The 288,358-nt window shown below is 38.2% G+C and overlaps 4 protein-coding genes and 1 long non-coding RNA gene across 8 annotated transcripts; 4 read left to right on the forward strand and 1 right to left on the reverse strand.

Annotated features, from left to right (window-relative positions):
- Positions 1-8,409: 8,409 nt before the first annotated feature.
- On the forward strand, positions 8,410-22,709 carry ING3 (inhibitor of growth family member 3). Of its 4 annotated transcripts, none has more exons than XM_088523774.1 (12): positions 8,410-8,566; positions 8,728-8,799; positions 12,637-12,737; positions 13,942-14,007; positions 14,828-14,924; positions 15,756-15,827; positions 16,111-16,230; positions 17,532-17,689; positions 18,046-18,236; positions 19,315-19,507; positions 20,377-20,415; positions 21,825-22,709. In XM_088523774.1, exons 1-12 carry the CDS (start codon positions 8,539-8,541, stop codon positions 21,939-21,941), a joined length of 1,254 nt encoding a protein of 417 aa, XP_088379900.1. In that variant the 5' UTR covers positions 8,410-8,538; the 3' UTR covers positions 21,942-22,709. The 4 variants fall into 4 exon arrangements, with proteins under 4 accessions (XP_088379900.1, XP_088379905.1, XP_088379912.1 ...); XM_088523779.1 differs by having other exon boundaries at positions 17,631-17,689; XM_088523786.1 differs by having other exon boundaries at positions 8,426-8,566; positions 8,728-8,792.
- A 13,411-nt stretch (positions 22,710-36,120) lies between these two features.
- Positions 36,121-36,727, forward strand: LOC148596312 (uncharacterized). Its single transcript, XR_015913304.1, has 2 exons — positions 36,121-36,214; positions 36,686-36,727. It is a non-coding gene; the product is annotated as an uncharacterized LOC148596312 (long non-coding RNA).
- A 92-nt stretch (positions 36,728-36,819) lies between these two features.
- On the forward strand, positions 36,820-171,204 carry CPED1 (cadherin like and PC-esterase domain containing 1). Its single transcript, XM_010215322.2, has 23 exons — positions 36,820-37,156; positions 48,830-49,016; positions 69,936-70,042; positions 72,096-72,171; positions 83,695-83,845; positions 84,851-85,019; positions 96,798-96,940; positions 98,289-98,361; positions 99,944-100,111; positions 101,357-101,461; positions 102,274-102,443; positions 104,427-104,486; positions 106,977-107,044; positions 107,382-107,426; positions 109,261-109,447; positions 110,699-110,867; positions 150,493-150,610; positions 155,536-155,672; positions 163,180-163,400; positions 163,663-163,764; positions 163,978-164,065; positions 165,711-165,857; positions 170,423-171,204. The coding sequence occupies exons 1-23, from the start codon at positions 36,905-36,907 to the stop codon at positions 170,648-170,650; spliced, it is 3,171 nt and encodes a 1,056-aa protein (XP_010213624.2). The 5' UTR covers positions 36,820-36,904; the 3' UTR covers positions 170,651-171,204.
- Positions 171,205-188,354: 17,150 nt separating this feature from the next.
- On the forward strand, positions 188,355-197,877 carry WNT16 (Wnt family member 16). Its single transcript, XM_088523632.1, has 4 exons — positions 188,355-188,449; positions 188,525-188,760; positions 190,659-190,945; positions 197,413-197,877. Exons 1-4 carry the CDS (start codon positions 188,355-188,357, stop codon positions 197,875-197,877), a joined length of 1,083 nt encoding a protein of 360 aa, XP_088379758.1.
- A 9,471-nt stretch (positions 197,878-207,348) lies between these two features.
- Positions 207,349-223,509, reverse strand: FAM3C (FAM3 metabolism regulating signaling molecule C). Its single transcript, XM_010215321.2, has 9 exons — positions 223,450-223,509; positions 220,573-220,677; positions 219,718-219,747; positions 219,177-219,300; positions 211,907-211,965; positions 210,431-210,481; positions 209,725-209,809; positions 208,554-208,680; positions 207,349-207,935 (listed from the first exon to the last, which is right to left on the reverse strand). The coding sequence occupies exons 1-9, from the start codon at positions 223,460-223,462 to the stop codon at positions 207,846-207,848; spliced, it is 684 nt and encodes a 227-aa protein (XP_010213623.1). The 5' UTR covers positions 223,463-223,509; the 3' UTR covers positions 207,349-207,845.
- Positions 223,510-288,358: the final 64,849 nt, after the last annotated feature.

The raw sequence follows: 288,358 nt of genomic DNA on the forward strand, positions 1-288,358 counted from the left end.
TTAGAAGCGAGTATTTGTAGATTCATGTTTAGTCTCAAAATGGAAAGATAAAGAAGTGTGGGTATCTATGTTAGAAAATAATTACAAACTGTGTCTATTTTTGTTGAATACTTCTCTGTTACCATGTTAATTATCAGTTAAACATTGTAATAAAACAACACCACGGAGTTAGCTGATAGCATGGTGTATTGTTCAGTGCCAGTCACAGAGTGCCAGGCTTCCCTGCTAAGTAAAATCATCTTTAGTTTTAATGACACCAAACTAAAATAATGTGAGTTTATAACTGGGTTTATATACAACTAGAAGCAATTTCAGTTAAATCCACCCCATATTGATAAAAAATGCCCAATATCATGTTGGACCAAAAAACAGCTTTCTCATCTTGTAAAACTTTTAAAGCTTTCTTAAATGTTATTTATTAAATTATGATAAAGTTTACACATGCACACACGTGTAATACAAATACAAATATTTTGAATAGAAAACAACCTGTCAATGCAGGGAATTTACTTTGGATGCAAAAGATAGTCTGCTGGTCCTTTCTCTTTATAAATATGCTCCAGTCACCAGGAAAGCAACTCTTTTACTGTGGGTTTTTTTTTCCTAAACAAAGGTGAATTAGGATTGCTGGGACTGTTAAGATTTTTTTTTATATAAATTCACTGCAACAAAGATGTGAAGTTGGGGACCCAACATCCCAGGTAGACACGATAATCATTGGACCAGATCTGTATTGCTTTATGTCACACCTCACAGTCAGGGCACTAAGCTAAGGTCAAGGAGAGAGAAGCGCAGGTCCCACATCCAAATAAGACAAAAGAAAACTTGATTTTTTATGTATATACATATGTATACATATATATATATACATATATTTATATATGTATACATCTCAAGAGCTTCAGGATCACAAGACTGTTACCTGCTATAACGCTCTCTCTGAGCTTTACTTTCCAGTAAAAGTTCTCTTGAAGCAGGTATGCGAATAAACATTTTCCAATGAAAAAAAAAATGTTTCACTGAAGAATTCCTGGTCAGCTCCATTCCCAAGCACTATGCAGCAATCTTTAAGGACTGAGGCACAGCAGAAAATCTGAGACTGTAACCAAATGGAATTTGGGATTTCTAGTTAACTAAACAGAGAAGAAAAAATGCTTTTTGTTTTCAAATTGAATTGGAGTAAAAAAGCATTTTATTAATTTGATAATTGGCAGTTAATTAACTGTGAAGTTTTGTTTCTTAATAAAGAAATGTTCTCCTGGCATGTTAAACTTATTGATATGCTGTAAATTCAAACTGTGGCCTCCCATGTAAGAACTCCTTTTATGTTAAAGCCTTTGATTCTTACAAATTCTCTGTGATACAGGAAAAAAGGGCAAAATACCTGAAAATGTAAAAGACCAGACAGCTCTGCAATTAATACTGCATGACAGTACTAGTTGGAAAATCTTTCAACTAAAACCTCTTCCTCAAAATTAATTTTTTTGTGATTAAGTTCTCCCGCTTAAGGGCTTTTAAAGTGGCATTCCTACCACTTTCCACACTGGAAATATGTAATTCATTGAATTAGTACCAAATAATATTATGTCCAAAGTGACTATGCAATTCTCTCCATATTTTATTTAAATACCACTGAATTACTGCATTACTGAAACAAGGAAGGCATCTAACAGGAAAATTCTTAATGCACAACAGTAACAAAGTATTGCTCACATAAGGTTTAGACTTGAATTCCTTTTTTTTTTTTTTTTTTTTTTGGTAGAGGAAGAGAGAATGGGCAAATAGATGAAAAATAGAACAGTGGACATGAAAGACTTGAATCAAGATCAACCTTCTTCTAAAATAGAGTGCCACAAGACTTACTATCTATTTTAGCAATGCAATTTCAAATTCCTTTTGACTTGCTTACATGAAAGATTTTTGGATTTATACAAATCTTTCAGCAACTCGTAACATCACTAAGGAATGGTCTGACTGCAAACCTTTAGAAGTTATCTAAAATGTAGAAAGCTTACCCCACCAAAACATGAGATGAAAAACTATTTAGATATTAACTAGGATGGCAGCCACCTTTCTTCCTATATATAATGTAGCAACTAGCATGATATGCCCCAACATTTGAAACCACAAAACTGCATTTCAGAAAAAAATGATAAATGATAAAAACTTTGAAGTAAGCTGATGTAAGTCACTAAGGAGTAATAGTAGTTCATTTGTAAGTTAAAAAAAAAAAAAACATTTTTTTAATTCCGCTGCAGAATTGACCAAAGGTATATAAATCAATTATGTTTAGACTACGTGAAATTTTTGAAAAATATAGAAATGCCACCTTAAAACAGAAGGCTTCTGTGCTCCCAGAATTGTCTGTATTTTCATCAGTTGTACCATTTCTCTAATAAAATAATTATAATGGAAATTAGTTTCCCTGGAAACACCACTTGATTATATCTTTAGAGATCAAATACATCAAATACATATCTTCGCAGCTCAGCTACATCCAGTAATAGACTTCTGAGAAGCACTGTTTTTTTTTCCTTTTTTCTTCACAAAATTTTGCTTAACATTATCCCAGTTTGGTTTTAGCAAAGAGATAGACCTGTGTCTTGCACTATATCTGGGTAATCTTATCCTTAGCTCCTTCAGTAAGGAGCTACAGAGTTTGGATTCTGCCACAAAGATATGCCCACTCCTAGAACTCAATTTAAACTCTGTATTCTCTCATTTCTCAACTTCTATGTAGCTGTCATTTAATAATCATGAAGGAGAAGGTGATTTCTGTGTTTTTCTCACATATCTGACAATGTATGTCTAGGACCAGTGAATATTCATGCTTGATCTCAACATTCCTTCCTGTGGTATCCAAGTTCCTCCAGTCGATCATAATGTCACTACCCTGGCAGATTTCTCCGAATATTTCCTTCTCCTTGCTGTCACTTTTGCCTTCTTGGACTTTGCTGCAGTGACAAGGGAGGCTATGAGCCACTGAGTGAAGGGTTATAGACCTGCATTAACACCACTGGTGACACAGGAGCCAAGTTTAGCATTTCTTGGTGGAGAGCTACCAGATGTGAACCTCTTCCCGCCACAAGAATGCTCCAAACTCATGGAGATAATTGTAATTCATAGCCTGGTGGTTATAATAAAAAGAAATATCCTTCATTATAGATAATCAGATATAGACATTTGAAAATATACTTCTACTGTGTTTAAATGATTATTAATTACTTGCAAATAGGATTCCCATGCATGCCATATGATCTAGCATACAGCGTTCCAATTAAAAAAATCAAACAAAAATTCCCAAGAATTTCTGTTAACAGGAAAATCATTTAATGTACCTTTTCTTGTGTATTTGTGTCTTATTACACCTTTTAACAAGTTATGTTCATCAATTGAGGCTTTTTCAATGGTTGGGACACTCACATAACATTGCTGCTATGTGCAGAGTAGGTGGTAAGTTCACATTGCAACGTTTTCCTCAGTGAAAGGAAGGGAAACACACTACTTGGCACAACAGAGCCTTTAAGGAGCAACTACTGTTCATCCCTCTGAGAGATGAACTACTACTTCTCTTTGAGATTGTTTGAAATAAGTCATTTAATTCAAAAGAGAGAGGGAGTGAAAGGACAGAAAAAAGAGGTGTTTATCAAACACAGAGAAAGCTTATATAACGCTTAATTTCCTTAGGAAGTCAGGAAAAAACACTTCAGTGATTAATATATAAACAGTGATCGCTCATATCCTGCAGACTTTGAGGAAATAACTGAAATCTGCAAATAAATTTAACCGAGTCTGCAGCAGACGAAATTAGGTAAAAGATGAAGATGTAATTGCCTGAGTCAGTACACAAACACAAGCTGAAAGATAAATGGCAGTTCCATTTTCCTGTTGACTGTTAAAACTAAATTAATTATCTGGGGTCATGGATTTGTTTCCAGAAATAGGAGTATGAATCTCAGAATTTGCAGGAGTTTGTAATATGTAGAAATGGAAAGTAATTTTTTAGATAAATTACCATGCAACCACAATACTTCTGGGCCAAATTTGCTCTTTTGCGGATCATTTCACAGAAGTGTGAAGTTTCTGCATACTGCTGCCCTAGACAAGGGTAACATTATTTATTGAATAGTCTCACCCTGCATTTTTTTTTAGGCTCTGGCTTTGGATGAAGTTTCCCATTACATAAAGTTGATTGCCCAGAACAAATATGATCATGCTGTAACCCTTACATGGTAGTCAGTCTCAAGACAATTTAGTTATTTAACTAATGTCCTCCAATAGCCATGGTGTGTGGTACAGCTGGAATGATAGTTATTTCCTGCCCAGTGAGAATGAGGCTGTGGGTGATGCCCTGCAGCAGAAGAAGGGGCAGAATATGGAAGATTGTGAGGTCCATGGCAGCTCGACTGCAAGAGAGGGAGGACTGGAAGGCACGGAAAGGTTACAGCAGCAGAGATAGCAACAAACAGGAAATAAGGGTATATTACAGTAAAGTAGATGAAAGTCTGTGAGGAGACCAGGGGCCTGATGCTAACCCTGGCATTCAGACAAACTCTGTAAACTGCTAGGAATGCTGCTCTGGACAGGCAGGCTGGCTGCAGCGCGCCGTGGTGAATGGATTGGGACCCGCCGCACAGCGCTGCCGTCACACAGCGGCAGTGCCAAAGAACGGCACGTCACTCCCTGCCGCCCCGAGAGCTGCCCGGGCTCCTACACACACTGAGAGCTGCCCGGGCTCCTACACAGACTGCCGTGTGCACACAGGCTCCGGGGCACCACGGCTTGGTGCTGCCTGGCCGTCACTGCGTCTTAAAGCTCATTAGTGGGTACTTCCCCTGTATGGGAAAATCAAAGTGCACAAACCCATCAGCAGTAACGGAGATCCAGGATCATCAATCTAGGGGTGAGCTAGATAGGTCCTTCCTGATTTTTTTTTCCCAAAACAAATCATTAGTTACAGTCCTTCTTGGAAAACATCACACAAAACAGGACTGCAGGTTTAGAAACACTGAATTAGATGAAAGGTAAAAATCAAAGTACTAATGAAACTATACAACAGTGAGAGTCCTGAATAAGTATAGAAAGCCCTTAAAAGAATATAGCTTGCAAAATGGAGAGAATGGTTCTGGGAGGTATAGTGAATGGGAAGACAAAGTAATTGGGTAGGATGGGAAGTTGGACAGGAGGAAGGTGTTGGACAGGAGGACATTGGCACAGGAGCCTGCAACTGACAGAAGAGAAAAAAAGACAACAGAAAAATCTGAAATGGGAAAGAACAGGTGAAAGGGAGAATATATAAAACTCTGAGCCCCATCTAAGAAATGTACACCAGAACATAAATCCATGTGTTTTAATCTTTTTTTTTTCTGACAGTTGAAAACTAATGTAACCTATGCAAGCAATTAGCTTTAGGTGGATCACAGAACAACTGCAATATTCCTTCATGCCATCATTCTGCCACATGTGGTAGTACAATTTATGTGAAACATTCGCAGGACAAAGGCCATCAACATTATTAATGCTAGAGTTTACAACATTAATAATACTAGAATTTATACCAACAGGAGGAAACAGCAGCTCCTACGGCTTCCATTCTTTTCTCTATGCTAAGCAGTTCTACTAATGTATGGGAGCTTTTTTTTTATGTGATGTTGATAGCAACTAATTTCTTTTAAACTTGAATTCACAGCTAGTGGTTAGTTCTTTTTTTAAAGTGTTATTTGTATCCCAATAAACACTGTCATTAATCTATGTTTCCCTGATCAGTTGTTGTTCTAAATAGGTTGTTCTAATTAGGCTGTTCTAAAAGTCAGGTTTGTCAATAGAGTTAATTCTTTACATTTTTACAAAACAGGAAATTTTTCACTGTAAAATGTCGTTTCTTTTCTATGGCCTTTATGGCTAACCACTTCTTAAAATAAAATTTTAAACTGCATTCTGTCGGGCTGCTGTGGTGAGCAGTACTCATTACACACTATCCCACTGAATTTGGTTGGCTACTCATTTCAATATACAGCGTGAATTAACACTGGCAGAAATGGAGAGTGTGACAGATTCTTCATTTGAAAAAAAAAGTTAGAAAAAGGATATTTGCCTTTTCAACAGATATTGAACAAAGATGTATTCTGTCTTCACTTATATACTATATTATCTCCTCCTATCCTCTCTTGTAAAGCACTCAACACATGACTTTTAAAGAGGCATCCTAATTTGTTGCTCACACATTCTATTAAAACACTGAATGTAAAACGGGCTTCTCCTACCTATAGATAGTGGTGTCCAGCCCCACCAAAATCATGTCCTTGTCATTTTGTGGGCCTTATTTCCCCTTCCCACTAACGTGAATATTTCACACGCTAGTACTAAAGGGAAAGACTGAGACCCAGGCCCAAGAAACATGTTTCTTAGTTTGCTTGGTATAGGCACCACAGCACACAGGAAATACTAAAAAAACCCTTTCACACTCACTGAACATTTTGCTGGCTATCCCCAAGCCTGCAAAGATGGGCATGCAGCAGGCATGAAAAGGGGAGCATGGGAGACCCAACATCTGCTGTCCTGTGATTTTGGTCATGAAGAAAATGGTGGGAATTTATTGCACAACTCTGCTTTAGTGGTTCTTTTAATTATAGGGCTGTTTTGTATGATATTGTTCTCTTAAACATCTGTTGTTCACATACCCATTTTGTCTACTACAAAAAATGTTTCTTGTCTTTAAAAGCCCAAGAGCCACCACTGAGCTTTATACAAGTGACCCCATCAACTCAGATTTCTCTAAATTCACCAAGCTTTTCTCCTAATGAAAACTGGATATGATCACTTTAGCTGTGCATTTGAATGGGCTGCTTCACCATATCAAAACCTTTCACTTTAATAGAAGTGTGGGGATTCATTTCCCAAAAAGGGTCAGAGTCTTTGTCTTCCACATAACAAAATGGCCACAAGTAATTTCTCACACAGAACCTCAAAAATATCCTCATTCCTATTCAAGTGTGTTAAAAGTTGTATTTTAGAATACAATTCTAAGAAATAGCATGCCGATTCTTTCAACTGCAACTCCTGATTGATACTTACAGGGTTTAATTACCATCTGAAAGCTAATTGGTGGTATTTATGAAATTAGTCAATACTGCAGTATAGTCAATACTTGATAAAATTAAGTCAATACCTCTGTTTTAGCAGTGCACACTAAATGGCTAATGATGGAATGAATATGGAAAGTGGTCATTTATGTATAACACTTCTTCAAAAAGCTTATCGTTACTGCTATACTCTTTTTTCACCTATAATGAGATAGGAATGCAAAAGAATGCTTGGTTATGTATATATTATGTTTTTGAGACATAGCTAAAATGAAAATGTTCATAAAAGCCATAAGCAGAATTTATGCTTCATTTTTCTCAAATTCAATTTTTAGTTATCACTCATACTACATGTACTTAAAGCATGAGAAAAGAATGTGTTTTTCCCTTCATTCTGACACTCAGAAATACCCTGCACTTTTTCACTCAGACTTGGCTTAGCCATTACTTCCTTTCCCTGCTTGGGAGAATATGGTATAGATGACAAAATGAAGAAAGTGAAGATGGCAGAGAACTTGTCCGTTCTACTATGATGCCTGTTATGCTCCCTGTACAACATCCTCTCCAGCAGCCCCTGCTCCCTGAAAAGTCCCCTCTCTCTTTCTCATCAAAAACCCAAAACCCATCACATTACACTGTAAGAACAGTAAGAACACCTGGGTAAAAACTGTCCTCTATGCATTGTTCTACGACTAGAGTAGAAAATATTGATGAAATCATGATTTGTGGGGTCAAAAATGTGAAAAACTTCAGCTCAGAACATTTAAAGTCAATGAGTCTTATAACGGAACTCAATCATTTCTATCTTCTAGCCAATTGTTTTCCACACATTGTTTTCTCCAATTGCTCCACAAGGGCAATTCCAAAGCCCACAAAAGTTTAAGCTCTATGCTGTAACTGTATGATTACCTATATTACTGTGACATGCCAAAGAGTTTTGGGGGTTTTTTGTTAGTTTTGTTTTTCACTTTGGCTCTCTCATGAGACAGAAATTTGAAGGTTTTTCTTTTTTTCCCCTCGGAGTTGCGATGCTCCGTGCTCTGTGCCTCAGGCACTTCAGAACGGCCAGCAGACGCATTTAGAACTCCTGCCTGCAAAGGGGACTCGCGATGAAAACACGGCGCGCTACGGCCCTCCGGGAGCTGCGGCGGCCCCGGGTCCCCGCGCGGCCCCTGGGGCGGCCGCTGCCGCCCCGCCCAGCCCGAAGGCCGCCGCAGTGCATGCCGGTGCGCGTAGTTCCCCGCGCGGAGACTACACTTCCCGTGATGCCGCGGGCGCGGCGCGGCGTGCGTCAGAGGCGCGGGCAGCCAATCGCGGCGCGGCGACAGCGGGCGCCGTCAGCCGCCAATGTTGTTTTCGCGGAGTCGGGGCGCTGCCGTTGTTGGCGGCGGCGCCATATTGGAAGGGACGAGCCCCCGTTAGCGAGAAGCCCCTTGGCGCTGGCCCGGCCGCCGCCATGCTGTATCTGGAAGACTATCTGGAGAGTGAGTGTGTGCGGGACGGGGGCGCCGGGCCGCGGCGAGGGGAGGCGGCCGCGGCGAGCGGGGAGCGGCGGGGAGCCGCGGCCAGGAGGCGGCTCCCCCCTCCCTCGCCCTCCCCTCCCCCACGGCGGTGTGTGACCCCCTCCCCCTGCGTGTGCCCGCAGTGATCGAGCAGCTTCCCATGGATCTGCGCGACAGGTTCACCGAGATGCGCGAGATGGACCTGCAGGTGCAGAGTACGTGAGTCCCGCCCCCCCGCCGCCTTCTCCTCCTCCTCCCGCGCCGCCCCCCGCCACGGACGGCCCGGCTGGCCCGCCCCGAGGGCGGCCACGGCCAGCGGGCCCAGCGGAGAAGGGGATCCGCAGCACCGGCCCCGTGCCCGCCGCCCGCTCCGGCCCCGCCGCCTCGCTCCGCGCGCGCCGTCTCTGCGGCCGCTCCGGGGGTCGCGCCGCCGGGTCGGTTGTGTCTCGTGGCCCCGTGCGGCGCGGGGGGCGCCGAGCGCCTGGCGGCCGGCTGTGCGGCCGGGCGCTGCGGCGGCGCTGCCGGAGCGGGCGCTGCGGCGGCTGCGGGAGGCGGCGCTGCGGAGCCCCGGCCGGGACGCAGCGAGGGGCGGAGCGCGCGCCCGGCGCCGTGGCCGCCAGCGGGGCCGCCCGCAGCGCGCCCGGCCCGGCCCCCGGCCGGAGCTTGGACCCGGCGCTTGTGCTGCTCCCCATGGCCTTTTCGAGGGCATGTCCCAAGCTCTTTAGATCTTTGATCCCTAAGAGCAGTGGTGGTAGGTTGGAGCATGGGTTATATCCTGCTCTTTCAGCAGGTAGCCGTGTGATGTTTGTGAAACCTTCCAGCCAGCTCCCCTCATGATCACATGTGTCAAAGCTCTCTTATTAGCCCTTAGCTGACACTTAAAAATAACTGTTTGTTTTAGTGGTTTTCTGTTGTTCTTTATAGCTTTTACCTCCTCTTTACCTCAGTGCTGCTCAATTCTTGTCTTTTGATTTTTATTGCCGTCTCATCTGTGACTTGTGTCAGCGCCCTAAAGGATGCTTCCTTCTAGCTTGGTGTCTCTGTCACTTAACACACAATTCATATGTTCATGTCCATAATGCAGAAGTCTTTGTTAACGAATTTAAGTGATGAGAGGAATCAACAATACAAAAGGTCTGAAAAGAAGGAAGAGGAAGAAGGAGCAAGGATAGAAATAACAAGTCAGTGCAGTACAGTAGTATGAAATGCAGCACCATGTTTTTAATATCTAGGAACACTGCTCTTTAAAACAGTAGTTTGACCTATAATTCTTTGAAGTGGGATCTCGGACTTTGTCTGAGATAAACAGACCAGCTGGGACTGCTGAAGTCTTTATTAATGCATGTGAACTGGCTTAAGTCTGTATACTGTAGTGTTGTCCTGGCTTCAGTGCTGTAGCCGGAGGATGTGAACAATAGCTCAGGAAATGAGCAATAAGAGGTAATGCTCATGAAGTGAATGGCACCAGGGAGCACTAGGAAAGGGAGGAAGCAGCTCTTGGACTTAGGTGTTTCCAAGTGAGATCACAAATATGTCTTTTCTTGAGTGCAGAAGCAAGGAAGGTAGTTGTTAAAGTGTATTTCTGAGCGCAATAACTAGCACTGCCAGGTTTGCAGTACTGTCATTTCCTCTGCCGTAGCTGGAAATGGCAGATGACACTATTGTATATTAAGATCAACCTTAGGCCCAGATTTCTTGCACAACAAGTGACAAAACATCTCAAAACACTACAAAGTTCCAAAGCTCTTATGTCTTCAGTATCAATTGTCAAACTGCCAGGTGAATATTCTGTACGAATCAGATTATTCTGATGCTGCGAGATAAGTGACTTCCTCTGCCAAGTCACCATCCCAGAAGTACTTGAAAACAGTGCTTGCTTATTGAAATGATTCTCTCTCACAAACCTGAAAGAGCCTCAATGAGGTAACTGGGCTGCTGCCAGAGTTGATGCTGACTTTGTAGTCTGTCCTACTTGGATGACATGGAGTTCCAATGAAGCAAGTGCTGCTGCTTGTCACTGGAAGACATACAGGCAAACCAGCTGTTTCTGCTGTATATCTTGGTAAAATTGCCGTGGGAGGAGTGAAGAACACTGGAGTTGCGACTTTGACTCTTGATCTCTAAGACAGTTTTCATGTGGAGCATAAAATGTCTTCCTCTGTTTCAGTTGGATTATCTTCCAGGCCTTCATGGTAAGATGTCAAGCTCTGGAAAAAAAGTTCGCTTTCTAACAGAATTTCCTGTCCTGCAAATCTGTACTAAGAAAGAGGATCTTTTAGATAATTGACTAGGTCTGTCCTGTGGTCCTACTTAACAGACCTGACCTTTCAGGAGAGAGCAGATTTTTTGGAAAGTTTTTCTGTATGTTATTTCACACTAGTGAAAGGTGTCTTTGATTAAAAAAAAAAAAAAAGAGGCATTTTTTTTTTCCACATGTGGGGAGCTGTAATAATTGTTGTCACCTTCTAGCTGTTTCCACTCTTGGAGTAGGAGATAGAACATCTTATCCTTTGGGTTTATAGACCAAATTATAGTCATATGGGGCCAAAACAGAAAGCTTTTAGAAGCCTTGGGACAGCGTGAGCTGCTTGCTTCCTGTTCAGACTTCTTTTTCTTCTCCCAGAAGACACAGTGCAAGTGAAAAGTGTATGTTCTCATATGCTTAACCTGTTTTACACCCAAAGCAGCCAACGAGTTTTGATGTAAGTGGTGTTGATGTGAACTTCTGTAGTGACTGCTTTGTTTTGAGTTTAATTGCAGTCCCGCCATCAGTTGTTACCATCCTCTTGGTTCTGATGCTAATCGCAATCAATAAATATTCCTCTTGGATCTTTTAGTTTATATGATCTTTGGTTATTATACATGAAGAGAAATAATTCTAGTTCTGAAAATTCACAAAATGAGAAAACCTACTGACTCCATTGATTTGAAGAGTTAGGTCATGCTTGCAGACTCATGAGTTTCTTGATCTAGATACTTGACTTTCTGACATAAAGATTTCCATCATGTGGGGCTATTTTAATGCTTTTTGAATGTTTTACATGGAGAACCTGAAGGGGGTAGGAAGTTGATACATTGTCATATTTCATTTGAAACTATTGTCTGGACAGTATCACTGAGAGTTCCCTGGAAAGTTTTCCGCACTGTCATCTATCCTGAGACTAGTAAGGCTGTCAAAGCTGGTTTGACTAAGGCAGCTGCTTGGTCTTGGAAATAAGCAAGCTGGTGAATGGACAAAAGTCCAGCTGTTGAAATACTAATCTCAGTGCCTTTTTTTTGAAGGCGAGGACAGGAAGGGAATCATTATTCCAGTCTTAATAAATAACCAAACCAATAACTTCCAGTTTGACATTTTCCTTTCTTATGATAATTAGTTTTAGAGAATTGGTGGCTATATGTTTCCCCTTACAGTACTTCTTAGCTTTATGGATGTGAGAATCTTGTCCAAACGGCAGCTTTTCTCTGGATTTACTGCTCAATTCTACATGGTGGCGGTGGGGGAAATCACCTGAGTGCTTTCAATATACTCTCACTCTTTCTAGCAAATTGTGGAGAGGACTTGGAATTAAAGGTGGCAGCTACACACTTCTGTAGGTCTACCTTTTGAAGCTCTATTTTTCTTTTTTTCAATTATTTGGTTTTTTATTTGACTGTTTCTCTTAGGAGAACATTTTGTTTCCTGCTGGGTTTTTAACTGGCTAGAAAGTTCCAAGGTCAGCAGTCTAGAGCCCCGGGTGAGGAGTTTGGGTCATGCTTTAAGTCACGCCACTGCTCTCAGGGACAAAAAAAACCTTTAGAACTCGGAGTCCTGCCTATCCCTTGCTGGAGAGCACAAGAACACTGATGAGAATCCTACCAGAACGTAGTTCTGCTTCTTGGAAGTTAAGGTAAATATTTTCCTCCTCTATCCATTGTCACTTTTTTTTTCCCTCTGTTAGTTTGCACCTTAGTCCTGTCAATTTTGTTTAAGAAAAAAAAAAAAAAACTTATTTTATAGTGTTTATGTACCTGAGAAGATAACACACATCTTAAAATCTTTTCCTGTGCTACAGATGCAATGGATCAACTTGAGCAGCGGGTAAATGAATTTTTTATGAACGCAAAGAAAAACAAACCTGAATGGAGAGAAGAACAAATGACGTCTATCAAAAAAGTAAGGATCTCACAGAACTGGGATGCTTTTTTTTTCTTTTGCAGAAGAAGGTAACCTTAGGCTATAAAAGCCACAATTAATGGAAAACTTGTTTCCATTCAGTTCAGAACTGTGGCTTCACTTGGGCTTTCACAGAGATGCATAGAACTACATAAGAGCAGAAGAAAGGCTAAAAGTCTTCCTTGATCAAGCATTCATCTTTAGTTTTACCCTAAATGCACCAGTATTTTTAAAAAATTAGAGGTATATAGTGGTGATGATACCAGATACTCTGGTATTCTGAGCTCAGCCTTTTAATCTTTGTTTCTGCTTGTATGACGTGAAACTGCTTAAAGAAATTCCAAGCTTAGCTTCAGCACTCCCTTTGAGTCTGTAAATGTCCTTGTATATGGTATGCTTACAGTGTAAGTGATGTTAAGGGGAGAGGAGTGGGAAGATATAGATGTTTCAGCTTTTATTTTGTACCTCAGGACTTAGACCTGATAGTGGTAGGCAGTCACTTTACAAAACTAAAAAGCCTTTCTAGCTTCCTATTCTTTCTGCTTTAGCCTCTTATTCAGCCAAGGGTTTTTGTTCCTTAGTCAATAGAAACGGTTTTACATATACACTTATATAAGTATCTATGTATATATATAAAATCAAAGATCTGACTTAACTAGAATAAATATTTTAAAAAATGCTTTTGACTTCAATGGGACCAGAACTTCACAGTGTTCACCTAAGATATTTTTCAGTGGAAATCAGGGCTGGAAAGGCACTTAAGCCTGTTTAAAAAAAAAAAAAAAAATTAAAACGTTTAAGTCTACTTTAAAAAATGTTTTTATTTTGTGGATTTTCATTAATTAAAACAGACTTCTAAGTTGTGTTGTTTTAGTTAAATTGTTTTATAATACATTTATATAAAACTGAAGGATATCTCACACTGAATTCATACACTTATGCTGAATAATATAAAACAAATCCGAGACTTTGTTCCTTTTCTTGGAGCTTGTGAAATCTGACTGTCAATGTCAACATCTTGTGATTTGGCTTTTTTCTAAGGCATGATTTTAGCTGATTGTTTTTTTTACAACACAGCTTCACAGTCTCTGAAAACTGACTCAGATCTTGCCTTTAGCTTACATTTCACACTCTGTTACAATAGTTAAAAATAACAGAAATTATTTTAGTTACACGCATCACTTAAAAAATCTCTTCATAACAGGATTATTATAAGGCTTTGGAAGATGCAGATGAAAAAGTACAACTGGCTAACCAAATATATGACTTGGTAAGTAGACACAGGTGAATTAGCTAACTTTGCCACCAAATAATTCAAAATGTTTTGATAAGTATTTCAGTTTTAAGTGTATCTAATTTACATTTTCTCGCAGTACAAAATTTGCAAGCTAGGCTATAGTAAAATATAGTAGACAAAAGAAGCTGATGTTCCTTGTCTACCTTTTTTTTCTGCTTCAGGTTGATGGTGGATATAGGAACTTAACCTGTTTCATTTGCTCAGCTGGTAACTGCAAAAACATATTCAATTTGTAGTAATGCTGTGTACAGATAGGTACAGTATTCTGTACCATGTGTTCTATGACTACAGATGAGCAAAATGTTTAAAGATCAGTGTTTATTTTCAAGATGCTTAGGAGGGTGTTTGTTTGTTTGTTTCTGTTTGTTTTGGATTTTTTTTTTTTGTATGTAAGAGCAGGATATACTTCACTCAACAGCAAAGAAGTTTTTAATTTTTCAGTTTAGAGACCCACCTACTCAATACTTCAGGCCAGTGATCTATATTGTAGTTCAACGAAATACCCTCAGTTTCTACGTGTAGCAGCCCATCCATGCATGTCTTTTCTCTTCCTTCTTCTGCACTTCTGTCTGGACAAGTAAGGAAAAACAACCCTATTTTGATGTTATTTCTAGTGTTGCTGTTGAGTTAAGGAAATGCAGGTAACCAAGAAGTTATGTTTCTGTGTGTCATGCTCAGTGCTCCATGCCAGAGAATTGCTGAAAGGGAAATATATAGCAGGCTCAAGATTAAAGGTATAACTATTATAGTTCCACATTGGGTGTTATTTGTTTTTGGTTTGTCTCAAAAACAGGTAGACCGTCATTTAAGAAAACTGGACCAGGAACTTGCCAAATTTAAAATGGAACTTGAAGCAGATAATGCTGGAATAACGGAAATATTAGAGAGACGTAAGTATGCTTTCTTTTCGCAAAGGACATTGGCAGGTTTTCTGTCATTTTGAGAAATGAAAATACCATACATTTGTTAGTGGCCTGTAATATTTGCACTTTTGATCTCAAGTTTTAGTTCCAGCTTCAGTGCTAATTGGCCATGTTGAAATACCGCTGAATATTTAGAGTAACTCTTTCTTTCGCAAAACAAGTGCGAAAAAGAAAGCTGCAAAATAAGTGTTTTGGTGAAATAGTAGCTACGTAAAAGGGCAACTATTTTATTTTATTTGGAATCCAAGTTAACAGTGTTATGATACTGTTTTTCAGTTGAGTCATGTGATTGCCAAGGTACATAAAGACAATTTTGAGAACTTATGTGTACTGGACTTCCTACTACATCTCTGAAATATATTTTTTAATAAGATGAAAAGTAGAAATCTCTTTACATGTTAGCAGTCAGGGTAAACATCTGCTGTTGATGTTCCGCCAGAGGGCAGCCTTTTAACTAGTTGATAACGTGGTTAATATTTGCTCAGCCAAGTGGCCTACGAGCAGCTCGTTGGAATGGCAGGCACAAGGTGGGCAATGTTGTCGTGTCTTCATTGCCTCTGGGTTTAACCTCTTGATTTCAATAATTGTACGGTAGCAGTCATGAATTTTTAGTTTAAAACTGTTTTACTCGCTGACTTCTTTTTCTACTTTGATAATGATTTAAAAAATCGTTCTGGTTAAAATAAATGCAATTGCATAGCGATTTGATAAATATTTTAAAGATTCATATAGTATATAAAAGGAAAAATCTTTTCAATTATAACTCTCAAAATTTCCTCTCCTTTTTAACTGTGTTAGGGTCTCTGGAGCTGGATACACCATCACAGCCTGTGAATAACCATCATGCCCATTCACACACTCCAGTAGAGAGTAAGTTCTTGTGGCTTAAACATATTTACATTTAAAGTTTTCATATTTGTTTTCAAGTAATACTAGAAAAAAATATCCTAAGTGTTATGTGTATTTTTTCGTGACAAACGCTCAGAAGTGGTCAGTCATAGTGCAATGATGATTTCTGTTTAGAGGAACTTCAGGAATGAAATAACAAACCTTTACTGGAGGATTTTAGTTTAAAATACTGTTTATTATCTGTGGTTATAGTTTTAGACTGAAAAGCTTTTGCATTGAAGTTCACAACACTTGTTTTATTTAGAAAGGAAACACAATCCATCTTCTCACCATAGTACAACAGATCATGTTCCTGAGAAGAAGTTTAAATCTGAAGCTCTTCTATCTACTCTCACTTCAGATGCTTCTAAAGAGAATACACCAGGTAATCTTAATTGTCATTGCATTTTATTATTTTTTAATGATGGAATGTCCTGTTTTGTGAGATCATAAGGGCTAATATGTTTTTATGGTTTCTCAGTCACTTGAAACATGAAAAATTGGAGGCAGTGTTATCCATCTGTAATGTAACAATATTCATCTGTCCATTAAGCATATCAGGGTTTTTGTCATTTGTCAACTGGTGTTTGCTTGCAAGAAGTAGCAATACAGCTTCATTCAACCAGTAGTAGAAATACTTGATTCAATGCATTCTCATTTTTGGAAAAGAAAGCAGTGTAGGGGAAATGAATTTTCACTCCTTTATTTTTAAGGGGTGTTTGTGGCCTGTTATTCAGGTGCAGTAAAATAAAATGCATTGCTGTGCGTTTTAAAATAGGAAAGAAGGCCTTTTGAGTAGTGAATTTAAAACAAAAACTTTGTTGCTGATTTTCAAAGTAAGAATACTATCTTGTATGGAAAAAGAAAGCATTATATTTTGTGCATAACATGTTTCCAATGTGCTATGTGGAAACAGATTTATCTTTTTGCTTTAGACTTGGCAGGTCAGATATATCCGAATCACAGCTGTCTGTAGCCAAAATATTTACTTACTGTGACCTGTATGGAGAGAAAAGGTGGATTTTTCTTTTTCTTTTATGGACTAATCCTCCTGAATTGTAGTGTGAATTAAGCATTTCAGTGTCTGCTACAGGGGTTTTGGCATTTAGTGGCATTCACCAAAGGCCTGTATAGGCCTTTTGTACTTGTTCTCTTAATTTTGTTGTTGATGTTTTTTTGTTTGTTTCTTTGTTTTCTTATGAAGGTTTGCAAAAGATGGCAAATGAAATGGGTCTGCAATTGTTGAGCAGCTGTCACTGTTGATTGTTTTGGAAATTTGTGTTGCTAGAGTTGTTGTGATCTGTAGTTTTTAGGTTTTTAGACGATACTATTGCAAGTTTTATTTCAGAGTATTGTTGTACAGTCAGGCTTTTACTTCTTGATAACTGCAGTGATTGTTGCTTTAACTGAGATTCGGTTTATACAGACATAGCAGCTGGACTCAGCCAGGGACTCTTTGGATGTGAAGACAGGTGGAGAATAAACTTTTCACTTTTTTTTTTTTTTTTTTTTTTCCCAAAGCTAATGCTGTCTTCATTTTTCCAACATTTCTCGTTTTTTCAAAACGACCATACTACTCTAAACCAGACTATCTATTCTTTCCCTGGTTGTCATATATAACTCTTCTTAAAATGCAAAGGTATTCAGCTTCATTTTGAATTTCATAAATGTATTCTGTTCATCAAGGGTGTCGAAACAGTAATTCATCATCCTCTTCAAACAATGCATACAATACAAACTCTTCTCAACCATTGGCATCATATAACCTGGGCTCATTATCTTCAGGATCTGGGGCCGGTGCTATTACCATGGCAGCAGCTCAAGCAGTGCAAGCCACAGCACAGGTAATGTCAAAACATTCTTGAGAGTTTGCCATCCATTATTGATTAAGTAGAAAGACTAGTGATTTTGCTTGTTTGTTTTTAAATCCAGATTTCCACAATCACTTTCAGTTGACATGATTTAATTTTCATATTACCACAGTTCTTCATATACTACAATTTAATCTCATAAAACGTGCAAAAAGGGGACAGCTTATGTAGCTTTTCCTATGATATTCTTACCCATTTTTACCATCTACTATACATTTTTGGTTCATTAGGGTAGTTAATAAAACTCTGCAAATAATAGTTTGCAGCCTGGTGTGTCCTATGCAAGAACTCTGCTGTGTAATCTGATGCAGTATCAGTATTCCTTTTAGATGAAGGAAGGAAGAAGGACATCCAGTCTAAAAGCTAGCTATGAAGCATTTAAGAACAATGATTTTCAGATTGGAAGAGAATTTTCACTATCCAGAGATTCAACTGGGTATTCATCATCAGCTCTGGCATCTACGTTGACACAGACATTAAGTTCATCAACAACAGATTCACGAAGTGGCAGAAAAAGCAAGTAGGTTTTCATTCTTGTTCACTGTAGTTAAAATTTAAGGCAACTAAGGTTTCTTTTAAAATGCATGGCTTGTATTTATATTCCTGGGATAACAGCCCGTACAACACAAGGCAGTTATTGCCTGCTGGCCTCTTTTGTTCAGGGCTTTTTTGTCTTGTTCTCTCGCTTTTCTTTTTATTTAAACCCACTCCAGGCTTTTAAATAAAAGTCGTCTTTTGCTTTTTTTTTCTATTACATAGCCTGGTTTCTTTTCTCATTGCTTTGGAGTGAAGATATGCCTTAAAATCAAATAATAGAAATTACTAAGCAAAGCTTTGTAGACGATTTTGAAATAGAACTGTGCATCTGCTTCATGCCACTTTGCAAAAAATCACAACACTTTGAAGACTGGACATTTCAGACAACAAACAGAAGGGATTCTACATCAGATTAATTTAAAAGTATTTGCAGATTCTAGTGAATCAGTTCTAGAAAGAGCTTATCGGAGAATGCATGCAAGTTCATATAAAAAAAAATGCAAGTCAATTTAAAAGTATGTGCATTCTCAAATAATTGTGTCTAAAACGTTTTTCATCTACAGCTGTCTGGGGTGTCAGATCTGACCTATAAGCAAAAGCTTATTATTATAAATACCGGCACAGTTCTAATGGGCTGATGGTACTTGAGTGGGGATTAACATAGAGCCAGTCAGCTTCAAACGCAGCTATCCGTTGTGTATGACTTGTATAACACATACATGGAAATTCTGTTTATTGGTAAACTTTTTTTAGACTTAACACTTTTCATCAGCAGACCCGGTGTCAAGAAAAACATTAATTGAAGCAATTTAACAGCTTAAGGCTGTTAAATTCCATTGATTAGAATAATCTAGTAAATAATGTTATCTTGACCATCGTAAAGGCATGGATTAGTTTCATTTTTCAAACATCAATCAATATATCTATTTCATTTGAAATCTATTATGGAATGACACAGATATTTACATTGTGAGCATTTCAGAGTCTGTGAAGTATTTGCTGTGTGATCTTTTCACTTGGTAGTGAATGTATTTATAGTATGTTATTTTTCCTTTGTTCAGAAACAACAACAAATCCTCAAGTCAGCAGTCCTCATCGTCTTCCTCCTCTTCCTCTCTATCATCATGTTCTTCTTCATCTGCGTTAGCGCAGGAACTGTCTCAGCAAACAGCAGTAATACCAGAGTCTGATTCTAATAGCCAGGTTGACTGGACCTATGATCCAAATGAGCCACGTTACTGCATTTGCAATCAGGTAAGAAAAAACGCCAACCTGAAGTATAATCAGAGCTGCTACTTCATTGTAACTTCCTATTCTGGTTTTTAAATTAAAAGCAGATCAGAATTTCACTACGGAAGATAGAATGTTTTTAGTATTTACCTGCTGGTGGTAGGAGTAGTGAACTCGCCTGTTGAAGCTTAGAAGAAGTTTATTTTTTTCCGTGATGTAGCATATCTGGAGAGTTCTAAATCTTTTACTCAACACTTGAAGACTTGATTGAACACGTTGAAGAGTTTCACAGTGTATTTACTTAAAATCGCAAATTGGAAAGGAAGATCATTTGCCAGGACTCTCCATTGGTAGGAATAATGGAGAAACTGCTATTTCTGTAAAAGCCACCCAGAAACTTTAAAGGATGAAAGCAGACAGAAGAACAGACATTTAAAAATAGTTCTCATTTTAAATACATTTAAATATGCTACAATGTATTCTTTCTTTTCCTTTTTTTCTGTTGAAAGTATTTGATATTTTCAAATAGTGATAGTAAAAGGGCTTGAAATTGTCATGTTGGCAAGGGAAATCCTAAACAGTAATATCATTGGGAAGTCTATAATGGTAATGTGCTGAGTGCTGTTCTCGTGTTTTGAATGCTGTCTTTCCTTATCCAACCTGAAATATGCATACACAGATTTTTTTTTTAATATTTAAAAAAAAACAGATTTTAGAAATCAGTTTGGTATGAATGTAACCTTCTTCAGATTGTTTAGCAAATACGTAAAAATATCCAAATATTATTGCTGCTGTTAGTGAAAAACTTGTCAATGAAAAAACTCAAATCTTAGGCCTTTGAAAGCCTCACTTACTTATAATTATTAATAACTTTTTTTTATTCTTTTAATTAGGTGTCGTATGGTGAAATGGTAGGCTGTGATAATCAAGATGTAAGTAACAAAGTCCTAAAGTTTCATGAGAGAGGCTTGTGCATATAAATATTGCTTACCGAAGTTAACTTTCGTTAGAGTAAGTTTAAGAGTAGAGTTTTGTTTTCTTTTATTTTCAGTTTTAGTCTCATGTACAGAACAATGAAGCTTTTTGATTTAAAAAAGCAAGTAATTATTTTTCCATATTTGACCTCTACCCTACCTTAGACTTAGCAGTGACCTTAAATAAGTGTGAATGAGTGAAAAAAAGTGGCGAAAGAAGACGGAGATATTTTTTAATATTATTAATTCCAGATGCTTCAGTATTCCATTTATTCCTTCTTTTTTAAGCAGAAAATGGTTCAATTCTTATAAGAAAGTGTTTGTACGCTAGGAATGTTGCTTTTAAGAACTTCTAAGCTTGTGTAGCTCTTCTAAACAAAATTGCTGTGCTTTTTTGAGGTTGAAAGACTATTTTTACAAAAAAATAAAGCATATGCAAAGATAGAATTTTTGAACCCTTGCATTAAACAAATTTGAATATTTCCTCAGTTGTTCACTGTCTTAAATGTTGTAACACTGCGTATTAGTGATTTTCTTTCTTCTGTGAGCAGCTTCAAAATGGAAAAGGCTTGTTCCATCACTATTTTTTTCTTTAAATACTGGAAATGTACCATCTTTCTGATATTTTTGGATTTCACTCTTGCTACTTCAGATTTTTCATTCTTATTTCAACTTTTGTGACTTGCATTGAAACCAAAGACATCATGCAGAAAGTCAGTTAGTGGAAGAATGAAGACGAAAAAGCTAGAGGTTGGCAGTAGATGTTAGAAATGGTAGTAGCACCAGGTTCCTAGATAATTTCATGGAAATCTTAAATAGAAGTAGAGCTTAAGTGTTTGTGGTAAATGTGAGATGGGAATGTGTATATGGGTTGAAACTTCTCCCCATTTGTCTCCACAGTTGAAACTATTTAGAAGACTTTTTCCATTTTCAGGAAGGTTTAGCATAAAAAAATACCTTTTGTATCTGGGTACTCTTAGCTGTGTCACTGCTAGGACCAGTTGTCCCATTCCGATAAAAAAGTTTTAAGAATTAAATGGAATGTTTTAATAATTGACATACTTTGTTATCACAGTAGTGAGCAATAATTAGATCTGTGTCACTTTAGGTGATGTCAAGCTAGGTGTTTCCTAAGCGTAGTATGTTTAATTTGCTCTGTTATATTGGTCCATGTCTGACTTCTGAAATTGTTACTGCTTTCTTTGAGTGTGTGCTATAGGCTGATGTACTCTTCCCCTCTTCTTATCTTGCCTTGTGACTCTGTGTGAAGGGCAGAATCTGTGCTTCTTATTGGCGTTTCATTTTTATTGAATGCTTTTTGTGACAAGTGTTTTAAAAAACCCTTCTCTTTAACTCTGTTTTTATAGTGCCCTATTGAGTGGTTCCATTACGGCTGTGTTGGACTGACAGAAGCACCGAAAGGGAAATGGTACTGTCCACAGTGTACGGCTGCAATGAAGAGAAGAGGCAGTAGACATAAATAGGCTGCTTCATTTGGAAAACAGATTACATGTTAAAGATTTTATAGAGGACTTGGCGGGGATGGGGAGGCAAGCCACCACACAACCAGTTAAAGAAGGGTTAACATAGCAGTTGTAAGATCTTGGAGCTGTTGATTTTGCTAGTTGTGTTTTAATATTGTAAGCAAAGTATTCATGCACATTGGCGTGCTGCAGATATTATTCCAGTGAGCCTTGGATTGTTCCAGCGGCCAAGATATGCAGACATTTGTACTGAAACCATTTTCTCTAAGCAGTGGGCATTCTCCAGTAATTCACTCTTCAAAGAATTCTGATAAGTGAAGATTTTAAATGTATGTTTTATATTCAACAGATATATTCTGCTGCATGTACTGTACTCAAGAGCTGTTATGTAACATTATGTATATAAATGGTGCAAAAAGTCAGTGCTTCTGGAAAAAATATAAGACAGTGGTTTTTAAAATGCCTTTATAGCTTTGGTTCTTTATGAAACTTAATTCAGCTGGCTGAAGAAAATGGTTCTTGTATACAGCGGGCTGTTGTCCTCTAGGGTACTTGAGTATGTAAAAAGAAAACAAAAATGCTGTAGAATAAAACTTGTGCCATTAGTCTTTATATGTTTCTGCCCCAGAGAAGGGGCAGGTCATAAGAGCAAGAAAAAACAAGGTGTTAAAGTGATGATAAATTTTTATACCAAATGTGTTTATTTTTTTGTGCAAGTAATCCTTTAAATTTGAATTGTATTAGGTGTTAAAATAAAACAAAACAAACCTCAACTCCTGCCATTAATGTTGTCTGTACATTTGTCAAAAAAAGAAAAGCTTTGTGCCTGGAACTGTTTTGGAAGAATATAACAAAATTTTGCACGTGACCTCTTTACACAAGGATGGTGGATAATATGCATAGAAAGCGAGATGCTGAAGTACCATTTGCTTTGAGGTCTTTAACTCTAGGCAGTCAATTTTACCTACTTAAATGAACACAAATGTTCTGTTTTCCATATGGCTAAAAAACAAATTCCTAAACCACATCAAGTGATAGGAAGGAACTTATGCTTGTGGCTTTTAGGATGGATGGCATGGATAGAAAGTGAGATGAAAACCATGCTAAATTTGTAAACTTGTCTTGGAAGATGATATGTGTGTGTTTTGTTTTCTTTATTTTCAGTATTAACCTCCCCCCCACACACACACACACACATTTCGGGAAGGAAGAAAGGGGAGGAAATGTTCATCCTGTGGTGAAATTTCAAGCAGTAACAGGGATGGTCACATTAGAAAGTTGCTTTAGGACCCTTGCAGCCTCACAACTCCGAGATGGACATGTAGTACAGAATCAGAAAGCTGATGTAAATTGCAGTCTGTTGAGCTTACGACCTTTGCTTTTGTAAGGAAAAGCTTCCCCTCTCCCCATTTGTTTTGGACATATTTCTGAGATTTCATTACAGATAATTTCTTCTTTATTGTTTCTATATGACTCTCATGCAGCAGCACTGGACAGAAATAAGATACTTTCTTTTTTTCCCTTCTTCCTTCCTCCCCTAAAAACGTACACTTTGCCATTTTGAATAAAGATCTTACTTGGCATTCCCTTCCCTTGTTTGGCCTTCTCTTTGGGCTGTCATGCTTGTGTTTAAAGACCAGAGCTCTCCTGGTAGCTTTCCTCGAAATGTTCCCAAACTCATATATAGGAAGAGACAGAGACAGTATTTTAGTGCCTGGCTGTAAAATTTGTGCTGAGGGAAAATGAAAGTTAGGTTTATTAGTAATAGGAGCACGTACAGAAAACTCAGGCTTTATCGCAATCAAAATAAAACCAGACTACCATTATCTTACAACTTTTTATTTATTTATTTATTTATTTATTTAATATGGACGTTTTAAATCTAGAAATTGGGGAAAGATAAATGTGTAAGAAGGAAAACATGATTATGGATGAGCAATCCCCTTCAGTTAAAAAGTTGGTAAAATAAATTGCAAAGAGCAATATAAATAAGATTCCACTAAAACTGTTTATATGTCTCTATAGTAATGTCAGAATCTGCAAAAACACAAGACTATTTGGTTTTAAGTGAGGCTATTGAGACAAAGATAACAGAGTCTTTGTTCCCCTGGTACACTAGTGTCGTTCTATGACTTGAAGTTAACTGGCAGATAATCTGGAGTCCTTGGTGGACTGAATTGTCTTGTATTTTTTGGAAAATACAGATTTAAGGCCATATAGATTCCTGAGGCCACGTGCATTCCTAAAATGCAAAGACAGGTTAATACAAAAAGAAAAAAACGAATTGCCCATATGAACACGGACTCGGTCTCCCATCAGACAACAACAATGTTTTTTTAATGGGCTATTGAGGGAAAAGTTTTCCTTTGTCCTTCTTACTATGTAAGCATTTTGTGTCTAAGTTAAGAAAATAAAAACCAGTAAATCTAAACAAATTTGAAAAAGTGACAATAAGATAGATCGAAGATAAAGAGTAGTAGAGCCCGCATATGTTTATAAATATGTGTGTGTATATATACATATATATATATATATATGTGTTTTTAACAGGAAGCCTGTGTGAGAGGGCTAAGGCTCAGCAGATGGTTAAGATGTAGAAAGTACTCAAAATTTACCACACTATGAAAGAGAAGCTTTCAGGAAGTTGGGCGAATCTGAATGCAAGGGCTTTCTGTGCAGGATGTGCGAAGCTTGGTCCCAAAGTGCAACATCTCTAGAAACAGGTTTAGCACAAAGTGACAGGGACCAGACTTCTAAACCCAGGAGCTCTGAAAGGACTCAAGTGTGGAACATCGGAGCTGGTATTCCCTATTGAAAAATGCCTCCTAGTAAAGGAATGGAAAGCAATAAGAGCAATGCTAATTAAAAAAAATCAAGTTGCATCTACAAACTAGAAGTTTGCATCTACAAATTTTGATTTGTTTGTACATTGAGAGAAACTAATACTAGTGAATGTGTGTGTAGATGCCTACTGGCAAAGAGTCCTTTCCTCATATTTAGCAGGGTTTTTGCAGAGACAAAGAAGGCCAGACTATTGTTTGCATAGATTTCTTTAAGCATTTTAGAGAGTGTCCCTCCTTAAAGTTTCTATAAGAAAGAAAGATGTGCTGAGAAAAGAGTAGAGGCCCCTTAATGTTGCAGAATAGAATAATAAAAAGTACAGGAATAAAATACCAACATTTTCAACAAAATAAGTTCAGCATATTTTATATGTAAATAAAAATATTAAAGAGGGTAAATAGTGACATAAGAAAAGTTATTTTGGAGTTTTTCTAGATAATTCTGTTGAAACACTAGCTCACTGCTCAGCAAATGGCAAGACAAGATGCTAAGAATGACTTAGAAAATAAAGAATTAAACTGAAAAGTTTTGTGCTGTGTAAGTTGATGATGCACTTCGGTTTGAACGCATTGTAAAAACTGTGAAAGACATCACCAGAATGAAGAGAGGCTGGAACCAGACAGGATCTGTCCCTGGGTGCCTGTGCTGTCCTTGGAGCCTTTCCGCATACAGCAGTGCACATCGCTGGATACAAGGCACAATGTGAGCTTCTTACGGCTGCTTTTACCTGGCTTATCCAAAGCCCAACAGCTCAAGTGTTCAGGTGAATTTGCAGGATTAGAAGGTATTTGTAACTCCTTGAACTGTGAACCAAGGTGCTAAGCGCACTACATGAGAAGAAAAAGTACTCTACATCACATATAAAATGCAATGGCCTGCCTACATTGCTAAGAAGCAGCATTTTTGCTTCAGTTTAGGGTTTGTCTTTTGTTGTAGGTCTAAAATGAGAGGGGTAATTTATATTTTGCTTCCAGCTTTGTGTGGTGAAAATCCTGCTCAGTTCCTGCAAAAATTTGCATTCTTGTCTTCATTACTGAACTTTGTAAAATATTGTTCAACTGCACACAGTAAAGATTAGAAATTTGTGGTCTGTTTTTCATTTTCTGTTCCTCCTCATGTAGGAAGCACTTTCCACTGCGAACTGCCTTTTCTTGGCTGCTTTCTTCCTCTCCCACTTCATCCTTCTGGATTGACTGGACCATGAGGTTTTCCTTTTTTCAATACATGTGGCAAGTGACAGAAGTAAAACCTGAGTGGCATTAAACTTAACAGAGAGAGACTGCTTTGCAGTTATAGCGAGAACCTCAGAGAAGCAGAACTGCAAGAGAGATGGTGTGTGTCTTTTTACAGGCTTATAGTGATGTACTTGAATAGCTGAAGACATAGCTATTCACTCTCTCTGTGCACACTGTTTCTGCAGTTTTGTGGCTTTCCAGGATTGCCTAAAAGGATTTGAGAATAATGTAGTTAAAAGGAAAAAAATGTGAATCTTCTATATGTCTATACTAAATTCCAATGATATTCCTCTAGCCTTTTCAAATCCACATCTTGTTTATACTGGTGTAATATTCTGTAAAGACAAAAGCTGCTGCTTTTTGCTCTAGATACATCCCATATTCTGGAGCTGTTTGAAAGTATAAACTTTGTCAGCAAATTGCATGCTTAGAGATTTATGTCTGCATACATCACATCTTACATTTCTGAAACCAGTATGTTCTCCTACAGCATTTCATGTTTGATTTAAACTCTTTATTATAAACATGATTTCAACCATTTTTTAACTGTATTTCTATAGTTTATTAAAAAAAATCTTTTTTTTGTTAAAGTATGGATAAAATTTAGGATATTAAAACTCATTTGGAGAAATACTTGCCTCCTTTTTTCTGTACAAGAAGGGTACCTAATATATTACAACAAAAAATGAGAACAATGTTAGGATCCACAACTGTTTTAATAATTTTTAAGTCCCAATACTCATTTATGCCTCATACTATGAAAACTGAGTGATGTGATTGTTGTCTTCCTTTTTAAAAACTATTCATTAATGTCATATAAACTGAATAATATGTGTATGTGTACATTTATGGTATTGTCCACTGCCAATTAATATTTTTATTAACTTGAGTATACAATGATGGGATTCTTAAACTAAATGCATTAAATACTAAGTTCAGCTACGGTGTATATTTTCCCTGAAAATAACATAATTGGAAGATATCCTAAGTATAACTTTGCTACTGAAATAATCAGGTTTCCTAATTAGGGTGTCACGGCAAAATAAGGAATCACATATTTGCACACATGAGAGTGAGTGAAATAGAAATAAGGGAGAAATATAAAACTATTTTTATTCAAAGCAAGTTTTACCATTTCCTTTCATTAAAGAGGTGTGGGATAGACATTTGGAAAAACTTTGCAAGTGTGAGTGTAGTTAAACGGAAAATGTCAATTAAAGAACTATGGAAACTTTTCTTGTCAAAAGTACAGGAATATTTTTTTTCTGTCTTGGGATAAGGTGATGCTCTTTTACAGCTGTTTTAGTCTGATGAGACCAGAACTTTGTTGTTGCTGCGTGTGTAAAGGTAAGTAAGTGCTCATTTTATTTAAAAATTGGTTTTAATCACATGTTCAGTCGTTTGCTGGAAAACATGACAAGTTGGAGTGTTCCTGCTGCGATGAAGTTATCTGGATGTGATATTCTTGACTTGAAATATTTAAAAATGTGTTTGATTTCTCTGCTGTGTTACTTTGGGACTGAATTAATTATGTCTTTTAAAGAAAGCACATTCTAGATGATTGACTTACTTACTTAGTCAATGGTTGAATGAACTGTCAAAGAAAGGCAGCTCCTTAGCTAGTCAGGTCTAAAAAGTGATTTTTTTTTTTTTTTTAACAGCATACGGTACTGGCCATCTCTTCATTTTACTTTATGAAGGTATCACATACATTTCACAGGGAACTTCATGATAGCCTGATTGTAATTCCTTCCTGATTCTTAAGACACTTGAAATGAAGGGACATGAAGATGAAACAGAAGCTAAGCTATGAATAATTTTAAAAATGACTTAAAAAAAAAATATGTGGAGCCTCTTGTTCTTTATGTAATAATCATTTCCATCCACAGTGGAAATATTCTTAGAATCTGACTTAGGGCACATTTTTGCTGAATTCAGAAGTAATGATTACCTTTGAGAGAGTCACTTATATCAGTGCCGTTTAGTTCTACCTTTTCTGTAACACTCTTGTTTGTTCTTGTAAGACATTACTGCAATGTAAAATATGCACTGGGAAAACATCTCAGTAAAGTTTTGTCTCAGGACAGGAAGACTAAAGATGTTTCTCCAAAAGAAAAAGAAAAAGAGAGGAAAAAATCCAACTTTAGTGTGTTTCTGTGAGTATCTCCATTAGTGCTCAAGATGTACTAACTATAAGTACTTTCATTTGTGAAAGTGCTTTCCAAATATTCACTTACTGCTATTTACTTTAAGATTTCTGTTAAGAGGAGGAAAGGAATGTACTGGGACTATTTTTTATGGAGGCTAAATAGCATTTTAATGGAAATAATGCCACATTTTTATTACTTATATTCTTTAAATCTAAATTCTAAAATGCATTTTCATGATGGCAAATCATCTAAATACATTGTTCATAATTACATCAACACATTATAAAGTTATGACCTGATTTCATATCTGGTTTATAATAGCATGATTTTAAATTATCCCAAAATATTCTCTATGGGTTTCTTTCAAAAGTCAGTGTTAAAACAGACAATTATCAGTCTTGTGTATATTTATTAATTTTCTGTGTTGACACTACCTGTTTTTATTTTACTTCCCAAAACAGTTCCTTCCACATGCTTTATTTTTAAAAGCACATCAAATCACAGAGTGGCTGAAATAATAGTGACTGATTTAAAAATAAAAGAGCTTAGTCTGGTACTTCATAATGTATTTTAAAGATATTCTGATTTAGTTATAAATGTATATATTTATATATAACCAAATCAGAATATATAATATATATAAAATATATATATATTTTTCAAAATCAAATCCTAAAAACATCTATGTCTGCCTTTAGTCACAAAATAATGTTTTAGTATCTTTCATATGAGGTTCAGAGGTGTCTGTGATTCAAAAATATAACAAACATCCCAAAGGAAACAACCCCCCAGCAGCTCAGTAATCAGACAACATAAAAAAGAAAAAAGGTTCTGTTCCCTTTTCAGTCTTTTGGACATGCCAAATCAGGGATTAAGTGAAGAAAAAGAGAATAAGGCATTCTAGATCTAGCAACCCTGACAAATACCTTCTTTAAATCTTGCTTTTCCAACAGTTCCTTGTCCGGACTGCTTGTTTGCCACATGACCTATTTAATCACAGTGTTTAAGTGCTCCATCACCCACTGCCACTACGATGCTCTGCATCGTCACAGCCTTGTCCTGCAGCTCAGCGGGACAAGGTGCAGCCGCCGCTTCGCGCCCGTTCCCCGCAGCCCGCGGCCGTGGTGGCGAGGCGAGATCCGAGCAGGCCGCGCGCCTCGGCAGAGCAGGGCTGGGACTCTGCAAGGGGCTCAATGTAAAGAACTGTCATCCTAAGCAAGCCCTGTTGGACACTTTCTGTGTGGAGCGGGACAAGGTGCAGCCGCCGCTTCGCGCCCGTTCCCCCCAGCCCGCAGCTGTGGTGGCGAGGCGAGATCCGAGCAGGCCGCACGCCTCCGCAGAGCAGGGCTGGGACTCTGCAAGGGGCTCAATGTAAAGAACTGTCATCCTAAGCAAGGCCTGTTGGACACTTTCCGTGTGGTCTTCTTCACGGGGGTCATTCAGGTGGCTTTGCTTTCTTTAGCTGAAAAGCTAAACCTATTTTTCAGCTTTACTTGTAAAAATAATATCATATGGATCAGTCTGTCAAAAGTCTATTAAAAGTCAGTGCCTAATAAACGTAACATATTTAAGGGTATTCCACTGCCTCCCTTTCCCTAATAACTGCTTATTGCTGTTATTCTGTTCTGCTGTAATCTAGCTGCCCCAGCTGGATTTGTGAAAGAAACTGTGTAGTTACAATCCAATTAAAAAGTTGAAAAGTACACTGTTACCTTTCTGTGCTTGCCCACAATGACAACAAAACAGCAGAAGGACAACAAAATAGCAAAATAATCTCTATCACCGCTTATTCTGTGTCCTTGTACAATAATTTCTCATATACATGTGCAATATTTGATGATATGCCCAAGGTGACAAATTTCAGCCTGGATATTATATGCCTGTTTATCGTACATTCTGACTGTCCCATGATACTGCGACAAATTCTCATTAGAAAAATAGTGCTTCGTCTTAATGGGGCTGAATAGATGTGTGGGCATCTTGGTAGGCACAGGCAGATGTGCCTCTGTGATGGGGTTATTTTAAAGCCCTTCACCCGCTGAAGTCAGTGGATGTGGTTTAAACTGAGCATTTGCATGTATGCTAACCAAAATTTAATGATTAAAATGTCTACCTGAAAATGCCTGCACACTTGGAAATCTTAATCCAAACTTTTGGAGCTTGTTTCCAAGTTGAGGCATGCACCCCATCTGCAGCAATGCACAGTAAATCATCTAGAGGACAGTGCAGAGGATGTCCCAATAGATGAAATAACTGGTGATCTGCGCAGATACACTCCAGTGCAGACGTTTGAGCAGGCACTGAGTGACTGGGATTAACTCGATGAGAGTATTATTCAGTTTCTTCCTAGAGGCCATTTCCACACACTTTGCTTGAATATGCGCAACAAATAACTGCAAAAAAATACTACTACAGGGCATGCTTAGAGCCTTTCAGCAGCTAAAACGTAGTGATCCGCCCTGCTTGCAGCAAGAGTTCATGAGAAAGTGGGGAAGTGTATTTGGCAATATTTCTTATATTTCTTATATTGCCAAAGTCCAGAGAATGTAACCGTGGAAAGAAAAGTCCATATCAAGGACTTGGATCACCTAAAACTATGTTTACTTAACTCACTGTGTTAAAAGAAGAGAATGATTTTGAGAGATGATTTAGCTGACATTAGAGGAAGTTTGTAAGAGGAAACAGAAGGCCGGAGATTGGAAGTGGAAGCACTCTCCTGTGAGGTGTGAAGAAGAGGGGGGTGAGCAAGATGGTAGTGTACAGAGGTGGTACATGAAAAAATAAAATATTTATTTTAAAAAAGTAGCAGAAATGCTGTCAGAGGTCATGCGATACTTCATTTTATTTATCTATATTTATGTCCAAGTGTGCAGGACGGGAATAGATTCTTACAGCCTATCTGGGCCTTTCTTGATTATCACAGATTATTATTGACTGATACGCAGTAATAAACAATGAGCCTGCACAACTAAACTGGCTACAAAATCCATAAAAATGAACAGTTACTGGAAAAGAAATTATATAGAATAGGACTTTCTGGTCAGCTGTAGAAAGGAAGGACCAAAGAATTAACTGATCTGTTTCTTCCTCCTGACAAACAAATTTCCCTTTCATAACAGTTTGATCTTCAGCTGCTTTTCCAACTCTCACGTCAAGCAAACATCTATTAAAAATGGTATTTGTGTTTCATTGTCATGAGTCTGCCAAAATATAGTGGTCAAGAACATGGTTGGGATACAAAGGTGTCCCTCTGAACAAATAACTTAGTATGCCAGACTTAAAACTTTCAGGAAGCTACAGGGAGGAGGACTCAACCTGATTCAGATCTGATCATCTGAATATCAAACTTTCTGCTGCCTAAAATGTGAAGTCCTGTCCAACCCCCTGGTTTTCCATGCTCTTGCACTCATGGTCTCCTGCTGTTCAGCTTGTACCAGCACTGGTGCATGCTGAACTTCCCCAAGACCTGATTCAACTCACTAGCCTGGCAGAACCCAGGTGCACAGTTAGGATCTGATAAGCACCACCGCAAGGGCAGAGGAGAGGGAACAGCAAAGCAGGTAAATGGGACAAGCAGTGGGAAATGGGAGGAGGGGCTAAAGGATAAGCAAGACATTCCTTTTATCAGTTGCAAGCAATTACCAAACTGGTTGATTTGCCAATGGAACCGAAGGTCTAACGGCATCCGCCTTGGGGCAGAACATCTAACAATGTCACAACTCTTAATAAACGGATAAACATTTTCAGAGTAAAGATTTAAAATGGAGTGTACATCATTTGGTTGGAAAAATCAACGCACATGCTTGTGTAGTTGAGATCATTATTGTCCACTTGCATAGAAATAAAAGGTTAAATAAACAGCAATAAAAAGCAAAACAGAACTGCTCTTCCATGAGCATCAACTATTTTGCTTCCCCAGGATTTTCAGTCTTCTCTGCTAACCTACCTTCACTATGAGCCAAGAAGAGATAGTAGAGCCAGAGTGGGATTAAGGCAGGAATCCTTTTCTCTCTGGAGTGTTTTTCAGAAGAAAATTACAAAGCCATTGAGGCCAATAAGGCTCTATGCGTGGGAGAGGGGGATAACGTCTGTTTTTTACCAATGCTGGGATTAATTTAAATTTCAGCAGTTGTACTGAATCTTCTAATGGGCAGAAAGGTAATGAATAGTATTACTCCTATTTTCTTCGCTCTGTTACTCTGTATCAGTCTTCCTCATTCACTGCTCACAATGGGACCACACACAGGATTAACGACACATGCAAATCTAATTGTAATCTGGATTGAATTCAGGGAGAAATGGAAAATCATGGAGGGTATGGCTTGACAAGCTTTCTTCAGTACAATTTACTAGATGTTTTACTTGAATATGCACAGTGCTATTAATGCCTATTGTTCATAGACCTTGCATCCTGTATTTGAAGTCAGTGGAAATTTATGGCTCTATGGTTTTTGGGATGCTAGAAAATGAAGTTAGAGATGACTATAGACAATGAAAATAGGTCTGTACTATCAAGGTGATAAACATGATTGAAAGGACTTGATGGACAGTACTTTAGCAATGATCTTATTTCTCATGTGAGCTCATTTATCACTGAAATGGTTGTTAAGATTCCACACTTTGAAATTTCAATTTTACTCTAAAAAGAGTAATTCTCAACTAGTGTTTAGACATATTTTCTCCTTGGCATCCTCTGTATAGTGAAATTATTGATGCAAAATGTTTCTTATTATACCAAGTCCTGATCTTACATGCGCTTATACATAGACTGAACTTTATTCAGAGTTGCAGAATGATTCATGTTGGATCTGTGAGTGATGTTAAACTTGCACCTAATGGATATATTCAGCTAGACATAAATTATTGCTAACCTCCTGTGCCTAGTTTTTTTTCCTTTTGGATAGTTCCTGGCAGTTATCTGTCCAGTTAACTACCTATGCCATCCAAAACCACTCTTCAGTGGTCCCTAGCTTTCACACTGACCAAACACAGTGATTTGAGTAGAGCAGAACCTGTGCGAGTATTAGATCAGTTGTTCAAAACCCCAGTGTGATGGTAAATGATACACATTACATACCTATGTGGCATATAGGGGAAATCCTTTCAAATACCAGTCTCTTGCAATTTTTGCCAAGTCTCATGATTTTCGCCTCCTTTTGTCAGTGTCACAGTATATTTGAACACGTACAGTCTATTCCAGGTGATGCAGATGTATCTGGGGCTCTCCTCACAGGCACCGGAGATCACTTGTTTAGAGACACGGCTGGTGGTTTTTGATGGAAACAATTCCCGCAGGACCTGAGCAGAGCAGGACAGAGGCCAGCTGCTGTAGGCGGCATCCAGGCAAGAAGTCCTGAGTGAGCAGAAGCAGAAGGAACAGGGCAAGGTAAGAAAGCCAGAGAGCCCTGAATCTGTGCAGTGGGAGCAGTCACAGGAAGGAAGAGGTCCAGGAATCCCAAACAGAAAATGAATTCCAAATTTATGCCATATGTTGTACAGAGGAGAGTTGTAGCTTTCTAAGAATTTTGAAATATGTACATATACCTGTGAGCTTATATAGAAAATTGCCACCAGACATTCCTGATCTTATAGGAATGTGTCTTCTAAAATTTTTGAAAACTGAATACTTTCTTATGACTGAAGAGGCCTGACTCTATCCACTCATATGCTTTACCTAACTGAGTAGTTAACGACAGGGGAATTAGTCCTCATGTGCAATAGTCCTACCTTAATTTCTGAAGCATCAGAATGTGACCAAGTAAGCCAGTAAACATTTAAACCTAGAGATATGTTGGAAACCTCATCAAAAATATGACAGAAGTCATGAGGCATTATAGCTGTGATTGAGAAACTTATTTACAGCTTTAAAAACTTGCGTTTCATGCTATTGTAAGGAAAATGACCCACAAAACGTAAAGGGAGAAGAAGTTACCTCACTCCTTGAAACATCTGGGAAAAGCGCACATACTGAAGACCCTCAGGAGTATCCAGGAGGTAGAGTGACCATTTGGCTTCTGCAGATCCTCTTACCCTGTTTAGTTTTCAAGAATCATGCTTGGGACAGTAAAGGAGTAAAAGACACCACCTTGTCCTAAAAACTCTGGGTCTGGGAGGGAACCTGAGACTGTGGGAAGCATGAGGTGGTTCTAAGACCAATGGGGAAAATGTGAAGTTAAAGCTCTCATTTATGAGCTGTGGGGTGGAAATGCTGCAGGGCAGGAAGGAATGTATAGCTATTTGCTGGGCTGAAGATAATTAAGGGAATGAGGTAGAGGAGATACAGAATTACTTTGATCTAATGTGGAGCTTTGGGAAGGGCCTATGATCTTCACAGCATGAGGTGACCCTTAATCCAAAGCCTATAAAATGGTTTGATCAAGGCCTCCAGCAACAGCATGGAAAGCTCTGGGTAAAACGCTCTCAGTAAAAATTCAGGAGAAGTTGACAGCCCTGCAAATACTAGTGGCTATGACCTCAGAAATCAAAGCATGCTCAAAACCACAGGACAATCTTCTAAAACAGTAAATCAGTTCTCCTCTCTGTGCTCTTCTCTTCTGCTGATGGGTGACTGTGGCTCCCAGGCTGGCCCTGTGCTACTCCTTTAATGGATCAGCTCCCTGGGTACCACTCTCCATAGTGTCACATAATCTACCCCAAAGTCAGCTGCAGGGAGCCCGTGGTTTTCCATGGAGCACTAGCCAGACTGGGTGGCTTGCCAGGTGCTTGGCAGCACAGGCTGAGTGGAGCAGGGCCTGAGGATGGGAGCTGGCGTGCTGGGAAGCAGGGAGCATGAGAAGCTTCCCTCTGGAGACACACATGGCAGTTTCTGTGTGGATGGAAAGCATTCATCACTGCAGGATAGAGGCAAGTTTTGAACTCTTTCCTTGTCCAGGATGGCCTAAAAAGTCAAATTCAGATAGCTCCAGGCACGATTTAGACAGCAGCAGACAGAGAACTAAAATGCAGTGTGTGTGACAGCTGAAGTTCCTCCTGATTGTTGGATCACTTGTACAGCTGATGGTGCAACTGATGGTGTAAATGTAGGGAAAAAAGGCAAAAAAAAAAAGGATTTGAAAGTGGATTATACACCAACATATCAAACAACTACATGCTGTTGCCCTCACTGCTATATGTAAGCATCTAACTTGCTAGGGCTGCCACTATTATATTGTGTAGGGCTGCCCAAGGTTATTCATAACAGGCCAGCACTCTTGTCTCAAGTATAAGCAGTGTTGGAAGAACTCCTTCTTTTCAAAAGTAGCTAAGAATGCAAGAAATATAAGACAAATTTGATTAACTGAATACAGACAATTGTAGCAAGAGGAATTATATGAGACCATTAGGTCTATAAGACAACCCTGAGTTTTGCAACTTCTGCCATCTGTCCCGTCCCTGTCCTGTGTCAGCAGGGGGAAGTAGTAACTAAGATCTTCTGTGACTTAGATACCAAGTGTTTTCATTGGACTATTTGTGTCTGCCTTCCTTTCTTTCTCTCTCTAACATTAGTAGGAAGTTTTATTTATACACTGCTACGAAATACTATATATACTGTGGAAAATTACTGACAGCTCTGTCAGAGATACCTACACCCCTGTAAGCCTGCCCCCTTTTACAATGTTTTTGTTAATTCAGATTAAAATATTGCAGGTAGCGCTCAGATTCCTACTGTCTGCAATAGATTATTGCTGTTCCAGTTAGATTTACTGCAGTAAGAGCAGATTTCTAAAAACTGCAGTGATGGTGGCCTCGAGGCATGCGGGCTGTGCAGGGAGCACCCCTGGCTCCCCATCCGGACCTAGCGCGGTGCCTCCGAGCGTGGTGCCTGCTCAGCGTGGCGCTGACTTAGCCCCACCTCCGAGCAGCCCAGCCTTTATTTATATGAAATCTGTGGTCCAACTGGCTTCAGATGCTGTGTGTGTGTGTGCGTGTGCGCCTGCCTTCGGAGCGCGCGAGACGAGCTGGGAGCACGAGCCAGGGCTCTTCCAAGTGGTTTTAATCAGCAGCCCATTAGAGGAGAATGGAAAACTTCTAACAGGATAAGAACGGAGTAAGTAAACATAACTTTGAGCTCGCAATCGGACAAAAGCAAATGCAAAGGGAAATCATAGCCTGTCAGTTTTCAGATAAATGATCGTTTAAAGAGAGCGAGCTGTGCATGCTGACAGGAAAGAGGCAATTTAAAAGGACTGGAATGAAGGAAACTGTAAAAACAAAGTGGGAATTGAGAATGCAAGAAAGAAAAAACAGCAAGCGATTTGTTCACAAAGTTGGTACACTTTCTTACTCGTTTCAGCTGTGGACAGGACATGCTAAGCTTTAACTTTTTGCTTTCTTGGATACCATCGGCTGGCGGAGCAGTTCCTTATGCAATGCTGAGGGTGAAGGGCTCTGTGCCTCACCTGCTTGTCTGCAGGGCTGTTCCCCAAGGAAAGCAGCACCGGAGAGCCCAGTGTGGCTTTTTACAATCCCCCCTATGACACCATGCTGTTTATTGCCACTCACTTTTGTTTTCTCACAGGTTGTTCCTGTACCCCTTGTGGGAGGGCTCTGTACAGACCTCTGCTCCCTTGGAAGCTGGGACTTATAGAATCATGAAAGAATTCACCAGTAGAAATGGAGACTAACTAGTTTGGAAAAATACGTGCCTTTTTTTTTTTTTTTTCAACTTGGCAAAAAGAGGTTGCCTTGATTGCGTCTGCAATGTGGCAAAGGATGAAGTGAGGAACGTGGTGAGGCCATGGTTTGTGGGCAGGCCCCCAGGTGCCGCAGACTTTGCCGCCCTCGGCCCTTCATTCTGGCCTTAGTGGTGGCCATCTGTCTGTTTTGCCAGACCATGACTCCCCTCATGACCAGCAGCTTCCTTTCCGCACTTGTGAATGGGATTTCACCAAGCAAACAGAATAAAACCCAGCGAGGAAGATACAAGGAGGTCTCCACAAGCAACACTCGCTGCTTCCTCCCCATCAGGAATCCACAGACAGTGAAAAAGGTAAGTGAGCTGGAGCAGAGTGCGGAGCAATGAGCATGACTATGGATAGTGGGTCTGGCAGGATCGTGCAAGTCCAGCTAAAATTAACCTGAGCTCTTGGATCTGAGATCTGTATACAAACAAATGACAGATCTAATGACCATGGCGTATGTGCAAGCACGTCTCCATTACTGGCTCCTCCGCATGGTGTTATTAACACGTGAATCTTAAAAGCTTTGCCTGAAACGTTGCATTACTGTGCGATTCCAGGGAGACTGCAGTTTGCTGCACAGTCCGTATTTTACTTTGGCTTTAGGAATCGGGTCAGAGACTTTATAGCACAGCCACGTAAATCAAGAGCCAGGGGGGTTTTGTGAAATTGACTGAGGCTGTTAATTAGCACCAGGACTGCAGCAGCCCTCTGCTAAAGTTATCTCATGGTTGGTTTTGAACTTTACTGGGATTCTGCTAAAAAGCTGAAAATACGTGCATTTAGGCAGGGGAAAAAAAAAAAAAAAACACTTTTCACATTTTGAAATCACGCTGTTTGCTTTGAAAGACCTTGGCCTACAAATTTTACGTTGTCCTTAGGTTACCTGGCCTCGTGTTTATTTCATATAGGGTTCCTTAAAACGGGTGTTAAAACCTAACAGATGCATACAGTGTTATTTTAGTTGGAAAATGTGGTTTGCTAAATGTTCCAGACTGAGGTAGTTATTTTTACTCTGGAATCTGTGCTCAGTACCAGCGCAAATACTTCAGGTTTTATTCAGAGCAGAGTGTTGCAAATAATGCAACAGAGATCTTATTGTAAAATCATCATTTTGCTGCTCTTTGGTATACAACTGTACAACATTAGTCTGTGACATCATGCATAGTAGGCAGCCTCCACATAAAGCAGTCCAGATTTCTAAAAATATTAATTTAGAAGGCTTCCTGCTTGATTAGACAGGGCTCGCAGCCTAAAAGGTCAGTGATATTAATTCTGGGAGGGCAGTTAAAGTGCATCTGTTGCAAAAATTAAAAACAGATATGTGAAATAACTGTGGTCTGAAATCTTTAACCTTAAGTCTTAGAAAATAGATTGTTGTTGTTGTTGTTTTGATGTTCAGAAATATTTTTCTTACTACTTCCATAAATCTACTCCATATTGCATTTGTCATATTTCTTTTATTTTAATGACCCTTTAGTATACCAGCTACTCAGATTTGGGTTTGTGCAACTTTATGACATGAAGAATTACAAATTAAAGGGAAATAAGCACATCTGACAATGTGAGATGTATTGTTTTATGACTTGCAACACTTAATAGTCCATTCCTTTTTCCTTGCTACTGTTGTAATGTCAAAGAACATTTCATATTTTACATTTAGCTGCTTAGCCTGACTAAATTGGTGGAATAACGGAAAAGCTTGGCTAGCATGTTGTTTGGATGAAAATATCTGTAATTTCTACCTTAACAATTTTTCTGAGAAGACAGCAGATTGACATTAAATTTGGTGTGCTGGCTCTCTGAAATGAACACGAAGTTTACATTCTTTCAGTATGCTGCCTTCCAGCATGGATGCATGGATGGATGTGAAATATGAATGTACTGAATGTACTGAACCCATAATACAAATTTAAATATGTTAAATGTTAGGATAGGATTATCCAATCCTGTGGTGCTCTAATACGTTCCTCTTCATGTTCTGAAGACCACCCATAGCGAGCTCAGTATTTGTCTTGAAAGTTTCCTCAAGAGCTTTATGAACAAAATGTTTTGCACATGTTGGGATATTGCTCCAAGTTGCTCTCTCAGTTTCCAGAGAATGCTCCATTGGTTGTACAGGCCAAATAATAAACTCAGGGAACAGAAACAAAAAACATCTCCAAAAAACATACTACTTTGAGAATCTATTCTTGAACTGCATATGTTTTCTCACCCACTGCTTATTCAGTGGGTGAAATCTGCTGAATCGTTATCTTGTTTGTTTTATTGGGTGCTCAGTGACATCTAAGACAGATGTCATAGTAGAAACTTTAACTCTTTGATTTTACAATCACTTGCCCACCGAAACTCACTAGTCTGTAAGGCAGTTTTCATTAAAGCTGTTTCTTTAAATATTCATACATAAATCTGAACAAATGCTGTAAAAATAGTTGAAACATTTGTGTTTTTATCAAGTTAGTAACATGTATTCTTATTCTGCAGAGTCAAGCATACAAATTTGTTAAACAGAGTCGGATGTGCAGTTAAGTAGTGACTTAAAGCAAATACTGCAATGATGTGCTCCATAAAATCAAATTTTATGAATAATGTTTAAGGAAGAGAAGACTGTGCTGGAGATATCATTTCTTAGATGATATCTGGTGCTTCTGGGATTTGAGTCATATGGAGCCTTATGTCAGCCTGTAGAAATTTCTTCTGGGTGTGTAGAAACAGACTTGATCCTTGCTTCCTTCACAGAAACAAACAGTATTGTGTTGAACCTGGTGTGAGAATTTGGTTATATTTTTTATTGCATATGAAAAATCTCCTTCTAACATCTGATAATTTCTGCATTTGCCATGCTAGGCAAATGCTCTGTTAGGCCATGCTCTGTGCTCCCTTTGGCTTCTCAGTGTGGCTAACCTCCATCCATGCCTTGGCCAGGCTGGGTTTCTCTGACATGATTTTAGCATGCATGGTGGTGATGGGTTTATGGTTGGACTTGATGATCTTGAAGGTCTTTTCCAACCATCATGATTCTATGACATTCAGGGTATGCATAGTACAAAACATTCAAAAAAAAAAAAAAAAAAGACTCTATTATGAGCCATTGGAGGGAGAGGAGGATTTCAAGGAAATTGCAGCTTTGTTGCTTTATCTCTGTGTCTCAAACACTTCTCATTATCTAGAACTTTCCCTTACAAATATATGTTAAAAGCATTGGGCTGGAAATTGCCAATTTGATCTGTAAACTTGCCTTTACCTACATGCAGGCTGCATGGGACCATTACTATCCAGCTCATAGATCAAGTTTTCTTTTTTTTCTGTAGCCTGGAAAACAGAATTCTTATTTCAGAATGAGAATTTCACCAAGTGCGACATAGAAACATGACTTAAAAATGGGTACATCCAGATAGGGTTTTCTTTCTTTTTAGCATCTGCTGGATTTTCAGTGTTGAGCATACTCTATGGTATCTTGATGTCTAAAAATTTTATGATATTTTAGAAAATATAATTGATGAATTTTCCAAAACACTTACAAAATTAGGAAATGTTGTTTCTGTAGGATCAAGGTGGATGACCTCAATACTACTCTAAGGAAGAACTTAATATCTTTAATAACTCTATCCTTGGAAAACTCCAGAGGGATGGAGAACCAATGTCTATACTACATGGCCCTTTGTCGTGTAGAGTTAATACTCCAGGATACTGGAAACAAGTGAATATGAAGTACCTGTAAGAGAGCAAGGAGCTCGGATAACCCATACTCTTCACTGTGCATTCTGGACCATTACCTTTTTGTACTACGGCCTTTGCATTGCACCCTATTCTCCTCACTCCCTTTAAGATATGAGGCAATAAAAGCCTGACAGGAAGATATCCTGTCCAGTCCCATCCAGTCTTCAGATTCTGCCAGACAGACTTTCCTTCTGCAATTTGTGAATGTAAAGACAAGAGTTGGAGCTGTGGCATCTAGAGTGAAACAGGTATCAGCAAGAAAAGCACAAGCCCTCGGTGTAGGTTTGCATGGCACAGTACTGTGTTAGAAATATCTCTGGTACCTGAGAGGTATGAAACCCATGTACTCCTCCCAAGTAATTAAGCTCAGCTTCTCTGTCACTTAAGAGAAAAGCTAATTAACTGGTCACAGGTGTGTTTCCACTAACTGAGTTAACTTAGCCAGAGCCAGCTTAGTACCTCTGTCTTTTGCCCAGTTAAATGCCATAACTTTGCAGTTGTAAGGAAGCAGTGAGACAGTATGGATTATGTGCTAGGCAGTGTTTTAGTACACTAGCAATCCAAACGTGAGCAAGAAAGGAGATTTTTAACGTTGGCCTTGAAGGAGATCATTTCATGTATACAGGCTTAGAAGAATCTCCCCTCACATCCTCTAGCCATCTAGCCACTGGAAAAAAGAAAACAAGACATGCAGTTGATTGCTTGAGAATTTAATTAGTGAGTGATGCTGGTATCCCATAGTTGAAAGATAGGTACAGTGACAACAAGCTGTCTTCACTTTCAAGGCCTTCAACCTGCTGCTTACATCTGGTGTGGTTGATATATCCTCAGGAGGACGTGTAATGAGCAAATAAGATGGCTGAACAGGAAGAGTAAGAAGCTTATCTTTATGACTGGATATTGAACAAACAGGAGGGGATGTCATTTACTTGGAAAGGACACTATGAAAGATGCAAAATAATGATGGCTTGGATGTGGCCCTATCTCTGAGAGATTATGCAGGGGAAAAATAAAATAAAAAAGGAGAAACATTTTTTAGTCATAACCAAGATCTAGAGGAAGTTCCAGCTGAACATTTTGTCCATGTTGCAGGCAGGGACAACGATACTTCAGAATCTGGAGTTCCTGATCAGGAGTTTCCAGGAGATCAGGAGTTCCTATGAAACAAAATAGTTAAGGAATTGTTAGCAGAATTTTGGACGTCCAGCATGGAATTATTCTCTTGAGAGGTCTGCTCTACCTTATCAGAGGCAGACATCTGTACTTCCACAGTCAGTGGAAATTACTGCCCTAGTACAAAATTTATCGATTAATTCAGACATTTAAAACAAATGTGATGAGCTGCAGACTCTAAAGACATATATTTGTTTGTCTTTTTGTTGTTGTTGTTTCTTTTTTTTCTGTTGCTTTTTTTTTGTGGGAGGAGGGTGTGTATAATATGCTTGCTGCAGTCAGAATGAGAAGGGAAGGAACAGGGCAGGAGAGGAGTGCCATGGAACACGGCGTGAGAAAAGAAGAGGCACTGGCTGAGGTGAAATGTTGGAGGCAGAGTAGGGAATTTTGCCTGCCAAGTAGCAGTGTCCTCAGAGGTCTCAGAAAAGATTGTGCATGTAGGGACCGGATTTGCATTGGTGGAAGAGAAAGGGAGATGGAATGGAAGTAGAAAGAAAAGAAGATAAAGCTAGTGGGAGCTATTGAAATGTAAATATAAGAAAAGGAGAAATGAAGCTGGAGGATACAATGAATAGGAATAATTTTTGCTATTATGCAGAAATGGAGTGTGGTGACAGTGCTGGATGAAAAAGATCACATTATCCATTATATGATTTCGTACATTTTTGAAGTAAGTTTAATCTTAAAATGGACATTTATTTTATAAAATACACTGGATGGATGAGAAGTCTTTTCTATTCACAAATGAACAAAGGAAGTGGAAAACCTAGCTATTATGAAACATGAGTTAATAAAATGTAACTGACATAGCAGGGCATCAGCACCTCGTTTAGTAGGAATGATACTACATTCACAGGGTAAGGCACGTGCCCTGCAAAAGCAGGACTGTTTTCTACCTTTTTTCATTATAAAATGCAAAGGTTACTGAGGAAACAGCTATTTTTACTGCACAGATAGTTAGGGATATTTTGGCGGCAAGGAGCAAAGCTATTGTGATAGCAGTCAGGAAAGAAGGGTGTGGTGGAGAGGAAGGGAATGTTGAGAAGGATACATCAGCAACATGTAGAGAAAGGCAAATGCAGGTCAAGTCATACTCATTTACTTCATTAGAGTCCTTTCCTCAAAATCATGTATTTTGATAAGATGGTAGGGTTTGGCTCCTACTCTGTTCCAAATACAGTGGAGGCAGTGGAGGCCATGATCTACCTGCACATATAAAGAAAAGGCATTTTGAAAAACAATTCTATACTTTCAACTCAGTGAGTTGGTTATGACTATGCAAATAACTCTAGCTTTGCTCTTGGACTTATGAAGTCTTCAGAAGTGAACTATCAAAATAGGTGCCAGTAAGTTAGTTGCTTGATCTTTTTTTTTTTTTTCTTTCAAACAATTATAAGTAGAATAACATTCTAGCTGTTTCATTCTACAGACCAAACTTTTCTGATTAGGAAATCTAGCAATATATAAAGCCAACACATTTAAATGTCCTCTAAAAATGAAACAGGAAATTAACTCCCCCGTTACTTCTCAGTACAGGAGATATATGCCTTTCAAATAGAACAGTAATAAGAACAACTATTTCTATGAGCTTGTATGCAAACTTTGGAAAGAATTTAAAAGCCACATTTGGAATTAATAAAGGTCTTTACTGTAAATGAGCCACTTTGGTTATTACAACCATATCCAAAGTTTTTGTTATCATTCTTCTTATTAATGATAGTTAAAATTGGGGTGGTAGTGTCTGGGAATACCATTGATGGATTGTAGTCTTGTGCTAGGTAGTATCTCAAAATGAAGATAGGTCCAGATTTCCTTTGCTGGCTTTCTTCCAGCTAAATTGGATGGAATTTAGGCAGTATGCCTGTGAATATTGTTAGTAATGATTGGGTTGTCTACGTAAGGCTGGTTCTCTTTCATGGTATTTCTGTTGCACTCCCTTGTCGTGCAAGGGCTTCCAGTTGGCATTGCAGTATTTGTATCTCTCTGTCTTGCTGCAAGAACCTGTAGGAAGTGGTGGGGTAAAAGTGAAGGTACAATCGAGTTATTATTTGAAGCTATTGGACAAGACTCCAGCAGTCTTGGGTTGCTTGATGTAAAACAGAGGCTGCCTGTAAACTACACACAGGGCAATGCTGGGTAGCTGGAAAGACGATTCACAGCTTTTGAGTTCTTCCCTGAGAGGAGCTAAGCCAGACTTAAGTTGGTCCACTATTTCAGGAAGAAGTATTTTGTTTCCAAAGTTGAAGTGATGGTCAATGAAATTCTATGGCAATAGTTCAAACTGTATTTTTGCTCCCTTGCCAGACAGAGACAATGCATCAATATTTATGGAATTATGCAGTCTTCTTGGAATCTGAAAAAATGCCAAGGAACTGTTTCTCTCCCCTCATCTTGAAATATGTTTGCTATTTTCTTCTTGGCCAAAGCAACAACAGTAATTACATGTTGTAGGATTTAATTACTGACCCAATTTTGGAATTTAAATTGGAACAACAAGGAATTTCATAAGATAAAGGAAAATTTAAGAAAGTAATATAATCTATTGCATCCTAGTACACTAATAGCCTAGAATTGGCTAAACTCATTTAAAGGAAAATATCAAAATATTTTATCCTTAGTAGAGAACTTCGCAGCTCCTTAAATTTTGCAGGCAGACAGAATTTAGAAGTACGACTCAGATATGGAAGGTCTATTTTCAGTCAGACAGGATAGTTGTGTAATTCTTGAGCTTTCATATTACATAGACCACATTGTTTATTTAGTTTGTTAAGACCTCACAGGAATATTCTGCTTCATCTTTTAAAGTTCATAATAAATATTATGGAGCTCATTTAAAAGGCATTTTATTTTCTTTTGTGTTTTTCAGGTTATTATATAAGCTTAAAAATTACAAAATTATTTTTAAAGCTTTTTTATTTACATACATTATGGCACTTCAGACTGGTTGCTAAGGCTATGGATCATCTGTGTAACAGCCTATTGCAGTAAAATGAGGTCAGAGACTCTGCTAAGTGCAATAGTTTCAAGCTGTAAGAACAGGTATATCATGTCAAAACTGACATAGACCTCATCCTAAATCATATGGGAAATCTCAGCTTTGCTGTCAAGCCTCATTAATTTCAGCAGAGAAGGCCACACTATTCTTTAGATAAGATGTGGGCCACAGATGTTCTTTGCCAATCTCTTTCACGTAGGTGTAGTCAGTCTGTAATAAAGTGACCCACTAACAAATAGCCTGAAATTTCAAATTAGGAAAGAGAAAAAAAGATGATTTTGTCATAAAAACATTTGTTCATTAACACTTATTCATGAATATCCCATATGTTATGGATTCACTTTCCTAATCTAAGCCTGATGCACATAGAAGCTATACGAATGCCAAAAAGTCTGAATCATAAAATGAAAAAATATACAAACAGATTATTTTCATCAGTTGTACTCTGCTTCTTTTATACCAAAACTCTGCCCAGAATGCCAGAATGCCATTTTTTTTGTGGTTGAGAAAAGGTTTTATGTAAAAAGGCAAAATTTTATAGAAATATGACTATTGCTATATTATTGGAAATTATGAAATATTTCTACCAGTAACTAGATCAGCATGGTTAATGATGTAAGACATTTTTCTGCAGAGCTTTGGAAAAAAAAATACAGGCTCCCTTGCTAAAAACATGAATTTGTCCAGAATCTTTTAATACTCTGTAGCTAAAGAATAGATTTAAAAAAAAAAAAAAGAAAAGAAAAAGAAAGAAAGAAACCACAAGCAAACAGAAAAAAATGCCCTGACTTGGCAAGAAAACACAAAGAACATGTTACCTCTTGTAACCTGGATTGCAAATAGCTGTGAAAGGAAAAGGTAGAGGAAATAAATCTGGCAAAACTGTATGTGGGCCTCAACCAAGCCCCATAGATAGTGTTGAGCTACACCATATTTCAGAACATTGACAGGTGAAATGCCCGGTCAAGACCTTAAATTGAGGAGCCTGGATTGTCTGTGTGCTCCAAAGCTCCTGCTGCCTCTGCTTGCTTTTCTGGCAGGCGGGTGGGCAGAAGTGACTCTCGCTTAACACCTGGGTGGCCCCAGTGTGGATGGGTGAGCACCGGAGCGAGGCCCGCATGGGCCTCCCTGGCTCAGCATGCCAAGATGTGGGACATGAGCAACCCAAACACCCCTTCCAAAGTGTTTCCCTGAGATGTGTGTCCTCAGGGGAGCTCTGTGGGCCATACGGAGGAGGTTATGACCTGCTCCTGTGCGCGTGTGGCCCTAATCCCTCCACATGCACCTCAGTAGCAGCCCCTGTGCAGTCCTGAGGCAGCTCGGAGCCCTTTTCCTTGGCTGTTCTGTGCAAGTGATAATAGCCATTTAGCAATAATTGCTGTTTATGTTTGCCTGAGAGCTCTAGGAGAGCAGACAAAGGATAAAGGAGGATTCAAAGCTGTTAGTTAAGGAAAAAGAGACTTTCTGGGGACGAGCAAGGCTGCTGAGCCCGCAATGAGCTCTTCTGGCCAGTTGCAGCTGGCGGGATAGGTGTGGGCTGTGAGGAAGGCCAGGATGAGGTAAACTCTGTGAGCTGTTCCTGGAATATCTGTCTCTCCAAGGAGGAAATAAAATTGATGCTGGGTGCTCAGAGCTAGTTAAAAGCTGTTATGAAGAAAGGTGCTTTTTGTTATCAGCCTTTTGTGAGTGAATCGTAACAATAAGCACACAAAAAGCATGGTAACCAAAACATCTGTTAGCACAGACACGTGCAAAGTGCAGAATGTTTAAGGTCGGACTTTTCCTCTGTGGTGCAAACACTCTCCATCACACCAGGAAGGACCTGACGAGGGATAGCTCCTAATGGAAAGCTGGATACTGAATGTGTCTTGATTTCCAGCCCCTGTATTCGCCTTGCACGTCCTTAATTCACCCTGCAGTGTTTGCCAGCACAACACATGTGGGAAGCAAATTGGATCCATTTGCAAAATGCCATTAGAGGTGTCTCTCTTTGCCGAGCTTCTTCCATGATGCAAGCGAGGTGAGGAGCAGGAAGCTCTCCATGCGTCGGGGCACGCTCAGCAGCTACGCAGCGTGTGTCCTGGTGCGGCGGCAGCGGGAGGGAGCACAGGCCACGGAACCAGGCCAGGGCTGTTTTTAGGAACACAGAGGGAGGGGAAAGACACAGGAAAATGGAGAGGAGTGACTGCTGCAGTTATATGAGGCAGGAGAAAAGCAGCGAGCAAGAGAAGAGGGAGAGGCGAAGGTAGAAATATGCCATAAGTGAAGGAGATGTTTTGAGACATTTTAGCATTGAGCTTTTGACCGAGCTAACATGTTTTAAAAATACTGCAAGGACAGGGGAGGACATCTGACACGTTACGTAATGTAATTCCTGTGACTTGCTCATTTACTATTTATGCTGCTTCCTGCCAGCATGTGATCAGCATGTACCTCAATATTCCAATGTCTAAAGTAGTGTTGGGTTACACACTTAGCAAATACATGTAGAGGGCTTTGACAGCGTTGTAGCTAGACGTATTTCAGTTATGCCAACCCTGTTCACAGAGGATGTGTGCTCTAGCCTGAAAGCAGAAATGGCATGAGATTCAGGGTGCTAATATAGCGCATGCTCTGCCACCAAGGAGCTTAGACTGTAGCCAAGTGTAATGTAAACTTACATCCTGTGCTTGGGGAAGAGTCTGCTGAGAGAGTGCCTTTATCACTAGCTCCCAGATCTATAAACAACTGGATACATCTTGAATAGCATTTGTTTATATTGAAGCATCTGTTTCTCTTTTCAGTGTGGTCTTCTGTGCAAGAGTGGTGGTGCCTTGTTTGTGCAGCACCTTCAACGCCTCGTGCTAAGCTGACTAAATCTGAAAGTCATGGGAGAGCTTTAGATTTTTAAAGTAGATATTGGTGGCTGCTGCTGTGTTGGAATTTAGCTGCTTGCCAAGAACTAACTTCATATCCTGAATTAAAACCCTTAAATGCTAGTGTGTTTCAATCCTAAAGGGAAATACTTTTCACCAAGAAAAATTCTAGCTTGCTAATGATGTTTCTTTTTGTAAAAGAATAGCTAGAATATTCCACATATGAATTACCTGTTTCCCACATGGAACATCCTATTTTTATGCCCTATAAACTCACCCTCTTTTTTCCAGAGGTTTAGCTGCAAGATGAGAGTTATGCCAAGATTCAGTCTTTTCAGAACTACATGTAATGCTCACACTGTAGGTCTAATCTGCAGGACTGTCTTTGTGAGGGGGGCGTGGAAGGGTTCTCTTCCCTTCCCCCTCGCAAGAAGTTCCTATCCATGGTTACCGTAGGCAGGAAGGATTTCTTCAAAATCTATTATCACAAGGCCCTGTGTGGGAAAGACACTGAATGGTAGATAGCGCATGAGTTTCCTGCAATTTTTTTGAGATATCATATACCTTTCCCCTTTCTTTATATACATCTCTGCTGATCCTACCATGGACTGGATCATGTAGGACTAATAGGTTGTGGAAAGGTAATAAGGTGAAGACAGAAATATACATAAATTTCAAGAGGCACAGCAATCTACAGTACTATTTACAGTTCCCCTGCTTCCTTGTCCCCTGATATTCTTCTTCTCTTTCTTAACTATGCTGCCTATTAGAACTCAGACCCCTGTGATTACTGTCTGTGTAAGACATATGTTCCTTGAAACAGCTGCCATGAGACATGCTGACATGACCCCCTTTCTGCCAGGTCACCCATATATCAATCTCAGACCATGCTCAAACTCACCTGCAGGTGCTCATCACCAGCTCATCTCAACAGACTATTTTTCAGCCTAGGATTTTTTCCATGCAGGAAAGAATCATCATCCATTCATCCATTGTTACCCCATGCTATGAAACCCTTCAAGAGGTGGTCTAAAATGAAGATGGAAGAAGAGAGAGGGCAAAAAAAAAAGAGTTTGTAGTCAGAAGTCTCTAATGTAAAGAGAGTTCTTAATCTGCACCATAAATATTTCCCAGGTTGTCACAGAAAGTTACTTTTTTTGTGAAAAATAACAACCATATATTATAATTCTGCGAGGTGTCTCATCTTACAGTTCTTGTCGTTGTGTTATGTTTGCTGTTAGATCGAAGAGTCCCTTCTGCAGTACTTTGGAAGCCACACAAGAAGAGCAGTTCTGTATGCTCCGCCTGCCCACAGCAAAACCGAGCGGCAGATCTGCCAGCGCATCCTGGCACAACACGGGTACACAGTCACGGTTCTTGAAAACGGGAGACTGACAGACGCACCCAAATATGAGGGTCATTATCACAGTAAGCATGGTGTTAATTACTTCTTTGATTAATTACTAAATGTTAGCTATTGATTTAACATTCTGGCACCAAGCTATAACGTTCTGTCAACAAGCTAAAACTTAAGAATTTTCAATTTGTTGCAAACCAAATTCTATTCCTTCCTGGTTATGCAGCTAATTTTTTTGCAAAGATTCTTCCATTAGATACTTCCTTCGATTAAAAAAAAAAATTTGGAGTTAGTCCTGAAAATCAAATCGGTTTGGTATAGTTCTAATGACGTCTCAGTTGATGACAACTTAATTGATATATTCACTCAGTATTTCCAGTAGAGCATTGTATGACATAAAAAATATCCACTGCGTTTGGTTCTTTCTCTTATTCATTCTAACAGGAAAGCCATATGCATAAATGTATGTTTTTTGCTTGCATAATGTTCTGATTTTTTTGTAATATATGTACTGAGCATGTTAGTCAACACAATATAGAAGTGCATTTCTCGCTTGCATCAAAAGCTTGGGGAATTTCTGAAGGTTCCTAGTTTCTCCTGAGTTTCTATCTATATAGTTAAATCTGAAACTTTCTGCAGATGAAACTTTCTCTTGCACAAGAGACTATATCCTAGTCATATAAAGTCATTCTGTGGAACATTACAGCAAAGCTTTGAATACCGGTTAAATACCCTGAGTGTGTTTAAGTGCTGTTGCATACCTTAGAGGTAAGGACCAAAACTGATATTTATTTATTTATTTATTTATTTATGGAGTTTGCAAGGCAGAAAAACAGTGGCTAGTTATTTCTCATAGTGAAGAGGGCACCACTTGTATCTTTCTGACTTCAGTAAGTTCCTGGGGTTACCAGAGAATATTAGTTTTGCTTTTTGCTTTAAACAAGATCAGTAGTTTCCTAGATTAAAAACATGATTATTTGGCATGCTCAAAATTCCATCACAAATTCAGCTTTCTTCAAGAAAATGAGGTCCATTCAGTTTTCTTGACAGGCTGCGCTGTAAAGTAGTAAATTGTCTTCACCTCAAACGCTTATTATTTTAATTTGATTACACAAGCACCTCTTAACAACTTCTTGTCTCGAGAACTGACCCTCACGGTGGCAAGAGGCAGCATGTCTGTAGGCTCTGCTAATGTCAGATGGGCTTCAGAGAAAAGGTAATATCTCTAGAGACCATATGCACCATCTCTGACACACTTGTAGTCCAAGTGGCTGAGGAAGTGGGCATACTAAATTCACTTACACAGGTTCATGTTCTGCAGCTCAATTCGATACTCTTCAAACACTACATCTGCAGAAATCAAGTTAGCAGTGGATATTTCAGATGCCAGCACCAGTACTTTCTGCACTATTTTTCCAGTAATGAAAAAAAAAACCTACTAAAAAGGTTTTACATATTTTCCAGGAATATCCTACAGCTTCCAGCATATGTTAGATGTATTGAAAAAAAAATCAAATGCTGGTTGATTTAAGGTAAAGGGTAAGACTCCATTGATTCCATTTTGTGGCAACATAAGTCTGCTTTAAACTGTTCCCTGTGTTATGTAAGTGCCTAGCTTTAAGAGGGGTGACTATGACTAAACATGACTATGTTTAAAAAACAAGAAGTAAGTAAAAGAGCATGTCTGCATACCAGGCTGATGATGTTTTCTTAGAACTAAACAAGTTATGCCCAAAGTTATTTTTCTTTGCCAGTAAATGATGGGTTTTACTATTTGGGATGGTATAGTACTTGATGCACCGTACTTTGCGGAAGGGTATGTTAAGTTATGCTTTGTCATAATATTTTCCTAATAGAATGCTATAACTTATAAAAAATGTGTCCCTTGGAGCTTCTATTAAAAGATGTATATAATGGACTGAGAAACACAGATCATGAATGTTGTGAAAAATCTATAAAGTCATTCCTTCTCACTTGTTTTTTTAGCTGCTCTATTTGGTCCTTTTATTTTTGTACAGTTGCAGTGCAGTCTGTCTCACTCATGTATCTTTCAAAGTTCACTCAAATTTCTAAAGGATTTTTTTGTTTAGAGTGGCAGTGAGCCAAGAGTCTTATTGAAGTCATACATGGAAAAAAAATACAAAACATTCCTTACTTTTTTTTTGTTCTGACTGATTATTAATTTTGGGACCAGTTGAGCTCCCATTTGAAGCCCAAGTGTGGCAGCTCTGCACACCGATCTTCCAGAGAGACGGGCTGCAGGCATTCCTTTGAGTTAAAGGCTGACATGGAGAAATATCAGGAAAACACTTAAGTGGAAAATTTTCACTTCTAATAGACCAACCAGAAAATTTTGATTTCTGAAAATGTGAAAATAGTAGATTAAAAGGCAAAACATGCTTTCTTCCTTTCACTTAAAGGGATTGTTTTGTATGGTTTCTTATGAAAAATCTGTACAGATACCTTCTGCAGTAAATATAAATTATTCAAACTACTAAGAGTTTTGTCAGCAAATTCTTAAGCAGCTTTGCCTGAGCAAAAAGTAGTTGTGCTTTCACTGTTCCTTTGCAATTAATCCCACATGGTGGGAACAGTCCATGGACTGATGATATCTGCCTGAGTTCTGAGCGGCTTTGAGACTTCCTTTTGCAGTGTCTAAAAATGAGGCAGTTTTGTTGTAAGATTTAACACATTTCACTCTGCTGATGGGGAGGAGATAGGGAGGTGAAACTGTCATATTAGCAGATGACAGGATAACCAAGATTTGTGGTGAGCTGTGATTGTCACCTTGGACATGAAGCTGCTGCTAGCAGTAGATCCATTCAGGCCTGTTCAGCATGCCCAGTAAAACGGGAAGTTCAAATCAGGTTAGATAATAGCTGGTCATCTAAATATCAAGTTGTAGCTGCAAGCACTTCTATAGATGGCACGCTTTTGTTTTCCAGTTAGGCAAAAGATGGTGCCCAGTATTTTGTTCCTTCCTTACTCCTTGTCTTTGAGAATCTGCTCACAGAGGCATCACATCTGAGACAAGTTCCAGGCTCAGAGCGGGTTGGGAAGAAGTGTCGCATAATCTTAAGGAAAAAGAATGAAAGGATTAGAAGGAGGGAAGCTCTACACCTGCAGGCTTTCTCCTGGGAGGTCTGCTCTGCTGAGCCTGGCAAGTTACAGAGCTGTTCTGCAGTGTCAGAGATGAGTGGGATAAACTGTCTGGTTTCAGAGCACCCTTAGCCATCCTGGAGTGGCAAATGTTGGAGAAGAACTAACCAAAGATTTTCCAGTTTTCTGCCTTCCTACTTTTCCTTCTGGTCAGATAATCTCTCATCTCTGGAGTCACAAGAAAGTTTAATGGATCATGTGGGTCCCTGTGACTCGGATCCCAACAATCTCACACAGTTCTGCAGCTCTAAGAATTTTATGTGACTAAAATACATTTCTGCCCTCCAAATATAATTTGTTCCTAGTTATTTTCTGTTGTCTGAACCTGCCCTGAATACCATACTCTCTCCACATTATGTCTTCTAAGATAAATATACTGCTTAAATCTTTTCTGCCGTAGCCATCAGTTTTTGGGTCCTTTGCTCCATTTGGTTGCAGTGTTAGTCAATGATGACCCTCCCTTAATAGCCTTTTCCTTCACTTCTCTATTCTTCACCTTTATTGTCAGTTAGGCAAATCTTTGAAAACTGCTGACTCCAAAAGAAGATATGCAGTTGTATGCATATCTGACCAGTTTTAATTCATTTTATAGTAACATGATAATTTCTGTTATTCCAGTCTCTGGAACTGAAAATAGTTGTGCATATCCATAATCATGGCTAGTGAGTTTGGCCATGGAAAAACGTGCATCTATTCAGGCTGCTGACAAACTAAGTGTAGTGTAACACTATATGGTCCCTGCTGTCTTAGCATGTTGATTCTAATAATTTGCCAGAAGTTGGTGCAATTACAGTGGATGACTGGAAAAGAATTACGTACCGTTTCCACAGTATTGATTTTATAGCATCATTTTGTATTTTTAGAAGAGTACAGTAAAGTATTTAAACTTTACAGTGGCTTCTGTTTGCAGTTTCAGTGACATCCAGTGAAGATGAAATCTTAGCTACACCATTCAAAGGATGGTTACAGTGCATATATCGAATTGTTTTTTTGGTGATTTACTGTTCCATACGATAAGTATTGAACTCAGCTTAACTTTGGTCAATATATACTTCTCAGGTCACTAAATCTTCATATTTATTTCCACTGAAATCGATATCAGCTCCATGTTGTATTCATTGAAATTGTTCCACAAAGATCATAGTCTGTCTATATTTTTGAATTTACAAATATTGCAAATAATATTAGATCTAAATTTGTTTTCTCTTTCCTATCTTTATCAGTATGATTTCACTGAAGTCTGTTCTGTCTTCTGCTATTTTAAGAATGTGCTGTGTTTATGTTCTTTTGCTGCATGGCTTAAACTCTGGTTCCAGCAGCTATGAGGATGATCAGGGTTTTTGGAGTGGTGGGAGTAGTGCTTGGGTGGAGTTGATCTGAGAACAGGAAGGAATAAGTGAGATAATAGACTTGGTTGAGCAAATCCAAATGAGTCTTGGCTCTTCTCTGTGCTCTAGGTTCCAGAGATCTGTCTGCCGTTTAAGGTGACGTTAATGCTATTGTTTCTCATGGCATACCTAGGTTTTGTTTTTACAACCAGTAGTGAATAATCCCTGTATTCCAGTGCAGTGTATTCTGCACTGTTAGAGCAGCCTGAACATTTCCATTTTTCTGTAAAATGCTGATGTGAGGATTGTTGAATTATTATAGCAGATATGGCTACCACTGGCTCACTCCTTGGCACTCTGGATAGAGCCCTGCATTGCTTGCTTGCACCATGCAGTTTCTTCCTGCGAAAATGTGAGAAATCTGCTGTTTGGGGAATGTCAAGAAGCATGAGCAGGTAGCAAGAGAGCAGAGCAGTCACAGGTGTTCACCACACATAAAGTAGTGTTAGGTGAGGGTTTCTGTCTGTTATAGCTGGATGCTGTTATGACTGAAGAAGCTGTGGAGAGACAGGTGATAAAAAATCTGCCTCACCTCTTTGAAAAAAAGGAAATTTCAGAATCATTCTGTACCAATTTTTTGTTTTGGTTTGTCATTTTCGTTACGTGTCTTTTGAAAAAACTGCTCTTAAAAGAAAATCTGCATATTTCACAGAAATAAAATACCTGTGTCTGTCCGCTTCTATTCACAACATAACCAAAGGGCAGACAATTGTTACCACATTAGGGTTAGAGATGGAGAAATGAGGATAAAAGCTAAATCTTGTCTCATGCCGTATGACTCACTGTCAGAACTACGGTGAAAACACATGTTTCTTGCTGTTAATCTTTATGCAATTTATCTAACATATTGTATCACCTCTAGTAGTCCTGACTATTCACACTTTTAACCAGAGGCTAAAGCAGCCAAGGAACCGGCTTAATTGCTGACATCTGGCTAGCAACAAGGTAGGAACTTGCAGAAGTGCTTCTTCATAAACGCAGCTAGTAATGCTTTCCTCGGGGCTGCTAATTATTTTAGTGAATAAACTCTAGAGCTGTGGGTTTCAGAGACCCCAAGGTCATGCCTAGTCACTGTCAGATATTTACTTTTCATTTTCCAGGCCACACTAAATCAGCAAAAGTAGTGAGAATTAGAGATGGGGATAAAAACAAGAGGACACAGAATTGCTCTTTTTAAAGCGAATTTAAGCACTGAGAAGACTAAGGGAATGGAGGTACTTGCTAATGTAAAATATGATAAAAGTCTGCTGCCAGGGAGAAAGGAATAATCCATTTGTCATGGCCATGGTAAATAGGACATGAAGCAATAGAACAAGAACAAAAATAGATTAGATATTAGGAAAACTTTTCTAGGGATAAGGCTGGTGAGGAAATCAAATAGATTGCTTGGAACTGTGGACTATTAATACTTAGAGCTCTTTAAATATTAGATAGATATTATTAAGTGTAGCATGTCCCCTTGTTGAATAACAATATGAGCTCACAGACCTCCTTAAGTCTGTGGCCTTGAGGAAATGAGGCAGATAAACTGCATAGGGAAAACATTGTGATTTCTAAAGGATGTGGAGAGATTCCAGATACAAATCAGCTGTGACTCAGGCCTTGAGCTGAGTAATAAGGAATATGTAGCTTACAGCATCTTCTTAAAATGCAAAATATACCAAAGTACAAATCTGTAAGAAAATATTCCTGACAGGTGTCAGGGAAAGGGAAGGGATCATAAAGTCATTAGTGCATTGGAGTATAGCCGGGTGAAGTTTGAGCAGCCACCAAGTAAATAATGTACTCACTGAAACAGAAACAGCTTTAGTTGGATGCTATGTAAAAAACAGTTCTAAGACAAAAGAAATCCTCTATTATTGAGTTGCATTTGAAATACATTAACAGGAGTGTGTGGCATTAGCTCTAACTTTTTTTTTCTTTCCTTTTTTTTTGTCCAGAATACAGTTAAAAAGAGACCCTACTTGCTGTTTCAGCTTTAGACAAGTTTCCATGAAATCCAACTAACTTTAGCAAACAATTATAAAGAGTAAAAGCCTCAAGGAAAATTGCTGGTGTGTTCTGTAAACATCTGGTTGCCATTTTCAATTACAAGGACCAACCCACTGAAGGAAGCAGTTTAGTTTTTTTGGAACAGAAATGAGACACTAGGGTTTTTGTTCTTTTTCATAGCAGAGAGTAAAGGAAATGTCAGGAATAGAGAGGTCACTAGATGCTCAGCTTTTATAAATACAAAAGTCTCTGAGAAAATTAAAGAAAATTGAAATCAGGTTCTGAAAGTGTAAACAACCCTGTGGAGGTAAGGTTAAATAAGCAGGACTGGAGATCTTAGCAAGCCAGCAAAAGCAAAAGCTCCTTTCTGTCATAAATAAGTAATTTAAAATATTGTGCAAAATAGCAATGGTGAGGCTGGCCAAAAAAGTCTTTTGTGGGTTACATTATGCATATCTTTGAATCTAGCAGCTGTAACTTATTTTACAAAAATCTCTGGTTAAATGCTGGTACAAACGTATACCTGACAGTATACAAAATAGGTTGGTTTCCTAACGCAAAATATATGTCATTCTAGCCCTGTGTAAAGCATTGACAAGTAAAATACACATTTCAGAAGCATTTTTGTGTGTGTGTGCATGCGTATGCATGCGTTCAGCAAGGAATTTCTTAGACAAGCAAAATACTTAGAGATGTGGTGATCCTCAGAGCATAATGAATTAAAAGCATATTTAATGTGCTTGTTAAATAGGTTCCATAAAATGAAAACTCAGTATACTTTGAGGAAAGCATTCATACCAAAAACATACATCATACATTGTTTCGGTCACTTTTTAATTTTGCTTTTAGCAGTTAAGTCTGGCTAGTGGCCAATTAGTTGAAAGTGGAAGCCTAACCTCAAGTCACAAACGTCATTCGTTTCAGTACAACCCAGATGTGTTTCTGACATATCCAAATAAATGCTGTTCTCTAACGGGATGCTGTTGTATCTTGTTAGGGAATCTAAAGGCATTATCTGTTTTTCTAAACAATATGTGTTCTCCTTCCTAATTATTCATGTTTGCTGACAGAGAAGCGCACAAACTATTTCTTTATATAATTTAAATAATCTCTCTACAGAAATGTATTAAAACACTGTTTTGAAAGCATTCTATTGCTGGAGAAGGGAAAATTCTTAGCTGGTAAAAAAAAAGGCAGTTTAAGGACATTGAACTTTGTCAAAGTAAAAAGAAAAGATAGCATTTAAAGTTACCAAACACACATTACTTCGAAAGTTCTTTATAGTTATATAAACAGAACATACAGTCCAATGGAGAGTGCTATTTCTTGGGCTTAGAACTCACAATAATTAAAATATTTCAGCTGTTTGATTACACAGTGAGCTAAAATTAAATCTTTGCTGGAATAAATTATGTCATGTTAATAGAATCTGAAAAACACCAGTGTCCAGGCAGATGGATATGTTGGCCAAAGGCAGCAACAATGTGTGATTCTACTGGAATTAAAGAAACATGAGGGATTAAGGAATAGGCATGTGAGTTTTATAGTGCACTGCTAGTATGCAAATCCTTTAAAAGTAGTTTGAGGCCATGTTTAGACAATGTAGCCCACAGGATAAGAAGGTAACTGCAGAAAATGGTTTATTCAAGTTATTTTTAAAATGTTGCGATGTTGCCCTCATTTAGTTTAAGAAATTAATCCTGGTTGAATACGGTTCCAGCAGAGACCCTGCTTTATAAATAAATGTATCTCTTTCTAAACTAATATAGGTGCTGGGAGCATGACAGTAAGCCTAGCCAGAAGCTGGAGTCTTGTCAGAACCATCTGTCTAAGGGCCTCTTGCATCAGGGTTGTCCAGTGTTTTGGCTGCTGGAAGCTCTTTTGCTGAACTCTCTGGCTCTGGGCCCTGATCAGCTGAGAGAAGTGTTGTGTCTTTCATCATTATGCTCCTGTTTTAGACAGACATTCATATATCTCTAAACTAACCCAGGATACTTTTTACTTTAGCCACCCTGACTTTTATCAGTTTAAATAGCAAAAAGCTATAAGCACACCCCATGGGCCTTTTCTTTAATTTGCAGCTAGTCCCCTCCTGTCCTAGACTGAGATTCCAGTGTTCCCCAGCTGCAACCACTTCCAGCTGACAGCTCTTCTGAATACTGCATCCCCAAAATGTTCCAGACATCAAAAGTGCCGTAGCCACCCACAGGTTAGACTGTGTTTCTGAATGTCATATTTCTGATTCAGTGGCTTATTTTTTATAAAATGGAAACCTTTGCCTTGTGGGGCAAGGATTATTCTGCCCCTGTGATGTTTATTATACTCCTTCAAAGCTGACTTTCCAATGGAATATTGAATATTCTCTTACTTGGACCCTGAGGTTGTCCTTTGGATGCAATCCTAGTTTGCATTGTACAGATGGTGAAGAGAGATAAAGCTTCTCTGACTTACTCAGAAACCAAAACAGCTTGTTACCATAGCTTTCAGGTTTCTGGAGAAGTTACTTCATACGGAGAACAAATACTGAAGTGATAGCTCTTCTCTGGTTATTACAAACAAAAACAAAAAACTATTTTCTGTCATTTTTGGCAGGTCTTAAAGCAATGTCCATTTTAGACAACAGGACAGTAGGGCAGAGTATAGAAAGAATTTGAATAAGAAAGTGACTACATAGTAGGACTTGAAGACTAACAGCCTCAGCGTGTAGCAAGAGTAAAGATATATTTTTGAAGTATTTCTTCAGTGGTGCACCATATAAGTAAAAAATAAAATGTATTCATACTTCGAGAAGGACAGAACAGAAAGGCTAGGTGGTATGCATTTTGGAAAGGCTTAGAACAAAAGACTCTAGGCATTAAAACTTTCTATAATAAACACATTATTGTCATGACAGTTTCAGGTATCTGTGGTAGTTCTTTGCAAAATAAATATTTAGCTATAAAAAGGAGTGTAATTTTTAATTTATAGCAACTATTAAAATGTGTATGCATGTATGTGCAATGTTTTCTTCTGTACTTTGTAAATGAAAGATGAATCTGGCAAACACAATTATTTAACAACTGATAGTTGAACTAAGTCTCTTTTGATCTTTTTTTCAACAAAGGACTTCAGTGTAAAACAGTAAAATAAGAATCGTTTTTGCTTTGTTTGGAAGCAAAGCATGATATTTGCTGCAATTCATTATTTTATTTCCTCTTTTAGCAGGAGATAAGAATGTTGATGTGTAGCCTATTTTAAGTACTTTATAAATTAAATAGGCAGACAAATAAGATCAGAACAAGACCTAGCTATTTTGGAACGGATCTCAAAAGTATTTGGCTGCCTAAATGGTAATTAGGCATTTAAATATAAATATATATATATTTACATCTGGCTCCTAGCAACTTTCAAAAGCAACAGTCCTCAATCCAGTTTTTACAAGCATAGTGAAACCTGGTATCGCTGTGACGTTTCTGGAAGTCAGTCTCCCACAAAGAATAGTTATCTTAGGTGATTTTCTGCTAAGAGAGGGTTGAAAACTGGGACCTTAAATACACAGAATATGGCACATGTAAATCACTTTTTTGTTTAGATTGAAGTGTTACGGCTTTAGAAAAAGACCTTTGGAGAAGTATCTCAGAATAGCAAGAAAATAGAACTATCCTCAAGAAAGCACTGCTATAGAAGGTAACTAGATAAAGTAGGGCACCTTAGGTGGCCCTTTTTATGATAGGTTGATATACGAGTTAGGAGAAAGCAGCAGGTGTTTTTTTTTTTTTTTTTTTTTTTTTTTTTATCTTTGCCCAGTTCCACAGCACATCTGATTTACATCCCAAATGTTGCAGTGCACATTTTTCTGCTGATCTAATAATCTGTGTTTTTTTTTCTGTTGACTTTCAAAAGTGAAATGTCTGACCCTACTTTTTTTTTAGTGTTTTGGAGGAATAATTTTGACATCTACATTAGAGTTCATGTTCCATGGACAGTCAACATGGTAGCCGCAATAGTGTCTGTACCACCTACTTCCACTGCCCCGTAGTGTGCCAAGTGAGAAGTGCAGAAAGATGACATAGGATGCTGCCAAGGAAACAGTATCCATGGGGTACTCTTGGAAACTTGCCTTGTATTAGCCAGCACTTAATTATTGTATCACCATAGCTTCTCTGGAAGTGTCTAACTCAAAATGGGTCCATTCCTCGGTCCTGAGGACAAATGACATGACATGGCTCATGTCCATGGCTGTAAACTCCCTTCTCCCCTAAATGAGGGTGTCCTCATCTCTGCTAGATATTGGGAACTGTCACTGCCTTGAGCCTATACAGGACCTGGGCGTTGCGTGGCCACCCAGAGAGAAGAAAACTATGAACCAGAAAGAATGGTCCTGGGCCAGCACTCTTTAGCTGCTGCTTCTCTGCCTGAGTTTCTCCCTTGGAAGATTCTGGTAGTTTCTTGCCTCTCAGGTATTAAGAGATCATTAATTTATGCTGGCACAGAATGCCTGAATGTTATAAATGCAGTGATCCAGTGCTGCCATTCAGACTTTTTTTTAAAAAAAATTCTTCTTGCAGAAGTGATCAAACACCATGCTTTTAACACTTTAATTGGCACATTGTAATTAAAATAAGATGGGATGTTAAGACAAATAAACAAAACTATGTGTTTCTTGGATGTTCTTATTATGAAGCTCCTCTGTTTTCAGGCAGTGGCATCTTCTTCATCCCTTCTTCTGAGGCATCACTGTACATTAAATCTCTTCTCCAGCCTCTATCCCTTTCCACTTGTCAGGTGCTCCTTTGTGAAAAATCCAGACCCTGCTTAGTAAGAGTAGCAGGGCTAGCAGGCTTGGTCATATTTTGGTGGGGAAGAGGCTTCATGCCCTTTATTTTTGTGGTGGCTCCTGTGATCACAGTCATCCACTATCCAGTGTTCCTCTGAGTTTTACCCAGCCAAAATAAAAGTGTTACAGGCCTAATTTTTTTTTCTCCCACAAAAATAATTTGGAGTTTCAGTAGAAGTTTCTGTTACAGAACTTTTGATTTCTAATGGCTTTGCATTAATTCACTCTACCTGTTCTCTCCATGTGACAACTCTGTATTCTAGCCTAGTGGAGTTTTTTTCTATCCCAAGTGTGGGTTTTATTATTGCTGCACATGTTTGTTTTCATTCCTGTGTCACTCTGCTCAGTGAACTATAGAGGTAACTACTTGACATCTTTAACCTGCTACTTTTCATTATGCTGTTTGAAGTTTAGATAAAGCTACATTAAAATAAATGGAAAATCTTGAAGAACCCTGTGAACATCAGAGCAGGCATGTATGGTGCACAAAGAGCAGCAAGAAAGAACACAGTCAAGAGCTCAGGTTGTGAAATGTGCTCTTGGAGCCTTTCACTTGACTCACTTGCTCATGTTCCGTCCTTCCATTTCATGACCGTGTGCTGCTTTTTCACATGGCTTTGCCTCAGGATGCACAGAGCAGAGATGCTCAACTCTTTCCTAGGTATAGTCTCCTGAGTTATCTGTCAGAAAATAAAACTTGGATCAAGTAGCTGCAAGGATTGTCCAAATGGACTTGTATCAGGCAGTCTTTTTCCTTCGAAAAGATCGGAGTGGAGCTTTTTTTTCTTCTTCTCCATGACTTGTACAGTAGAGAACTCTCCTCCTATCTTTGCGTGAAGCCATGTGGTTTTTCTCCCTTTCCCGCATGGGAATGGAACATTTCTCCTTCCTTCCTGGCCTTTACACCTCTACCACAGCATGGAGCTGTGCCCTTCCTCCCTGCAGGGAACGGAGCCCTCCTCTTTCCCACCAGCACAGAGTGCAGGAGAGATCTCTTTGTGCCGTTTATCTAAGGATACAAGTGATCTGCATGTGGATTATCACTGAACTGTGCTTTAAAAGTGATATGACTTATATCAGAGATGGGATAAACATGCAAAAATCTGGTGTTGTTTACTTTTGTTTGGTCAGTGTATGACCTGCCACTGTCTCCCTTGCTTAGCTCCAAACCCTGTTTCCAGTGCCAGACATCATTGTAAATTTTCCACTACCTATAATAAACAGAGAGCACAGTAACTCTCTTAACTTAATAGCAGCCTTCTCCATGAGCTTACTTGTTTTTCCCAGTCCTATCCCTGTATCCCTCTCAGTTGCATGAGTATGCTTGAGCAACTAGGGATATAAGCCTTTTTAGCTTGCATACAAGCAAGGCACATTGCATCGGACTTTAGTCTTACCACGGCTGTGCAGGAAGCACCCATGTGTGGAGAGCATACCAGAGGAATCTGGAGATTCATCCAAAGTGCGGAGCGTAAGCACGGAAGCGGGATAACAGGCTTGAGTGTTTGAATTTCTCTGATGTGTTTGCCAATGGTTCAGGACTACATAATTGCCTTTTTGTTTGCTGTTGAACACTTCTATAGCTCACGAAATATTTTGATAGGATATTTTCGTAGCTTGAGTTCACAGATTATTTCATAACAAAACTATAGGTTGTAAGAATTACCATCTAGGGCAGAACTCAGCAGAAAATACATGCTTTTTGCCTATCAGTGACCCTTTCTGATAAAATAAGGACCATTCAGTGCATTTTTCATAAATATTGCAATACCCTTCTGTCCAAATCAGGCTAATCAGACTTTTGAATGTGCTTGAGTTACTTTATTTCGATATTTTATTGATTCTTTGGTTGCAAAAAAAAATGTTTAACAATACTGCAGTTATTTTGAGCATTGTTTGATGTTTTATGGATAACTATTTATTCATAGGTTGAAAGATACCACTTTAAATCATTCACTGAAGGTCTACAAATGCCTTCATAGTTGTTTCTTATAATAGATTAATTTGTTGATTGCAGTAAGGACTGTTAATATATTGCATGAGTGAATGTGAAATAAATAGGGAAAGATTGATTTTCCAGTCACTTCACGATTCTTGTATTTATGTCTGCAGTTGATCTCTTTTGCTTCTTTTATAGAAAATCATATCTGCCTTGTGCTAGCAATTAACCCAGTGAGACAGACTCGGTAGACTTGTTAGGTGGGTCCTAGTTAGTTTTGTAGCTTGAGGTCAAGTGGAAAAAGCAAAACATCTTTTCCAAATTTCAGTTCTTCTGGAAGAAATTGGTAACCCTTGGCTTGCTATGTTTTTTGCTTGTATACTTTTAAAAATTCTGCTTTAGATTAACAAGAAATGCAAGCTTGCAGCTCAGCAACTCCTCATTTAAGGAAACAAAATAACTTTCTTCTTTCTTTTATTTACCTTTTTTTTTTTTTTTTTTTTAAGGAGAGTAGAAGCACTGTGCTTCACCATTCAAAGTTAGACCATGCTTTGACCAACATAACTGAAGTATTTTCAGGAGAGGTACAAAAATAGTCAAGAAATACACTGCTTTTACGAATGAGGCGCCTCGAATGACTATTTCATTTCCAAAGCTTGAACTCAATTGTGACTTTGCATTAATTCCAGAGCACAGGGCAACATTTTGTGCTAAGCTGTCTAGGGAGAGGTGAGCTGCCCTGGGAATTAGCCTGCTTCCACTTGCCTCATGCCAGCCTCTCCTCTACAAAGAATGCTTCCCTTGGCAGTTCAGATCCTCATAGTTATAGGGCAGCAGAGCTAAAATAAAACCCTGATCATCCTCGAGAGGGGTGAATAGAGAGTGTCCTCAGGATTCCCACAGCTTTTCCCTGGCAGCCAAGAAGCTCTTCCTCATATACATAGGCATACAGAATATTTTGTGAATGAATTGACTGTGTCAAACAAGCTCAGCTCATACATACAGTGGAGTTTTTTTACCCTTATAATACTTCACTATAATTTATTTTTCAGAAGGTTTCAACCTAGTCTGACTAATTAAACAGGTGGTCACTGATCTGGACTGTGTGTTATGGAAGAGTACCAGCAGTCTTAATAAGTCATATGGAGCCTGCTGTGAAAAAACATTAAGAGGATTGCACATGAGCAGCTGCTATACAAATAATACATAAAATAATCAAAAACTTCACTATCTTTTCCTAGACTGTTTTCCTTTGGCACAATGATCACTTCTCCATTGTTGAGGCAGTGAATTCAAATTTCTGATAATTGTCAACTATAAAGAGCCACATGATAAGAAAACTACTTGGAAGAATGATTCAAAGAAGGATTCAAAGAAGCACTGAAGAGGATAATTCCTGCATAATTGCATGTGAGACATTCCTCTAGGGGAAGCCTTAAAATGAGACAGTGATATTAAAAATATCTAAAAGAGTGGGTGATTAACACAGAGAAAGTACTCAGTCCAACAACAAATGGCATTCTAATCTCTACACAAGTGTGACAGCCAAGCTGCTATAACCAGAAATAGGTTTTAAATGATATATTTCCCTGGAGCATTATCAGTGAAGCTCAGATCATCAGAGGTGTAGAATTCTCACATCCCCAAAAAGCATTTCAGAGCTTACACTACTGCCCTGTGAGATGCTGGTAAGCAAAAAATCCAACCCAGTCTGGCGCCAAGCAAAGAAGCACTAGTTGTTTTCCAGCAGCCATGTCCTGGTGGCTCTTTCACACCACCTCTTGAGGAGCAAGCTGTCGGCTTCCTGTAGATTGATCACGTTGCAGGGCTGAATCCTGCTCCTCAGACTCAGACTTGTTTAAGTGAAATAGTTGGATCTGAACACAAGCAACTACCTCCAGAAATAAGTGCATCCTCACCAAACTTAGTTTAATCTGTGCTCCCTCCATTATCCTGCTTTTAGCACAGGGTTTCAGCATTTTCTCCTATAGACTTTGAGGAACCATGACACACAAGGGTCAAACTTATATTCATCATAAATTTATTTACAGATCAGGATTTCAACATGCCCAGAATGTATCTGAATAAAGTTTACTATGTCAGAGCTTGGAAGAATACTTGTATATGAAAAGTTTCATTTCACATCCCAAGCAGTTCAGAGTTGCCTGGAAATATGGTTCAAACAGAGCTGAAGGGGATTTCTTTCTTTAAAAAGTGTTAGTATATCTCTGAGTTTGTATAAGTCCCAGCATCTCCCTTGACAGGGATTCTATAGCCTCCAGAAGTAACTTATTACAGTACATCATCCTTACATTTAGAAATATTTATTTATTTATTTATTTTGCAAATCTGCAAATCAAAATTTTTACTTTCTGTCCTAACCTCAGTGATCAATATTTTTTTTTTTGACGTTTAAACATTTATTATTCAGCAGAATGATCTCCTGTCACCGTAACTTCATTTTGGAGTAGGAAATCCCCCCAAAAGAACCAAATTCTTTTGATCTCTATTCATAGGTAAGGTGTTGCAAAGACTATGTCATTCTTCTTAGCCTCTCTTGAAACTATGTTTTCCAAAAGTGGGTACAGTATTACTAGTGAGGCGTGAACAGCACCAACTGTATGGAGTCATTACCCCTTGAGTAGAACACTCATGTTCAGGTCTGATTGCAGCTCTCAATGTCTGCAAGGTTATGATTGTAATGAAAAACATCCTTTTTCTTCAGAACATGTTGCAACATGAAATAAATTCAAACCGCAGTACCAGTGGGGGAAATTCAGCAGTTTCAATTCCAATAAATCTTTTCCAACCACTCAAAAGTTATTTCTCTTTTTTGCAATGGTATTATACTGTTATACTGCGCAGTTTATGATTCTGCAATATTTTTCTGTGGTATTGTCCATTTGTGTTTGTCCATCTGTCCTCTTTCAGTGGCAGTTTGAACCTGCCACTTCCTCAGGTTGAATTTGGATAATTTATCAAAAATCATTTGAAGTTAGATCAAGTCTTCCGAAGTGCTTACATTTCTTCTTGGTGTCATTTGGTAACTATGCTTTGTATTCCATCACTCGATTTACTAATGAAAGAATTGAGCAGATCTGAACATATAGTGGGGATTCCTTTGAGATTCTACTAAAAAAAACTGATAGTATAGGGCTGATTTTTCAAATAGCTGTGCAGCCACATTATATGTGGAATGGAAACAGTGTCAAAAGACTGTTTCAGACTTCTTTCCTTCAAATAATCAGGATGGTGACACTAATACTGAAAAAATGAAATTTCTAGCTGTGTTCTAGAACATTCTCATTCAATTATAAATAATAGTAAATTTCTGTGTATGCACATAAGAGATTAAAAGCTTCATATATTTGCATACTTAGCACATGTCTAAAAGGTTTCCTGCAAAATCCAGCTTCCAATGCCTTCATTTATGTGGATAACATGATAATTTCAAAGTTAGAAACAAGATTAGTTCAGTTGGGAAATCTGTTTTCCCTTCCAAAATGCTTGAGTTTGATCAATGCAACATTTTTGCTTTAAGTATATAAAATACACTAAATCCTACAGTAATTTGTGCGTTTTTTTTCTGTTCAGTTTGATTAATGATTTCAAAACACAAAAACTCTTTGTATTTTAGATGTTTTGGTTGGTCTCTGCATTGCTATTTTCCATTGTTGATAAAACATGTTTGTTTTTCTCCTGAGATTGCTGTCTTTTGAACTGTTTTTCCCCATTAAACCTTTTGATGATTCCAGTTATCAAGTCACAGTAAAAACCAATGAAAACATTACAATCTAGATTAAAATTATAATTTGTACACTACAGCAATAAAAGTTTATTGTTGATTGAGGGTTATTTCTATTTGAATTGCCTAGTATATCCTTTGATTCTTTTTGAATGAAAGCAATTCAAGGTGGTCACACTAGATTATCTTGGAGTCTGTTACAGTAGCGTTCCTCAGAATATCAACTCGGGTTGATATTCTCAGATATGTGTGAGATGCACATCTCAGATGCACAAACATGCTGCATAATGGGAATGCAAAGCAGAGCTAAAAGACATCTACATTAGCCTACTGCAACTTTTAAGTTTCTCTTTTAACCATTAAGCTATGCTCAGTGTGCTATAACTTCCTATGGTCTTCCTATATTTGTTGCCAAATTTTCTAGGCGCAGTGTATATGAGAATGTCACAAGGTTAGCTACATGAACTGATACTGCCGGTTTTACACTGGTTTGTGCATGTGTTCAAATCTGCTTACATAAGCCAGATCTACACTTCATTTTTCTGTACCTGATGAAGGTCTGAGGAAAACATGATCTCTTAGCGGTATAACTCAGCTTGGCAGATGCCTCTCATGATAGTTATATCAGCAAAATGGCACTTTCACTAGAATAGTTTGTGTTACTCAGCAGAAGCCGTGAAGAAAAGAGCTGGCAGAAGATGGACAAATAAAAATATCATGTTTCTAGCATAGTCCTTGTCTGCGCTACAATCACTTGCCTATACAATGAGCTGTGATTCTGTAGATGCAGCGACTGAACAGAAAATTAAAATTTGTCATTGCAAGTTGCCATTCTTTTCCACTGAAAATGTAAAGTAATACAAGGCAGAAAACACCATTTTCCTGAGGTGAGTCTTCATATTAGCCTTTCCCTGGAGGGGGTACTCATGGTGGTATTCTACTACTACTGCAACTTGTCTACCTGCATAAGGCAAACAGAATTCCAGTAAGCACAGAGAAAACCCTTTCTGTGGGAAAAAGATCAAAAATAAATTAGTATTAGTTAATTAAGTAGTAATACTTAAAATTATTCAGAAATGAAGTATCTATTTTAGTGTTCCAATTCAAACATCCTCTCCAATCCCACTTCTGGTGTGAAGTCTTCAGGAAATTAACTATTAGATTTCAATTAGGAGAATGAGTATTGTGGCCATTATTGATGTTTCTGCATTAATCATTTCTAAAAGCTTTTTGAAACATCAAGTTTATCCATACAGCTGTGTTAATACCATCACTTTCTTCCCTTTTTGTGCATTGTTTTAACTTACACATTGTATCTTGCTTGTGTTCTAACTCACACATTGTATCTTCAGATATGATCTGTGTGGAATGGATCTTCTCCTTTGTTAAAATACACTGCAGGATGCATTGGGATCCTTTGCTTGGGATATGTAATGTTACCACAATAGGAATGATAATAATTCCTCTCCGCTGAGTTATGGTTTTATAATTATCACAGTTATAGAAGGGAGACAGACTCATGGTCTCATGATCAGAGATGTTCATTTTCCTCAAAAAACTAAACTGGATAGGAGGTGATATGGACAATTTATAGGCCGTATCTGGTCACAAAAGAGTCTGTTTCAGAACTAAATAACTGTTAGAACATATACCTCTTTTATTTTTGCTTTCCAAAAACATATTATTTTCTTGTTGATTCAAAATGCATTGATATATTTAAGTAGATATCAGATAGCTCCATCAGCGTGAATCTGAAAGACAGCACTAGGTGCACATTGTTTCACTAATAGGAAGTCTCCCGTTCTCTATAAATAGGCATGTTTCAGTTCTGATTGTTCTGTACTGAAATAACTGTGTAGACGTCTAATTACCCTAAATAGAAAACACAAATAATGGGAGGCATTCAAACCGGACTGAAAAATTGTTCCTAGCAGTTTACTGTTCTACTTCCTGGGCTTTGGTTCAGAAATGAGCAAGGTCTGAGAGCCCTTTTTTCCCCTTTTCTTTTCTATCGTACATTGACATTGATTATTCTGCCGTGTCCCGAAGGCAAGTGATATATAATGCAGTGTCTCTTTTGGAGTCAAGGGTCAAATTCATCCCTGGCCAGGATTTGTAACGATAAACAAGGGAAGGAAATGAATGACTTCTGAAAAATTGAGTTCCCTCCAGCACCCTTTCAATTTGCACACAGCTAGACATTGTGCTTTATATGCAATTATAATGATTTAGTCAAAGGTGTTTACCAGTCAAAGGCGTAATATCCTGCTTATCTGATAATTACGTGCCTGGTCAGGACCATTGAGTACATTATTAATATTGTCAATCTTTTGCACCAGAATGAAGTGTTTCCTCATTGGTGTTTATATTTTAATGTTATATTTACTTGCTCTGTATGGCCTATATATACACACCTGCAGTTTTTTATTTGTTTCACAAGGTAGCATGTAGTAAGTCTGCCTTGCTTAAATTTTTTATGCCTTAATGAAATTTTCTACAATAATACTGATTCTTGTAATATAAAACTGAAGAATTCTTTATAGTAAGGGGGAGAATATAATTAAAAATTTATCTCTAGCCTTTTGTAGCACTGCTTATAAACATTAAAAAGGTAATCGTTATTTTCCTAATCCTGAATCTGTTCTGCACATTCCATTCATTACTGTACTTAATGCAAATTGAGTGTTAAATCTCCTTAAGTGGAATCCTCAGCCTGCCTTGTGTTTGGGACTGGGATAAGCATGGGAAAGAATTACATTTTAGAGATGGAAATCAGCCAAAATAATATCTTCGTGGCTGTCAGTGGGACCAAATTTAGAGGGTAATCTTATAAAATTAAAGGTGCCACAGATGGGTAGCATAGAAATGAAATAAAATGTATGCAATCCAACCTTGGAAAAAAGGAACCAATCAACCAATCACTGTGATAGCTACCCTGAAGAGAGTTATGACTACATGCTATAACCTGACTTAGATGCTTTCGAGCTTCTCTGGCTGCCCTTTCTGTTTGGCAGCTTTATTTCTAACTGATGCTGTGTCACTGATGTGATTTCCCATTAGTTGCATCTACTTATGGTGTTTTGAACACATACAGTGTTTTCATTAATTGTTTTGGAAATGCCATCATCTCCAGCTAAGCCAGATCACTAGGCTATATTCAGAATGAAACAAGTTACCGCATCAAGTAGCTGATCAGACTAGTTTGAAACCACACTGAGCATTACATGCAGCAGCATGGACAGACTTCTAGACCTGTTTGTATCTTCTAATCCATAATGTGTTTTTATTGGTGCAACTTAGTTTTGACTCTTCTTCAAACAGTCTGACTCCAATTTGTTTCCTCTGACTTGTTTTCTTTGTCCAAAAAAGAAGAATACTAAAAGAAGACTAAGAGTATAGCTATTTTCTCATTACAACTTGATTTCCCCATGTTCATTGTTTCTGGAAGTTGACAATGCACTGTCTCATATTTAGGAAGCAGCTACACCCAAATTCAAGCTAAAAATTACTTCCTGTAAAATTTACTTCTCAATAACAGAGGAGAGCTTAGAAGATCACAGTGTGTTTTGTGAATTTGCACTACAAAATCATTTGCTAAAGGGGTCAGAAACAGGAACAGGCTAAAGCATTATCATGTTATTTAACTTTTTCATCTCTAAATGCTATTATTTCAGGCCAGGTTCCAGGTAACTGGACATCAATAAGCATCAGTAAATGCCACAGGTGCAATAGCAAGTGTAAACTGTGAAAAATCTAAGTATATCACCAAAGCTTGAACTGTGGTATGAATATAATTTGTCTTTTATTCCCTTTTCCACCTGTGCATCTGTTGATGAATTTAAATCCCCAGAAAGTTGCGGTTCCCCAGGTTTTATCTCTAATCATTTTATGTTCAAGCAGGAATTGTATGATAACTTTAATTTTCAGTACGCTGCTTTTCTTTTCTGACAGGTGACCAGAGCTCTTGGGATCTTCTGATTTGCTTGTCTTCCAGAAAAGCTGATGGTGGTAACTGCTTTCAGCTAGATGACTTCCATCATCTAGAGTTATTCCGGAAGGTACATGATTATACGTTTTCCTTTCTCAGCATGAGAGGACAGGTCTATCCCAAATTATTTGTGCTCACTTACAAAAAGAAAAAAAAGCGTATCTGATGATGATTTTATAGTGAAGCAGCGTGGTTTAACCACTATAAAAAGCTTCGTCAAGTTTCATATCTACTGAAAAATACTTATATCAATATATCACATCCAGAGATCAGGAGTGATTTCTTATGGGGACAAAGTTTGATATTTTGGATCTAAATATTTCAGTATAAATTTTGAAAATTGTTACAACTAAATATCCAATTTACTCTTCTCCAACTTGAACTTTTGCTTCTGTACAAACCCTTTTGCTTCTGGCCACCCTCAAATAGCAGGCCATGCAGAAAAGAGGACTACAAAAGTCAGGGGAAATTTAAACAAGTACCCCATTGGAAAAAGAAAATTTAGAAATGGCAGGAAACAGCTAGAAAATGTATGAACTGTTTCTGAATAATAGCTTTGGCAGAAGATAAAGCTGGGCTAATTCAGGCTTCACAACTTGTTGAGTTTCATCTAATGTATTTACTCCTTTGTAAACATAATTCAGGCACCTCTCCAAGCAGTGCTCCTACAATTGATAATGTGTGAGCTGGACTGATATCTTCATCCAGGGCCTTCACAGGAGATATCTGGACTCTGCTTTGGCACAACAGTCTGCTGTTGGACAGTCCACTGTCCAAAGCATCAGTGGTGCCAAAACTTACTTGTGTTTTCAGGATTGCTTTTCCTCACTTAAGCATGTTGTGAGCACATTTTAAATTACTTAGATGTTTATGTATCTAAATAAGAACGTAACCTGGTGGTAAAAATATATGTGATTTATTTAAACTAAGATCTTTGTTTGAAATCATGTGACCAAACTACAGCTCATATTTCAAATAACTTTAACATATGTATTTGCAAATTATTACATATATATATGCAGATTATATATACATTATGTATAAATGACATATGTCTAATTATTGCAAAACCCAAAATACCGTCTTTGATCTGCAGACTTGGGAGAAACATAGTTGTTTTTTAAAGGGATGTAGTTCATCTACAAAGCATATTCATAAGGATTCAAAAAGAATATTGTATGTATGTCCACAGTACTTAGAGCTAGGAGCATATTGGAGTCCCCTGGGGCAGGATACCGTACCTCAGTGTATACAAAGTTAATTTTTTACAGCAGTTCCACTTTGCTAAAAATATAGATACTTTGCTTGCAGGTGTTTCAGATAATAAAGCATCCCAGGCTTCTGCAAGCCATTTGCTTCTTATTCTACTGATTAATATTGTAGCTGAGATTCTAATAATCTGCAGTGTAACAATTCTCATAGCATTCTGCAATGTCCAGAAGTTTCTTGCATGGAAAACAGAGATATAAGGTGATCAAAGGAGTTGCCTGGGTTCCCTCAGGAACACAAGCATAGCAGATGGCTTTACATATTGGACTAAAGTTACTCTCTGTAATGCTACATACTACAGTGCAGCACCATTCTTTATGATAGAGTCTGGGTATAGTTTAGCTCACCATGGTGCCCAAGCACAGAAATTCAAAAAGCAGAGCTTTTTAAATCAGGTATGGACCCAGGCTACAGTGATGAAGCTTGAAGAAGCTGTGAGGAACCGCAAGGAACAGCTTGGCTGCTCCTGCAGTGTGCTCCTATCCCTCAGCCCAAGCTATCACAGGCAACATGGGCTTGCCCTGGGCTCACCCACCACTGTAGATGTGTCCCATGTACTATTCCCATGCGGTGAGAGATAGTGACTGGTAACCAGCAGGGCATGGGGAAGCTGCCCAAATGATGAGAGGCAGAGGAGGGAGACATAAGTCTGAAAATTTGTTGTGATGGCCATGGAGGAAGAATTTGTCTTTTAATTCATTATCCCATATTGCAGGAATGGAAGAATTTTAATTCCCTACTGATACTGACACAAGTTTTCACATGAGGCGTCTCTCCCTAATAAATTAAACACCATTGAAGGCTCTCAACAGTTTTAAGAAAGAATCTCTAAAGCTTCTCTTTTTTATGTACAGGTAAACCTACTTCCAGAAATTCAGCATTTCCTTTGCAGAAAAGAAGGACTATGTGAGATAACCAAAGCCTTTTCAGGTAACTTTCTAATTTCTTGAAATCTGTACACATGGTAAAATCATTTAGTAGTCTTAGTATTAAGTCTCTGACATATGACAGTCAGACTCATACTTCCTGTTTATTTTTAGTCATGAGTTCATTGAAAAAAAGTAAAAATGGAATAAGAGGTCCATTTCAGACACCATTTAAATGTAATTTATATTTAGTATAGTTTCAGTATAGTATAGTTTCAGTTAGTATAATTTCAGTATAGCATAGTTAGTATAGTTTCAGGGTAAAACATTGCATTATTTAGCATACTGTAGAAGTAAAATAGACTGTTAGTGTCCTACTTTTGGGCTATCTTGTGTTAGTGTTTACAAAGTCATGGGTTCAATGTAATATGTTTGCTCAGCTTTAGAAAAATGTTATGGCATGGAGAAGGAGTAGGAGCTGGAGTTTGGTTCCCATCCAGACATAATTTACTGATAAAAAAGCCTTTGTATATTAAGATCATCCACCAGAAGAGTTTAAAGGTTATGGGCCAGTTGCCAGAGAATTCTAGTTTACTATGGGTGAGACTCAGCTTTGTGTACCATGTTACATCTATTTAAACTCAAGAGATTCGTTCTGATCCCACTTATACCACTAAATATCCAGCATCAGAGCTATTTTGGATCTATTATCTAACTTGACTGTATAAACTTTGCTTATGAGAAAGCTTTGTTGATGATAACATGATAACAAACCTCCCACATTTAGTACTTTAGTTTTTAGCCATGTTAGGCAGGCAGTTCAATCTGATTTTCTTTCTTTTTTTTTTTCTTGTATATATATATGTATAATTTATCATGTAAAGATAGAATTCATCACATCTTCTCTTTACTATTTAGAAGCTGGGTATCTAGTCCAGCCCTTAAGGTTAGTGGAGAGAGGGGGGCATCTTCAGAGAATGATTCATTTTGTCCTAAATTACGGGTTGGAAATAAGTGGGTCAGTTTATCTCTGGAGTTGCTAATTATACAACTAGTCCCACCATGGATAGTAAATGGTACCTAGACAAATAGTTTAAATTAAATACCAGTATTTTGGATGGCTAGTATTCTTCATAAAGAACTGTATATTGAGACTCAGTTTAAATCGGACATTTTCTATACTCCTGATGCAATAAATTGTCAATACTGATCATAAGGAATGTGCAGGGTAATGAACATTTGACTGTGTCCTGTGAGAGTTCTTTATTGTTAGGTGGTATTACACTAGGTAAGTGATATATTGTGCTTTGGCTGAGTTCATAAGTATATCTTCAGTGATGCCTAGAGCCTTGATTCTACTTCATCGGAATGTGAATTAGAAAGGATTGTGATATGGTACCAGTTTCAGACAAACCTGAGCAGATTTCTAAAATTTTCAAGGACTTCAGGAATTGCTAATTCTTACTCATGTTATAACAGGCTGCCTTGAGACACATTGGTTTGCCCTGCTACTTGGAGAAAAGCCAATTGCAATAGTTTTTCTTATTTTACTACCACAAAACCACAAAGACAAGGGGCACTCACCACACACAGAGCTTTCCTCTTAAAATAAGCACATTTCACCAGTGTCCATAAACTGCGGTACAAGCCACTCTGTGTATGGGGTGCGTCAAGCTGTCCAGTAGTTGCTCCACTTTAGATGGAGGCAATTTGTAATCATCTAATTCCACTTTTATGGTACTGCTTTTTTTCCAGTCAAGGAGCCGTCATGACTGATGCTGAAATCCCCTTGAAATCGAGGCTATTATGTATGCTCAGACCTAGGGTCTGAGGTTCTTATTTACTCAGTAATAGAGGATTATTTTAGTCTGCTGAAGCTCAGACAACTATCAGAAGTCCCTCTCAGTATTCAGTAAATAAAAGCAGCAGTGTTTTATAGTAAAAAGAAACCCATCTCTCTTAAATCTAGATGTATTTGCATCAGTGTGTGCTCTAGGGGTAGAGGTAGTGATTTAAATACAGGGGTTCATGCCACTTGAGACCCTTCAGGAATCCAGGACATCCAGTGGGATGGGCAAATTCGGCAGAGACCCCATGTGCTTCTGAACCCCCACCTGGAGGCTCAAGGGAACATCCTGCAGTATCTTAGAGTGCAATAGGTGTCCGTGGTTGAGTAGCTGACTCTAACGGTAGGTATCTCTTAGCTCTTATAAGTAGTCCAGTTAGAGTTAGCAGAGTCCTAAGAGTATTTAGTTCACCAGCTAATACCAGCATAGCTTAGGGTCACACAGGGTAATACATTGGCTGTATCCACTCGATCTTCATTAACTATAATAGGAACTTAGTTCTTGGCACACACCGAATAATCTTTGTATAGACATCAAAGCACGAGTGTCATAATCCAGAGTTTAATCCTACTCAATATCACTGTATATGTGATACCTTATTTAGTATGGTTGAAATTAACCCACAGGAGGTGAAATTACAAACATAAGGTGAAATCTTTTGGTGGTCAAGAGGAAAAAAAAGGTATAAACTAAAGCAATCTTTAAATAGATATTCTCCATCCTCCGTCTTGCATCAGGCATAGCCAACTCTTTCCACTTTTTTCTTTTTTTTTTTTTGTTTGCATCCTCTGACAGATTTCTCTGCCCGACAACAGACAAGTTGCTGCTTATTAGGATTTGTCTGATCTTCAACTTAAATTATTTTGGGGTAAAAAAACAGTTTTCAGCAATATTTCCTCCATGAGGCATCTTTTCTTTTCATATCAGTGGTGTGTTTTCATTTGTGTTTCTTGTGTTTCTTTGCATCTATGGGAATACTCTTCAGTTCCTGTTGAAGAGGATCAGTTGGTTTGTTATTGCTAGGTTTGTCATGTAGTCAGCCTCCCAAGGAGTCAAGCAATTTGTTCAGCAAGAGAAGACACAAAGTTGTTGCTCTAAGTAAACACACACTAAGCCATTGAAAGGAATACCAGGGAGCAAGAATGAGAGCTAGGATTACTGGCTTTGCAGTGAGTGTGTCTTTGTTGGTATTGATAAGCAGGGGCTGCTAGAGTGAATTCTTTAAACACATTGTTCAGTTTGTTGGTATTGCTAGACTATTTTATTTGTTGTGAAGCAGTTGAACTGTTTGTTTTATATTTAAGAAAACATGCCCCCTTTCCTTATCCCTATTATATCAATATGGCTGCTGTGAGCATAATAATTTGTGGAAGTCAGTGCTTTTTTTTTTTTTTTTTTTTTCTCCCTTTAATGTAAAATGTTTTTGCCAGACTGAAAATTTAGAATGATTCTTTGTGTATGGAAAAGGTTATGGAGTTACCAGTGACGATTCCTTTTTAGGGGCAGGAGAGACACTAGGAAGAGAAAGGATAGGAAAGATGGAGGATGATGAGTCTAGGAGAGCAAAAAAAAAGTGTGTGGGGTAGATTAGATGCAGTAGGAAAATAAATGCGAGGAAAGCAGTTGCTGCAAATGTTTTGTCATGAGACATAAGAACGATAATGGATCTTAAAATTCAGTATGGAAGAAAATAACTGGATGCTGCTCAGTCTGAAAAGGTTAGTTTTACTCCTGCTTTTGCAGTGCTGTGGGGATAGGAGTTTGTAACCAGATGCCTGTTGTCTGCTCCTTGTCATTTTATGGTCTTTGGACTGTAAGGAGGTTCTGACATGTCTGTTGAATGACCAAGGAAAGCTCTGAGCATTTATTGCTCAGGTCAATAGAGCTGCAGCTGTTGCAAGAACCCGTGAATCATTTTTTTTCCTGAAATTAACCCAAACATAGAAGTTCTGTGATGTAGAAAAATGACTGATAAAAGGATTTCAGGTGCTTAGACTCCCTGCCCCACCACATGTAGGGTCAGGACCAGGCTTGGCTGGAACTACTGCTGAGTGATGGAGAGGACTGCCAAGGCTCAGCCTCTGCCATGTTGTTGTTCTTTGCCCATCCTAATCAGTGATTCTTTTTAAAGATTCTTTTGCTGTATGCCTCCCTTAAGGATTTCTCCTTGCTAGTGTCATTAGTCAGACGCTTTATTAGTGTCTACAAGCCCTGCTTGCTCACTTGCTTGCCTGCGGGGTTGACTAACACTGACTAACAGTGACTCCATCACATGGATGGAGTTGGGGTAGACACAATCCTAATGAAAATGTTTGGGCAGCAGTGAGGTGGAGATAGCATAGCTGTGTGACCGTGATCCCAATATGTGGTATGTTAATTGTCTGGTGCTGACTGAGGTGCCAAAGCCCCTCAGCCGCTTTCTCCCCCTGCTTGGAAAATCTGCACCTGCTTTTCCCTGGTGTCCTCGAGTTACTCTGGAGCTAGCAGGCAACGTGGTGACAGAGGATAAGGAAGAACGCAAGGGCAGCTACGGTCACAGAGCTTATCACACTCCTTTACGCTGGCTGCTTTATTAGATGGTAGCTGGGAGCACACAGCAGCAGGGGTATTATTTGCCTTCCTTTGCTATCTTTGGTTTGGATCATGTTGCCACCTGTCATCAAGACCTGAGGCTGAATGTCAAGAGTGACAACCACTCTCCCCTCCCACCACCCCAGGGCTCAGCTGTGCTTTTGTAGTGGCTGTAAGTGGCTGGCCAGCTTTAATCAGATTGCCAGGCTGCTTACAGCTGCTCTCACACACAGCTGACCTGGCTGACTCACTTATGCTGGATACTCCATCCTTGGATCCAGGAATCATCTGTGTGAGAGAGAAATTATGGATGAGATTTCTATTTCTATAATTCAGCATCTCCACAACATGCTTTAAAAAGGGATGTTCTTCTTTTGCCAGTTGGCCATTAAAAATGTCTGCACATGAGCAGTGGTCAATTTTGTGTCCATTACTTTTTTTGTTAAGATCCTCAGAAATGGCCAACAAAATCAGCTTTTTTTTTTTTTTTTTTTTTTTTTTGATGTTAATTTGATTATAAACTACTTGGGAAAGGATGTTCTCTGTTTTAAAGCAGGGTCAAATCTCATCTGGGACAAAAACATACTTCTGTAATAACAACTAATCTGAGGAGACAGAAAAGAAGTAAAGCAACTAAATGAATTTAATTACTTGGCCCTCAGTTGCATTTTATTATATCTTCTACTTTGTTAGTAGTACGGAGTGATGACTGTGGATCTGATTGATTGCATAACATCCAGTGTTTTCACTGAGTCACTTTTTCCAGTGTTTTGAAGCTTATCGGTAAACTTGAGTTCTAGTATGAAGGGTGCATGTACAGGATCAAGCCCTCCTAGAAGGTATTGGAAAAATCTTTTAGCTGCTTGAGGAATGAAGAAGCAAAGATTGTGTTTAATACATACTTTTTGCTACATACCTGCCAAAACAGAGAAGTAACAAGCATGGTAAATGATTAATCTATGCTTAAGCTGTGTTCATGATGTTTTTTATGAGGGGGAAATAAACAACACATATGTTTGTAAATGATGTTCTGTCCTGTGGTTGTCTTTATCATTCTGAAACTTCACAGGTGTTTTCCAATCATGGAATCCTGTCTGCGGCTTATATTCCTTTCAATCTAGTTATATTTTACTATATATTTTTCTCCTTGCTACTAAATGTGTTTTATCTAGTCATTCTCTAAATACCCAGCAATAACTAATAACTGGAGGTCTCCATTTTTGGCATTCATTATGGGATACTGTTACATTAACTGTATTAGAGAGGGAGAACTCACTGCATGTTCTGAATATAAAACCCTTTTAATGACAACTAAATCAATACTCACTAGTTTATGGGAAGCTGCACATGCAGAAATGTGCACATCACACACGAAGCTAAAGAAAACATGGAAACATCATCACAAGAGTGTTAAGTATCAAGCAAGAAATCCCATTCCAGTAAATGGAAATGTTGTCAAGATTTCAGTGGTATTGTGATTACTCATAGGCTTCCCAGACTCCTTCACATACTCAGCACCTCTTTCTGAGTTTCAAAGTCATCCCTTTTCTAAATGTGTAGGTTATAAAACTGAGTGTTACAGGTTCTCTCTTTCTCTCTCTCTTTTTTTTTTTTTTAAAGCAACCTTCAGGCATCCTGTACAAACCATAGTGTTTAATAAGAGGCAGTTAAATGGAAAGGGTCTGTTTTCTGTGACAAACATGCAACGACCTCAAACCATGGATGGGTAGTAGTCCAACTAATACTATCCAGCCTCTGAAATTAACACTGGAAAATGAACTTTTAATCATGTCCATAGTTGTAAAGAGTAAAGCATGCTATACATAACTGAGCAAAAGGTACTAGATAGTAGACTTTATTTAGACCGTAATTCCCTTGATGTGGAGAGGATCAGGAGCCAAAGACTTTATGAAAGCTTTTTAAACACTTTCTCTTATGGATTAATCTTTGCAGCTGTTTAATATGGCTTTCAAATATACAAAGCCTGGAAAATCACCCATCTGTAAATACCTGAATAAGACCAGGTTGTCAGTAATCCAGTTTGCCCAAGCTCTGTCAGGGAGATGCCCATATTAGTCCGGGAGATGGATGATAAAGGTGTATGTGTATACACAATATAAAGTTCTTCCAACACATGTAGACCCCTTTCTAGTGATCAAGCCTAGAAGGCAGGTAGAGAGGACCTGCTACCAGTCCTTTTGAATATTGTATCAGCAACTGCTGAGAATTAATGTGAGATGATTATCATTTTCATTTTTTCCTGGTATTGGAGAATCCGAGATCTTGCTAGAGACAAATTGGCACTATGAAAAGCTAGGAATAAGTTCAGATTTCCATTCAGATAAAAAAATCTCCAATATAGTTCCAGGATTAATGTCCTTTCAGGTTCTAAGAGGTGCTTTTACTCCTTAAAAGAAAAGCAATAAGAAGAAGATTTTTCAAGCATAAATGCTCTGGAAAAAAATGACAATGTACTGGACTTAGAACAAAGCACTGCACTCTAGTTGAGTTTCATCCCATCTTTAGCTCTGTGCCCCACAAAACAACTGTTTATTTCCAAAGGTGACACAAATGCTCTTGAAATGTTTCTAATGGATCTGACAGTTGATGGGCAATTTAGAAGCAAAATGACCTTTTTCCCACAGAGACAGAAGTCCTAACTGTTCCTTGCTCTTCATTTGAACCGTGTCACATATAGCCCCTTTAGATCTTGAATGAAGTAAAAAACAAAACCCATCAACAAAACTGTACTATAGGTCTCCTTGTAACATCCACGGATATCAAAACAGAATGGTTAAAGAAGACAACACATCTATTCACCAGCAGGGCATGGATATTCATGGCAGCAGCCATGTAAACAATTATCTGGCTATGCTCCAGGCAGCCTTAATTTGTCCAAAAGTACTTTCAGCTATTGATAAACCTTTCACTTGGCCACATGTAGCTAACTCTTAAATCAGCTGTTTTTTATTGTGCATGTGTTGAATCTCATGTAACACTCAAGAACTCTCAGCCAAAGATAAGTAAATAACTTGGAAGTCAGAGAAAGAGAAGGGGCAGCAAATCATAGGCTTATAAAACATTTGAGAGGCCACCCTTATTAGACGTCCTTGTAGTTGCTGTTGCTGTCCACTGATCTGTTTGACTCTGTGGTACTTCAATAGATTGCAGTTGACAGGAAAAAATGTACCTCCAGTCCTCTTTTTTGATCTGGAGATGTTGATTTGCTTTGGTGGATCTTACGTCTCTATTTTACGTATGCCCCTTCTTGCTCCCTGCAGCTGTGCACATGTCTCTGATCTATCTTTTACCTACTGCTGTGGCTTCAGGGCTAATGTGTGGATGCAGCTGGGAAGAGAATTATGATTTCCTTACCAATTATAAAGGTATAATAGAGAACACTCTAGGCAGACTGGAAAGAGATTTTTAAGGTGGAGATTTGCAAAGTGCTTCAAATCAGAGTTTTTAACTGTAACCTTTCAGAGATGCCATCGTAAGAAGCATTTTTCAAGAAAGTAATGAGTTTTCATTCAAACTAAAAGCTGGTTTTGAGTTTAAACTGCTTGGTTTGCAGTATGTCATCACAAATGGTAGCAGACTGGCAAAGTCTACAACTTCTCCTCAGCTGAAACAACAGTTTTAATAGCCTTTTAATTACTTCATAGCCATTTTAAATATGAGAATGTTCATTTCTAGTTTACATCTCTGTTTGACTTTAAAAAGCCTGTGCTACAAAAAATAGATGATATGAAGATTTTGATTTTTGAAAGAGGGAATGTAATCTGGTTATTTGGATGTGAGATTAGGATGCTGGAATTCCTGTAATTTCTGATATGGTTTCTCAAACTGACTGACACAAATCAATTGTTGAGCCATCAGCATTTTATTATAAATTGTTGATGTAATTTCCACACTTCAGAAAGACTAGTTAATTAACAACAGTTGGTAGAGTGATTTCAGGATGGAAGACATGTTAATTACTGGAAACGGTGATGACATTGCACTCTAATTTTCATTGATAATAATGTTGATTAACAAATTCACAGCTCTAACATACACTGTTATGACTTTTGAGTGCAAAATCAGGGGAAGAGTTGCAATTAGAATGGATCCAGCTGTGTGTACTGCATTTGAACACTAAGGACTAATATCCAAAATTTGTATTAATTGATTATTAGGAGTACATTTACCAAAGAAAGGGGTTGTCTCCTCATTTGCTGTGGCATGCTCTGTGTCATCTCAAGCAAGTGTCTTGTAACATCTCCTTTTTTCTCTTTCTCCTGCTTCCAGTCATGCTGCGGTGCCTTACTCAGGCAAATGCTAATAGCAAGCCAATATCTGTGTGTAAAGCACCATATAAATAGGATGAGGAATAATTTAGGAACTTTGCCTCCTTTTCTCTTCTCCAGTGCCTTAATTTGTTTTACCTTTGTGAAATAGTAGGTTTTCATTTTTTTTTCTTTCTTACCCCAAGGGCAATTTCAAATGACTTATCACAGTATTAAGGAGATTTTCCTCAGTGGTTTGGGAGTTTCAAGACAGTCCTGTTTTTCATCTGTCCCTACCCATTTTTTACTTAGCTCCAATAAATGGTTCACTAGACAGTAGAAACAATTAATTGAAAGTAAACTTTGTATTTTTTCAAAAAAGGCAAAATCTCTGTTTTAAAAGGGGTAAATATATGTAAAAACCATATTTCTTTCTTTTCAAGCTCAGCCTTGTGAGCTCATGCTGTGTTGGTTATTTGTTGCCTTAGCAGCACAATTAAAACAGTACTTGAAAATGATAAAAACATTGTCTCCTTTCTTTCGAGTGACAAGTTCCCCTGCTGCCTTGTTCTTATTTTAATGGAAACATTAGCTTTATTTTAAAAAATAATTTTGTGTGTGTTTTCCCTTTCTCAGCATCACCATCGTTCTGACTAAAGCAATTCCTGAAAAAAATATGCATCTTTGAGAAAATACAGTTTTTAAGATCTGAACATGTTAAGATAGCATTTCAGAGGGAAAAATACAGCATTTTCAAAAACTCCACTGGAGAGAGAAGACCTGTCGTTCTTGTTTTCATGGTTCTCTAAAGATTGTTGTGTAGCTATGGCTTAATGTAGAAGGGATGTGTGTTCCCCGAAGCTTGGTCTGGAATCACAGTTGTGCTCTGTAGCCATGAAAGTAGGATCTCTTTCTTATCTGCACCTCCTCAAAAGCTGTTAGCCTGGATTGCTGTCATGGATTTCTGTGGGGTTTTTTTTTGTGACTTTGACCCCGTCATGGTTGATAGATCATCATCTTGGTGTTTGAAGAGTTATGTCATGAGTTTTGAACTACAAAGTCTCTGCTGGGCTTTTCTTGATGGTGGTATTATAACCAAGACACAGTGGAGCAGAGTGCAGTTGTTGTTCTAACTCTTTAGTCAGCTGCAACACTGAAGGGATTTTTTTTTTTTAACTAATGTAAAAATAAATTAGTGAGGGATCTTTGAAGACAACCAGGTATTGTATTGCCCTGTATTGGATTTTAATAATTCAGTTTTTGTCTAAACAGCAAAACTTTTAGACTTTCCTCTTGGAATTATTAGTTCCAAGTAAGAAGCTTAGTTTGCATAGTCAATGAAAAAAGAGATCTTTCCAGAAGGCAGTTTAGAACTAGTATTTTTCATAGTGCTCTGAGGAATGGTTGCTCTCTCCATTGACTGAAGATGAAGCCTAAAAATGCTCGAGTGCAAATACAGGCATTTCAGTTATATGGTCAAAATGAATCAGTGCAGCGGAGCCTTTGAAAATTGCCTTGGAGTTTTCTCTTTACATGGTGGATTTGGAAGAAAAATAGTACTTTATTTAGTAGGTCTACTCACCTTGCAGATTCAGAATCAAGTATGCTAAATAAATGATTCAGTGAGAGTTTATTCCTGTTATCACTATCCAGCCATATAGATAAACAGTAGCTGGTTTTGTCTCTGCATCATCAGTAAACAAAGTTCAAGTAAATTATGGTGCATCACACAGTGCCTGAAGATGTCAATGAGCATATAATCTTATGACATTCTTTGTTAGGGAACTGATTTTGATTAGTAAATTCTTTACTGCAGCTGAATGGTGCATGTAAGACAAAGGACCTCGCTAATTTTAGATCCCAGCTGAACTTTAAAAACTGAACTGATCTGATCTCATGAGAAGTTAAACATAAACCATCAAAATGCTATTTTAACAGGAATTCTATGAAAATGAATAGTTCCCTTCCATAATGGCTGCTCATACCTCGTCATCAGAAATACAAGTCAGTTTTATATTTAATTTCATGCACCAGAATGGAGACTATCTGCACAGAAATAGAAGCTATACAAATAACTTAATAAGATTAGCATAATGCAGTATGACATTAAAAAGATAAGTAATCAGGCCTGTGAACAGCTTGACTTTTCTCTATTACTTAAGAATTTGAAATATCTAAAAGTGAAGTGTGTTAGAGTTAATGAAAGCCACCCTGCATGAGATAAGGATGTAATGTAAGGGCTTTATACCTTTTTTCAGCATAGTAAAAACAGAAAACACGTACCACCCACTGATGGATATCACATCGCAATATTTTGATTACTGTTAATATTCACGTGACTCAGTAATCTTGAGTACTCTGGTACTTCATTCCTATTCCCACTCAGCCTCCTGGAGATTTCAGTAACTAACAAAGTCTAGACTGGAGGTGTGAGTGTAGCACAAAGGTAGGTTGTTAGTGGCTGAGTTGAGCTGATGGTGTGATTACTGCAGCAACGTCCCTCGGTCAGATAATGTCGCATCAACATCAATTTTAATGAGACCTGTGTGAGAAACACAAGTTTTGATATTCTTGTGTACCTAGAAATAAAGGATTTACTTTTAGAGGAAGGGGAGAATGGGATGCTTTTCCATATGCAGCACTCATGTGCGCGCACATATAAAACAAGAGTTATAGCCAAGGCTCTGATTTTGCAGCTGGAATGGTGTTTGGTGAGTGTAAGTCTCTCTGCCAGCAGAACTAGAAGGGTTTATAGTCTAAGCACTTGTTATTTTATATTATCAGCTGATTCTGGTAGCTCCTCTCTACCTGTTTTATGCATTTTGTTCTTAGCAGCAAGAGATGCCCCATCCTTTGGATGGTCTGCTGACTTTCTCATTTATTCTCTTGGAACTTTTTCAGAATTGCACCTCCCAATTGCCGCCTCAGAATGCTCTGATCAACCTGGGCTGTCAAAGGCCAGCACCACAAGCAAAACGTCTCAGAGCTGGAAAAGCAGCGACAAGACACACTCTGCACGGCACTTGTGGAACCAGACCAATAGTTCACACCTGTAAGACACGATAACGCACTATCCTGAACTGTTTGTGTTTCTTAATGCATTTCCCTGAGAGGCAGGGAGCAGAATACAGCAAGACTCAGCAAGATCACAGCAGAAGGAGCGCTTAAATATATCATATCTTTTATACTGTTTGTTTTTGTAACAGCCAAGCTTGTATATGCTTTGCACATGAAAACCTAAGCTTTTATGCTGAGGGCATTTAAATATCTTATCTACCTAGTTGATAAATACAGATCCATGGACACTCCTGAATGTTTAGGTCTCCTACAGGCTGAGTCTTTTCCTGTTCCCATCCTATCACAGACATGTATCTTCCTTTGCAGAGACTATGCATTAACTGAGGTAGTAAGATGTATTTAAGAGTTGGGTGTTCAAATGTTGCTTCTTACATTACAGTATCACACAAATATTACTGCTTTTCAGCGGAAAGAAAAAAAAAATCTATTTAATATAGATACTATTAAATTCCCGTAATAGATAGCAAAACTGAGATACAGAAAAACTATGTTTTGCCAAAGATTACATAGAAATAGGAAAAGAGCTTTACATCAAGTCTCTTTCATGCTTTCAGTATTTTTAATCTTAATTCCTAGATATAGAAAGTACTCCAAATCACTTTGATTAGGCACTGCTGTTACTTCAGCCTGTAATATTTTAACCTCCACTCTGATTTTCCTGGACTAGTAATGATTGCTTTTACAATAATTATAACATGCCTGCAATGTGTTTATTCTTATATAGTCTCAACCATAACTCCTTTCTAACACAGTTACTTTCTATATCTAGGAATTAAGATTAAAAAATATTGGAAGCATGAAAAAGACATGATGTAAAGCTTTGTTCCAGACAGTTTGGTCTCATCTTCTGAGTTGCTTAACTAGGGAAAAAGGCAATTATTTTCTCTACTAATTTCTGTATTCTTATAGCTCATTTATTTTTAACAGAGATTGCACCAGCACCTCCATGATGCTAGGTATAATTATTATTACTTTCCAGGAATCAGTTATCACTTCCACCAGACCACAGGGACATCTTTAAAGCTCAAGACCTTTCTGTCATCATCAAAGCATATGTGCTAGTCACATCCTTAACACCTTTACGGGCTTTCATTCATTCAACTGGCACTGTCTGGCATCCACCCAAGAAGAAGCACTTTTCTGTAAAGGTAATACACTTCATTTCCTAATTGTTTCTCTTTTTCAGGCAAAGTGTGGACATGAAAAAAAAAAGAGGTTGTTCCTCTTCCTTTTCCTCATGTCCAGCTTTCCTCAGAGAGAGAGGGGTTTGTTCCACAAAGGAGTGAAACACAGGGAGGGTTAGGAGGGACCCTGGGGTTTGCTTGCTTCAATGCCCGTTCCTGTCACTGACATTTGACAGCAGTTGCAAGGCTGAAGTGTTCTCTAAAGCACAGCTGGGGGGTTGCTGTTTTGCTGTAACTTCTTTTGCCTGAGTGTTGACAGTGTTGTGAAAAAGGAAAGTAAATATTTAAAATGGTTTGTTTACAGAATCACAGAATGGTTGAAGTTGGAAGGGACTTCTAGAGATTATCTAGTCCAATTCCTCTGCTCAAGAAAGGGGGTGTTTAGATTTCTTTTTCTTTTCTTTTTTTTTTTTTAGTTGCAGTAAAACAGAATCAAAGAGGGTCAGGGTACTTCCAAATAAGAGGAAGGAAGTATAGCATGGAGAGGATTGGCTTCCTATGGTCTCTAGGTTTTATGAAGATGCATGTTTTACAGTTTCTTTAATTTGATTAGCTCTAGACATCTCTACATGGCTGGAGCAAATCCTCTCTCCATCTAATTTGCTCAGCAATACTACAGATTACCAAGTGTTCCTTCCCATAACTTTATTCTTCTAGCAACTGTGCTTGCAACATGGCAGCTTTTCATGAGGAACTACAGTTCTGTGACTCCTTCCTTCCTTTTGAAGAGATAAAAGGTCAACGTAGAGGTAGTATCTCAAGGTATCACAGCTCAATGTCAGATGCAGCATTTGAGGATGCTGCAGGTTCCAAATAAGTTTCTTGTGCTAGGAACTGGTCTTGGGTTTGCATCAGTGTGAATCACTGTCAGGACTTTGGATTATGCCAGCCTTGTAGTGTTTTCAATTTTAGCTATTGAGAAAATGTCTAATCTAAGTTCATTATCTAATCTCTAATTCTGGTTATTGGAGAAACAGACACCTGTAGAAAGCAAACCATCCCACCTAATTTAAACAGTAATTTTAGAATGATATGAGTTTCCTGCTAAAAATATTTGTTCTCTTCCTAGGACTATGACTCATTTAGAAAAGGTGCCTACATTTTAGATGGCCAAAATTAGGTGATAGGAGCCTGTGTCCTTTTCTTTACCTCTTCAGAAGCTAAGGAATTCCACATACTTTTTTTTTTTTTTTTTTTTTTTTTCGCAATTGCTCTATTTACACTTAGGAAGACCACTCCCCTGCTTACAAACCTTGAAGTTCAGGTTTGTTTTATGTTTATTAAAATACCCCAGTGTCCAGAATGTCACTATCATGGCTGAAGTAGGAACCACTTTAAGGGTGAACAGTCATTAGTAAATGTGGTATGGCTCTGGAAAAATAATCCCTCCTGAGATAAGTCTGCTGTAAGGGATGCCAGCCACCATTTACAGAGCACTCTGGCAGCTGAAGAAGCAATAAAAATGATAGATAGAAGCCGCAGCACATATACAGTTGTTCCAATCTGGTTACTGCTTCTGTGGTATTATATCTTCCACTGCTTTAGACAGTCTTGTCAAAATGGCAAGAATTACACAAAAATTAAGCACCAGAGAAAGTATGTCGGTACTGATGTATAAATATATATTAACAAAAAGATGGAGAACAGGATATATAAAACTGTCTCTAAGCATAAACCGTGTACCCTATAAAGATCCTGGGAGGAGTCAGGTAGATTCTAGGAGAAGTGAGACACTGTGTAGTCCAGCAGTTGGAATTCACTGATATTCCAACTGGGAAAATCATGAGGCTTCTGCTCTTGATGCAGAGGCATCAGGCAAGAGGAGCTAGAAAAGATGTTGTCATTCAGAAGATTGTACTTGCGAGGAGATTTAAATTAGTAATATCCTTTGGGATAAGATTACCGCAAGTTTCAAATAACTTCATGGAGCTGTCAGATGTTACCAGCAAGATGTACAATGACAGCACAGCGATCTCCTTTCATGAACTAGCTAGTGGAACTATGTGTGTTTGCCCCAGCCAAGAAATCTGGTCCAGTGTATTTCTAAGCATTCAATTTCTGTCAACTCTAGCGTGGAGGCAGGAAAACTGTTCATTACATTGTGAAGCTCCAACCTGTCAATGGTTAATAAAGACAGAAAGCCTCTGTTCTTGCACTGTTTGACATTGACTGATATCCATTAATGTCATTGGGAATGAACACCCTACAGGGGAGACTGTGGTCTTGAAAAATTTACTAATGATGCATTTTTCTCTAGAACAGTGAATTAATCTTTACAAATTAATGGATGAGAATAATTTTCATCTGCTGTATTGCTGTCATAGACACGCTGCCTTTGGTAATGTTGCACAGTAATTCAGAGATCTGCTCGGTGCATATAAGTGTCAGGTTGCAATTTTTTTCACACTAGTACAATAAAACCATTATCAATAAGAAATTGATCCACAGTTGTGGTTGGCTTGGTCACGGCTTTACTATCGCAAACTCAGTATGTTAAGTGTAAAATTTGATTTCCTCTGCATATAAAAACGGCTTTGTGGTTGCCAGAGGTAGACAGAATGTGGTGAAAATGAAGGTAAGATTTTTAAAATGATGGAGGTGTATCAGATGATATCCAGTGTTTCAGAGAAGCTGTGTAAAGAAAAAATACAAGCTTATTCTATGAAATAATACCGTATTACTCCACTGCTTCTCTTTTCATAAATTATTATAAATGATTCTTACCACTTAAATTTATTTATCCTAATCATAATGACAGGACTTCAAAATGACTTTATGAATAAGCATTGACTAAATGGAAATTCAGGAAGAGTTCAAATGCAGCTTGCTTATCAGCTGCTCAGGTTTTCTCTGGATTATACAGATTTTGTATCTCTGTTCAGAAAGCAAGCTATGAAAAGAAGCTGGTTTCTAGTCTGGCATAAGGATTTTGTCTGTGTTTAAGGGACTGTGAAAGTGCAGCTTTGGATTTAGGCTGTGATTGTGAAGATACAGGAAAGGCAGGGAAGCGAATGGCTTTCAGCCATATGAATATTTTGATGAGAGACTGTATAATAGCCTTATTTCTTTGAAGAAATTTGGATAGCCTCTTTTAGATCATCTGTCCTTTGATTAATTGATAATTAAACAAATTAATATAATATAATAATCATTAAATTAAATATCAAATAATATAATAATATAATAAATAATTGGACAACAGGTTGACCATGAGGCAGCAGTGTGCCCTTGTGGCCAAGAAGGCCAATGGCATCGTGGGGTGCATTAAGAAGAGCATCTCCAGCAGGTCAGGGAGGTGATCCTGCCCCTCTACTCAGCCCTGGTGAGGCCACATCTGGAGTATTGTGTCCAGTTCTGGGACGTGGAACTACTGGAGAGAATCCAGCGCAGGGCTACGAGGATGATCAGGAGCCTGGAACATCTGCCCTATGAGGAGAGGCTGAGGGAGCTGGGCCTGTTCAGCCTGGAGAAGAGAAGGCTGAGAGGGGGCCTGAGCAGTGTCTATACATGCCTTTATGAGCGAAGAGGATGGGGCCAGCCTCTTTTCAGTGGCAACCAGCGACAGGACTAGAGGAAACAGCCACACACTGAAGCACCGAAACTTAAGGAACTTAAGGAAAAAATTCTTGACAGTGAGGATGACAGAGTGCTGGAACAGTTTGCCAAGAGTGGAATCTCCTTCTCTGGAGATCTTCAAAACATGCTTGGATGCAATCCCGTGCCACATGCTATAGGGGACCCTGCATATTCTGGGGGGGTTGGACTAGATGATCTCTAAAGGTCTCTTCTAACCTTAAAGATTCTATGGTTCTATGATTCTATGATAAAGGCTTTCTAGGTTAATAGTTGCATGTGGTAGCGATTAAGGGATGCGTCTCAATCAATGTGTGAAATAAATCCCTTCATATAAGTGCACATTATGCATGTGTACTGAGCAAAAGATTAACCCCCAATGATCCCTGAACAATTTTATGTTTGGTAGAATCCCTTGTGTGAAACACTCATTTTTAATGAATTATCTCAAAGTTTGTCAGTCTATGAAAGTACTCATCTCCTTTGCCTAGGCATTAGCCTTTCTCAGACTGGTCCCAGTTCTTGACAGAGGGGTAAAATTTTATGGGCTTTAGTGTTGCATGTCCTGCATCACCTGGGGAGATTTTCTGTGCTGTAGACAGCTTCTCACTGCCCCTGCTCTGGCTTGCTGTCCGTATGCTCCTCCAAAAGAGGCTGTCAGGTATGTCATGGGCTTGAATTCCTTGGCTGATGTACTCATGTCACCTTAGATGTCCTTAGCTAAAAATATGACCTTAAGTGATTTTCAAGCCATCCAGTGAACATAATAAATTAAAGCTGTTTGCTATTTTTTAAGCATGCTGTGGCATAAGCCTATGATTATCACTGAAATTCTCTCTCTTTCGTATTAGTCATTTGACTAATTGACTAATTGAATGAACAAAAATATTTTTCATGCTTAACATATGTGAAATAAAACCAGACCAGGATCTATCCAGAAAATAAGTCTTTTAATATCGCATGAAGATCCGGCTTAGAGGAGAATGTGGAATTTGCCTTGCATTATTGCCCTCACGTGGCCAATGTTGATATTATTTGAAGTTATAGTCACAGACAGTTAATATAAAACAGAATGAAAACTTAAATGCAGATAAAGAGAAAAATATTTAGAAACAGCAGAAACAGTCTTTCCCTTTCACAAAAATTGCTAACTCTACTGTATTTTAGCAGAAAAAAATGCAAAAAGAATTTAATCAGCTCTTTTGTTGGATTAAACTATAGGGTTAATTGGGAATAACAATAAATTAATGAATAAAATTCTATAAAATACATATGCATTTAACTGTCCTTGTAAGTAGCCTGTGTACAGAATAAAATTCTCAGAGCATAACGAGAAGTTGTCTCTGTTTTCTGTCCTCATAATATCTAGAACCCTGTTTTTATTTTTCACACTAATATCATATCAAAAGCGTTTCTGGCCTAGAAGAGATCAAATACCTCTTTAGTCCAACTTTATTTCTGACAACATCTAGGAAAGAAAGTATTAAAAACTGTGTATTGTGTGAAAAGTGTAAAATTTTTGTGTAAAATAACACTCTTCCCAGGAAAACTCTACCAGTTTCTGACAATCTGCACTATAAGACACACTGAACTGGAAGTGGGATATATATCATATATCGTTCCACTATATCATATATATATGTATATATAAAAAACTTATTTATTTAATAAGGCTCAGTAGAATTTTCTATTTTGCAGTTTTCTAATTGACTTTTGAATATATTTATGTGTTTGATCTTACCAATAACCTGTGACAAAGAACCTCCATTGTGGTATAGGATTTTTTTTTTGCTTTGCTTTAAAATTTTCATTTGATCATTTAATTTCATGTCATTGGTTCTCATCTTAAGAGAATGAATGATTAATGCTTCTTCCTTTACCTTTTCCATATTTGTGTCAGTTTGTCATGCAGTGCACAAAAAGCGTTAAAATTCTTCTGAATATAGGCATTCCGATTTCTCTAGTAAGAGCTCTTTTTTCACCCTCCCAAGACCGATCATTTCTCATGAGAATTATGTATGTCAGAAGGAAGCCTTTTCTCTCTTATCCAAGCCCTTAGCTCTCTGCTCTTCTCATAGTCCTCAGATTTTCTCGCTCTAGTTCTTCAGTCCAGGCAGCTCTGCAAGCTCCCAGCTTTCCCATTTTTGTTCCCCTTCTCATCTTTTCCTTTTTGCTCTCCAGAGTGCCTTAATCAAGCTGAATGAGAACAGCTTTCTCCAAAACATGGTATTCACTAAAATGAATATAAATGCAAGACTGGAACATTGATTTGTAGTATTGTCTCCAGTACTTGATCCCGAAAGTAGGTTTCTTCTCTCTCCTTGCCAAAGACCACATTTCAGACAGGAAAATAAAACACTATTTTTAGCTCCCAAATAGATTCTTTTCTCCTTTTATAATCTGACTATGAGGCATACCTTGTAGAAACAAATTTGATTTTGGGGGAAATGCCAACTTCTCTCAGGATCTTAGGACTCTGTTCTGGAACAGCTTGTTTAAAAGTACATATTTGTCTCTCACAATGATTTGAGAAATGTTGTTAGTAAATCATCTTTACCATTCCACTGAGAAGTCTATGCTAGGGTTGGGAAACCATTTTAGTTCAGTTCCGTTCAAAGGGCCCTAATTTAGCAGTCACTGAAGCTAATGAAAAGCTGGTCATTGACTCCGGTGACTCTGGACTTATGCTTAAGAGCAGGGATCTTTAGCAGAAAATTTGCTCATGGTCTTTTGTCCCTTTTTTCACCAGCCAAGATTTAAAATAAGACATTCAGGGACAACCACTAAAGTGAGTAAAAATTTGGCCACCTAAACCTGAAATAAAACAAAGTATATCTTCTATGTAAGTGAATTAAAAGTGTTAAGGAGCAAGTGTTGTTTGGCCTGAGCTATTAAAAAACTTTTATTTAAAATAGCTTATATAAAGAAAAAAGTATGCATAAATGGGAAATTTACTGTATAAGCTAACTGAATAATATCCTGGCTTCTCCCTTTATCAAGTGCTGTGTCAGAGGTTCAGAGAAATGGTATGACATAACAGTAAATCAGAGTCTGGAATAAACAGATCTACCTGAAGCTTGTACTATAAACTTGTGATAAATTGCTGCACTGTTTTCTCTGTGATATATTCTAGAATCATTGGTTTTGATTATGGGTACATTTTTCTTGCATTATGCATCTTGCAACTTTTTCTGTCTACAGGAGAGAGTGAGTAGGTCTGTGTTAGCAGGCAATATAGGAGACGGTTCCATTGCAAAATATGTTTTTCTCAGGCCTTTGGCATGGAATTAGTTTGTAGGCACCTTAGATATCTAAATACCTCCACGTGGATAGTCAAAAAGATTCGTGTTTGTGTGCAAATGGATGTTTCTGTATTTATGAACAACTACTTACGCCCCAAAGTATTTGGATTTAGTGGAGAAATGTCACCAAATACAGATCCAGAGAGAAGATGAATGTAGAAAAATGGATTGAAAATACAGAGTCCATGCTGAAAAGGTTATCAGAGATTGATTGAGTTGATTCAAATGAAAACATGCTCAGCTATTTTCAGAGAGGAGACTGCCTTAACTCTTTTGAGTCCTTGCAGACCCAAGCAATCAGGAAAAAGAGTGGCATTTCCAATTGCAGAGCAGAGCAATATGAAAAGGACATCCTCATGATTTCAAGGAAAGTCAATTTTTGAAGCTGAAGGTCATGCTTTACTTCACTTAGAAGTAAATATTGCCCTCAAATATGTTACAGATTACTCTGCTGCCTAGTTTTGAAGGACCAAACAAAGGTCATACAAAATCTGTAAAGTATGTTTCACCAGATTCCAAAATGTATTCAGTATTATACTGGATTATTCAGTAGCTCCAATAGACTTTCATCTTCCATTTTCTTGCTTCTTGGGGTGTCGAGTGGTGAGTTTAGAGTTTAACTATAGCTCCAGAGGTGAGATACTCTTGCACGAAAAAAATGTTCATTTCATGTAGTTTGAAGAAAATCCAGATTGAAAAAGTTTATTGATTTATTAATGACATGTAATCAACTGGCAACCAGTGAGCTATGCACTCAAAACTAATAGCAGTAATACAACAGAGAAACCACAAAAGTAGGCACTTAAAAAAGGGTAATAAACAGCTACAAATTTATAAATATACTTCTATAAGTAACTCCATGAAGTCCTAATCAGAGGCAACATCTCCAACATGGTTTTGTGCCCCCAGCCCCACAGGTAGCACAGGTTACGAACATAGGCCCCCTTTTGTGAGGGTGCAACTTCCCAATTGGCACGTCTCTTGTTGCACATGGGGGCACTCCAGCTTGATATGTGGTCCCTGCTTCCTGCCCACCTTTTGGATACAGATTCCTCATGGATAAGCAACTCTGGTCTAGGCAGAAGCTGTTTTGCCAAATGGATGACTTCAGGCAGTGCCAAACTAGGTTTAGGCTGCTGGTGTTCCTACTCCAAAGCCTCTCCCTGCTGCTACAATTTTTTATGCTCCTTTTATAATTTTTTTTTATATTCCTTCAGATTCCCTTTATAGTCACTGGAGGGGCAGAGCAGTTTTAGCCTACAGTTAATTTCACTGTTTTGACATGTCTACCTTTGAATGATATAAATCTTGCTTGCCAGGGTCTGCATCCTGCAAGGAAATATAGAAAAAATAGGCATTTAGTTAGTGCACAGGTATGTGACACGTAGTCTTCCAGGGTGGGATTCACCTCCAGATTATGACACCTAAATATCTTCATGTGTGCTGTGCCTCTCAACTTCTATTACAATCAACAGAAAGCTACTTAAGACAGTCAGTGAATGTAGTTCTTTTAATTTTGTATTTACTCCCATCTCTGAAGTCAGTTAAGGAGAATCTTACTTTTTTGCCGTGAGGCAGGACTGAGCTAGAAGGCAGTCCCAGAAGGATTGCACAATAAAAATAATTAATATCTACTATGTAGTGTGAGAGTAGCCCAGCCCATGTAGCCTGCATGCTGTGCCCGTTGCTCAACACGCGTTGAGTAGAGGTCTTAAAACAAGGGGTGGCTACAGAAGGGTCTGCGGCTCTGCTGGCTAAAGCGTTTCTAATCCAGGCAAAAACCCTCAGCTAACCATTTAGCTAGCTGGCCTAGTCTGCCCCAGAATTTCCCCTCAGAAATTCATTTGCAGAAATCATGCCAGAGGAGCATCTTTAAAGAATTGCTACAGCAGCCAGAACATCCAGCCCTGTAGATGACACATTTGTCTGCTCTTTGTGAGCGTCCATGAGTCTGTGCATGCAGGTTGCAAATGGGAATTGTGTTGTCGATTATATTATATTTTTTCTGAATATTGGGCTTTAAACTAATGTTTTGGGGTATTTTTTGAGGAGCTGGTGGAATCTATGTCACTGATATCATAAGGCTTATTTTAATGACTGCAGATTTTATAAAGTGAATGTCAAACTGCAAGGAGAAAAAGCCTTTTAAAATCAATATCGAGTTAGCCAGATAAATCATTTTTTCATTGGCTTACCCTAAAGCAAAAGTAGTTATCAGAGAGCTAAAATTCAATGAGTTAATCTTAAGAATATTTATGTTTCTAGTTTGTTCTGCCTTTAGAGAAAACGTGTGCTTCAGCCACATAATTTGGCTGCATTTACGCATTTTCTAAAAGCGTTATATAAACATATGCAGCATACTGAGGACTGCATGCAGCCAGCTTGTGGATGAACCTTTTCAAGCTCCTGAGAAGCTTTGTAATTCTATATACAATGGTGTCATTGTACAATATATACATGCATGTGTGCATTAAATTTTACAGCCTACTAAGGTTTAATCCCTATGCCTGTACTCAAAAATTTGCCAGGCAGAGGTCAGCTTTCTCCCAGAGTAAATTCTGGTGTTTCCCACCAGATTTTTTTTTCCATTCTGTTATCTTTTTGCTATTCCATGCTGCTTTTAATCAGACTGAGTCACTAATGAAGTTGAACCTTGCTGGAGCAAGTCTGTTTCCTTTGAAGGTGAGAGAACAAACATGAGTAGTGATCATGTGAAATAATCTTCAGCTCAGTAAGAATTATATTTTGCGGTTGAACACAAATATTTATAAAGAATAAGACTCTTTTTTCATGAATTGAAATCAAACCTGGACTGTTTATTTTTCTGACGTCTTTTTTGGTTCTGAACTATATTGGCTAAATATATATTTCAGTCATTGGCTTAGAATAACCATTGTCCTAAAACCTGAACATCTTCTATTGAGGACCTGATGAGCTTGATTTTTTTTTTTTGATCTGTCTAGGAAAAGCTTTATCTGTAATGCAGTTCCTAGGAGCAGCCAGTATAATTTTTGTGCCTTTTCTGTTGGAAACAGTTTGCTGTTATGGCAAATAACATGCCGTGAGCATCAATAGGGCCAATCAGCCTCTTTTCCTAATTCAGACTGGAAGCATATGCATTATATATCTGTTGTGCAGCATGTGCTAAAGAACTCATTAAGTTAGGCTAGTAGGGCCTTTATCTGCCTGTCTTGTCCTTCCTCCTAATAACCTCCATTTCTCCATACAAAATTCTGCATCCCATGCAGATTCCCATGCAGAGAAGCAACACACCTCCCACCTTAGCTCCTCAGTATCCTAGATTTAGGAAAATAGAGAAAAGCTGGTGTAGGAGGAATGTCAGTGATGTCCATAATCTGACTACAAAGCTTCATCTTTGTGTTATTCCACTGGGGAAACACGGTTTTCATATGTTAGTGTTGGGGACTTTGGATGTCTTAGTGTTGGGACTCCCTCTCGATCTGTTGTGTCAATGAAGTAGTGCATGAGGTGAGGATATGCATAATCTCTTTCTACACAGCAGTTCCAGGGCTTTTTTGCCCTAAAGATTCATGGAACTGAAGTACAAATAGAAAATTATTCTATGGCATAAAGGGAGTTTGAAGTAACTAGGAATTGCAACATAATGCATATATCCAAAGGTTATATATGCAAATGAAGTTTCAAGCAGCTTTGTCAAAAGCAGGAAAAAAGAGTTCCAGGCTTTGCAGTCTCAGTTCATTTGTGTGCATGAAGCACATCATTGCTTTATTTAGTAAAGCTTGGAAAGGATCTAGATGTTAGAATAAACCAAGAGGTGATAAGAACAGAAAGACAGACAAAGCAACTTCCTACGTACCAGTTATTTACCAGCACAAGAGGTTGGAGTTAGTGGCACTGAAGAGAACAAAACGCAAAGGAAGATCATCTCCTGTTTGATTAATTTCTCATAGCTGGCTATAGGTGATTATATAGTATCATTTAAAAGGGTTTAGAGTGGAATATCTTGCCTGAATATCTGGCCTGTTAACTGTAATGTCTTGCCTGAAAAAAAAGCTTAAAAACATTCATCCATGCCAGTGCAGACAAGTATGGTGGGCAGCATCTGTGCTCCCAAGGGGAAGCTCAGTGAATCAGAGAAAACCGCGGGATCAAAGGCAAGCAGAGAGATCAGTTCCCTGTGGCTTGCATGCTTTAGTCTTGTTACTTGTCCTGCTAGGACAAGACTAGATGGGGACAAAAAATATATAAAAGCTCTTCTAAGTCAATTTTGTAGGGTGAATTTGTATGACTGATCACAGCAGCAGGGACAACAGTGTTAATGCAGGCCTGTCAATATGTCATTGGGAGGATTCCTATAGCTGAAATCCTTAGTGTATGGCAAGATTCCCATCAAACCATAGGCTGTGACTGATGCCATAGGTAGCTCACAGTGACTGTGACCATAGGATGACTGATCCTTTTTTCAGCATAATCTTTCTTATATATTCTGTTTAAAGCTTGTTAACTTGAGATAAGGATTTGTAGCCAGAGTTCAAGTGTGATAATCCTTGGAAGAGTAATTTAACTGTGTGCTGTTACCATGAATTTCTACTGCTGAAGAAATTAAATGTTGCAGTTTCAGTTGCCCAGAACCAGTGAATAGCAAAAGGTAAGTTTAGACTGTGCATCAGCAATTTTTAATGACATTATTACAAAGTTTTTTTATGGTATACTTATTTATAAATCAGTCTGTACTGGAATGCCCAATGTAGTTTTTGATGCTGCTTTTCATTACTGTGGAGATGAATAACAACTAAAGTTGGCATTCTGAAGCAAGCTTTTTAATGTGTTATCTCAAGCATTGCTTTAATGTAGAGGTATAAAATATATGTAAATTTTTTTACAGCTGCAAAGATTTTTTGAGGTGTTCTTCAAAAGCACTTCTCCCCAACAAGCCTTTAACAACATGAAAGAAGCTATAAGCAAACTCCTGCTGATTACTGAAGTCTTCAGTGAATCATCTGCCTCAGGACCAAACTCTTTCGATCAGTAAGTACCTTCCAGCGGTCACTCACTGCTATGCTTTTGTCAAATAGCTCCTTAGAACAGAATCGAAAGACTGTATGTCCTAAAATAACAAAATGTCCTAATATGTTCTAAAATAACCGCCCTCCCTCCTCCTCTACTTCATGCTTATTAGAATGAAGTGAGGATATGTGTTGCATTTAGGGAATAGAGCTCTTTACCATCTAGTGTTTCTGACATTTAGATGAATATCTAGTTATGATGAATACCTAGGACTATATTATGTGTCCCATTAAGTGGTTCAGGCAGAACAAATTAACAGAAATCATCCACAAGTGACATGAAAACACTGTGTTTCACTTCAGTGAGCTTGCTGTCATATATCAACTGGTTAAGGTCAGAGTAGCCTCAGCCCGTTTGGGTCTGCCCGGGGCCTGGCATCTGAACCACAGACAGTTGTGAATAAGGTAAAGTTCACAGTTGTGACTGTTAAAATATACCTTATGAATAATACTTAGGCAGCAGTGTTCACTTTTATGTGAGTGTTAAATCTTTGTGATCACTTCTATTTTTGTGTTTAAATTGCTATATAAAGATCAACATTTATATGGACTTTGTTTATTAATTAAGATTAATACTTGTTCGATATATGTTATAACACATTTCTGGCATTTTTACGGTAAATAACAAATATGTTACAATTTATTATGTCTCATAAAGATTTATATATATTATAAAGCTATTTGAGAACCCAACTGTTTTAATAGCAATAATGTAAAGCTCATTATTTGGCTTATGCAAGTTGGGAATAAAGCTTACATTGTGGGCCCAGAGGGTGCATAAGAAGTGAGGAGTGTAACAGGAGTAGGGCTATTCTGACTGTGCTCCAAACTCCAATAGCTGTTTGTCAGCAGGAGGGGTGTCTCATATGTACATAGCCCAAAGATTTGCTTAGAGTTTGTGGTCCAGGCCTTCAAATGTCCCCACAATTGCAACAGAGATCCTTGGGCTCAGCAAGCCCAGAGAGTTTTATTTGCTAGACATCTACTCCCCTCCAGACGTCTCCAAAGCTTTTGTGGGACTTCTTATCATCCTCTAGGCAGATCCTAGAGCATTTCATCCTCTAGGAAGTCAACCATATAAACAGTTCACCTCCCTTATTGCTTGGGAAGTCAACCAAATAGTCTATAGCACTTTCTTCATCGGTCCATTGTGATTCTCTCTATATTTTAGTTTTCTGATTCTTCTTGGAAATTTAAAAACTGTTGTTTGTTTTCTCTGGACATTCATGTATATTTTCAATCATGGTGGTATATATACCAAAATAGTAGCTAACCTCACTGTATCTGATTCCTGTTATACTGTATTTCAGATGCAGCCAATGTTTCCAGATGCTAACCTTTGATATTGGATTCAGTGCCTCCATATATCCAGTAGTTCTTGAAGTAAGCAAATTGCAATGCATTTCTTATGGATTTTTTTTTGTCTCCAGGAGTGCCCAGATGTTAAAAGTTTACCAAACAAAAGAAGAAGGATGTATGAAAGTGGAGAGTTTCTGCGGGAGAAAGATTATAAATAGACAGGGCTGCTGTAATGAAGTTTCCCACATTCAAATGTGTGAACCTTTCAGTTAGTATTACAGGACTATCATCCCATCCACCCCATCCAAAAATCAGCTAAACGATACTGATAAGAAGCATTGCATGCTACGAAAGTTAGGTATTATCTATCTGTGCCAAAACACAGCTGAAGCAAACATGTTAAAAGATCACAAATACCCTTGAATAACTTTAGTAAAAGTTAAAGGTCTCCATGAATAGTACTGTACTTCTTCAGTCCATAACCTGCTTTGACCTCCACTATGCTGCTTTCCCAACTATTCCTGAAACCTTTTAAAGCGGAGAGAGATGGCAACAGTGGCACAAACTCACTATGCCATGTTTGTATCACTTCTGTCTCAGGAAAAGCCCAGTGAGCCACAACATTTGTTATGCTTCCCAGCTGCTTTTCAGTAGTCCTTATATATACATATAATAAATGGGCGATAAAATATGCATATAATATCTTTATCTATATTTATCATAAACAGAAAGCTAAAAAAGTTATGCCTATGTCTGGTGAGATTACAGGAGACAACTTTTTAAAGTAATCTTTAGTTAAAATCTATTCAAATTGCCAATAACAACAGCACAGTCAGTCTCTTCAGTGCTTCACAAATCATGGCCCTTTAAATACACAGAAAAGAATGGATTCATATGAAGACTTAATAAGTTGAAAAGAGTATTTTTAGCTAGTATAGAAAATATGACATGTCATCTCACTTTTGTGGTGTTTATGAAATTAACTGTAGATTACAAATAAATTCTTTTCTTCCATTAGCTGCTTAAAACTATAAACATAAAGCATAATCTTCTGGTAGAGCTATCATATTTACCTGCCTGCACAGATGTCTCACCCATCAATCATTATAGTAAATCAGTAGTGTTCAGTATATGAAATAAAACATAATTATTCTCATAAGTTAATAAGATTTTTTAATAAGCATTGACTGACATTTTACCTTGAATAATATTGACATAAAGCTGAGGTATTTGTACATCCCAAACAGCTTAAAGTTGCCTTTATGTTTATGCTGTAATATTACTTCATTTATATTTTACAAACATGAATGTTATTCGCGTTTATATATTGTAAAAAATACATCTTCATCAGTGATAGCTCCTAAATAACCGAGTTTTGTAAGGGATATATTAATATTTGAACTGACTTTTTTCCCATTAATTTTCAAATCAAGCGCATTTAAGAATAGCTATGAGATAAATGAGAATGCAATATTGTACTCTACCCACTGGAGGTCAGCAAACATTATGGTGTGTAGTTATAGAAAATGTAGTTATGCATTTGCTATATTATAATCCTGTCTTATTTATGTTAATATTGTTTTTTATATAAATACTTCCAGTTTAGCGCACCTAATTTTGGAAAGACTGGACTTGATAAACAGATTCCTACATTGTTTTCCTTTAGGTGCATGATAACTTTGATTTTCAAGATGAAGATGAATCAAGTATTCAGGACCAAACTTTCAGAGAATTTCTTTTTGAAGATACTTTTAAATTTCTAATACCCAATGAAGCATCAACTTCCAGTTTCATGGAAGCTTTACAAAACATATATGGATCAATTATGAGCAAGGTACTTAAATATACCATTTTTAGAATCATAGAATCATTAAGATTGAAAGGCACCTTTAGGGATCACCTAGTCCTTCCCTCTGCACACACAGGTTCACCTACAGCATGTTACACAGGATTGCTTCCAAATGGATTCTGAAGTGTCCAGAGAAGGAGATTCCACAACCTCTTTTGACAGCCTGTTCCAGTGCTCTGTCACCCTCACTGTCAAGAAATTTTTCCTTAAATTAAGTTTTTGTGTTTTTAATTATTAAAAAAAATATTCTAAATTGTATTTCACTATGAAAACACTGGTGCCAACTTACAAAATGAAATATTTATTTATTCACAATGCTTGATTTTTCAATTCTGGGGAAATCATGAGAAAAACGTAATTATATTGGCCAAAAAAAATCCCAAGCAAAAATTTCCCTCTCAAAGTATGTCATTTCCCAAATTACAGTATGTTAAAGCTGCATATAAAGCTTTAATAAAATCATTTCCCTGCCATTTATTTTTGAAATGGTCTATTTTTTTTTAATACGAGTTTGTGTGTTTTTGTAAACCTAGAACACATTAACTGAAATAAGTAGATATACAAACATTAGAATTAAATTTGAGTTCCTACAGCATTCTGTCTCGTTTGGAATGCAAGACCAATTATCAGATTTTTTTTTCCCCATTTATAAGGTCCATATAATGTCTCCATTACTTGTGAAAACTGTTTCTGATGAGCTGAGAGCTTCCCTAGCAGCCTTTCCCTCAATATGGGCACTGGTAGGGGGCATTTCTGCAGTGTCCTATTTTGAGTGCTTTTAGGGATAAATTTATCTGTGAAACTACTACTTCTTTGTATCTTGTATTTGTATCTTGTCAGATAGATACAAATAAAATAGGCTCGTGGTTTCTAAATTTATGTCAGGAAACCACAGATATATTATGATCATTTAAGTCTTGTTCCCTTAGGACATCAGATCATGTTTCAAACTGTCCGCTTTGCGCTCTGTATTTTGTACACTCTGTTCCAATGATAATTCTAACATGTCAGGTTCTTTTTTACACAAAACTAATACGGAGTGTAATTTACTGTAGACTGTGAAATGGGAAGACCTAGGAAGGAGCTCACTTATCATGATATTTGAACGAGGTTAGACCAAGTGGAGAGATGTTGTAGCTTATCCCCTTGATCACCAGTGGGAATGGGGCTAATGAAAGCACATTGTCTTCTAAGTATATTCATGAACAAATGTCACCCTTTTCTTCATAGGATGGAATCTACCAGAAAGAAGATGAACAATGTTTATCTTTAGAAGAAGTCCATTCAATTAATAGTTTTGTAAAAGAGCTGAAGAATCTTGGGCAATTTGAGCTGGTAAAACAAACAATTTTGTTAAAACTTATATATATTTAATACAAATTTGTTAACATATTTCCTTGCCTTTCTGTGTTGTCACAGGGACATGCATCACACTGTATGGACACGGTAGCTGGGAGATGGAGGGTCTGCTAGTTAATGTTTGGTGTGGAGAGAGAAAGAAATAAAAATGAGATTTGTATAAATGAAAAGGAAACAGAATATGTTATATGCCTTCTTCACATTTTGAGTTCATTTCTGAAAAAGTGTGAAGACTGAGGAATAAAAGTCAATGGCCATGTATAGACAATGCATTTAATGAGGGAAAATGCTATGAATTGGGAAGTATTGGGGAAAAGAAAGATCAGAAGGCCATCAGGATTTCTTCTAGCGCTACTAGAATAAGCATCTTCACCAGTGGGGGAGCAAGGGAGCAGGGAGCCCTTAGTTGTCACAGGTCAGGACAAATATAAAAAGTCTTGGGTGCAGAGAAGAACAGGCTGATATTAAGGATCAAAAAGGAAGGACTGTAGGCATACTTTAAAAAGTGTCTGAAAGAATACTTTTATTTAAGAGGGAAATAGTTATCTAGGTCTGAAAATCGAGAGGCTTTGAAAGGAAAAGGAGTCAGACTTTAACCTCAGAACCTGGTTTACAAGGATAGGCAAGAGTTATTTTCTAGATGTGGAAAGAACATTTTCATAAGCATGTAGCATATAGATGCATAATAATATTTCTATAAGCTATCTGCACTCAGTTCTTATATTTTCTACTTCTTTGGAAAAAGAATATTATCACTCACAGCCCCTAATCAATGTCTTTCTTCTCAGCTTTTCCCATCTACTGCACCCCAAATCCAAACTTTGCTGCACGACCTTTATCACATGGTAGACCCAATGAGGCATCTTGGTTCAGTCTTGACTATACATTGGTTGCTTTCCAGTTTGCTTGAAAAGTTCCAGTTCATGACAAAAGAGTCACATGCAAATCTCGCAGAATGGTAAGATAGCTATTATATAATATGCATGTTTTCTCAATAGATATAAATTGGAATAGCTCCAGTGAGTGCCATGAAACTTAATCTTGTGGTAGATGTAGACACATTTACAGCACTTAGGATGAAGGTCCATCATCCCATCATGGAGTACTGCCAGCCATTCTGCCATTAAGATTCCGGCTAGATTTTCAGAGAGGACATAGTTTTGCCCCTTTGTTTCTCTAACGCATTATTTTTGGGGTTAGAGAATTAACTGGAGCTATACTAAGAACATTTCTATGAAATATAGAGTGAGTTGGATAGGTTGTTTAGAATAACTATGATTAGGAATATTTACCAGACAAAGTTAACCGGGTGATTTTTTTCCTGGAAAAAATAGGAGTGTTTACCAGAGTTAAGACTGTCCTTTAATTTATTCACCAATTAAAGGCAAAACTATGAAAAAGAAGCTATTTTTTTTTTCTAAAAGAGATTAATATTTTTGAGTTGTTCTAAACTGTCCATGTGCAACAGGAGACAATTAAAAGGGCACCCATACTCTAAGAACCTCATTTATGTATTTTAAAACTGAAAAATGTTGTAATGACAGGCTGGATCTATTGAGCTTCTGGCAAGATATATTTTAACTTTCATAAGGAGGGAGGGAGAAAGAAAAGAAGGAAGGAAGAATAAGAGGGAGAAAAAGAAGGAGGAATGAAGAGAGGGGGGAATGGAGAAAAGTTGCGGTACACCATGTATTTGGAACGAAATTTAAAAAAGAAAAAAAAAGTGTTTTCCAGGCTGATTGTTTCCTGGCTAAAGATATTTCATGCATATATTTGCCATACTTCTTTTCTGGATGCAGGCATATGTTATATTCTTTAGGCAAAAAAGGGCTCAGGAACTCTGGCGCATTATAAAATGTGTGTACAAACAAAATTACCATGTCCATTTTGCTTAGAAAATACTAGAGCCAATACATAAGGTGACTGTAAAACTTACTTAGTTTTAATTTCATTTTTCTGTGGGTGTAGCTTTCAACAAGTCAGCCATCTGTATCTTTGTTTGCCTAACTATAAAGCGCAGATTATGCTTTACCATTGTTCCAGGTAACTGTTTATTAGTGTTTTGAAAATACACAGTTCCATGAATGTGTGAAGAATTATTGCTGTTACTGCTGACCACTCCATGAAAAGTAACTCTAAGATGCAGCTGCTTGCAGTCATGAATAAGCCCTTGCCCTTATGCCAAAATATTTAGCTTTGCATATCAAAGCATACCAACCTTTAGCAGCTTTCTGTTCTAATCTAAGCTATGCCACTCATTCACTTTATGCAAGCCCCTTGGCTTCATTTTTTTTCTTCAAGTTGAACATAACTGTATAAATCTCTAAAAGTACCATGACCCAACTGCAGGCCATAGGCCAACATAGCTTGTGTTCTATTTTTCTGCAATGGCTAAGTTAATAAAGCCATTCTGTCAATGTGTTTTGACATTACTAAATTACAAGCTCCCATCCTCATAGTAACATATGTGTGATGATGACGCTTGTACCAGATATACACATAATTATACATAATTGCAAGAAAGCAAGTGGTGAGTAAAGCTTGCTTCCTGAGTATCTCTGGTAAGTATTCTTTGAGGTTGGATTAATCTGTCATTAGTCTGTAGGTGAGTTTGACACCAGGACACTTTGCCTGAATTTCTTCAGTTTAAGGCTAAGTAGTTTGGCTAATTATTTTAGCTGTTCTCATTTCACTTCCTAGGTAAAATTGGTATTTCCCTTTGCAAAATCTGCTACTTACATAGTTGACTGTCCAACCAGACAAGCATGGATATTTATAGCAAAAACAATGACTTTTGACTTAGGTTTTATACATTTACACAGTTCACCAATCATGAATGGCGATAGAATTTAAAGACGTTTTCTGTCCTTCCTTTCTCATCTACATTACTAATGTTGAAATCTACAGTGACTTTAGTAAACTCTCTGAATTTCTTCCACAGGAGAAGCAAGAAGAGTTCTAGAAAATCACCTCAAACTGTAACGAAATGGTTAAAGCCCAGGTGAGAATGAGTCTCAGAGGTATTGATGTGACAAAATTCCTTGAAAGTGATGAGGTATTACCTAATATGTACACTGAAATTGATTTTATGTTGTTTGTGCCCTGTTTTTGAACCCTGTGTATTTTCAGCTTTTGATATGACTAAGAGGTATATGCTTTTTTTCTGTCAGAATAGGAGCTATGAAGTACGTACAAACAAGCACATACAAACACTGTTTGACTGGGTCAGACAGGGGAAAAGCAGAGTTATGTGGAAGACTAACCCTTCCGTATTTGCATAAGAAACAAGCCAAAGCAGGTCGATAAAGCTGTAAATGCTTTTATGAGATCAGCTGATATATGTGGAAAAAAACACTGTGAGCTTCCAGTACACCAATCCTTCTTTAGATCTAAATAAAAGCTGCAGCCTTCAAACTGAATTTAACCTGAGGATAATTGTTTGGATTTTAACTTGGTCATGCTCATCATGAGGGCAGTTTGAGAAACAAGTATGATTGAGGCTATGGTGAAGAAGAGGATGACAACAAAGAAATCTGAGATAAGATTGCTAATCTGCAAAGGAAAAGAGAGATTTGGTACTAAATGCCAAGAATCCATCTCTTGAGTCTGCAGTTTTGTAGTTGTCCTTTGAGGATGAGCATAAGATACTTTATTCTAGTGAACCAAATGCTCTTGTGGAAAATATATCTGCAATCAAAGAAACAACCTACAGCAAATAGAATCTACACTGACAGTTGATGAAAAGAAAAAATCTCTAGTGATGGTAGCTCACAGATGACCTCCTGTCGCCACCCACAACTAACATAGCTATCAGATGCCGGCTTACGTCTTCAGACCGTCAGGGCTATGTTAGCCTTTCTCTTTAGCTAAATCACAGCGAATTCTAAAACAAGATTTGTTGTCAGTAGACTGGATGGCACATGGTATGGGTCACTCAAAAGGTGACTCCACAAACATGTGCTCACACAGATTTCCCTTCATCCAGTGAAGTTCCTTGGAACTACCTGCAAAGTATTTAGGCAATGTGTTCCTCTACACTCAATAGCTCATAGGTGATACTGACTAAGGCAAAATAAGGCTGAATGTCCCTTGAATAACAACATCTGGAGAAAAGGTTCAGCAGAGTCAAGGGTCTCAGCCACTCTGCCTGACAAGAGCTTCCTAAGTGAATCATTCCTCAATCCTGCTGACTGGAAGAAACTTGGAGAAAAGAGAACTTGATGATGCTAACGATTAAAGAGCTAAGTCTTCAGCAGAAGTACATTCATTTGGTTATCTTTCTGTAATACTGCTTCTAAATATTACATTCTGTTACCCTGATATAACTAGGTAGATTAGATTAGGTAGGTAGATAATTAGATAGATAGATTTCCCATTGTCTGATGACGACCACAATCTCTTCGCAGAATTGACATACACAGTTCAGAGTACGTTTGGGACCTGGGGTCCTTGCAGTGGTGGTGGCTAAAACGCTCCTGTGGTGTCCTAAAACAAAGTCTGGAGTTTTCTAGAGTTAACACATCTCCTTTTCACCTTACAGCAGAGTTTGTGACTGGGCACTGTGAAAAGGAGCACCAGAAAGTAAAAATATATTTAACAGGTGTTAGCCATTAACTTCTTGGCAAGCTGAGAGACGTCAAATGACTTATAACTTGGAAAACAAACTCTCTAATAGTTTGGTAAGCGCCTGCTTTGAAGGAGGTCATGAATGTGCATGAAATTAGGGCGGTGTCTAGACAGTGCAAACTCAGAACTTCATGTTTGTGCTCTCACAGACAAACACTGATCTGCCAAGGGCCATCTACTTCTTTATTATCTTGGTAAGATAACCTAGAAATCACAGTTTTAGTATAAGACTGTTTATATTTTACAAAAACGTACTTTAATATTACTTTCAGCAGCTCCTATTCATACGTTAGTGATGACTTATTGCATGGGACACTATTGACATCTCCCTCTCCCGTTGCAGAGAGTGACCTTGTATCCTTCAAAATCTTCCTTGGTGGAAGAGCAGGCATCCGGGAGGAAGCTGCTTTATGAGAACTTCCATAGGAAAAACTAGGAAGAAATTGGTGAAATGTCAATAAGAAATACTGCTGGACCTCTGAAAAACTCCTATCAGCAGAGATCCAGCACATGGATCAGAAATAAGTCTTTCTTATGCTATGTTCCCAGAATGCTTTTTGAATAAGAATTTAAAAAATGCTGATTTAGCAATCTTGGAGTAATTGACATGTTAACAAAAAGTTGAAATTGGCTGCTGCTTCTTTTCTCACTAAGGATACATACTCTGCGTATACCTTCTTTATTCTCATATGCTTAGCATGATAAGGAAATATTAATGCTGGGAACAGGAATCCAGAAGGATCATCTTTCCATGGAAATATTAAAATACTGTGTGCTATGGTTGTCAGATATAAATTTTCGAAAAAAAAATAATGGATTCTGTACTTTTCATTTATGTAGCATATTTCTACTGTTGAATTCACAGGAATTCTTCTCCAAAAAATGATAATATTAAGCGGAGTGCTCCTTTTGATTTAAAGAAGAATCAGGAAGGTAAGGGATCAGAGTGAGATAGTTAATATAATATGTATGTTTCCTGTTTTTATTATTTTTTGCCAGCCTTTAGATGACATATTTTCCAAATTTTTGCATTCCTTCTGGTAGATCTTATTTTTTTTACTAAATGTAGACCAATTTCTTCCTTCTTTGTGAAAATTGTTCTGCTGATCTCAAGGGCAGTATTCATGATCCTAAGGTAAGGAACTCATACTGAAAAGAATAGCAGCACACTGTATTTTTTTATAATTATACAATGAGAACTCCTTTTCCTGTAGGATGGTGAGCCAAATATAGAGCAGATAATTACTAATTGTTTCTCTTTATCTTTTAGCATTGCATTATTCCAGCAATACTAAAGAAAGACAATGTAGTTTTGGTAAGTAGCGTTCTTTCTAGACCATCCAGGGGAAAGAGGAGAGATTAACAGATTTTTTTTTTCTGCATAAGATTTCAGTGACTGGATTACCTGTGGGTTGTTACATTAAATATACATATATTTTTAAGCGGCAAAAATGTTTGTGAATCCCTCATAGTAAGACAATTATGTGAAGTAACCCACAAGCACAAAAGTTAGACTTTGTTGTGTGTGCATATTACTGCGTCTGTTTTAACATTCATTCTGTGCTTTACTTCAGTAGACTTTTGCCCAGTTGATTTTCCAAGAACTTTTAACATATGCTTGTTTTTATGGAATAGCCTTGCATGAAGCCCAGCATTAGGCCAGAACCTCCAGCTCTAAAATAGTGTTTTAAAGAGACGTTTAAGAGATGAAGATTTTTTTTTCTAAAATGTCTCTTTGCAAGCCTTTTATTAGACTAACGCTGCTGTCTTTAGACCAAACAGTGCATTTTGCTACCTTCCTCATTGATAAGAAGGGGTCATTATACAGATGTTCATTAATTGCTGCATAGAGCAAACAGTCTTCTCCCCATTTAGCCTCTTTTCCTCTCTGTTACTGAATTTAAGAGTTCCTCCAGGAGCTCCTCTGTGTCAGTTAGAGGCCAGAAATGTACCGGGGTTGGCTGGCTGATTTACAACACAGTTCTGATTATATATTATTTTATTTTGAAAATTCCGTAACTGATTTCATTATTAAGATAGTAATGAAGCAAGTAAAATCTTCAAGGTAAGGCATACAGGACCTGGCGAGATGCTTGTACTCACAGGTTAATACTAATAAGTATTCTCTTTCTATCTGTCAACTTCTGAGTAAGTGATTCCCCTGGAAATCTAGCCCAAATTACTTTCACTGGAATAATTTCCTTTACATTTTAATCTATGCGAGAGAGTACTGAAAATGCCCCTGTTTCTCTAGGCTAATATTCACTTAGATAGAAAAGGCACACATAGAACTGCTAGCATTTTGACCCTTTGACCTTTATGACCCTTGTAAGCCACATTTTGAGCCACAAGATTTGTTCAGATATTTCGGAAGAGTTTCCTGGCTGGAGTATTTTCTGAAGAACCCAGTTTTAAACATACTAGAGAAGCTGGTATATGTAAAAAGTAAATTTTGAATGTGCAATTGTACAGTAAATCTGATTCCAATAGGCTGGATTAAAATATTTGTCATAACTGAGTTGCCAGCAAATAATTTTTCTCAAGAGTCATTTGGCAAACACTACAAAATAAAGGGTACATTTGAGCAAATAGGATCTGATTGTGGAGCCTTCATACTCAGGGAAGTAGCTGGAATTTGTTGAATTAGGAATTTTAATAAATCATTCTTCCAACTGTACTACAAATGACCCCACAGGCCTAGCTATCTCCATGTGACTTGTACTTATGAGCAGCAAGAACATGTCTAACATATTTGATTTTTTTTGGCAACTATACATGTACATAAACCCTGTACACTGGCTGGTACCTAAGTAGGTTGTGAATTTTGCCCTTACTCTTTTTTAAGTTTCAGTTAACCAGATGGAGATAGGATTTCCCAGGCCTAATCCTTGCATTTTCAAAGGCTTACTCAGACTTTAAGTTTTGTACTCTGACTACAGTCATGATTAAAATCCTTCAAGGCCCTGAAAGTCTTTCTCAAGTGCCAATATAGCCTTCATTAAGACCTTGCAACAGGAATATTAGTCTCAGGGTGACTGGGCAGTTACAAATATTGCCACTGTGCCTATTATCAATCTGCCAGAAGTTGCATGTTACTTATAAATGTTCATACATTTCACAGTTTTTTCTTTGATGCCTTCTTGGAACAGATAAAGATACCCTATCTCATATCAGGCAGATCTTCACCAGCCCACAGCTGGACTTGAATCCTCAGTTTAACCCAAGGATCAAGGAATACTACACAGAAGTCCCATTTGATGTGGTAACAGTGAAGATTGGAGCAGAACCCTCTAACTGTCAGGGCCATGTACACCTTGATGATAAGAAAGGACCAAGGTATGAAGGACAAAATATGCATCTAAAAACAGTAGTATTCTTAACTTTGGAAATACTCGGAATACTTCAGAATTGTTTTGTGTTTCTAAAGACACATAATACCTAAAGACACATTAAAATTGTGACAGGAAAACTCAACATGCCGAAAAAAAAGTCTGTTTAATCTATTTAGCTTGTGCCTTACAGAATACTCCTTCCTTAGTAGTCATTAGGAAGTGGGTAAAGTATTTCCCTGCTAACAACTGGAGATTTAAAAGGGAAGTAGGGACAGTGATTCACTTGGAGGGGACCTTGATTGTTATAGAGAGAGAGTTCCTTGATGGCACAAATGACCTATACAACAAACCAACTTTTGCCAGAATATGAAGCAGATACTTTGACACAGAGTGCTTGCCAATCATCAGTCAATCCTATTCAATCAATAGTTATTACTGGTCTAATGACTAATAGACTTCTTGGAGTTTCAGTGAGAAATTACTCCTGATGTAGCATTTAACATAATAAAATAATAAAATGATTTTTTATTATTGACTATTTTTTTTTAAAAAAAGCTCCCACCCACAGAGTTCTGAGACCTAGTTTGCTAACAGCCATTACATCCAAGATGGACACATGCAATAAAAAGAAAGTATGCAAAAAACTTTGAGAGTTCTTCCTCCTGAAAAACAAACAGAATAACAGGACACATTTTTCACTGGAAAACAAAAGCTTTGGATGTCCAGGTGTTGTGTTTTTCAGCTTTTTTCATTTCAGAATAAAAGGAAACAAAAACAAACAAAAACAACAACAAAAACTCCAACTTGGCTTTTACCTGTCATGCTGAGCAGTTTGTCTGGGACTCAGTCATGCTTGGCTAGTGAACAATTTCCAGGGATAGCCTGCTCTTCTAAAATCATTTGTTTCCCTGCTGACTTCACAGACTTGAATCTGCCAGGAATTACTGTCCCTAGCTGATTCAATCACAGGTTTCCTGACAGAATTATCGGCACTGGCTGCTGAAGACGTTTTTACAAAATTTCACTGTCAGTACTTTGTCTTCCTGTAAGAATTTTCAGTTGTCTTTACAAATCATATTTTACCTCATTTTTCATCTAAAATCATATGTATTCTGTAAGGAAATGTTAGAAATAGAACCCTCAAAGATTAAGGTAAAATTTAGCAGCCATGGACAAAGTAATATAAATATTTGCTTCCTTAATGTTGATTCCACTTCTTTTTTTTTTTTTTTTTTTATATACATATATCTTCTAGCATTGCAAACTACCCTCTTGGCCTTGGATTGAACAAAGTGGTTGTTCTTGTAACAGATGACTCACAACCCAGCCCTCAGGTTGTGAACAGCTATAAAATCACAATTTATCGAGAGGACCGCCCCAGTCTTCCTTTGTTTGATGACTATACGATGTGTGGTTTTGTGCAGGTATTTTCCATATTTTCTTTTACTATACAAATTTAACTGTTTTTTGTTCATGCGACGGCATAAATTAGGATAGCCTGAGTCAAATCTCATATAGAGTAGTTTTGATGAGATTAGAATCAGAATCCTAAATCCTATAATTGTACAACTTTTGGCTCTACATGTGAGTTCAGTATAAGTGCCTTTCACAGTCAGCAGGCGTTTGAAAGGTCTAAGTGAAATAATAATTACTTGGGTCACCCAAAACCTTACCCATTGCAAATATGTAAGAAAACAGTCCCTCAGAACCCTGTGGCAGACAGACTGCAGTTTTTATAAATATATGTGCCACTGCAAACCCACAGAGTTATTTATTGGTGTTATTGGTGACCCTGCGTGTGCAGGGGGGTTGGACTAGATGATCTCTAAAGGTCCCTTCCAACCTTAAGGATTCTATGATTCTATGATAATGGTGTGTTTATCACAGTTCAAGACACATGATCCTACATTATTTATGGAATGAAAAATATTTATTTCAGAAGACCAACAAATAAAAGCAAAAATCCTCTGATGATTCTTTAGGAAGGGGCGATTTTAGTTTAGAACATGTATGTCTGAAAATAATCTCGACATGCAAATAAAGTGTTGACATGCAAAAAAATAAACTTAAAGAACAACAATCTATAGGAAGAAATGAGTTTGTTGAATGAGAAAGGGTAAGAGTCTGTCCCATAGAGGGAAGGACTCCTTTTTATTGTGGGGAGGGGAAGACTGGCCTCAGGATAAGTTAGACACAGATTTAGAAGTGAATGAAGGGAACAGTGAAGCTTTCAGGTAGTGAACCATGCAGTGTTAAAGGGTTTCTTCCTAATACAGAAGATCTGAGACTGGAGCAGAGATCTTTCAATACTGAAGATTGAGGACTAAAAGATAATATTTTATATAGTGGGCAAAAAGAAGACGGTAGAAAGATTCATAGAAGGAAGTGACATGGTAAGATGATTGTCAAGAGTAACACTTATATCTGTAGGGTTTTAGGCAGACTAAAATGTTTCCTTGGTTGATTCTAGATATTAGAGCATCCAGGGACTAATATGTTTCATCACAATTAATTCTGTAAGCATCTATTTTAGAAAACATATTTCTGAGACTATCTTCCCTGTTTATGTGAAGCCTCTAATCCTGCCTTTATTTATCTTTATGAAGATCTCTATATATCAACATATGCTTTACATAAAACCTATTCCTCTTCTTCAGTGGAGAAGAGGTTACTGTAACTAAGGTGGGAGAAAGAAGAGCATTTTACATAAGGGGACACATCAAGAGGGATATTTTTGCTTGTGGAAAAGTAAGCACTGAGGCTTACAACAGGAACCAAAGAGATTATAAATGTTGATAACAAATTGCATGTTGACAATAATTATCTCAATCTGCAAATCAGAACTGTCAGAGAAAATACATGCAGTGGTCATAGTCTACAGCCTGCTGATCTGAATTCCTGATTATGCTGCTGTCTGACACATTTATTGTCTCTTCCAATTACTCTTATAGATTCACAAGGTCATGGACTATCTTTCTGCTTTGCATGCTGACTCAGATCTAGATCTAGTTGTTGCAATTAGTAGTATTAATATTACAACTAAGATTTCAATTTGGGTGTACAGTGAAGCACCTGACACCTTAGTTGCTCAATAAATATGAAAAGGAATATATGTGGAGCTGATATTATACTGCTAGGAAAACACTGTTTGGGAAGATGTGAGGAAAGTCCTTCTTCCCCCAATTTTGCATGTATCTGGATATAGGAATAGGAATTCAACCTCTTACATATCCTCCCACACCAGAGTTTACATTATTATTATTATTTTATGATAACACAAAATACTAAAACAGACTGTGAGCTCAGCTGAGGCTGAGTGTGAATCTTTGAAGCACTGTCAAGGTAAGGAGATCTTGAATGATTAAAGTGAGAAGTGTTTTAGAAGTTGTTTTTGATTGAGCTCAGCTTTCTGCTCATATGTGAATAACTGCTCTCTAATTAAATATAATTGTTCTGAACTAGGGAGGACTCTAGGAGTTCAGAGTAAAAATGAGATGAAAAGCATTTTTGTGGTATCTAATGAGGGCAATGAAGATAAAATATGAGATTTTAGAGTGGCATTTTTAAGGTATGTTAAAGGCAACTTATCACAGACACTACTGTTACATCTTCAAAAACAAAGCAAGGCTAGTGTTAGAAATAGGAATGGCATTCTAGAAGGCTCAAAAGGCTCTCCTTTTCCCCTGTTTTCAAGAACAAAATTTATATATTACATATGTATTGGTGTATTGTGTAATGGTTTTTGTCAATACAAAATTTAGGCCTTAAATGTCATCATTGCATTCTGCTTTTCATACCAGAGGACAATATGCACCCTTGCAGCATGGGTTAATACGCCTTGATCGATGGCTTGAGTTCTCATTCTCTTAGGAACAAGACACCTGTTTCAAGAGCAAAAGGATAAACACAGCGTGAACTGATGGAGTCTCTTTTGGACACTTGACTAGGCACAACAGGGATCACACATAGGGAGAGAAAGGTCACTGACAGTGCTGTGGTCTTTCTCACAGAAGGCTACAGTTAAAATTCTAATCCAGAGATATTTTTTTCCTGACTTTCTTTTATGTTTAATCCCATTAGGATATTCAAGTTTCACTGCAAACTGATACCATAAGAAAGGTTACAATAAAAAGACGGAGCTAGGGATGTTGTTTCCAGTCTTCTAACACTTTTCATACATTTGAGTAATCCTGGATTAATTTAAAGGCTGCTGGGTTAAGAACTGTGTGGTTGCAAGCCTTGCAACATTTAAAAGACAAAATTATTGTCCTTTCTCCTTTCTGATACCAGTTATAACTCAATTAAAGCCAATTTTTTAAGAGATAACTGTGACATCACCAGAGGTGTCATTATGTGTTTACATTCTGGCAGTATTTTTTGGACTGCAGATGGAAGGGTTATGGTTGGTGCTTTAAATTAATTTCATGCAATTGTTGACAATATTCACAGAAAGAGTCACTGAGAAAAGCAGTGCCATTTCAGTACACCCTGTGAAGACACCAGCACAGGCAGAGTACAAAGCAATCAGGAAAAACACAGTTTTGAAGATAGAGGCACCAACATTACCCTCAGGTGAAGGAGCCCAATGACACTTGCACATTTTGACAAAAGACAAAATATTTTATTCATTCTTGCATTGTCTGTTTTAGTCATTGTTGCATTTTCTATTACCTTTAAAATGCAAAAGGTTTTATCTGTGTATTATTTGAAATGTTTGAGTGCTACCTCTTTCATCATATTTGCAGGCACAGAAAGTGGTGATGTGCTCCGGGATATAGGTATAAACCTTGAATGTTTATACCTATAGTGTCCTGCAGTCATATGTTAATAATTTTTGTGTTTTTTTCATACATTTTGTGTATTTTCTTAGAGTTACTAATTTGGTTTTCCTTTTGCAATGTGAGTAATGGATAGCTGATTTTATATCACAGAATCACAGAATGGTTGAGCTTGGAAGGGACCTCTAGAGATCATCTAGTCCAACCCCCCTGCTCCAGCAGGGACACCTAGAGCACGTGGCACAGGGTGGCATCCAGGCGGGTTTGGAAGATCTCCAGAGAAGGAGACTCCACAACCTCTCTGGGCAGCCTGTTCCAGGGCTCTGTCACCCTCACAGGAAGGAAGTTCTTCCTCATATGGAGGTGGAACCTCCTGTGTTTCAACTTGCACCCGTTATCCCTTGTCCTGTCACTGGCCACCACGAAGAAGAGCCTGGCCCCATGCTCCCTACATTTACCCTATATATTTTAGCTAATACAATAAATTCTGTGCATATTTTATATATGCATATCTTTGCCTTTGCAATTACATAAAAAATGAAAAAAAATGTCTTCCAGAATTAGTAGAGTGCAGTGGATATTCTTCCTGTTCTAAAGGAAGATGCTCTTCCTGTTCTGAAGCTTTCTCAGGTTTGAGAATTGAAATAAGAGAAAAAACTTTAAAAAGTTTGAGATTTTTATATGAATAGACCTTATTCTTAGCTACTATTATTTCTTATCAGTTCTTATCAAATTGATTATCAATTTCTTAGAGTCCAGATATCATGAGAAGTCTAACAGAGCCAGTATGAGATAATTACATAGCACTGTGTGACACTGGATCTGTGAGGATACAGTTGGAAACAACATGATGAGTTGTTTCTCTTTCTGTCTTCATTAACTAAATTGCAGCAAAGACTTCAACCTAATATAGTAATGGCATTTAATTTTACTATAATCTTGAAAAATTAGGGAAGAAAAGGCCCTTTGGAAAGGAACATTTAAAACAAAAATACTGTAAAAATAATTTCATTTTCTTTGTCATGTAGATTATGAAAATACTGTTCTTTTTTGTGATAGAAATGTCCTGAGCAAAAAGTGTTTCTGCTTCATTTTAAAATGTGTGCTAGTAGACAAAGAATGATTTTCCTACCAGATAGTACAAATAAAAGCTGCATCCATTACAGAAAAACAAATTAATTTTGCTTAATTTTGCCCTTTGCTTAATGTTTTAACAAGAAGATTTCAAAAAACCTTGCAAATATTAAACAGCACCCCACAAAAAAACATATTGTGAGAGAAACGAAGAATTTGTCCTGTAGTAGTACAGGCTTGAAGCACATGAGTCTCTCCTGTATTTTCTAATACCTGCATTAGGCTTAGTGTGTCATCTCAAGGCAGTTTGAGCTAATTCCACCTCTTCCGTCCTCTGTTCATGGTGAATGTCAACTGCAGACTTGCAAGTTTTGTAGTACTCAGTGAGGCAGTAGCTAACCTTTGTAACTTTGGCTCTCTTACTTGAAGATACACCAAAAGCATATCTCTGGAAGTGAATATACTGCCTAATTATTTCAGCAAACAGATTATATCTTGTCTGCAAAGTTAGTTTACTTCCCCATTGGGAAAAAAAAATCATTACAGAAGCAATCATGCATTACATTCTTTAGTCTTATCTAGAGCTCATGAGGTCTTTTTTTCAGTTCTTTTGATGTTTTCAGAAAACAAATGTTCAAAATTGACAAAAAAATAGTGTTTTTATGGTTTTCTTCTTTTTTCTAAGTTTTCTCATATAGAAAAATATAAAGGAAAGCAGATATTTTTCTTCAAAACAAGACAATTTGATGAAAGACTTTCCCATTGAAAATGTTTATTAACCTAGCTGCTATTCTAGCGATATTAGCTGGGGCAGAGTCCAGTATGGTAGCTTTGTTTTCACAGAGGGGACTTTCTTGGACCAGCAAAAAACCTATTCATATAAATGAATTATTCAAGCCTCTACTTTGACTTTTCTTCAAAGATACTGCTGAAAGCATAGTATGACAATCATTTTTCCAGTAGCCATGCCAGGTTAAGCATCCCGCTCTCTCCCTGCAGCTACTCATTAGCCTAGTGAAAGATTTTTTTTAATGGAATTATTTCTAGGATAAGATTCCCCATCTCTCCATACCAAACACATACTGGCATAATCTGAAGGGATAGATGCTGGGATAAGAATGAACAGCTGGGCATAAAAGAACAGTAGTGGGTGCTGTGTAAGCCTGTGGTTTTTTGCTTTCTTTGTGGAAGAAATCCACATGGAAATGTGAGTAAAAGTTTTAGAGTCATAGAGAGAAAGCCAGAGACCTGATTTCAAAAAAGGAGAAGTTTCATGTTCAAAAACTGAAAGAGCAATTTCGTAGTGAATACACACTGTATGTGAATACACACTGGAAGTATTTGCATTGATATGAATCTATTAAATAAAGCATAAATTATTTTCATTTTGTGTGGGCTTACAACCATTCAGCAGTGCTAGCCCATATGCAGAAACTTGAATGCATTGCTAAGTTTGATGCATTTTAGGTGAAAGCAACAAGATGACTGCAGAGCCAGCATGGAGAGTCTGCCATGTAGGGAAAAGTGAGGGCTTAAACCGTCGGCTGCTGTACATCAATATGGTTCAATTAATTTCAGGGGAGCAGTTCCAAATTGCACTGATGGAGGGTCAGTCCTGACAAACACATGGCTAAATTTTGTTCCATTGTGTATGCCAGGCAGTGTTGGTGAGTGAATTCGCTTGCTTAGCAGCTGCTGAAACAGTTTATTATCTCACAGATCTTTCCCAAAATGTGCATGGTCAAATGACAGCTGAGGAACACCCAAAAACTATTTGAAGGCATTAAGTGTTTAAAAAACAAGAAGGTGTATAGTCATCATGCTCTATATGTGTAAGGTGCGCCTAAATACAGGAATGCAACATACTGCTGCTAAAGAGCATACGTACAAAGATATAAAAGGGAGAGGTGTAAATCACAAGTACAATAAGAAAATTTTCCATTTGGGGGCTAATTTTTGGCATACATTTCAGATGATTAAAATATTTCATTAAGTCAGCATACATTGTCTATTTCAAAATCACGAAAAATCACCATAGAGCTTCATTCTGTATTGCCTGTGCCTGAGTCAAAGGATCCTCCTAGCCTTTTGCATCCTGGGAATGTCATGTTACAGAGCTCAGCCTTTGAGGCTTACAGCCACCTTGGGGCTGCTGTCTGGAGAAAAGCACATCATTTTCCAGTTTATTGCAGTTTACTTAAAATCCTAGTTTTATGCTAGTTGTGCATAGTCTTATCTATATAGCTTTTGTAACATATAATGCAAGATTAACCCCATATACTGTACAGGGAACTGCTCCAGAAGTAACAGAGACTGAAGGGAAAGGATCTTTCTGTGCAGCATCTGCATTTGTCATTATTACAGTAGGTGCCATGTTTGCACTTTGGAAATGATCTGTTACAAGATTAGTTTGATGAATAACTTGTCATCAGTGAGTGCTTATAAAAAAAAGCCACATGAATACCAATTTAGTGATTCAGCAGTTTTGAGCTAGTAATGACTGACGTGACATCAACAGACTCCTCCACTTTATGACCATTAGCAGTGGAAGGATTAGATTGCTACAGTAATTAGCCCCTTAAAAAGGGGTGTGTGGTTGGACAATTAAGCCTGGTAACTTGTAATGCCTCATACCTCCAGCACTGCAGGATGCCAAGAGGAGGAGATGCAGTGTAGTTACCATGTTTGATCCTGTTACAACGGCTGGTACTGATTGGGCTAGACCCAGGTTTTCTGATTCCCAGGATTTAACCAGAGAATTGGAGTATTTTCCTAAATAATAGCAGTAGACCATTGTGGGTGACCATGAACGGAGAAAAACAATAGTAGACATTGAGTAAGAAATACTGCTCCTGGGAAAACCCTGTACTCTGGAAAAAGCAGATCAAAAATCTGTTTTTTTAGTTCTTCTTATTTATGGGTTTTTGTTTGTTTTTAAATATCAGGTAGTGATCCAGCATATTTCAAATAAATTTTAGGTTATACTCCTTTTTGCCTTTATTTCAAATTACTTTCAAATAGTACAGGCCCAGTAACATTTGGGCAAAATATTTGCAAAATATTCTTTAAAATGTTGCTATATGTTTCATATGCACCTGAATTTTTGCATATACTAATTTCAGTTTTGATTGGAGCAAAAGTTATAAGAGGAAGGTTAAAATTCAGTAGATCTATGTGGTGCACCAAGAGCCCCTGGCACTCTAGTTGCATCTTTCTCTGTGAATGGTGGCAGTTGTGGAATTGCTGGCCTGACTGTACAGTGCTGTGACTGGCTCTGAGCAAAGCAGTGCAGGCAGAGGAAGCGGTGCTCGTGCTGCGCAGCACCCAGGCAGGCAAACTCCATGTGATTCTGGTGTCACTTTTGCTGGTACTGTGGCAGTGTAAAGACTAGCGTTTCTTCTAAATTTGAAATTCAGATATTTTGTCCCTGTGTGTTGTGTTTGTAAAGAAAAACAGGTTCTCACGTTGTTGAAATCCTGCCCTAGATTGTATCATTCTGCATATAAATTTGACCAGTTCTGTTCTCATTGAAACAGCCAATGAAGAGCACTGCAGCATCAAGAGTAGGTAGCTTCCCAGCGCTGCCACCCAAAAGCAAAAATTGGAAAAATCCCATATCTCAGAGAAAACAAAATTGAGACCTGAAGATTTGTTACAATATTGGATAGTCCTTGTATTCTGAAACTGTCACAAAAAAACTGGGACATTTAGTCATCCTCATTGAGATGCTTGAAAAAGGACGTGCTTCATGTTGGAAAACCATAGCCTACTTAGCCTAATTCGTGTATCTCTCCAGTACTAGTCAAAGTAGTTGCACTAAGTCACAAAAAACACAGATATACCTTTAGAAAACTGTGGAAAGTCAGAATAGAAGTTTCTTTCCAATAGCTCCACAGGTAAATAAGGAAATCAATATCCCTGATTATTGTGCTTTTTTCCTTAGAAGTTTGTTGTTATTGTGGAAAATTCTTAACTCAAAGATGGAGTTCCAAAATAGAATGTTGTTTTATTTCTTAGATACTTAATCAGATTCCTTTCTGTGTAGAGTTATATCTAAAAGAGTTTTTACTTTTTTATAAAGTGCTGATATTGGCCTATGTTGTACATACTTAAGATAGTTAATATATGGGTAATCATAATTTAATAGGTCTGCTTTCGTGTTTATGTAAAAACATGTAAAAAAGCAACAAAATGAATCATTGGAAGTATTTACTAGGAAATAGGAACCTAGCACCAGAAGGACAAGCTCTGCCAAAGCTAGGAACCCAATCCTTTACTGCTCTTGCTCCTTTTGGAATCAAGATAGATAAAAAACACCGCCACCAATATGAGAGTAGTGAATCAGACTTGAAACACTATCTTTGCTCTGTAAGTATCTTCACTGAGAAAGACAGGCTCACAGTATATATCTGTTGTTATTTCATTAGCCGTAAGATCTTCTGTATACTAAGAAAAATCAGTGTCCTCTTTGCACATCCTTCTATAGTGTCTCAAAGCTGAAATCCAAGGCATTCGCTGTTGACTATTCAATTACTATATCCCTTTCAGCTCAAGTACTGCTCTCAAATTAATCAGAAGAAAGTAAAAGAGTCTGTTGAATTTTACCCTTGATGATACCACAATAGAGGTGAAAGAAGAGCTTCAGTATGAAACTTCGTAAGTGTTAACAGATCATGAGAGCTGGCAACAACTGCTGTGCCGAGTATCATAATCCGTGAGCAGAGGGCTAACAATTCCACAGTGATGAGAAGAGAGTGTTTGGTGTTTGAGCTGTGGTCACATTTGCCTTTCAAGTCATTTGGGCCTCCATAACACACTTTGTGGGAGAAGAAAGCTAATGCAGCTGCCTTTGCTAATCAGTCAGTACGACCCAGCCCCTCAGGGAAGCAGGCAAAGGCAGATATGTATGGAGACACACAATCCTTGCTGATTAACAGCAAAAGCTGGTAAAGTTACTCTCTAAGCCTGTCTAGCCCATCAGCCCCAGAAATGTAATTTAGATGATTATCTTCATGCCCATTAAACCTTGTGACCCATTGCTAGTCTGTTTGAAGTTTGCCTGCTTAAACTTGCTAATAGAAAGAATAGGAGGATTAACTCAGAGGTCATGAAATAAAAGAACAACAAAGAAGATCACAAAAGAGCAGAGGAAAACTTCCTACTGCATGTATTTGGCAAGGACAAAGGACTATAAAAACATGATCATCTCAACAGATACTGTTACTTTATAGAGCAAGCGAGCAATGTGGAATTCAGACCCTTGCACACAGGTTTTGGTGCTTTCAACCTAGTTTGTTTAAATGTACAAATATAGTGTACTACCTGTATGATAAATCTGGTCAAGGTACATGGTTACAGAACATAATGCAACATATCTATACGAGAATTCAGAATGGCTCATGTATGAGAAATGTCCCTGATTTGCACTGTGCAGAAATAAATCAAGAAACATGTAGTTTAAATCAGTCATATTAGAGTAGTAGTAGTCAGGTTAGGATCAAGGCTAGCCTCTTTCTCTTAGCCAACAGCACTTCAGGGTAAGGACTTTCAGACATTACAGTTTTTTAAAGACATTGTAAAAATGACCTAGTGGAATTATAGTTAGCTAAAGTTAGCTAAATTGAAATAAACATAAACATTTTTGGTGATCTGTTACATAAATTAGTCACAAGATGTTGCAATAAAAACAGTCACCAGTTTAAACTAAATTTGTATAGAAAAGGTGGGATTCATGATAGAAACAAAATGGAATGCATGAATGCCTAAGTGCGTGTTGGTTTGGGATAAAATTATCCCGGCCTTTCAGTGGCGTCTAAAAATTACCCACAATTTTATGACTTTCTAGTATACTTCCATCTCTGGAACGAACACTTGACTTTTTGCTGAAGACACAGTCAGCCTGCTTGCTGAAAAACAAGGCATACCTCCCTATGCTTCAAGAAAGACGAAGCCATTTCACTACTCCTATGTCTGCTTCCTTAGGTTTTGTAACATTAGGTCTCTTTATTAATTATTATTTTTGTCTAATATTATTATTGTTATTAATATAGGCCAATACTAGAAACTCAGTTGTTGCTTTGAAGCTAATGCTAATACTTGGTAATGAAATGCGTGGATTTTAAGATTCCACTGCAAGCATCTCACAGAAACTGTGCTGCATGTTAATCTGGTTAAAAGTATGCAGCATTCCTATTTACCACAGTTGAGATCTTCAGTCAGAAGCTATCAGCCTTCATCTGCTGACCACACTGGCAGCAGTTTTCGTCTTAAAAAATATATTTTCCAGAAAGCTTTAGGGAGGACAGAATCTTTTGTTGTCCATCGTAAGTCCTTCATTGTGTGTCATTTGCTCAGCTGCTTGCAAACAGACTGCTTCAGAGGACAGAAGATACTCATAAATCTCATTCCATCAGTGTTGTCTGAAATATACAGTAGATGCCAATGTCTTCTGGAAAGCCTTGTAGAAAACAGATCAAAGACTTCTGGAGCTTATTTGAGAAAGACCAGTTGTGAGTGACTTAATGTCAGAGCATGGCATGGAAAGTGAAACACGCATGATAGAGAGCCAACCATACAGAGAGATCTTCTAGGCTTCAGTAAAGAATTTGAGAATAAGAGAGGTACAGGTGGACTTGTGTCTCATCCTGTCCTATTCTATTATTCCTTTGCTGTAAATGAGCACTGACCCCTATATCTATCGGTGTTATGGCTAGCAATTCTACCCTGAGATATTCTCAAATCACAGCCTTCAGTGTATTCATGACTCAGGTATGAGAAACTGAATTACTTTGTTTAAATAAACATAATTATCTGTTTGTGTTAGATCTACACTTCCTATATACTGCACTTGCACTATGGGTTTTTGCATTCCTTTTCAAGAAGGTGCTCAAGTATAAGACAGACTGGCACAAGTTACTGATGTTGGAGAATTTATCATACCTAATATCTATAAGAGTATTCTACAAGGGATGAGCTCAGTGTTTTATCAGACAGAGAGAGGTATAGAGGAAACTGGAAGTGATTGCTATTATCAATGGAATGGTAGATAGGACCTATCAGAGCTGATAAAATACAGCAATTGGACCATAAGGTTGTACAGGTAGAAGAGCATTCAGATTTTAGGTGTAGATAGGCAGACTTATGTAGGCTTAAGGCAAATATCCATGATTTAGAAAGTTTAAATTTTCTCTAAAGAGAAAGAAAAAAATGGTTAAAAATTACAAAATGCAAAATCTTAGGTAAGGTTTTAATTTTAGCAATATCTTTTATTTCCACTACTTCTTTAGTTTTTTTGTGCTGAAGTGTACCATGGCTGACACCTTCTTTAGAAGCTATTGAGAATGAAAAAACAGCAATAAACAAAGGAAATAAAGCTTATGTTTTCATGATTAATGTTTCTGCTGATGAGTAATCTACAACCTCATTGGTAGTGAGAGATTGCATTATGGACTGCTCTGACAGTCACTTCATGATCTGATAAAATTGCTGCTAATGTTTTTATGGACAAATTACTTTAAAGATATTGTCTCCATGCATTCCGTGGTGTCCAACTTCATGTGGAAACACCAACATGGATGCCCAAAATAGACAAATTAACTACTTTTCCTTCTCCTTTCAGGTATTCAAAGCGCTCTTTCCCAGGTAACTATGATTTTAGCATGGATGACAAGTATAACACCAAAAGAATTCTTAGAAGAACTTAAAAGGGAATCAAATTTTATAGAAGTAGCTACCCTAGCATCTCAAGATGGGCTCGTCTACTCAGTCAGCTCTCTGTTTATTGACCTCACTGGGATCCGAAAAAACAAGATCCCTTTCCTAGCCCTACCACGCTCTACTGGAAGCAGAGCTGAGGTTTGCTTAAAAACATTCAGACTGCTCCTCATAAGGAAAGTAGGGAAGTTCAGTGTTTATCAAACTACGAATACCTTGTCCCTTAAGGAATGAAGACTGTTAAACTCTTAACAAGACAACCAGTGCTCTTTTGCTCGTCTTTGAAGATGCGATTAAGATCCCAAGAGAGTTACGAAGATGTTTGGTATCCGCTGATGAGATGAGTCAGTGGCTATATTGCACAAATTATTGAGGCAAACTGATAGAAAACTTGCATATCTGTTTATCTAACTATCCATCTCATGCCTTTTTTTCAGGGAAAGGATAGCTAGAAAACAATAATTATCAGGAGTGGATTCACATATGGTCAAGATCCAACTATGGTTTATTTAGGAGTAAAAATACTTTAGAGAAAGATGAAAGAACGTTCTGAGGACTGCGATATGAAAAGAATCCAAAGAGAAAAGGTGAACAGTGTTCAGTTGCATGGTTATGTACATCTTATCTGACCAGGATCTAAATATTACATCTCACCTGTTAATTACACTGATGGGCCTGTGTCATTCCTGCCCATGCTTTGTAACTGTCTAGTGTGCTGGATGGTCATCTGTACACCTTAGTGCACCAAGTAGCACCAGACACCTGTATTTCAGTAATAGTATCAAACCCTGAATGTTTTTGGTTGTCACATGACAGGTAAAGATAATTCCCATATGACCTATGGTTTCTATATGAATTTCTCCTATAAAATATGTCATCAGAATTCAAGAACCCTATTAATACTCTTCCTGTTATCTGTCTTCCATATCTGTTAGTGCATTTTACAGGGACTAAGCTCCAGATGAAAATTAGAGAAAAAAATGCTTGAAGAATATTTTTCATTAAAAGAAAAACATTCCTAAGTATTTTTTTTAAGACACTTGACCCTTCCAGATTTTGTTATGAGAGAGGGTGGATGTGATAGAAGTTGATTCTGACACTGGCAAATATTTTTGGGAACTGCCAAATAAATTCTAAGAAGGCAAAGGAGAATGCTAATAGAATGCAGAAACTAAGCTACAATATGGCGACAACAAAAATACCCAGAAAATACTTGAAGAGAACTTTAATTCCCATGGTTTGTGAGGCTTCAGATGAAAAACATGAAGATTTAGAGTTTTTTTTCCAAGGAAGTATGCATGCTTCACTTCACATACTGTGGACATTTCCACTGAGGTCAGTGGGATAACTTGTTCTGAATAATACCATATGTCCTCATCTTTGCAGTCCCAAGTCTTAACTAGAATTTATTAGGTCTGGGACTTGTATAATTACATCCATGTTCACGTTTGTCCGGTGATGAAACAGGACAATCAGTACTTACTTATTCCTAAAACAGAAACATATTTGTGGTGCCTATCAGTGCTCATAACTTTGTCTTCTAATTCTTTTTGCTCTTTTTCATGATGACATGCTTTTTTATATGTTTATAACAATGAACTATTATTTGAATAGGAAAAGATAATACTCATTTCCATATTGCCTAACAGCTTCTATACAAGTATTTAGATATTTGTTGTAATAGTTCATCAAGGCAGATTCACTGATAACCCGTTGACAAATATGTATATCCAATGATAAATAGTCAGTATTTTCAATATTTTGTTCATCAATAAATATCAAGGAATTGCTTATATCTGTATATATGGGGCCTGAATTCTCTAAATCAGTTTTAGCCAGAATTTCCTGAAATCTTTATAAATCGATATCACATCTGCTGTCACTTGATTATTTCTCATCAATTTATTCAAACATGAATGGCTGAGATGTGATGGGAGAGAACGATACCAGAGTAAAAAGGAAGACTAAGTACGTTTGGGGTGCAAGTACTGTGTATGCATGTGCAAAATCAAAAAAAAAAGGTCTTGGAATTCAGAACTAGCAATCAGAGGACAGAGAAAAAAATTGATTTCCGTTTTGTGTTTTTGTTAAAGTGACTGAGTCTTTATCTTGTAAGAGTCATACTTGGCTAATTATTCAAAGTCGTGCCTTTGAATACCTACTGCTTGGATAATTAGTTGTAGCAAGTGTCATGGCACAAATCAGAAGCTGATATTTATTTTCATTGAATGCTTATAAATAATTATTGAAGAGTAAGCAGTAATAAATATGTCTGCTTGCATTCCTTTATGAATAGAAGAATAAAATAATCAACTATTACCTTGCATGCACCTTTAAAATGCCTTCCTAAAAGCATTTTACCAACAGTATTAAATCAAATGTTTTCAACTATTCAGAAGGTGTTTTACAGAGGACAATATATATATATATATATATATATATATATTTGATGAAAGCTTTGCCTGATCAATTGATGATTGAGGCATTTTCCTTTTTTTAAATAATAAAAAATACATAAAAGTTTTGCAAAATGAACCTTCTGTATTTTGGCAAATAGGATTTTATGTGCTTCCTTTCCTAAGTTCTGTAGAAAAAAGGGATTATTCATTTTTGTTATCAAGTCAGCCACTCCTGTTACTGTTCCTTTTTGTTTGTTCAATACTTCAGTTAAATACTTCAGGTCATCTCTGCCAAACCTTTGTATTCTTTGTACTACATGAGTTAACAAGCCTAACCTTGGAGTAAACACCTGGAATTCTGTAGCTGATTGTGTCATGAGCACAGAGGGTAGACTGAGGTCTTCATAAGCCTTTGTAAATCCTACCATAGTATTTAAGAAAAAAAAATATACAGTGAGAGTTATTATCAGCATACATATTTATGGTGAATCTTAGAAAAACATCCAAAAAAGGACACAGATGTGTCTTATAATCTTTTTATTAGAATTTTAGGATATGAATTTGTAATGCTCTAGAGAATGTAGAAAAATTTAGAAGTTTTTGGTTGGTTGGTTGGTTTTTTGAAGTCAAAATTTTTATTCTGTTGCTAAAAAGTTAAAATCCACATGAAAGTCACAGGCCAGTAGAGCCATGAGTATCTGGATCTGGATCTGGATTGTGATTTAGAATCTGTTATCACTTGCTCTGAAACTTGCAAGGAGTGTGCAGCTAGGCGTTTTGGGCTTGACTCTGCTGTTAAGTATATTGGGGTTTGCATACAATCCCATTGTTTGGTAACAAACTGTAAATATCTTTTTTTTTGACAACAGTCCTTAGGAGACGCTTGTGAAATACTCTTATAGAAGTGGAATGCATAGGTCTGTTGAATAATAAAACACCAAAGAACTGTTAGAGATACTGGCTTTAACAGTCCACTATAAATTTCTTTGCTTTCCACTCGTAGCTAATTCTCTGTTTTTCCACAGTCAATAATTACTTGGCTCTTGTGGAGCTAGTGTCATTATTCACCTCTCCCCTGTTGAACACTCTCCTCTTAAAGTGTCAGCTGTCTGCTTTCTCAAATTATCCTCTTTAAAAAACAAATTAAATTCTGATAAGCTCTCAGCCTCCACTTGGAGTGAAGACTGCTGATTTTTCAGCAGGAAACTGGAAAGTTTGTTTATCTTTGCTAATATTTCAGTTGGTCTGATAGAAGGTGTTACATCTAACTGCAAATCTTTACGATATTAGTAGACCCTCATGGTGACAAGTGGCGCTTTCTCTGCTCTTCTCAGTAAGGGGATCTTCTTTGTGTTCACCTGCACATCCATTTAAAATATTCTGATGATTTGACTGCATGAATTATTGTAAAAATGCTCGGTGTTTATGATAAAGGTACGTTTAGAACCCATCCTTTTTTCTAGTGTCAATAAATATATATCTATCATATGTCCGCTAGCAGAACTGCCATTCTCAGAATCTTTAAGGTTCCATGAGGTTAAAAAAAAATAAAAAATATGATGTCATCGTTATGGGAACATAACATATGCTGAGTGAATGATGATTCAGTCTTTTCCCAGAAAGAAAAATTCTTTCTCAGCAATAAGATATCTGCTCTGATTTTAAGAGTTACCATGTATTTCATCGGTTTGAAACCGAGTCAAAAATGCTCACTTAACCTCGAAATTTCTCTTTTTGCATTTTATCAGAAATGAATGTGATGAATTATTTCAGGGTGTTGGTACAAATACACAACTGTTGGATTTTTCCCTCAATCTAATGGAAAATCTGTAAATACAGCTATCAAGACATTGCTGCAGGACTCTGCCAGTGTGGCTCAAGCCATTCACTTACTTAAGCTTTGGTATTCTGCAAGCAGCATGACGTTAAGCTGCATAAAGCACAAACCTTGGGCTATTGGGTTAGAGAGAGAAGTATGCATGTGAAGTTCCTGCCTGTGGATGTACAAGATAGGTCTCTGCAGTGCACATACCGTATGCCACAAAACAAATGGCAGGAACATATGACTGAGGAATTTATTTGTGTTTCAGTAACCTTGAGACCAAAATACTCTAGATAGGTTACAGTGAACAAAGGAAAGTACTACAGTTGTCTCTACAAACAGCAAGTTCACTGAACAGAATAGCGATGTAAGAAAAACATCTACAGCAGAAAGTCTCGGCCCCTGGCAGGTGCATATGTGCTGGTATTTCAGTATTTTATTTCTGGTATCCAAAGCTGCTTTTATGTATGACAGTGATAACCTCTGCCACTGCTGCTCCCTGTTCATCTGTGTAGTCTCTGTTCCACTCTAACATTTTGGCTGTAACCGTGGATTAGGGAATATAGCACTCCTATTTAAAGCAAAACCAACAAAATAATAATAATAATAATAATAAAGGTATTTTGTCTCTCCTACCAGAGAGACAAGTTTTGTGGGATTTAAATTTCCTCTGTTTCTTTTTCCCTTCATCATTCTCTCTTTTATTGTTTTTCAGTGAGAATTTTGCTGCATCCTGTTAGGAGAATATAGACTGTTTGAGGGAATGAGATTGCATTTTGCTCTGAATAAACTGGTGTTCAGGGTCATCCACCTCTCCTTAGGCAGTGAATTCAACATTCATCAGCTCAGTTACTGAAACAGCTCATGGGCTTTAAGTGAAGCACATTTTAGGCTTTGTTCTCATAAGCCTTCCTGTTTGACAGTGCTCAGAGGAAAGCAAATGTCATGAAAACCTTTAACTTGAAGATACCTTGGGTTTGCCTCAGCAAAACAGGAAGATAAATATACAGGCTGGAATATCCTCTTGGTCAGGTAATGAGCCACCAAACAGAGTGAACAGTTGTGCTGATAACCTCTTATTCCTGGTTATCCCTGAGGTTGTGGCGTCTCCGTCTGGGGATCTTCAAAAGCCACTTGGATGCGACCCTGTCCTCTTAGGTGTCCCTGCTCGAGCAGGGGCATTGGACTAGATGATCTCTAGAGGTCCCTTCCAACTTCAACCATTCTGTGATTCTATGATCCTGTGTGACTCATAGTTCTAGTGCGTAAGAATATGAAGTGTGACTCTTTGGATGGGCAGATATATTACTTGTCCAGTTTCCTGCATTATGAAGAAATTGCTTGAACATGGGGATCCTCTGCAGTTTGTTTGGCAGTTTGCAGGGACTAAGCATTTAGCCACTTAACAAGTTCACTCTCTCCTGGAGAAGGAAACCGCCTTGAAAGCTTCTAGAAGCAGACAGTTCCCAGTATTGCTTGCTCTCACGACATACAGAGAGCAGCAGGTGTTATAAAACAGTGTGCCACCTTCCCTCCTACTCATTCTCCCCAGCCTTTTAAGGGTAAAATGTATAAGAAGAGCTTGTATTCTGAAGAGCATCAGGTTAAGAGCGGATAAAGAACTGCATATCACAGTGGGAGAAACTTGCATTGCATATCACTATATAGCTATTCTTAACTTGAAGTGTCCAAGATATAATGCTCCATTTCTCTAGTCTGGAAAGAGTCTGTGCTGTGATATGGAAGTGCAAACCTTTAGTCCTTTTGTAAAATACACGTTAGCACAGACAGATTTCATTTCTCTGCCATAGATTTCAAAGGGATTTGGACACTTGATTAGGATGGATTTTCAAAACCAGTAATGAACACCCAGAAGCCTTTTGGAATTACGTTTGGTGACTAATACGTATTCCAAACTGCATGAAGGCAAACTGAAGCTGTGAGCCTTTGAAACTTCCTTCAGATAAATTGGCACTACACTGCACAAAATGTTTGTATCTCAAAGTGTCAAAGAACAGAAAACGTTAGGAGGATGGCAACACAGGAGTGCTTAGCACAGTTTATTGTCTTCATTTTGCTTATATTCACATGCTTATTTTGCGCTAGGTTGAATGCTTATGTTGATATTATGAAGCAGGTTTGCGTATTTTTTTTTATTTTATCATTACAAGCAAGGATTAAGCTTGCATTCAGCTGTTGCTGTGCCAGTCTGGAGTAACCCCACTGAAGTAACTGGAATTATTGTAGCTGAGTACACACTGTAGGCTTGTGCATTTTGCAAAGCATCTGGAAATTCTAGTGGATTGGAGCCAAAAATATAACTCATTTTTATTGCTGTGATTATGTGATGATTTTACAATGTACAATATCCCACTTTCTTAAGAGCAGTCCTTTAAATGCAAGCCTCTGGGAATTGACATAATTCTGTCCCTAACTTTTGTTTGTCTCTATTTTGTATAAGGTTGTTATATTTAAGAGTATGTAAAATGTATTTGTCAGACTTCAGTCCAGTGCTAATGTAGTTGAATATGACGAACTTTTAACACATTACATAAGCAGTTCAGGCATTTGACTTAGCTCCCAAAACAGGACTGAGGGCATTGTAACACCTGACCTGGAGTCAGAAGAAAAATCATGAAGGACCAAAAGTTTCATTTACTCGTCTAAAGGGCCGAGACTCCCTTTATGTAATTTGCCTGGGAACATCAGAATCTCAGTTTGAAACTAGCATAACAGCAAAATGGAATGAAACAGCAGTAATACTTTTTGCACTTCTCTGGTTATCTTTAGGAGTCCAAATAAACTTGACAGGTATTTGTTGCTGTAAATATTTGCATTGTTGGCCATAGCTCTGAAACAGTCATTTCTTTTCAATTGATGGCTATTTCTCAGTCCTTAAGTTTTCAGAAAGTTGTCCATCAAAATGAATGCTTTGAATTATTTTATGTAATCAAATTCTCTATAAAAACAAATGTTGACTAAGAAAAAATAGGAGTTCAGTAGAAGGAATAAAGAACTTACATTCTCCTCTTGGAAATTTGAAGTCCCTTCTAGCCTCAGTTATAACATGAATCCATAGGTCTAAGTTCCATGGGACTCTGTCCAGTGCAAATGCTGTTAAGAATATGTTAGATTGACTCCACTCCACAATTCAGTTGAGGGTGCTGGGCACATTTTGGGCCAAAGTCCATCTTTCAATACCTTAATTTTATTTTGAACTTTTCTTCCTCTGCAGTTCTCTACAGATACAGTGTTAGAGCTTGTCCTCTCTTTCACTATTGCCAGCTAGGCGCAGTGGATGTGCTCAGACACATCACTGCTTTCTGTCTGTTATTCCTATGAACACAGATTTTCTCCCTTCCTTCATGTGCATCTCCCATAGAATAAAGAGTACTGCTAACTTCCACAGCACCTGGCCTATTTTCACCTCTCTTCCAAGGCAGGAGATGACTGTAACACATTTGTCTTGCTCAGTGTTACAAATAGAATTTTGTGCCTGCCACATACAAGCGGATATAACCAATGAGCAGTCATCTGAGTTGGTGACCAAATTTCCTGTGCACCCTACGCGTGGCTGCACTTGGTTGTCAACATCAGGACCTTTGGTACAGTAAAGCAGAAGCACCGTCTGCTGAGCTAGAATGCTCCAAGATAGAAATGGTGCTCGATTTGCCTTGGCATGAAGTTAAGCATGATACCCAGGTCATCCTAGTACTTTCCTACATATTAGTTTAAAAGAGAAGAAGGAGCACATTTTCTACTATTGTTTTCGTATTATTTATGCGTATAAGTTCTTTAACATTCTTTTTTAGTTTTTAGTTTCCTAAACGGCTATTTCTTTTCTGTATATTTTCATCACATTCAAATTAAAGAGCTCATCATGCTTAGTACAGAATAGGACTTCAGATATACAGCAAAAACAAGTTATCTTCTGCCTTTCTAAGGAGTCTCTGCCATTACGAAGGCATTGGAGGAGAGAGCTTATTCAAGTCCACGTGCTTTCAAATTTTCTTTCATATGACGTTTAATCAAAAACTCAGTTCAGCAGAATTTTACTGGCAGTCGTATTTATGTAAAAGTAATTTGAACTAGTAATCAATATCTTACTTGAATTAGTGATTTTGTTTTTTTCAAATTTCAATTTTTAGTTGAAATTAGCATAAGTAGTCTGGGGCTTTCTTTTGTCAGATCTTTTAGTTTAAAACCCTTTATGATTTACAGACCTTGATTCAATTTGCTAAAACCTTCTTGTTTCTTGAAAGAAAACTCATTTATGCCAGTGTCTCTCCCCTATTTCACTGCTTTTGATTAATTTTATGCTTACATATCTGTAGAGAGTTGCATTTAGTCCTACAAATTAATTCCTTTTGAATAATGATTAGTTATGTATCCATTTATGAAACACAGAAAAATTCTACCAAGAAGAAATAATAAGTAGAAAACAGATATTTAGTAAAAAACATTAATTCTTTTCCTTTTGCCCATTACTCTTTCTTAGCATTTCACAATTAATAGATTATGTGGCTTTTCCCAAGCTATTTAGAAATCTTGTGGAGTGCCTTTCACCTTAAGAGTTTAAAGAGAGGTTAATAAAATATCTTCAGGTAAACTTGATCTTGGTTCATTACTGGAGGATGGACTAGATGATCTCATGGGTTTCTTTCCTGTTTTCTGTGCTTGTAATTCTCACAGCTCACACAGCAGTTTTCAGCTGCTAATGATGTGCTCTGTCTATATTTCACATTACAGATTTTGAGAATGTCTTCTGCTGTTCCCATTCAGTTTTAAAACACTGTTACAGAGTTTCCAGAAACATATTTTTTCTGGCTGTCAGTCTTCATATTAATATTTACAAGGCAGGCTCAGAAGCGTTGGGTTTTCTGTTCAAGTAAGAATTCAGAAATAACCATAGAGATTTTAAAATGTCATGCCTGCCCTTCTGCATGGGAAGATCTATCTGAACAAAGTTATGAAAGCCCAAAACATTAGCAGGCTTTATTATGCAACTTTGGGATAGGCAAAATAGCAATGTCTTTAGATGAAGCATTTTCACAGATTTCTTCAAGGTATGAACCCAGAAAAGCAGAGGTAATAGATCACCACTCCTTCTTTAATAATTCTTTGCATCAGGCCTTTGCTTTGGAAAGCAACTTTTTATTCCTTGTTTTCACAGGTTTGGTAGAGTTTAAATGTCTGACAAACCAGTTTAAGGTGAGGCATTATGGAGCAGGTGCTTTGTGACAGAGGCCTAGGCTCAGAAGAGCATTGCTTCAGAAAGAGAAAATGGAGCATTGTTGTTGTTTTATTCTGCTTCAACAATAATGCATTCTGTGGTGGCTTTCAGCAAAATTCAGACTGAAAACTGAGTCATGGATTAAAGGTAAACCGCACTCAGTAGGAATTTGGTTACTTATCTTCTGGTTTACGATAAGTTAAGTGAATAATCATCAGCTTTAGACAGGATCTCTGAAAAATATATCATTCCACAGGAAAAGAAATGTGGAAGAATATCATCTCTTAAGAATGCGTTTTGTTATACTGTAAAGATCAAGAAATTGAAAATGGTACGATTTTCCAGTTTAGCCTCAAAGCTCTGCTTTTCATTATTGTGACTTATTGCCTACCATCAACTGTTTCTAAAGCCTGTTCAAAGCTCATACATTCTTTGACTGTTTCTGCTACAGATTATGATAGAAATCCCTGTATATTGTTGCCCATTAAGTTTTATATTCTGTCAGCCATAGAAAAATATTAACTGCATTTTCTTCTGCCTACTCTTTTGACAATAGGAAAGATTGTAACAGCGGTGTTATTCCATCTGTGCCTTGTAGCAAGCTTGAAAAAAATTAGTTTGATCGTGAATTGCTGGAGAACTGACATAGTACTTGTAGAACTACCCTATGTATTTCTAAAGAATACTCTGGTGATTGCATGCTTCAATTGACTGTCTGTGCCAAATATTTGACTCAGTCCCTACACTCCACAGAAATGATAGTGTGGAGATGGGATGGAGGAGAAAGCTTTCTGTGATTTGAGCAGCTTTCTCGGATTGTATGTCATACATGGGTTCCATCTCTCTGAACTTGGTTTTCAACAATGTAGAGCTCTACAGCTGAGCTTGCTCCCTTGGATGCCTTTATAGTCACTGGAGGAAAATGAGAAGTTTTAAGGCACAGTTCAGCTGATCTGTTTTGAAAATCTGTTTTAGTCTTCTGAATGGTTCAGCTGCAAAGATGCAATGTTTAGACTTCAACTTTTATTTGATCAGATGAAACCTATCCTCTGTAACTTTCAGCCTAAGCAATCCGTATAAACTCCGAGACAACTCATGCATGCAACCTTACCCGAGTTTCACATTGACAGGATGTAAGGAATGTGACACAAACTCTGTTAGTAGTTGCAGCCACTAGGCTATGAATATTTTAAGATACTTTTAGTTTATATAAGCTATCAATCAGGACTGTGGTGCCACTTTGTGCGTACTGAGTATCAGTAGGTAGATATGATCTTCAAATCTTAAAGACTTGTAGAATGCAAAGACATAGGATTTTCTGTATATACATATTTCACCATAGTGAAAGCATATGTTTTTAATGATTCAACCTATGTAAGACCTGACTTTTTACCCCCTTTCTTGTAAAGCTCACAACAATAAAGGTCAAGCCCTTGAAAAGGTAATGTGGTTTTTGTAGATCTGTTTTGCAAAGGGAATTGAAAGAAGAGAAAAGAAAAAAAGAAAAATGAAGGAAATTAAACTGTAGAACCATTCTTCTTATTATCATTTTCTTTGACAAGATAATTTTTTAAAACTTCTTTCTAATATGCCTTGAGGCTTTGTCCTTCATCCAGAGTTTTATCATGTGTAAAGGAATGCAATTTATAATTTAGGCAAACAATTTAGAAATAAATTCACTGTTGATAAGACTGAAGGCTCTGTCTTTAGTCTTTGTGAAATCAAAATGTAAAGTGTTTGTACTTAGGAAGTTTTTAATCTTCCTTCCAGTCACATATTTTTCCACTGCTTCCTTCTTTTGTGTGTGAAACACATTCTAACTAACTAGTTCAAGAACAGTTAAAATTTAAGACATGATCTATAAATATTATTGTCTACTTCCCATTTTTTGAAAAAGGGTAATATGAACAGCACAGCAAATTAAAAAGATGGTGTCTCTGTCTCTAAATCTTATGGGTAGGTGTTTGTCAAAACTAAAAAAAGAGTACATCATACATTTACTTAATTTTGGTTGTGGATTTTGACCCTGTCACTTGCAGAGCCAGTGCTGGCCTCTTGAGAAGCATGGAGACTTACTTTATAGGAATAAGGGCATGGATTCCTTGCATTCAACTTGATACAAGCATAACTCTTTGAAGAAGCATCTGTGTTAAGGGAGATAGTTCCACTAAGTTCTCCCTGCAGCCACCGGACACTATTCTGGTTCCTGCAGTAGGCTTTTCCACTCTGACACTGTTCAAATCAGCTTCTGCAGCAATTGTTCTCTATCTTTGACTAAAGGTATGCACAACTATTGTCTCCTAACTTAGAAGAGTTCTTTAGGCAGGAAGTGTGGAAAAAGCATCAATTTATCTAGCAAAATGTACTAGTTTTGCTCCAGCAAAACAGTAGAGGAATAAAAAAGGCAATTCCCAGCTCACTTGGTGGTCTGTGACATAAATTATTATAGTTAAGACATTTAAAACCACTTTGGATTTCATAGTAATTCTAGATGTGTCCATATTATCTCATGTCCCTGTCTCTGCAAAACATTCAGGGGAAAATTGTTGTGATGGGTATGGAGGTATTGATCCCATCCCAAGAATGAGCCTCTCTCTGATATTTAAACTAGAATACTAGTCCTTCATAAGCCTTGATAAAGTCAGTGAATAAAGGCACTCCTTCAGGGAGTGAGTCAAAGAACCTAACACAAGCTGTCCATTCATTACAGTAGCAAGCTTATTACCCTCACTAGGATCAGAGATTGTAATCACATTTAAAACCAGCAGTAACTGAGGTGATGTTAAGAAAAAAAAAAAAAAAAAGACATTCACTGTGCTTCTGCTCTGCCTTTACATAATCTTTGCAAGATTATGAACTAGTGGTTGTTACTACATCTCGCTGAACACGTGGTTCTCAGCCCAGCAAAGCACTGACATGAGTACTTAGATATTCCCATTCATGTCTTCTTGGTTTAGGTTCACGTGTTTATGGTTAACTCTCTTCATAAAAACAGGTATAGAATAGGATGTTATCATGCCTATTAGCTCCATCTCCTTTCACAGAACTTTTGGGAATTTTTGTCATGTGAGCTCTCATGGGGACAACATCTACATAGTTGCAGATACACTACTACTTAGTTACTCCTTATAAGAAAGGTACAGGTGCCTGGAGTCAACAGTGCTATGGAATGAGAAGATAACTCGAGACTCTACCCCTCCATAATGCGCATGCATTTGCCACATAGAACTTCTGTTCGTCAGGCTGTTGTTTGAAGTGCTGGGTCATATTTTAAAATGAAGACATAAGTATTTTTGGGACATTCTTAATCATTAAAGACCATTTTATTGGTAGCGACTGATTGCTAGGCCCATTGCTATGTCTGCAAATATGTTTGCAGTAGATTTTTATTAATTATGTTTCTTTAATGGCTATTCCTATTGATTGTCTCTAATAAATCAAATTTTCTGTCATATTTTACTCAGAAAATAAAACTCAAAATTATTTGTAAAAGTTCTTCTGTAAATGATGTTACCATGTCCATCCAACAAATGCAGCAGGTAAAAGTTCAATCTGCTTGACCAGGACTAGAGACTCTGAGGTCCTTTCAACCTGAATGACTTTATGATTCTGTTATACCGTGAACTAAATGAAAGAAGATACACATTTAGAGATGTTTAAGCAAATCAGATATGCTCTTGGCTGTAGTAAATCATTATGATCTGAAAGACTGATATAGATAAATATGTATATGTATATATATACATATATAAAAATATATATTTATATTTATTAATATTTAGAAATGCCTTTTCATGTCGAAATTTTGTCTTTTGAAATCTGAAGTGACTAATATAGTTTACAAAATATGAGCACTGTTACAACAGATGAACATACCATAGTCTCTAGGTAACCCATTTCTGCTTTATGAGCCTGAAACACTCGCAGGAGTATCGTAATTTTCCAGAGTGCCACATTATGCAAACAGATCTGCTCTCACTTGACAGATGTGGAGCAAAAACATGTAGTCAGACAGCCCCATAGAGTTTACATATGTGGATACTGAAGGCAAGTTTCTCTAGACAAAATTACAATAAAGTTATGGTCTGCATGATTTCTCTCCATTTGTTATTTCTTACCTGTCTTTTTTTTTTCTTTCTGATAGCATGTTATGATTTAGCATTTCATTTTTATGATATCATTACTGTCTAATACTGTCTACTATTTAAACAATTTTATTCAGTTGTCATAACATTATGGCAAATGCAGAAAGCCATGTATCCTAAAAAAATAATTTACCATTCATTTAACCCATATTCTTCCCTTTTCTCATTCCCCTCTCTGACCATCCCTCAAGCTTTCTCAGTTTATTTTTCACATTGGTAATACGAGGAGAAAATAACTAAAGAGAAATAGCAAGTTAGCAGACAGAAATATTTTACAAGAAGTGACCTCCCCTGACTTTGTCATGTACAATGGCCATTTTTAAGAGAGAAAGGTATATTAGCAATTGAATGATAAGGAGCAATATGGTAGAAAGGGCACAGTAAGATTATGTTACATCTGTGCATTTCTCTGTGTGAGTGTGAGACTTAGACAATCTTTGCAATAGCTGTTGTCAAATGATGGGAAAGCTGTAGAAAAGAGAAGTAAGAGAGGAGGGAGTTAAAGGCATAGAGAAGTAAAAGTAAGAACATCCTTATACTAATCATTTAACCTTTGTTGAATTATTTTCATTTATTTAATATAGATTTTAGTACATTTTGTGGTGTCTAATGTATGTGATCATAATATATTGTAATCTACTATTTAATATTTACTAGAAGGGTCCGTTCTGTTATCTGGATCTCCTGGCCAGTGATACAGCTTCTAATTGTGATCTGGACACAGAGTTTTGTGTGAAAGGCAGTTCTTCAGAAAGGCTGTGGTTTCAGTGCCTGTGGCAAACCCTAGCAGCCCTTTGCCGTACTGAAGAGAGCTTGCACTGAATAGGATTTAGGTTGTGTGTTTGGCATGGTGATCATGGGGGTGACCACTGGGGTATTGGTGCTGAGTTATTACTGGGAGGAAAGTCAGAGCAAAATTCCTGTTGCAAGGTGTCCAGGATCTTGCTGAGGAAGCATAGCAACATGAAAAAGAGCTGGTTAATAACTAGGAGTATGGTCAGGCCCTCGGTCAGCTGGACTGTTCCAGGCAAGAATATTTAAAACAAAAACATAATATTCAGTCCATGGTTCCAGAGCTGATGACAGGACACTGTCTATAATCAAGTAACCCTAATTAATAGTCAAAAAAACAATGTTTATATATATATAATGTAAAGTGCCTTGCTATGGGATGAGAATATATCAATGCATATTTTGCTGAAAAGAAACTTGTCTCACAACTCCAGAAACCAGCATCAGGTTGGATAATGCACCTGATTGAGAGCATTTGCTGCAAAACATTTTATTAGTGGGCACAAGAAAGTTAAAACATCTTACGAGCTGACTCAAAATACGTATAAAATGTGGAGGAGTCCTTAGGTCTATAAAGAGCTATTTTTCTGAAGTGCTTAATCCTGGATTAGGACTTCAATATTGCCCAAATACAAGAATAGCCTCTGCCTTTGCAAGAAAAAGTATAATTGATTGGATTATGGCATTTGGAAAGAAACAAAGGATGCTCAGTCACCTTGATTCAGTTATATTCGTAGTGCTGCAGTGATTTTCTTATCTATTCCCCTAGTCTCTGTTCCCCAGCCCTTAAGCGGATCAAAAGAAACCTTCCAAACTTCTGCCTATTTAGAAATAAATTACTACAAAAAAGTGAGTGTAGGTCAGGGGAAATCAGGTGATTAATAAACTGAATTAATATCACTTAGGAATGAGCCTTAAATTTGATTTTTTAAAATATTTTCTCTTCCCACTGTGCACCATCTCTGTATCAATGTGATATCAACATTAAGCAAAGTAAAAGTTCAGCCCAGCATCACTCTTCATGCTGGGTGTAATAGAATATACATAGTAACTAATCACATTGTTCAGTTTTCAAAAGAAATTATTTGTTTTTTTGTAAGTGGAACTGTTTTCAACTAGTTGCTGCTTGACTACTTTGAGTGAATGAAAAGGATAAGAAGTAAATTGCTGTGAGCGGGCTGTTGCAAAGAGCAGGGGTGAATTCTACCTTCAGTCTGCTCATTTGGCACTAACTGCATGCAATCTGTTTCTGTCCATGTGTGAAAGCTACCTGCATGCAGTCTGCTGCTCAGTAAGCCATCAAGCTGTACAGAGATTGCAGTTTCAGTCTGCTATGCACCAGAAGGTAAACCTTTAATCATCTTCTTTTGAAAGGGATCATGATTAATAAAAATCCATGAAGTTCACTTCTGTGATTAGAGTAGCAAGTGTGCTGAAAATTTGTCAGAGTCAATTTTTGCCCCATTATAGTTTCAAAAATAAATTAATACATGGCCGGATTTGTAGGTGTTCTAGGAAAACAGACTGGTCTGTCTTACTCCTGTCTCCCAGCTGTGTATATTAAATGAGCACCTGGGGATATGTAAAATTTAGTAAAGGACACAGTTATTAGCAAAGAAAATATTTGAACTCAAATATTCTTTTGAATGAAATATGTATTGATTTTCAAAAGCAAACCAGTCCTTCATTACTTCATTCTTTTCATGTTAAGACACAATGTGGTAAAAAGGAAGTATAAATAATAACCAGATACTGTCTGTAAATACATTTATCTTTTCTGTTTTTTACAGTCTTATTACATGCTTTTTCCAAGAGACTTTAATCTTGGATGATGTTGACTCTCAGATTTCCCAATTTTCTGATGTTTTAATATTATATTTTTACTGAAGCTTTTAACTGAATGGGAAGAAATAATCGCTTCTTAAAGCTTCATATTCTCTTCTTCTCTTTAATGCACACTCACATATAGAGTGAAAGTTTCATTCCTTCACTTCTCTAGTATTGTAGGGTTCACACAGTTCTTCCTGAATGTTTACAACTTTGAGTTACTGAGGCTATGGAATGGAGAATTCCTATCTTACGGAAACATGCTCTCTCCATGTCTTCTGTCCTTTGCACGAAACTACCTCTAGTGTTATTTACTCAATTTTGTTTTTAGCATTCACATTTCTCATATATGATTTACTGGTCATAATTAGGATAATTCATGTAAATGCTCTCTTTTTAGTATATCCTCCTAACATCTTTGGGCTTGTCTCTATACTCACTGAAAAAAACAGCCTGGTGTCTTCGTTAGAAGGAACATTTTCTAAGCTAAATTATACTGGGCCCAAAAATAATCTGGACAACCTATACACCCCTTAACACAACAGTGTGCTATAGATAACTGCTAATATGCATTCTGGTGTGTTATCTTCTGAAGAGATGCATACAGGAGGTTTTAACTTTCCTACAGAGTCACCCTGTAGTGTAGATTAGGAGACACACTATGGAAAAACTGGGGTGTCCTCAATGCTGAGGAGTGGCTCAGAAGCAACAAGCCAGAGGCTTGGCACATATTTTCAGATGTTGCAGATATCCTGGGAGTAGCATCCCTCCTTTTAGTCTTTCCAACCTTATTGAAAGCCACTTTTAAAATTAGGCCAGATATGGATGGAACTGCCAGGCTGCTGCTTCTCTGGGGTTGTCATCCACTATGATCTACCTCCCAATGAGCTGCTGGGAAAGTGCAAGGTGTTGGGGATCATCCTTGCCCCAGAACAGGGATATTGCAACCAGTGCACATGTGTTTCAAATGTCCCTTTTCTCCTTGGCACTATTCAGGTGAGGAGAAGCAGTCATCGATGTCTTTCACAAAACAGCCTCAGGCCCAGGTCTTGCCCCGCTGCATTCCCCTGTGTACTTCTGATCATCTATTCCCGATGGATATTTTCCAGTGCAGAGTGGTATGGAATAGGCAACCTAACCCCACACAGCTGGGAGGCTGAGAAGTCCCTGAGGGGATTATCTTTAAAATCTTCTGTACAACTCTTATTGGAGAGCAATCATAGGTCTTCTCACTAGGGGGATTACTTTTCAGAGAATCGTATTCTGCTGTTGAGAGCTGGCCTGAATGACTTGGGTGGTCAACACAGCTTCTTTCAGGAGCTGCTTCTATATATTTTCTGCAGTAAAGACAGACGGTATGAAAGTACACGATGGTACCAAGATGGTTGTGTGCAGGATCTGTTGAAACATGTGCACCAGTGCAGGCTTTGTGCAAACGGAAATACCTCCTGCTGCCTGCCAGAGATAAGAGTGCTTTCCATCAAAATGACCGCTCAACACATATGTAGACTCAGTCTTTAAATGAAAGGCAGGAACTAGTTGGGTTTTTGGCATTGTCTGGGAAGACAGTTTCAAAACTCTTTCACTTGGGTTTTTTGAACCTGGGTTAGTGGCTTCCTCAGTGTTTTCCATACCATTCATGTCTCTAATGATTACTCCAAAGCCCAGTATGACATGGAGAACAATTTCCATGTAAAATGGCATACGCACTTACTCCTTAAACGCAAACAATTGTTAATCAACCAATTTATAAATAAAATAATATTTTTTTGCCTTTTTTATGAATATATTTACTTTTTAAAAAATATTTCTGCAAATTGGTTTGGTTTTGTCCACTTTACCAAGACAAAAAGAGATCTTGAAACATTCTTCCAGTTCATCCACCCCTCACTAATGTCTTTTCAACCCACTGAGCCAATTTCAACTAAATGAAGCTGAAGGAAGGAAATCTCAAGGATAAATTCCACATGTTTTCTGAAAATGAGCAGAAAATAAGAAAACTAAATATGTACTCTACTGAACTGTCCTGGCAGAATTCAGTTCTTAAGCAATATGTTAGACACTCACCAGTGAGAGATATTTTGCAGAAAAATGAGTATTAGCAAGAGATATTTAAGCATCCCAAGGCCTAATGAAATACTTAATGTCTAGGTAGTGTAACTAGGTTGCTTTGCATTGCTTGGGAAGTGTTAGGTAAAGCTTGCAGAAAGATTTAATTTCTTTCTAGAACAATTGATACAACTGGAGAAAATAAATGTGTCTGGTACAACCCTTTCTTTTATTTGTAAAAGAAGAGTTAAACTTGTAAAAATAAGATCTGCAAGAGCTAACACAGTAACTGAAGAGTCAGAGGTGTCGACCATCAGAAAATGATATGGAAAGGAGTGTATTATCTTAAGTGTGCCCTCCTCTGGGAGTTACACATCCTGTCTTGGGGGTGTATGTGAGTCTTTCTTCCACTTTGAATTGCAATGTGCTCTCTCAGGGAGTTAAGTACCTACTTTCAGTCTGTCCTTTCTCACATAATGATTAGCAGCAAGCCTGATGGTGCTCCCTTCATCCAGTTTTACTCTGCATTCTTAGCACCCATATAACCTGTGGGAGATGCAGGTTCAGGGATCTTTACAAATCAGTATTTAATTCTATGTACAAAGCAAACCCGAATGGCTTCCTCAGGAGAGGCTGAGAGGGAACTACTCAGAGTGACATGAGGAGCTTGAATCGAATCTCTGCTGCAAACCAAGTAAAAGAAGGACTTTACGTTCCTATATCAGAAAGGACTGTTCTACCTATGACAGTGTTATAAATGGGGAACAGAACTTTGTGCAAGGCACACACCAGGTAGCATGTCCTGAGAATGCCTGAGAAATGTTTGAATTCTTTTAGAGCTAAAGGATTGAATAACATAGCTCTGTTGGGATATGGGTGGTTTTGCCCATACCAAGAGATACTCAGGAGGTTTTTAGCAACTGAGTGAGGGCTTTGAGAAGATATGTTTTAAATGTAGGTACTATTGAAGGCAGCTCCAAATCATCAGCCTAAGTTTATATAAAAAATTAGAGGCAGAACTTGGCAGAACTTAGAGGTGAATTGGTTCCAAATATCCAAAATTCTTTGGAATATAAACTGGTCATAGTTCCAGGATGGGGCCTGGTCTATTACTCACAGTATGTCCTGAGCCATAACTGAAGTTAATAGATGCTCTTGTAAGGTACATAGGATTAGGGATAGAAGTGAGAAAGAAGTACTTTTGATATGTTACACTGTGAAATACTGAGTTCAAATCTAAAAACATTTAAATTGTAGCTGATACATAGCTACACTGAACAGAGTCTTTAGCTGATATGCACTTTTCTAATGCATTTTATTCCATGACAGAGTATTTCAGTATCAGAATGCCAAGAGTTAACATTAATGAATGAGTGGGTTTTAATTCATTCTTTTCTGATATGTTTTCATACATTCTGGGTCTAATGATAGGTATCTAATCTGAATTCTTCTATCGTGGTTGTAATAAAAGGATCTCAGTCTGGAGAGGTCTGGAGCCCAGGAGCCTCTTGCACATGTGACGATGTACAGTACAGATTCCTTTGCAGTTTCTTTTGTTAACTGTGGATGCCATATATCCCAAGCATGGGAGGATATAGAGAATTCTTCTTAAAAACAGCTGAAAGATTGTGGGATGCCCAAGCTAATAAAACGGACTTATACTTACTTAGCAGACAAAACAGTTAGGGGCACTTTGTTCAGAAAGAAATGTAAGTAAATAATAATTCCTGTGGATATCCTGTAAGATATTTACTTCTTGCACATGATATTTTCAAAATACTCTCCATTTTCAGATAAAGAGAAATAGTACTTCTGTACTAGAGAGGAATGAGAAGAACTAAGTGGGAATCCAAAATTGATGCAGCTCTGAAAATCTCTTGGTCAATTTTATTGTCTCATTTAAAAAAAAATCCTAAAATCCTAAATCCTAAATAGGATTTAATCCCAATAAAATCCTAAATTGTAAAATAGCTAAATGCCTTTCTTTATCTGTTATTGCTTGTTCCTGTGTTATCTTCATTTTGAGGGAGGAAGGAACATGAAATTCTTTTCATTCTTCTTTTAATTATTATTGATTTGTCTTAGTATGTAAAGCATACAAGCTGGAAATCGTGATTACTTTTTTCTTAGAAAAAGAAATCAGCTATTGAAAACACATACACATTTTAGCTTTAAAAAATGAAAAAAGTGATTTTTTAAAGTACAGTTTGAAATATATTCCAAAACTTGTGTTTGCGGTGTTTATTCTTAAGAAAAAATGGACTTCAATTTCATCTGTTTTGCTTCAGCTACTTCTGCAGCATGTCTGAGGTGTTGAGCGTTGTGATCTATATGTTTCTACTGGCTTAGGAGTTATGCTTTGCTAGCTTGCGTGTGAGTATTTTTGTTCTGATATTCACAAATGTAGAACTCTGAGCAGCTGACTGTCTGGGAGCAGGAAGGCAGATATGGAATGTGACTGACATCAAATATGCGATGTAAGGTAGAATGGGAAATGGAATTGAATCAAAATCCTTCATAGATTGAAAGGACTCAATGTATGAAAAGTATTAAAATAATGATATGAAACTTGCATTTTTGTTGTTGTTGTTGTTGATAAGTAGTGCTTAATCATTAAAATAAAATAGCTTTCTTAGCTTTCTTTGAGATTAGCATTAGTGGTGCAAAGGAAGCCTCTCTGGTATCAAAGTCAAATGTGTTTGTCTGTATAATCTGCAAATGCTTGAAGAAATAGCATTTGTAGATAGGCACCTTAGCAGATACTAAAGATACCATAGTGTAGATGAGGAGTTTGGTTAGAGTGCTGTACATGACATTATTCTCATAGGTTTTCTAGACAAAAGTTTGCAGCTGAGAGAGACAAGGCCCACAGTGTAGGACACAGTTATATTACGGAGACAGAATAACACCACCACCAGTGTGAATTGCTCTAACAACAGCCTGAAAGCCATTTAGACTGATGGCTGTGCTTTGTCCACATTTCAAACCATATATCTGATGTCTCCACCATGCCTTGACAATATGGCCAGTATGTCAGCTTTTCATATCCTCCCCAGTCTTTCAACCACGTCTGGGCACGGCATGTTCCAACTGTGTGCATTGCCAGCCTCTTTTTCTGAAGTGTTTTCATGGTTTCTCTCAGATCCCTGTGGAACTGAGCATCTCGTAGTCTTTTAATGTGTTTTTTCCTGACAGTGTCTTTAGGGTCATTGGGAAGTATTGTTTCATTTTTACAGATGGAACACATTAGGTTCCTTGCAAAACACTGATTGCAGTTTCTTTCCTTCAAAATATAGCTGTGAGACAGAAGCATGCTACTTCATCAGTTCACCCCATTAATCCTATACTCTTTTGTTTAAAGGATTTATGTATCTTTTGATGTAAGCAATGTCTTCATCTATGCCTTAAGCTGTGCTTGATGAATAATAATAGTCACTGCTTCCCAGCCAAAAGCAGCAGTAAGCTGAAATGTCTCAGGTGACTGCCCGCCTCTTTGCCACAGATTTCTAGGCCTGTGATGCACACCCAGGAGTTTCAGTTTAATCAAATTAATTTGGGATATATCTGAACCAACACAAACCTCTGAATCTTTGGAGATTCATCTATCACTGAATAATGTAGCCAGCCAGAGGGAGCTGGATTAATAGAAGTCAATATGCCAACTGTTCCTTCATTTGTTACTGCCATATTAATAAAGTTGATCGAGTGGAAATAATCCATCTGCTCACTATTTATTCCGGAGCAATAAGATACAATTTCACTATTTTATGAGCTCATTCACCGATTAATTTTATTAGAATTCCTTCCAGAACATAATTTTTAATCATCTTAATCTAACTTTTGTTATGTGCAAATTAGTCTAAAAAGCTGGATTAAAAAGAGAGGAGAGGACTTCATGACAGAGCAAGGTCAGTATAAATTGAACCGGATCACCTAAAGTACAGTCAGTGAGCCTACAAAGACCTACAGAAAAGACTTCAAAAGTATGTATTTCACCCAAAGTTTTGTTCTGATATGTCTAAAATGTAAATGGAATCATCTAAAATGCAATGCAAAATGGCAAAATGTGCCTCATGAGAAATGGGCTGGTTCTTGAAGCTGGCCAAAGAATGTGCAACCCATTGGCCAACAGACAGCACTGACCAAAGGACTGCAGGTTCAGAGCAAATGAATAAATGATTTTTTTCTCATCCTCTAGTCCCCAGACATCCTCATGCTTGGGATATAAAAATGATGCAGGATTTTGTGTATGTATTGGTAGTATATAAGGCCAAAATTAATTTCCTTGAACCTAGTCAATTTTTTTTTACTGTTTTGTTTAAAAGTTCTGATACGCTGATTGCATATTGATATTCAGTGCTATGTGTTGGGTGCACTCTCTGACATGATTGCCTAAGTAGAAATGACCTGGTTTTCAAAGTTAGTGTTGAGCTCACCATTCCCATTGAGCCCTAGGAGTTGTAACACAAATGCAAAAAGGAGAGAAAACTTACTGAGCAGGCTGAACGTAGGGCCATGCTGCAGGCATCCTGAGTGGGAGTTTCCAGAATTTTCAATTTGTTTGCATAGGTCTACTTTCACTGAAAATAATAGCTTTAGATACAGCTTTGCAGGGACAGAGCTGGGTTATCTGAGAAAAGTTTGGAAGATCTTGCTTTCCTACTTTAAATGGCAGTTAGCAGCTGTGGATGTAAAAAGTAACTTCATTTTCTTTATGTGGTTCACTGCCACTCTGCTGGAGTGCTGACACTTCAAAAGAACACACAAGGGCAATTTGTCCCTATTTTATGTAAGCTTTCAGAGGAAAATTGTAAACCTCTCCTCTCCTCTCCTCTCCTCTCCTCTCCTCTCCTCTCCTCTCCTCTCCTCTCCTCTCCTCTCCTCTCCTCTCCTCTCCTCTCCTCTCCTCTCCTCTCCTCTCCTCTCGACTTTTTTACCTTTGGATGAAGGAGGAAGTTTGGAGGAAGCCTATAGGGTTGAACTGTATGCAACTACTACAATTTCAGAGTAATTCTTTCATTGGGGCAAGGTGGTAAAAAGGCACAACAGCAAGTAACAGTTAAGCCTAAAATACAATCATTCTTTAAATCTAAGGCACTTTTGCAACTACGGTAGTATTTAGCTATTCATATGATGATATTAACTGCATGACCACAGATTATCATTGATTTCTCTCTCACTCTCTCTTACCCACACAGAGGCATGCAAATGCACACACATCTATGAGAGTTTAAGACTGGTAGTTTTTTAGTTTTATATATATATATATATATATATTTGCACATCTGAGAGAAAATATGTAGATTTATAAATGAGAGGAGATACTGAGTAGTTGTTGAAAGCTGAAATAAACAAAACTCTTGTTAAATCAGGCACCTACTTTATAAGTAAATGAAATAAAGCATACCCTAATACCTTCATAATAATATTTTGAGAAAGCTACAGAGCAACATGCTCAAAAAACTGCGTGATCTCTTTATAAAGGATAAAATTGATTCCCATTTTGAAGAGTCAAATACACTGTAGTGTGCTTTGAATAGAAACAATTCTCTTTTCATACAGCAGATGGGCTCCAGAAAGGTTCACTCTCCTAAGTATCAACTGATGTTGACTGAAAGCTATAGGATAGCTTTCAATTTTATTTGCCAGTGTTCAAAAAAGCTTCTGTAAAGATAAAAGAAGGTTTACTAGTAAAATGACAAACCAGGCTTATAAAGAGTGAATTCTAACTGTGCATTGAAGTACATAATGCACAGAATATTTTCTTTTGATATTAGTCCAGACATTTCAAGAGTTTATTAATGTCTGCCTTCTAAAAATTTTGCAGGGAGAACAGACACAGGTGAAGAACTATAATATAAGTTTGCGTGTCTGGCTCTTATCTTTGCTATAAGTGATTATTTGTAAACATACTTAAAATCACAAGTTGTTTCATCTTTGGGCAAAGAAAGAAGGATGTCAAGTCACTGCAGCACCTGAAGAAAACTAAATAAATCTGCCAGTGATTACTGAAGCCTTGAAGGTACTTTACAGTGCTGGAGCTGTAGTTAATCTATGGCTGCCACAGATTCGTTTTGTACATTGTATTAAATTTAGCAATGGTGATAAAAGATTGCCTCCCACAAATTAAAGATTAAACGAACAAGGTTAATTCAGCTATCCAAAATCTGTCATGACCCTGTAATTTTAGATAGCAATTATGTGTTAAACACAAGTAGAATCCTTTGAGATTCATGGTCTGCATACTTTGAAAATATATGTAAATCAATGGGAATAGGTGACATAGTTTGGCCTGCAATCAGTTATGACTAATAACAAACTAGCCAGGCCGAAACTGCTGTTAAGGATATTGTCCAAGGAATGCAATCAAAAATATAGACTTCTTGTTTGTTTGTTTAAACACATACTCTCTGCAGAGGTATGAACAAGAAAATCCCTGATAAGTTATTTTATGACACTTTGTTGGGAGCAGTAGCAGCTTATTCTGGAATTTGGAGCTTTCTTGTGAAGCCCTGCGCAAATTGTTTTACTGCAAGGTAGGAGCTTTCTGATGTTAATGTTAGTTTAAGTAATACTGTCAAATAACTGTACACTGTGTCCAGACCAAGAGGCTCCAAGACAAGATCACAGTTTGACACTAGAAGAAATTGTGTCATTCATTTTGCTGTATCAGCTTTCTCTGCTTAGGGAACATGAAGCAGGGAATAGGACAATCACACAAAAGAGTCCACAGATATATGACATTTTTCTCAGGTTTCGTGCACAAAGATGACCAAACCCCTTTGAAATCAGTGAAGTCAGTGGGAGATTTTTTTTTTAATATTTATATACCATAGAGCTAAATGTCATCAGATTAGGTATGAGAAAATCATGTCATCTTGTTTCCTGATTAGAAAATCAAGATGCACCACTATTTACTGCCTTTCAGAATGAATTGCTATCTCCTTCTATATCAGTGGCACAAAACCTATGGACTATCAAATTTCACTTTGACAGTATGAATGCAAAAATGTCATTTACTCATTGTTCCAATTTAAAAATAACATATAATGGAATAATATATCATATTATAGCATAATTTCCTAGAAACAGTGAATGATATTACATGACAATTGCCTAATCAATTTGACATCATTTAAAAAAATAAAAAGAATTATATAGAAATCTGCATAGTTAAGTGAACATAAGACCAATTACCTTTTTTGTTTTTGAGAAAGTATATTTTATTCTTCTTTTCAGCTTCAATGAAGCTTCAGCTTTCTTGAAATGAAAAAAACTCTAAAAGTATATTTCCATTTTCATAGTTTATTTAGAATTATTTAAAATTTATTTAAAAAAACAAGTTTTGAATTATTCAAAATGACCATGACTAATACTTAGTTTAACAGAAAGGACCATATCTGCATTTTTTCATACAGTATATAAAAATGCTGTATTATTTTTGTATAATGGCATTAAATAACATTTGCCATAGTTAGTTGTTATCCTCCTTTGTCATAAAATGATTTTCTTTGCTGTTTTAAGTTCCTTTAATGGTTTTGCAATTTTGATGAAAAAAGAATCCACTATGTTATGGTGAGCTTGGCAAAGAAGTCAAAGAAGTGAGGGTAAAAAAAAAGAATTTTTCGATGTTATTTGCTATTCTTTAGCACTAACCTCAGAAAGCTCCTATATTCTGAAGTAATAACTGGCATTAGCACCATCAGGTAATAGTGTATGTAAGAAGATTTTTGCAAAGTAGTTTAAGGTGAGTTTTTCTGAACTAATGCAGCCGTATACCTCTAAATCTTTCTAGACTCCTTTATAATCAATGGAGAAAGGCACTTTCAGAAGGTGATTCATTCTATCCTAAAGTAGACAACTAAAACATTAAAAAACATGTCCAAGGAATGCCGAATTTTCTGTAGAATGTATAGAGGGAGCTTAGAATGAGCAGCTCTTTGAGCCACATACGCTGTAGACGTCTAAAATTTTCTAAAGAATTCCCCAAAGCCAGAAATGCTATGACGTAATTTATATTACGTGAATATTATAGCTGTAAGGCATAAACATGGTGCTACAACCTATTGCTTAAAAGGTAAGAACCCACATGTGTTAAGTCTTATTATGGCCAAACATGAACATTTCCGGAAAAATTATTGGTAGCTGGTGGTCCCTCACAGAATCTGACCTCTAAAATGCCTTCCAAACAGAGTAATATTCAAGTTTTCTAAAAGCGTGTAACACTTTTCACTGGCAAATTTTAAGAAAGTTAATTTTAAATTGATTGTCATACCCGATTGTTAATGCTAATTTTTAGGCATCTTGCATTAATCATTTTACATTTTATGTTTTCTCTAATATCTTCAAAATAAAGCAGAAATGATCAAACTGCAGGAAACTTATATTCCTTAATGAAACGTATTTACAGTGCATACCATGTCATTAGCAGACTCTGGTTCTTTAATAATCTTTATTGGTTCAGTAATGAATCTGTATTCTTGTATCCAAGCATAACCATAGATAAAATATTTTCATTAATTGTGGAGTCGTAATGAACTTTACTGTAATTGGAAAATGAAAAAGTCAAATCCTTTACTCTGATGAAAAATAATGAATATGTGAATATTTTGGCATAACTATGATCAGTATTTTGTGTTATCCTGTTGGTAGTGTCTGGGGTTTAATATGGACTACATCATATCTGAAGATCCATTTTCAGGATTATGGTTATATTTGATCCTTTCCTTCAAAACTTTATAATAAATCTTCCTAATCCCTCTAGGAACTCAAGCATTTTGCCTTGAACTTTTTTTTTTCTTTTTTTTTTTTTTATCTTTTTCTGAATGTTTTTTTTTTTTTGTATTTGTATTTCCTGAAGCTAAACTGGAGTATTTCATCACAGAAATATGTTTCATATAGCTCTATATATGCATACAAAAGTACTGTGAATAAACAAGAAAAGATTACATGATAAACAGAAAGAAGATTACATTACATTAATATTATATATATTTACCTTTAGAAAGTCTAGTATCCGCTGCACTGAGTGTGATTTTGGATAATTTATTACAAATCGCCATGGAAAAAGAATTTAAAACTTCTTACTAAAAATATACTTAAGAACAAAGAATGAATAAATTGCAGATCCAACCCCAAATATCCTTTTTCCTCTTTAAAAGCCATTGGAGAGCATAGGTGCACGGCAGTAATTTTCACTCATTTCATTTTAATTCAGGACTGTGGTTCTCGAATTCATCCAGAGGAGTCCTGTGGCTTGCAGCCTCTGTCTCATGAATACCTCTCAACAATTTCACAGACGGTGTTAAAGACCTGTGAAACTGGAGACACAAAAGGTTTGTACCTAATTTTTCCCTCTCTGAAAATTAATTCATGCACCTATCTAAAATGAAGCTACAAATTTTGTTTTTGCTCTGCTTAATGCACATGCACTAACCTGTGTATGATAAATGTAGCTAACTGCTTATAACGGTTATGGATTTATTAAACCAGATTAATTAATGTGACAATTTTATTTTAGCACGTTCTTGATCAGTGATTCCTAATACAGCACTTGTATTATTGTCCTGCAGCCTTCGAAGTGCATTGAAATATTTCCATCAAAACTATTTTTAAACTACAATATAAATGAAAACAGCTTTTGAAAAAGTGCACAACATTTTCACACTCTTGTATTTTTATATTTGTTATTCTATGTATGAAACACAATTAACAATTTTAATTTAAGCAAACAGTAAATACGTGTTTTTATGTATAGCAATTCTTTGAAGTTTAAATATCAGAATGGACAAATTAAACATTGTTGTTGAAATGACTGTTGTTAAAATAATAATTACATAATAACCAATATAAGCAAGATATCTGTTTGGTTTGTAAGAACACAGATCAAAACAGAATTATAGTTACATACTAATCTTTAGATCACAGCCACGTTTATGCAGATGCAGAGATTTATGCAGATTTTCCTTGACACATGTGAGTAACCCACAGGACTACTCAGTCCTGTTATGCATGGCTTAATTTGTTGCTGGATTAGACAATTATTAATGTTATTCTTTTCTTTATGAGAGAAAAAAAGAAAAATAAACTAATTCCTCTATAGTCTATTAGCAGAAATGTATTTTTTATCTTATCACAGATAGGAACATTTTCTCACAACACTAGACTTGCACAAACTCCTGGCATAATCAGTACAAAGTAGAAAGAATGTGTGCAGACTGCATGGACGAATCACTCCATATGAAATATTAGGGCATATATTATTGTTGTTCAGTGTTAAATGAAGGGAATACGCAAAGGAGACACTGCTGCACCTGGTAACATATTTTCATCATGCAGCAATTTATGAGTCACAAAGAAGCCCAGCGCAGCCCATGCTACTCAATCAGGACATAAAGATCCTGAGCAAAAAGCTCAAACTAAATTGGCGGAAGAGCTGTCTGGGGCAGATCGTCTCTTTCTCCTGTTATATAACGTGGTGCTTTTTAATATTACATCTAGCCATGTGAGGCTGAACATAAAATATTTTCATAGCCTTACTGAGAACAACATCCATGTTTAGAAAAGAAACAAATTCAGGAGATGGAGAATCAAAGGATGGGTCTGAGAGGATGGGAAGAATCCAAGCCTAGACCTCGGATTTGCAGTAGTTGGCATTAACCAGAGGGTGGACAGTTTTAATGTAATTCAGAATTCATAGAGGAAGTGGAAAGCATTGCTTTTTGTGCAAATTCATTCCAAATTTTTAACAACTGAATGATACCTCAATTCTGACAAGGAGCATTTTCCTAACACTCATGGGATTAATTTAAAATCCCCAACTAAATCAGCAACAGCACCTCTTTTTTTTAACTGACTAAATTTTCAGAATAGTGAAGCGATCTCCTGTTTTGTTCCAGAAGGACACAGTGTCATATATTGTGCTTAAACTAAGGAACACCTTATCTGTATAGGGTTACCAAGGAGCTATTGTAGCATAACACTCCAAGATTCATTGGCAAATAGTACAATAAATTAAACTCATTACCCTTAAAACAGTGATTGCCTCAAATAGCTCTTATCTATGCTGCAAGAGTTTGTTAATTAACGCAGTTGTGGGCAGGCCAACAGAGAGAGAGAGAGATGAAAACTTAGTTCCACTGAAGTTGATGCTAAAGCTTAGAAGTCTGCCTTGCACTTTGGTATGGCCAGAATTTCATGCCTATTTTCTACTCCTTTGATACAGTGTAATCAGATACTGTAATTCAGGATCACACCAAAGTAAAAGCTAAGTGCCTTGAGAGGGGGAATGGGGGTAAAGCACATCATTTTACACATTTCTTTCTTTTTCTTTTCTTCAATAAATACAAAATATTAATATTGAACAGGAACAGTTTCTGCCTTTCTTTCTTGTTTGGACCATGGACCAAAAAGATGACAGCCTTTACAGCGAAAAAATCCTTTCTCCTTTAGGAAAAAAAGAAAAAAAAAAGCTTTGATTCAATGGGTTTTCAACCAGGCTATCACAGAAAAATTAGTTGTGCATTCCATATAGCTGAACTATTAATAATATTAAGGAAGTTAGTAAGTGCTAGCAGTGTATTTGGCTCTACCAAAAGAGGGAGAGACAGTTGATAAACACAAGGATAACCTAAATTCCTCCTTGGAAATCGCACTATTGAAGTCCATGGAAATTTGGTGGATAGATAATTGCAAAATCTGCTGTTTAAGAGATCACAACTTCACTTCTAAGAGCTGTCTCTTTGCATTGAAAAGCTTTCTGGATTTAGGCCCATCAGAGACATAAGCCAATGCTTAACTAAATGAATCATTCCTTTGATTACAATGAGTGAGCACAAGTTTCAACAAAAGTTTCTGTAGGCCTAAGGCTGTTTTATTCTTAACATTAATATTGTGTCCTTTTAAAACTCTTTTTACCTTTTTTTCAGAAATAAAAGCGAAAAAGAAAGCAAGCAAATAAAAATTTTATACTCCACCCACCAGGAAAACATCTGTAAAAAGTTTTTAAGATGCCAAACACACCAATTGTAAAAATAAACTAGTCATATATCAAAAAACTCTCTTCAGCTTCAGTTTAGTTTAAATATTCAGATTTAAATTGTCAGTTAGAATATTTTCTTTATATATGGATAATTCTTTGTCATTATATAAATACTTTCATTTTGGTCTTTTGAATGAAATATAGGTATTGGTGTTTATGATAATTAGAAAGCTTGAGTGAAAAGTGCTGAGAGCACTCCCCAGGAGAAACAAAACACCATCAAAATAGGAGTAAAGCCTTTATTGGTCAAGACTTTTTACCAGTAGCCTAACTGGTTAAGCATATCCTTGCTTAAATACAAGATAAATAATCTTAATAATTTTTTTAAAGTATATTTGTTTTATGGCATTTTAGGAGAGTAGTTTATGGGAGTACTGGCAATGTTTAATCTCATATAATAAGCAGATGGTCAATGCATGCAACTACTAAGCCTCTTTCATAAGCTAAAAATCCAGTCTACTTTCACTCCTCCCGTGGAAATCTTTCTACTACATTTAAGTTTTCATGAAACCTTGTTTTTGGCAATTTTTTGGGGGGGCTAAACTTAAATGGATGGCGCCTGTCTGTCCTTCAGTGAATCCTAGCACCCTCTGCCTTGACTGTTAGGATCAGTACTATCTCTTTTAGGCAGCAAAACTCAGACTAATCAAAATTATGCTGAAAGCTATACCAAAAAAGCCTCGGAACCTACTCCTTCCTTCTCTCTCCCTACTAGCATGGCCCTGAAACATCTTTCTTTCCTCTCGTTCTCTGTACTGAAATAGGCCACTCGCCTTTTAGCATCCCCTCAGGATACATCTTCACCTCTGGGAACCTCCAGAAGTGAGGTTATACAGCTATCAGAGGGCAGGGAAGTGCCTGTATCCTGCACTGACCTGCACATGCTAAGCAGCAGCCAGGGCTGCCTGGTGTTAGCCCTGTATTCTGCCCTTAGATGCATGAAAGGGCTCTAGTGCAAATCACTTCTGATGGTATTACTTAGAAGGACTTTTTTATCTGGTAAGATGACTCATGCTGCTGTTTACCAAAACATATGTGCTTGAGACTCTTCCTTAGTCAGGTGCAGGTCACAAAGTTTTTCTTGCTCCTGAGGTAGCACCTGACTCTTCAAGGTCTCTGATTCTGGAGCGCTGCTTCCCTTGGCCTCCCACTCAACCCTTGGCCAGATAAATGCTCATAAACAGGAGTCCTGTTTTCTGCTTGCTGCTGGCTGTCAAACATCATAAAACACAGCTGTGGTGCTGGCTGATAGTAAGAGCAATCACAGGCTCTAAGGTCAAATCTGCGTTGCATTTGCTACTGGAGCTGTTTGCTGTGCTGCGATGAGACATTGACCCGTGCTAGCAAGGCACGATAGCTCAGGGACAGAGTCTGGGCATCTCTGTGCTTTTCCCCATGCAACTCTGTAAAAGCAGATTTTGCTGGCATAGCTACATAGACACTGCTCCCCGTGTCTCTTGTCAGCCCACTACAGAAAAGTGTTTCTGGTGTTACTCTAAATACGAAAGCAACTCCCATGTTTTCCTGTGTTCCTTCAGAAGCTGAGTCCCGCTGACCTCCAGAAAGATTTTGGAGTTAAACAGCTTTGGAGAACAAGAACAACTAACCCATTTACCTTCAACCTTATGTAACAGATGCTTAAACCAACTCATTTTTATTGATCTCAGGTTAAGCTCCTAAATTGCAAAATCTTTTTTTAAAATAGGAATTAGGCTCTAATAAATCACACAAGTTATTCATCTCACCTAAATCTTTGAAAATCATCCCCTATCTTGCTTCACTTCACCGTCAAGAGGTTCTCTATCTTTGATCAACTGCATAACTTTTAGAAGATAGATGAGATATGTCTTGTTTTAGATACTTCTGCAAATGTTTTTGCATCCCATTCTTTCTCCTTTATCCCAACCCTTTCCCTTTATTGTACCTCTTCTTTTTAGAAATGATGAGCTACTGCAAGAAAGACAAAGTGAAATAAGAAATGAGCCCAAGCACAACCACCAAACAGGGGGCATTCTCAGTTCCTTCAAAGAAAGCAAATTCTCTTGTGCTTTCTGAATGGAAAAGGATTAACACAGAAGAAGGAACCAGGCCCTTCAGTGGGAGGGGAATGAAAAGTGGGGAAAACTCCAAATACTTGACTTATGGAGGCTCACTGCCTCCATAAAGAGGCCACTCATAGAGATACCAAGGCAATGCTGACGCTACTTTGTTGTTTTCCAGGGCAGTGGATCGTCCCTTGCCTCAGCTGCTCTGACAACAGGACCTGCGACTGGAGGGAAATCACGTGGCAGCCCCATGGCTGCCAGTACTCCGTGCTGGCCAGGCCCCAGCTCCAGCAGTGTGTGGAGGGCAGAAGGGTGCGTAGTGGGGTTTGCATCTGGATTTATCTACACTTACTTGGGCATTTAGTGTCCTTAATTTGGAAAAATGATTTTACAATTGGCGTATTAACAAAAATCCTTACTTATTATCGGAAAAAGTATTGGATGGAAATCCACAGGGATGGAAACCAACTGTTACCAATAATTTAGCCTCATACTTGTGAACTGCCAATTAGCATAGACGTCAGGTCATACCAGTGGAGTTCCCAGGCCTAAGGCATACATAGTCACTAGTTAAACCTACCGTGCTTGGTCACAGCGAGTGTTTAAGCACTGGGAATTAATTTGCTCTAGTTGTTACAGTTTGTCCTATACTTTACAAGCAAGTTTGATTTCCTGGGCTGCATACCTAATGCATGGCATTGCTTGTGCACGCTAATCTTACCAAGTCTTCTTGCACATTCTTTTCTTATAGTGAAGCTTCTAAGGTGATTACTTGGAAAAACAAGATCTCCTTAATAGGCATGGTATGACTGTAAAACAGTTGACAGAGATCTGTTACCTGAGGCTCAGGTACATTACTAAGGATACAGGTATCCAGAAAGTAAGTAATTAATTCTTATGAAGATTTTTTCAGTGTACTGTCTAGGTAAAATAGTAATTTAGAGTGACATTTTGATAAAATCTGAGATAATTTCCATGCAGAAAATGCAAAAATAATAGTCCTTCAATTAACATTTCCTTCTCCTTTTCTGATCATTTGTTATCCTGCACAAAGTCCTTCATTGCCATTTTACTTTATTTCCACCGCTGGTTTTCAGTATTACTATAGAACGTTGTGTTTGTCCTATCATATGTGTCTCAAAAAAGTGTATGTTTGACTATGGGGGAGAAGCCCCTCATGTTCAAAACAAACACTTTTAGACTGACCCCATCGAAAATATAAATGAGTTTGCTAGCTTTTCTTTATTTTTACTACATAGATAACAGGCTGCTGTAGTAAGCAAGCACCCTTTGAGTCAATATAGAGAAGAGGAAAAAGATACCACTGCGGGATGCCAGAGTAGTGCTAGGAGGATTATGCTCTTTTCCCCCTCATGAATCTGACCGCTCACATCCACCAGTATCAAAAATAGGATAACATTTGTTAAGGGTCCATTACAACCCAGTATAAGCTTGAAAGTTTGTAAAATTATTTACTTGATTCAAATTCCATTTTATGATCTGAATTTTTGAAGTCACTGGTCTATATTACTTGTAGATGAGAACCAGATCATACTTGAACTACATTAAAATAGTAATAGACAAAACTTCATAAAACTAACTGCACTTGCTTCCCTTTCTGCTTATTTTGCAAAAGTCTCTCCTCTCTGTCTAATAACCTTTTTGGGTCTGTAGAAATATGCTGGAACACTATTCTTGTCTTAGCTCAGATGTCCATTTAACTCATTTATTCCTTAAAAGTCATTTTCAAATGCATGTTTCCTTTTTGGTAAATTTCTTTTATCTCTGTATTTTATTTCCCTGATATTATTTCTGTTGTTAGACTGCAGTGGTAACTTGATCAATCATTTCAGCAGAGCACCTATGCTTTTTTCACCAAAATCAGAATTCTTGGATCACATCCCTCATATCAGTAGAATTTAAGAAGTCAGACTTTCTTCATATATAAATCAGATGATTAATAAATGTCCTCATGCTTTGACAACAAGGTCCCATTTTATGTGCTATTAAGGCAAATTTTAGGGTTACTTTAGACACTCTGAGCAAAGTAAAAAAGTTGTTTTTCTTTTTTTTTTTCAAGTGCTCACTATAAAAAAAAAGATTTTTTCCTGTTGGTTAAGCTGTATGTTAACTAAGTCTTTTAAGTACACTAAATAAGGTAATTAGTGACCAGATGGTGAGGTATAATTCTTTTGATTAAAATATCATACAATAGATCTTGGTAACCGTTTTATACATATTTTTGCATTTGTAATATGAGTTTCAAGTCATTACATACCTTGGCTTTAAGCATTACAGTCACTGAGTTCTACACAGAAAGTTTGAATTCCTGTTCAAAGTTCATCCTGAACCAAGTCAATAAGAACTCCATGCATGTCTCATAATTACAAATCCTCCCTCTGAATAGCAGAGATATGTGTGTTCATAGCTTGGTTGGGTCAAATGAAGTCTTGTCTTTCAATAAGATAATAATAGCCCCTATGACTGAATTATTCATTTGAATATCGGTCACAAAATTCTTTCAGACTCATATAAAGTTGAATCAAAGGTAAAGCAAGAAGTCATATATATAAATCACTTCTATCTTCTTTAATTTTTTTACTTAATCAAAATATGGTTTGGTTCCAGCATGATTATCTGCTGGGCTTCATTTCTTATGCTAAAGTGTCATAAGACAACTTTGTAAATGCAATAAGTGTCTGGTTATGTCCTTTTTTTTCTTTTTTTTTTTTTCAAAAGGAAGTGCTAATCTCTATGCAAATTTCTAGCTATGATAACCACAGATTATGTTGCTATACTCCTCTTTTAGTTTTATATGCAAAAAAGAAAAAAATGTTTGTCCTTCTAACCCTAATGAATATGAAAGTAAGCATACAATATGTTAACTACTTCTGTGCTGTATTCTTGATTTGGATGAATTTCAACAACTGATGAGTAGGATGAAAAGTGAATATGAAATGCAGGACACAAGATCAACTGCATGTTGAAGTGTAGTTATTCTAGTGCAGTTACTCTAGTTTTCCCATGAACAATAGAAAATGCAGTTTTCAGATATGTCTGTTGCTCATTAATTTCTTTTCTGTATGCATTTATGTTTCTGAAATATAATTATCATGGTTCAAACAGAGCATTTCTTTCCTACAAAAGAATGTTTCTTAAATTTTGTTCTCTAGCTTCAGGCTGCTTTTACGGCTTGTATTAAAGTTTGTTTGTTCAGAGCTCATTTTTAAAATTATATTCTCCTTTTCCATAGCGGAAATTAATTTACCTTGAATATGGCTTCAAATTGCTTTCACACCTTCATTAACTACTATTTTAATCTGTATGCTTATGAAACTGTGTTAGAGCTTGAGTTGTTTCTGTTTCATAAAAACATAAAGACCACCCATAGTGAAACAATAACGTTCAAACTGGTGGAGACCTGAGAAAGGATATACTTTCAGTGAAGAAAATTTTAGAAGAGACCTTATTTGACTTTATGATGTGTTAGCAAGACTAATCCATCATATGTTTGTATTTCAGACATGATAAACAGGAAACTTCTAAAGCATTTAGTCTAAGGTGGTATCTGTCTGAGGGGATGTTCACTTTAATATCTGCAGACCTTTTCTGGGCGATAAGATGCGGGCTATATTGTTCTGTAAATACTAGTACTTGAGGAACTACATATATATGCCCTAATTGTATCGAAGAAATAGGAAGTCTGAATTAAAACGATGGCATTAGTATTATAGTGGCTCAACAAATCCCTGAAATTGTGGTTAATAAGCTTTTGCTGTGAGATTTATACAGTTCTATTAAGACATAATGCTGTGATTTTTGTTCTTAAAGTAGAATTAGTAGTATATAGAAAGCTGGCCTCAATAGAAGGGGAGTGTATATTTTGTTTATCATTCAAAAATTATTTAGTCTTTTAAGTGTTTAGTCTTGTAATAAAGTACCATTGAGTCATATGTAATTAAGAACAGGAAATATGAAAAGGCAATATTTGCTGAAGTACTTAAAATTCAGCTGTTAAAACAGGAATTTTAGCATACAATTTTTTAATAACATTTATGGTTAAGTAGTATTTTGGACTTACAGGTGTTTAAATTTCTTAAGTGTGGTTAATTTATAATGATAGGTCTAGTTAAGAAGTGAATTCCACTACGCTTACACAATCTATTGAAGTCTGAAAGTTATAATGGATTTTTTTCACACAAATGTTTGGCAACAAAGGACACTGAAAACATCTGTCTGCATGAAAATGTTGTTCTGTGTCTAGTAAAATTATAGCCTTATGTATACCTGATCCTTTAGTCATCCCTTAGACAAATCCCCCATTGACCCGAACAGCCCATGACTAAACTTTACTAACTGTAAAGAAAATGAAATATGGCATATTCTAAACACCTGAACCATCATTTTACTCATGAGTGTTGTAGAGCTAAATTCAAAATTATCAACAGACTGTTGGCTTAATTAGCTATTAAATACTAGGTGACACATACACAACCACAGTAAGTAGGTGCAGCTCTATGATATAAATGTTGCTATGATATAAATGTGAACGTGAATCACACACTCAATTACATTGAGTGATTGTATTCTGATTTGTTGAATCTCTTGGTTAACTGAAGAATGTGAGTTTTTATTCTGGGATTTCCTTCATTCTTTCTTTCTGAGATCCCTGTTGGTCTTTTGGGAGCATATCCATGTTACAGTTACAGCATTCACAGTATACTGAGTGTAGTAAAGTTAACCTTAAGAACCTTACTCCATCAGGGATGCGCTGTGGACATTCTTCAGTCTTGTGATATTATTTGAAGAAATGTGAAACCCATCAGATTATCTATTTCTTCCAGCTATATTGAGAGGTCTAAAAATCCTCTGTTCTGACTGCTATCATCCCCTACATGTTTTCAGAACACCAGGGAAACAACAAAAGCACTGTTGTAAATCCCAGCTTGTATTACTTGTAGTGCCAAGAACCATGGCATTTAAGGGCTAGAACTGTCACTGTAAAAAATAATCTTAAATAGCTTGTTTCTCCTGGTACAGATTTTCTAAATGAGTGTGCACATTGTCCTCCCATTGATAGTTTCACCTTTACACCTTGCCAGCTGACTACCACATGCAGGCTTGAAAATTCACACATGGATCTACTGCTTACATGTATATAGATGTGGATGTGTAGAAATTTTAAAGCTCTATAATGCTAAAATATTTAATAGAGTGAACAGACTCTGTGTGTGTATGGGGGGAGTTATTTTGCTTTTTTTTAATATAATGAAAAAAATGGGAAAGAAGCTGATGATCTAAATTTCAGTTTTTCACACTGTGCAGTGTTTGACTGCACAGATTTAAAGATTTAAAAATCTTTAAAATGAAACTCCAGAGCTGGACTACTATTCAATACACAGTCTCAACAAAACAGCACATCTTTTTATCATGTCTCTTCACCTTGTTTATAGTTCTTCTCTCTTTTTTACCATTAAATAATTTGTTCTATTATTTCAATTCATCAGAAGCAGAGATTAGACAGAATTGTAGTCATATTAGAATGAAGAGTGAATAAAAATGCCATTTCTGCCAAATTCATACAGTGTAGTGCCACATATGTTCCTCTGCAATTAGAAATTACTGCAGTGAGTGATAAAAATGGTGTTATATGGTATTAGATATAAAGGAGAAACTATCTATGTTCCACCAACTGGTGCATAACCTAGCAGAACATATTTGTCATTGCACTAATGAAGTTCCATGATTTGAAGATATGCTTTCACTCACTTTGCAGCTTAATAATATCCTCACTCCCATTACTGTTTAATGCCCTTACTTGTTAGTATGCAAGAACTACATTTAAATTAGATGTACATCTAGATACTACAGTGATGGATATATGAAACAGATTAATTTAAGAGACATAGATATAGACAAGGTGGTGTGATTTAAAAATCAGAAGAACTGTCATGTAAAATCTCAGTCGACTTTAAAATTCAGTCATATTGTAAGTGCAGGCTGTCTTCCTTATTGTAAATAGCTCTGTGCATCTTTCTGTGTGAGAGAGAAGGATAAAGTGAGTATCCAACCAGTCCTTTTGTTACCAAGGACCATTACCTACCGTGAGTCATGTTGGTTTAAAGAGGTTTCTTGCAATGTATCATGAAGAATATTGGGGAAAAAAATGTGTAATCAGTAGCTATTTGAGAATTTATTCTATAAAGCAACTTTGAGATATCCAGGATAGGCGATAAAATAATCTCTATATGCACAATGAATATTTTAAATTACTTGCTCCCATACATAATCTGTCAAGGGTTTCTCCGCAGACAATGGCTCAGGTCACTGTCATGCTCTTTCTTGGCCCTACCACCAGATCATGATATGTTTGTCTTAAACTGTTCTAGTACTAAGGAGACTGCCTTTGGTGCACTCTTATGGATCATTTTTACTCACAATAGGCTCATGGTTGGAAATGGAATCAGTTCCCCAAACTGTGGTGATTCTGGAGGGGCAGGTTAAAGAGTGATGCACTAAGGGACAGGAATCCAAAATATCTTCACCACATAAGAACCCTGAGAGAAGCTTTGCAAGCTTGTTCTTAAAGCTGAGTCATTCTGTACAGTTTAATTTTTCTTTGCATACCCAAATATTCAAGGCGGAAGTGGTAAGGCATCAAAAACAAACCAAATAAACAACAAAACCGGAAGTTACAGGGCGCCAACTACCCTGAATAGAAAAAGATCCCAGGATAGCACCAAAGGAGATAGGAAAAGGAACATATTGCAGTGAAGACAAAAAGAGCTGTTATTGTGTTATGGCTCTGTGGGTTTTTTGATTCCCGGTTTTACATGTATGTTCCTGTATGTGTGTTTCTGTCTGAAGGGACTGTGGTGGTAACATGCCACACACGGTTTCATTGGCAAACCACAGTGAGTCTGGGTTCTCTTTCCTTTTGGTCATTGCTTGCATGTTCTCTTCAGCGTAAGGAAATGTTAGTCCTATCAACTAAAAATAGGGCAAGTGCATTAAAAAAATCATGTGAAAATTCTCTCTTTGGTTTCCACATACAAAAATGCTTGATTTTTTAAGATGAGTAGGGTTAAACCAGATTAGGCTTCTTTATTCTCTCACAAGTTCAGAGTAGCCCAGTAAAGCTTGAAGCGACTTTTGTCAGACTGATGGAGTTTCAACATGTCTTCAGGCAGCTCTCTCTTGCTATCATCTCATCAAACATACACCAGGACTCACTTCAGAGTCTTTGCCACCAAAATAATCCCCTTACCAAAATAATCCTCTTTTATCCCCTGAAATAGCAAAAATATATTTTCTTTGCAGGTAGGGTAGCTACTGCATTAATTAGTATGTGTGTTATTTAGGTTTAAATTCAAATGATTCACATTTATGTAAAGCAGATACCAAGTGAGACACACTGTATCGCAACAAACCACATGAGGAACTGGAGAAACTACAGCAGGAAGCTGCAAGTAATCAAGAGAGGCTCTGTACTAGCAGTTGGAAGTAAATATAAAGGAATTGGCAGGAATGATAAAAAATACAGAATTATAACTGTGCAGCTATAATCATCTGTAACCTTTACTTTTTGTCTTTGAACATGACATGAGTTTTTGTTAATGACATCAAATATATTTTGCTAAAAGAAAATAGTAGCATCAAGATGACAGGACTAGAGAACTGACAGCTCATAGAAAGAATTTTTGAACAGCCCTGAGTAGGCTTTGCAAACCTCCAGCCTAGCAATATTCTCTCATAGGGATTATGCTTTTACAGTGTGTAACTACCAAAAGTAAATCATATCCTTTCTTCCCATCCAAAGATTCTCTTCATAGGTGACTCAACTAACAGAGGAATGATGTACTATCTAATAGAAAGAGTAAATGAGACTCTGCAGGAATGGCAAAAGACCCATGATGTTAAATGCTATCACAATATCAATGAGGGAAAAACATTTATCAGTTACTCCTACTATCCTAAGTTTTGGATGAATGCAAATGAGAGACCAACATTCGAGAAGGCACTAAAACAACTGCTGCAGAGGTACAGTATAAAAGCTATCGCTGGCTTGCTTGTGTCTTCATTCTCTTCACAAATGTGTTTAACAGACTTTACAATTAAAGTCAGTAAACAACTAAGTATAATGTGTGCAGACCATATTGTGTGGTTGAAAAATAGCAGAAAATGACATCAGGCCTCTGATCAGGATGCCAGATACAGTTCACTGAAATGTAATGCAATGCAGTTAAAGTGTTTGCCATCTGTTTTAGGGCAACATGTGTTGTTTTTCCTTTCTGGGTTTCAGATCACGTCCCCTTGAGAACACAGACCAGACCGTATTAATTGTAGGTGGTGTTCAGTGGCTTAATTCCAATCACCTGCAAATTATTCAAAAGGTGTTGAACAGGTAATGTTATGCACTTAATGTTATTCCTAGTCACACCTCCATATGATAAAAGAGAATCAACCTCAGCAAAAAATTTAAATACAAACATTTCATTTGTTTTCTCATGAGGGTACACTTAACTGACTTTGAAAGAAAAAAAAAAAAAAAAAAAAGCAGTGTCTTTTAATGTGCCTGTGAGTAAAATGCACATACTTCTTTTTATTTGCCAAACAGGGAAAATCTATCAAATATTCTGGTGATTATCAAATCTATAGGGATGGGCTTCCACCTACCTGTGGATGGAATACATTCTTTATCACAGGTAAGTTGAAAATGTATTTGGAGTGCGTTTTCATGGAAGACTTGTCATTTCAGCAATAATTTTGCTGTCTGGCTGAAATACGTTAGCACCTCTACTGAGCAAGCTTTAAGTAGATCAAAGAAAGAATAATATTTGCATTTGCTAATATGGCTTGCTGATGCAGATTCAAGCCAATTACAGCTAATTCATGTGTTCCACCATACATGGAGAGCCATTAGAGAGGTTAGGCTAAGTCAGCTGTTCCAAGAACTAGAAAAACCTTCAATATGAAGCCTAGTGTAAAAGTTGAGAAATTGAGTTGGAGGTAAGCAGGTTGTTCTTTGTACTGCAGAGAGTACAGACCCTCCTCAGGCTTCAGCTCTCTATAAATCTATCCTAAACAACCTATTAAGGCAAAACATTGCAAAGCAGCTGGAAAGTACCCGTGAGTCTAGCCTGTTATTTATGTTAATAGGGTGTTACGGTCAGTTCCAATCATGTCCAACACTCTTGGAGTAACAGATGGGGTTTTTAATATATTGTATAGCTCATTCAATATTTTTAGTTTAGAGAAATTCTCTGTTTATAAAATATAATAAAGAATACATATAAAATATGTGGATGAGAAAGCTGGGAAGTGCTGGAGGACAGAACAGAGTAAATGTTGGCTATCACGGTTCATGTAACATTCCAGCTATTCACAAGTGTTGAAAACATAATTAGCTGTCATAGTTCACATACAATATGGTCACATTGGAGACTGGTATTCACCTATTTTGGCAATCATAACATACTGCTTTATTCAGTATGTGATTTACTGTTTCTCTCATCATTCTTTTAGCTACTGAGAGTGCCTTGCTAGATTTTGCCTATTCTTTCTTTCCAAGTTAGTAGTATCTGCCTTGGCTTCATTGAATTTCTTCCTATTGATTTCACCCATTTCCCTGACTTATGTAGATGCCCAATTAGGATAAATTAGGGAAGTGGTTGGAATCAGTTAGAAGAGTTATTCTCGCTTCTGTCATAGATTTCAGCACTGTTAAGTTCTAGATGGAAAAAATAGAATTTTGATCTAACGTAGATGAGGCAAGAATAGAAAAAGCATTAAAGGCTTCCCAGAACTGCCTTCTTCATTTTCCTGCCCAGTTAATTCACAGAACTCAAGAAAGCAGCTACAGTATGTACCCAACATTATTTTTCTTTTCAGTATCTGAATCATATGCCATGTGGTTTGGGTGCTCTGGACTTGTGGATAACTCCAACTACTCTGAAAGCCTTTCTAGAGCATCAAAAACACCAACTTAGCAAATTTATAGCTAACTTTTGTTCTATTCCTGTCCTTCCTGCAGTATCTTGAGAAATAATGAATAATCTGTTCTTCAATATAACCATTTCAAAGATTCCCATGGCACTGCACTCCCTTTTAAGCAACAGTCACAGTGACTTTGATTTGAAGCTGAACACATCTTGTACAGGGAGATTTTCATGATTTCTTAAACAAACAAAATGTAATAGACATTTTTTCCTGAATTGTGTTTCATATTACCTATTTGCATGAGTTGACTCAGAGTAATTGATATCTGGCATGTAGCAATTGTTGGAATCAAACATTTAAGCAGTCCTTTTGATACTGCTTTAATATTTGACTATTTTATCTGGAATGCAGAAAGAAGTACAAAACTTATGGAATGAAAATTTGGTGATTCTGGATACAGCAAAAAAATATGGTTATGAAGTTGTTGACACCTTTGTCATCACAATGGGACGCTACAAAGAATTCCTGCAAGGGAAGTGTGGCTGTCATTTCCATGAGGTAATAGTTCATGTTTTGTTTTGTTTTGTTTTGTTTTGTTTTGTTTTTTCATTCTCAGTTATTTTAAAGAGATTTTAACTGCCTAGTTCCCGAAAAGAAGAAAAGTATCCCACAAGTATCACAGTCATGATTCAAGTATAGGCCAGAAGAAAAATCACAAAGATCGCAGTAGGTATGAAAGTACCTGTCACTTGCTCTTCAGACTGGAACATGACTTGAGGACCGGCTAAATGTGATTTAATACCTCACAATAAAAACAGGCATGCTCTGTTAAAAGATAATTTGTATAAAAGGATATTGTACATTTTTTGCACGTTTTCCAAGCTCTCATATTATTTCCAGTGCAGTATATATTCCTATTGCTTTTGGACCTATTCAGTTTATCTGTTTATCACACCTCAGCCACACAGGTGTTTGTCTTGCACCTTCCTGCCTTATGACAGACCAGAGCTGGTCAGCAGACTCCCATCAAACCACTGATACATTGAAAATGGAGCTTAAAATAAAGACTTCTCTTCCTGCTGTATGTTTACTTTCATGTGCCTGAGAAAGAGCTTTCTAGAATAGTTAGAATAATTGACTATACCAATAGAAAATAGTAGGTCATTCATTCTCATTGCTGTGAATAGTCCTCTTTTCATTTTCTTTGAATATCTGTAGAGATTCTGTGCTCCATCTTGCAATCATTGCAATGAATGAAACAGGCATAGTAAAATAGTCATTTGAAAATGTGACATATTCTTCTGATGCTTCAAAGTTCTGGCTAGGAATCTTCACACGATACTATGACAAGATACAATGACAAGAGTCTGTGGATTAAATGAAAAACAAATAAACAAATGCATTATCGTGGCTAGGTACAAAATCAACCTGGATGTTGCCAGACCAGAGAAAGTAAAGAGTTTGCAAAAACAAGACATGCAAAGTTTTATTTTCCTTAGGATGTATGTTGGGTAAGTTTTGTGTCTTTTCTTATGAATGCTCTTCCTCATCAGCAAAGGAAAGTTTTTGGCTTTGCGTTTCTTGTATCTTCCTAGGTTCAATTAGCCACAGCAGATTTAATGTGTCGGATGAGGGAAATGTTATGAAGGAAGACTGAAAAAACCCTGAAATCCAGGGTGACCATAGTAAAGTTCAAACAGAGATTTCAGAGTGGAATCTTGCTTTCTGGTCATGATCTAATCTAGTGAGCATGGGCATTTGCTTGTAGCTGCTGGATTCTATTTAATTCTCTCAGACATAGCAGTCACTAGAGCAGAATAAAAAGAAAAAGAAAGAAAAAAAAGAGAAGATTAATAACAATAAGGCTTTGAATATTCTCCTTAAATATCGAAAAGAAAAAAAAAAGGAAAAAAAAAAAAGAAAAATGAAAAAGGTCCAGTCTCAGAGGCATAAGTGTCTTTTCAGATGATAAATGTGTCTTCAAGGTGGAGAGAGGATAGCAACCAGCTGCAATGAGCTGGGACTCTCTTCTAGCACTGGGGTCACTGAAACAGAACATAGGAATGGGAGCTTTATCTGACCTGTCTGATCTCATGTACTGAGTGTGAAAGTCACAGTTGATTTCCAGCTCCTCAACAGCTCATATGTTTGCACTCCTCTGTGGGGTTTCTAATCTCCTGTGGGACCACGCACAGCACACATGGTTAGCTAACTGATCCTTTAATCTACTCTGTGCAATGCATTACAGAGAGATGAACACAGCTCAGTCTAAATGAAGCTGGGAAAGGGGAAGTAAATCATGGACCAGGTATTTATGCAATGAATAATCAGTCCTGGGAAGTAAATGCCTCCTCAGTTCCACCCAGGCATATACTGACCCTCTTTTTTTCTAGAACCCAGATGTTATTGTCTTCATGGGTCATTGCAATGATCACCATTTCCAGAGACCTTCTGAGCAAAATGGAGAACTTCAAAGCGAAATATTTCAAATGCTTTGTATAGAACTGGGTGGAAAACAGAAGGGTGTGATCAGTCATCATTTTTCACACACTCCTCCATCATTTTGTATGAGCTCATGTGCAGATTTGGCTTTGCTTTTGAATCTGAGGGATCTTAACAGAGAATATATCCTTCTGGGGAGGATCAGGGAAGAATTTGGCTTGAAGAAATGTTGTTAATGAGGCTTCAGAGGTCACAGTGTCTGAAAGAGGCATACATGAGCCCAGGAGAACCCATCAGCCACCAAAAAGCAGCCTTGGTCCTTGAAGAAAGTAAAAACAGAAAGTCCTTGAATGCTTTTGATATCTCATTAATTTTAACAGTTTTGTCATCAGTTTATTTCTGCATCCTGCCAAATGGAGTTTCATCAGGTGCTGAAGCATTTGCACCAGGAAAATGGCATTCTGCCTCTGAGCCTTTCTGAGCCAAGAATACTATGTAAAATCCCAGAACTTTCCATGTTTTATGAAGCCAGATGAGAAGGATTAAGTCCATTGCTTTGTACTTTCACTTTCTTTCTCTCAAAAATGACCTCTTAGTTTCCCAGAATGTAGCACCCCTCTGTAAGCCACAACTCAACTAGAGCGCAGCTGAGTGGGAATGGGGACTTGTCATTCTGTACAGTCAGAAAATAGGAATGGAAGTGCATTCAGTAGTTCTCATTTAATTCTTGCTAGCTGATCAAGTAGAAAGCTATTGCACCTATTTGTCCTGATAAAATTCTTTGGGTTCTGACTAATACACTTCAAAGGGCCTCAGATTACCCTGAATGACTACAGATCTACAGTCTTTGACCTACAGACCTACAGTCTTTGCTTAGATTGCCAGGAATTTGGACTCTCTGGATTTTTAGATTGAACCAGGGCAAAAACGTAGTGAGTAACTTTGACACTTATTGCCCAAATACTCATCTAGTTCATGCACACAAATAGGATTTTTTTTAATTAGCTCATTCTGCTCAAATGCTTATAGATAAATTAGATTGGCTGGTGTTTGTAAAAGGTCTTATGGAAGATATTTTTTGTTCAGATTTATTCCCTAATTTAATGACAATGAACTAATGAACACAATATAGAAACTAGTAACCTTGGAATTATTCTAGCTTAATCAGAGCTTGGCTGCAGGATGAACATTAGATTGCATTCTTTGGAGATTATGCCTAACAGGAATGTGCTTTGGGTGATTGGTTCAAGGTGGCATCATTTTGGAGCACTCATATGATCTAAGGCACTAATTTAGAAAAATGAATCTGCAGTAATTAAATGAAAACAAATAATTGTTCTTGGCTTAGCTGTATCAAATTGATCATAGGATATATTAATTTTCTACATGGATAAGTCTTGTTCTTTTTTAAATTCAGCCAGCTCCCTCACAGCCTCTCTGCTCAGTCTTTCAAGCCTTTGCATGTGTTATTTCTTTACTCATAGTTAATTCTGAGTTGCTTCTGTCCATTTATTTTGAACTTCATTGCCGATGAACATTGTTTCTGAGTGATTGTTAAGTGACCCTAAATATATCTCATATATATAAAAAGCTATTATGCCTTTCCATAATTATATTTAGAAATATAGTCAATTCCTTCAAGTGTGTACTTGATTGTTATGGCAGCAAAATTGAGGAACATTACAACTCTGTCACATCAGCATATTTCTTCTCTTTTGAATATAAGTTAGCCACCTGGCAGGTCTTTTGTTGTCTCTAACTGTTCCACTGCCTGGGTAGAGATCCTCTGTTCTGCATCTGTACAAGGTTCAGAGACTGAGACTCTCTTCAAGTTGCTTCATTCTACATCAGTGTTTGTGTAAGCATTGAGGTCAGGCCTTGAACGTCTCATAGTAGACCCCAGTTATCAGGGTCCCGAGGAGTCTACCTTTCAATACGCGTCCGATGGATATTGGATTATTTGACATCGATTAAATGTGGTAACCCCAGGGATTTACACAAATCTGGGAGTCAAGAAGAAAAGTTCTTCTGCACTGTCCCTGAACCACATTGTGGTTATATCAGTATGATACCTCAAACATCCAAGTTTGGAGATATCTGTTAAAATAAAATAAATAAAAAAAAAAGAACCGTAAGTCCTTTCTTGAGGAAACAACTTCTCATCCATACAATTTGCATCAAGACCTGAGATCTAGGAAATTCTAGCAAAACTCATAGTTGAGACACAGCATAGGTTTCTCAAATGCCTGGGATCAGATCTGTACCGGAGCTGTGAGCCACAGAGTGTTGTGCAGATTTATACCTTTCCACAAGTCAGGACTGCCTTGACTCTTTTTTTTTTCTGATAGCAAGCCATGAAGCATGCATTTTGTAGTGTAGATGAAATTGTCTTTAATGAAGATAAGATAGAGTGTAATGCACTGAAGACATTACAGAATCAACCAAATGATTACAATGTGGCTAAACTTTTGGATTTCAATGCTTGAATGAATAGGATCTGGCACTTTAATTAACATGTAACACAAGTTGACTCGCCATAATAATGTTTGTAAGTAACTTGCTGCTCAAGGTAATACCAGCACTTGCCTTGTGGAGAACTGTCTCAACAGTTGTGTGCACACAGCTGTGTATCCTTCTAGGTGCATGTAGAAAACATTTACATATGTCATGTTTTTTTGCAGGTGGTGAAATCCAATCCCTCTGAAGAAAGTCCTCACATAACAATGACATTATCAAGGCATTATACACTGGGGAAATTTATCAGTGCTCAAAGCAAGTCATCACACCTGCAGGACTATGCAACAAATTCTCAGTCCCCATATCATGTCCGAGGTCCAATAAATCAAGTTTATTCTGAAATCCTTCTCAGCAGGCTCTGTGCAAGGAAAATGGAGCTTGTCAGCAAATAAGCTCTCTTGGATGAAGCTCTGGAACAAGAGACAGGCCACTACCTGTGTGACAATCCAAGGACTATGTTGAATTTATGACACGTTTCCTTGAATTGAGGCTCACATACCTACAGAGTTGAAGACATGGGACATTTTTCCCAAAATTTTATGAAATCAAGATGTGTCCTGGCAAATCTGTGGTTTGGAAATGGAGGATGAAGAAGTGGAAAAGAAGGGAAGTTACTTGAACTGTTGCCAATGCTAGAACAGCTGTAGCTAAAGCAATTTTGTATTAATGATAGTAAAGAGAGAAATACATGCACTTGAAGTATTTGGAAAGGACTGCTTTATTTCTTCATTAGTATCTAGTTTTCTATTTATAAAGTCACTGTAATATTTTAGTCTATTTAGAAACTGCTTACATTCCATTTTAAAGTGTTTTGTTTTATGTGGATGTGTTTCCTTTCAATATCGGTCTTTTCTATTTTGACACTTGGTTCACACAGTTTTAAAAGGTCTGTAATCATTTTGCTGAGGACACCAACTTTTGAACTCTAGCGTTTTTAGTGAAACCATGCCCCAGAAGAAATATCTACATTATTTTTTGCATGTTCTGATGTAGAAATAGGTTACTTACTTAGACTTGAGACTGATTATAACTTTCACAATGTTATATGCAAATATAGTGAATGCCTTAATATGATCTTATTTATGGTCTCAGTTTAGGAGAGTAACCATGTTCAGGAAGACTGTTTAACATGTTCTTAAGTGTAAGCCAAACATGAAGGTGCTTTTTTAATGATTTCTTTATAAAGTAATTGTCAATGTGTAAAGCTAGTACCATAAACAAAAGAAAAAAATCCCTTTGCAAGCACACATAAGAACTTCATAAATTCTTTTCTAATTTAGCATAAGAAGGCCTGCATGGTGTGGTGGAAGCTCTGAATCTCATGCTTGACAGGGGCAGAATGCCTGCTTGAGCGTGTTCATCCCACCAATTATTTCTGTGTTTGGTCTCCCAGCCCCTCTGGCGTTTTCCATTGCAGTGTGCAGGTCGTTTCATGACAGAGGAAGGTTGTACAGTCCCCATCAGTACCGTGGCTGCAGCCAGCTGACTACCTGACTGAGCAAGTATTGGTGAATTCTTGCTCCTTCCGATAAGATATATGGAGACATGACGGGAAATAGCTGTGCAGTTTGATTTAGATAGCTAAATTAGGAGTCTGGCTTCGCTAGATGGTCAGAGGATCCTCAAAAAGAGGATCGGACGTAGCTAAATTAGGAGACCTCCCTCTATACTGACAAAGTTTCTAATGTAGACATATGTTATCACTATGTTATCATAGCGTTCAGTAAGACAGTGTGGATATCTCCTTTTCTCTGTAAGTGTTCTCTGTAAGCTGTTGTTGTGCCGACAGTGAATGTCCTTAAACTTCTGTATACAGTTTTCCCTAACACAGAGTTTTACATGAAAGAGTAATAAAGAACTGAACCTAAATATTAAGAATGTCAGTATTTGATTATGGGAAGTTTGATGATCTGTGCAATAATGTATTATCTTGGGGTCTGGGACTCTAGTATAATCTTAGTATTGAAGGACTTAATATCTTGCCATTGCTATCAGTGCATGCAAATTCCAGACAAATGTCTTTGTTATTAAGATGGTCAAAGATAGTATATTACAACTCTGGCTTTGTTAAAATTTTTAAATTCTTTTAAATCCATATGCTGTTGCTGTTATTTTCTGTACACAAATGTCTTTAAGATGTGAATTGTGTTTTTCTGATTTTTTAACCAAAGACTGTTGCTAAAGCATATGTATGAAGCAGCTGTAATAATGAAGAGGAAGGAGCTGATTTTGTTATATTCTAGCTGATATTGGCAAATGTGCAATTTATCATTTCCAGTTTCATCACAAAGATGGTTTACATGTGTTGTACACCTGGATGTCTTAATGTTGTTCAAATCTTATTTCAAATGTAGCATGTTGAAATTTTCCTTTATGCATTCTATTTTTAGCTACTCATTTGTGTCTCTACATGTATATGTGTGTATAAACCATTGGTACAATTTGAAGACTGATCTTTATTTAAATGCACCCTTTGAATATATTTTTTCAGCACTATAGGTGATCTGTGCAGTCTTAGGAGTAAGTGAAGGGAGTGCAGACTAAATCTAAATAGCAAGGCACATTTTCCATTATTTAACTTTAATATATATCTAATATCTATTGCTATGTGAGAGGAGACTGAGATTAAACTACATGAAAATATCACTTGCTCATACAAATTAAAATTTTCAGATTAAGACAATAAAAAATGCTGTTTGAATTATAGTGAAAGCATGTGTTATTATTATGTTTTACTCTATAATTGTCACATCTTCTATGACATTTTGCCTGAATGAAAATTACATTATTATAATTATAATTATATAATTCTTATAATAATTATTATATAATTATTATATTATATACGTTGTAATGGATACAGAATTTAGCTTTTTTCTGTATATTTACCTTAGTCTCATTACTTGCCATTAGGATGGCAAAGGACCTAACTTCCAAGATCGGTTCCATCTCCTGATACATCCATGAATTAACCTAGAATTGGTGGAAGGACTGAAATAATCAACCTGGGCAATAAATAGCAACAAATTTTGCTTAATCTCTGCTCAGCATGTGAAGTTTTGAATAGAACCAGAGTTTGCTTTAAGTTATAGATAGCGTGAAACTATGCTGCCAAAAATAAAAACATGTACATAGAGAGCAGCAATCTCAGCTTTCATTACAGAGGCTTTAGATAAAGTTGTAGCATGATGCATCAGTGTCCAATGAGTTATAACTCACTGTTGTATCTCATATAGCTGTATAGATGCTGCACATATATCTGAGTGTTAGCCTTGCAGAGTACATGGCCGTTGTGATCATGTCCCCCCTAGTAAATATCTTCAGAATAACTGGCTGATAATAAAAAGAATTTTCATGCTTGTAGGGAAATATCCTGGCAGCTTTGTCATCAGAGATGCTGTATTTCAAATAGTCCTATTTGACAAGGAGCTGAAAGAAGGAGCTAGGAATACTATTTTTACAACCAGTATTCATTTGAAAATGTTAATCTATAAATTATTGCTTTCACACCATTAAATATAAGCCTTGTACTTTATTTTTCTATTCTCTGACATACTAAAAAAGGACATCAAAGTCAATTTATTTGTTTAGTGGGTGGGGCATGCAATTACCTCAAGGTTGAAATAACCACTAATAGTTATGCCTCCGTTGCTATGCTGAGCCAAAGAGAATGCTTTGAAGAGGCAGGTTTGTATTATATTAAGTTGACTGCAGTCCAGGGATCTTTCAGATTACATTTTTAGAGTAAAGCAATTTTTTTAAAGGTGCGGTGAGCTGTCTGGCATAGAGTCAAACTCCCAAACAAGCCCCTGTAGGCTCACATGAAAAATATAGTCTTACCTTTTTGTTTGCTTGCTAGCCTTGCATCTGGCTTATTTTACCTCACTGTTATGACTACATGTACCTGTTGTATTCCCTGGTACCCTTCCAGATAATCTGAGAATTTTTTGCTTTGTCTAAGAAGCAAATTCTGGGAATCTGAGAGGTTATTGTTGCAAATGTAGAGTGAATCTCCAAAATGCCAATATTAATGTCTTACTGCTTTTGCCAAATTCAACAGCCTAAAAGTCTACTGATTGTGGTGGAGCAAGCCCCTTTTCTAGGACAATGATATTTTCCATTGAATTTAAAACAGCAATAGTGTGGCAAGACTTAGTGTGCACAAGCATTTCAAGGCATTTGCCTTTTACAAGCTAAGTTCCATTGCCATCCTTACCTGTGTAAACCTTCAAAACATCAGAACGGTCAACGTCCAATGCAGGCATCCCTAAACTCATATACTGGTGCTGGTACTGATCCTGCAGCATTTACTGCTACCTTCACGCTATCCATCAAAGGAAAAGTCCTATCTGCACAGTAAAAAGATGTTATGCATTTTAGCTGTCGCAGCATGTAGTTTGGTGATAGTGAAAATAGGTTGTCAGTACACAGAGCAAAGTGCTCTAGAAAACTTTTCAAGTCATTAACATGAACGGGCTGAAGCCCTTGCTTCCTCATCACTGCTGCTGGGCTCCTGTAATCTTGCCTTCTATACCTCACTTTTCTCTGCAGACATGTTCACAGCAGGGAGCTATTGCATTCACTTCTCTCAAGCTCCATTTTCCTTCACTCACTGTGTGAGAAGAGGAAGAAAGGAGGAAAATGTGCCTCTGCTGTAAAGGCAAAAAGGGACCAGCCAGGGTCCTACAGGAACTCCAGTTCCTACCGTAATGGTCACCTCCTTTTTTCCAGGTTCATCCGTCTGTCTGCTTGGCCAACTTCCAGTCAAGTGGGGACAGCCCCTCCTGCAATGCTTAAAGCCTTGGCAAGGTGTATCATGTAAGTAGCCTTGGACTGAAGGTTAAGTGTATGTTCAAACAAAATTCGGACTGAAGTCTTTGTGAAACACAGCACCTGCTCAGCTCACCATCTCCTTGGTTTGCACTGCTGTAAGGAGTAGAATTCAATCCCTTTCATTTGAATTTCAGATGCTAGCGCCTTTTCTAAAGTTTTGACAATGTTTTTTACCCTTCTTGTTTGTATTAAATATAGGGAGGAATGTTCCTTGCATATTCCTGTGTAACATATGTCTTATTGTGGGCAAGAATATCCCACGGTGCCATGGTGAGTGGTATTCAATACTGCAAGCTTTAGGCTTATGTTGAGCAGCAACAGCCAACACTGTTGACGCATGCAGCCCAATGACTGTAAGCACTGTCTACCACAATGCTCTGTCAGGATATTAGCAAGATTCTAGGTGAGGACAAGCTACAGAGCCAGAAACTTTGAGAGAGGAATCAAAATGCCTCAGCTGCCTCCTGGCGAAGTTAGAGATATTGCAAAGAGCTCACTACAGATCAAGCGGTTGTGGTACACATCAATGAAAGTTGTCAGGAGCTCTTTAAAGTTAATAAATTCTATGGGATATTGCCAGGGTTTGCAGACCAGATTTGGCAGAGTTTCCCACCATGTTTTGAAAATGTCTTTTATGTTTTCGTTTGTACTTATCATTATCAACTTCCATATTTCCTTTATGATTCACCGGGCGTAAGGAGCTTACACTAATATTTCTGCTCTGCCTAATATGACTGTGAAGCCTCCCCAGATGCTAGTCAAATTGCCTTATAGTCACTAGATCAGACAAGTTTTCTTATTTCTACAGGGGTTTTATGCTTCGCTTCCAGATGTCAGCTCTAAAAATTCTGTATGTTTACAGTTAATCATCTATGGTTATAGTTGTAATAGTTTTTAGTACCTCCAACATATTCAAAGTAACCTGCTGATCTCTATTTATCCTAATAAGATGCAAAGCATTTTAAGCCTTGAAAACCTGACCTTCCAAATCATTAAGCAATGCAGCACCCTGTAGGATCAAGTCCACAACAGTCTTCTGCTAAAAATAAAAAATCAGAATCACCTCATTAAACATAATGATGTGATGCTATCTCCTACTGAAATTTTTATTAGAGTTATTACAATTTGAACATGATTTGTACTAATAACTTTTTCTCATCTCAGGGCCTCTGCAGCACTCTCTTTAGAAAAATTGTGTCTATTAGCTACTGTAAAATCATATTTTCTCATCCTTTGTGCAGTGTCTTCCACAGCTATTGTAAAATACAGATGTACAAGGAATTTTACTGCCAATAGTAAAAAGTTAAATTATGTCAGGTATTAATGTTCCGCCCATTCTCATTCCCTATATTCCACATTGTGGAATTTCTGTGCACTATGAAGGGGCCAGAGCCAAGTAACCCCATAGTGCTCGCTGTCTGCATGGCTCCTCACTCTTCAGGACAGTTGGGCACTGAAGCCCTGCTGCACCTACCGAAATAGCACACCTTCAGCTATGAAAAGTATATGACAGGGCTTGTAGACGTACTTAGAACATATATTCTGGGGCAGATTCAGTTTGAAAGTCAAATATGACAGCTTCTAGAGGCTATTTTCAGGCATCAGGACCCTGGATTCCTGCACCATAACTCTAGGCATTTAACTGAGGCATCTTAATTAGGACTGTTGTCACACTAGGCTTCGCTGAATTCAGCATAGAAAGGCCGGGGGAAAAAAAAAAAAAAAAAAGGATTATTCTCTGATGGTGCCTATTGCTGCAGCACTGCTTATTTTAGAAACCTAAAGTAACTCTTAGAAGCTTCTAAAGTTTTGAGAGATGAATCTAAGCTCAGTTCACCCAGTAGGTAGAAGATGCATTTTCACTTCCCCACTCTGCTCATTTCGAGCAGGAACTTGATCACAACCCCACCATCACCAACATCATGGTCCAGATTCTCAACATCTGCTCCTGGAACTACTTTGTCATTGCACTGGATCAGAGAGAAAACAACCCCGAAGATGATCCTATAACTTGGTGAGTAAAACACTGAATGGCAATATAGGACATATAGATTCAAGATGTTGCTCCATATTTGGAAAAATGAAGAACAAATCTTCTACTGAATAACAAGGGGGTGGATGTCTCTCCTTCCATGAGATAAGGAAGCCTGACAGGCACTTAAACCCAGAAAAGACTCTCTGGTTTAGAAGCCTGATCAGAAATAAATGCATAATTAGTATCTAGGAGCCCTGATATTAAGCAATTGCTTCTGTCCTGTAATTCTATGGGGAGCCTAAGTAACTAACTTGAGGTTACTGACTCTACCATGGAGTAAAAGCATCTAATGGTTAGGTGTTAAAAACCTAACACCTTGATCATACATGCCATTTTTAGTCTAAGAAGAGTTTACTGCTCTGAGCATCTACATAATGCCCCAATCTCCCCCACTTCACACACGCACACACACTCACTGGAAATGACTGCCCCACTACTTAGTGCATACAGCTGTTCACATAATCAGTCTCTCAGCCAATTCAGTCAAAATAATGCAGGCTAGAAAAGCAGCTCTAGAGTTTAAAGCGAGTAAAACTAACGTGGGTCATTTCAGGTGATTGGGGTGGGGAGCTATTACATTGCAACCATTCCACTAGATGAGTGCCCGTCTCTGGAGGCACAGGTGGGGAAAGGAAAATAAGAAGGAGCTGGAGGTAGGATGGAGCTGACCATCTCTCCACAAGTTAGCTGCAGACAGAAGCAGCATCTGTACCCAGCGAAGTCTTCCTCATAGATATGTCTTACAGCTCCTTGGGTTATATGTCTGGCTTCAAAGAGATAACCTTAAATTAGTATTAAAAATACCTGCTACAAATACAAGGACCACAAATAAGACAAAAGCGGCCAAACCCAGGGATTTCTGAAAGTTCTGTAACAATATCTTACCGAGTTTAGTGAGTCCCTGTGGACTACAAAGAATCCATAAAACAAGTTATCACCTGCTCCTCACACTTTTCTTAATTAAAATTTAGTAAAAATGTAAGTCATTTTAATGAGTGATCTGTGGCTTCACAGGAGCCAGTCTGGAGTGAAGGCTGTCGCAAGATCGCAGCAGTTTATGCAAGGCAATCACCACCTGTTTAACAGAGCATACCTTCTTCACTCCAACCCCAAACGGTGATTTTTTTTTTTTTCTTCCTAGGATTCTCTGAGGGACAGAATACCAGCCATTTGGGGTCATTATTTACGTTGAGGGTCACTTTTTTTTTTCTAGTCCTGCACTAGTCCCTCCAGAAAATTTATGCTTTGAACAATTTCAGTAATGCTAGTGCTAGGCCATGCCTTACCCCTAACCCTTGCCCGGGCAAAGACAAAGACAGAGAGCAGTAAAACTTGGCCTGCAGTGGAAGATAGCTCCCATTACTTTGAGTACAAGCTGGCTTAGGTGCCTTCTGGCTCTGATCAGGGGCATGGACCAGCCTGTATGATGTCAGCACTCAAAATAACATAATCACTATCACAACCCCAAGAAGTTGACCCTGTACCTACCGGGATTGAGTCAGTAGACTCCCCGTACACGCCAGTGTTTCAAAAGCAAAATGAATGAGTGATATGTGCCAGCTGAGAACCATATTTATACATTCAAAAAACTTCTTACACATCTTCTTACACATCTAAATGACAACTTTTCCTGAAGTGGTGTACCCTACCATGGGCCATCTTGGGTGGCCCATCTCAGAAGTGTCTCCTGCGGCTCCAGTGCGGCACAGAGCAGTCTCCATCTGGTGAACTGGGAGAGCTGGGATGGTCCTGACCCTGGCTACACATTTTCCGGGATATGTGTAAGCGAAAGTACCACACTGAGTACTTGCTGTCGGATTCAAGGAAAACAAAAGGATGTTTCTTCTATTTGGCAAAGGAACAAGAAGCATTAAAGGCTTGGTTAAATGAAATCGGGTAAAACATGATTCATGAGAAGGTGAGAAAAATCCTTTAGCAGATTTAAGGTTTTGATAATAATTCAGCCATAGACAAGTTGCTCAAGTGAAAAGTATGACTGATATCCAAGTGACAACTCACATTTACACAATATAAACTGAAAGAAAAAGCAAGGCTTGATTTACAAGGACTCTGGTAAAAAAAATCTATGCCAGAAGACTGGAGTGTTTTTCCCTGTTCATTTCTTAAAACTTTTCACAAATTAACATTGAAGGATCTCATCTTATATTTTTTAGTTCTAGTTCTTAGAATATTTCAGATTTTTTTTCACCACACAAAGATATAAATGACACTTCAAATTATGATGAAGAGACCTAAATCTAGGGTTCTCTCCCTGGTCGTTCGTGTATATATCTTTTTAAGGGACAGAAGGCACTCAGCAGAATTGCTCAGAGTCTGTCCAAACTTTTGGAATCTTAGAGACAAATTCTAGGCAAGTGTCCCATCATGGACACTTTATGAATTGCTATTATGGGCCTACTGAACACACTGAATTGATATTATGGGCCTATTTCCTGGATCCATAAGTATTTTATGCCCATCTAGTCAAGAATCAGATTATGATCTTTGGTATAAATGTCTTCTCACATACTTCCAACACGTAGATCTGCTACTCATCTCCTTATCTTCATGTCTGGACTCCTTCCTCTGACTGTTTATATCTTTATCTAAAAGATGATGAGATTCCAGATGGCTAGAAAACAACAACTCTCTAAAGCACAAAGTTCTTCAGATCTATTCATGCTTTACACAGATGCTCGCACTGCTTATTATGAACATGAATCATGTAAGCCATTCATGAGCTATCCTGTCTCACTTTGACCAGAACTGCAAAAAAAAAAAAAAATAAAATCTCTATTACAAAAGCATTTCCAACTTTTTCCTTTTCTTCTCAAATCCTGCTCGCCTTTGAATTTTCCTTCATAAAATCTTTCAGCCCTTATTTTCCACTTCCAGGGTTTTGTCTCATTTCTCATAGGATTTCACTCTTTCCATTTTGCCTTCACTCCTACTGGAAAACAGTAGAACGAGATAACTTTTACAGTCTCTGCTTACCATCTTAGTCTTCCCACTAACCTTCAAATCACAGCTAGTGAAACTGTGATCTCTGTCTATTTTACTTTGGTGGACAAATACTGAGGGCTTTGTAAGCAAGCCCGTAGGTCACTATGTTGCAGCCACTTTCATAAGCATTACAGAACCAGAAAGCTGTGCAGTTTGTTTTCTCAAAACATCAGAGAGAGGTATACAGCATATTACAATAATTTCTACATTTCTAACCTCTGGGCTCAGCACACCTTTGATGAACCAAGACTCCTTGTATTTACAACTGTGTGACTAAACTCTGAGGCAAAACGTGTGAGAAGATGAAATTTTGGTAACGTGGGAGCGTATTTCAGTTTTACATGTTCTCTTGTTTTGCTTACAGAATTTTCATCAAGCATATCTTATATACCTACTTGCCATAGCTGAATAGCCTATGAGCGTCAAAAAATATCTCAAAAGACTACAGGATATTAAAAAAGTTAAAATGTGTCCTACCTGACTTTTTAACTTCCATTCCTTGTGCCTTTGTAGGTGAAATTGCATAATGAATTTACACAGTCATGTCTTCTCTTTTAAGTTGTTCCTAATTCAGTGACAACATAATGTGTTGGTGAATTGGACACCCTTATCTGTAGACCTTTGACCCTTGAATTGGAGACCCTAGGTAGAATTTTATTCCTGTAACACAGCAAATTCCAGATTTTAGTGAATACATTGCACCAACTCTCACACTCACACATGTATAAGTGGTCTCAGGAGTCTTACTGTAAAGCAGTCTACTTTGTAACACATCACCTCTGCATATAGCTTTAAGTGTCTTATAGTGTACTTCTATTAAAAAAAAAAAAAAAAAGTCATTTCCATAGGTCCTGACAACTTCTGGAACTCACAGATTCTACAGTGAGGGAACAGTTCTAAATCTGCCTTTTTTTAACAAATTACTTTTTTTTTTTTTTTTTTGCAAAGCAGGTAAATTTAAAGTTAAGATACAGCTACTTTATGGCCATAAATAATACAATTAAACTTCATCCTCTGATATAGCTTCGGGGATCTGATTCAGTAGACAGTTATTTTTCTGCTTAGTTTAGATGATTCAAATTTAGTCTGAAATGGTCTGATTCAGCAGAGATTTTTTTTTCTGCCGTATTTATACAACACAGATAGTGCCATTTATTTCATTTAAAGCTTTCACAAATATGAAATGGAGACCATATGGAATACTTGCAAAATCTGGGCTTTTTATTTCCAGAGCTAAGAATCTGTTCCTCTTCATTTTAAATGCATATGATTCATCCAGCTTTTTATACTTAGATTTTCCATATAAATATGCTGCATTTTTTTCCATTACCAGTTACTCTAACAGTAGAAGTTATGTATATTGGTAAAATTAAATTCAGTTAATATTTTGCATTTGTTTTTGTTAATATATTTTTACCTTTCATTTACTGTATTTGTGTAGGAAGGACATTAATGGAGATGTTGTCATTAACTGTGGTATTTTCAGTCTCAAATACAAATATAGAAAAAAAAATCATCAGGACTTTGAAAATACAATAATGACATTATCATCATTGGCCATTGCATCTGCAATAAAATAAAATATAGAATTCTCTTTGGTTTATTTTTGCACGGAAATCACATACTTAAGCTTCTTCTACAATCACGAAATCACATGTGCCTAAAAAGCTCTACTTCCAAACACAGGCCAAGTATCCCCAAGTCAGATTGCAGATCTTTCCTATTGAATCTGATCTTATTGGCAGGCATATTATGATCACCCAGACAGTCTGAGGGTTATACAAATAGACATGAAATGCAGAGAGCTACTGCAGGTTCACACTAACCACATCAGCTTTTTGCTGGTTAAAAGAGGGAGCCCTTCCCATTCGTCCCACCACATATAAAGAAGTCTGAAACACCCTGGAAAACCCAGTCTGAAGGGAAGATAACAGCAGTTATTTCCAGAAAACAGGCTCATTTTTCCTTTTTTTTTGGGGGGGGGGTGGGGGGGGGTATCACGTTTATCCATGAATAAATGGACTCTCTGGATACTTGTGCAGATAACAGGGTGTGGTGGGGAGTGTGTTTCAGCTAACGGGGCCATATGTTCCAGTAAGGCACAGATAGTGAAATGTCTGACATTGGTAAGCAATCCCATATAACGTATGTTCACATTTCCTTATCTAAGCGTAGTTCCTGATCTCTTCTCTAAATATATCCATAGACATAACAAAAATCTGAAACAGGAATGATAGACTGGTAGTCTCTCATATACCAAAGTATTGTGCACAACTGGGGTAGACTGATGACAGAAATAGCAAACTCTAATGTAAAAACTTAGGATACTTAAGAAATTAAATAAATGAATATTTGCAGGAACTGGAAATTAAGGGACTTGATGGTTCAGCTTGTTGTCTTTCACCAGCTAAACAGCAGGAAAGTTCTGAATCACAAGATAACTGAATTTTATGAGCAATAATGGGGTTGAAAGCATTTGCCATGAACATATTGAAACCATAAAAATATGTCTAATTTCTAGACAAGCCATTAAATTGGTGTTGAGGCTGTAAATATATTGTTCACTCAGGAGGGAAACTTAATACGGTGTGCGCTGTTAAAAACAGATATTTATGACACCACAGCACTTAATTTTACAGCTGTGTTTGTGAGGTCCTTTATGCTTCATCTGAGGAATCTTTTGCATACCACAATAACTGCAAGCAGCAAGAGTTCCCAGCCCCTCGGGCATCCAGCTGTGTCCTCTGCAGGACAAGTGGGGAAAGACAGAAGGAGTGACAAATTATCCAAATTCTACCGTCACGGGTCAGGATTAGCCACTGCACCTTGAAGCAGCTGACATTCTTTCTTCAGAGTTTCGGATGTTTATGAAACCCCAGGATCACCTGGATGCTCTGGGGCAGCACATTGTCAGATATTTGTCACCAGCTTAACCTAGCAAAGACAGTGCCTGGCTGTGTTAAGGAACCTGTGCCTGGTTGATGTAAAGCAAGGTTTACTGGTGAACAAAAGGAGAAATTCAGGTGGTCAGATTTCAGAGAAAGGGTGGATAGCGGATGGTTTCAATCCCTTGCTTGAGATTTTTAAAACACTGGGATGTATAAAATGCAGTCCTGTAACCTGAAAATTACAAACTTGAAGGATCAGACCGTTAATTCTTCCCCCCAACAGCAGATTACAGGTGACAAGTGATTCCTAGTGTCCTGTGGTTGTCAACACGTTGCCATTCCCTCCGAGTTCGCCGTCTATAATTAGCCTTGTAGGTAAATTCACACCTATAATGTAAGCAGTCTGATGACTGGATGGAATGTTTCACAGATTAGGCTCAAATCAATAACTCTGTGAATGAGAAAATGATAAACTGAATGCCTGCTTTGCGTTATAAGAGCAATAGAGTGGATTCTTGTGCTTTATATGCTTGCTTAAAGGATAAGCAACTGGAGAAAGTAATTTAGACATGGAATTAGTAATAAAAATGAGTTTACAACTGTGGTGATGGCGATGTGCCATCAGCAAGTTAAATATCTCTCTGAATCTCAGTTCTCTCACCACAGAATGGCAATAGTTTTGTACATATGAATCATTATCAGATATACCAAAATTATTACTACAAAAGCATTGTCTGCAAAACTCAAATTAGCAATTGAGAAAGGAATATAGTATGAATTGAGGGTTCCTGGGTCTTCTCATCCTTCTAGACAACACAGCTTCTAGGGAAGCAGCTCTCCTACTTTCCTTTAGCTGTTGTATAAGTAAAGCACGTCCTGCCTGGGAGTGTAATTACCTAAATGTGCGCGCACGTGTGCACAAATCCGCCTACATTTGCACATGCGCCCGGCCATGCACACACACAAACACACACACACAGAGTACCTCATCCTGCTTCTCTGAAGAAGCTCTGAGTAAAGCGAGCTTCCACATGCAGAAACAGCTACATTGCACCCTTTGTGGAGTCTGACATTGATTTAAAATCTAAGTAATACCTAGATTTAGAATGTCCATGTTAGGGACAAAATTAGCCAAAACACCTCAGAAGAAACCTGGAGCTACTTCCAGCATGCCTCAAAATATAAGTAGATCTCAAGTGTCTATGTAAAAATGTGTAAATCCAGGATACTGTCTCCAAATCTGAAGTCACAGGGAACTGCAGACTTCAAAGGCAGTCTGAGTCTTGTCTTCCTCAGGCCTGGCCTTCTGGCAGTGCATCACCAGCAGAAACAAATTGCCAGGAGATCTGCTTAGCTATTGCTTTAGCAACTGTCAGTGAAGTCACTTGTTCCAGGAAACTAAGTTGGAGACTCTAATGTCTTTCTTATGGATTCTTGGTAAGGCATGGAAAAGATTGTGGGATGCTTGTCCCTTTTTTTGCCTTCCAGATCTACTTCTCCATTTGTCATATATCCATGCACATGGCCAATGTGTTTTTTATATGATGTTGTCCGGCTATTATGAAAATTTGGAATTATTATATGTATTTGAGAAGTCTTTATCTGCCATCATGCAATTACTACCTCAATGCCAATAATTCCAGCAACACATAGAGCTGTACATTTAGAAGAGAGATACCCCTGTGGGATCAGGGTATTGTCCAGCACTTTTAACTGATAAGTGAAATCACTCCTAGGCTCTGCAGCTATGTTGCACTTGGAACCAGCTTTAGAGTTTGCTATTGCCAATGCATACAAGTCTTGATGACAACACCTAATGCCAAAATGTCTCCAATTTCACCAGTGCATACACTCAGAACTTTCCAGATTGCTAGGGTTCATGCATCATCATGCAGCTAATTACAGAGATGGATTTAAAGCACATTTATTGAATTAGTACGTAGCTTGTGCTTAGTCACCAAACATGATAATTTTCATAGTTGAGGACTGATTTAGAGACTGGAGAAGAGTTTTCTATTCAGATGACTGGTTTAACAGGCTTATCTCTGCTCAGCTTTTAGGATATGAGAATGATTAATTATTCTGTTCATCAGTAGGGCCCATATATACAGGTGAGATTGTAAAGTTTGCTAGGTTGAATTGATTTTATCAAGCCTTTACTGAGCAGCTATAGCTCCAGGAGAAGGAAAATCATTCAAACAAAGCTTTCAGAAGTGACATTTTGAGAAAAAAATTAACTTTGTGCATATTTTGTATCCAGCAAATAGATGACAGACTTTGAATATAGTGAGAATAAGAACCACTGACTTCCTTCTAAAGACAACAGTTGTGTCTTCCAAGCCCTGAGTGATCCACTGCTGCTTCTCCACACAATTTCTGCACAACAGAATAGTTTTCTCTGTCCAACTGAGAATCCCCCACAAATACATCTCTCTAATCAGCTCTGTCAAGATTGCATTAGTCATAATTAAACAACAAAATAGTAAATGTACAGTCAGGAAACACCACTCAGCTTGGACACATTTCCAATTTTTTTAACAATAGTTGATTTTCTTTTTAAACCTGAAAAAAAATGCTGGCATTCAGTAAGAATAGAAACCCCACCTTGGACAGAGAATGTAAGATAAGCAACAAGCCCATTTTATCTTCTCTGATTTATAGTAAATTTGGATCACTTGGGATTTACACTTGACCTTTGCTTGAATTCTGGTTCACTGTCATTGTATAACGCTCATGTTGCTGCCTGTAATTCATGGAATGAACACTCTACCAACACAGACAGCTACAACACACCAGTGAATCAGAATTACAAAGATTCATATTCTGATTTCCCTGCCAGAATATTGTCTTAATATTTTAGTAATCTAATTACAGCAGATCTATTTGTGGAGTTAAGCACTACTTACTTTTAGCAACAGAATTTAGAGTGATCACAAGTAGTTAACTTGATGCTCTTGAATTTTTATTCTTGTTATATGATCAAACTGACTGTAGATATACCAGTGCATCCTAAAAACTTGAGAATCTTCTGGTGAATTTCAACAAATTCTGATAGATCAGTGAGGGATTCCAAAATATTGTGTTCTTATCTCACATTTGCAAAGCACATACCTCACGGCTTGCAAAATATTTTGTTCTTCCCTTGCTCACCAGCAGCCAGCCAGCAACCAGCTGATCTGTATGCACACACAGCTCATAGGAATAGGCATTCCCCTCTATGTCCTGCTTTTTGGCCAGATGAGAGAGTTTTACTGGAGATTAAAAAAAATACAGAGAGATCAGGGTGACAGGAATTTAGGAGGCAAGGAGGAGGCCTGCAGAAGGGGAGATGCAAGGGGATTTGGTGGAGAGCTAGGCAGTAACAGCCACAGAAGTTGCTCAGGAGGCTGTGGGTGATAGCAGGAGATAGTTGGGAAGAGAAATTGTTGAGGCAGATGGGGGATTAGGATGCAAATACATAGTAATCCAAACTTCTTTGAATCAGATGCTCATGGAAAAATATGTTTTACTAGAGGTCATTGCTAGAGGTTGAACTAGACAATCTCCAGAGGTGCCTTTACAGTTCATCCTTTTCAGCAACTGTCCCTCTAATTGCAATTATTTCAGTTTGTGCATGAGTTAATATAACCAAAGGGCATTCGTGGCTATTGTAACAAAAAATGTGGACAGGGATGTAGAAGAAAAACAGACCACAGTACATGGTAATATGACAGAGAAATCATTCATTTATGATTTATATATAAAACATGATAAAAATAGGATTAGATTCCTGAATTTAATATTTTCTAATTTGAATATTAAGTAAATTATTAGAGGAAGTATAGGATTCTGCAGCTCCTAGAGAAAAAAAAAAGTCATAAATAAATTTAGGATCAAAGGCTTCAGCCTATTTTAAAATAAGAAACAAAACAAACAAACAAAAAAGCACACAAATGAGAACTCAGTTAAAAGAACTGGCAGAGAAAAAAAAAACTATAAAGACAGATGATAAAGTAAATCAAGAAGGGCCTAAGAATACATTGTTGTTAGATCAGTGCTTTGAATTAACTTTAATGGGTGGAGCCAGGAAGCAACAATGAGGATAAAATGAACCATATGTCCTGAAATAATTAGATAATTCTCCAACCCAGCCCACATAGTTTTGCTGGTTTAGGCCTGTTTCATGGCTGGGTCCTCATGTTCCAGGGGGGTCCTCCATCTATTTCCCCCAGTCCTTACTAAGTTCCTTTGCAACCACAAGCAGATGTTCTCCAGACAAAGCTTTAGAGGAGAAAACTGTGTGAGAAGGTTAAAATAGCTCCTGGATCATGTGGGATCTGCACAGAACTGGTCATATTACAGAGACTTTTTAAGAGCAGGCAAATGAACATGGACTAGGAAGGAGATGGATAACTTTATGCATCTAAATGTATTACAGTCTTAAAAATCACACAGCACATTGATGGGGAAAATGAGGGGGAGAGCAAGGCATCTGTGTGATTATTTCCCTACATGTTACACTCTTAAAAAACATACATCTGTCAGTTACGATGATTGATTTTGCTCTTCACTTGGAGCTTTTGTCAGTCAACAAGAGCTATTTTACAACTGTGTCAAACCAAAAGCCTTTATAGGGCTGACATGTATTTTTAACACAGGTGTTTCACTTGCACAAAAGGAATCAGAAATATAATGTGGTCAAAAAGGACTCGACAGTTCAGGTTGCCAATCCCAGACCTGGCATCAGGCTGTTAGCAAAATCTTCATTTTTAAATGTACTAGCTAAGGGAATAACCAATAATTACTAAGGTAGTAGTTGATGAAAGTGTCTCGGTGAAGTCAGCAGTAATGTACAAACGCTGCTCCAATGAAAGCTGATGGTGGACCTAGGCTAACGGCTAGCTAATGCTTTAGGGAGTTTGAGTAAAAAGGTTATATAAAGAGTTCTACTGTATCAACATTTCGTGTTTTATCAGTCCGCGCGCTCCTCCCCTTCCCGTTGGCGGGACAGACACCGGCGGGGGAGCAGGGCCCCGGGTCGGCGCGGAAGGGGCCGCGGAGCTGCCGTCGAGGGCGCCGCTCCCGCCCCGTCCCGCCCCGCGTCCCGGGCCGCCAATGCGCGGCCAGGAGGGGCAGAGCCGCCGATGGAGCCGGGGAAAAGATCAGTCCCAACTTTCTCACCTGCACGGGAATAAAACCGTGCCCATGCCCGCCCCGGCGCCGCCGGCGCAGCCTCCCCGCGAGGGCCGCGGGCCGGCGCTGCCCTCCGGGAAGGCGAGAGCGGAGTGAGAGGGACCCGCTCGCCACGGCGCCCCTCGCTCCCTCCTGCCGGGGGGCGCGGGGCTCCATGCGCCGGCCATGGGACGCGGAGCTGCCCTGGGACGGGCTGCGCTGCTGCTGCCGCCGCTGCTGCTGCTGCCGCTCTGCCCCGGCGCCGCGGGCGGCACCTGGATGTGAGTAGCGGGCGCGGGAGGGGGGAGCCCCGCGGCGGTGCCCGGTGCCCGCTCACGGCGCGGCCGCTCCCGCAGGTGGCTGGGCATGGCCCCGGAGAGGCCGGGCTGCACCAGCCCGCCGCTCAGCAGCCGCCAGAAGGAGCTGTGCAAGAAGAGGCCGGAGCTGGTGGGCGCCATCCGCGAGGGCGCGCGCCTCGGCCTCCACGAGTGCCGCAGCCAGTTCCGCCACGAGCGCTGGGACTGCCGCCCGGCGCCCGCCCGGCGTCGCCCCGGCGCCCCCGACGCCGCCTTCGGCCACCAGCTCAGCAGCGGTGAGTGCGCGAGCGGCCCCCGGCGCGGCCTCCCCGTCGGGGCCACGCGGCCCCGCGGCGCCAGAGCAGCGCGATGGGCACCGGACGGTGCCGGTCGCCCCGTCCCCGTCACCCCTGGCAAAGAGCAGCCGTCGTGACGGGCGGCGACTGGAGCTGCCCCAGCCGGGCAGGCGCACGGGATCGCGGAGCAGACAGAACCTGCCAGTGTCTCTACAAAATGATCGCTAGTTACTTTAATTTTTGACTTAGCGCAGACTTGGATGACAGTGCTGGTGACTAGATCCACTTAACTGTGTTGAAATGTTGTTATTCTTAGACTCCTTATTCTTCATCATGCTACTTATGTCGTAATTACTAAGTCAGTGGGGCAGTGACATGCAGTTTCCAAAGGGGTGCTGGGTCACAGGTAAAAATCTGCTCACAGCACTGAGTGCTCTGTGAATCACTTTAAAATGCATCACATGCACTCGCTTGGACAGTGTTGCTCAGCTCAGCAAGTTCAAAGCTTTTACTACATGAACGAATAGTGCAATAGTTGAAATATACCTTGAATTTACCTTGAAAATACCTTGAGCATTTTGTTTGCATTAAAAGGCATTTTCAAAGGGAAGTGGGAAGTCCTTGGTCCTGCAAGTTTCTAGAGTGCTGTGCTCATTAAATTCAGTGTAATTATTGATGTGAACTCCATTAAGTGTTACAGGACCCTAATTTGTGTTTGTGCAATCCTGACCATATGCTGCAGTACAGCTGTGAAGAAATAAATGTTAACTGAAAAGGAAAAAAAAACAAAGTAGAAAAAAAGGAATAAAATATGACATACGTTCCAAAAGAAACAAAACAAAACAAAAACCCAGCCCATAACGAGTTGCCCCCCGCTATATATAGCCGTGTGTACCGTGTGCTACTCTTACCAATGGGATGGGTTGTTCCTACAGATCTATAAGTAAGTGACACTGCTTGTACAAGGAGCTTCATTCTTATACTCTGTGTAGATATTTTATTAATGGTACCTGCACAACAGTCTAATGTGAAGGAGGAAATGAGCGGGAACTTATGAGCATGAATTTTAGAGACTGGAAATAACAACTTGTTTTGACAACAGTGTAAATTAGTGTAGTGAGATTTTAGCTGCAGTTAATTGGCCAGGTGTTGATTTTAGGTTTGCTTAGAGGGCATGCTATGCTTAACACAGTGTAAAGATTTATGCCACTGTATGCCACAGGTCTAACAGAATTTGTCTGGCCAGAAAGTTAACTCCATGATTCTTCTGTGGTATAATGTCCATTCCTATGGACAGCTATGCTAGGAAATGCAAATGGCTTAATATTCTTGTGCCATCCCAATTTCTGTCTGGTTTAAGATTCTTGTGGCTGTTCGCAACCTTTGTGAATTAGAATAACCTCAATGTTTGCTAAATATAGCATGAGGTAAGTTTGGACCTGTACCAAAGTAACAAGATCATGACAGCCTTGAGTTCCTCCTCTAAGATCTGAACTAACTTCTTCTTATTCAATTAATATGAATAGTGAAAAGCAGTGTGGAGAGTAAGGCTTTTGGGTGTTTTATTTTTAATTAAAACTTAATTTGCTTGAAAGTTTCTGTGGGAAATAAAATAAAATTCCAAACTGGATTTAGAAAGTTACCATAAATTATATAAAGCAGCCAGAAACAGCCCAGGTAATAGCACGGTTGTATGAGTAGGCCCTGAAGTCTTGTTTGGATATGAATAACCATTGGTTTTAAATGATTTAACCGTGTGGATCAAGCCAGGGTGGCTTTCGACTCGTAACTGTTCCCTTTTCATAGTAGTGTGGCTGATAAAATTGGCCTCTCCAGCTCAACCACGGAAGGTGGTCAGAGGCGGCCCTGCAGTAACGTGTCCGCGCGTCTTGTTGCAGGCACGAAGGAGAGCGCGTTCATACACGCGGTGACGGCGGCAGGCCTCGTGCACGCCGTGACGCGCGCGTGCAGCGCGGGGAACGTGACCGAGTGCTCGTGCGACGCCAGCCTGCAGAGCGGCGGCTCCGCCAGCGAGGGCTGGCACTGGGGCGGCTGCTCGGATGACATCCACTACGGGATGTCGTTCAGCAGAAAGTTCCTGGACGTGCCTCTCAAGAACGTCACGGGCAAGGGCGGGAGCGGACTGGCAGCGATGAACCTGCACAATAACGAGGCTGGGAGGCAGGTACGTATTGACCATTCAAAAATGGGAGCAATTGCTTGTCAGGCTTCATTGCCAGAAGGACATTAATCAAATGAAGCCTGAGCCTGGGTGCAGGTACTAATGGAGCCAATAGCAAGAACTGTAGTAAGACATCCAAAGCAAACATGTACAAAGCTGAAATCAAAGCTATTTTTGACTAACATGCTTCATGGTTTAAAATAGAATCCACCAAGTAATAATCTGATCTGGAGTACTATTCAAAATAATCTCAAATATACATTTTTTAACTAACATCTACTTTAACTAGTTTTTTCTCACAATAATGTATGAGGATTTTTTTGTCTTATTATCATCTGCTATGTTCTGTTGTTATCATCAGCAGCATTATAAATTCTAATTCTGAGCAAACAGAATTGACATCATGCACCATTACCCAGCTGGAATCATCTGCAATCATTTCCTGAGAGTAGAAGACAGAAACATTCATTGAACAAGTTTAGATTTACCCTTTTGTTTTGAAGTATGGGATAGAAATGCCATTTCCATTTTAAAGTTGCCTGCTAGCTGGAGCGCTGAACAAAGAAAAGAGGGGAGACTTGCTCCAGAGAGGTCTCCTTCAATCCAAGACAGTTCAAACCTACTGTTGCATGGGAAATGCTCTCATGAGTAGTGGAGGGATGGGGGAGTGTGCAGGACTGAATCTGAGTGTCCATGAGCCATCTTCTGCAGATAATGGGGACAGGACCAGGTAGTGGGGACAAGAACAGCCAGTACAGGGGATTGTGACTCTGTAATATAATGACCAGGGCTATATTTGGAATGCCAGAGACTTTGCTTCTGTTTCTTGCTTTAAAAATAGTTTCTCTGCTTTACTTCATGAGTTTTTAACCTCATAAGTGTTTATTGTCTCTCTGTGGCACAGTAATTTCTTAAATTTGCTCTGTGACAGAGCTATAAGTGAAGAGAGGTGGACTCTCTAGTTTTGGCCTCATTTTGGACCCCATTTTAACTATAATTTCCTGTAGCCTGGAGCAGCATCAGTGGATTTTACTGAAAAGAACTTTCCAGTAGGTGTAGGATAGCTGTGCTGGTAAAACATTATCATAAGAAGCACCAAAGTACATATTTTAACAGGGCTCTGTTTTCACAATTTGCAAGTAGACTTATTGTGTTTTATTTACACAGACCTCCTTGATACTTTCTTCGGTCTTCTGCCTCTAGTTTGGTGTAGCTTAGCAGAAACTGTAATTTGCTAGCCTCTTGTCTCCAGTTGCAGTGTTCACTTTTGGTCTTCTGCACCATCCTCATGCTCATCATTCATTCCTGCACGTACTGTGCTAAAGTTGTCGCCTGCAGATGTGCCAGATGTGCCAGGCCTGGGGCCTTGCACTGTGTACCTTATCAGCTTTAAAACAAAACAAAACAAAACAAAGCAAAACAAAAAATAACAGAAGACCCCCCAGAAAAACAATGGACACCTCCTGCAGAAGAGAAACTTATTTCTGTGTTGATTTCTCTAAAGCTGGGTGAGTTCCCTCATCTCATCAATAGTGGTCAGTGAGCTGGGCCTCCTATGGCATAGGGGACAGGAATGACTAGCCCAAGGGAAGTGTACATTGATCTGGTACTGCCGCCAAAGATAGCAGATTTATGTATTTTCAAAAAGTGAGCTAAAGGTGCAAGTGGTTGAAGGACGTAGTTAAATGAGGCTTCATTTTCCGTGAATAGCAATTTTGGCAGGATCTAAATTATCTTAGATCCAAATTACATGTATGAAAATATAAGTTCTGGGTTTGGCATCCACATCCTTTTTTGATGTAGCTGTAGCATCTTCCATTACTATTCACATTGATTGGTACCTCTTACTAAAAATAGCTTCACAAACTTGATGCTTTAGGTTAGTCTGTCAATCATTGCGAATGTAATAGGATATAGCCCAATAGGAACCTTAAGGTACTGATGATCTTTCAGGGCTCAGATTTTTCATGATATTAAGCTACGCAGGGCTCAGATTTTTCATGATATTAAGCTACGCAACAAGCTCTGAAAATGCACTGTCACAGGCTCATTTGGTACCTACATGGTATATATGCTTGTTCCTTTTTTCACAACACTATAGATGCGCTGCAAACATGAAAGACTGAAAGATTTATAGCTACACCAGTTTTGCAGCAATGGTGTGTTGGTTGTTCATTATCTTGGAAGAAAATATGCAAAATATTTAGTATGGCTCCATGCATAAATATTTTGTAACTTAATAGCAAGTTGTAAGATAAAGTAAACATTTTAACCACTGTCAAAAGTGGGATTTATAACAACAGTATTAGCTGAAGTAAAATTTAGGAAAGTTTTTTGACTTTTACAATTTAAAAAATCATATTAGAATATGTTGGAAGTAGTTGACCTTCGTATTTTGGAGTCTATGAAAAGGGCATTTGGCAATATATTTTGGTATTCTGTGACCTTTTTCTAATAAATGCTATCATGTTCCTGGTTCTGGCTTGCGATAACTGTCTTCTAGGGATAATACTCCTTTTTGTTTGGAGTAGCTAATTGGCTGGGGTATTGGCATGTAGAGAATTCTCTTGTTCCTTCCCTATTTCCATACAAAACCTTATTTTATATTTCTACCTTTCATAGATAAATCTTCCACTTACTTAAACACAAGAAAATGCTTATTTACTGGAAGGGTGACACAGCACTGGAATGGGTTGCGCAGAAAGGTTGTGGAGTCTCCATTCTTGAAGGATCTCAATATCCAAGTGGACATGAGCCTGGACAACTTGCTTTAGGTGACCCTGCTTGAGCAGGGCAATAGGTTCAGATGTGATTCTGTAAAATCCAAGATATATTGTTTTTAAAACAGTAAGGATTCTTTGAGTTGTCCACAGTTTAGGACACTAGCTGGAACCTCAGGATTCCTCCAGATTTCATTCTTCATTCTACCTGGGGTAAACCTTCATCATCCTTGGTAAAGGATGATGGTAACAAGGCTTTAGTTTTGTAATGCTGAGTGCAGTTAGATGTGCATATCTGGTTTCTTGTATAAAAGGGTGAGGATGGCAGACAGTAGGGCTGAGAGGCTCAGTAGCCAATATTCCGAGCAGAACAGCTAAATCCATGACAGGGCAGGCTGAAGAGAAAGATCTTTCTAAAGCTGTTTTACTTCTATACTTGGACATCCCCAGGTTGCAGTCAGATGCCCCTGTGAAACTGATCCAACACTCTAAGCTTTGCCAGATGTTCTGCTTCGGGGGCTTGTTCATGAAAACTCATATGACAGCTTGAGCTTCAGGCCATGTTTTGTGATCGACCAAATCAAGATGTCAGCTTCTAGTGCCATTGGTAGAGACAGGCCAAAATGAGTTGGAGTCCTAGCTCGAAACTTGCTGTGTTAATCCTAGCATCTGTGAAGCAATAGCCTGGGGTCATGCACAGTTGTGATGACACCATAAATCATTTTAAAACAGATTATATCAAAACCTCATAAAAGAATCTTGAGCAACACAGAGTAAGAACACAAATCCTTGTAACTGCTGAGGACAATCTCAACCACACTCAGCCACATTAACAATGCTTGCATTGTTCTGCTCTTACATTAACTTGTTTACTGGTTACATATACTACATTTTTGTATTTTGATGTAAACTAGGACTCCAATGCAAGTTCTTGCTCTTGCTTAGAAACTTGGCCTGCTTTTGGTTTTCATTGATTTCATCCTCAGAGAAAGACTCTGAGCATCATCTGCTAGGCTACTTGTCCACATCAAAATAACTCACTCTTAAGACCTGACAGACACATCCAATGCTAACAGACCCATTCAGATATATTCTGTAGTATTTTCTCCATCCAGATTTTACAGTGCCTGATGCTGACTTGAGAGTAAATTATTTTTCCAGAAAAAAAAATGTTTTTCCCCTGTCGTCACTTTTCTAATGAGCATCTTGACATACTGCAGTGAAAGCATGTTACATCTGTATGTCTTATAACACAAGTAGTTTCAAGCTACTTTGGGATTCTAGTTACCATACACAAATAAATGAGAGTAGAAACTGAAAAACATTAAGTCCGTTCTGTTTGTAAATTATTTATAATATTTACATTCCTGTGTTATTCTTCCATTTCCCTTGTCATTTTATTAGCTTGTCTATATTCTCAGGATTTTCTACCCTTGGTCTCATCAGCCTCAATCAGCGTTATGTCTTAATGATTCATATTCTGGATCCACAGTGATTTCCTTATTCATAGATTCTGAAGATCTGAGCATAAGGTCATGCTTGTCTATTAAGTAGAAGGACAGAAGACAAGTAGCTGCAAGAATCACTGATGGTTGATTTGCCACTAAAAAAGTCTGTATACTCTGAGGAGAGGGTCTGCTTGTTCCAGTATTCTTATTTCTTCCAGGATAAGGAAAAACCTCAAGTCCCAAATTCAAGCCACAGGACCTGAAATGTCTTTTGCTTTGTTTCTCAATATTTAGCTTGTAAAGGCTAATGGTTTTACTAGGTTAGGGCATACACCTGATATTTCTTGCTAATGGTTCTTTAAATGCCTTGCTTGTTTGTCCTTCGTGGTAACCTCCATGAACCTCCTCCTTCCAACAAATAAGTCCTATTCGTTCACCAAAGAAGATGTGACTCCAAGCAAACATTTTGGTCATGTGTATTTTTACTAATGTTTGTCAAGTTATATGCAGATAACCAGCTTGGGCTTGTGTCAATATCTTCTGGGCAGAATGTGCCAGGAGGCCTCAACTCCCACTGAAATCCATGGGTTTAACCATTTTGGATTGGGTCCCAAACTGATGAAAAACCCCACTATAAAGCATAGGATAGAAACAACTCATTTTATCTGGTCTGAATTTGATTAGCTGTGAAACTTTGAGGATGGCAGTCTGAGATACAAATAAGCAGCCTGGGACATTTGAATTTATTCTTGGTCATGGATGACAGCAGTGGCTCCATAGGCTCCATGTTGTTCTTGCTGCAGAATCAGGACGGGCACAGATGAAACTGCTTTCCCTAGGAAAAATGGGAGATTCCCTAGGAAAAATGGGGGACCATGTCAGTGCCTTTGGTTTATGTTTTTTTTCTTTGCCTTTTATAAATGGCAGTTTGAGGAAGATGTAGATTGACACTTAAATATTTATGGAGGTTGTGGAGGATGTGAACATTTAGAATGAATTTTAATAAACAGTGTGAAGTTCTGTTGTCTTGGTCTCCTCACACTTGTATTGGAACTTGCTGCTTGACAAGCTTCCAGAGAAACTTGCTCTTTATATTAGTTCTTTCAAAATTCAGCCTTTCTGTTGCATTCTCTCCAAAATGATCTTTTAGAATAATCACGTTCACATATAAGTTAATGACTGACTTTACTGCGGAAACAAGATATAGTGGAAAAGTTAGCTAAAATGACTTTCCAAACCATTAAATAACGGCCTATATGAATCTACAGGAGGGCTACAAAGGTGTGGTACAGTTGATGGAAAAGTTTTTAAAAAAAGATTTCACGATGCCTTCTCTTTTTGCTATATTTGTGCATGTGATCTTTTTTTTTTGTGTGTGTGTGTAGACTTTTCCAGAGTGTAATGTGAGATGTGCTGCAAGTCTAACACTGCAAGTTTATGCTATGGCCTTTCAAGAAAGAAATATTACATTGGTTGTCTGCTGATTATTTGAATTGCAACCCCAGAAAAAGAAAGTTACTGCCTGTTTACAAATTCCAGTTCTTTGAGGCTTGCTCTGATATAAACTGTGCCAAAATTCTTTCATACTGTGAAAGCTCAATGCAGGCTGCAGACTGTGGATTCCCTTTGTTGGTCAGGTAATCCCATGCCTGAATCTGCAATGGCATTGAAATGTAGTCCATCTAAGGACATTTTAATGTTGCTAACAGTTATGTGTGTGGTAATTTTGCTAACTTATTAAAAGTGATGTCAAATCAACTATCAGAAAATGTGAATTGAAGCCACCTCTGTTGAGCTCCCTCAGTGGCATTTCCTTGCAGCCCAGAGCTGTGGGCACTGCTTGCTCTAAGGCATCCTCACGCAGGAGTATAGACATGCCCATAAATCTCTGCCGGCTTAAAAACTGTGCACTGTTACCCATCCTTTCCCTGATGCCCCTCCTGCTATTCCCCACAGGGAGCTTTTGCATACCATCCATGGGTGGAGTGACACAGGATGTGTCATTTCAGGTATTTAGGAGCCTTTGGAAAGAAAAGCCAGCCAGAAATATAAGATCCCATTATTATGCCTGGATATTGCCAAGTTAGGCCATTGTAAAGTGCAGGTGCTTTGCACTTCTAAAGATCAGGCTTCTCACACCAAGCTCCAGAATTGACAGCCTGGTCCATTGCCCACCTGCGGTTTGGCTTCCCCATCAGCGCCAGGGCAATGGTGGCAGCAGCATTAAGAGCTTGGAGATGTCAGGCAGGATGCTCCCTGAAGGAAAGGCTGCATCCAAACGTTGCTCTCACTTTGTTTGCAGGCTGTAGCAAAGCTGATGTCAGTGGACTGCCGATGCCATGGCGTTTCTGGGTCCTGTGCTGTGAAAACTTGTTGGAAAACAATGTCCTCCTTTGAAAAGATTGGCCGTTTTTTAAAGGACAAGTATGAAAACAGCATACAGATATCAGAGAGAGTGAAAAAAAAGCTACGCAGGAAAGAGAAAAGCCAGAGGAAAATACCGATCCAGAAAGAAGATCTGCTGTATCTAAACAAATCACCCAACTATTGTGTAGAAGACCATAAGCTGGGGATCCCTGGAACACAGGGAAGGGAATGTAACCGCACATCAGAGGGACCCGATGGCTGCAACCTCCTCTGCTGCGGGCGCGGGTACAACACGCACGTTGTGCGGCACGTGGAGAGGTGCGAATGCAAGTTCGTCTGGTGCTGCTACGTGCGCTGCCGACGCTGCGAGACCATGACCGATGTCCACACCTGCAAATGAGGCTGGGGAGGAGGAGTGCAGCCGCATCGTCCTGCACCGCGCTGTGCACATACCTGCTGTGAACGCGGCGCTCACTTGTGCCAGGTGGGAGTGTGAGAGACCAGCTGCAGAGGAATGGGTGCAGTCCAAGCATTTTGGCCTGTGGAAGAGCAATCAAGTGATTTCCAAGCATTTTAGCCTGTGGAAGAGCAATTAAGTGATTAGCAGCCTGCATATGCAGGTAGCTAAGAGGACAAGTAAAGACTCCCAGGGGCACATTCAATAAGTAATTCCGTGACTAGGGACATATCTAAACTTTCCAAGTTTTTTACAATCACTACATGGTGAAGATCAAGGTGACTGGTATGTATGGTGGAGAAAATTCAAGGAGATCTTGTTAGCCAGAGACTGAAGAGTATACAAGACATATAATATTTACTTACATATTTTTAGGAGTGGGACTAGATGGATCCTAGATGGTTCATTTTTGCGGGTTTAAAAAAAATACAGGACGTCGTGTGCCATTAACCATGAAGCATTTGCTCAGCATCTGCTTCTTGTACAGAAAGCCCTCTGCATAATGTAAAGTCTCCTACTCAGAACTGTGTGTGAACATAGTTAAGTTCTGGCCCGGGTGGAAGTGATGACCCATTGCTTGGATAGAGCAAGTGTTGCCCAGAAAAGAGGGCACCTACAGTACAGCGGAGTGAATATGAATGCTGTATGAAATAGCAAACTTTTTAGGATTTTTTGTAGAAGGTCTTTCAAAGACATTCCCCCCCACAGTAGAACTGTGTGTAATAAACTGCCATGTTCAACCATCTTGTTCACTGTCTTTTTCATAGTTTCCTTCATATGCCATGCCAAGATTTATCCCCCCAAAAACTGTTATTAAGCGAAAGATTTTTTAAAACATTACTTGCTTTCTTTTTCATATAGGAGCAGTAGCTACAACATTCATGAGATTGCATCCCAGCTAATCATGTCTATAAAATAAGTTCAGTGCACAGTGCAATTTACGGATTGGCTCACACCACTAAAATATTTAAACTAGTATTGATAATATTTTCTCTCTCCCCATATGTTGGCTCAATTTTATTTTACATTCATGAAAGGTTGTTTATTTTTATGCAATGATGTAAAGCCTGGCTTAAAAAGCATCATGTTAAAGGATTTGTGTTGTTTAAATGTTCAAAGACGTATTTTTGATAAGACAAAAAAGTTTATATTTTGTAAATATTTAAATTATGTGAGTTATGTAAAAGGTTCCCAGAACTAATGTGATAAGATTACAGCCTTTGACATTTACTGTTAGAGCTGTGTTACTATTGTAGTAGCATTTGGTTGAATTTTATTGCATGTGCAGGGGGGAAATTATTCAGTCAATTTACATATTTTTTTTTCTTACCAAAAGTTATTATTGTAATTAAATACACTTACTGTGACACAGTGATGAGAAACACTTATATTGATTTTCTGAATAATCAGTTAATTAATATTCTGCATTTTTTTTCTATTTTTCTAAATCTGTTTTACACCCAGTGAAGTTCAGGCTCCAGTGGTCCATGCGGAATTCCCATTGACACCAAGGGGACTAGGGTTGTATCAATAAACACGCTCCACACTGGAAATCAGTTTTTAGAAATAAACCTGCCTGGACATTTTGGTTAATGCTTTCAAAGTTATTTTGAGGAATTCATTTCCTAGTTTTCAGTAATTTCTCCATGAGAGATGGTAAGCCCTTGTCAATCTTCATTGTATGTTTAGATTTTGTACCATTTTATGTTTAGCTTCTGTACCATTTTTTGGACCATTCCTCCACATTTGGCCAGTCTGTCTCCTTTAACCAACACTATGAATATTGCTGGGCCGCAGCAAGCACCATCATCGGGAAGGGTGGATAATCATCCCAGGAGGAGGAATCACTACCCTCACTGTGAAAGCCTGAGCAATGGTTCATCAGCTGTGAGAACACAGTAACCATCCTAGCAGGCACTCCTGGACCAGCCCTGCTGTAGACCCCAGTACTGCCTTTAAAGGCCAGGCAAAGACTAAAATAATCACTTGGTTAAAATTGCATTTCTTATATATGGACTCCTGTGGTTTGTATTTCTGGAAGTAAAACACATTTTCTTTTTTCCCCCCATACAAATGACAAAGTCATCCTGAAGGGAATAGTGCTTGTTAATTCGAAGTTAAATGAATGCTATAGATAATTTATGCTAAAATATATATGACCATCCCAGAGTCTGCTGGTACGCTGACTTGACAACTGTGTGATTTCTTCCACTGATAGTTCTGTTAAATAATGGATTGTTTAGTGCAGAATGAAGTGAGAATCAACCCTCACAAGGACCTGGACAGACAGCACAACTAGGCAGTGAGAAACCTCATGGAGTTCAACAAGGCCAAGTGCAAGGTCCTGCACCTGGGGAGGAATAACCCTATGCATCAGTACAGGCTGGGGACTGACCTTCTGGAGAGCAGCTCTGCAGAGAGGGACCTGGGTGTCATGGTGGACGACAAGTTGACCATGAGGCAGCAGTGTGACCTCATGGCCAAGAAGGCCAATGGGATCCTGGGGTGCATTAAGAAGAGCGTCTCCAGCAGGTCGAGGGAGGTGATCCTGCCCCTCTACTCAGCCACGGTGAGGCCACATCTGGAGTATTGTGTCCAGTTCTGGGCTCCACAGTATAAGAGGGATGTGGAGCTGCTGGAGAGACTCCAGCGCAGGGCCACAAGGATGATCAGGGGCCTGGAACATCTGCCCTATGAGGAGAGGCTGAGGGAGCTGGGCCTGTTCAGCCTGGAGAAGAGAAGGCTGAGAGGGGAACTGATCAGTGTATATAAGTACCTTTAGGGAGGGAGCAAGGAGGATGGGGCCGGCCTCTTTCCAGTGGCTGTCAGCGATAGGACTAGAGGAAACGGCCACAAACCAAAGCACCAAAAGTTCCACAGGAACTTAAGGAAAAAATTTTTAACAGTGAGGGTGACAGAGCTGCCCAGAGAGGTTGTGGAGTCTCCTTCTCTGGAGATCTTCCAAACCCACTTGGACACAGTCCTGTGCCAGGTGCTCTAGGTGACCCTGCGTGTGCAGGGGTGGTTGGACCAGATGATCTCTAGAGGTCCCTTCCAACCTTAACGATTCTATGATTCTATGATTCTCTGGCTGCTGTTCCAGCTCTGCATGGTTGGAAGTGCCGTGAGCGGTAGGAACGTGGCACAGAAACTCATTTCACAGGTACCACATAATAGTAACTGGAGACCACTTCTGGCCAAGACTAGAACCTAGATGTCAGGAGTGATTGCACATACTTCTGATGGAGGGTGGCTGCCACTTTACTCAACAAAAAGATGTAATCAAAGAAGCTTTTAGAAGAGTTAAGACAAATGGACATACACGTAATTTAGTTGCACTAATTGAACCAGAGAGATCCAGTGATTTATTACAAGGTAGTTTCACATAGTTTTTGAAACCTTCTACTGAATTTGAGCCTGCAAGCACAAATACGACTTCATCATAGACCAGTTGGTCAGGATCTTTTTCAGAGTTTAGTCATTTCATTTTCACTTCAGCTTTGCTATGTTTATGACTATACAGTCTAACTTTAAAACAGCTGCACAATTTCCCTGTGAAATCATCAATGTATTGTCCATTTTTGATTTTATTTAAATACTGAGTTATGTATGCATCAAAATATCTTATTAAAAATCTGAAACTTCTGACTGAACAAGACTTCTATAATCATTTTCCCCACGGCTCTGAAAATTTGTGTTTTGGACAGAATGAAACACTTCATGACTATTTCTCTTTTCTCTAGAAAAGCTTGACACTGTCCTGTGAGTTCAAAAAGAACACAGCATTTTCTACAACAAGATAATCATTGTGCTCCTCTCAATCCCCCGAAAATGGTTGACAACTAAATGTCTCATTCTTTTGCATAGTCTAATCTGCCCTGTAGTCTGAGAAACTAATATGACGCCCTATTGCATCTCAGTAGATTCTAAGCAAGGTTTTGGTGTTAAACAAAATGATATATGGATCTTCTAAGAGCTCTGTAACAGAATCTACACATAGAGGGACACAGGATATTATTAGGGATGAGTTCACTCAGCACTAGGATCTTTTTTTAAAAAAATCTTGATAATCATTGTTGATTTTGCCAGTGGGAGCAAATGTAGAAGTTATGTGAAACTTAAAGACCTGAATCATTAATTTTATATTTTTGAAGCTGTAGGCCATAGTTTCATAGTAGGTTGAATTTGCCTGCAATTTGGACTGCGAGGACTATCACCATCCCTATTCCCTGCCCCAACCTCAGCCTGTGGATCAGTTTAGTGATTTGGTTCACAGTAACATTCCAGAAACACTCAATACGGCCCAGTTTGCAGAAGAAAATTAGAGTAAGGACACAGCAATAAGAATCCAGTGTCTTGACCAGGAAGAGTAACTCCTCACACTGGAACAACTGACAAAGTCAGAACATTGCCACCTTTTTTTTTTTTTTAAGCATAATAATTTTGACCAGCTGAAATATCTCAAAGTATTAGCAGGGTTAACTGCAAATCTTTTGAACTGTAGTGCAAAGTCTGCAAGAGAAATAGAATTAAAACAGCTGCTTTGCGATAGGGCTAGGGATCAGAAATTTATTGTAGAGGATGATTTCTCTGCAGTTTATATTGCACACAGCATGGCTGTTGGACTACTACAGTGCTCTACACTGATCCCTCCACCTACATGCATAAAGGTTAATAGGTAGACTGTATTTATTTCATTTATTAATACAGTACAGTACCTTATAGTTTTCTTCATTGTGCCGTGTGTGTTAAGTGCTTTAGAGGTACCTATGAAGGGTTAGATATAAAAGATATAAATTAAGAGACTATTCACTAAGTTTTCCAGTTTGGAGAAATAATTCAGCTGCCTAGCCTTGGGATCATAACGCTGTACTGATAAAGGCAGTGCTGAAACATCCAAGGTCGAGGAAGATAATTAGCCAGAGGGAACTGCTGCAGCATTATGATAGGAAAAAGAATCTGCACGTTACATTCCAAGGAAGACAGCACTCCCATCGCCATCCATCAAATTCAGAGACATGATCCCGGCTCAGCTAGGAACGTCTTTTCTTGTATCAGTGAGACTACAGCTGTATCCTGCTCTGCCAACACCCTAAGGAGGAAACAGACATCTTTGAGGGGATATAGCTGATTGCAAAAATGAGAGATATAAAAAGGATAAAAGCAAAGTTAAAGGGCTATATGTTCTAGAATGAAAAAGATAGGGCTAAGATAAGGAAAACAATCAATTATTAATGTGAATTGAAGACAAGAGAAGTAGCACTCCATTTTCAGCACTGAAAAACTGGATGTTATATTATAAAATCTATCAAGAAGGATGGTTGAGAACAGGAATAGACATCCAGAAAACCTGCTCATAGAGCATAAGAACAGTTTGGGAAAACAACACATCTTTATACACGCAAAATATATATATATTTTTAAGCTGCTTCAATGAAGAATGTATTAGATCATGTTTGTAAGGGTGAAAAGAACAGAAGCAGAGAGCAAGAAATAAAAATGGTTTAAACCTAGCCTGGTTCTGAGGGCAGTGATATCAGAAATGCACTGAAACCCATCACTTGGAGCACCTTCTCTGCTGCCAGTCTGTGTTTGTTGGTCAGGAAGGGGACTGAGTTCCCCTCTTGGACACCAAGGAGCAGAGGTCTCAGCACTAAAAGCTACTGTCACCTTGCAGTATCACATAACAGCCCAGGAGTTGTTCTAACACCTTCCCGCTTTAGCCTCAAAGTTCCCTTTGGCCTTCCAAGTTTCCTTTTCAATTTTCCTAGGTAGGTCCCTTGGGCCTAGTTTGGCCTCAAGTTGGCTTTATAGAAATAGAAGCTTCACAGAAGATGGGACTTCTTTAATAAAAGGTTTTTGCTAGGTGTTCACAGCAATCAGTTTCCCCGGCCCAAAGCAAGCGTGACCCAAAGTCAGCATTTCTTAACATCAGTCTAAGTCAAGGGCTAGTACTAGCCATCTATTTTATTAAGAGACTGTCATTTTGAGCAACTGTAATCACAGAAATTTCCACTAGGGCCCTGTAGGTCTGGGATTTAACATTGCACTTTGTCATGATACTCGGGCAGCTGGGAATGTTCCCCAGCCGTTTCCAGCCTGTGCTCACAGGCACATTACTCTGCTCAGGAAAGGCAATGAGCCTGTATGTTGGGAGCATTGCTGTGTTATTGCCCATTCTGCATTTCCTCATCTGGTACTGGCCTTTCGTTTTACTCAGTATACTCATTCTTGCAAACTCAGTGCTGCAGGCAGTCCTCACAGTTTAACAGACATTACATACACATCGAGGACTTACTAGTCACAGCGCTGCTTGAGGGAACTAAGCGTCACAAGGCCACGCATTGAAGCACACCAAGAAAAGGGCAGCTATTTTTTTTTTTCTTCTCCCTGAATTAGCACTCAGGAAACTAACGTTGTCAAAGCCTCCAATCTTTGAAGAAAATTAGTTTAATCAGGAGAGATGCTAGGAAAGATGCAGAAACCCCTTCAGCTTCTTTCATTAGGAATCCCATCTCCATAAAATAACCCTAACACAGCAACTGAGGGCTGTGCTTTACAATGAAGATTTATTTGGATGGATCAAGTTGCATCCACTCTCCCCCTTCTCGCAGCTATGCTTTTTAAGCAGGACATCATCCACCTCTTTTCTTCCTCGAGTTCTCTATCCTCAGCAACTCCCAGATTTACTAGCGTATGCAGTAAGTGCTCCCATTACCTTGGGCAGGGGAATACACAACCTGGATCTTTATTGCACACAGGTACTTTCACATAAAGCTGCCTGGGAAAATCATCCTGTCACTGCTGGTAACTCCGTACCACCAGCTGTGGGAAATACCAGTGAGGGAGCAGCAAGCAATCTCCGGGTTTTGTACCTTAAATGAAACATGCATAGATTACCAGAATTAAAAAGTCTTGCTTCTTAGCAATATCTACCAGGCAATTCATCTCAACATGGAGATGCTGTAAATAGCAGACTTAGGAAAGAAGAGATGAGATGGTGTGACTAGAGCTTGTGGCAAGTCAGCAGACCTGGATGAAGCACACAAGCAAAGAGCAACAAGTCTGGGCTCCACAGTACAAGAGGGATGTGGAGCTGCTGGAGAGAGTCCAGCGCAGGGCTACAAGGATGATCAGGGGCCTGGAACATCTGCCCTATGAGGAGAGGCTGAGGGAGCTGGGCCTGTTCAGCCTGGAGAAGAGAAGGCTGAGAGGGGATCTAATCAGTGTATATAAATACCTCAAGGGAGGGAGTGCAGAGGACGGGGATGGTCTCTTTTCAGTGGTGGCCACTGATAGGACTAGAGGAAATGGCCGGAAACTGAAACATCAAAAATTCCATAGGAACTTAAGGAAAAATTTCTTAACAGTGAGGGTGACAGAGCACTGGAACAGGCTGCCCAGAGAGGTTGTGGAGTCTCCTTCTCTGGAGGTCTCCAAAACCCGCTTGGATGCAGTCCTGCGCCACGTGCTTTAGGTGTCCCTGCGTATGCAGGGGGGTTGGACTAGATGATCTCTAGAGGTCCCTTCCAACCCTAAGCATTCTATGATTCTATGATTCTAAGTCCCCATTTGCATGGCCAACTCGGAATGAATTGGTCTTATATATTTAACAAGTATAATTAAACAATGAGATGATGCAGCTGCACAGGAGTGGGTCACTGAATGAGGGAGGAGGGAGAAAATTTTTTTAAAAATTACAAGGATCAAGTGATTTAAGAGTAATTACAAAATACAACTATCATTTAACTGCTTTAAAATCAGTTGCAAAAAGGGTTGCCACAGGTGCAAATAAGGGGTTAAAGAGTCAGAATGTATAAATTTTATTCAGATTGCCAAAAAAAAAAAAAAAAAAAAACTGAGAGTACAAATTAAAGGTCATTCATTAGGGCTAAGAGGTTTGCGTTTTGTTATTTCGAGTTATTTTGGAGAAGACAGCTGAACTTTGTAATTTCAAAGATGAAACATGTACTTATTGGCATTCCAAACCAAAAGAATGAAGACAAGCATTCAGGGAAACCATTAATTCAGACAAATGGGTCATCTCTTAGGCCTCTGCCAAGTACTTAATTTTTTTTAATACTATTTTGGACAACCAATACTGGAATATTCTCCAACATAAAAATACAACTTTGTTAAAATTCCACAGCTTATACAGTTAATATTCCAGAATAACCTAGTATTACGAAATAAAAGATACTTTCCAATTAACAAAAAGGGGCAACTTATTTGATGAAAAATATCTCCCTGGTTTTGACACTGCCTAAACAAAAAAATACGGTTTCACTGTATAAGGTGCCTTTATCATTTCTCTATATTAAACTTCAGAGAAAATGATGTTATTTAACAAGATAGTTAATCACACAGAACGCAAAATCCAGTCTCACCAAAGTGGTATCACAGGTTATTTATTTGAACTATGTGACAAAATTATTCCCAATATTGCTTGAAATTTTTAGTGTAAACAATTCAATTTGTCTCAGAAGACATTGATGATAACAATATTTGAGTGGCACTGTTTTCAAGTCACACTTCGACTCCTGAAAAATCCTTCGTTTCCTTCATCCTCTGCTACTTGGTAAAAGTTTTTGGACATTTTACCAAAAGTCACTACGTAAACAAAGCTCCAACAAATTACACCCAATAGTGTCAGTTCTTACTCAGTGAATACCAACACTGTCAGTTATAGCACACTATTTTAGTTTCTGCAAAACCACAAGTTGGCCCTACTAAAACAAACAATTTTCTGCAGAAAGGACTGTTTTCCAATAGCTCAGATAAAGCTAAATAAGGCCACTTCAACTTGGTCCATTTTTTTTTCTATTAAATAAAATGATGAAGGTTAGATCGGTCAAGTTTGAATTTCACACAATACACAACCAACCTAGGTTATAATGCTCCCTCCAACATCTCACTGTAAGTACGAACTACCTCAGTCCACATTAGACGCAACACAAATTGCCTAACTGCGTACCCTGCAGCAACTCTCACTAGAAGACAACCTGCCTTCTACTCCGCTCTTTGCAATTGGAAGTTAATTCCTGCTGCTAGAATTAAAACAGGAAAGCATTCCATGATGCACGTTTATTGTAGGAGCAGCCAGAATTGCTGACCAGCAGCAGGTAGATTTCATGGTTAGACAGCAGTGCAAAAAGTTGTATGAGACAGCCTGTGCTGCTGCTTAACATGCCAGGTCTCTTTAGAAAGTAAATATTATTTCCAAGTTAAATACAAATCCTCCTAACCTGCTTTTAAATATCATGTACACTATTCATATATTTACTTCCATTCTTAAGAAAAATAATCTATATTGTGCTTCTCATCGGTGTATATCTGTCTTTTTGTATCAGGTAGTCTTCTTTCACCGATTAGGTTTTGGTGGGGGACTGCAAAATAAATTTCTGGAGCACCTGATATTAGAATAACCAAATAGCTTTAATAAAAAGTGATGCTGCCATTTAAAGAGGCAGAGGATAAAAAAAAAATTAAAGCTCTTTATTAACTTATCACTAAAATCTACATATTCCACAAAGGTTACATACTCACAGCAACTTTACGCTGTTAGAGAACAGTAAAACAAATAGATCTTGACAGATGTTGATCATTGGTATATGGAATTTATTAGCCTGTTATCTAAGAGATATTATTTACTTTAGATAAACTAAATGCTGTGCTTTTAGGAAACCTGCTTAGAAATGATTTTTTTTTCTTTTTTTGGACATATTTACAAAAAAGGATTGCTATGTGTATTAGCAATAAATAATCCCAATATTCAAAATGTCAGTGCTCATGCACACACCGACAGGATGGTTGCATGCTTTAAAAATATTATTTACAGTACAGTTTCCTTCATAGCCCTCTCCCAATTAGTAGCAGAAAGTGCATTTTCTTCCACATTCTTTCCTTTTGTTTTAGTCTTGCTTCTGTGGGATGCAGCCTTCCATCTCAACAACTTCTGGCCAGCCTTCATATTTGTTTGTGTCCTTGTTGTTCTTTATATGCTATAAATAGAAAATAGTTTTTCTATTTTAGCTTTAATTAATGCAAAGTCATTTATCCTGTTTTTTATGTACAAGCTGCTTTAAAAAACACCCTGTTAATCCATTGCCTGAAAATAGTAAGTTAGAAGAAGATACCAGAATTAATATCTTGTGTTTTGTAAATATCAAATATAACTATCCCTCGGTATTCACCAATTGATGCAGCTTTTCAGACAAGTTTATACTAAAAAAAAAAAAGTAAGCCATAATTTGGAAAGCAAGGTGCTGAAATAAATAGCCAGACTAAGAACATTGAAAATGAGAGAATTAGTGTGTCCAAAATCTGAACTTCAGGCAGACATTTTTGAATTTAGTTAACCTGCATTCATTTAAAAGATAAATAATTTAGTCATATCGAGTATCTCATTAACATTTCTCTAATCTGGGAATCACTATTTTTTTTGTGTGTGTATTTAAAAGGAAGAGACTAGTCAAGAAATTCTTTTGAAGATAACACTAAACGTGTGCAATTACTGCAATGGATTCTGGTTTTGAACAAACTCATGGTATTTAAAAAACAGCGTATAATTTTAATACAATGTAAGCTACTGAAACCCAATAAACTATAGCATCACAGACCTGTTCAAATGGACTTTTAGTCTTAATTCCTTTTCCACCACAGAAGACCCAGTTGTCTCTAAAGCCAAGGTTAGTAATGGATGTGCTCCCCAATTCTGCAATCAGCTTCCGTGCTTCCTCATTAAGCCTTTAACAAAATACAGTTAAATACATGAATAAAACAAACATCATTAGAGCTTTCTTTGTGCAATGTACCAGTCAGCTTTGATCTGATTAAGCCAGTCAACACTGGAAAAGATCATTCTTTCAAAATCAGGTTAGTCTAGTTCTGAAATCACTTATCTAAATGAGCTCTGCCCTTTTAGTACTATAACCTCAATCAGCCAGCACCCAAACTAGCAGCACATCAACAGAAAGCACAAAACATGTCGTGTAAGAACTTCTTGAATCATTTTGGCAATTCTCCAGGTAATATTAGAAATTATACATATATAAAATCAACATTTAAAATAAATATTGTTTGCAGACATAAGTTGAAGTCTAGATAAAATAAAAGTTCTTTCAGGATAAAAATGAACGAAATACTCTAAAAGGGTTAGCTTACCCAGGTCAATTAAACTAAAAGTCAGAACTGCTGTCCCATAGCAGTTTGGTCCCTCTAATTCCAAATATGACAATTTTAATATGTAAGAAAAAGTTACTCTGTAGAATGACAAGTTCCATTCCAAAACCTCCCTATGTTTGCTCTTTATTTCTATCTGCCAGCTACTATTTTCACTCAATTACTAAACAATATGCACAACTTCTAACTGTTACTACTTAATAAGACACAATTGTACAAGTCACTCTAGCCAAGATAATAAAAATGATCATGTTAGTGTATTCCTTTGGAGGTTATTTACACCTTCCACTCCCACAAATTTCTAGAGCTTTACTGATTATATATGTATAATAGCTTATATCCTTAAAAAAAAAAAACAGCAATAAATTTAATGAGTTCTACTTGGTCATCTAAGGATGACCAAAGGGCAGGCTGGAAGACAGCACTTTGAGAACTAGCGACTCTTAGGCTTATGTCTACATCAGTAAGATAAACAGCTTCAGTTTGGAACAGTTCTGCAGACCATTTACAGAATTTTATCAAAAGTGATTGTTAGAGGCCCTGTTTTTCAGGATATAAAACAGCATTTAAAAGTTTAAACAATATTTACTATATAAATTGATTACGTACTTGGTAGCACCATCATCATATGTTCCCATTAACACTATGGTTCCATCCTGGATTGACTTTAGGAATTCAATAAACGGTGCCACATCTGAAAAGAGGTAACAAAGAATAGCTTAATAATGAGCAACCATACCATATTCAGACACCCACGATGTCCATTTAGAGACTTTTTTGATAGTATTTACAGTTACAAAATTATAAAGAGTTCCTAAGTGAGAAAAAGGCAACATGCGCCAGAGAAGTAACATTTTTATTTTGTAGAATTTCATGTATGTTGTCTAAGGATATAATGATCACTTATTTTTGTTTTGAATGAAGTGATGGTTAAAAATTTGAAGCTACTGGTACTTGGAATGAAAAAATACTCACATTACCAAATTAGTGTAGTGGGAGAAAAGCTACCAAAATTAAATAATGCAGTAATGTGCTTTTCTATAAAGCTGATTTATGAACATCAAAATCCTCCCTTATATTACAGTTTGCGTGTTGCTTTAGCACAGACAGATACAACTACAAGGCAGTAACTACTCAGGAAAACAAGTGTATTAGTGCTCTTGCACATAGAGCAGTTGCATTGTAGCTGTATTCTCCTCACAATCCAAAGTGTAGGTACAGCACTCCCATAACTAACAGCCTCAGCCACCACAATAAATAAATAAAATACCGTATTTTAGTTGTTCTCTCCAGCAGGTAAGTTAACCACACCTACCTCCACCCCACATGTCAAAGAACTTGGTGTCTATTGTTTCTCCTGTTTTACCTGAGGAAAAATGAATATTTTGTGTCAGAGAAGCCATTTTTAAAAATATTATTTATTCATTTTTACAGATAACATGCCCAATCCCCTTTAATGACACTTTTGGAAACTTTCAGAGATACAAAATAATCAGTTACTACATTAACTTTTATAAAGGATGCTCCTCTCACAGACCACTAAGAACCTGTAAAGCTGCAGGAAAAGGCAAGGGAGAAAAGGGAAGACAAAACCTTCTCATTTGCTTCAAAGAGAAAACAAAAAAGCCAAAACAAAACCAAAAAAGCCAAGAATAGATAACCCACATATGAATTTGCTTTTTTTTTTTCTCTCTCAAAAGTAGCATAATAAATAAAAGTAGACAGAGTACAGTTTAGTTTAGCTTCAGTACCACACAGAAAGGATGATCAAGATTACATGGCATGTTTTGCTCCTGACCAAAAATGCTTCTCCGCTGAAAACAAGTGGAAAAGAAACTAGTAGAGAAGAAAATGGATAATACAACACACCACTATTATTCTATTGTGTTCCTACACTGTCTAAAATATTAGGTTTGGATGAAATTCAGGGTCCTGTTTTTAATACATGCATTCATTTAGAAGACAATCAGGAAGACTGGTAGCTATTTAATATGAAGGTAGAAAATCGGGTTTGAATAGACTGAGGCAATTTAGGAGGGCAAAATAGGATAAGTATTGCTCAAATCATGTTTTAGATTATGTAAAACTGAGTACAGTCAAAGAATAACACAAATTTCTATTTCAGTGAAGTGACAACCTCAATGCTACAGAGCACTTAGTGTGTACACTAAGGACAAAATTGCCTCTACAGACACTACACTTCCACTCTCAAGTTGACATACTGGTAAATTTGTTTATTTTTAATGAAAGTTCAGAATTGTGAGCATAATTACATAACCAGAGACTTTAGGGTCTAGCACAGTAGATATGAACTAACAGAATAAAATAATCTCCAGCTAGGAAATAACATGCTAGACTATTCATGGAAGACTATCCAGGTAGCGTTTTTAATTAAATTTCACTGGAAATGGGGTAAGAGAAGAAATTACTTTATACCTTTTTCTCAGTGGTGGCAATCTACAAGGTCAAAAGCAGCAGCACGCATTTCCGATTATTTTCTGGTTACTTAAAAATATCTGATGTATCACTGAAAAAGTCATCACAACTCTCTACATTATCATTTTACCACACATTTTCGGAAAAAGAAGGAAAAAAACACCAAGTTTTTCCACTTTCCAATTCCATGCTAAAAAAAAAAGGTATAAGCACTAAGATCTGCTACCAGTCTCAGGAAACGTGTGCCGAGTATCTCCTTTTCTGCCTACCTATCATGATACCTTGCACGGCTTAAAAAGAGTATCAGAAATGATTTGAAAATGAAGACACACTGCTCATTTTATATATCACCTACCATTGACCAAAGCCACATTTATTCCTCTGCCAACATTGTTTTTAACTCCGCTCATTAAACTGTAACAAAACAAACACACAAATTTTAAAAGGACAATCTTCTGACATGAAACATTTCATTTTATATTTTGATTATATCAAATTACATCAAATTGTAAGACATGGATATCTGAAAGCATATGAACATGATTACTTAAATAAAAGCTCCTAGAGCAAAGCTAGGTGCCCTCATGGGACCACTAAATTGAGAGCAGTAGATCAAGTATCCCCAGATGTACCCATTTCATTTGACCATTTAATTATCTTTTTCATAACACAGCCTAAAGTAGACTCATTTTTTATATACAGTTTGAATGTTTATCATTTTATGTTTTCATAAGTTAAGAAGTTTTTTGTTAATAATAGAAAGGTAGAATTAAGAAATTTTAATATTTTCAATCGACATTTCAGCTCCATAAAACTTTTACAACTTACTATTAACATGCTTTATTTCAAAGTATGCACATATGAAAAATGCCAATAAAGTGTTATTAATGTATTTATGAAAATTCTTCTCTGTTAAGGAGACTGGGGCACACATAGTATTTTTGAAGGGGCCTATTCCATTATATAACCAAGATTTAATCTTTTTCCATAAGCACAGGAAGAACTAAAACACATTAGCAACTTTAGAAGTTAACATAAACACCATATTTAAAGTGAATACTGCAACATTATGCTAATCCACAAGAAAACCAAAGCAGACAGCTACTTTTCACCAATCCCAAGAAATCTAAATTTAAGGGAAATAGTTAATACACTGATGGGATCTAAATCAAAGTTGCAGGTAATCCTGCAGTACAGTTACACACCCAGCAAGACTGCTGTAATCTAGAACAGCAATCACTTGACCAGACAGACTGGGAAAGCTCCAATGGGAAGGCCAGGTTTGTTAGCTTGGGTGCAGGGCTCCCTACACCGACCTGGACCACTCTGCTGAGAAGCAGCTTGAAAATCCCCACATTGCTTTTTTTTTTGGCCCTGTACTATATGAAAAATCTCTGTTCTGCCTCCCTGACACTGGCCTGAAACACCCCTCCCATTAATGCCTTGAAACTAGGAATTCAAGGGTTGACATCAGCATGGAGAAACAGGAGTCGGGTTCGAAACTATTAAGATAACTGAGAAATGCAGTTCAGATTCAAGAAAGCACGTCAGCTTGGAGATGCAAGTCTCACCAACTGCCAAACACCCTGTAGCAAGTGCCTGAGCCAGCATCCAACTCTGACCAGTGCCACCAGAGCCTCCCTAGCTCCTGCCAGGGAGAAGCTGCAGATGGGGACACGGGTGCATTTAGAGTTTTGTACAGCTCGTTTGTGCAGGGATCACGTGGTTTTCAGATCCAGTCGGATCATTCTTTCTTCAGGAGCTATGATTTCCAAGGAATGCAGCACCAGTTTTCCAGTGGAAACTCATTAGTGATGGGCTAGAAACAAGCAGCAGTCTAACATGGAAGTGAGACAAAATCTTCCTCCCCCTGACACTATCTTTTACACCTAGGATGAGGATATAAACCAAAATTTACGTGACTTGGAAATACAATAGACATTTTTTCAAGAGCTAAATCATTACTAGCTTGTACTAGCATAGCAAGAGCATGAAAGACTACCAGTTGATGGCATTTTTGGTACAGTAACTTAGGTTTCAAATAAATAGCAGAGATGAAAGATTGTATATTCTTCTGTTAGCCTTTCAAGTCATGCCTACACCAGAAATTCTAAGAACAAATAAAACTCTGACTCAATAATTCCTGAAACAGAACATTGGCAATTTTCAGCTAACTGGCAAAATTCAGTTCTGGTTAACAGGGACTTCCAAAAGTATTTTAGTCACTGAAAGAGCTCCACATTTTTCCATTAATGCAACAGAAACACAGAGCAAATAAAGACTGAACACATAAATGAAAAAATAGCTGTGAAGTTCTAAGTGCATTCCTTGGCTCATAAAATTCAGTGGGCATATAACAAGATCTTCCCTTCTTTTTAACTATAAATTTCTCTGTAAATAAATGCAAGTCAGAATAGAATGCAGTCCTGCAAATACACACAGATACACAGTTAGAATTCTATCCTGGAGGTATTTCAGATTTCTTCATTAAGATCAAATCCTAATCTTTTCTATACTAAAAACTTCTAATGCTTCATTATTGTCAGAAGTATTTACACAAGCCAGAGCAAAACTATGCATTTTACTTTTTAATAATAAGCTCTGCTGCCCTTTAATAGGAGCTCTAGTGTCTGATTAAAACCAGATTAAAACCAATAAAAAATAAGTGTAATACCTATACAAAAGAGCATTAGTTATTAAGGAAAATGAGGTAAGATTTTGCCATAAGGTTACTGCAACATAAACCTTGCAATGGCAATAAAACAAGAACTGCAGTGAAAAACTACTTGTAAAGAAGTATGACAATATTCTATGACCCCTTCTTCTAAATCCATCAAGTAGTGCCAGTAATTTTTAATATTTTGAAGATGATTGCTTTTTTTTTTTTGATTATGCCCTTTCAAGGCAGAAAAACAAAGTTATAATTAAACCATTGTACAAGACACCTAACAACACCTAACACCACCAACAACAAAAACGAGAAGATATCTAATTTCTTGATTCTATCATCACTATTAAGGATGATACTTGGGTTAGAGGAGTGTTATGTTTACTACATCTTAGGCTAAAAGTCTTAGTGACAAATTATAAGAACTTATTTCTGCTTCCTTGTCTGGTGATGACAGAGAACACAAAATTCAACAGCCCTGACATCATCAGGAAGGTGCCCTGTGCTAGAGGCAAGACTATGAAACAGTATTATAAAAAGATCCCCTTCCCTCCCAAAACACACACACAAAACCCCAAAACACAGAACATTTGAAGTCATGAAAGAACAGGCTAGAGCCATACAAATAGGCAGTTTTAAAAAGGAAATTATGAATATGGAGAGATATTGTTAATGGAGCTTTTCAAGAATCAGATTGTGGGTGCTTTACAGCATCATCATCAGGGATCTGAATGACAATGCAGCGCATTGGTTAAATTATATAAAAAGAGAAATATTGTGCAGAGGAAGGCTAAATTACCACAGAAAATAAACTGGAATTGACAAAGAGCAAAAGAAACAGCATGAAATACTGTCTGTGATGCAGATAAGAGGAACATGCACTTAAAAAAAATAAAGAAAGAAAATAAAGAACAATAAAGTTAAACAAAATTAAATTAAAAAAGCACCTTCACAAACTTGGCCAAAGCTTATACCTTCACTGATCACAATAACTAAAGAGCCAAAAGTCTACTGCATTCTGGATGGACACTGGAAAACCAAAGGACTGCTATTTTCTAGATGGACACAAATTATTAATGCAGAATGGTCACGGAACAGACAAGTGTGGTGCTATGATGCATCGGATCAATTATTCCCAAGAAAAATAGCAAGCGCTTTGTGACACTAGCATCCAGTAATTGGGGTACAAGCACTATGGTGTACAATTCTAGCTAAAATAGAAATATTCAAATGGATGACCTACCAGATGGCTAACAAAATAAGAAGCATGGAGAAGACTTGGATAGCCCTACACAGATGGGTACAGACAGATATGCATTAATTTATCTGGTACTTCACAGTGGTCATAGGATTTTAATGCCGACAACCAACACACGAGAAGTAAACACAGGAAAGGCTAAAGAACCACCTAGATCAGATCAACAGTGGGCATCAGTGGGCAGAATAACAAAATGCACAAAGCTCACAAATAAACTTCAAAACCTGATAACGCAAGAGCTGCCCGACTCCAAGAGAACTTTCCAGCCACCCATGGTGCAAGAGGACTGGGAAAAATACCTGCTGGCCAGCTGGAATTCTGCATTTCCTTATGCTTCTCAAGGAGCTTTCTGACAGCACTACCATAAAAAAAAGACTGGTAACAATAACCCCCTGTAGTCCTCAGTTCCTACTTGTCATAAAGCCTCAAAATATAGAGTAACAGCTTATAGAAATGACCTTGTAAAAGCTGACACATAAGCAGTCTTCAATTTTTCAACAATGTAAGATTTCAACTTCCAGAGTAGAGAGTCATTTTAGAAGTAATTGGGTACTTCTAAATAATTTGGGTAATATTTGCTATTTAAATGGAAAGGAACACAGCCAAGCACGTTCTCTTTTATAAACCTGGGCTATTCGTCATTATTTGACCTTCACTGATCAAATGAGACGCAAAAAAACTGATAACAGTATCTTATTTAATCAGTACTTCTACTTCATGTACTATTCCTGTATGGTTCACGAATGCACAGCAGACAACTAGAAAAATAACTTGGAATTACTCATAACAATATTAGCAAAATAAGGAACTTCTCATTTTTAACTCTTTCAGGAATAAGCGGGATGATATTTTTTAACTCTTCCTGGAATAATGGAGTAAAGTATTAACTTCTGGGCCTACTTGCAGTAAGCTCTACGGAGCGCTCGCTCTATTCTAAGCTTGGTGAGGAAACTGCCAAGGGCATCGGACTAGGGAGACTCCTGGTTCTGGCAGCACTGACCAGCTCATGGGCCCGAATGTGCTGAGACCGTCTAAGCACAGTGGAAAATGCAAGATACTGGAATTTACCTCTTCACAGAAATCTGAGCAAACTACCCTTAGAAAGACAGATGTTTTCATTATCTATATTTGAGAATATTTATGCAGCACTCCATTAAACCAACTGTCAGTCAAGTTAATACTTTGAATGCAGGCACTCATATTAACCTCTCTCAGACACACAAAACTTTCACACATTTTAAAATTTTAGATGTCCACTTCACTTCAAACATTACAGATGCTTTTCTTAACTGCAGGCCATTGCATTTTATAAGGTGTGCATGCACACACACACGAGAGACAGAAGAGGAAAGATATATACATACACACACACACACACACACACACACAGAGTCTACTCTGGCTAGTCACACCAAAGTAACACAAGTAGAAAATAAACAAATTTCACTTTTGTTCCCCTCTGATAATCCACATATACATATAAATTCAGGGACCAAAGTAGCTCAGCACTTTTCGATTAGCGTTTAATAATACCACTTTTGACTAAACAGTGACAAAAGTCACCCCGATTGTACTTCTCTGCATAAATCAGGCCAGGAAAGTCTGGCCTGCAGTTCATTTGAACAATAGAGAGCTCCCACCCGCGAAAGACATTATTTCGGGGTCAAGAGCCGTTACTTCACACGCTCCGGAGTCCCCGTGCTGTGAGGCCGGCTGTCACGCTGCGAGCTGCCCGCAGGGGGGCAGCACTTCACTGCTTCGAAAACGCTTCCAAAAACTGACAACCAACAAATGACGTTGACAGCTAAAACGTCAATCAAATGCATTATGAACGAAGCAGGAGATGTTCTGGCACACATTTAAGCGAGCATTTATGGCTCCTCCTTAGAGGGAGGAGATTAGCTGAGATTTTTACTATAGGAAACTGTGATCTTATGATTCCTTTAGCTGTACACTAATATTCAAAGAACATTTCAGCAATCAATTTCTTTTCATCACTTTCTTCAGTAAAATAGTAGAGGAGGGTGGTGGTGTTGTTTTTTTGACATGAACCATTCCTTCATTATAGCTGACCCATAAGGCATTAATAAAATCATAAGCCTGAAGTTAAAATATTACTTTCCCCCTTTAACTTTTAATCAGCTGAATTGCCCTATGCCTTCACAGGCAGGAAGCCTCCTTGCAACCAGGATGAGAAACTGGCAAGTTCTGCAACACCCATAAAAATAACATGCAGAGAGATTAGATAAGACTGTCCAGGGTCATAAGGTGTCACGAATGGAAACAAGCTCGCAGCTTTTAATGGCAGCCTTAGGGCACAGAGCCTATTCTGGATGTGCAGGTGCTCCCTCACACACTGCGAAGTCCCATTGCAAACGGGGTCCTACACAAACGTGGTCCTGCAGGAAAGCTCGAGCTAAGGTGGCCTGCAGTAAGGACCTCAGAACTTCCATGGTGCTGACGCTTCAGCTAGCAAAGCAGAAAGGAGACGCTGTGCACAAATAACTGCCAGAAAAATCACTCATTTTCATACCACTGCAAACTGCTAGAGCTAATACTAAAAGCAGCCTTATCTTTGCCCCTATGATGTCACTTCAATTATGCTGTACAGTGATGAAAAGCCTAATCCAATTGAACAATTATTCTATCTATTGGTTTACACAGGGTGAAGAATTTCACTGAAAAGTTGCCAGATACTCTAGAGTAAATTAGCACTGAGTGCTGTAGCTGCTATCTGAACCACACTGCACTAGCAGCACACCTGAGATGCACTTCAACTAGTGTGTTGAATGAAAGGCAAGGATGACACTTGGGGAAAAAAATAGTATTTCTCACAACATGTCATGTCTTCTCTGCCTTGTGACATCCAGAATTGAGTGGATACATTGTATTAGGCAAACTCATGCACTCTGATGTGACAACTCGGGAGTAGTAACAACTCAAGTTTAAAAATAAACAGTGATCCATATAATGGGAATATTAAAAATATGCATTAAATGCTCTAGACATAGTATTACTGATAATATTGCAGTAAAATATTTTAACTAGAAATAACAGAAGCTGATTAAATAAAGGCATTGATAAGTGCTTTAAAAAACAGTGCCTTTATGTATGCATTAAGAAAGTGTCTCAAAAAGTGATTTTCATTTCACAGATAATTTAAATTTAGCAACTATATTTATCAGCAGCACAATTAAGTGACTACTAATCAATTAAGTATTACTTTTCCTTTTGAAGTAATCCTTCTAAGGTGGAAAATGTTTTGTCATTACTTCTATGGAAGTAAATGGCTTAAAAGATGACTTGCAAAAGAGAGTTCCTCACCACATCTCTAGCTGATGACATTCAAATAGAAGTAGTGGGAGCTATTCAATTACTCATTGAATTACAATCAGAGGCACGTGCAAAAGGTACTTGGAGCTAAGTCTAAATCTGACTGTACAAGGTCTGACTATTCTGTGAGGCTGTAAACCTGAGATGTAAGCTATCTTGCATTTCTTATAACACTCAGCAATTACTACAGAATACTGCATGTGCTTTGTATTACAACTCGATCTGTGATAATTTGCTCATGTGGTCTTTTTGTAGGCAAAGTGAACTTGCAACCCATAAACATTTGAATTACTGCCTTTGCATACAACATGATCCAAGATAGCATTTTTAAAGAGATATGTACAAACTACAGGTTAAAATACTTACACATTATCTTCTACACAAATTTTAGGCCCAACTACGTTTGCAGCTCCACTTGCCATTTTGAATGCAAAGTGCTTTTCAGGACAAGCTTTAGAAATGCCACATTTGTACCTTGGGGGTTTTGTAGCTGTCAAAAGAAAATAACAGAACTTTAAAGACAAGTGAGCTAAAGCTTAAATAGTTAAAGAGTTAATTTTCCAGAAGATTTCAAGAAGTGTAGAGGCGAGCCATACTTCATGGTGCAGTTTCAAAGCAGCTTTAACTAATCTAAGTTACTGCAGTGCTTCTTCACCCTGCTCCCCGGTTCTCATCCCTTTGGCCATGTACAATGGCCATCAAAAGCCACAAATAAGCTGTGCAAAAATGTCAAAATGTTGGAAAAAACAGAAGGACTTTGACAGAGACATAGGAAAGTTAGGAAAAGAAACAGTTTCTGATTATAGTTGAAGTGTAATTAAGACTTTCCTAACTATGAAAATCCAACATTTTTTCTGTCTTTAGTGAAAGCAGGTCACAGTAGTAACACACGCATACAAATACTCACCACGTGCAGCTGCATCCAATGCTGATCTAGCTAAAATACAAAAAAAAAAAAAAAATTTATAAGATTCTCACTTTAAAATGTCATTTACTATAAAACAGCCTATACATTTTAAGCCTTTTTGTACATCTATAGAAATAGATTAAAACATGAAATATATAGATAAAAACATTATGTTCCAACATAAAATACAAGGTTAAAATACAAGGTTAAAAATGAAAGTGACCAGGGAGTAGATATGTTGAGAGACTATCTTAATTTACTGCTCTCCAATGATGAGAAGCACAAGAGGGAAATATAAGGGACAACAGGGGACCTGTGGAGCTGTGGATATTGGAACGGGGTAAATCCCATCCTTAGAACTTGATTTTACCCAACCAAGGAAAAGAGGCACAGACTACAAGGTTTTTTTTATGGAGATGCGGATGCTCACACCAGAGTCTGGAGCTAAGTAATATGAATCCCACCGATGTGTTTAAAATGGGGTTTCTTAAAGAGAACTCCTTTTGCAGACATACTCTCTTCAAAAACTACACCGAGTTTTAAATGATTTACACTGGTAACCACCACCCTGCCTCCTTTTAAAAGAACTAAGCACATCTGAAATGTTTTATGTAGTTACATAGTTTCCAACTCTCAGTTAAGATGGTAACTGTAAACAGAAAACCAGGTAAAATTATGTACACTTGCAAGATAAGACTCTTAAATATTTCATATATAAAATAACAGTAAGTACACACATTAAAAATAAAAACAAAATTCTTTGGAGGTGCAAGAGCAAGTCGAGCTTGCAGAAATAATCCTTATGGCTGAAATAATTAAATAGCAGATATGTAGAAAAACAAAGTCATCACTTACCAAATATGTGTCCTAAGTTTGCATCCATTTTTATTTCAAAAACTTGAGATATGACATAGAATGTCAATAAAAATATTGCTATGACTACTACCAACTTTGCAGCACCTATTCAGAAGCAGAAAAAAAGTTTCAAAAAAAAAATCTGTAAATGATAGCATTAAAACTTACCAAAATTAAATCTCTATCTGGTTACATTAAGGAGAACTGCTTTCATAAACACACTAGGGCTTGCCAAACAAAAACAATTCACAAGAGAACAACACTGTAATGTAGGCTGCAACTGAGTCTATCAGGTTGCTACCTGAAACCCAGACATGAAATCTCACCTTGGTTCTTTCTCCAAGGTTTGTGCCTGTCTGACCCCACAGCAACCTGCAGAGCACTGACTGTTCCATGGAAATGCAGCTGAACTAGATGCACTAAGCTGATTTAACATCTGGCTGCTCTCCAAAGCAGGAAGTCCCACGTCCCCCATCCTACTTACCAGTTTTTAGGCATATGTCCCTGTTGCTTGCTGTTCATAAATACTCCCTTTCTTTTTGTCTTCAGACTGAGATACCTCTATTTTAATGCATGACCCAGGCCAAGCAATTTATGGGTCTGTTTATAACTTAACTGCTTTAGCTAGTTAAGCCCAAGAATTACACTAAAATTTACTTAAAATGAAGCAGATAGGCTTCTTTTTTAATTTATTGACTTGCAAAAAACAAGTTAGTAGACTATTTTTTAAAAAATTATCTCTTCTTTGAAGAGAAATAGTTTTCCCCTCCCTCTTTCAATATGCTGAGGTCTCAGGTGGCCTGAAGCTTTACAAGCCTAATTTTCTTGCAGTGTCAAGGGGGTCAAGCCACAGGGCAGGGGAAGAGCTGGACGCACTGACAGGGATTTATATCTGAAACAGAAACTCACTTGTACTTGGTGTTACCATGAAGCCGGCTGTTCCAATTACATATCTGCCATTTTCTAACATTATTTTCAATAGATTGTACAGAACACCCTGCACTCTGTTTATTGAAAGTTACAGTGTCAGGCATTAGAAGTCACATTTAGGGGATCAATATGCCAGTGTGTTAAAGAGCTCTGGGAGAAGTGACCTTGCACAACACTTGTATTTCTCCAACTGCCAGACAAATAAATTATTCAGAGAAGATCTTATGTACTCCTGAATATCTCAGACTGGTCTGTGAGGGCTGTTTAGAAAACCTTAAAATAGACAAATTACTCAGCTTTCAGAAAGATGAGATGTTAATCAAGCCTTCCAAAGCAGGGCAGGGGAGGCAGGAGGGGAAGATAAGCAGATAGAAAAAGAAAAGATAAGATGAGGAAAGAGACACACACGTGTGAGCCCAGAGACATCACATAAAAAAAGGAAAAAAAAAAAACACACAGAAACAAACTTAACATTAGGACATTAGGCCGGGACTCTCAAAGGCAACTGCATTTGTGGAAAGTGAACCACAGGTATGTGCTAAAGAAAACAAATAACCTGTACTTACATTAAAGAGATGTGACAAAGGTCTGCAAAAGTAACATTAGTAAAAAGACAGGATGGCAGCACAGCTTGGAGTGTGCCTTACAGCACATGGCACTTGGAGAGCCTGCTGTTTAGGTACATGGTGGAAGGGATGAACAAGAATTCAGCACGAGCACTAACCACCTCTTCCACTTAATATTCTCAGCCTTTTAATGGAATTGAACAGGGCTTCCACTAAATGAGACAGAAATATTCTCCTGGAAAGTACTTGTAATTATTGAAACAAACCTAACCTGTTTGCTACAGGTCACACATTCTTTGTGAACTGCCTTATTTTTCATGTGTAGGTTCTAGCAACAAAATTGGAAATTAGCTGGCAGAGAAGGAAGACTCAGGAAAGGCATCTTCTAGGTGACCTGACAATCTTCTAAAAATTCCTGTATTTCTCCAGATCTCTACTGGCTTTGTTTTCCCTGTAATAAGTGGCTCTCAATTACACCTAATGCAATTAATAAAACTGCATATCCACTCTTGAGCTTTCTGTAGCTACTCTGAATGATAATTTTAGAAGCAGTCACAGGATCCAGGATTGCTAAAAAGGTTAACGCTTAACTCTTTCGGAAAGAAAGCATCACCCTCTTCTAGGGTTATGCAGTATAACCATAAAACTTCTCAATGAAAATGCAAGTCTTCTGACTGTCAAAACTGTTCAGCTAACATACAAATGCAACAGGCTATTCTACTGTAAAGAAACATTCAAAATAGTATTTTCTTAAAAGATCTCTTAAAGTAATATTGCAAATACTTTGCAATATTGTCCCTGTACTTGTAATACTTGCAACAGTACAATATTGCAAAGTATTTGCAATATTGCTTTGGCAAAGAGATCTTTGTAATTAAGTAAAAAAAATACTTTGTAATATTGCAATTGCTACTAACTTACATCTTCAGAGTTTGAGAAACTGATTTTACTTGAAGTAACATATTTCTATGACAAGCTTTTTATACCATTCTACTTCCCAATAGTTACTCCAGAAGTTTCAAATGATGTACTATAATCATGCGTGACACTTCTGGCTGGGGTGTGAGGTGGGGAAATAAATTGCTTAAGACATAGCAACCATCTCTTTTATTATTCCTTCATCATTTCATAGAATTAGCAGCCAAAGTAGATCAGGTCCTGGCACCTCAGCTATCCCCTGAAGATCACTGTAGTGCTGGAAGTGGCTGCTTGCTCCAAGACCATTCCAAATGTGCTTCCTTAAAGCTCTGCAAAATGGGACAGCGATGCCATAACAAAACTGTTGTGCATAACACTAAGTTTTAAAATATTCTTTCTCATTAATGCAGCCTGCAGCTTCTTTCACAAGGTACAAAAGTCCAATTTCACTAACTCCACTTACCGGCTATTCTCATGTTTAGTCTTCAGCCAGGTAATGATCCTACAACATCAAAAAATCCACCTAGGAAAAAGAAAGCAAATCATTGAAATTAGAGTCAAACATGACCATTACTGTTGTTAACACAAAATCATCATGTTTTCTCCAGCCAGTAGCATTAAGAATGATTTTCCTGAGCACTTGACTATCTTGATTTCTTAAATCTCACAGTAAAAGGAGAAAGAATCAAGGTAGGTTTCTGACACACTGTTTTCATTTGTTACTCTATGAAAAAGACCATCTCAAGAAAAAGAAAAAAAAATCAAATTTAGTACTTTGACCTGTGAATCTCATATATTTAGCACTGTTGTATCCAAGCAGTCTTCGATTTTTGTGTGGTACAAGTAAACAGTTCTTGCTGCAGTCCTTCAAACTCCTAACACTTTTTTAATGCAGGCTGAAATTGGCAACACCACATACCAAACTACACTGGGGACGGAAGAGAGATTCCCAGCGTGGTACATTAATAATGCACTCTGCACTCCAGGCAGTATCCAGGAGATTCATGCTACGGTCAATGGTGAGAGAAGCAACAGCGAGGTCAGAAGGTGCCACCACCTCCACTGAGCCCTCGTCCCAGAGCTGCCACCGGGTCCTTGCCCCAGCCTGCCAGGATGGACGGGGACAGGGTCCTGTGCTGAGCCTCCCCCTGCTCCTCATCCGAGAGGCACGGGGCAAAGGAGCTCTGTGCCGTTCGGACAAATAAAACAGCCTCTAAGCACTACTTCCCTTCTGGGTTAAAAACAAACGAATAGAAAAACGCATTTCTGAATTTTCATTTTACTATTCAGACCAACAAGTACTTATACCTAACATGCAGGAAAACAAACACACACACACGCACCTTGGCATTCAGTGATCTGGTTGGATCATCTACACTACAGTTAAATCTGAAAACACGTAAGAAGTTACCATGTCAGCTCAAGAACTCTAGTAGCTGTCCCACATCCACTTATCCTAAAAGTTACAGCATCCCTAACATAATATCATCCTATGCCATATCAAATATTATCTTTAGAAACTGCCCTGAAACTTAACTTGGAAGACAAAAATATCTGTCAGGGTATTTTAAATATTATATATAATATGTTACTACTTAAGGCCTGCACAAGCAGAATCTGAAATGCTGCTTTCATTTCTGCAGGGATATCCATTTTGATTTCAGAGAATATCAGAAACAATAAGTAGTTGATATGGCAAGCTCATTTTTAAGAAAAGTTGGTGAACAGAATTTATGTAAGTGCCTGCTCCACACTCCCATTTCTATGGCCTCCCTTCCCCCATCCCATGGAAATACGTCTACATTAAAATAAACACATTCTGGAGCTGGAACAACCACTGGTTTGTTTTAGCAGCTCTGGAAAAAAATAGTCCTCTCAGTTTATTTGACTATAAACAAAAACATCTAACACACTCGACACAGGAAAATAAACTCTACAGACCAGCTCTCTGTTTAAAATCTGAAATGTTTCTTGGATTTAGAAAAAATATATATTTTTTATATATATATATATATATATATATATATATATATATAAAAACTATGCCTCAACTTGAAAGAAATTTTAAAAATGCAGAGTTTTTAAATGAGCATATACTGAATTTCATTACACAGGAGAATTACGGCATTTGATCTAAAGAATAGATACAGAAATGCTAAAGCACAGGTGCAGGATTCATAGAATTTTCAAACTGCCAGTGGATTCAGTTCATGAGCACCAAGACCTTTAACAATAAAGTGTCATCTTAAGTCATTTTTAATTTTTTTTTTTTAAATCTAATGCAGAACAAGAATAAAATACGACACTGAAAAAGCCCGTATTAATGCTCATAGTTCTGACACTAAGGATATAATGTGGTACCCTTATAATCCCAAAGGGGTGTAGAAATGGATTTTGAAAGTTCAATCCGTTTCATCAAAGTTCAATTTTACGCTTTAGGATGATTAAAAAGAAGGGGAAAAGAAAGCACTACCACAACCAAGTTTTCTCAGACTCAGATGCACAAAAATACTAGCAACAGCATTTATTCAATTGCTTTAGGGAAAAAAATCCTCCTCTTTGGTGGGATGTTATGTCAAGCAAGGATAGCAGAATTACAGCCCAGATGACTTCACAACAGAGGCATGTCCAATAATATAAGTAACCTTTTTATTACTGTAATAGCATGATTTATTTTTGTCAGGCAGCATAACATGTTTATGGCTTTTTAGCTGATCCAGGAGATGGGAGGAGGGTGAGCACAGCAGAACCCCAGGAAAAGCAGGGACGGGGAGAGCAACAGGAACCGCCTGACAGAAGTGGTTGAGATCCACAAGTCACAAAGTCCAAAAGCTAGATTTTGGGAAGCCCCATGCAGTATGATTATGAAACATACTCATTTTCCCCTTCAGACTGTCTTCTTACTGTGAGACTTTGCATATTGGTTGGGTATAAAACTGGGAAGCAGGAGGAGAAACCAAAAAAATCCTTTGCACATGGTATCTCCCTGGCATGAGATATCAAAGGCCCAGACAGAAAAAAAGAATCTAAACTCAGCACTTTGAGATGCTATTCCCCATCTATTCTCGCAATGCAACTGTGGATTACATGTATTCCATTGAAGTTCTTATATTCCTAATTTGTCAGGAGGAACCTTGTGCAATTTTTCAGGAGGCAGCAGGAACATGCTCTTTTCCTGAGATCACCCAGCAGGAAAGCGCAGATACTTCTTCACTCAACGACAGTTAAAGAGATTTCTGACTGTCATTGACAAATCTAGAAGAACCAGCATTTAAAAAGAAGAAAAACCAGAGGCAAAATAGTTCAAGAGCAATGATCCACGGTAAGCCACATCCACATCCTGAACGCTCTCAAGAGCTCAGACGCAGGTAGGACCCAACCACCCTGTGCCAGTAGGTTTTCTCTTAAAGCCTAGGTGATGTTTGTCTTGAATAAGGATCAGAGACACAACCCTGGTGATTCAATAGGACAATGATATTCACATGTGAAAAGTTGCTAACTTCTGAATAGAAGCAAACAGAGACAGGGGAAATGCTTTGCTAGTTAAACTGATTGTAAAAAGTTCTCTGAACTGTCTGAACATTCTGACAAAAGTGACAAAAATAGAGCAGGCATGAAATTGGTTGTGCTGTGAGTGAATTTGGGAATTGCTCTTTCAGTATGGATCAGTACCTATGTTGGCTGACCTCTCAAGAGTAGGAAGGAAAAGGCAGGCAGTTCAGTGCACCAGAGAAGACAAGACACACACTAAACTCTTTCTGAATTTCAGTATGCTGTACACTTACTGCATGGAGTTGCACTATTTCAAGTTGATCCTTGCAGAAGCGAGTTATTTATCCTGGCTACAGAGCACTAGGGAGGGGATGTGTGGAAAGACAGTTGGGAGTTGAGGTTACTGGTTGCTTTTCTCCGCTCCACCCGTCCTTGTGAATTGTATTTTGTCTCAAGGCAGCGGCAACTTCCAGATGTTATGATTTCCAGTTCCTTTGCAAGCAGCAGCCTCCCTAGCAGCCCGAAACGCTATACATAGGGCAACATAACTAAAGGAGAAGAAAAACAACCACTTACAACAGAACAGGGGAGAGCAGTATGATACCCCCACCCTTCTTTCCTTACCACTCAGTTCTAGTCTTTGAGGAATTTTAGTTTGCTGCTCCATTTGCTGATTAAACTGTGTGGTAAAAGGGATGACAGATTTAACACGAGTCTGACAAACTGGGTGTATACCTTCATATAGTTGCTATGCCTCTTCTACAATACACTGCAACTATGCAGCTATAATCACGAGAGCAGTGATCGTTGCTTTAAAAGAAGTAACCTGTATCTTTTCAGGAAACTCTGCCAAGTACTTCACATAGGGAGCTGCTATTGTAACTTCATTTAGAAGAACTATGAGCTTGCGATGCTGCAAGCAAATCTTCTTTCCATATTATAATAGGATATATATTTTTGAACACATTACAATCAGCCTCTTTTTGTGCTCATGTATTAGCTATGATGGCCATCAAGCACGCCAGCTTCTTCCTAGAATCAGGACGTGAAGAAATTCCTTTGAGGGAAATAAAATAACTGGTTTAAAAATATTCCAGTATTATTAATCCTGCCATACTGAGATAACACCAAGCGAAGTCCAGATTTCTGTCCTGAGCTGAATTCCACTCAATTCAGTCAACTCCTCAATAGCCTTGCTTAACGTTCTTGCCCAAAGGTCAGTGTCGTGGAGCACATTAAGAAAAACACATTCCACCTGCACACCAACTGTGCCCTACTTGCTGTGGTTTAAAGTTTTACCTGCTCTCTGTGGGTATTTTTTTTTCCAAATATGACTATAATAAATGTTCTTACAGATAATGTGAAACATGTAAACTAGTCTATTTTATTCCTACTTTCCCAGAATAACAGTAATTCCATTAGCACCTTGATAACTTGCACAGAGAATACTTATGACAGCGGCAGATGAAAGCAACCAAGGATGAGGAATGAATCCAGAAAGTCAAGATAATTTTCAATTCTCATCTCAATAATTTGAAAAAGGTCCCTGCCTCATTCTCCTTCTCCCACTGCCACCCTCCCCCCCCCCCAAAAAAAAAAAAATCAATGAAATTCAATAAAACAGAAAGAAATACACTTGGAGAGGACATAAGTGCAGAAAAACAGGCATGAAAAGAATCTGGGAGGCTACCAGCTCTGTTCTAGAGTGTCAACAACGTGGGACTGTTGCGAAAGCAGAAACGCTCCTTGTGAAACGTGCCGCAAAATAGCGGTGTGAAGAGCAACAACAACAAATCTGCTCTACCTATGGACTAGACAGACTCCTATTTGAGATTGGGGCATAGCTTTTTCCTTACATCTTTCTTAAAGCTTCATCTTCAAGAGGAAGAACCTAGATGACAAATAGATGACCTAAATATCACCACAGGGCTAAAGGTATCAGTTTTTCTTGTAAGAAAGCATGAAAGAAAGAGAGAAGTAAAGAATTGATACCCTTGTCTCTTACCTCCAAGGTGTAATTAGAAATTAGAACTGGTTAAAAGATGCTAAGATGGAGGATTCCCAGTGCCCACTGGAAATGGGGCTGCTTGCTGCTTACCTGTTTGTAAATAGACTGAATCTTAAAAAGACCTTCCAAATATGAGGATATTCAGAAAATGGAAAAGACTAAAGAACACTGTAAATCATCATAAAAATCTAGACAAACAGAGGCCAGGTTTTCTTAATTTAGGTACTCTATGAAGCTTGAATTAGCGTCCTTTTCAATATTAAATCACATATTTCCCTACTATTTTATGTGAGCACATGTACAGACATGTATTACCCATCGTTATCAGCTTGAGAAGCTTGGAATTAAACTCACCAACAATGGGTTAAATTTCTTTCAATGGGTTTTTAGAAATTATCACACTTTCAAAAATGGTCAAATAATGCCATACTTGTTTTATCTGCTGCATCACTGTCTCTTAATATGTGCTGTATTACCCTGCACTACTTCTTCACTAGGATTAGATAAGCATTCAAAATTACTTCGCACAAAAGGAAAAGAAAGCTTAGGATTTATTTTTATTTCCAAGGCAAAACTAGATTAGAATAGCCTTTGAGGAAGACATTTTGTGTTGCAAACACAAACAAGGATCAGCAGACACATGTTTTTCTGTCAGAAAACACTAAAAGAAAAGTAATTTTAATCTTCCTTACCCAGGTCATTGTTAATCCTTTGTTAGGTTATTCACAGCTTTTTCTCTGCATTTACAAATTCTGTTTAATTTAAAATTGAATTTATTTCCCAAAATGAGAAAGAAAAAAAAATCTTAAAAATAATTGCTGTATTTCACTTTTGTTGAATAATCAGGGACCATTCATATCTTCCGATGTAAGCCATTTTTCCCTTTAGGCATCCCTCTATCCATACAATTTCCTTGTGGTTATGAAGGACATCACACAGGCAAAAGGTTTGTCCACACAGAAGAACTCACAGAATTATGGATATTTATTTTCTCCTCCTTGGGGGCAAAAATCTACCACCCAGTACAACTGATAACTTCTCTTACAGAAATGGTACCACCTGATTTACTCTTCCATACACACAATATTGAACTTGCTATTCTTACAACACTGAATTAGACCTGAAAATCTTGGGCCAGATTTTATCCCACTTTCATCCAAAGCAAATTAAACCCTGACAACACTCCCCTCCACCGCCACATCCCCCCCCCCCCCCCCAAAAAAAAAAAAAATCGAAAGGAGACACTGCAATAATAGCAGAACTACCTCTGTTAAAAATCCTGGTATGTGGTTTCACTTTTGGTTTTTGAAAGGAGATACACATGAGAAGAAACATTACTCTGCACCAGCACTTTGATCCTCAATGTACAACAGAAACATTTCCAAAACGATGCCTCAAATTACCGACCATGCAAATGTTCTTAGTCCCTTTCCTCTGCCCCCACCCAAGCCCTTCCTAGTGGCACCAGTCCAGGGCTTTCACTTTAGGCAACACAAACTGATGGTCCTATCAACCACAAAAACCTCTCCTGAGAAGCGCTAGGTAAAAATACTACGGTTTTCTTTTCGACAAGAATCAAATTCCTTTTACAGATAAAAGGGAAGACAACTCTGCAGAGCACCCTGTTTCCAGAGGCTGACTTCAAGTGTGGATTGAGATGACTCCCTATCTGATACCCCTACCCAAATATTACACAAAACTTCCTGGACAATTTTATGTATGTGTGTGTGTCTGTGTGTGTGTGTGTATATATATATATGTATATATATGTGTGTGTATATATATATATATATATAAATAAAAGAGAGAAGTTTAAGTTCACATTTCCCCCAAAACATACTGTCTTAACATGTTAAAGCTAACAAATTGGTGTTTAAATACCTATTAGGGAGAATATTAGCCTTGTTTTGTTCTTCCACAGGACTGAGGAGAAAAAGAAAAAAAAAAAAAAGAAAAAAAGAGAGAATGTAGGATAATTAAAATGCTCAGAAAAACAAATTGCTAAACCTCATTTAGCCATTTCCTTTCAAACTTCATCACAGAGAACATGTTTTCAGAACAGATGAAGTTTTGGGTAGTTCAGCTGATTATTAGTTGAATAGAGATTTTTCAGAATGGGGTACTAATGAACAAAGCACAGGGAGGGAGGCAGGGAGGGAGATCAGCATTTTTTTCTCTCAAATGATGAGCAAACCATTTTGTAGTAAGAGCCTTGCTGCAACTACCACCCGCCTGAAAGCTCAAAACCACAGATTTGTTTTATGTCTTTTTTTCCCCCTCTAAGCAGCAAAATACCTTCTTAATTTCATAAGACGGTCAAATTAGTTCAGTAACACCAAGACAGCAAGCAGTATTTATCTGCACACATTTATCTGCAAGATCACCAGGTCTTGCTGAAAACAGGAAATGGCCATAAGAGACTTATGTTTCAAATGTATGACAGCATTTGTATCTTTTTATCAATGTAAATATGAAGCCTGTTGTCAGAACAATGTGTCACTATCAAGTATCTTATCATACAAAAACGCTCGATACAGCTAATTGACTCATATTAATACCGACTCAAACATTACTTTTAATAAGGACTTTGATATTACATGTCACCACTGCCAGAAATTTATTGCGGAATGTGGTTACAGCATCTCGCTTGGCATAGGGGCACATTTAAATGAAGAAAGTAAGTATAACAGCAAGGAGTACTAAAAATACATACTCTGTAGGAGCAGATTAACCGCAGAAACACTAGTGTGTTCCCCCAATGTTCTTCTTTCCCTCAAGCATAACCAAACTTTTGAGAGTAATTTTAAGATGAGATCTTAATCTTATGAATGAGAACCCCATATCACGCTGAACACCACACTGACCACCAATTGGAGCTGCCCAGCGAGCCTGCAGACAGAGCAGCTCTGTGGGGAGCTCCCAACACCTCGCAGGGCAGGGAACGCGTCCGAGGTGGACACCACCACGGTGATACCATCAGCAACCACCCAAGCTTTTTGAACAAGAGGCCAGCAAAATGCAAGGAGGCTCTGTGTGGCAGGAGAGTTGCAACCTTTTCCCTCTGTAGTGAGCTTAGCTCACTCATTAGGAAGCCGGGACCTGCCTCTGCGGACATTTTTTCCATGGTGGTCATTACTGCTCAGCGTGTTTGCATCTCTCCCTCCTCTTGCTTCAAAGGATACAGAAGCCCCTGTTTCTGCACCACAGGGCCCATCCTCATGCCCTCAGCATCCGTTCTGGCCATGTGCTGCATAGGAATCTCATGTCAGGGGCCGAGGGGAGCGCCTTGCAGCAGCATCCACTTCAGCACTGCGCACAGGGGCCTGTGCTCCAGGCCTTGGAGCATGACACGCAGCAAGACCCCATCGCAGGCACCAGGCTGCTGCCAGCGACCAACAACCTTCGCGCTGTCCGAAGGGGTTAACTTCACCTCACCCCATAGCACTGACCAGTCATTACTGCAAAACCACACTAGCACTGAACAGACCAGCGACTGGGGAATGCACTGAAACTCACGCAGATACGGAGAGCAGCAAGCCAGTCAGTCACAGGATAGTTAACTTCACTGCAGTGACTTGTTTCCCTCTGAGGTGAAAGAGACAGCAATAAATGCTGCAGTCTGCTTATATGCAAACATTACAGATTGATTTCCAAGGCCAAATGGTCTGCAACAAAGATCCAAAACCTACCTTCTAACTGGGCACTGTCTTCCAGCAAACTGTGCCAAATTCCTTTTCCTATGCTTGTGAGAAAGGAATTAATACCAAATTAAACCAAAATTAATACCAAATTAAACAACAACAAAACTAACAGTAATGTTTGCTTTTAATATGATTATTATTTAAACCCAGAGGGGATGTGTGTGTACATATATATACGTATATATGTAACTAACAAAATGACAAACATCGTACAAACCTAAATCCAACATGGTCATTTTCTAGCCTGTGACACTTTAAAATGTTAAGAACATCATAGTTTTATCTAATAAAGGCAGAACTAAAGTCAGGCTGGATAACAAGTGACTGCATGCCATCCCCTTGGAGAAACTGTCTGCACAAAGTAAAAGTAAGCCAATCTGAAGAAGATTATCCCTCCGTGACAGACAGGTGCTTTGAGCTTACCACCGGGAGCTTACACCTGCTGAACACCAAGAAGCTAACACTGCACGCTAGCAACTCTCTATGTCATACCTCTCTGGAACATGCTGACAGAAAGGCAAACCTCTAATTATTGCAGATTCTTATAATGAATTCTTGTAATGAACTCCTGCCTGAACCAACTAGAACACAGTTCCAAAAGCGATCAGCAGCTCCAACTACCCTGATAGTTTCCATAGGTTCTTCCCCCTAATTTCCTCCGTTTCATCCTGGTAATGCAACAACAGCTAGAAAGAGCTCCCTTTCGTTTGCAGCTCTTTCTTCAAATGAGGATACAAGTTATTTTTCTATTATACAAATGAGATATTACATATTAGGATCAAAAACACTTGAAGAACAATACCCAATAGTTATTCACAGCTCGCTATGGAAAACTTAAGTGCGACTGAACTTGAGCAGCCTGGTAAAGCTGTCATCAAGGACTAACTACTGAACCGGGACACTGTAATCTGTGGATAACATCAAGATGCAGGGTACTATAAACTGAAGGGAAAAATCATAACTACAAATTACTCATAAACCTTTTGTTTGTTTGTTAAGAAAAAAAAATAAGTCCTTTTAAAATTCATACTCCATTAAAAAACCACAAGTCTATATCTGGGTCTGCAGTTTGGCATTGATTTACAGAAGACAAAATGGGAAGCTCGGAGCATCTATTTCTGTGTCATGGATGTTTTAACACCCATGTTGAAAGAGATATTAAGAGATGATGCTTCATGCAGCAGTACCAGTTAAAGGCTATTTCCTCCTTTCCACTTTTCCTGCACTCATGTCATGGGCCCCACACCTGGATGATACTACAAAGCGCAGAAACTTTGGAGACAGGCTGATCTCTTCTGCCAGGTTGTTGCTGCTGCCAAAAAGGAGAGTCACACTAAACCTTTTCTCCAGCCCCATCCACATGGTTTTGCTCGCTAAGCAAGAAAAAAAGCTAAGTTAGTAAAAGTGAATGAATGCATTTCTGCCAGTGCAGCAGACACCCTTTACAGGTGCTGGGGGAAGAACACAGCAGCGTTAGGCTCATAGATTTGTGTAGCCTTGTTGTCACGAAGCCTCCATGTAAAACTAAGTTTTCTGACTCTATTGACAATTACATTTTTCCTGAGAATTTAAGAGCAGTCTTGGTTTCAGACAAACATTATGCTTCCCAAAGAGATCCTTTTAGACCATTAAACAGTTATAATTAATTCCAGTGCTGCAAATAGCAAAATGATTACCAAAGGGTTGCAGAGTAGGCCACTGGCAGAGAAAACGTGCAGTTGAATAATTAAACCTTAAGCTCTAAACTTCCTTAGAGATGTTCCAGTTTTTCACTAAAATTTGCTGTCATCTATACCCAGACTTATGGGGATACTGGTGGCTGAGGTGAATGATAAGACTTGCAGCCTTCACACTCACAGATCAGCCCTTGCACTTCATAGGGACTGCGGACTGACAAAGATAAATATAAGAAACCCAGAAGCCAAACCAAACCGAAAATAAAACTGGATCTCTTCATTTAGATTTCTATTTGAACAATCTAAGGCTGAAGTAAGAAGTTCTCTATGTCTGATAGTGATTCATCTTATATATGAAAGCTTATCTTCTGAATAAAACAATAAGCATGCAGTTACAGTTCATATTTTAAACATTAGCTTGGCAACCTTTCCAACTCCTTCTCTATTACAGCTTCCTCGAAGTGCTTGGAGAATTCACATTAAAGGTAGGGTAGGCTTGAACGCCTGGCCCCGCGTGGGCTGCAGCAGCGAGGCAGTAACGTTCGGGTGAAGCTCGCCCTTTTCCTCAGCTCACCATCAGCTTCACACCGTCTCAGGTGAAACGCTCAGATCTCTCCTAAAGACACCAAGAGGCGCAATGGCCGCAATAAACCACATACCTCCTCCAGCCCTAAGTGATTAGACATCATTGCACAACAACACTAAGGCATTAGCTGGTAGAGAGCCTGTCTTGAGGCTTCAGGCAAGTTACAAAACTTGTTTTGCCAAATGAACAACTACTCAAGGCAACAGACCCAAAGGCTCCTTACTTCAAAGGACCTCTCTGTGGTCAAGGGTCATCCTAGGCCTCCGGTGTCAGCTGTACCTGGATTACCCTCGCGGGCTTCAAAAAAGGACAGATGCTGGTATTAACCTGTGATTTTGGCTTTTTCTAAATTATTGTACTGTGAGGACTGAGTAACATTTTGGTGGAGGGAACAGATCAGTCAGCTGTGTTAACTGGCAAGGAAGAACCATGCGTGCAGTTATGGGGAACGCAGAATAATATTAAAAAAAAAAAAAAAAAAAGAATAAGAGCCATGTATATGCAGAGCTCTTAAGCATTAAGTCTTCAACACCGTTTTTTTCCTTCCTTCCATTTCCTCAAATTTAAGAAACCGGCCGAGTTACGCAGCTCAGACCAACCCCACAGCTGCAGACACGGCAGCACCGACCGACAGTAACTGAAACACAGACACCCCCCAGCTGGGAGCGGGAGGCCGCAGGCGGCAGCAGCCGCCCCATCCCTCCCGCTCCCGGGAAACACGAGCCGACCCCGGCAGCGCCGCTGCCTGCGGAGCCCGCGACCCACCCGCGCGGCGCGGCAGAGCAGAATCGAAATAAATTCCCTTTTTGTTTTCTCAAGACGCGCACGGAGGCGGCGGAACCGGGGCCGCCGCTCCCTACCTGCGCGGTCGCGTTGGGCCGGCGGCCGCGGCGCCCCCGTGTCCCGCGTCCCCCGGCGGCCGCGCCGCCTCCCCGGCCCGCAGCGCCCGGCGGCGACGGAGCAGGAAGCGGAGCGGGACCCGCCGCGAGCGGCAGCCGCCGACACAGAGGAAGCGGCGGCGGCCGCGCAACTGCCCCCTAGCGGTGGTGGCGGACCGGGACCGCCCCGGAACCGCCCCCGGCCCGGCCCGAACCGGCCTGGCCCGAACCAGCCCGGCCCGGCCCGGCGCGGCCGCCCCCGCGGCGGGAGCGCGACCCGGGCGCGGTCCGTGCACGGCGCCTGTCCCGCCCCTGTCCCGGGGAGAGCCCCGGAGCCGCGATCGGAGCTAGGGGCACTTGGGAAGCGGAGTTCGGGGGCGGGGGGATAAAAAAAAAGGGGGGAAAAAAAAAAGGGAGGGGATGAAAAGCACAAGTTTCATTCTGTCTGGAATGCCTACTTTTATTTTTTTCTCCTCCTCCTTCTTCTTTATATTTTACTCCCTCTTTTATTTTCTAGACGTTCCAGGAGTTATATTCTATTGGCTGCTTTACAAACTTTTTGTTATTAATTTAATTTTCTTGGTCAGTAGGGCAAAGCTGGTCCCACTGACTTTCTGCAAAAGGAGAAAAAAAAAGTAATCAGCAATCCCTTGCTGCTCTTTGTGTGCTCTATGGCTGTTTTTTAAGCTTTTTTTTCATTTTCATTTTCCTTTTTTTTTTTTTTTTTTTTTTTTTTGAGAGAGAGAGAGAGAGAAGGGGCGCTGGTTATCTAACCCCATCAGAGTAGGGAGGTGAGGTGGGAGAGGGAGATCAGGTGGCAGCTTATGTTGATTTCGTGGGACTTCATTCGGTCAATGTCACGGCCTTACCTGGGCTGTATATAGAAAAGCATGTGGGGTGTATATAAAGTGTGCTAAGGCTGCAGATAGCCACATTTAGGCTAATTTCATTATTGCCAAACTACAAAAGGAATATTTCTGGCAAAATAGGCATGGTACTTCTTTGGAGACAAAGTCACAGCTAAAACATAGGGAATATCACACATCTGCAAATTCAGATAGACAAACTTCCTTTTGCCTGTCTTATTTGAATCACATCTGGTCGGCAGATTTTTCTGTTGGCAAGCTTAAAGTCACATGCACTGTTATGAACTGCTCCTTTGTACAGAATGGTTGCTTGGTCATCGATTAAGTAATTTCTTTATTAAATCCTTACAGCAAAGTTGCAGGCATACCTTAATCTTAGAATTAATAGAAAAATTCACAGTGGATGGAGCCATTACTACAAAGGTAGAGAGACTTTATAGCTTTTGTGTCAAAATATTCGATATAAATATATTGATTATTCAACAGATATTAGAGTGTTTAATATATGAAAGTTCACTTTGTTTTCTTGGTTGCTTGTCAAGTGACACTATCCACATAACACACTGAAAAGGTCCGTGTATTATCAGGGGCTGCTTCTTCTGATAAGTAAATGTTTGCTATAAATGCAAACCTTTAAAAGAGATTAGGTAAACAGCACTATCAAATTATTAAAAGAATAAATATTATTAAATGCACATTAACCAGTACCTTAAAATACATCTGTGGCACCACTGGGTGATTTCTGCATAGTCAGTGACCCTGATGGATTCACCCTCATTTGACTCCAGTGTGCAATGCTCTGATCATGTACAAGCATCGTGGTGCCAAGTGTATAATTCTGTGTATCACCAGACTCCCACACAAAGCTGTCTGTTGTGCTCCATGTTCCACAAATTATAGGTGGCAAGCAAACCTTAATAACTACAGAAGATAAAAGACAGTATCTTCCTTAATGTATTCTGTTGGCTAAGCAGCCCCTCCCTAGGTTCAGTATATCTAGAAAGGCCATCGAGTCAAACAGGAACAAAACTATTTGGAGAAACATGCTGGGACTAGGCACCAGTAACCTCTCCAGATTAAGCTGAAATAAATTTGTTTACGTGCTTTACACTACTAAAACAAAGGTTCACTTGTTGTTTGTTGAGTCTGATAGACTTTTGTCTGTTGTTTATTATTAATGAAATTAAGCAATTTTTCTAATTTATCTTGAAATGGTTATGGCCATTTTGAACTTCCATAAAAATAAAAAAATGAAATCTATGCATTTAGGAGATTTATTATTATTATTAACTTACGATTAATTTACCATGTTTGCTTCTGTAAATTAAGAAATTCAGCAATAACAAGGATATAACACAGAATGTGCTTAATAGTCACATAATGAAATTCTAAATTTTTAATTCTTAAATCACAAATGTTTATAAAAACTGAAAAACAACATATAGCTGTTTTTTATCCTTATGCTGATAAGCTCTAAAAAAGAGCTCTACTGTAAACTTGTTTGTTTTTTGGTTTGTTGGTTTTAGAAACATTGTTTTCATGTAATTACAGAAAAGTTAAATGAAGTGATACCCGGCTTTATTTAGTGCACTAAAACTAATGGGGATTAATCTAGTAAAATGCCAAATCAAAAGGCTTCCAGGTGCTTTGTCTCCAGGCTGTTGACTACTGTCTGATCAATCAGCAGTCATGATTTTCTGATATGGCATCGGAGCAATTCTTGATGGCTTTTTTGTTGTTTTTGTTAGTATAAATTTGAGATTTCTTTGCTATAAATTAAAATTTCTGCCTTAGCAAACCTTTCTATGGAGTTTTGAGTGAGCCAGGCATTAGATTGCTGGCAGACACCTAATTCTTCTAAGCATGGAAAATTTGTGATATAAAAGTTACTTCTCTCCACAAAACAGGACAATCATAGAAAACATTGATCTTGGCATCCAATGTGATAAGTGTTACATTGTTTAATGAGAGCATCTCCCCAGACCATTTCTGAAAGTTATATTAAAAAAAAAAATGTGAAGAATGTTGCTTAGAGAATGCTCCAGGCAATTTGCCTTGAAGCAAATGGAAAATGTGGTTTTCACCAAGTTGCAAGTCACCTGAACTACAAATAGAAACCAAAATGTGCAAGCACCACATGAAGTCACTTAGGCCCTCTCGTGTTTTCTCTTCATTCCTCTTCCAAACAGACAAACACACCTATGGAAAAGTAGTCCTTGAAACACCATTTTATTAGCTTTCTAGCTGTTGTTATCAAGCTTTGTAAAAACAGAATGAACCTGTACCAGAAGGAAAATGTATTATTTGTATGGTGTGACATATGTGCAGCAAATATCTTTTTTATGATCTCTCCCACTGTTTCTCTCAGAAGTTTACAAGCAGCCAAAATACCAGATTTGTGATATGAAAAGTCTGAGTGACAATGGTTAGGAAAAGCATGTGGTAGAAACACTTGCAAAGAGGTTAATTTAAATTCATATTTCTCCCTCATCCACTACGCCAGTGATCTTATCATATAAAGCTATCAGAGTGGTCGAGAGTCATTACCCCTTCGTAAATTCATGATAACGACTCTCCATCACCTCTTGTTCTTCATACATTTCAAAATGTATATATTTCAGAAATGATTTCCAAGATTGTTTGCTCCATCACCTTCCCGGGATCAATGTGAGACTGAGTTAACTGTAGCTGTAGCCCTCCTAGACCCCTCTTCTCTCCACAGCTGTGCCCCTTGGGGTTCTTCAGAGCAGATCTGTAAATAGGCCAAAGTCTGCCCTCCTGACATCTAAGGCTATGATCCAGTTTTTGCCATGCTCCTTCCTCACAGGATACTGAACTCCACCATCTCATGCAGTCAAGGCACTGCCCTTGGTCTTCATAGCACTGACTAGTCCTGACGAGTCCTTCCTTATTTGTAAGTGTGAGGTCCAGTAGTATGTCTCCCCTTATAAACTCCTCCGTCACCTGTCGAGAAGCTCTCACCAATGCACTTCAAACTCCTCCTGGATTTCTTGTGCCGTGGAGTGTTATACCTCCCATAGGTATCAGGATTGTTAATGTCCCCCATGAGGACGAGGTCCTGAGCACATGAGGCTTCTTCCAACTGTCTGAAGAAAGCCTCATTTCCTTCTTACTGAGCAGACAGTCTGTACCAGACATCCATCACAATGTCACCCATGGTGGTCTGGCCTCTAATCCTGACCTGTAAACTCTCAACTGGCTCATTATCCATCTCTAGGCAGAGGTCCATGCATTCCTCCTGCTCTCTCACAAAAACAATGATTTATTTTCTCTGACCCGGCCCGTGCTTTCTAAAGAGTCTGTATCCATCCAAAGCAGCACTTCTGTTATAGGAACCTCCGTGATCCCAGTGGATGCCTGCAACTGCTCATAGAGCTCTGCTGCTTCCTATTTGTTCCGTGTTGTGTGTGCTAGTTTACAGGCATTTCAGATGGAACACAATTGTGCTGCTTTCCCAGAAAAGTTATGAAAGCTTTTTCTATAATGATGTCCTGTAAGCACTTCCTTATTTTTGTGTATATGCTTGAGCTGGACTCAATTCAGCCTCGTTTTGTTGATTATAAGCTCTCTCTTGCCCACATCACTTGTACCCTTTGCTTGACAAACTGGATCACCACTTCCTTCCTGGACTGTAGGCCATCTCCCTCCCCCATCATTTTCAGTTTAAAGCTCTCCCAACCAGTGTGGTGGCAAAGATGTTCTTACCTGGCTTTGTAAAGTGGATCCTATGTCTCCCTAGCAAAGGCCCTATGGTCATAAAATCAAATTCCTGTTGTCAGCTGTGCATCAGCTGTATAATCAGCAGGATCCATCTATAGTCCTCAAGCCCTTCCTTTCTGCCAGCAGGATCGAGAAGAAAATGCAGGCGTTTTGTGGGTGAGGATCCTTGATCCTTGATCCTCACCCACAAAGCTGTGTAGTCATTCTCCATATGCTGAAGGTGCCCCCTGGTAGTATCTTGGTGTCCATGTGGAAGAGCAGCAGGTAGTAGTCTGGTGGCCGAATGAGCCTTGACAGTCTTTCCTCAGTGTCTGAGCCAGGAGGTTATGGAGGACTGGTGGGGGCCTTCGTACCCATAGCAGGGAATATCCCACTGCTGTCACTTGTATCTTCCACCTGCTACTGCTCTGGAGCTCAGGCTTGGCTGTCATGGAAACCTCTTTGAAAAAGCTCTCAATCCCTCATCTCCTACAAGGGCACTGAATCTGTTCCATAGTAGCAGTTCTGCAAATGGGGAAGGAGCTTTCCTCCAATTGCCTGAAGTCACAAGCTCTAGCCTTCATAATGATTTTATTCCTCTCTCTCTTCTGCAATTGCCCGATAAATCTGCTCTATTTTTAAAGCTCAAATAACAAGAGCTGAGCAAAGATAACAAGAGATGAGCAAGCTCTGCACCTCCACCTCCACCTTTGCAAGGAACAAAGCTAACAAAAGCTAACAAGAGAGGTTTTACCATCATACAGTTGTCAGCAGTTGTCATATTTATGCTCTTCTAGTGGCATGGAAGGAATCCTACTTTTCGTGAAGACATCTTCAGGGTGACTGGGCAAAAAGTCAGGGTAGCTCCATAAATATTTGAAGTATGCAGCCTCCAAATGGGTACTGTACTGGGTGGAGCCCCAAGGTGCTACTGCATTAAATCCTGTAATACAAACCATTACATATCCAGAAATAGAAGACAGTTTCTATAATAATGGATTTTTTTCGGTTCACATACATTTGTCACCAGTACAGAATGTCCTGTCTATCTAGGCCTCAAGTGATGACTAAGAATAACAGTGGAGAGACACTGCTAATCACGCTCTCCCTGCTGTCGTAATGGGCTGGACCGCAGAAAAGAAATGCTTCCTTAACTTCAGATTCATAGGCAGAATGACCTAAAGAGTGGAATGTCACTCCAGCTCTATCTACAAAGTGTTAACAACTGATTACATCTGACTGGTTTTGAAAGAAAAAAACAAGAACTTGGGCAGCAAGATGTTCTTTCTGAAGGAAGCAGATCCAAATGCAGCTGGTTTCAGACCCCAAGGGATTGTTCAGAGACCAGACCAGGCTGCAGCATTATCTAGATGGTACAAGCACCTCAACTTTAATAAAGGGGTCCTGGACAACTGTGAAAACTGCAGGAGCAGATATCTGGTGATGCAGTAGCATCCATCGCTTACCAGCTATAAACTCATGCTGTAAAAGCAATCTCTTCAAGGACCAAGAGACACGGTACTCTGAGTTTTGAAGCTGTGGCAGTAAGACGGCCTTGCTTTACACTTACGGGGAGAAGAATCAGAAGGCTGTGAACTGCTGGAATGACTCAAAAAGTGTCAGCTCCTCTCAACCCATATGCCCTCTGTCATTTTTCCCTTTACAAAGATCTTGCTGCTATTGCTGAGAGTCTCAGAGTGGCATTCCTGGAAAATTGTAGTGAAATGTGGCCAAGCTCTGGCTCTGCAGCCAACTGATACCCACTGAAACACTGAAAGCTACATACAGCTTGAATTTTTGTTCAGATGCCACTGACGGAATACTGTTGCAACATTTTGTACTATACAAACCATATAGGAAAGAAAGAATTCATGAGATGCAGAAAGTATTTAAAGTCTGATGTATTTAAAGGAAGGCGCCAGGACTGCTTCCTACTGCACCTTTTGCTAGGTCTACTCACACCATTCATTAGGCTTGTGTGATATCTCAAATGAAATGCTAGCTTGTAGATTGTCCAGACAGCTAAACCTTCTGGACTTGCTTATAACAACTTACCTTAGAAAAAGCAGAATGGCTCTCCATTCTGAGAAGAGCCAGTTTCTTATTACAAGTGAAAATGTTCTAAACTGTTATTACTTGGAATCAGTTTCTTATTCTACAAACTGGAACAGAATGAAAGAAAGAGAAAGGCAAATACTGGAGGACTGGCAGTCTGTTAGGCTATTGCATAGCTAATTTCTAGACAGGACATATTGAAGCTAAAGTAACTTGATTTACACTAGACAGAAGTGTTACTGTGACAGATTTGTCTTAAAAGGTGTTTTTCCTTCTTAAAGTATTTAATTTCTATTAAAAATGTACCAAAGAGATTTGCATTGGTATGCTGTTTTAAATTATCCCTAAATAATTTCCTTCTGCTCCAAAACTATTACTGGTTGAGCAGACTAGGTTACACATAGTTTTAATATTATTAGGAACAATTAGGAACAAGCGGTCAGCCGTTGCTTCATATTGTTATAATGGATATTCTACAGTTTCCTTATGTCATCTATATCATTGCCTGCATATCCTTATGATCGCCATGTCTAACCCTTGTCTAGCTTCGTTACCACAGTGCAAGATTATTTTCTTCTGTCTCATCCACAGTGATGACAGAGAACTGTACATTTCCTTTAGCTTTACTTATTAGCCTTCTTAGCGTTATTTAATTAGCCTTTTAGGTGTCTGAAGACTTTTTGGTGTTTGCTGTCAATCTTTCTAGAACAAGACTATCACACTTCCTCTAATTTTGCTTCACAACTCTTTTTTTTCCTGTACTTAAATCTCTCTATATTACAATTCATTTCAAACAGAATGCTCAAAATTGGCTACAACAGTCCTTTTTATGCATCACCAACATAAAATTAATGCTACACATCCCTCCTGCATGGTGTTTTTCCTGTTTTGCCACAGCAGTGTTGTTGATTCATTTTAGGCTTTTCTATAGCCCCTACATCCTCTTCTGTAGAACTGCTACTCTACAGCTAGTTTCCGATACTATATTTATACAGCTGTTTTTTCAACTTTCTCTATGTGTGATGTGTAAAGATCATTTTGAACACTAATCATGTGCTCAAAGATTCCCACAGACTTCTGCAGTCTGGTGTTATCCGTATGTTCAACAATTAGACTATCCCATTACAAGGAGTGTTAAAAAAAGAAGTGGACTGTACTAGAACCAGGACAGGACACTGTCTACAGAACAATACAAAATGTATTTTGACATTATAATATTGAGTGTAGTTTTTCAGTTAGTGTTGTATCCACCTCACAGTAGTTTTTGCTAAATCTTGTGTTCCCAGATTGCTCAAAAAATGTCATGAAAGGCAGACTGAAACTTCACAAACATCACAGTACGTGACATCCGCTCCTCTTCCATCTACATGACCTGTCACCTTGGTTTGACCGCTCTAGTAACTTTATTATTTAATCTGATAGGATCTCTGATGATTATCTGAGGAAAGACATTTTGTTTCTATGATATTTAAAGTAACAAATTATGCAGTGTCATTGACTTCACAGCAATTGGGCAATAACTGCCTACCTACCCACAAAACAGACTTAAAATCATAGAATGCTCATTACTTAAATGTTATGATCTGTGGATTAATGTAATCAGAAAATATTACACTTTTTGAAAGCTGCTTTTCAAGGATTAGATTTTATTTCTTGTAGCACTGTTACAAGCTGTCTAAATGAGCACAGACTACTTACAGAAACATATACCAGGATTTCCATAGGAAATCTTTCCTGCCTGTATTTAAGACTAATCTGGTATTTATGTGTATCTTTAATCACAGGCAAGCCTCTAGTTCAATTAATTCAAGGGCTGTTTTGAAGTTAAGGGCAGTTGGGAACTTAAGGAATTTAGCAATGGAAAGCAACTGATTATTTTTAGATAGCATTATGCTTCAATTTGATACAGTTTCTCTGTATTTGAGGCATGAATTTAGAATTGGGACTTTGGCAAAAGAGAGAGGTTCCTGGAGTAAAAGCTAAGAATCAAACATCATTGAATGTTTGGAGTGATTTTCTCATTAGTCTGATTATACTAAACCTTGTGGGAGTACAAAAAAATCCATAAAATAGCTTTGTCCACTTCCAACAGTGAGCAATCTGTCTAGAAAAATTCTGATGAAACATTTTCTCATCAGGATATGCTATTCACTGAAATCAAAACGTTCCACGAGAGTATTTCTATTTTTGACCAATTTCCAGTGGAATCCAGGCAGGTTTCCAAGACAACAGAGCCCGCCAGCTTTCCTGGCTGTCTTCTAACAGCCCTTCTAGCTGGTGCCCGCGACCTTAGGCTCACGGATTCCTTGTCCTTGGGGCTGCCTGAACACTGGGAGCTGGGCAGGATTGACTCTCTAGTTTTGGGGCTTCGTGGCGTCCCAGATTCCCCAGACTTGCTTGGTGCAAGGCTGAGAGGCTGCCTTGGGGACAGAATTATATTTTCTCATGCTGTTGTAACCATTCTGTATTCTCCATCAGATCCTGATTCTACAAGAGAGTGCTTACCCACTTCTACTAGCCCTTGTGTAAAATTGCACTGATTTATTGGGGCTCTGGAGAGCGTCTGCCCTGAACATAAGATAAGGCAGTATCACCCATGGTAACATGGTTGCCTACTACTACTATTACTAATGCTTCTCTTCCCAGTGCTTAATAAACAACTGATTAGTTCTTCCAATATATCATCGAAGTACTATTAAGTAATAATAATTAGTATTCCATTTCTAAACATGAAGGAACTAACATAAAATGTTAATGCTTTGCGCCAAACCACAAAACATAAATGATGATGTTAGGTGTACTATTCCACTGTCCAAAATATTCTGTTATGGGTCTTAGTATAAAATACCTTTTCTCTTGCCTTAGACAAATAAACTTCCAGCTCTATCTTTAGCCAATGAAAACAATACCTTCCCTGCCTGTTCTTTTTGCCTTTTATTTTTATTGGTTCTACAATCAAGTGACTTACTGCCCTTATAGTGAGGAGAGAGAGTGTGTGGGTGTTACCTATTTCTGTGTGATTGCACTGGCTTTATCTCAAAGTGTAGGATGAAAACCTGACCTAACAACATATAACCTATCTCCTGATTTTGCTGTTAGCTTGAGGTTCTAAACAAAAAGGACAGGAACAATCAACTATGGAGATGGTAGAGACTTTGAAACTATGACAGATTTTTCCAAAAAGACTAATTGCTTGTTCATGTTCAGTGCCGTTCATATTCATTTGGCATTCCTACTCAAACTAAATATCTCTTTCAGGATGCACAATGCCAAATATAGAAAAATATACAATTGTTAAGCGGAGTGAAAAGTAAGTGCCAGTCCACAAGGCCTTCTGGAAACTTGAGGTCTGGGCTAACAAAAATCACATGAAGAAGACGTGCATAATTCTGTACCTGGACTACAGTAACTGCTGCACCAGTAATGGAAGAAATTCCATGAAAAGGGGAGGGATGTGGATCACAGTAGATGTCAAATTGAATGTGAGCTACTAGCATGGTGAGAGGGAGAGAACACATCATGTACAAAGACAGACCGCGGAAGTTAAGCATGTTCAGCCAGAAAAGAAAGCCAAGAGGGGAAACTAATTGCAGTTCTCGACTGTCTAATGGGAATTACAGGTTAAGACAGAGGTAGACTCTTCTCAGAAGTGCACAGAAAATGGACAAGAGGTAATATCCGAAAATTGCAGCAAGAAAAAGTTCAGTCAAGTCGACAGAAAATAAAACCACAATGAGAAAGTTTCAAAATTGGAATATGTTGTTCACTGAAGTTGTGGAATTTCCATCCTTGGAAATATTCAAAACCTCACTGCAGAATACCAGTGTTGGAATCTTAAAAAAAAAAAAAAACTTTCCTTTTCTTGTGCCTTCCAAATTAGTTTATTCTTTTACTGAACAGATCAAGATTATGAAGCTGTTCTTGCCCTGAAAGTAACTTGCCCTGCTAAAATACTAACACATTTTTGTCAAAGCATAAGAAGATGCAATATATTTAAACTGGATATCTTCAGTTCAGTGTTCACGGTCCAATGTATAAATGCAAATGTGACACACTTAGGCAAATGCCATGTTCAAATCTATGTCTTTGAGCTGCACCGGTGATATTCTGAAAAGTTTTGGGGGGATTTAAATTTTCATGGAGAGTGTTGTAAATGTGGAAATATTTTTTTTTTTCAGATGATCACCAATATAATGATCCTTTTTTTTTCCAGAACTAGTCAATAAGGTTCACTCTCACAGGTCCCCTTTTAAAACATATGGACAAACTCACTTGATATGCACTCTTGAATTTAACTGTCATGTTATTCAGATACAGTTCCTGATCTAACTGAAGTTTTATTTACTCCGGTTATCAATGGTATAGAATAATTCAAAACAAAAAGCAAACCTTTATTGTGTTAGAGCTGAAGTTAGTAAAACATCTGATTCTCTTCAAATCAACAGTCATTGCCAGTAGACACAGCATGTCTAGATACTACCTTTGAGGGTGCATGAAAGCCTTGTACTATAACTATATGTACTATAACTTCCACTATAACTATAGTGGAAGTTTTGCTATTGATTTTGGCAATGTAGGATTTCAATCAGATAGTTTTAATCTGCCTCCTTTGAAGTGTGTAAAACAGACAAGCCAGTTTGGAACTGACCTGACTAAATTGAGAAGTATCTGTAGTTTAGGCTATGCAAAACTATGCAAAGGGGTAAATATGTGTTGGCGAAGAAGAGGCACTGGATGGATTCAGCTTTATTTAGTACAATTTTCACATAATGGATCTGTTAAAATATATCCTTTATAATATTTGCTATAATGCCAAATATACTGTCATATTGAGAATAAGGGGGAAATTCTGCCTTCTTTGAAATCATCCAAAACTTCCATTGCATTACATTGGCCAGCTCTCTGTTTCCTCTTTCCATCTGTTACAGGCATGCTTGTCCAACCTATGCTCAGGATTCGTGCCTTAAAGATGATCCTGTTCCTTTTTTTCTTTCCAAAACAATAGGGACCCAAGCAGTGACTTCAGAGAGAGAGATTCTCTCCCTCTGGGAATATACTTTCATCTGCTATGTTGAAATATTTTGCATTTAATGGACTATTTTAAAATGTAATTCTAAATTTTGAATCTGTGTGGTTTTCACTCAGTGTGAAATTAATGTTTGAATTATCAATATCACTGTTTTGGCTTGCTTTGATAGTTTCATTTCTCTGTATATTGTAGGGAATCATTTTCCGAACTCAGCTGATAACAATTCTGGCTCTTGGATATAATTTTTGAATCCTGTACTTTATCACTGCTATAGGAGGCAAAAAGAAATATTAGATGAAAGAGCTAGAGGGGGAGCTTCACCCTGTTCTAGTGCTTCACCATACTGAGTATGCACCCAGTTAGAAAAACACACTTGAAAAGTTATTTGAACAGTTCAAGTTAGATACAGATCAGTTACAGAGTGGAGAGATCTGCCTAAAGAAGCTAGAAATAGCAACACAAAATTACCTATGAACTATGTTCATCATCTCAGGCATGGATTTTGGTCCAATATGTTCCCTCAGACTTTCTATGCAAAGCAAGCACTGTCTAATTTCCAGGTTTTCTGAAACAATCTAAAAATTTAAATCATTTTTATGCCCATAGTAAATGGGCATTGTGATTGGCAATACAACTGAACTATGTAATAAGCACATTGAAAACTGGTCCGTAGAACTGTTTGTCAGGCACATTCAGTCCCTTATTTTACCGGCTTTGTTAGTGAGCTTTTATGAATCACTTTTGGAACTACTGTTTGTTTGTTTGTTTGTTTTGTCAGTTGCTTGGGATTTTTAAATGTCAGAGTGTCTAGATGTCAACAAATCTCTTTTCATGTCCACTTTTCATGTGTTTTTGTGCTTTAGCATATACACAGTTTTTGAGACATTTACAGCATATCCGAATCACTATGCAATTGATCTGCATACACAGAAAGTATGAAGCATTTTTGGACACTGATTTTGCAACACATGCACATTAAATCTATGTGTGCGCATTAACTATAATGCATCTGGCACACCATCAGGCTCCATACACTGGCAAATACATATGAATGTTCTTGAGAGAGAATTACAAAAATAGAGCAGACTGGGCTGAAGAGAAGGTGATAATCTTCCTCTGACTCATTGGAACTACTCACAAAACTAAATTCTGCCCAACATGTGACTGTATTACCGGTTTCAGACAATACAGATTTTCTCCCTGAGGTTGCAAGATAGTATGAAACCAGAGGGTTAGGGTGTTCACAGATAAGGAAGAAAGGAAGAAGTGTTCTCGTAACCTTATATCTCTGCCTACCCAAAACCTTATGATTACAGATTCAGAATTCAGGTACATATATGAATCACAGAGTCACAAAATGGTTGAGGTTGGAAGGGACCTCTAGAGATCATCTAGTCCAACCAAGCAGGGACACCTAGAGCATGTGGCACAGGGTGGCATCAAGGCGGGTTTTGAAGATCTCCAGAGAAGGAGACTCCACAACCTCTCTGGGCAGCCTGTTCCAGTGCTCTGTTACCCTCACAGTAACGAAGTTTTTCCTCACATGGAGATGAAGCTTCCTGTGTTTCAACTTGTGCCCATTACCCCTTGTCCTATCACCACCACTAAGAAGAGTTTGGCCCCATCCCCCCTACATTCTCCCCTCAGGTACTTATACATATTGATCAGATCTCCTCTCAATCTTCTTTTCTCTAGGCTAAATAGCCCAGCTCGTTTAGTCTTTCCTCATAAGATAGGTGAGTCCCGTAATCATCTTTGTCGCTATAAGTATATGCGTTGTTCCTTCATTAAAACCTGTGCTTGCATAGCCTAATATTCCCCCAAAACTATCTGGCAGAGATGTTCATCTGCCAGATGATCAGAATGAAAAGCTGTGGTATATTAAGAGATACAACTGAGGCTACCTGCCTTACATACCTAGTGATCACTATGTAGGGATTTTTCCCTGAATTAGAACCGTGCTTCAAACGTTGACTCTGTGGTATCTTTTTATGCCAATGTTTTGTCTCTCTCAGCACAGAGTAAAGAACAGAATGTAAATCAGATATAAACTCAGTAAACCAAAACAAAAAATCAGGCTTCACTGCTGAAAGAAGGCAGATGCACAAGTAGTGCTGCAGTAGCTGCTAAAACAAGTATTTTTGCTTTCTTCTTCATCTACAAGAAAACCGCTGAACTTTCCGCACAGAGTAGCTTCGTGAGTCTGAGAAGGCAGGATACATATGTATATACATATGTATGTTGTATAAAGTACAGTATATTTTCACTATAGTCACTTCTGTTACGTGGAGGGAGTAGTTTTAAATAGGTGGGTCTAAGCAATATTGGTAGCCCAGCTGTAACACAGGTCTCATCACGAAGTGGTGGAGTTCCTCCTGCAACAGGCTGCAGCAAGTGCCGCGGCAAGCACACCACCCCCTGAGATAACACACCTTCACTTGAACAGTCATTGCAACACCGGGAGAAACTCCACGGTGTTACTGGCAAGGCACGATATGAAGCAATCCCAGCCCTGTTCCAACTGCAGGGGTTCGAGGTGTGAAAATCAATACAGGTACAGGTTTTTCCACATAGTTCTGCCAAAGTGCTTCAGGCGTGATAGAAAACACGTCAGCTGTTTGGACTCCCAGTTTAGGTTGAATTGAAACTGTTGGCAATGACAATTTTTGTGATGTAAATGCAGGCTTTGTATGAAGTAACTGTCTTGATTTTCACTTTAGGGAACAGATTAAGAAATAGCTGTGTTCAAATGCTGCTATATCTTAAAGGCCTGCAAGCTACATATTTGAGAAAAGAAAGATATTTAATTAACCTTTTGAAATTGTTTCTTACAGAAGGGAACATTACCGTGATTGCAACATATTAGGTCTTTTGACCCTGTGGCCCTGACATTTCTTATTAATTATTTAATTGCTGGTAACAACATGATTTGCACCTTGCAAGCACCTACGAAAATGAAATCTCTGCTCTTTAGCATGCAAGGCTGATCCTCAGAAAAGGATGATGAGCACATGGGTAAAAAGCAATATTTTTAAATTGTTGCATAACTTGTTAGCTCAAAGATGAGAATTGAGACTTTCTTTCAATATTTATTTTCATTATTTGAATGCATAATACTTTTCCCAGATGGACAAAGACTTTTAGACACACTGGAATAAATGTGCTTACTTCACAAACTCGCATTTTAAGGTTTGCATATGAAACTCTCCCTTGTGTGCACTTTTAAAAAAGAATATTTCTGAAAGATGAAGATCAAAATAGAGCAAACAGGGGAAAAGGCAAGCAACTTCAACAAAGACAACACTGTACCTTTGTACCAGGCCTCAGTATAACAACTTCTTCAGTGAAACTTTTACAATAGAAAATACCAAAATTTTGCCACAATCTGGAGCTATAAGGTGATGTTGGTTTAAATCTGTATAGGAATGTTTTTTTTTTTTCTTCAAGAATAGTAAGAACTATGGTAAATCTAATAAATTGCTTAAGTGTTTATTCATTTGAGCAGCACCTTCTCTGCAGATCATTACAATAGATCCGAATATCAGAATTACCAGGCATATGCAGGTAATGGTCTGACTTCTCATTTTAAGCTTTTAAGTCAAACACAGCATGCAAGAAAGTTGTTGTCTAGAAATCCTGAACACCAAAGTAATCTATATAGCAATATAAAGCTGATCTTTTTTTTATTGTGTGTTTATTATTCATCCTGCAATTCTTTATCTATATGTTGCTGCATCATATAGGAACATTTAAATGTGGATTGCCAGTAGAGCTTAATAAGGCCTTTTAAATAAGAGGTACTCCAAACTACTGAGAGAATCATGATGGCAGTTTATTCCTTTCTCTTCCATATATTCATTCTATCAAATTAGTGAATATGACATGTAGAACTAAGGACTGTTCTCTATCTCATGACTGCTGCCTCCTCCTAGTCACCCCTCATTATCTAGGTAATAAAGGAAGACAGTCTTAATATGTATAATAAAGAAAGCTGAAACAGCTTACTCATAGTCTGAAGATTCTGGTAGCCTTCTTTAAGGTGCTTGAAAGGCATATATTCTCCTAAATAGTCATATAATCAGAGTCATAGTTTGGCCTTTGCTGGGCAGCAGAGAGGAGTGAGAGAGAAAGCAGAAAGCTGATTCCCATAAAACTTCTTCCTGACATCTACATAAACTTTCGTCTGTGTGAAGCAGAAAGCATTCTGTATAAAGTCAGGTAGAAGAGTTACAGTAAAGCATTTTCCTAATATTGGCAGAACTACCAGTTTAATAGCTGAAGAAACTAACTGAATTAATTTGCATGAAACCTCAAAAGAGTAAAAAGCAGATGAATAAAACACGAACAAGAGTATTATGCATTTGATATTGCCATATTTGAGCAACAGGGTAGACTTACTGTCTGCATAGCTAGAATACACATAGTAATTCATGTTCTTTCTTATTCTTTCTTTAAAATAATGCACACAAGATGTCAAACCTATGAAATATTTCACATCAACAGAACTCTCAGTTTCATATCTCTGCTCACTCACAGTGAAAGTCAACCATCCCTGAAATAAGCCTCAAGGAACTAGCAGTGAGCCCAGGAACTGACTGTGGGAGAGAGATTAATTTTCTTCCATTTGCAGGTAAGTCATTTAGCATTTTCAGTTCAGTCAGTTCCTCAGTTCTGTGTCCTTTAAAAAAAAAAAAAGAAAGAAAGAAAATAAAGCACTCTGGTACTTCACAAAACATATTGTGAGGTAGTATGCTTGGGTAGTCGGGTAACAAAAGCTATGCAGGAATAGGTAAGTGGCTATAACTTTGGCTAGAACTAGGCTGAGGTTCTGCAGAACAGGAGAAACAGCAGACTCTCAGGATGTTCATGCTAAAACTCACTGCTCTTCTGCTAACATGTCTCTATCCTAAATTGAATAACGATCCATAAGGAGCAGCAAGGATTTCATTTTCTGTCCTCTGGCAATGCTTTCAGTCCTTCTGTTGCAACTGCCAACCCAGATGCCAGCTAGTGGCAGGAGCAGTGATATGTTTGTGATGAAGACTTGTCTCTCTTGGGAACTGGTTGAAATCCACCTAACTTACTTCACAGGATTTGTTTTAGTAGACTGTATTAAAATCTCTTTCAGTCACTCTAAAACTATATTGGATTGAGATCAGTGGCTTCTTCAGAAAATGAAGTTTAAATGCACCCTTGAAATGACATTGCCATTTATAATTTTTTATATGTAGTTTTTGTATGGGGTCATATTTTCTTAACAATGGTTTTGAGCCATAGTATTTTTTGGCAGCTTGTTGCTCAGTTTGATTTCCCAAGAAAAGACACAAAACTAGGTGGCAGATGAGCTGCTTTTATTAGACACACTCCTGTCCTGCAACATGCTGGAGGGACAGGCGCTGCGTTGCCATTGCCCTTCCAGTATGCTCATTGGAAGAGGTCTCCATTGCAGAGTGGTACTGTGAGTCGCTGGTTGTTTTGTCCCTCTCTCAACTGCAGCTTGGATGAACCTTTATATCCGTTTATACTCCGCATGCAGTCACCACAGCAAGTGTTATCTTGTGGTCATCTCTTTTTGCTTCACTCCCAGTTTGCTGTGATGTACTGTGAATATGCATTGATTTATTTTAACTACAGTATTGCTCACTACTGCTTGCCCCTTAGGTACTACAGTTCCTATGGACTTAGGTTTGCAAGCAGGGCCATAAAGAACAACAGACAAATCTTTAAGTGTTCAAAAGGTTTCTGTGTCACACTGTTTACATAAGGAAAATAATACGAAATTCAGAATAAAGGCCCTATTTGCTCTGTAAGTACTTCAGCACTTTCATTTCTTTTTTGAAACGGAAGGGAGATACTGTGATATCCAAGATGATGTAGAACAACACCTATGGACAAAGAAAGAGCTTTTAGTGGCAATGATGCCATTGCAATACCATGAACATACCATGGAGTATCATGACCATATTATGTAAAATATTCAAATTGACATATATGGGATGGATAAAAGACAGCATGCGTTCATTCACGGCACTACTGGGGCTCTGTTAAATTTTTGGCCTTGCTTTATTTACTCTTTTGCAAGCCAGTGCACTGAATGCCACTGAAACCAAGAGAATGGACCTTCTTGTATCAGAGGTACACTCAACCTTATATAGAAGGTGAGAATGTACCAAGCCACTTTCTCAAGCCATGTTCCAAAATGCAAAGTGTAATGCACTTATATATAGGTGAGATCATAGAATCATAGAATCATAGAATCATAGAATGCTTAGAGTTGGAAGGGACCTTTAGAGGTCATCTAGTCCAACCCCCCTGCACACGTAGAGTCACCTAGAGCACGTGGCACAGGACTGCATCCAAGCGGGTTTGGAAGATCTCCAGAGAAGGAGACTCCACAACCTCTCTGGAGATAATTAACACAGCAATATTTAAACATATTAACATAAACTTAAACAAGCAATAAAACAACATTCTACCTGCATCCATAATTTCTATGTATATTACTTGCTATGTTAAAGTGCCATGTAGAATTTGGTTCTTCACAGTTATAACATCTACACAGTTGTGTCATCTAGAACAATAATTCTGAATATTATGAGACTGGCTGAAATAGCATAAATAGCATAGTTAGAGTCAATCAGTATATAAGGAAATAATATTTGTTGTGAAGTTGCTTCAGTATCAAGAACAGGGCTATATGTCTGGAAGAGTACCAATGCGCAAAACAGTAACAAACTGGTCTGCGGCCTTATTAACTGGGGGCTAGCTGTGTTTACAAGGCTTGCTTTTCTGTGTACAGTATGAATTTCCATCATTCCTACAAGAATGGGAATCATAAGCTTGTTCCAAAAAGCTTTGGTGACTGTATTGTCCGCAAACAAAAATCAATGAGTAGAGATAGGCCCTTGCTTGCCTGAATCACTCTCTGAAGACTTTAGTCTGTCACTGCTGTCTGCAAAGGAACCCCCTAAGCAACAAATGAGGTTAGTGCCTAAAATAAGAGATAAATCTATGCAAATGGATGCCTATCTTTTGCAATCCCTAAAAAAAGATTTGTGCTCTTATACTTGAAAATAACATTCTTTTCTTTCTGTTTTGCATCTTTCTGTGGTTGCAGAAGAGTACTCTAGCTGGGGTACTCATTTCTGTGCTGCTAGTACAGTGTACCACTTTCTCAAGGGATGAGAAATACTGGAAGTGTAGCCATTTCCTATGTCAAAGCATCAGGGGGTATCTTCTCACACAGTGTATCTTTCTTACACCTTTATATGGAAGTTAATATCTGCTCTGGCTCTTCCTTACCACTTAATTGATTTCATCAACAACACCTCCGGCACAGCATTTGTAAAGGCCAATTCCATGTGTCCAGCAGTCAGTCACTTAGTGTGCAGCATCATGACTTTAAACATTCTCTACCTGAAGTGGGATAATAATTACTCAGAAATAGAATCTTCTCTTTGCCTTAGAGGGGGGCTTTATTCTTGAAGTTGTCTTGATGAGAACGTGAACAAAAGCCACAGACTTCCAAGGGTGGACTGAATCTTTTATTTTGTGTTGGCATAAATAAGCCCTGCACAATTCAAATTCTATTTGAATTGCTCATCTCTGTCATAGTTGCTTAGCTAATTATTCTGGAAAATTGACTTTTATTCATGTAACTAGCTTTTAAAAATAATTATTTCTGTGACACTGCAACTTAGGGATAATTAGCTTTGGGGAGCTGGTGTATCTTTGTTATCTAATGACTAGGAGAAAGCTGAAATCTGCATGATAGCACAATTTCTTTTTAGTGCCATGATTTGTACATTTATCATAAAATAAATGCAGGCTTTGCACATGAGGTTTGAAACTTTTTAGATAACTTATGCTAATTTAGGTGATGTGACAGATTCATCTTTGTCAGCTAGCAGTCAAAAACAGGATGTCTGTCATCAGTTTACTGGAATGCAAAAATCTGAATGCCTAAAGCAGAAGGGCTTCAGCTGGGTGCTTTTTATAGAAGACATTATGGGAACTGAGGTCATTCAAGAGAAGGAGTAAAATGAAGCACTGAAGCTGATGGAGGACAAGTGTTGGCCCTAGTCTCTAGAGGATGACGCAACTAAGAACAAAAAAAAAGGGCTTTCCGAGGGTGCACACAGAAAACTGAAATGTAATTGTTTTTATTTCTTCTTTCTTTTATTTCTTCCTTCTGAGTGCAAGGAAATATAGCTTGGCACATGCTTGAAAAATGAACTTTATCAAAGTTCTCTCTATTCACTCTATTACCCTTAAGTTTATCATTTCTCTTCCTGATTTTCTGTGTCTTATCCACTGCACATCTACTTATGCTTTTAAAGGAAGCAGCCTACAGTCTCTATCATTGTACATTACAGATTCTTCCCAGAGCATCACTCATTTCAGTTATGGTTAGAAGGTCTTTTAATTAAATTACAATTAAGTGTGATATCATAACACACACAAGGAGGGAAAAAATAAAGTTGTGTGGAAAGCCTTAACTGTGACATTATATAGGTTTTTGAATGCTTGGCTTTACTACCTTGTTTTTCAAGGTTTTTATTAGAAGAAAGGAAGCTAACATAGTTTCCAGCAAAGGCATGATTATCAGAATGCTAAAACTGTACTTCATTGGTAATAAAGCTATCAGCCATCTGAATAATCTACTGTAACTGGTAGGGACTCAGCTGCTGCAGTGAATAAATAGAAAAGGGGCTGTTACAACTTTCAAGGCTTATTACTTTTTTTTTTTTTTTTAAGAAGAATTCTACAGAATAGTTTACTGCAAATTCATTCCATTACAGAATCCCAGAATGGTTGAGGTTGGAAGGGACCTCTAGAGATCATCTAGTCCAACCCTCTGCTCCAGCAGGGTCACCCAGAGCACGTGGCACAGGGTGGCATCCAGGCAGGGTTTGAAGATCTCCAGAGGAGACTCCACAGCCCCTACACTGCGTGTTAATTACTTGTCTCCTTTGACACGGCTGAGTCTGATCCAACTCATGTTGAAATGCTTGAGAATCCCTCCATTGACGTCAGTCAGCATTGCAGCAGCTATGGATGATTATAAGATTTTTTAACGTATGACCTGAAGTAGGCAGATTCAACTCCTGCAATTTATTACTGTTGTTATTTTTTTCTCCTAAACACTGTGGCTTTTCAGAATTAAATCTTGCACTCATTTGTCTGTGTTTGGAATGATGTTTTACTATAGTTACCATCACCATATATTTTTAAACATATTTTCTGTAAAAGCTGAGACTTAAAACTAACTCTGTAGAATCATGAAGAGAGGGTGAGCACCTAAATGCAGCTTTTCAGGGAGGTTGTTATGTTCTAAATACAGCTGTACAAACAAAAAGCTCCAAATAGAGGGGAATAGCAGAGTCTTGCAACAAATAGCAAGCCCCCCACCATGCACACAATTGCAATGGAAAAAAATTACAGAAACAATCTCACCTGCTGGAAAAATGCCACATATAACTTGGACCTAGTCCAAGCTTGCTGCACACTGAATAAAAGTAACATTATCACTTGAATAAACAATTCTGTAAGATTGGGAAAAAAATCACCTCTTTCTCAAACATTGCTGCTCCCTGCTACGCAGGCTGCATGGGCTGTGCCTGACATTCTCTGAACATGCTTCAAAAAGGGCAAGTTTCGCTAACACACAGCAGGGAAGCCATCCTGCATCCATGGTGTAACTCTGTACCAGGCTGCCCTGGCCCCTATAGACAGAGCTGCCTGTTCTCTGCTCCTCCGGGGAAGCGCTGCCGTGCAGGGTCACTGTCCCTGCACACGCAGCTGAGCGTGGCTGTGAACGTAGGGAGAGGCACGCTGTCCACAGGGATGGCTGTTCCCGTGTTCCTGACGGGGAGTGACAGCTCAAATGAGCTTCTCTAGTAAATCAGCTCCTGTGTTTTCATGTTTATTATTTAGTACAGACCAGCCAACTGCAGCATTCCTTGAAATATTATTTTTTCTGTGTTTGCTTTCCCATCATATTTTTGACAATATTTCTAGATGTCTAATAATGTAGTTGGGTACTGAAGCTTTGAGAAGGGTGTTCTGACACAGAGCAGCCCTGAAAAATGAGTACTTTGCACTTCGACCTTGTAAATGCAGTGAGTCAGTTACACTTAGGATATTCCATATGTTACAGTGTTATTGTGCATTGTCCAATGCTCAGCATGTGTCAGCTGTTGGTCAACAGGACAGGTCCAGCTGAGTCCTGCAGTCTGCACATCGGTTACATGCATATTCCACCCTAAGGAGTCCATACACAGTTAAGGGGCACATCTGTCCCTCTTCATGGTGCTGCCCGAAAGATTTTCACTGCTGCCAGAAAGACTTACTCTTCTTTCTTCTTGTGCTGACATCCAGGTAACCTTCTTGCTCCAACACTCCTTGCTCCACATGATAAGCTGAATCAGTTTGTTAATCTGATCAAAAACTGACCCTCTTTTATTTCTAGGGTTAGTTTTTTTGGCAGATACATTTTTAACAAATGGTAGCAAAGCCAATTTCCTGAGTTCAAATGAGCACCAGGACCAACAAAAGGGGATATATGATACACCAAGAACAATGAAGGTGAAGAGTGGACCCCTTCCTTCCAATGGCTACAGGTCCCTAAGTTTGTTCAAGTGCACATTAACACCCACGATGAGCCCTCTGTATAGGGTGCACGCACATTTTTCTCCCCCAGGAATTGGAATCCTTAACTGGAAATAAGGGAGCTATTGCTTTTTGAATGTGAAGTGTGGACAGGCGTATAAAATTAAAACTAGCTGCAAACCCCTATGGCAGAGTTTGCTATGCTTTCTGAGCTCTGGAGAAGAAAATAAACAAGCTCGTAGAATTCCAGACTTATTTTGTAAATTATATTACAGACAAATAAAAAAAAATATTGTGAAAGCAGTTAAAGACAAACAAAGGACATGATAATGGATGATGAAACTAAAATCTCCAACTGAAGGTTCAGACCAGGACAAGGATGGTCAAAGGTATGTAACTGTAAGGAAAGGATTTGTTTAATAGACAAAGCTAGTCAGCCAGGACTGTGGCCCTGAAAGAAAATATGACAGATGCCTATAAAATTCTGAGTGTCAGAGAAGGTGGATATGGAACAATTGCCTCCTGTTTCTCTGAACAACAAATTATGAGCAACTGGGGGTTTTGCCTTTTCGTCATGCTTGTCTCAGTGTCAGGATACTAGGTTAAACGGATCTTTAATCTGAAGCAGGACAAACTTGCTGCATCCTTAATTATAGCCAAATTGAGCAAGAAATATAGATAAACAGCATTTTTTATTATAACCTTTGGAAGTGATGAAGTGATCATTAATCACTATACTATGATTTCTTTCTCATAATCCATGTCCTTGTCAAATGCTACAGGAAAACATGCATGTTAGCCTTGACCCCAGGTAAGGGGAAAATACCCATGCCTTCCAAAACCAGAACATTAACAGAAAAGATGCCACACACATTTCTTACTCTTGGAAGTCAAGCAGCCCTACCCAGCCACACAGGAAGCCAGTTTGACAAATGGTGGCCTGCTTGATGATAGGAGATGAGAGTCACTCAGGGTTGAGAAAGGCATAGAGGTGAAACTCAGTGGATTTTTTTGCTGAAGTCCTTGCTGCTGAATACATTGGTTCATAACCAATGAGCAGAGGTATCAGAGGAGGTAAATCAGTTTGGAGTAATCATACTGGAAGTATTTAGACCAACCGGATGAACGAAATGTTAATAAGTGACTATGTCTGGATGGCATTCACCCAAGAGTTCAGGAGGAAATAAGACTTAAAATTGCAGAATTACTGACTAGATGGTGGCAACCTATCAGACCAGAACCTGACTTCAAGCCTTCACAGCTCCCCTCATCTTGGAAATCTGAAAATATTTTACTGTCCTCCCACTCTGTCCTTCCCCTCCTCCAAGTGAAATGCAAATAAAATCTGCTTTCCTCCTTTGCCAGATTCCTTCCTCCCACCAGAACTAAAAAAGAACAAGAGTTGCTCTCCTTTCTTCTCACTCTGTCTACCAACATGCTTGAGACTTATCTGCTTACTCTTCTCTCCTATTCACAAAAAAAAAAAAAAAAAAAAAAAAAAGGATACAGTATCTAACTCCTTCTCTTCCCCATAGAACATAGCAAAAGTCAATTTTTCTTTTTTCTCACACTTCTCCTTCCTTGCTTATCCTTCCTTGTTCGTCATCCTTCTGTTAATCTCAAAAGGATGGCAGTGCTATCTTTATTAGTTTTGTTACCTTTAATTCTTGTTATGGTTTCTGATCCTCTCATTATCTTGATCTATTCAGGACTCATTGATCCTAAGTATATTGCTCACTGGTACTGTTACCTTAGCTAAGTGGTAAGTTATGTTCTTCTGCATGTACCTGCACCCAAAATTTATTTATTTACTTTTTTTTTTCCATAAAGATTCAGTACATATGTGTCTGAGAGAAACCACAAACAATGAAAATTTTCAGAGGCACGAACTTCACTATGAAGTTTGAACACCTCAGTGTGGGTACCTGCAGACGTTCTTGCATCTCGTGTTGCACATTCAGCTCTGTCTCTCCAATTCATGTTCCGTGTATTTGTATCAAGTTTTTGATAGGTATGAATTCTACAATTAACTAAATCTAAAAACTAAACTAAAATCAGTTTCATTGAAAGTAATAGCACTACAACTGTACAGATAGCGTTGCTTTCATGTTATTGCTTCTGATGAACAAAACATAGCCCTCCTTTTATTATTGAGTGCTGCAGTGTATATTTCAAAAATAATCAATGCTCAATAATTTGCAATATTATGGTCACACTCCTTAAAAAAAAATCTGAGTTGTTCAACCTATAAAACTTCTAACCAATCAGACCTTAAAGCTGATTATTTTGGAATCACTCCATAACACTTGAACCTTCACTGTACAGTATCTAATTCATACAGCCCTCAGCTCTTGTCCAAAGGGATCCAGAAAAGTTATCAGCTGTATATCTACAAATAAAATAGTCACATTACAATCATTTTGACAAATTAAATGGTACAGCAAATTACTGTACAACGGAAATATATTTCCAGATTTTAGAAAGTCATAAAAGAGTTGAGCTAGATAAAGTTTTTATTGCATGAGATTTTGACCACATTCTGTTATGGTGAATAGTTACTACATACTTACATATATATACAATATACATATTAATACATTTACACATAGCCATTTGTAAATACGATATAAGAAGATAGTTACAAACTCAGCTGTCATCCCTGGAAGTTTGACAACATTCATAATTCTCTGTACAGTCTGGATGGCTAAGAGTGAAACTCTTGAACAGCTAAATAAATATAGGGGGATTTCTTATTCTGAAATAGAATTTATAATTGATGCATAAAACTCAAGTATCTAGAGAGATTTTAAGGGTTATTCGCTTTTGCCTAAATGCTGATAGGAGCCTAGTGGTGCTTGTCACCCCCAGGTGTTAAGCAAGCTGTTCAGGTTCCGCGTACAACTCCGCTTAATGTACATTAGAATCAGTGGCATGATAAAAAGAAAAAAAAACCAGTGTAATTAACTGCCTGCTTCTTAGAGAGCTAACGAGCTCCCAGATTGTGAAAGAAAAAATGTGTTGGTTTAAGTAAAATAGATTTAATAAATGGCATATGATTCATAAAATCTGCAGGGAATATGGAATTTGCATATGAATTATATAATTAATAAAAACTGAGACAACAATACATTTAATTTAATATTCCTTTATTCATTTAATGGAAAGAATCTCTATAAAGAAAAAGCTATTTCTCCAAGAGTGCAGCACTTCAAAGATCCTGAAGAGACACTTCCAAGGCTAAGGACCATTACTGGAGCCATTGCGCTTGCTTGGTCTTTGGGCCCTGAACATGTCAGAGCAGAGTCACTTTGCCACTCCTGTTGAGCCAGTGTAAATTGTTCTGCAGCTACCTACTTCACCATTTTCTAGAGACATTCTTGCCTATGAAAAACTTTGTGTTTATTTAGCTTTTTGTTATAATGTTAGCTATAGAGATCAATCATGTTCCTGGGATATCGGTGGAACTTTTACTTTTGACTTCAGTGAGAATATGCTCAGATTTCAAAGGAAAGCAAAAAAGAAGCTGAGCTATGCAGAATTTGGAAAATTTCGGAGGCTCTACATTTCCTTTTTTTCTTTCCTACATTTTTGCCTCAAGAGAGGCTGGGTTAAAAAAGTAGGAAAGAATGGAATGGCAATGAAGCACCTGCCCCTCTACTCAGCCCTGGTGAGGCCGCATCTGGAGTATTGTGTCCAGTTCTGGGCTCCACAGTACAAGAGGGATGTGGAACTGCTGGAGAGAGTCCAGCGCAGGGCTACAAGGATGATCAGGGGCCTGGAACATCTGCCCTATGAGAAGAGGCTGAGGGAGCTGGGCCTGTTCAGCCTGGAGAAGAGAAGACTGAGAGGGGATCTGATCAGTGTCTATAAGTACCTCAAGGGAGGCAGTGAGGAGGATGGTGCTGCTCTCTTTTCAGTGGTGGCCACCAACAGAACTAGAGGTAATGGCCACAAACTGAAGCACCAAAAGTTCCACAGGAACTTAAGGAAAAATTTTTTAACAGTGAGGGTGACAGAGCGCTGGAACAGGCTGCCCAGAGAGGTTGTGGAGTCTCCTTCTCTGGAGATCTTCCAAACCCGCTTGGACGCAGTCCTGTGCCACGTGCTCTAGGTGACCCTGCGTGTGCAGGGGGGTTGGACTAGATGACCTCTAGAGGTCCCTTCCAACCCTAAGCATTCTATGATTCTATGATTCTATGTCAGTAACAGAAAAGCATCATCCTTCATAAAGAACTGTGAATATTGTTAATGTTAGAATATGCTGTACTTATACTTTGCATTATCTTCTCCTAATCCTATCTGTTAATATTCATCAGAGAGACATTATTATTGGCAACGGACAGCCTATTTATAAGTGCTAACTCCACTGTGAGACAGAGAAGTGTCACACATACTTACGAGGTGTGGGCAAGTACAGTTTCTCATAAATCAGTGGTTTTAGGCTAACCCTTGAGAATTTTGCTTTAACATATTAATAAAAATAGAGGGCACTTTTGTGCAATAATGGGTTTTCCTATGTCTGAAGTGTAGCATGAGTCAATTCTGTAAGATAATGGCATGGCAACAAGTCAATAACAGTAGCATGAGAAAATGTCACTGCATCACACAAAGACCATCAGATAAGGTGATTAATTCTCCATCAGTCATCTTGTACAATAGAAATAGTTATTATGAAAGAGTACTATTACATGACCTGTTTGGAAAATAAACATTTGAACTTGACATTATTTTTTCCACAAATGCCATATTGTTCCCTAAGAGCATGTACAGAGTGGTAAGACACCGTGACCATACAAAATGCCAGAAAAAGAGCTCTTTACCCACTCTAAAGGTGAGACTTTCATGTTTCTCAGGTTCTCTTGGTGTCACTAATGGAAATGAAACACCATTAGGGGAATTACCTAGAAATGGAGAGGTTTCCTTCTTGCTCAGGAATGCATGGTCATTCTATATCTAACTTCCTGATCCACTAGCTAATCTACAAAAGCAAACACAAAAATTTGGAGAAAGAAGAACAGGAGAAAATGTTATCTCATGATTTTCTGAAGCGTCTGACAACTTTGAATCCTACAAATGAGGGCAGGATTCAAAGTCTTGAATCCCACATAAACCACAGCTGAGCCAAACTTAACCCTGAAACCTAGGAAAACCAAATGCCTCCCTAGCTAAGTTTAGCAGCAAGTGTTTCATCGCTGATGAGCACTGGACACTTTGCTAAGGGGAAAGGAAATCCTTCATTACCTGAGGAAAACTTAGGAAGATTTTAACCAATCAGTGCATATGAAAGGTAAGTAAAACATTCTCACCAATAATGGCTACTTTGGCTTTGAACTTTTTCTCCTTTTTGCTCTCTGATGGAAGTCAGGGATACTGACAGCCCAGGGATACTTTTAGGCAGATCCATTTTCAGTTTACCTTTGACCACTTTCTGTAAAAGAGTGTTAAAGACACTCCAGACTAGATGCTGATACCTGTAGCTGCATCATCATTGCTGGCAGTAATGACAGTGTTTCTATATTTTCATTTATCTGATGGTATCTATTGTACTCCTTGTGTGACTGTTCAGCTCAGTACAGAGTCTTTTAGCTAATCCAGTAATTTCAGTTTCATGTGTGGTACTAGGCAAAGAAATTCTCTTCTCTCTTTTCTGTTGTCTGCAGGTTTGGAGAGATGGCCCTGCCCTTTCTCAAGGCAATGCCAGGCTCAGGTAGGAAGGCACTTCATGAGCAGAATGGTTTCAGTTCCACAGAGTCTGGATGAAAAAGAGGCTGAATTTCAGGTCTGTGAATACACTTGAGAAATGTTTGAGCACCAAGGACACCCTTCCTCTTGAGAAGGAATCTCATACATTGCCCTAGCCCAGGTCTCTGAACTGAAAAGAGTTGATAAGGCAGTGTGTTTACTCAGGGCATGTTAAAGACTAACCATTTTGGGGGCATCTTTCTCTTCTTTCACCAGTCACTGTCACCTCCTGGAAGAAGTAGCTGTTGCTATCTCAACCTCTCACTGTCGCAAGTAGTGTCTGCTGAACTCTGCCTGTCTCAGAAACTTCTGTGCCTGCTATAACTATTGAGGGGGAAACGAGTGAAGGCAGCAATGCTGCGAAGTCTGCCTACTCCTTAGCCTGTCAGAAGTAGCAGCAGGTCTGTGTCAATTCACAGGCTAGAGAGGAGGCATTTACCTATTCAGTCCTTGCTTGAATAATGACACGGTCTCCTCCAGGGAAAAAGACATATGGAAATGTCCTGTATGCCAGATTTGGCTACACATTGCCATTAGGTCATGGATCAGAGAAGAAAGCTCACTAGCTTTACTCCAGACCTTTAAATGAATTCTAGCCAAAACCCACACTGCTTGTTCTGGCCAGATGTCATGCCAAGCCACCTGGGCATTCAGTTCCTTCCAGTGCATCCTCTGTCTGTGAAGTTTAGCCTTTAGAGCTAATGCTGCTTTTTACCTTAAGCAATTTTCACTTGATTATTACAGACTCTTTCACCTCTTTTCTGCAGTGGAACTAGTTGATTCATACAGCAATAAATGAAGCACATCACTACTGTGAAATGCTGGTTGTCAGAATACTGCTCCAGCATCCAGATACTGCACCAGCAACCTCTGGCATTAGGCACGTTCTCTCTCAGGGAACATTAGAGTTCATCACACAGTGAATGCCTAAAAAATATGAACCATAACAGGATGCTGTGAACTGATTTAGACTTAAGCATAATGCAGAATTCTGCTCACAGAATAATAATTTACCAAACAATGTCAGTGTGCCTTTGGGTGCTCTACCTGCAAAAGGGACTGAGGAAAAAGTATAATACTAATTCATTCTTGGTTTTATAAAAGTTACTTTCTGCTAAAAATATTCCTCAAGGTCATGACCTGCTAAACCATATTCTGTCATGCATCCCGAAGTGTTGTCTGTACAATAACAATCTTATAATTAAAAGATAAGATATCACATTATTTTTAGCATATTAGTATCCAAAATCATTCTAGCACAAGCCAATGATCCCTTCAGAAAAAAACAGTGAACTTGATCTTCCATTTAGTATCTCCTATACTGTCGTAATTTGCCTTCCAAGGGCAAAATTTGGCCCTTGGTACTCAAGACATTCAACTTCAGAAATGAGATTTTCACAGTAATAAATTTACATCAGTGATGTGACTATGGGGTTCTATCCAGACAAAGATGGCTCTGGGACAGATAGACAGTCTCAGTTACACTGAGTATGAGGGAGCTGTGGCAAAAATCAGAGAAACTGGACCTGCCCTTGCAATGTGTTGTGAACCCACAGAGCTGTGTAACAGAGACTAGATGTGTCTGTCAGTCCTTCCTGAGCAGAGAGCAAAGGCTGGCAGAGCACAGAGCTGACATCACCACTGAAGGGCTGTGCAGAGCAATTGCTAGGAGTTCATCTGTGAGAGCGGAAGGGTGAGGACATGTCTTTCTCATGAGATGGAAGTAAAGAATCTCTACTAGCTGCTGTGAGACTAGTGGTGGCAAAACTGTGAGCTAATGTTTTTGGCTTTTTAAGGTAACATATTGCAGACAAAGCATCTCTGTGTCTCATAAGCCAGCACAGCCTTGGAAAGGTAGGGAGGAAGAGCTGAATTTGGTAGTTTCCCTTTTCCTTATACCTCTTCCTGATGAAGAACTCTGGTGCACGCATTTTCTAGGACAAACAATTTGGCCACTCCAAACATGGCTTAGGGCAAAGCCATGCTGCAAATCAGGCCAAATTCATTTTGGAAAGCTGCTTTTGCAGAGTGCTCTGGCTGACACACTAATTATTCACTAGGCAATTGCTTGCTCCGACTGAATGTCCTTTTGAAACCTGTTGATAAGATGCACACACCACTCAGAAGAGCCTAGTTTGCACATAGACTAATCTACAAAACCCAAGTATCCCTTGATGGTGACTACTGTTAGCTGAAGCTGGACAAAAAAAATAGCTGCAAAAAAAGAACAAGGAAGAACTGTGGTCAGCACCAACAGGGTGAAATTCATATTACAAATGGTTCGCAAAAAAGCAAACCCCAAAATCTCAGATTAGTTATTTGCAAAGAATACCCAGACTTCCTTTCCTTGCAAGCAGTTTGACCTTAATTCTTGTCAGGCAAGATGCTAGTAAGACAAGAGATGATTCTCTAGATTTTCTTTAGTCAAATGCTGTCATTACTCCATTCCCCCTTTCATTCTGAGGGTTTCTCTATTATTTCTGTACATAGTCTGAAGTAAAAAATGGAATAACCCCTTATGCAGAGACAGGCCCGCACATCTGCACTACTGCTATTGCAGTGGCAATGCTGGAACTCCTGGGAGAACCCGGGAGTGTGAAATGAAGGAGTTTGTCTTCATAGGATCGCTGCTTTCTTGTCTCTGTGGCTATTTATTTTTCTTTCCACATATGAGACATTTCTTTGGCCACAAAGTCCTAGAATTAAAAAAAAAAAAGTGTCCTTTTAAATGCAGGGTGCATTTCAATATGTCATCTGTTTCTTTGTGCCTCCATTCAAGGATACCTGTGAAATCCATTAAAATACATTCACCTTCTAATGTTTTGTCTATGAGTCCTAATTATATAATAGGTCAGTAACATTAGGCAACAGGGAAGATGAAAAAGATGAATGGTGCAAGGTAGTAGCTTACCAGACCAATTTTCACCTTGGTAGGGTGGAATTCCAAAAACTGCTGCATTAAATCTATTTCAGGGCTTTGGATTGCTTTACCAGTTAGAGCTCAAAAACTGATTAAAGCAGATTTCTGTCAATGAATGATTGTGGAGCTTTACACTAATCCTTTGCTTAAAAATTACTACTACTACTACAGGGAAAAATACTACCTCTTGTGGTGGATAACCACCCCAAAGAAGAAAAAATTTACGTTGAATGAGAAGGTTTTGCAAAGTGCTGTTGCTGGGCCCCTAACTCTTTCTGGTTGCCTTTTCCCCTGAGAACTCACCCTGTAAGCCCTACTTGCATTTTCCTCTCTAAGACCCATCCTGTTAGCATAGGAATCAAAAGGCTTATACTTTTTAGTACAAGATTGCTTCCAGATTTTTCAGTTGCAAATGTAGCAAAGACGCATGTTGTGTGCATTTCCTCAACGTGTCGTGCTTCTCCAAAGCTCCCTAATCACTTTCTTTTTGCGCAAGACAATTTCTGTAGGTTTATATAGAAGAAAGAATGTAAAATGGAGTCACTATTTCTGCTTCACTGCAGTATGTGTCTCTACCACCAGTGACTTCTGGTTTATTAGCTATTATTTATAGCTTGTCTGGTTTATAGCTATTTATAGCTTGTTCCAAAATAAAGTTTCTTTCACTTTCTAGAAATCAAGGCAAAGTGTGGGTGGACCACACCCCCACATTGAGGTGATCACTAGCTCAATTTAGGAAGATTTGCAAACTGGGATGATACGGTCATGGCACCTGTGGAAGACGACCAAATACATTCAGTCAAAGTAAGCAAAACCGAATTTTGCCACCCCAGAATAAGGTACCAGGCACCAGCCATTTCTCCCACAAATAAGATGAAGACCAGACAAGAGTGTAGAGAGCTGGGGGGAAAGCATCTAAGAAGAAAGGACAGACAAGAGAGGTGATTATAGCACACGTCAAGAGTCACTTGTCCAGCACAGGCTACCACCTCATGAACTCTACTCATATCTCTGGCAGCAGGAACAGCAATAGCCATCTTGGGATTTTGCAAAACAGCTAGCATGACTGTTAAAACTCTTTGCTTTTGCCTCCTTGTCCTAGCAGTTCTCTGACCTTCGTCCTGAATGAAGGTGGCACATAAGTGACCCACCTGCTGCTAGCCAAATGTCAGCGCTTATTTTCTGAACAAAAACACAATTACAAAATAAACGCTAGGTAAGCTCTTGCAATGCATTACAATAGATACAACTTAACGTAGAAATAACATGGAAACACTCTAGTGCATAAGCTTTTATTCTGCACTGATGATGTAATCTCTTCCTATCCTACAAGGAAAGCTTTGCACTTACTGTTTCCAAGAGCCCCATCATTAATGTTACCTCTTCCAGCACAGGGAACTCATGACTGTGCATAATCTCTCTCCTCTCCCTCCTATATGCAGCAGAATCAAGCCAACATTGTACATACCATTAGTCTTGAACGGCAGCTTTTACAGCTGCATTTTAATTAGGGTTGTTCCGTCTCTAATGGCCCATGCACACTAGTGGCTTCTTGAGCTTAATAAGTTACTGCACGTCAGCTGAGACAGGGTGACTGCCCATGTGTTTGCTTGCCCTAACCTGTGGGGTCCTCTAATGCTGGGGAAAACATTTTTCTTGCACTAGCCTCGACTGAAGTCTGAGATAGCAGTTTTACATCATTTGCAGTGGGGTAGTAGAACCTTGAGTCACTTACTAGTGACTTGTTAAGCCACAAGTAAAATAATCAAGCATCTTAGTGTTTAGTGCTTCGGCACATTTGTGAGACCACCAGTTGTATCTTCCCTTGGACAGACTGCTTAATGGGAGAGACCAAGGTTCATCTTCTCTGCCTTCTCTTTCTTCAAAACACATAGGCTAATTACATAGATTTGCTTTCTGTAGGAGGAAAGATAGTATATCATATTAATGGTGAAATTCAAAGACAAGTCTTTTCATGCATTTCCATGCATAGAAATGTATGAATAACTATAGCACTGGAATCCTCTTGTATCAACCCTTGCTTAGGATCATGGAATCATAGAATCATAGAATGCTTAAGGTTGGAAGGGACCTCTAGAGGTCATCTAGTCCACCCGCCCTGCACATGCAGGGTCACCTAGAGCACGTGGCACAGGACTGCATCCAAGAGGGTTTGGAAGATCTCCAGAGAAGGAGACTCCACAACCTCTCTGGGCAGCCTGTTCCAGCGCTCTGTCACCCTCACTGTTAAAAAATTTTTCCTTAAGTTCCTGTGGAACTTTTGGTGCTTCAGTTTGTGGCCATTACCTCTAGTTCTGTTGGTGGCCACCACTGAAAAGAGAGCAGCACCATCCTCCTCACTGCCTCCCTTGAGGTACTTATAGACACTGATTAGATCCACTCTCAGCCTTCTCTTCTCCAGGCTGAACAGGCCCAGCTCCCTCAGCCTCTCCTCACAGGGCAGATGTTCCAGGCCCCTGATCATCCTTGTAGCCCTGCACTGGACTCTCTCCAGCAGTTCCACATCCCTCTTGTACTGTGGAGCCCAGAACTGGACACAATACTCCAGATGCGGCCTCACCAGGGCTGAGTAGAGGGGCAGGATCACCTCGACCTGCTGGAGACGCTCTTCTTAATGCAGCCCAGGATCCCATTGGCCTTCTTGGCCACAAGGGCACACTGCTGCCTCATGGTCAACTTGTCGTCCACCATGACACCCAGGTGCCTCTCTGCAGAGCTGAATGTTGCAGAGCTTGCAGGGGTGCAGATGCAGAATGTTGCAGTATCTTAGGACTGAAGATTTCCTCTGTGACATGGTGTCATTCAACATTTTTTGTGTTTATTTATTTATACAGAAAGTGGGGAAAGTGATGCTTGTCTTCCTTAACTCATCAGTTATGTCTGTAAAGGGCACTCGAAACCTTAGCTATAAGAAATAATGCAAACTGTTACTGTACTCATATTTGTACATTTTTGGGATTTTTTTTATATCAATCCCTTGTAGTAACATTTATTTCACTATATTATTTATTTATTTATTCTTTCCAGGGAATGCAGATATTTTTCTTTTGTTGAAAAAAACATTGATTGGCTATCCAAAATAAAACTTATTTTCTTCATATGCTCTTTCATACCCACACAGCCCAAAAAAAAAGCTATAAATTAATCAAGTAATAAACAACTATTCTTATATTTTTCTAAAAGAAATTGTCTGACTTAGAAAAGGTTATCACATGAGATTGCAGATCTAGAGAAGGAAAAGTGGAAGCACTTTAGCTGGAAATGCTGAATTCATTTCTTTTGTAGCAAAATTTAAAAATATATATTTTAAATTTCTTATGCTGAAATTCATCAAGAAACAGTTGATATCCTTGTGTATGACTCACTGCATGACTCATGATCTGAAGCTGGCTGCATTTGTCTCTTGGAACGGATGCCAGGTGCACTGGTTTTTATCTGCCCTCTTCAGAGATGTGTACGAACATGTGCCATTTGGGTGTTTGAAAGCTCACAGGCCCAGCAGCTCTGATTAAGGCATTTCTGCACGTGTGTGGGAGCCTAAATTTAGATTCTGAGGATAAAGATTTATTCTAAGGAAAAGGTCCAGAGAACTGTCATGATGAAAAGGCAAGCATACGATAAATGTAGGTGCCAGATAGGCTTTGTAAATACAGAAATGTACACTGAGTCACTTAGCTCCAAATTTCCATTGTAGGTAGACACCCAAAATTGATCTCTTGAAAAATTGCTATGTAACCCTGAAGATATTTTAAGTTCACAGGTATTTGCGTTTCCAATGAAAAAATGACCTAGATGTTGGAAAACTGATCAGCAACTATCACACATTAAGCACCATAGTGATTTGTACATTAGCATTTCTCAACCTGGGAGCTAACCTAGTAGGTATTTATGTAATGACTAGATAGGTGTCTGGCAAACAGAGAAGGTACTTTCCTTCCTTTTGTGGAGAAATTCAAAGGTTAGCATTCGAGATGAAAGAATTTAGATTCAGTTTCTTTCCTGCTAAAAGGGTTTGGAAGCTGCAAATCTAAACCCTCAGAAGAACCTCCAGATTTGTTGTGTATACAGTGGCATATGCAACGCTGAAGGTTGTGGGTTCATCAAAGCAGTGGGTGGGACAGACAGAGGTTGCAAACTTGGGACTGACTCTGTGATCTAATGATCCAGACACTCGTCTGGAAGCCTGAGACCTGGCCTCCCCAAAGCAGCGAAAGAGAGCAAACAAGGTGGCTTGAGGAGGAACAAACATGGGAGAGTAGAAGGGAAAGAGGATAAAAGGACTTTTCTGGCCATGCCTTGCACTTTAGCAGCGTGGTCTTTATTTATAACTAGTTTGATGGGGGCTGTGTGTCTGTAGGCTAAGTGCCAGCCGCTGGAGTTGGAGCCCAGGTCACAGGGGCCATGTTCCCGTGATGCCACCAACTGGAGGGACTGGAATGTGAGCGTACTCAGTGCGCGGGTGTCGATGTCTGCAGGTAATTGCCAGCAAACGTCAAGCCGGACTAGGTGGCAAGCAGGAACAGAGGCTTCGGAGGCAGGTATTAGAATGGCCGTAAGTTTGGGTCAAGTCCTGGAGAGAAAAGGGTCCATCCTGAACACTGGAGGGACCAGCGAGTCAAATTCAGATACAGAAGTATCTCCTGAGAAATACGTGATGGGGAAGTTGGCTACCGAGGGCACTATAGGTGGAAAGGACAGGACACCAGCTGTGTGTATATGTGTGAGTGTCTGTACATGAGGCAATTGGTCAACCAGGGAATCCCGCAGCAGCTACTAGACAGACTTGATGTCTAAGGCCAGTTACTGGAGGGATCCACAGTATTTGTGTGTGTGTGCAGTGGGGTCTGAGTACCAGCAAGTGGAGTAGGGCTGTGGGTCAGGACAGTTTGAAGCATTTTATTGGTGACCTGAATAAGGAACATAAATGTCAGAAGCAAGGGATTTTTTCTAGCCTGGAGAAGTGAGCTCACTTCTGCAGATGGCAGATTGTTGCAAGGAGGCAGTCGATTCAGCCCCAAAGTTACAATTCTGAGGATAATTGCCCACTGCAGAAAGCTCTTAGTGCTTGGTTCACATCTTTAATACATTGTCTGTGACTTTTTACTAACTACTTGTCTTTATTATGAAAAATTCAGACTTGTTTAGTCATGTGAAAGCAGGAAAAAAAAAAAAGGAGCACATGTGCTGCTTGATTTTGAGTAGGCGAACCAGATGGTCCAGAAGTAGAAACTACTGTTTCTCAGGATTGTAAATAGCGTATGAACTAATACAAGTATCCAAATTCAAAGATGTAAGCAGATGAAGAGATAAAAAGAAAATTCAGCATCAACAAAAAAAGAAGAAAAAAAAAGCAGCAGCTGCTTGTGTTTATTGGCCTCTGCCATATTTGCAAGTTTGATCCTGGGAAAAAGCCTACTATATTCAAAATAAACTAACATATGTGCTCATGTCCTGTCCCAAAGAAATCATGTGGAGTTTTCCATTTACTTCAGTGTAACAAAGGTTTTGTTAAAATATGCAGAAATAAAACCTACGTGGAATAGTGTCTTTGTCTTGCTAAGACTAATAGGAAAAGATTCATCAAGTATAACCAGGGAAGTATTTGTTACAGAACAGAACAAAGTTTGTTTGTTTGTTTGTTTTTAATTAAATACAACTGGGAGCAGCTGTTAATACTTATTATTGCATTAAATTTTGTATTAATCGTATTGCATTTTATTCAATCATAAAATCAAGTGCAATTATAAATTGCATGTTAAAATCATCAGTGATTTTATCTACTCATGCAGAGTATCAAGCTCAGGAAGGTATAAAGGAATAGCTGAAATTGTAAGTGGAGGCTAGGAGTGGCTGCAAGGGCAGTCATGAGGGAGGAGATATTTCAGAAAGTTTGCCTAGCTGACTTCTGACTGCTCCTGCTACTCCTGCCCTCCAAAATATACTGGCCAGACTTTGCCTATGCGTAAAATATTTGTGACTTGTAATAAAAATGGTGAGATTCAAATATGCATTTGCTAATCCTGATAAAAAAGGAGTCTCCGTTTTTGAGGATAACAGTGGAATATCAAGTTCCTGGCAAAAGCCATGAGCAGGACTTCAGAGTTCCATATGCAAAGACAGTAGCTCATGCTATCTCAGAAAAAGAAACTTTGTTTTGCGTCTGTTTTGTGTCTGTGGTGCTTTTTATTTATTAGCATGCATAAGCTCCGTAACAGAAGTTGCTGTGAATGTTTGCACGAATGCTTAATTATGAGAGAGTAAGATGGACAAAGAAAAGTTTTCCCGTTTAGGATTTTCATGTGATTACATATAATCACTTTCTATTAATTCTGACAGTTTTTATGACTTTGGTAGTGGAATTTAACTAAAGGTTGATGTTGCAAGTTCAATTCAAGAATTGCACAACGCACATTCCAATACGATTACATCTACTTGCATCTTTTAAGATTACACCTACTTTAGATGATAAGATCTAGATACAATGGAAAACAAAATTTCTTTACAGAAGTTAAAATCACTGATGATTTTACCTAGTCATATCAGGCTCAGAAAGATTCTATCCTGAAACAAGCTGAACACTTCTAGAATGCCAAATTCACTCCACCTCTGCAAAAATTGCTATTGTAGAGCTGACAGGTGTTTGGAAAGTTACAGGACAAGTGCTGTAATTATATTTTAAGGCTTTTCCTTGTGGGAACTCAAAATCCTCTTTTATTTTTCTTCTTGCGGATGTTTTATTCATTTGAAAGTTGCATTTAAAAGGGTGTTTCTTGTTTTATGAAGGCTTAACTTGTCACCCATAAGGGGATACTTATAATTATGTGTATGGCTGTATATTCAAGATGTATTATGAACTGAATTTAAATTTAAAACAATTTGATGTAATGGCAGGGAAGGAAGAAGTAACAATATAAGGTTAATTCATCTCCTATAGCTAGGGGGAAGTGTCGTCTCTTCGAAGTGCTAAGAATTACATCCTTTGCACTCCACACTAAAAAATGCCCTTTGTGATTTGGAGAGACTAAAATATTCATAGACACCATCATATTCAAAACCTAATGTGAGATTTTCTATTATTGAGCAGTGCCTCACAGCACAAAGTCACTTTCTCACTTCAATAATGCTAATTATTTTCACCTAAAAACATAAATATTTTCATATACTTTCTACTAGACACCTGGCAGGAAGTTTGGTTAAGTAATAGCTTCAGTGAGTTAAAAATTTCCAGCAAAAAATGAGCTATTTGGGAAAGGTTTTGTGTTTTTTTTTTTTGGTTCTGTTTTGTTTTGTTTTTCCATAGGTTATAATTTTCTTGGAGAGTACATATACACTGGGAGTAAAACCAAGCTTGTATGTCTGCTTGAAGTATGAAAACTTACTTTGTAAATGTATATCACTCTACCCTCCTCATAATTGAGTCCTTTTGCAGATCTTTGAGCCATGATTTAGTCATTCCAGTTCATGGGAAGAAAACTCAGTTTTCAGCAAAAGGGAGTCTTGAATTACTAGTGAGGGAGATTTTTTAATTATTATTATTTTTATCAAAACTGATTCCCAAAGTTGCAGTATAGTAGTTTTATATTATTGTCTATGTGAGTGAAATTAGGAACAGGGGCTTAAAAATGAGCTTCAAAGGCCATCAGAACATCAGTGAGTGTGTTAGGACCAGGGTCAAATAATCTAATTTAGGGACTACATCTAGATTAGAGATTAAAAAAAAAAAAAAAAAAAACTTGGATCTGGACTCAGATAAGAATCCGTTATCTGGGTCCCTTGCAACTGGCACAAAGATTACAGGAAAAGATTTGAAAGATGCCCTTTATATTTCTGCTCAGAGTTTCCCTTTTGCTGTTTGAGTTTGATCCAGTGTATGTTAAATTATCCCATTTATCAGTCTGCCAGATTACTATAAACCAAAATTTATATTGGTAATAAAAACAACTTATTACTAAAGGTATGAAGAGACACAGCTTTCAATAAGTACAAGGATGATGCATATCCCCTCAATGTATGAATTATTTATTTACTACATTTATTGAGAAAATTAGAACTCAGTATACATCACAAATGCATATATGACATATCTTGATAAATGAGGTTTTTTAAACTGCTTTTCTTTTGGTAAAGAATTTTTATAAATCTTAATGAAAAAAAAAATGACACAAGGAAACCTGGGACACTGGTTTAGTAAATTGTGCTGCAAAGATGAATTGCTGCGGCTCTTACTGCCATCTAGTGATCTTCGAGCTGAATAGCAATAATAGTTATTTTCACAATACAATAGGTTAACATAGCTATTATCTATAATAAAAAAATGCCTCTTCTAGATTAGCAGTGCTATCTTTTTTTTCAATATTATTTTAACATAAATATCTCTTTTAATTCTTTTGTGCATGGACAACAGTAAGTAACAGATATATAGATCAGATTTGCTTCTAGACTACAGTATTTTGAACTTCAAAACACTTCTAAATGGAAAACAAGGAAGTAACTACATCAGTCTATCAAAAGATGGATAAAATATTGGAACCAAATTAAATTAGATTAAAAAAATCAATTAGCAATACTATGCCTGCCAGGTTTGAACTGTCTAAATTGCAAGCTAGTAATATATATCCTTGGGGCCTGAAAAAGCATGAGACAACAGCCACCTTCTCACCTCTCATTCTGCAGTTCTGGCTCTGCATCTATTCTGGCTTTCTGATATCTTCTCTCATGTCCTTTTCTGCCCTATAGGATATATGTACTGCTTTGTCTTTACAGATACCTTGAAAAAAGTTTGTTGATAATGTAATTGAAGAAAACATCTTCAGGTCTTCAAAGAAACCTTTACTGTCCAAAACATAGGTAGAGAAATTCTCATCCATATTCAGCCCTAGAATAACCCTGCAGTTACAGCCTTCATGTAGAACATTCATATATAACTTGTTCAAGGCCCTTCTTACTTAAGAATAGAATAGCTATTTTTGCTGTATATTTCTCTCTCCATGGCTTTTCAGGAAAACCGCTGAACACTCTTTAATTTTTAGAATGGGAAAAGGAAATTTCTTTCAACATTTTTGCAGAATATGATTTTTTTTCTCAGTCAGCTCTGACTAAAATGTTATTGTGTCTGTATCTAAGCTAGGACTTTTTTTTTTGAAATTTAATAATAGTATTGCAGTTATATCTTGAGGTCTTAATAGATGTAAACAATCCTTTGTTGTTTGATAATCAAACACACATGAAGAGCAAATTTCTGCCTCATCAGTACACACTATCCAAATCCAAAATTCAAATAAGGAATGTGCTAAACAAATGGGTGTACTAAGCAAAAGGAAAGCTGGTATTTGGAAGTGAAAGAAAACTCTAAAGGTGCAGCTGGCTGGATGGATGGTGAGTGGTGGCAGACACAGGTCTGCCTGTGTTCACATTTGGCTGAGCTGTTGTGTGAAAGACAGGGAGCTGAGCTGAGTTAGCTTTTCTCACCATAACAACTCCACTACATGGCATCTGCAGTGCAGGCAGAGGTGTTTAAGGTTGTCTGGACTACTTCGTGTAGACAGGCCCTCTGTAAAACCTAAGAAAACTACAATTTTGTGGGCTTGTCTGAAAAAAGAAATATTACAGGCAAGAACTTACTTGCTCTGTATACTTACTGTATTTCATCTCAGTCTGTCTAAATGCAGCAGAGAAACTCATTTCATAACTACCAAATGAGATAGGAGACTACTTAATATAGAAAGATGCTGTAAATGTGAGGACCACGAGTTCCCCGTAAGGTCATCTAAACTTCACTGATGGCCCAGGGTTTGCCTTTGCAAGCAGGCAAACACTAAGAAAGGAGTTGTTTACCAGACACATATGCATGTGTGTGCCAGAGATGCAGAGCCTCAATTAATCCCGAATGTTAGCATAAAACTAGTTTGTGTTTGTATTTTTTATTAAAAACTATTCTGTAATGAAGACGTCAACACTCACATTTTGCTTCTGGAGAGACAGCCTGTGACAGGAATGTGTTTTATGTTTTTGAACAGTTATTTATGCAGCAGACCTGAATTTCATCCGTAGTGTCACAGGCTGAGACTAGGTAGGTGATAGCTATTTTGGGGGCAGGATCCCAAAGTATTTAGAAGAGTTTCAACTCATTCAGTATATCTCCCTTGTGACAACAGAACAAAGAAATCCTCATGACTGCATCTTTATTTAACTGGATTTATTTCTGCCTCAGTGGGTTTATTCCTATTTCTAGTGTACAAGACAATTACTGTGACACAAAAGAGCTTCCTTTGAGCTTCTGTCTGGTGTATGGGGACTTTATTTTTTCTTTACTCTCAGAAATGGTCCTTTTCATTCCAGCATATGCTAAATTATTGCAGTCCCCAGCTGATCAGAAAGACCAAGGGGAAACTGGAAAAAAAATAGTGCCTGATTTGCATGCCCTTTAGACCAAGCAGCCTGGCAGCAGTATGGTCATCAAATGGCTTCAGTCTCAAGTCAAATGGCCAGTCTTGACCTTTAAAGTTAGATCAGTCTTTCAGAAGTAACTCTTCTTCCATGAACTTTGAAGCAACTACAATACCCACGATTCAGGAGAAGGAGAAAGGGGCAGGGAGAGAGAACATTTTGGCTTCCTACCTAAAACATGACCCACAGCAAATTGTTCATGCAGTTATGGCAGGCAGTATCGTCAGAATCTGTTACAGCAAATGATACTAAAGAATATCATGATTACCATCAAATATAGCAGAACTGCCAAAATCTTTGTATAAGGTACCCAGGGGATTTTCCAGGACTGTGGATAAAGAGGGAGTCTCTCTCCTTCCCAGTACCCACCCTGCTGCTGGAATCTCCCTCCCTCTCGGGTGCTTCATCTCCTGATGTAGCTAGAGGGTTTGAGATGGCTTTCTCCTTCACTCCTTCAGCTCGCTATGGTAAAATAGGCTCTCCTCCTCCGTTTATTCCATTGGGACCCAGGACATACTTTTTATAGATTATTCATGACCGTGCTGTAATTTTCTTGTGGACAGAAGCTGCTGAAAAGAGTGGAAGGCATTGGGAGAAGGAACGAAGAGCTGGAATGTGGGCACCATTTCTGGAGAGGAAAAGGAGGCAGAGGCACAGCAGGGATAGACTGAGTAAAGAAAGCATGGTGCAAGGCCCATATGGTGACCACGGCATCATGGCAGCACCAGCGAGCGGTTACCCTGGTGTTGTTTCATGGTGGTTTAGTACTATGATAGTACTGCAAGTCTGTGTTGCCTTTCTGTGACTTCAAAGTGGGCTTTGATTTGACTTAAAGTAGCAAAACATGCCCTGTGTAGTATCACACTGAAATAAATCAGTTTTATATGAGTATGTTGTGCTAGCTATGAATGGAAAAGTGGCTCATTCTCCTGTGACTGCGGATGGTCTGAAAGGAGGGTTAGAGCACATATCCTGCAGTGCTTCTGAACATCCATGAACACCTGAGATATGTGCCTGAAGTGAGACTGTGTAAATAGAAGCAGTTTCTGAGACTCTGCATGAGAAGAAGAGGTGTAATTGTCATTTCATCTGCATAACTTGGTACTAGACTTGGTTTATGTATCAGTATTTCACCAGCATTATGTGGTGAAACTCAGAAATTTATCAAATGCAGTTAACCTTTCTAATTAGCTTTCAGCTTGTCACAGCCAATCACAGCAGCCAAGATAGGCTTAGTACCACTTGGGTGATGTGCATTTTTTTTCTATGGCTCATGAAGAAGTCAGCCTTTCAGAAATGATTTTCTTCCCTAGGAAACTCATTAGATGCAGCCATATGGAGCTGGATCACTTTCTGAAATGACTGGCATTTCAACTAAGCAACTCTTTTGTGATTCTGTTCTTTAGATGAATTAAATCTAACTGCTCTGTTTCTTATTTGTTTTCTGAAATACATGATAACATCAAATAGGTTCAAATTCAGAAGAAGAGTGTCTGCACGGGGTCAAACCAAAGGTCCCCGTAAGCCCAGCATCCTGTCTCTGATATTGGCCAAAACGGGGTGCCTGGAAAAGAGCATGAAAGAGCATGAACATTTGCAATGTGTTCCCAAAGTACTCTGACCTCTAACCAAACTCAGAGACTTCCTGAGCTATAGTTTCTGTGTTCAGTTCAACCATCAGATGATTTATCCTCCAGAAATGTGTCAAGCCTTCTCTTCAATCAATAGAAACTTGAAATATCCATAACAACCTTTAGCAAGGAGTTTCACAGCTTAAATACTTCATGTGTGAAAAAAATTCATCCCCTTTATTTGTTTTGAACTCCTCTCTTCATAGTTTCATTAATATCGCATAGTTATTGTGCTGGAAGAGACAGCGAACAATCAATCTCTAGTCCGCGTTTCTCTGCCGTGCATGACTGAACAGGCCTCAACCGAGCCATGATCAGATTTTAAATTCTCTTTCTTTGCATCACCTCTGAGTTGGGCCTATATTCACTTCATGCTCTTCTCAGCAGTATCACGTCTGCTTGACTTGGAGCTTTTCATATCCTTGCTGTAGCTCTCTGTCTCAGATACCTGTCTGATGCTTTCTCAGTCTCTTTCCTAACACGGATTTCTCATTGATCAACCTCCTTTCATATCAAGGGACAGAAAGATATCCTCTTTAGGTTACCATGTCGCATCTATCTGCCTACTGCTGCCTGGGTCATGGTTTCCCTCGAAATGTTTAGCATATGTAGTATATGTATGTGATACATGCCAGTAATATTGAATGATTGTTTTTCATTATTCATAAGGCCTGTCAGTGCTCATGACGCACTTTTCAACCTCTAATGGCTAAATTCAGAAGGAACAGATACAATGCAAGGACAGAAATAGGCATTGTTATAAAAGCAAATAGCTTCAGTAATTCAGTTTCGTTGGCTAACGAAACCCAATTTTTGAGAGAAATAAAATCACTCCATGTTGGTAAAATATATATATTTTTTTCTGCAGCAGAAAATTTAGAACAGCACCTAATAGGATCCTTATATAAAATCCCTAACAGTTAAATAATAATATTTTTAAAAACCCACAGACAATCCTGTAAATTACAGGATTGAAATCAGACTTGAAATTCTTATTTGATTCTTTTTGGCAAAACTCCAGGTGGTCACCAGTCCTTAATGGAAAATTTAATGCAGCATAGGGCTCTTGCAGGTAGTCATGAGCAAAAAGGGATTCAGTGTCTTTGAAAAGTAAGTATCTTTATAAATTCTTACTGAGCAGCTGAGAATATTTTGGGCTGTAAGCAGCAGGAGAAGGTGGGAGAAGAAAAGATGTTTTTCTGGTAAATTTTGCCACTAATCAGAGCCGTAATGAGGCAACCACTAGCACTTCATTTCAGTGAAACCTGTCTCATGGATTTTCCTTAATAACACACTTATTGGTCAGATGCCAGCTCTCCAGTGATACAGTTCACATTTTAACTGAAAATAGACAATTAATTATTGGATGGTAAGGCAATCTGGAGAGTTTTAGTGATCTAATAAGAAGGTAATTCGACTTATGTAGTTTGTGATTGGTAAAAAATCACTGATATTAAGTTAAAGTAGAACATAACATTTTTCGATCACACACTTTTTATTCTAATTTATATCAAGAAAAGAAAATCTGAAAAATGAGTAATATTGCAGGCATGGATTCCTCTGCACAATGCCATACCAGTTAGTGGTATCAGGAATGGAGTGACGGAGAAAACTAGCTCTGTTCTATTAAAACAGTAAGGAGCACGTTAGCGCCTTGAACCCCTCTACTTAGAGCTGATCTGTTAAATGATATATGTGCTATGTGCACTGTTGATTTAACCCATTTCTTCATGTTTCTTCATGTTAGACATGGAAAGTATGGGGGAAGGATGTTGTGCCTTAGCAGCAGCAGCTGTGTTCTGGTATCTGATATACAAGTAAGACTGTATTTGATAGAGTGAAAGTAGGATTATAGTGCATCTGACAGTAGAAGGGGCTTGAAGGAAAATTGTTTGTCATGGATTAGGGGGACATAATCTTCTAATATACCCAGTAAATGTTGATTTTGAAGAAAATATAGAAAAAGCATATATTAAGCTCTTTTAGGGGAGATTGTATGTAAGTTTCCCTAACAACTTAATATGATTTTGACTTGCTTCTTACTGAGATGTACAATTCTTTTTCATAATAATTGTTATAGGGAGAGCATGATACATGTACAAATAACTCAGCTGTTAATAACAGACATGGGAACAATCAAGAGTACTAAACCTCTTTATCCAGTACATTATTGATGTGGACTATCAGGAAGCCACATTTGTGAAAACATCTCTATAGTGCCTGTCAAGGGAAAAAACCAACGTAGAGGGCCCTTCTTTTTTTTCGTTTTTCTTTTTTTTTTTTCAATTCAACCCCAGCAATCATCGCATAGGTAAAAAAAATGACCAACACACAAATAATTTGATACTGTTAATTCACATTTAAGTCTACTCATTTCACATTTAAGGGCTACAGAATGTTAGATATCAAATCCAGTATAAGAAGGTACAAATCCCTTTGAAAATCCTACAATTTAACTCATGCTTCCATTCTCTCCAGTTTTCTTCCCTAAGCATCAGCTTATACGGAGCTCTGGCAGTCCTAATGTGGAAGTCTGAGTGCAAAACAGATTGCTTAGTACCCCTTGAATCTCGCACCTGAAAGCAAAACTTGGCTTATGTTTACTCATTAGTTAATGCCTGTGAAGACAGAAAGTAATATAAAAAGTAATGTATATAATATATATGTTTTAAAAATATCTGTTTTAACTTGTCTCTCTGACAATGCAAGCAATTAGCATAATTTTGTGAATGAAATGCTTGTTCCATGAAATTTGTGGAACCAGGATTTTGCTCTGGAATTGTGTGGTACAATATAATTGTATGGAGTAGGACTGTAAATAAAGTATTTATCCATATTTTGATACTCAGAAAATTTGGGAATTACACCAGTCACTATGTGGCCTAGCTTCCTTCTTTTCTTCTTATGCAGAAGTAGTCTTCTCATGAGGACTAAGAACAAATGGAAATGAATAGATATGGACAGAGAGTTATGAGGTCCTGTGCAAGGTCCAACTTAGAGCTGTTAAGATTTGTGCTGAAGTATTTATTGGGATACTTTATTCCTTAACAAGCAGTCTAAGTTCCTCAAGCAGTCTAAGTGGTGAGTGAAAAAAATGTCCTTTTTGGAACTATACAGAGTCTTAAGTGAGTTCATTTTTAACAACAGAAACATAAGTGACATTGACTGTCACAGTGTTTTATATGGCAGCATGAATATGACTAATGTTAATATGTGGAAAAGAGCATGGGTTTACTTTTCCTCTGGCAAAAAAAGTCCTTATGCTATTGCATAAGAGGTCAGGGTGGTCTGCATCTTGATAAGATGTGACGTTTACAACTGAAAGAATCCTATTTAATACAATATATTATTTATTATAATAAAACTACACTCTCTGTATTCACTGGCTATATTGCATTCCTTGTAAAGAACCTTACGAGCCACCTACTCCTATGTACCTTGACAAATTACGGCCACTAGTATGGAAATAATTACAATAATTTTAGTAATTTCAAGGATAATTATTTAATAAAATAATTATTAATTAAAATATTACTAATTAATAATTTAAGGTAAATTATTTAATAAATAATTTTAAGGAGAAACTGATTTGAAATCATGATTTACTAATATATCAAAAAATCTATCATCCTAGTATGCACTACACATATAATTTATAGGTATAGTGATATCACTAGTATAACAGAACATTCAAAGAATTTATTTTATAACTGAAACAAGTATAACATACTTTTTTTATAAATTTGGAGAGTATGAAGAATGTCTGGAATTAACCTGGTGTTTAGTGATCAATCTCAGAGCTCTGTAACCTATGCAATGATATTTGTTTGTTGCCTATAACTCAGCGCACATCTGATCACACAGATGTTTCCTGTAACAACAACACATTGTTCAGCTAATTAAAATTTGGAAATATCAAGTATATTTCATATAAGCCTTCATGTGCTACTGTGTTGCCATTGACAGTGCAAATACTGAGGATGTTAAAATTAAAAAAGAAAATTGCTATTTGTTTTACAAAGCACATCACATGACAATGCAGAATCAAATATAGAAAACTACAAAATGTCCATGTTTCTATGTAAACATACACATGGAATTCATCTCAATTCATAGAAGAGCTGATTCATTCTGCATTTTGTCTTTTGAAAGTTAGATGTTTAAGGCTAAACAAAGTTCTGCAGGTGCCTTCCATAGCAAATGGAGTGAATAAGAGACCTTTGAAAAGTAGCATATCTTTTTGTGCAGTGCACAAATGAAGCTTATCCTATATAGAATCGTAGAATCCTAGAAACATTGTGGTTGGAAAAGACCTTCACAATCATGTTAGAAAACTCCAGTTTTTGTTTTTTGAAAAATATGATGGTTTGGAGATCTTATCTGTTCTGGGCAGAAACAAGGACTCTGATAATGCAGAGAATTCCTGGGCTAAAATTTCTTCAATCCCAATTTTGTATATTGTGTCATAGATTTATCACCAAATTGAAAACAGGATATAGGAATAGTTCCTTTTCCATATACTGTTGTTATTTAATAAATTAAATATGAAAACATAACAAAATGCATGCAGAATGCAATTTCACGCATGCTCTTGGGTACTGCGGGATTACTAGATTTCACCCTCCAAAGCCACTCAATCCAGAACTCAATCCAGAAATCACACTACTATTGAAACAAACAGGCCTGCATTAGGGGGAGCTTTGCCAGCAGGTCAGAGGAGGGGATCTTGCCGCTCTACTCAGCTCTGGTGAGACCGCACCTGGAGTATTGCGTGCAGTTCTGGGCTCCCCAGTATAAGAGGGACATGGAATTTCTAGAAAGGGTCCAGCGTAGAGTGACAAAGCTGATTACAGGACTGCAGCATCTATCTTATGAGGAAAGACTAAGCGAGGTGGGCTGTTTAGCCTAAAGAAGAGAAGACTAGGAGGGGATCTTATCAATATGTACAAATACCTGAGGGGAGGATGTAAAGAAAATGGGGCCAAACTCTTCTCGGTGGTGGCCGGTGACAGGACAAGAGGTAATGGATATAAACTGGAACACAGGCAGTTCCATTTCCATATGAGGAAGAACTTCTTTACTCTGAGGGTGACAGAGCCCTGGAACAGGCTGCACAGAGGTTGTAGACTCTCCTTCTCTGGAGGTCTTCAAAACCTGCCTGGATGCGGCCCCGTGCCACATGCTCTAGGTGTCCCTGGTTGAGCAGGGGGGTTGGACTAGATGATCTCTAGAGGTCCCTTCCAAACTCAACCTGTGATTCTGTGAAACAGTCTGTTTTCCTTACTACACTTTTGAACAGTAAATTCGGCCATGAAATAATTCTCATAATGAATAACAGACCTATCAAATTCATACAGAAGTAAAAGAAAGTGCAATATGCAAGGCACGATTTTAGAATTTAAGATCTTCATACAAATATCCCAAATAGGACATACGAAGAAGAGAAATGGAGAGGAGAGGAGAGGAGAGGGGAGGGGAGGAGAGGGGAGGAGAGGAGAGGAGAGGAGAGGAGAGGAGAGGAGAGGAGAGGAGAGGAGAGGAGAGGAGAGGAGAGGAGAGGAGAGGAGAGGAAGAGAGATGTACTAACTACCTTTATGTAGATGTGAACTGGAAGATTGCACATAGAAACTAACTTCTGCAGGCACTAAATACATGCAGTTTTGATTGACTGATTATATGTACACTTTTGCAGTAGTGTATGCCTGGTATGGGTACAACTCACCACTTCTGACTAAACCAGAATCAAGTTTTTGGTGAAATCAATTTTCTTCTCAAAGAAAGTATTTATGGCAGTTCTGCTGAGCACTTTTATATTTATCCCAAAAGAAGCAGGTTGCAAACCACATTATCTTGCTTTATGTACCTGCCATGGTCCTGTCAAGAATGCACAAATACATGCCATCAGTGAGGCCCTGCTCCTTCATCAGGGTCTATTCACTTCATTTGAAATGCTGTCATATGGATATGAATATGAAAAATTAACGATCAATACACCGTGATTTACCTGTAGGTAGTTAACTTGCTTTTAAAGAATAAATGCTGCAAGGAATTTCAATTGCCTTCTCTTTTTACTGCTATGTTCCTTTGTGTATGAATTTTAGCTTCTGATATTCTATGATAAAAAATATATATTATGGGTCTCATATGGGTGTTATAGGGTCTCAGAAATCATTAGTATGTCAGTTCGTAGAGGTAACACTAAAAAAAAAAAAACCACACCTAAGAGTAAGCAGGGCAGCTCCATAAAAGTTGGAAGCCTTAAGAAGGGAACTTGAAGCTATTGAAAAGCTATGATTTGCATGCATCTGACAGGGCTGCCATAATATCACCTTGCATTAACAACTTTGGCAGTTTTAGTCACACAAGTGGCTGTAGCTCAGCAGCAACACCCAAACATTTCCCATCTTTGTTAGTTGTAGAAACACAAAAGCATATGAACTGATCTCTGAGGGGAGGCCTTGTTTTCTTGCTTCTGATGCACCACTGAATGTCTCCAGATGACAGCAGGAAGGCTGTCAGCCACCCCCAGTGTTTATGGGAGGTATGGAATAAGCAAAATGGCTGGAATGAGTGGGCGGGTGAGAAGCTACCAGATGTCTGCGACCGTGACAGGGCTGTCTCAACACTGCATTTCAATGCAGCAGGCTCTCTCGTGAGAGAATTTTGGTTGTGAGGCTATTTCCATGACTTGCACAGGTTTTTGACTTTGTGCTATTTTTATGACTGCATATGGGCTCCTAAACAGACAACTAACTCAAAACACTCTAAAGAAAATTACATCAGAGGATATATCTAAAGAGACGGGGTCTAAAATAGCAGGTATGTTAGAATTACAAGGGAAGAAAAGTGAGACAAAACCAAGCACTCAAAAATAAAAAATAAAACAGTATGGGAAATAAACCCACTAGATTATATTTGTATGTTGAGCTATAGGCAAAAGCAAGATTAACTTTATTGAGGTCAATAAATAAACCTCCCCTTCAGAAACAAATTGCTTAATTTAGCTCTGTGGTGAGACAGAACCATCTGCAATGCCCACCCATTGCTAGAGAGAGATTCTATAAATAACTACCATGGTTACACTAAATCAGAAGAGGATTAAAGCTCATATTTAGCTCTCTTGCAGAGGAAAAATATAAGGGCTTTACTGCATGTGAACAGTGTAGGATGCTGCTTAATGTTAGGTGAATAATGGCCATAACAAAAGCCTTCCGAGAGCACACAGTGACACACACATTTGTCCATTGGGAGGTGATATTGTCAGACTAGAAATTAAAGAGAAAAATCTTCCCCTAAAATTATTTTAGGAGTAAAAGTGCAATTGTCAACCAATCATTGGATAACTTGAAATCTGGCTGGCCAAACACTTTTGGGATGCACAAAGAAACTATCGTGCAAGACTCTTTTCAGGTACTTTAGTTTTTCCTTCCATGCATATTTTGATTATCTAGGTCGCCTATCAAATGACAATGAGCATACTGTGAATAAGTTCTGTTTCTAATACCCTATCCACAGGAGAGGCAGCTTCACTTTTTTTCATCAGTTTAGCTTGCCTTAAGTACGTGCAATAGTAGGATAGGTTCTGATTCTTTCCTAATGATTTTCTTAACCTTTAATGAATTTTTTATTAGGAATGCTAAACATAAAGAAACAGAATGCAGTATTTTATTCTGAGTTGAGGTGAATCAAGATTAGAAAGAGAGAGAAAAAGAGACAGAAGAATATCAAAGACCATATGGATCAGACTGTTAGACACACACTGCTATTTGTCACTGCCCATATACCTCACTGAGGGGAATTATGAGCTGCTGAAAAGAGGTTTTTAATACCATTTTTTTTGGGGGGGGGAATTGTGAGCTGCTGAAAAGAGGTTTTTAATACCATTTTTTGGGAACATATTAAAGAAAATTTCAGAGCAATTCTTTTTAGGAGAAAATTAGTCACCAACTTAAGTAGCTGTGACTAAAAGGAATGGAAAATGGGAGAAGCCTTAGTAATTTAGTTTTGGAGCATCTCTCTAGTTATACATTTTGCTCCATCCATTTTTATCAGTCTAATCGCTATTTAAGATGCTATTTATATTAAGTCATTATTTCAGACACACTGAGTTGAAGAAATAGCTGGGACAGATCCCCTGAATAGTAGCTAGCTATGAGGACTAAGGGAATTTATATTTTCATGTATATACAATGTAAAATTCACTCTGGGGCCCTTCTGAGCCAGCAGCTACTTTCTTGGTAGATATGGGAAACAGAGTATAAGGTAAGTCTCTCCCTGTGTTTCATCTAGGATTACCTATTTCGTGTATCTGATATGGTTTCTGCATTACCTGTATTATCTATGTTCGGTATTCTGTTCTAAAAAGAAGTCTGGTTAGATTTGGACATCTCTGTCCACTCCCGCCCCCCATCCCCTCTATTTTTACAAGTTATCCATTTTCTAGGGAATAGGTGAAGCTAGAAGGGACATCTGGAGGCCATGTATTTATACCCATACCTAATGGAGGTGGGGAAGAGATCAGAAGATGGAACCAGACTGCACTAGTGACCTCCTCCTTCTTGAGCAGAGCTTTTCTTATGGTCTTATACTTACTATTAGCACAGGACATGCATGGCAGATAGAAGGGAAAAGGGACAGATACCAAAATGTAATTGGGGGAAGGGGTGGGAGGAGGCTCCAGTAGGAAGGATTGGAAAGGACTTGAAGAGAGAAAAGAGTTGTTGTAAGAGTGGATGCCAGATATCAGAGGAGATAGGCTGAAGAGTGGGGAAATAGTATATGTTTCATTCCAGTCCTCCCCATAGTACAAGAATTTGACATACAAAAGGAATGGTGATGGCAAGAAGTAGAACAGGTCTTCAGACACAGGATGGGCTGAGAGAAGAGGGCCCGAAACAAGTCTCAGCAGCTTTTGTGTGACAGGGTAATTGTCCCTTACAGATTTTGTCACATTAAGATGTGATCTCTTAAGTGATGGATATTTCACTTAGGCATGTGATGAGGTGACAGGAACTGTCTATCTAGCAAAAAAAGGATTGTGCCACTTTCTAAAACACATTGAAAAAAAAATGAATAATATCTCTAATACACTCTACTAAGTTACATAGAATCACAGAATCATAGAATAGTTAGGATTGGACAGGACTTCTAGAGATCAGCTGTTCCAGGCCCCTCTTTGCAATCACCCTCCCTGGGCAACCCTCTCTGGGCAACCTGTTCCAGTGTTCAGCCACCCTCACAGTAATTAATTTTTTTCTTGTGTTTAACTGGAATTTCCCGTATATCTATTTGTACTCATTCCCTCTCATCCTGTCACAGGACACCATTGAGAAGAGCCTGGTCCTGTCTGCTCCCATCAGACAAACATTAGTAAGATTTCCCTTGAGCCTCATCTTCTCCAGGCTAAACAATTCCAGCTCTCTCTATGCATATGAGAGATGCTCAGGTCCCTTAGTCCTCTTTGTCACCCTTTGATGGATTTGCACCCATTGCAATTCAATGTCTTTTTGCTACTGGGATACTTAAGAGATGGACTCAGCAGTGCTGAGTAGAGGGGTAGGGTCACCTCCCTCAACCAATGCTGCTCCTAATGCAGCTCAGGATAGCTTTGGCCTTGTTTGCTAGGCGAATGTACTTCTGGCCCATGTTCAACTGGTTGTCCTCCAGGATCTTAAGTTCCTTCTCCACCATGCTGAATAGGCCATTTTATGGCTGATATTATCCCAAGTGATTTGGGGTATAAGGTATAAAAGACCCTGCAAGAAGAACTAATTGACTTAAAACTATCTCAGCTCATATGTGTGTCTTTTGCTGCCTGAACTGGTACAAGCTATTGGCAGTATTAGCTGAGTCTATGCTGGAAAGAGTTTCCTGTAGATCTGCAAAAGCAGATCATCAAATGCCATAGTCAGACATGAGATTTAAGGTTTTGCTGATTGAAACACTTGAAGATATTTCTCCATCAATTCCTCACTGTGATCTACAGTGGAA

The sequence above is a fragment of the Tinamus guttatus genome, unplaced genomic scaffold, assembly GCF_059628265.1.
Source record: "Tinamus guttatus ecotype Peru unplaced genomic scaffold, ASM5962826v1 Tinamus_guttatus_pri_ptg000018l, whole genome shotgun sequence".
Taxonomy (NCBI): Eukaryota; Metazoa; Chordata; class Aves; order Tinamiformes; family Tinamidae; genus Tinamus; species Tinamus guttatus.

What these genes read in the sequence shown, in the direction of transcription:
- ING3 (XM_088523774.1), top strand. Translation starts at nt 8,539, where the DNA reads ATGCTGTATCTGGAAGACTATCTGGAGA. An exon ending in TCTGGAAGACTATCTGGAGA is followed by an intron (nt 8,567 to 8,727) that starts GTGAGTGTGTGC and finishes GTGTGCCCGCAG; the next exon opens with TGATCGAGCAGCTTCCCATG. An exon ending in TTCTAAAGAGAATACACCAG is followed by an intron (nt 16,231 to 17,531) that starts GTAATCTTAATT and finishes CTGTTCATCAAG; the next exon opens with GGTGTCGAAACAGTAATTCA.
- CPED1 (XM_010215322.2), top strand. Translation starts at nt 36,905, where the DNA reads ATGGTTTGTGGGCAGGCCCCCAGGTGCCGCAGACTTTGCCGCCCTCGG. An exon ending in AGAAGCACTTTTCTGTAAAG is followed by an intron (nt 85,020 to 96,797) that starts GTAATACACTTC and finishes ATTTTTTTACAG; the next exon opens with CTGCAAAGATTTTTTGAGGT. An exon ending in GTGGCTGTCATTTCCATGAG is followed by an intron (nt 165,858 to 170,422) that starts GTAATAGTTCAT and finishes GTTTTTTTGCAG; the next exon opens with GTGGTGAAATCCAATCCCTC.
- WNT16 (XM_088523632.1), top strand. Translation starts at nt 188,355, where the DNA reads ATGGGACGCGGAGCTGCCCTGGGACGGGCTGCGCTGCTGCTGCCGCCG. An exon ending in CGGCCACCAGCTCAGCAGCG is followed by an intron (nt 188,761 to 190,658) that starts GTGAGTGCGCGA and finishes GTCTTGTTGCAG; the next exon opens with GCACGAAGGAGAGCGCGTTC. An exon ending in ATAACGAGGCTGGGAGGCAG is followed by an intron (nt 190,946 to 197,412) that starts GTACGTATTGAC and finishes CTTTGTTTGCAG; the next exon opens with GCTGTAGCAAAGCTGATGTC.
- FAM3C (XM_010215321.2), bottom strand. An exon ending in CTTTGACATGTGGGGTGGAG is followed by an intron (nt 209,810 to 210,430) that starts GTAGGTGTGGTT and finishes ACCTCTTTTCAG; the next exon opens with ATGTGGCACCGTTTATTGAA. An exon ending in CTAAAAGTCCATTTGAACAG is followed by an intron (nt 207,936 to 208,553) that starts GTCTGTGATGCT and finishes TTCTATTTATAG; the next exon opens with CATATAAAGAACAACAAGGA.